The sequence below is a fragment of the Nesoenas mayeri genome (assembly GCF_963082525.1).
Source record: "Nesoenas mayeri genome assembly, chromosome: 16".
In the NCBI taxonomy this organism is placed as follows: Eukaryota; Metazoa; Chordata; class Aves; order Columbiformes; family Columbidae; genus Nesoenas; species Nesoenas mayeri.
Genome location: NC_137562.1, coordinates 12,304,871 through 12,589,829, shown reverse-complemented (window position 1 = coordinate 12,589,829; position 284,959 = coordinate 12,304,871). Strand labels below are relative to the sequence as shown.

At 48.5% G+C, this 284,959-nt stretch overlaps 5 protein-coding genes across 7 annotated transcripts; 3 read left to right on the top strand and 2 right to left on the bottom strand.

The window, feature by feature from the left end:
* The first annotated feature begins 69,844 nt into the window (after nucleotides 1–69,844).
* Nucleotides 69,845–133,604, top strand: TOP1 (DNA topoisomerase I). Of its 3 annotated transcripts, XM_080354597.1 has the most exons (22): nucleotides 69,845–70,060; nucleotides 70,716–70,740; nucleotides 91,988–92,056; nucleotides 99,031–99,133; nucleotides 108,874–109,000; nucleotides 109,373–109,431; nucleotides 112,160–112,255; nucleotides 113,498–113,573; nucleotides 114,175–114,272; nucleotides 118,590–118,705; nucleotides 121,534–121,655; nucleotides 122,354–122,476; nucleotides 123,949–124,136; nucleotides 124,743–124,887; nucleotides 125,948–126,091; nucleotides 127,202–127,387; nucleotides 128,354–128,422; nucleotides 129,049–129,163; nucleotides 129,708–129,835; nucleotides 130,882–130,976; nucleotides 131,728–131,877; nucleotides 132,194–133,604. In XM_080354597.1, exons 1-22 carry the CDS (start codon nucleotides 70,028–70,030, stop codon nucleotides 132,294–132,296), a joined length of 2,370 nt encoding a protein of 789 aa, XP_080210723.1. In that variant the 5' UTR covers nucleotides 69,845–70,027; the 3' UTR covers nucleotides 132,297–133,604. The 3 variants fall into 3 exon arrangements, with proteins under 3 accessions (XP_080210723.1, XP_080210724.1, XP_080210725.1); XM_080354598.1 differs by lacking the exon at nucleotides 91,988–92,056 and having other exon boundaries at nucleotides 69,848–70,060; XM_080354599.1 differs by lacking the exons at nucleotides 69,845–70,060; nucleotides 70,716–70,740; nucleotides 91,988–92,056 and adding an exon at nucleotides 98,295–98,391.
* Nucleotides 133,605–137,905: 4,301 nt separating this feature from the next.
* On the top strand, nucleotides 137,906–182,964 carry PLCG1 (phospholipase C gamma 1; the record flags this gene model as incomplete). The annotated part of the gene is made up of 32 exons (XM_080354767.1): nucleotides 137,906–138,107; nucleotides 158,204–158,356; nucleotides 159,161–159,254; nucleotides 159,878–159,925; nucleotides 164,062–164,146; nucleotides 165,218–165,301; nucleotides 165,621–165,643; nucleotides 166,458–166,530; nucleotides 167,901–168,002; nucleotides 169,037–169,155; nucleotides 169,920–170,005; nucleotides 170,332–170,452; nucleotides 170,892–171,060; nucleotides 171,514–171,636; nucleotides 172,577–172,678; nucleotides 172,902–173,089; nucleotides 173,433–173,633; nucleotides 174,063–174,182; nucleotides 174,624–174,804; nucleotides 175,141–175,218; nucleotides 175,676–175,779; nucleotides 176,018–176,114; nucleotides 176,225–176,294; nucleotides 176,822–176,979; nucleotides 177,403–177,499; nucleotides 177,926–178,150; nucleotides 178,863–179,011; nucleotides 180,760–180,874; nucleotides 181,007–181,168; nucleotides 181,432–181,520; nucleotides 182,087–182,274; nucleotides 182,629–182,964. The coding sequence occupies 32 exons, from the start codon at nucleotides 137,906–137,908 to the stop codon at nucleotides 182,669–182,671; spliced, it is 3,849 nt and encodes a 1,282-aa protein (XP_080210893.1). The 3' UTR covers nucleotides 182,672–182,964.
* A 6,469-nt stretch (nucleotides 182,965–189,433) lies between these two features.
* On the bottom strand, nucleotides 189,434–193,454 carry ZHX3 (zinc fingers and homeoboxes 3; the record flags this gene model as incomplete). The annotated part of the gene is made up of 2 exons (XM_080354565.1): nucleotides 189,434–189,512; nucleotides 190,691–193,454. 2 exons carry the CDS (start codon nucleotides 193,452–193,454, stop codon nucleotides 189,502–189,504), a joined length of 2,775 nt encoding a protein of 924 aa, XP_080210691.1. The 3' UTR covers nucleotides 189,434–189,501.
* A 42,912-nt stretch (nucleotides 193,455–236,366) lies between these two features.
* LPIN3 (lipin 3) lies at nucleotides 236,367–245,374 on the top strand (the record flags this gene model as incomplete). The annotated part of the gene is made up of 19 exons (XM_080354712.1): nucleotides 236,367–236,558; nucleotides 236,883–236,978; nucleotides 237,732–237,967; nucleotides 238,179–238,286; nucleotides 238,726–238,846; nucleotides 239,017–239,434; nucleotides 240,274–240,373; nucleotides 240,494–240,663; nucleotides 240,746–240,839; nucleotides 241,052–241,121; nucleotides 241,704–241,796; nucleotides 242,259–242,317; nucleotides 242,583–242,709; nucleotides 242,944–243,092; nucleotides 243,251–243,337; nucleotides 244,352–244,504; nucleotides 244,794–244,905; nucleotides 244,998–245,101; nucleotides 245,230–245,374. The coding sequence occupies 19 exons, from the start codon at nucleotides 236,367–236,369 to the stop codon at nucleotides 245,372–245,374; spliced, it is 2,634 nt and encodes an 877-aa protein (XP_080210838.1).
* Nucleotides 245,375–248,735: 3,361 nt separating this feature from the next.
* EMILIN3 (elastin microfibril interfacer 3) lies at nucleotides 248,736–257,079 on the bottom strand (the record flags this gene model as incomplete). The annotated part of the gene is made up of 4 exons (XM_080354927.1): nucleotides 248,736–251,073; nucleotides 251,630–251,877; nucleotides 253,998–254,120; nucleotides 256,889–257,079. The coding sequence occupies 4 exons, from the start codon at nucleotides 257,077–257,079 to the stop codon at nucleotides 249,152–249,154; spliced, it is 2,484 nt and encodes an 827-aa protein (XP_080211053.1). The 3' UTR covers nucleotides 248,736–249,151.
* Between the last annotated feature and the right edge of the window lie 27,880 nt (nucleotides 257,080–284,959).

The following is a 284,959-nucleotide window of genomic DNA, read 5'->3' as shown; positions in this document are numbered from 1 at the left end:
TAAGTTTTTTTCCCTGTTGTTCTGCCCAGGAAGCCAGAGTATGAACACAGTTATGTCACTATAACCCTATATTTCCCTTACACTAGGGATTAATCTCATAGACAAGGTTATATTGCATATTGGTACCAGGATGTTAATACAACAGACTGCAAATTACAGAGTCTTAGGTCTGTTTTCTGACCACTCTGCCTCAAAACTGGCTGCTTAAAGGAGTAAAACAAACCCGGACAGGAACAAGTATGTCAGTAAAACCACTTCTAGGCTGCTCTTGTTCTGCATCCACGAGGGCAGTTGCATAGATTAAAGCTTGTAAAAGTGCAAAGTCCTCCCACAGAGATATTGCAGGTCTCCATGTAGTTTCCCTGTCTATTGAATGGGAAGAGTGATGAGGGGGAAGTGTAACTTGAAGTCACAAGTTACAGGTTCCTAGGAGAGTCAATAAACTTAGAAAGTTTATTTCTAACCTTTCTTCAACATGCTTTCTAATGTCAGCCCCCCAAAACTCCAATCCCCTTTGTGGCTTTATGCTGAATAAATCACAGTTCTCCACAATTAAAATTCTTTAAATTCCTGCATGAGGAATCCCAATGAAGCACCACATATTTTCTCATAAGCCCTTGTGGCACACAGGCATTTCTTTTACGAACACGGGTCTCTGAGTCCAACAGCATTTCCCGCTGCCCCTCGCCAAGGACAGGACACAACCCGTTGTTTGGTCTGTGCAGGGTGACCCCAAAAGCAGAAGCCCCATTTGGTTTTGCTTCCTTTCAAAAAACCGACCCCTACAGATGGATTCCAGCCCGGTGCAGGGTGCTGGTGAATGTGCCCGCAGTAGCTGCAGCAGTTGGCGTTTTCAAATATTAATCTTTTCAGACAATGTCTTTTTCTCCCCCAGACCCTTAGCAGAGAGCTTTGCTCTTTCCTCTGCTCAAATTGCCAGCCACAGATATTCAGTTTTTGACTTAAAATATCTCCTTTCACTCCAGTGACTGTATGCAGAGAGACAATAACACAGAACCCGCCCAAATTAGTGTACATTATGCCAGCCAGTTCAGTTCATTTATTTATGTGGATTTGGCCTTTTCTTCTCTGGAAACTACTAAAATGCAGTGAATTTGAATATGTAAGACTGAAAATGGCTCCTAAAGGGAACCTTCTGCTCGTGGAGCGGCTGTTTGGCTTCCAGTGGCTTTTGCTCACTGCTTGGAGTGAAAAGAACTATTCTTCTTCTCTTCTTTTTACCTCCAAATATCCTATTGATAAGAGATCAAACACAGGCAGCAAACTTATGAGGAGCAGATTTGACCCTTACAATGGAAGAAAACTCAAATTGTTTGAGACACAGGATCATCCTAGATCACTCAGCAAGATGAGTACACCAAATGGCTTAGTCTGTAAGTGTTTAGCTCTCTTTTTATAAAGCACCTGGCAAAACAGGGTCCCCAACCATGGACTTAATGAAACTGAAACACATTATTTTAATAAAGGCTGTATAATTGAGTTAGGATTCCATAATGCACATATCCAGAGACACTCCTGCCCAGCACAGAGCACTGCACACAAACATTTCAGCTGAACCCTCTCTTGTAACCCTCACATTCCTTGATCACTTTTCAATCCCATTTTGGGTTCCCAACATCCAAATGACCTTTCCAGGGGTTACAGATACCCTGCATTTTGCAACATCAGATCCTTTCTCTGTTCTCTGCCAATAATTAGCTATTTAAGGGACAGAAACTCACAATCCATTTTGAAGCTCTCTCTGGAAGCATTTCTTGTATCCCAAGGAATTCAAGCTTAAAGGATTATTGGAAAAAGTAGGAAATATGTCAAATTTGGTCCCAAAACTTTACATGCTTGCAGTGTCTCCATGATGATATATTATTTTTCTGAAGTTCAAGGTGATGCTCATTATTTCTTTGTACAAGCATACTTAAAGAAACCAAAAACAACAACAACAACAAAAAACCACCAACAAACACAAAACTATGTCACTGTTGTTTCTGTCAACATTTTGTGTTAAAGTCCTGATTTGAAATAGTTTAAAATTCAGGGGATATTCAACAGGGCAGATAAGCCAGGAGAATGATTAAAGACATGGCCATAGTAACAGTCAACTCATACCAAGATCAGAGTGACATTTGGGCTTTAAATAAAGCGCATTTCCCAGGACAGATAAATGGTTAGGGAATATTCACTGAGTGTGTCATTATAGTGATATTTCTCTTCCTATGACAGAGTGCTCAGGGACTGGCGTGGAAGGACTAATGTCTGAAGAAGTGACGCATTCTCATTCAGATCAGCAGAACATCTTTTCTCCTCTCTTACCCCGTTCTCCTTTTTTGCCTTTTCTTTCCTCTCTGGCTCTTGAGCACTGATGCAAGAATTTCAAGCAACATCAACCCTGATGTAACTTCATTTGATTTACTGGCAGCTGGAGGCCATTCTTTGCCTGTCGTCATGCTGAATGGCAGATGTTATGAAGGTCCTGTTCTTGCCCTGATAAATCTCAGATTAAAATAAAGGTACTAGAGATCTTTAGACACAAGGGCAAGACACGAGGGAGAAGAATTTGGAAAGCTCCCCTTGAATTTAAGTTGGTAGGTCTGCCCAAGGTGCAGGGGCTGCCGAAAGAGCCACAGTAGCAGAACTATGCCAAAGCATGGGCTCTCCATTCACCAGCAATTCCCTCAAAATGAGGGTGAAGAAATAGTCTAGAGACCAAAATGCAGCTATCTTGCTTGGTCACCTCAAATTTTTATTTCTAAATTCTGAAAAGCCAACATCAGTCTGTTCTGGGCCAGGCAAAGTATTTCAGTTCAATTCGGAGTGTTTTAATTAAAGTGAAAGGATGTTTTGAAATGCCAAAATAATTCGAGCTGAAAAGTCTAAATGTTCATTTTGCAAAGACTGAAAAGAAACACCGAATGCTTAACATCATTCTTTTTGATCCAGTTTACCCAGAATGGAAGCCTGCTCATCAAAAGTTCCTGAAACTTGGCATAAACTTTGACCCGAATACAAAAGTTTGCACTTAAAGGTGAGAAGGAACATCCTTAAGTAAAAACAGGAATGTTCCCACTTAAAATACTCTGGCTTGCTTGCTAACAGGTCTGCTCCTTGAAACTTACAGGTAACCCTATTTCTCATCAGTCCTTCTCAGTTCAGTGCTCATATAGCCATATTCCAGTGTGTTTTGGCAAGACCAGTGCTGAACTAATACAGATTTGTTACTAAATGTTGTTCCTACTTTTTTCTATATAAACCTCCAAGACACTGTGCAGGACTTTCATTTTCTTGGGTGTTTGCAACAGAGAGATTTAACAAACAGGGACTGTGATGCCGCAATTTTCAGTCCTCTTTGAGAAATCTCAGTATTATCTCCAATGAAGCAGCTGCGGTTGGAAGTTGGCTGCACTTTCTATTTAATTTGGACAACAGCAGGACAGCTGGTGTAAATGGTCATAGCCGCACTCCAAACATCAGCTAGTGTTATGCTAGCTGAGGATCTGTTCCTACATCTGTTTTCTGGTCTCTTGGTATCTTAAATCCTTACACAGAAAGGTGGCAAAGTACAGGACTTATCACATGTGATAGAGCATTATAAAGTGATTTGTAGCTGCTGAGGAGTCTTTCCATTGACTCCAGGGCTGTGGCTCAAACCTTTGATCAGCTGTATCACCTCTCAGCAAGGTACACCGGTGACAGCTCCGGTGTTCTCAGCCTCATGGGTCCACTGTGACCTTGTCTGAGTCAGGTCTCAGTTGCCATGGCTGTAAAAGAGTGATAAGACTATTTACTGCAAGGTGCTTGAATATGGAAAGTGTCAAGGATCATCCTGATTAATGAGTAGGTGATGTCAGAGGGAAAGGAGTTGCATATAATAAAGCTGACTTTTTTCGTGTAGGTTCACTTGAGTTTAAAAGCTGATACCTTACCCAAAGCCTTTTTGTGATTTTATGTGAATGAAAAAACATGCTGAACTGCTGTGGGTTACAGAGCAGGTGCTCGGCCATTGTTTTGGTGAAATGGAAAAAGATATTAGGACATCACAGATGTGGAAGGAGGCTGCCCATGGGGTATTTGCACACCTAGGTCTCTGTGACTCCCTCTAGAGCCAGACAGAAAGAGAGAGCATCTTCCAGCGACCTAGAGATGAAGCTTTGGGAAACCAGGCAACCAGACCAGCCTGGCTCAGCAAACAGAGGGTGGGTATGAGATGTGAGTAGGGTCAAACAGCATTTACAAAAATCCACTGTGGCCCAGATGTAAAGGAAGTGGGTCATTACTGCTGGGAGCCCAGGCTGGCACTGGCTACAATGCACCTCAGTTGGGCATTTCCAATGTAAGAAGATTTGCAGACTCGTTCTCTCCAGCCCTGGCGAGATGTGATGTTTGTGTTGATCTTGGCTTGGTTTCCCTGCTGTTCATGCTGTCATTTGCACCCATGCCAAGCGGAGGGAGAACACCATTGTGATGCAGCAGCATTTTGCATCCTCTCCAGTGAGGATGCACAGTGTTTTACAGTTTCACTCACCCAAAACTCAAAGTACAACTGAAGATTAGGGAGAAGCAGGGCTCCTGTTATTTGCTTTGACATATAAAATTGAGTATAACAGCATCAGAAAATAAAACCCTAGTCCTTACAGAGAATTGTAATATCTAATTCACAGAAGAAGAAAAAGTGCTGCTTTCTGGTCTTGATTTTCCTGGTGTAATGTCAACAATGCATCATTAATTTCAGTGCATTTACAACGGGCAGAGTGGGGTCCAACTGTCCCGTTTTCTACCATCCTCTCAGGGCATCCTGCTGACCTGCCATCCTCCGTGAAGTGACAGGCAGCAGCCAGGTGGAGAACAGTATTGTCTGTGTTGGGGACCTAACCCAGGGCTTTTTCAAGTTGAAAATATCCTGTCCAAAGCTCAGTAGTAACAGCACAGACATTGTTGTTGCTGTTGGCAGAAAAAATAGAGGGAAGCATAATGTGCTGGCAGGGCCCTGGTGCTTTGTTCTGGGCAGGCAAACCATTTATTAATGTAGTTCATTATTTTGTCCTAATGTTCTCCAATCCATGTATTTTACAGTTCATTTTTATTTGCCTTTGTTTCTAATTGTGGTGTATGGCTTTTGGGGTTTGGGTTTCAGTTTTGAGATGGGGGCATTTTTATTCTTTCACAATAGTTTTAGCTGCCATTTCTACAACCACAAGTCTCAGGGAGTTTGTGGAAACCGGTCTTCAGAAAAGACCAGGATCAGCTTCTGTCCAGGAAGCAGATCACAGGGATCAACCTCCTGAAGGATCTGCCTCAAAAAGTGTTACAAAGGACTCGGTGGTCATCTAACTGCTGGAGAGGCCATAAGCCGATCTCCCCTGAAGAAGTCTTCTCATGTGATGATGATGATAAGGGCCTCGCCTCTCCTCTGTGCTGATACAGCACCTAACAAGCAGCCTTTATCCGGGACTGGGCTCTTGATACTTCCAGTAATACACAGTAATGGTGCTGGTTTTCACCGTAGATTAATTGCATCAGTGCTATTACCCTGGCCAATTGTAATTATATTCTGCTAGTAGAAAGGCCTCTGAAAGCAGACTTGGAGTCCTCTTCGTATTGTACCTTCAACAGTTGTATGCATTCCCGTGTGCATAAACCATGGTGTTTGGTACCTGTAGAATTCTCACAAAGACCACTAAAGCTCTTGTGAATTTGCTGGACAATGTCCACGTGGGCAACTAGACTAGATATAAAGAAGCTGTTGACGCTGAGGGTGGTGAACCACTGGCTCAGGTTGCCCAGAGAGGTGGTGGATGCCCAATCCCTGGAGACATCCCAGGCCAGGCTGGACAGGGCTCTGAGCAACCTGAGCTGGTGAAGATGTCCCTGCTCATGGCAGGGGTGGCACTGGGGGAGCTTTGAAGGTCCCTTCCCACCCAAACTATTCTGTGATTCTATGACAGTTGTGCGTCTTCCTCCCAATGTGCCAGCAGGCAGGAGAAGCTCTGATAGAAGTAAGTTTTGCCCTTGAAAGACTTTGTTTCCTCTGAATTTTGCTGACTGGGGTCTCTAGCAAAGGCTTTCCTCAAGTCTGGAGCATTTCTTAGAGCTCTTATAAATGTCTCAGATGTAAGAGTTCATGTGAGTAGAGATTTCCCCCACTGCAGTATTTCTCTCTCCCCCAGCAGAACTGCTTGTCTTTACAAAACCTGATAGAGGAGATGTGAGAGCAGCATTTCGTCAAAGCTTGCTGGAAACCAGCTAAACCCTCCAAATATGTTGGAAGGAAGGAAGGAACAGACCCATCCAGAGCATAAGCCCACAAGGGTAAGGCACATAGGAAAAAGCATCATCTTTTAAAAGTTAAACTGATATTACTGGAGAAAATTTTAAGGAGCACAGGTGCTGCTTCTGTGCACGAAGCAGAAAACATGAGGCTTTGAGCTGTGAAATCAAACTTCAACTTTAGGGCGGGATTGGGCCCCTGAGCACCCTGCTGTTCTCAAAACTGGCTGCATGATGTTGTTTCCTCATTTACCTCCGGGGATCCCTGTAACTAAGGGAACCAATTTGTTTTGCAGACGGAGAAGGGAATCAAATAGTTGAACCCTTAGTAAATGTGTAAACACAACTGGTTTTCTTTGATGATTTGTTTGTTTGGACCTGAGCCATGAGACCTGGGGATTGCAGTCCAAGTTCCTAGAGCTCCGACGCCTGACACGCGGAGCAGCAGATCAAAGTCAGGATGAGTGAAGCTCGTTATCAGTTGGAGAGGTGACCACAGGGGTTTCCAGGTGGGATCTTTTTAAAATATCTCCTACCCATTTCAGATCTGGCAATCTTGGCTGGACCTGAGTCACCTACTTAATAAAAATTCCATGTTCAGTCCGTAGAAATGCTTCCAGCACAATTAGATCAATTTCCTCTAAGTAGCAATAAATGTGTTTTCCTTTAAAAGGCCAACACGAGCACATTATCACAGCCTATAATCCCCATTCTCTCTATTAGCTCAAAGTACATCTCAAAGGCCAAGGGTCGCAGCTAAAGACTAATCAGTCTCATTAGCCTGTCTAATTTATCTTAACTAGTGGGACACAAACACACTAAAACTGTTAGGGAGACTTTTTGATCAGGATATGGGAGTCATTCATCAGGGTCCTGCAGCTTCCAGAGACAGGAAGGAAAGGACCCAGGAACAAAGCCATTCTCCAAGGATGCTCTGCACCAAGATGCATCCACAAAGACAGAATGGGGTAGAAATCTTCCCAGAGGCTCCTTCCGTCCTACTGGGCAGCATCCCAGCAGGCTGGGAGAGAAATATGGAAAAGCATCTCCTCCTTGTTCTCACCCACATGCCACCCAGCAGCTCTTCATCTTCCTTGCTCAGGCTCCGCTTCAGCACTGTGGGCGCTTGCTGCTCCAGGGAAGGGTTTGAGTCTGGCTGGTTAAAGTTTAACCCTTCCCCAGCTGTGAGGGCCCTGTCAGCCACCATAGTGACTTGGGGACATAAGCTGCCCCTCCTTCTCCCACAAGCATCACTCTCCTGTTGGCTCCCAGCACTCAGCACCTTCCCAGCTGCATCCCTGCTTGGTAGGGGACCACCAACCCCCTCCCTGCTCCCCTGGCAGGTGGGCGGAGAAGGTGTTTTAGGTGCTGCTAGCCCAACAACAGAGCCCTGCTCTTGAACATCACTACTCACCATTAGCGGGCAATACAAATTCCCTCTCAAACATTGCCCAGAATTATTGTAGTATCCCAAGGCAACAAAGCAAACTCTGAGGCTTCAACCCACATTTTCATCATGAAAAATGGCTGGGAGGAATTTCAGAATTTGTGCCAGCAGCATATCTTTGCTGGATATTAAAAGATGAGGAGGTTTTCTGCTAGGTAAAGAAGGAAATGTAGATTTTAGGAGTTTCGATAGGAGGAGGCTGGCCAAGCTCTAAATCAAAGTCACCTCTTGAGTCTCTCCCGGGAGAAAGGAAAAGGTTATCCCTCAGATCTCTATTTGTCTTAGAAATATGTGGGTTTGGAATAGTTGTATTTCCAGTGACAATCAGCCATAGAAATGAAAATATTGTTATTACAGACCCTTTTCCTCATGCAGAACTCTTGTTTCTGTACCACACGTGTGTCCTCAACCCTCCCCTCCAAGACACTGCAATGTCAGAGTGCATTGGGATGCAGCCGTGCAAACAGACCTGGGCTGTTTAAACTTGACCGAAGTCCAGTTGCCGTGCAAACCTTTCGTCACCCAGCCAAGGGGTGCTGCCAAGGACAACGGGCACGGCAGAAATGCTCTTTGGGCATTCATCTTCTTCCCTCTCCCTGCCATGTGACTGCCGTGCATAGGTCAGAAGCACCAGGATTGAAGCGGTGGAGTTCAGGAGGTTGCCAAAGGACTCCTGGCCTGGGATTTCACATGGAGGAGGGAAGTTCAAGGTGGATAACATCATATGAACAGGTTAAACTTCAAAAGTGTAATGACTCTGACAAGAGAATCTATAAAGTGTCACAACAGTTTGTGTTCCCCTGTCCTTTTTTGTCATCCACTTTCTCACTTCCAGGATACTCAAATGGGAAATATTTGGGGGGAAATGAGCTTTGCCATGCCTTTCACTGCCTAAAGAGATGGGAGAGGTGGTGAAGATCCTCAGTACAGCTCAAATGCTGGAGCAGTTCTCTAGTTTGTTATTTCTTTAGTCCTGTTGGTGAATTGTCACAGGTAGGACAAAACTGCAGGCAGGACCACGTGCCTCAGCCTCCGTGGGTAACCACCCCACTGCAACACAGGTAGAAGAGTTCCTCATTCACATAACCAGCTGAACAACCTTTTCCAGATCTATTTTCAGAGAAACTGTGGCTATCATAATACCTGTGCACAGAAAGTAGCTACTTTTTATACAGAAAATCTTGAGAATGCCAGTCTGTCCAGATTTTGAAATGTTTTAAATCGTGGTTGCATTAAAGCTCCTAACATTGACTTTTTCAAGTGGGAGTAAACAACCCATAGTGTTTGGTACGTGTCCTTTTCACTGGGGGAAAGCCAGCTCACTGATCTCAGGTACTCATGTGGCTACGTGCAACTTTGAAGGTGAGAAGAAACATTCTTGTCCATCCCAGTTCATCAAAGTAATCAAGCACACACTTAGCTTTAATTACAAACTTACATCTGGTTACAGCTAAGCAGTAGTAGTGAGATTTGAGTGGCTGCTTAAATTTATGTTTCAAATGTGTTATGGACTCACATCTACTTTTTCTTTTCTTTTCTTTCCTTTCCTTTTTTCTTTTACTTAAGACTTTTGTAGGACACTACCCATATGTTTTTGACAAGAAAGATGTAGTTCAGTCTTATGCATGTGGCCAGGCTCCTCTGGGAAAGATACAGCTCACCTAGCACAGCTTGTCCAGGCTGGACACCTTGTCTAAGTTGGTAGCTCCAGTTTCTTCTGTAATCAGGAGAGTAGATGGGCACCTCCAAAGGAGGATTCATCCTTTCTGTCTGGGGCAAGCATCTTGGGGCAGATGAATCAGTTTGTGGACATCTCTGCCTTTTTCCCAAGACAGCTGAGGAAGTCTAGACTGTAAGTTTGGATTAGTCACTTAACTTCTTGGCAGCAAAAAACATTGCACCCTAGACAGTTTTCAGGCCATAAGATTAGGTGAGATGAAACCAGTTCTTGCTCTCAGAGCCACACAAGCCTTGCTGGGCAGTGAGTTATTAGTGAGTTATTTCCTGAGAGCAAGGGTGGAAAATGCCCACTCTTGTTCCCAAGGTCTGCTCTCAGCCATCTCCCACATCATTAAAGACGACACAGGTAAGGAGTTAAAAGAGAAGTATAGAGTCAGGTCCTTGTTTTCCCCACATGCAGAAACTTGCAGGGCCAGATTCCCAGCTGAAGATCCTGCCCCCCAACTCTCAGGCATTTTTATTCCAGCATTAATCAGAAGGTGAGGTGGAAGCTTTTGTAATGTCCTGATAATAAGGAGAAAGGCAAGATGTGGAGGAGATGGAAGGCAGGGAAATTCATTTGTTGAGATGATGGAGTGACACCTTCAAACGAAAAATTAATAATGATTAAAACAATGCTTGAGACTGTCTGTTTAAATTTTCAAGGTGTATTTTCCCAACCAAAAGTGTCTAGTTCTCAGCACCTCTTCCTACCGATTACCATCTAGCTTTCCATTTTCATATAACCTTGAAATACAATAATGTCAATGTATGCACAAGGATTCTCTTTTTTCTGATGGGTTGAGTGATGTAAATTGATCTCTTTTGTCTTTTTGTCTAGTAGAGATCATCCTTTACCTAAAATCTATGTCTAAGTTCCTACACAGTTTCTCTTGTAGAGGAATGAGAGGAGGCTCTGTGCCTACGCAGTACACTTCGTATTTCTAGTGGTCAGAGGTAGGTATTGAGAACAGGAAAACAAAAAAGAGATTCCTCTTTGTTTCATTTTATACCTAACTTGGTAGCTGGGAATGTGCAAAACTCTCAACTCCTTCACTGAATGAAGACGTTTTATGGCTCTTAATTCCCACGGCAGCAATTGATGGCTTTATTCTGCTTCCTCCTCACGGCACCCATTCTGTTCTTCCTACAGCGGTGCTGCAGCATTTCCTTTGCTGAAGGTCACACTGGCTGGTTATTTTGCAATGCAGTTAAACCCTCTTTGCATCATTTCCAGAGGAGAGAAGCAGAACAGTAGGGCCCTTTTTGGAAATCAGCTGCTTCTTCCTTACATGCTGCCTTCCACTGTCACAAAAACATTAAACACCGTATCCTTCCATTTCAGACCTTATATCCAACAAGCTTTTGCTGACTACATAACCTTCACTAACCTGAGATTCCTGAGTAGTCCCAGGAGCTCAATGCATCTCGGAATAAAATTTTTGTAATGTCATTTAAGGGTATTCCTAATCCAGAATTATTGAGGAGGCCTGGGTCATGGGAATTGAGTTTGACGCTTGACAAATACTTGGCTTTGTGTAAATGGACAGGCCACTGAAATAACTGCTTTGGATGTCACATGAAGAGAAATTAATTCTTTATTAACTTCCGCAATGATAATCTAATAAACTCATTTGGTCTACTAGTTTCAGCACTTAAAGCGCTCAGTCGATTGGATGCAAATAGGTTTTTTCTTCCCCTCTGGAACGGTGCCTCTGCCGTGCAAAGGGACATCAGTGTGAAAAGCCAGGCCTGGCAGGTCAGGTTATGTGAACACATTCAGGTCCTGCTACTGCTTTGTATGAGGGAGACAGGCACAGCACAAAGAGCTAGAAAAATATTCTGTTAGGAAAGAAAACAGCGATTCATTAAAAAATCATATTTTAAACAAATTTGCTTTGACTTGAATTCAGATGCCTTTTCTCCTTAATCAGGTATTTTAAAATAATACACAAGGAACCAACACAATAGTTGTTTCCTTGTAGTATTACAGCACAAGACATCAGTCCCAGCCTTTAGGACTCTTTGCTAGATGCTGTATGATTACAAAGAAAGCTAGAGTTCCTGTCCTAAAATGTTAGTGGCTAATGCTAAAAATAGAAATGGAACTGTGTGGACCAAGCAAGCCTCTAATTCTGGAAGCCAAGCTTGTTCAATGAGAAAATAAGGCTGTAATATGTGACCTAAATGTCAAATCAATGTAGCCATTGCCACTTAGAGGTTGAATTTCAAATGTCAAGCCACAAGCTGCTGTAAGACTGACCAGGAACCATGTGCAAAATAAACAAACAAAAAGGCTATAAAACACAGACGGAAACATGACCTCGCACTGCTCATTTCAGAGGATGAACTTTCCCATCCAGAGAAGAGGGATGCTGGCTGATCCCTCCAATGCACTTGCTGTGTTTTATTTCTATATACTCAATTCTGTTGACAAAGAAGAGACTTTAGAGTGTTCAAGGCTACTGCTTTGCCCATCAATAAGCTCACACAACTGTGATCTTTTTCATATTGGTGCAAACTAGAACCGCCAATAAATCTGGCTTTGATGAGAATATCAACATGGCATCACCACTGCTTGCCCAACACCCACCGGCAGCACAGCCCCGTGAGAGCTGGATTGGACACCCAAGGCAATGGACACTAATTGGCAGTAGCGTTTGCTACTCTGCCTGTTGGTGCAGCACGTCAAAAATGTTTCATTTGAAAAAGCCAAATATTTATTATTATTTGCTAATCGAGTTGCTTCATAGCAATGTGAAAAACAGCGAAGTCCAAGTCTGTCAGTTCCATGTAAATATATAATTTGCACAGGCATATATAAATATATGTATGTGTATTTACTTCTGATTTGTGGCAATTATCCTATGAAAGAGATGCTGGAAATAAAGTGAGAGGTTTCTAGATTGCCTTATTTCTCAGTATTTTCTCTGCTTCTCTCTTTTCAGAGGAAACACGGAGTGGAAGACTTCTCCAGCCCACTGTGTCCTGCCCTCTGACTTCACCATAGAACTTGTGGGGAGGTCAGGGTCCATCACCAAAGGGGCTCACCTCTGCATCCTTACACAATCAAAGGAAAAACAGATTCAGGATGATCCAGAGTGCCCAGATGAGCTTCCTTCTTTAAATCAGCCTCAGCAAAAGTAACACCAGCTTTGCTTCTGAGTCCAAAGTAACCACCTCCCTTTATTTTGGTATATCATTCTCACTGGTGGTCTGATGCCCTGGAGGACTTGAGCCTTGCCACCTACATAGCTTCATAAATGGGATTTTGGCTTCTTTATGACAAATATTCTTTTAATTTTTCTTCTTTTTTTTTTTTTTTTAAATCTGTACTAATAAGTAGCATGTTGGTGACACTCCCCAGCCAGCCTCCCTGCTCTGTGTCCCCCCTCCAATGTGCCACTTTGCATCTCAGGCTCTAGGTTTGTCCCTCACTGTTTCTTTCCAAGAGTGTGCCACTGAAACTAATTAATAGGTGCATACTGAATAGGTTCACAGAATCACAGAAAATAATCTGGAAGAGCTCACCAGAGGCCCTGCAGTCCTTTCCTCTGCACCATCAATTCTGCCTATGTTATTCTAAGCAGACGTTTGTCTAGTCTAACACTGATGCTGCATTTATTAATGCTCAAGAGGAATGCACTGCAGCCCACAGCCTGGACTTCAGTTTTGCTAATACCATGGGCTCTATCAACACCCAGAAGACAGTCTCTGCTGGCGTCAGGGTGGGAAACGAGTGTCTGTGACATGCGCCACTGTTTGCCAAGGTCTATCTCGCTATAGCCTTAGCCAAGGTCTCCATCTCTGCCTGTGAAAAGCACCGTCCACTTCCTCCTGAGGCTGGATAGAGAAGTAATAAAGAGGTAGAGGCCAGTCCCCCACTTACAATGTATTTTTGTTACTTCTCACCAGCAGTAGCTGATGGGGGTATCTTGATGTGAGGTATCAACCTGCTTCTCTCACTCAGAGACCCTGCTGTTATTGCATTCTGCCACAGTGATATTCTTAATATTGCAACAGTGTGGATGTTGGATCCTGAGGTCGTCAAAGACCATAAATATCATGCTGCCAGGTTTGGGAGTTTGTTTGGGTTTTCATTCCAGAGTGAGGGAAGTTTTTCCTCCTAAAGAAGGAAGAGAATGATGTTTCCCACAGCTGTAGAGTTTGCTGCTTGTTTCTCCTGGACGGACACCTGGTTTCAGGAACCATCTGCTGTTTTTTTCCAAAGCTGATGCCAGAAAACATCTTTCCAGCTGAGCAGCAGGTGGGTGTCTCCACACAGCCTGCAGTGGTAAAGAGCCAGGACACGGCAGAAATGCAGCCGTTACCTGCTGTGGCATGTTTGGCTGCTGCGCAACAAGACTGTTGTGTCCTTTCCATGGAACTGGGGACAGTCAACCATTCTGGGGGATGGGGACATGGCCATGGCCTCCAGAGCACTCTCCAGACCAGTATGGACCTTGCTGCATTGTAGATCTCTTGCTTTTGTCCACTGGGAGAGTTTCAAAGAAGAAATTCCAGGCAGTGCAACACTTTCCACAGCTGAGTTAGTTGTGTAATCTCCTAGAAAGCACTTTAGGAGTATGAAACCTGTTTTATCTAGTAAATCAGGGCATGGGTGTAGTAAAAGCTTAGCTTAACCTATATAATGTGCCAGGGACAGTGCAGGCTTATAACATCGCCTTGAAAGCACCATCCCCCGGCAGCCAGGATGACAGGGAATTGAAATCTGCTGCGTGGGAAGCAGTTTGAGAGACACGATTTCCAGTTCAGGAGGCATCAGTCTGTCCCGGCATCTGATTGTTGGACAGGGTGACAAACCTGCTTTCTGACTGGAACACCCTTGTTTTCACAGACAGGAATGAGAATCTGAACAACGTTAAAATCAAGAGCAAAACTCTCTTGCTTTAGAAAAATAAACTGCTTCCTCCAGGCTCGGAGAATACTCATTCATTAGCGAGTCTTGTTTGCAAAGAAATTTTAAGCAAATTTGTTGGTAATAACAAGACACAATGGAAAATGATAGTCCTGTACAGTTTTCATATTGCATTAGTTCAGATCTAGTGGCACCACCTGCTAAATTTCACCTTTCTCCCACTGATACCTCCTGGAGATCTCAGGACTACCTCCCTACATCTATATTTGGGTATAATTTGAGTGTAATTTGATAAGTAATTAGGGCAGAATAGAAGACTATTTAACTACTCATACATCTCTCTACAATTTAAATAATTCCTAATATATCTAACTAGTTTGCCTCATACTGCACTGATGTGTATTGAACTGGGGATAATGATATAAGAAATGTGAGGGGGGAAAATGTTATTTCAGAGTCGGAAGATCACCCATTAATGACATGAAAAGCCTAGTGGGAATATCTGTACACTTAATGCCCCTTCTGCTTTGAGTATAATGCGGTCATAGTCTCTGGCGTGAGGGCTCTCAGAACAGTCTTTAGAACAAGTTGTGTTTGTGTGCAGCTATCTCAACGTGAACAAATGTCCCACAGCTTTTGGACAAGACTTAAACATACAGAGGGTAAGAAATAAGATGAATTTCACCCTCAGCTAGCTTCAGCAATGTCTTAGATGTTGCATTTAAGAGGCAAACAAATTGTCCTTTGCAGTTGTATCTCTTTCTGTCTAAAGAGAAGCAGGTTACCAGTTTAAAAAAGAATCTAAATTTGAGATGGTTAAACTTAGGTGAGTTCAGCTCTTTGGTGTGTGACCACACATCCCTGACGTCTCAGTGTACCATGTCACGGCCAGGGAATTGTTTAGCTGTCGAAGGGGAGTTGGCTGGGTTTTATTCTGGTGAAACAGCACTGCTGGATTTCATCCTGCAACGTGGGAAATACTTTAGCACATTCCTCTCTTTAACAATATAAATTGTCAAGCTCATGCCTAAACAGGGGCAGGTGCTGATGGATGCACAGGCAGGCAAGAAGTCAGATGTGGCTATGCATCTGAGGTTTCAAAATGTCATTCTATCTTCATTTGGGGGGTGGAGGGGGGTAAAAAGGAAAATGCTGAAGTTTTTGAAGGGTAAAAATTTTGATAGGGATGAAAAGTCTTATTATGGTTTTGGTTGACACGTTTCACACAGTGTAAAATATAGGAATTTCGATAGTATAATTTTAGTATGTAAAATATTGAAAATACAATACAATGCAGCCTAATACCAGTTGGTTGTTGGAAAAAACAGCAGTTATGGAAGTTGTTAACCATTCCATGAAAAATTCTAATAAAATCCACTCTTTGCAGTGGAATGTTCTAATTTAGAGGGATTCTTACTCTCAGCGGAAAATTATTTATTTAAGAAATTTTCAAGGCATTCAAGAGTAGAGCAAAAAGCAGCCCATGCACAGGATTCTGACCAGCCTGGGCTTCTACCTGCTGGTGCAGAACCAACACTTCTCCCCATGACAAACTCTGGGGCTAAAGAATATGTCAGCTGAAAGACTTTGGGGTACATTTTAATGGGTTTTTTTCCTCAGGGAAATCTCTCCTGTTCCTTCCAAATAATTTCTAGGGATGCCATCAGGACATATTGCAGATCAGGGCTTGCTGCCTCCTTGCACCCACCGTTGTGCTCACTGCTTTCCCCACCCCAGTGCTGCCCACCCATGACACACACCCCAAAATATCAGATCACCTCCCTGTTCAGCTTAGGAGCACTGCTCCACGATCTTTCACCCTTCTAGGGCAGTGAAGGGGGGTGGTCAAATCCTCAGCGCTAACTCACAGCATCTCCCGGGGGGTGCAGCTCCCAGCCTCACTCCCGGCACATCCCCGCGGGTATCCGGAACCCCCCGACTCGCCGGCTCACACGCTCCCTCCCCCCACCTTGTCAGGGTTTCTTTCAGTGCAGAACAGATGGGCACAAGCTGTTTTGGAGCCACCACCCTTCCCTCCCCCAGACCCCACGGAAAGATGCATCACCGGAGCAGGGAGCGATCCCCTCCCGGCTGCGGCACAGCGCCCTTTCAGAGGGGCAGGTAAAAGTTTAACCAGGCTGTCTTTCAGCGGTGGAAGCAGAGCCGCCTTTCATAGCCATGATAAATTGCTCCTGTCAAAACTACATGAATGCTCATATTGAAAAGCTCTTCTTTCTTTCTTTTTAACTTTCCCCCTCTCTCCAGTCACGCGGCATCTCTCGGTTGTTAGCCAACATTTAATGCCCACTTAGTCAAAGGGCACTTCCACTCCTTCTCGTTTCTCTGTCCTGTCCCCTGGGGCTGCTGGGGCTGAGTTGTCACAGAAATACTGATGGAGAATAAAATAAAAAAAGATGGGGTGAGGAAGAAACCCTGTAATGTTTTTAGGGCTTTTGATTTCATTTGGATCCTTCTACCAGGAGTCCCTCGCCAAAAGTATCATATGATGGAGAGGTGGACAGACATACCTTCCAAGGAAGTTTCTAATTGTCACTTTGTTGTAAGCAAATAGATCAGTTATATTTTGTAATAATTTCCAAAGGTGATAATGAATGCGTAACACAAAACAATCCAATACACATCCTCTCCAGCAGTTGAACAGCAAGGCCAAAGCATGCTGAGGGTGTCCCAGGGAGGCAGAATCTGCCCAGATCTTAACACCATCCTAGAACTTTCCCCACATGGCACAAGGTGCCTTCCCCCCATGGGCACTGCAGGGCAGGAGCTACAGCTGGTGTTACCTCAGGCAGGGGCCTTGGTCATAGAATTTCCCCCTCTTCATCCAAAATTGCCTGCTTTTGCCAACCTCCTGACCCTGGCTGCAGCACTGCTCTGTTGGATCTGGTACCATGATAGCGATAGTCATGGAGCCCCTAGAACAGTCACGGAGGAATGGACAGGAGGATGGCCTGGTTGTCACCATGAAGATCCTGTGAAACAATTGTCTGTTCTTGTGTTTGAGACCAGAGGGAAGGATGGGTTTAGGGTGCTGGGCAAGCAGCAACCCAGCTCAGCCTGTGCTGGCCAGTCACTCAGCTACATCAGGGTCACACCTCCAGGAGGGGCATTGAAGTCCAATATAAGGAAAGTTGACCTGAACATCCACCACCCAGAGCACCATACATTTGTGGTGGTGCCACGTATGCACATGTTATAGCCACAAGTTTATTTTCTCCTCCCAATAAGCTTGCTGTAAGGAACAGGGATGACAGGACACGGTACAGCTGTCCCCAGCTGTGCTGCTCTGATGCCCGTCCCCGGTCCAAGCCCACGGTCCGATGGGACCGTGACACACAGCACACCCAGCTCCCCGGGTGCTGAGTTTCACCCAATGTGGCTGCGGGAAATACCCAGACGCTGGAGTGCTGCAGCTCCCATTTCAGGACATCTCTCCCTCCTCCGCAGCGCATAAGTGGTAAAAACTACCCACAAATTCAGTGCCAGACGTTCAACACACATCTCCTGAGAAGAGATTTCAGGCCTATTCTCACACTCTGCTCTAATTCCTTCCTCTCACGTTTTTCTGTCCATGCTGATATCTAGCCATCGCCCAGCACTCCTAATATATCCTCCAGACTTTAAATATATATGCTGCTGCCCTGCTGCAGCAATCAGTGACAGCAAGATCTGACACACACACACACAGAGCTCTCCTAGGTGAATCTTTTCTGTGACAAATATTTCTGCTACGATCCTCGTAGCTAGTTGCAGTGTCACTGCCCTTATCACTGTCAGCCTCCCGTAGGGTTCAGCACTATCCACATCTATATATGTATTTTGAGATACTAATACCATCAAGACACTCTTGTTATCCCATCTTGCTTGCTCATTAACCCTTATAATATAATACCCATATATACACAGTATACATGCAATGAAGACTGCATAGTTCTAACTCTGTTCCCACTTTTACCTATGTAATCCTAGACATATTAATAAAGCTACATGGGTGAAGATCAAGATTTGCCCATATGTGCACTCTCATTTTAAGGGCTGCATTTCTTCTGACTGCAACAGAGTCACTATAGAAGATTTGCCCTCCAATGCACAAAAGAAACGGGGTGTTTAAAGAACAAACTGAGTAATCTCCAGAGGCTTCCATTCAAGAACCACAAAAGTACAGGCTGAAAGTCAGGCCTGATCCTTTCTTCAGCCAGCTGCCATTGCTTTCCACAGCTCCGGCAGTGGCCTGCTGGACGTTTCATGACTCATTTTCTCTTTCTGTGCCTCAGTTTCCCCTTCCATCTACTGAGAAGATTGCTGATGATCCTCCTTTGGAAAGTGCTTCTCAATCCACCATCAAGAGTGTCATAGAGACTAAGTACTCATGATACGGGCTTCGCTGATGATGTGTGTGCTGGTGCCTACTTTTGCAGAGCCTCAGAACCACCTGGAGGGACTTTGCACTGCTTCAGCTTGCAAGGTTCAAGCCCAGCATCTTTGCTGCCATGGATTCCTCCCCCCTCCACGTACCACTTCAAATCAACCAAGTTGCACCACAGTTATTAACTGGTTTTGACTGACTTCTTAAGTTAATTATAATTTCACAGTGTAATATCAAGCATGATTAAAACAATTAGGCTTTCCACCCCCTTGCAATGCCCCCCTCCCTTCACTTTCCCTTCTTCTCCTCCCTTCTTCCCCTGCCTCTCTTCACCCTGGAAGTTTTTAGATACGCTTCTGCACCACTGCAACGAATCGCGTGGTAGGATCTGAAATTATTACCCTCTTAAATGCATTAAACTGTTCATAAAGCAATTTGCAATGCCAGTTACCAAAATACAGTGAGGCTCCCAGCCTGACACCTCCCAAATGCAGCAGGATTCTTGGCAGCCGTATCCTGCTGCAACGCTCTCTCGCTCACTAGAGTCGATGCCTGAAACTTAGGAGAAATCAATGCAATTATAGATATGAAGGTCCAATTACTGCGAAATGTGATCAGTCTTTATCTCTGAGTCCCTTCAAGAAAATCAGGGAGGCCTTTTCTTTTTTCCCTTGTGAAGGGAGCTGCAATATAATGCAACGGGATCCTTTACCAGAGGACCGAAAGAGAGGGAGGTTGTCACTCAGCAAGCCAGTTCTGATGTTGCCCGATACCAATTTCCCTTTCATACTGGTGAGATTCTTCCTCATTTACACCTCGGTGCATCCATTGTGTCTGATGAAATCAGTCCCGTTTACATCATTATCGGGTTCCCAGCCCAGCACCCTCCATGTGCCCACCTCTTCCCCTCCAGATTCTTTGGGATAATTTTGCCCATTCAGGACTTTTTCACCCACTGCAGATGACATTTGGTCCCCCATACACGGCTGGCCCGGCCACGGGGCTGCCTGGCTGCCGCTCATTGGTGTCTAGTGCTCATTCCCATGAGCAGGCAAATATATGTATTTATTTCTGGAAAATACATGCTGGTTACAACATCCCCAAAAAACAGGGGCAGAGAGAACAGTCTGCAGTTACCACACATGCAATGCAGACAGGTTCTACTCAGTGACAGTCAGATACACTGCAATAAGGTGATTTTACAAAAAAACCCAAACCCTAACCCTTCATAGCATTGACTTCTGTACACAGGAGCTCAGTGGGATGGACTTCTGTGTCTCTGTGCTTTACATTTTATCTAACAGAGCAGGATCCTGATCAGGACCAGGACATGACTCTAATTATACAAGCAGAAATAAGTAACCGTCTGCATTAATAGAGAATACAATCCTTTATCTGTGTTAATTAAGAAGAAAATAAATTCTAGAGAAAAATATGTATGTCCTATGAATTAGTTAATAGTTAATTACTGGAGCTATATTGAGAAATATATGTATGTCTAAAGTATAAAATCTGCTTCAGATTAACAAAATATTATAGTTTATTTCTAGAACTGCAGAACAGGAATTTGTTTGCCACCACAGCCAAGTGTGAAAAAGGCCATTTATCATAATCACCACAGCACCTTGTTCAAGGATCCCAAAGCACTCAGCAAACATTGATAAATAGACCTCCATACATTCCCAAAGGGAACCATTATCATCATCATTTAGCAGTGCCAGGCAATAGCCCAGGAGTCCAGATCTCCATTCCTGCCTACACAGCTCCACTTTGATCCCCCCTCCTCTCCTGGAGAGCCTTCATCCACCTTTCCAAACCTCTAGTTTGCAGCCAAAAGCTGTAAGAGACAGGTTGTCACCAAGCTGAGATTTGGGGGACACCAGGGCCATCATTTGGGCTGGCTTCAAGCTGTTCAGCAGAGTTGACCCTCAGCACCTTTGTCCTGCCAATGTCCCCCGGTGCCAGGCATGGCAAGGAAGGCACCAAATGGAGGAGAAAATGACAGGAACGTGGTCCTTGGATTACCTGCACAGCCCGCACACGCATCATTGCACCCCAACGCGTGTGAAGAAATCCCGAGAATGCTCTCCACACACCAGAGCATGGACTTAAGAGGCCTGAGTAAATAAATAATCACAATATATCTGAAGCTGTTTTTATTTTCTTTCCAGATTCTGGACCCAACTTTACATTTTCAAGGGTTTCCAACCACAGAAACATCTCTTTCCTTCTCCTTCTTTGGTTTTCCCCTGGAATTTCATACGTATTTTCTTTTCTCACCACACCACAGGTATTACAATAAGTAATTTGCTTATCTGGGGGTACAAAAATTCTGTTACTGTACAGACTGGTTTTGCAACACTGAATGAGTGTTGCCTGTTAGGGGTGTAAATGTAGAGTTAATCCTGCTTTTCACGGTGTGCACTTTCTCTGTACTTGTTTATTCCACATTTTGTGTCTGCCCCAGGATGGATCAAACTGTTTAACCTTTGACTACAAAGTCAGAAGAATGACTCACTTGGAAGCTAAAATGTAAATAAATATATGCATTGCTAAATAAATCAAACACTAATACACTAAACCGAGGCTGATAAATATTTTGATTAAAATCATACTTAAATAAATGGGGCAAATTATCAGACAGTGGGTTTAGAAGTAATGATTTCAGTGCATAAATCAACACAGCACATGTCATAATAAGTAAATTGTTTTAGTCTTTGATTTTTCTTTACTATACAGAGTGAAATGTTTTCTACTTCAGTTGTTAAGTGAATCCCAGTATTATCACAAATGCTGCAAAATGAGAGGAAATGTGGTTGATTTATTGAGAAATTTTAAAATATTATTTCCTTGATTACATTGACTGAAAAATGCTTCAAAGCTCTAAAACCTTCCAGTACAGTTCAGAAAAGTGGGGAGCTGGTAAATTATCTCCCTTTTTGTCAGTATTCCTGCCCTAACTGTGCATGCCCACAGAAAAAAGTTAGTCTCCTGTACAGGTACCTTCCCCTCTGGCACTGAATTACAAAGCGCTATCCCCAATTACAGTCTCTAAAACCATTAGCAGTTAAGAGAAAATAATCCCTGCAATTTGTGCAGCAATAAGTATTATGTACAAAGGAGGAATATGCAAAAAGGAGCGTGGCAGATCCGCCGGGAGGACGAGTCTCTCGGCTCAGGACTGCCACCTCCCTGCTCCTCGCAAAGCGGAGAAATGCTTGAAGCATTTGTTAAAATTATTGTTTCTTTTCTATTTTCTTGCATCTTGTGCTTACTAAACTGTCTCAGCTTTGCAAGCCCGTCTGCAAGGACTTGCATGCTAGCACTCGTCGTTTTTCTTGGCTCCCCTGAAGGAAAAGTTGGTGTTTGCCTCCCACGTTGGATCGAGCCCTCCGAACCCGGTGTTTCCACATTCTTGATTGCCCTGCCATGTGTGAATCGCATACCAACTTAGTCGTCCTTTAGATCACCTTCCTAGTTCAATTTTTCACCCCCCACCCCCCATGCTGATTGAAAAGCAAATGAAATACCTTTTCTACCACCAATTTCCTTTCTTCATGTACCTGCCTGCACTTATTATTTCTGAAGAATCTTACCAAACAAGCAACAGGTTTCTAGAGGGGCAGTTTGGCCCCTGGGTGATGCACTGGGCTGATAATTCATTAAAGTCTGATCTGAAGTGCTTTAAGCTGAGCATACTTGGGGGGGATGCAGCAGAGAGCATTGTCCCTGGCCAGGTCACCCTGCACGCACACCAGGCCTGGCTTAGAGAAGACAACTCAAAGTGCAGGGTCTTCTTTAAGCTACCAGGAGGATTTTGTCCTTCTTAAATGTTACTTAGGTCTCTTGTTTGTCACCCAAATAGCAACCCTCGTTTTGTGTGTTCTTCTGGTAACGCGGCTCCTGTATAAAGTGGTTTCTGCATTTTCGGCATGCTTTCCTTACCAGTCTCACAGTAACTCTTTACACTTCGAGAGATGAGGACTAAGATGGAAAAAACAGGGTCCTAGAATTAAACCTGGATCAGTCATGGAGTCATGCCAGTGGCATAAAGAGCTGGAGTAAGAAAAGGAGGATCTGTAGCTCTCTAAAAATTGCAACGGGAGGCCCAGGTTTTAGGCATATACTAGAACTTTTTTGGAGTTGGATTTGAAGTGTGTGTTCTGGTGCAATCCTGGATCAAGATAAACAGATAAACTTTTCCCCTCACTGCTCTTGTACATGCAAGACGTGATCAAGGCAGCTTCCAAAATTGCAAAAGGGCTTTTGGGACAAAATCCCAAATCACACTGATGTTCATCCCAGTGAGGACACTGGGATTTGGAATAAGAGTTTTGTTGAGTTTCCACATCCCAGAGCTTGCCCTTTCAAATACACAAATACCAACTGGCACCTGATCATACCAAGTGAGAACTTCCTTTTGGAGATTTGTTTCATCTGCTGCTATTAACCCATAAACAAAAGATGATTCTTGTGGAGACCAATTCAGACAGTATAAAAACGGATTTATTTTGCCTGCACAGTTAGCTAGAAAGCTTTACGTTCCCTATTGACGTTACCTAGATAAAACAGATTGCACTGCCTGCGCAATGTTATTGCCTCCTGTCCGAAGCCAAAGTCACCCACACCCTCCCTGAAGCTGCAAATGAAGATTCCCCACCCTCCAAACTTTGATGACAATCCCAGCAGATGCAAAATATTTACAGTAAGAGGTGCCAGTGCCGGCAACTCACCACAGTAGCTCCCAGTCAAAATGTTTGCATGCACACTTCAGAGTATCATTTATCTTGAGGGATGTCAACTCTAAAAATGTTAGCGCGTGTCACTGTCAAAGCAAATGCCAGAAATTAGCTTTCTTTCATCTGAAAGAAGAATAATTAACTTTGCAACTGTTTCCAAAAGTGCTAATTAATGGGTTTCACCAACTTGACTTGTCAGGATACATCTAGATTCGAACAACAGCTTGCTCTTCCCCTTGAGGATTATGGCTCTTCTTTTGGACTCTTTTCCTCATCCGCCAATTTAGTGAGTTGCGGAAAATGAATGTCATTTATAACACAAAAATAAACATGCAAAAAAGGGAAAGCCCCAGAGACAAGTTAACATTTATTAATTATTTGTGTACTTTTCTCTATTAGCAATGATGTAAAAACAGAGTGTTCCATTTTAAGAGAATAATCTTCAAACAAGATGGGATTTTGCCAGCTGTTTAGCTTCCTGAAAAACTATGACAAGTCTTCACCTGCGATGTTTCTGTGCATGGGGATGGCTTGGACCAAACTGGAAAATGGATGTCCCTCTCTTGCCTTAGAAGTGTCCTCCTGGACCTACGTCCAACACTACCTGGAGATCTCCTATCCAATGCTTTGAGCAAACTCCAACTCCGGGGAGCACATTTTGAGTATTTAAATTCCTCCAGCAGTTTACACAACGTATATTCTGCTCCCAGCTTTCTGCGAGGTGATAAGTTACCTGACTTTCTGTACTGTGCTCCTTCCCTCTTAAGCCATGTCACTATTGGGATGCGTTCATCCCTTCCACCAGGATGGGGTCTGTGCCTTGTTTGCCCATGTTGAGATGAAAAGCAAAGTGCCTATGTTTGACAATGGGATTCAGCGATCCCTATCCTGCAGCAAGTCAGTGGGATCCATATCACAGTCTAAATCCCTGAGACACTTTGAAAACCTCAAAACTTGGATGCATCTAACAATTTTAGAGACTATGGTCTGGAGAATCACTGAAGGTCAGACTTTATATAAACAGCCTGATCAAGTCTTAGACCCATATATGTGTTCCTGGAAATATAAAGTAAATCAGGAAATCGAGCAGAAAATCCAGGAGATTATTATTAAAAATCCACAGCTCAACTATTGTTATAATAAACCTTACACCAAAGGTCATTTATATTCATGGTAATTAGGGAGGAAGGTTATGGTTTGAGGATAACTGTATATGAACTAAAAAAGACTTCTCTTGCAGGAAACTTGTCCCTAACACTGCAATGTAAATAGGTCATGCCAGCCTGGCAATCAAACCGGAATTGTGCTCACCTGGGATGCAGAAGTCTCCTGCAGACACCACCCCTCTGCTTCCAATTGTCCCAGAATGGCAGCAGGTGTGGGGTCACCTGGGCCAGTCCCTGCCCCTTATAGGTGGAGGAAAGAGTAGGGATGACTATAAATGGAGTTAATGGAGGGTAGGATGCTGGTTTGCTTTGGTGAGGAGCTGGAGGAGAGACAGATCTTCAGGAGAGGTACTGTGTTTGGGATCTGCTGCACTCTGAAAACCTGAACTTATGCAAGAGCTGCAGTGTCCTGCCTGGTTTCTCTCTGTGATGAGTTGGGCTCTACTTGTTGCCTGGAAGGTGAAAAAAGGTGAGGGCATCTGAGTAAGAGCTATGATTATATTAGCTACCTTCTTTCCCGGAGACTTGTCTAGGTTTTGGGAGTCATAAAGTACATCATGAGGCTTGTGTGCCTCCCAGCCTGGGGCTGTGGCTCTTGAAGGAGAGCTGGGAGCTCTGGCTCAAGCAATGATCTCTGCCTTATCTTCATGCAGTACTTGATAGTGGTGGCTTTTCTAAAATTTAATTGTGAGAGTTGGGGGGAATAAAATCTGGGAGCTACAACTGAATTCGGTGATGAATAGTGGACCTTTTGCATAGACTGGTGACCTTTCTATTTGATTTTTGCTGAGCTGTGCCTTATACTTAAACTCTGGCAGTAAAGGGTTAATAAGTTACTAACTGTAGTTACAAGCACATTAGGATGTAAGAGGCAGATGGTTATATGTGTTTAAAAGCACATCCAAGAGTACATGAGCTGGCTATGAGCCATGTCTTAATGCTTTAAGTTCCTGATAATTGATGGATTGATAAGTTTTAAGCAACTTTATGCTTTTGAGCTGTTCACAAACTGTTGATGTATCTGTAGCCTGACCAGAGTTCTTGATGGCTTCTCATAGTAATGATCCCCAGAAAAACTTTAGTGTGATATTTTCACTGAGGGAAAGGAGAAGGTAACATTGACAGAAGAGGACGAACAGTCCCTCTCACAAGATGGGACCAACACCCTGAAGGAAATCTGTTATAATGGTTAAACTAATTCTTACTGTTGTCTGGTCACAGACCAGCCTGTAAGGGTTAAACTTGAAGCAACTTCAGCACCTTCACCTTCAGGGATGTCAACGTTATTTACTAGACGTTTCTACTTAATTTGTTGCTATATTTACTCTTACAGTAGAGGCTAAAATCCTGTGCCACTACATTTTTAAGTGGCGTCTATTTTTATCTGTGGAGGAAGGGAAGAATTTTGACATTTACTGGAAGGTGTGGGTTTGTCATAGCTGTGGAAGAATAAATATTCCGGAAGAATAAATCTCTCACCTACTTAATTTCACTTCTTGAACTTTACCTGTAGAGTCCTGTCAGTCCACTAGATTAAATTTAGGACAATAAAGCAAATGTTTAGGGTATAAATTACTATTGGTTTCCTAGTTCAAATGGCCCTTTAATTTAAGCAGATGATGTGAATATATTTTTGCTGGTTTCCAATTCATCTGGTGCTAAACATACAAGAATCTCTACAAAATTTGGCCAAGATGCTGGTAGGAAGGGTAGTCACGTAATTAAAATGAGAAAGAAAAAAAAATCCTTTATAAAGAACTTGGTGCTGTCTTCAGATACGTGCTGGGGCTCTTCTAAGTGTCATGGGAAGCGCTGGAAATGGCAGAGAGCTGGGCTTGAGTCTGGACTGAACCCTTCCTGAGGCCAAAGGAGCCCTTGAAGAAAGCCTGTGGTATTTTATCATGTGTTTGTAAACATGAGGGGAGATTTGTCATGTCCCTGAGGTCTGGTACAGACCATGTCAAATCTGGATTGTACTTGGACAAGTGGTACCTAAAATGACCAGCATTTGCTCTGGCAAGGGATGCTGTTGGATGTTTTTGTCTTCCACTTCAAAAATTCAGCAGAAGAGAGAAATCCTCAAGGTTTAAAAGAAGGAAAGTGGATAGAAAGGGAGTCATTTCTGCATGCATTTAGCAGGGGAAATGGTACCTTTTCATGCATGCAGAGGCTTGGCATCTCCACCCAGTGCTGGCTGATGGAGCTCCCTTGTGCTCTCCTCTGGTGTCCCCAGCAATGCTGTCACTGTCAGGGTCCCCCCCAGCTCCAGTGCAGTGGGACACCAGCCCTGCTGGGTGCAGACTGGCTCCTGTGCAGCTGTCAACAGCAGAGGTGTTGAGCGTGGGCTTTGCCGAGGGACTGGTATGCAGATGATGGCTTTTGTCTCTGTTTACTGGAGTGCATCTTGTAACCAGGTTTCTCCCCAGTGCATCTCCCTCTTGCTGACAACCCCTCTGGATTGGGCTCCTTTACTAAAAATTGGTTGGGAATGAAGGGGGTGGGGGAGGGAGAGAGAAACTTTATTAGTGTTATACATTATTTTCCTTCTCTCTGTCTCCCTCCTTCTCTTCCTGCGTGATGAATTGCCGGGGACTGAGATGGTAGCTCCAGCCCAGGCACTCAGCAATCTCCTCCTGGTCCCTTGCACAGACAGATGGGACGGCCCATGTCTTGACCGTGATTGATTAGCTGGAGAAAGCCTGTTGAGTGGAGTTCCATGAAGATTGATGTTTTCTCCTTCTAACAGCATTTCCAAAAAGTTTCTATTACATTTTGATTATGTTTATAGAATCTCACTGGTCTCCAGGAAGATTCAATCTTCTTTTTCTCCCTCTCCCCTCTGTGCAATGTGTGTAACTTCCCTCTTGTGCATATGCTGTTCATCCATCTCTTACCTTTATTCTTTTAGGGGTGCCCCCAGAGGTCTCTTAGGACAGTTCCCTGCCTGTGCCCCTTCTGTTCCCCCAGAGAAGGTACCTCCATGCTAGTTGTTGCCCTCTGGCTTGTAGAGGCCATAGACAAAGCAGGAAATCCCTAGCGGTATCTGCTGCCTGCCCAAGTGTGGCCTCTAAAAGCTATGGAGTGGAAGAATGGAGTATTACCTGTGATAGCTTGATGGAGAACTGAAAAATGGGACCGCCAAGGGTGGTATCTGGATGAAAAAAGCAGAAACATCTGCCTTGCCCTCCGTGGAATCCCTGCAGTTGGAGGGCTCTGCTCAGCCACTTGCCTGTCCCAACTTGGCTTCCATCAGCTCAGATGCAAGTCCTTAAAGGTTGCAGGACCTTTGGATCTTGAGGGTTTGTGTGCTTGGCCAAGGGGCCAGAAAGCTGAGCTATTTCAGAATTGCAAGCTACCCTGTTGTAGTTGGGTGAAGGGGACAGCAGAGCATGTCCCAGCATTGGCTGTATTTCAGCATCCCTATAGGAAGACTATTTTGTTTTACGAAGGAGGCTCATGTCCCATGCAGTCTGATCTAGGGTTGCCCATTTAGGAAGGCTAATATATTTTTCAGTAGCTCCATAAAATGTGTAGATATGTGATGATTCATAAGTAATAATTTTGGCATAGTGCTTAAAAATGTGCTCACTGCTGCACAGAGGCAAAGATAAAGTTGGTCCCTGACACCAGATAAATCAACTTTAAAATGCTGGTTTTCTCCAAAGTGTTAGAAAGGAACCTCTTCAGTTAGCTCCTAATTGTAGCAAATAATTTTGTTACCAAATCTCATTAAGAAACTGGCTCTCCAGGTCTTTCCTTCTTATTTAATTAAACAGATAGCTGGCTCTTTTGTTGAGGAAAAAAGTCACAGGCAGCCACCTTGCTTTCCCTGTGGTGTCCTCTCTAGGAAGGGGAGCTGCTTCCCTTGTGCCACCTCAGCAAATGAGCAGGAGTTGCATGTCCACATCTGCCCCGAATGGTGGGAACAGTTCCATGGAATGGCCCTGGGGTTGTGTACGCCTGCGTGGGCTGAGCACAGCGCCTGCGGCGTGGGAATGGGAAACTGCTTGTGACTGCCTGTCTGCTGCTGTCCGTGGGGAGGAGGGTTCAATCTGATGTCTGCTTTTCTCCCTTAGTTGAGAGACTGTGGGTCTGTGTCTCAAAAACTGAGATTTTTTTTTTTTAGTTGTGGTGTAAAGGGGGAGCATCTACCAAGAACCCTTCATGTGATGCTGTAGCATCTTGGCTGACCAGAGATGGCCTTCCCCAGCTGATAGAGCCCAGTGCCCTTGGCAGTCAATGGAATGGCTGTGCCCTGTGTTAACTGGGCAATGGAGGTGGGGACATGAAGCTGGGGGTGTGTGGAGTGACCTGGGAGACGGCAGTTGCTTGCTAAAGACCAGCAGAGGAGGGAGGGATGCAGGGAGCTGGTGGTGCTTAAGGCTTTGCCAGCTTGTGTGGTTGCTGTGATGGCAGTAATTGCTAGCACAGGTATTTATTCATGTCTCTGTGTGCTTCTTGGTGCTGGCTGAGAACCATGAACTGTTTCACACTTGAGGATACTGAGATCAGAGAAGGATGGACATAGTTACTGAGGAGGCAGGTGAGAGGCAGGATCGGTGCTGTCACAGAAGAGCCTTCCTACTCCAAGAGCCTTTCCGGGGCCCCACAAGCTATGGGTCAGCAAGTCACTCTGCAGGTTGTCCCTTCTTGTTCCAGTACTGTCCCTTTGCCAGGACTCGGGTGCAGCACTCCTGTTTCCAGGCATCACCATTGTCCACAGTATTTTAGCTATATGCTCAGCTTCTCAGACTCCAGTTTAATGTCACTGTGCTTCTGCATCCCTGGGTGTGTGGTGAGGTACCAGCAATGCTGGTGGCAGTCTTGCCAAAGTAATGCAGTGCTTGACTTGCAGCTTGGGTGTTTCGCTCCTCAACGGGGTCAGCTTGCCCCAGCTGAGCTTCATGCCCCTGAGATAACCCACTTCCCAGAGATCAGAGCTTGGCAAAGCTGGCTCAGGTGTTCCCCTGCTACTCAGCATGCATGGGTATTGCAGGGGTGATGTGGTGCCCCCATCACTAGCAGGAGGCCATAGGGCAGGCAAAACTTGAGTTAGGCTACCTGCTGAGTGTCTCTGTGTCACTGGGGGTGTGCATACAGCCCATCTTCCTGATGGTGGAAACTCCTGGTATGTTGTTGTTAGTACAAGCCATGAAAAGATTTCTGCTTTAAATTTTTGTGCCCCTTCTCCTTGTGTAAAATCAGGCTGGGCAGGAAGCCCATGATTTGTGTGGGAGAGGCATATGTATGGGCTTCCCCTCCCTGGGCAGGAGATGGTGTGGTGCTCTGGGATGCAGCCCTCAAAACCTTTCAGGTTTCTCCCTCCCCATTAGCTTGCCTGCCTGCCCCTGCCATACCAAGCTATTTTTTTTAAATATAGACCTCATTTTTTATTTCTGCATTTATTACAAATGCAAATTACAGATGAAAGCATCAACTACACAAACCATTACTCAGAGGAGCATCTTTCCAACTGCTGGACTTGGACTGAACAGCTTGTGGTTAATTTGCTATATAATCACTGCCTGCTACAGGAAAGCAAGTGCTTCAACTGTGCTAATATTATGAAAGGGGAAGTTAACCATAGAGATAAATTCTGAGGAGCTGCAGCTGGGATGAAAGAGGGAAATAAATGTAGCTGGAGTCCAAGCTTCAGGCTTGCAAAAGTGGCCGCTTGGATATTTAAAGGGATAAAAGATAAGAGTTCAGGTTAAACATGTGTTTTTGAAGTTGCTTTTAGGCTGAATATATTTTCCCCAGAAGCAGAGAATCCCTGCAGCTCCCATTGACCTGTGATTTGAGCAGTGCCCTGGACTGTACACAGCCATGCAAATGGAACAAACTGGCTGCACTGCCCTGATTGCTGGGTGGCTTCCCGGGGCAGCTGCTGTTTACAGAGGCGGGTGCAGGCACCACAATACAGAGGAGATGAGCACATGACAATTTAGCTGGCAAAGATTTTTATGTTGGGGGTGAGGGGTGGTTGTTTCCCATCACTCAGGTCTCTGGTTTTGCACAGGAGCCAGGGACACTGCATCCCTGGGCTCTTATGAGAAGTGTGACCCTGCTGCACTGTGCTGTGTAAAGGGATCAGTGGCATCTCCAGTAACAACCTGTAGTATGCAACAGGTCCACTTACTTCTGAGAGAAGAGATGCTGAGCTTCCCAGGGCAGAGTGCCCTGCTGAAGAAGGCTTATTGCCCCAGGACTGAAAGCATTACCATGTTGTGGCACTTCTCTGTGCTCTGTGAGTGTGCCAACTTCACCACAGCTGGTTTACGACCCCATGAGACTGAAAGAATATTTAGACCTTCCCAAATGCCCAAACCTCCTTATCCTTTTGTTCCTTTGCCTCTGAATGTAATAGCAGTAGGATGCTCAGGCTGTTTTGCAAAGTGCTCTAGGGATTAAAAAACATCCCTGTGGGTTATCTCTCAGGATAAATCTAAAGTCTTGTCTAATTCTTTTCTCTGGAGGCTTAGGAGAGGCAATAGCTGCTAGATTAGCAGAGATAGGAGATATGTAAGAGTGGGAAAGTGATTCAACTCAAGATGGGTCAGCTGGTTTTTATGAAGCAAGGGAGCTCCAGCTCCAGGAACTCTGTAGATTCACATCAGACAGCCTTTAGGACTCTGAAATGTTGGAGTTGAGTTGCTTTTTCACTGTTTCCCAGGCCTGAAACAAAATCCCTGGGGTGGGGGAGAGGGCATGAAATGCCAGAGGATAATTTGTACCTGGAAGAAGCCAGCGGAGTCCTCTGAACAGGAGGCTGAGGTTACTGCTGTGGGGTGAACTGGGGGTTCCCTGCAGCAGACCCCCTGGCAGAGGGGTGGTGATGTTCTCAAGCCCTGCTTCAGCCCCACTACCACGAATCAATTGTGCTTGCAGTGCAATACACTTGGCACTGGCAAGAGCCTCCCCTTGCCAGAAATTTGGCCAAGCTGCACCAGTAGAAAGTGCCACTTGGTTTCCTTGTGCTGGGAACCGGTTTTCATGGGACTTTCATGACATGAGAGCGCATAGCAAAGGTCTGATGCCCATTGCAGGTGATGTTAGCCCCTGAGGAACTGGAGTTTTAAATGGCTGACCATGACACAGGCTTTTGGGTTTTTTTCCAGATGGGTTTTAGACCTTCTTAATCTTAGAAGTGTCCCTGGGTCTTCTGTTTTCAAATCCACAACATTTTGTCCAATCTTGAGATATGAGCATTTATCTTATCAAGCTGATGGGTAGAAGCCTTTTCCTTGCCTCCTGGTTATTTGCTATGGCAAAGAGGTAGCTCCCAGCTTTAACAACTGCAGCTTCAGGAGTTAATCATTGAATAGACAGGATAGAGATGCTTCGGGTGCATATGTAAAGAACAACAGGGTCAGGGCCCTGCATGCGCAGGGAACTGGGAAGGATGTGCTATTTGGGGAGAGGAGGAAGAGAAAGCAAGGGTGTCTGGACAACAGTGGGACTGTTGCATCAGTGCTGGCCTTGCAGTTTGACTCCTCAGTCAAAACAGATGAGCCACAAAGCTTTATGCTCAGTCAAGAGAGGATGCTAAGACAGCCTATCACAGCTGAGATCATCAAGGCTCAGTCTAGCAAAGACCATCCTGAGACGTGTCTCATGGTACATGGTGTGCCGAGATGTTATGTCCTTGGGTTTGGTTATGCCAGCTCAGCTTGACAGGGCAAAAACTGTAGGGGAAAGGCACTCCTACCCATGGGTCACAAATGAAGCTCACCCCTGATATCATCACTTCTTGATGCAGAAAACAAAGATGGTGGGCATTGCATGAAGGGAGAATTTCTGGAAATGCCCATGAGCCTGGTACTTAAGATCTACCTCCTTGTCTCAGACCCCTGCAGCCTCTTTCCTTCCCTTGCCAAGGCTGCAAAACCATCTGCATTGGTGCCAGCTCCCCCTGGGCATCTCTGTGCAAGAGGGATGTGCAAACCACCATGGTGTGTCCATGACAAGCAGAAGTAAGGAGTTCCTACAGCTGTCTGCTCTGGCAGCTCACCCTGAGACTTTCCAGCCCTGGGATGGAGGAGGAAGGCTCTGAGGAAGACGTTTGAGCAGGCTGCTCTGTGCTGTGGGTGTCTGCTGGCTGGTGGAGCAGCCACGCGTTGTTAACTTCTGCCAAGAGTTGCCCAAAGAAGCATCTGAGGGACTTCCCAGTGCAGTTGTCAGCAAACCACAGCTTTTGCACAGGCTGAACCTGGACACTCTGCTGAGAAGGCAAGGCAAGGAGCTTCAGACTAAGCAAAGCAGCTGAGAGAGGCTGCTACCAAAGCCAGAGCTGCCTGAGCTGTTGGTGTGACTTGGTCACAACAAAACTGGAGGTTTGGTTGGAGTGTTTTCTCTGCTAGGTTTTGGGGTGCAGACAACCAAATAGTTTGAGAGACTTCAGTACAAAGACACCCTGGGTTACCCTTGCAGTTTCACAGTGTGATGATATCTGCCTTCTCCAGCACGGGAAGCAAATGCAGAGGCACTTGGAATGCAAATCTTGTACTTGGAATAAAATCTAGAAGTGCTTTTAAGCTTAAAGCTCCTTTGTCTTCAGCCCTTGTGAAGCTAAAGCTCTTTAGAACAGCCGCAGAAAAAGGCTGCAAATAGCATAAAGACTGAGAAAACTAGGAAGATGTGAAGAGGAGGATTGCTTTTTCAAAGCTAGTCACTTCTGCAGTCTTGTAATGGGCAACTCCACAGCCTGGGTGCATTGTATATCAAGTTTTTATGTTGGTTTTAATAGGTATCTATTTGGTCCTAGCCCTTTGATGAAAGTAGCTTGATACCTTAAGGTAACCTGCCAAAGCCATCTTCCAGGAGAAGAAATGAGTTGTGGTTAGGACATGGCCTCTTTCTGTGTGCAACTCTTTAAATATTGGGTGCTGGCATTAGAAAATTCAGTAATGTTTTAGTGAATAAAAGGCAAAATACAATAAACCATTAAATAACTTGCTGATGTCTCAAAAGAGAAGGAAGGCTCAGTGTTGACAAGGTTCTTCCATCTTGCCATGTAGATAAGGTGAGTTTACAATAAAGCTCCAGTCCACAAAGGGGATGGGTTAATCAAATATCTATGTACGTACCCAGACGCACATAAAGGCCAATTTCTAAAAGCATTTTAAATTTACTGGAGGTGGTTTTTTTGCATGGAAAAGTTGCTTTTACTAGTGTAGACAAAAGGCAGGGTTTGTTCAAGCTGTGAACGGCTGAAGCAAAAATTGTGGGTATAAATTGAGAAGCTGCTTTTGGTACTTTTGCCTGGAGACTAAATGCTTCAGAGCAAAATCACAATAAGTGATTTAGAGAATAATCAATAGCATTAAAATGAACTGGCAAAGAAAAGACCCTGCATCTATAATGTATATTCTAGATATTATTAAATAATACATCACAACCAAACTCCTGAATGATGAATTTGGTGGCTGTTTGCAAAAGGTGGCACACCCAGGTACTATCCTTTCTCTGCTCTTCTCCTGTGGAGGTAATTAGCACTCCTATGGAATAAGCTCCCTGCTTTTGGGAAATGGTTATTAGGGAGACCCTAAAGGTGTTTTGATGCCAAAGGTACATCTTTCAGAGGTGTGGAGCTTTGGGAGGATGCTGATCTCCAGGTAGACACAATTTAGTCTTGAATCAGGAAGACAAAGGTTTGATCTAGCTTGGTGTCCTCATCAGCCCAGCTCTGGAAGGCTCAGCTGGTTATGGGGGGGCACTAAGGCTGTGTCTGAGGAAGAGGAGGGTGGAGCAGTGGTCCTGGAAATGTGATGATGCTGGGGGAGCAGGATGGGGTGTTTGCTGGCAGGCTGTGGGATGCTCAGCTTGTCCCAGTGCTCTGCACATACTGGCGCAGAGCTTGGGCTTTTGGCACCATGGTGACAAGGAGTGGATTGAGACCTTCGTCTCTCTGAGCTCGCAGGCTCGGCTGACACCCTCTGCCCCCTGTCTGAGCAGGGGAATAGGAGTTTTTAAAAGTGCTCACTCTAAGTTGTCTCCCTAAAAGCTGGGCTAGTGGTACCTGGGCAGGCAGAGCTGCAGTCAGTCAGTCTGCAGGGGCCAGCCTGGCAGTGGAGGAGAGGGAACAGCATTTGTTTAGTTATGCACTTTTATCTAGTTACACCCTTTGAACATAAAATTCAGCAGTGACTTACAATTTTCTGGCTTTGTTTTAAAATGAAGGCAATTTTTTCTAGCCTAGAGATGTAACTGATCTTTTACCTTTGGGTGGCTTGTTTGTTAAAAGAAAGATAAAATATGCTGTCCATTGATCTGTCTTCACTCTGAATTTCACTGCTGGTGAGGAGGGCAGGATTAACTGTTGGAGAGCAATGCTTCCTATCCCCACAAGCGTAATGTTTTTTCTCCAGGCTTTTGCAAAGCAATTTATGTGGGATTTCAGCTAGACTTGGCATTTCTGGCATCCCTTTAACTTCCAGTAACTAAATTGAAAGTGCCAGTTGTGTCCCCAGACACTGCACGTTGCGGGGTGGGATGTGGGACGCTGCCTTCCTACAAGGACCAAGCTGAGGCTGGTTGAGCTCATTTCAGCTCCTTAACCACAGTGGTAAGTTAAGAGGCTTCCAAATGCAATTAAACAAATGCATGGGAGAAAAGTCCAGCCATGTCCATTAGACAAAATGATCCTTTCTGGCTCAGGGAGGAGACCCTGAGCTGCAGAGCTGGAGTCTGGAAGGATTGCTAACTTTATACTCTTCTCTAAGCAAATTCTGTTTGCCACTATTGGAAAGAGGGTACTGATGAAATGTTAATTGGTTTAAATTGTTTGTGTCCTCTTGCAGCAGACCTTAAAGCATTGGTGTTTGGAAACAACAACCATAAGGTGAAAGGCTCTGGAAATGATCATAAATGGCAATCAGCCTTACTATGATACTCCAATATTTTCATTCAATTTTTCAGTGAGCTGCATTAACAGAGCCTAGCTTAGGTTTGGTGGGTGCTCTTGTGGTTTAAATCTGGCTGTCAGGCTTGCTCAGCCTTAATTGCAAGGGTGGTCTGCAGTCCAGCCTCCCTTTCCAGCACACCTGGAGAGGAGTCAGCAAAACAGACGCTGGCAGAGGTGAAATGAAAGCCATGCTGTTTGACAGGAAAGTGAAAGTGTAAATAAGGAGGGGAAGCTACACACCACCCTTCTTCCCTTTGCTTAACAGAGGGAAGTACATGACTGTCTTATTACTGTGTCCTGGTGGTCTGTCAAGGTCCAGCCACTGCTGTTCTTTTGAGAAATTAGCGTATCTGCCCTTAAGACCAGATTTATTTGGAATAACCACTGGATGATGCATCAGGGTGCTACAGGATTTAGTCTGAGTTCTTCCTTGAATGCACACAGCAAGGATGGGCGGGAGCACAGTTTAAGAGAATGGGGCTGGATCCTTATTATCCAGCAACATAGTCACAGCTATATTCTGCAAAACCAAAGCACTGCAGGCACTTCTTGTGCGTGCAGACTTGGAGCAGAGGTTGGCTGGTGGCTGCAGAAGGAGCCAAACTGGCTGCTGCACACATGGCAGTCTGAGCAGACTGTGTGCCCAGAGACCACACACCAATCTGACAGGTCTTGTGTGTAGAATAGACCTAATTATCTCTCCTTGAGGTACTCATGGAGCAGAGGCTGGAGTGTCCCAGTCTGGTAACTCCAGCCCCTGGATTGCACAGTCCTATGTGTTGCACTGGGGGCATGGTGCTCAGCTCTCAAATCTGTGGGTAGACACACACTGGAGCCTCTGGTATGTGGATAAATTTTGTTGGTGTCAAGTTTTGTATCATCCCTAGAACTTCACTTACAAGAAGGAATGGCAATTGGTCACTGTATTTTCAGGACTTACTGACAAGAGAACTACTCTCTGCTGGGACCATCCTGAAAGCTGCTTCATCTGTGGTCAGTTTGGTTCTCTAATACTTCATAGAAAAAAAGATGTTTAAGTGGCAGCAGCAGCTTGTGAGGGAGCAGATGGTGCCACCTTCATCATAATGTTTTATCACATTCTGTTTTATCCCACAAAGAGCGGCTGGAAAGTAGAGGAGAGCGTGGGAGCTGGTGTAGGTTGTGAAGGTGTGAAAAATCACAGGTAGTAGCTTTGCTTCCCTGCCAGGCTGCTGTTTTGCTCAGCACTAGGTTAAGAAAGTACTTGTGCTTATAAGAAGGTCTGTGCCCACCTGTGATTGAAACTGTAGTGTTGTTTGGGCAGCATCAGGCTCTAGAGCAACCTGGCTGTTCCTGCTGGGGATCAGAGGATTCCCAGTAACCCTCCAGGCAGGTTAAACTGGGCTGTCTGGATCATGAGCAAACCCTTAGATGACCAGCCTAGATGCCACTTCCTAGTCATATCCTGAAGAAAGCTTAGAGACCTGTAATTAAATTTGCTAAAGGGTCAAATTTGATTGTGTGGGAGTTCTGAACCCATTGAGTGGCTTCTGACTTTTCTGGGGCAGTATTTGAGATTTTTGGAAACTTGTGAGTTACTCAAGTGGTAGGTCTTGGGTCCAAAGGAGGAAGGGGTTTTATTCTCTCAGCATCCCAAAAAGCTATCTAGTTCAATTGTGCTGGTTTTTATGCCCTTCCAATAAAGGACCTGCACCAGAGTCTGTCAGCAGCAATACAGATTTGAGTGAACATTAAAACATAATAACTCCTAACTGATGTGCTCAAGGAGCACAGCTGGCAGGGGGGCAGTGATTTGCAGGATGCACACAAGAAGATGAGCCAACAGTGATATTTCATACAGCAAAAATTACGAAGCAGTGAGCACCATAACAGGGTGTGCTGCTGGAGACAGGCTACCCATGGCAATTTCCGTTCCTCAGCTTTACTTCAGCTCCTACTCTTAATTTTGCTCATCTTCTTTGGCAGCTCTGTCCATCCGTTCTCCTGTTGTCCTGGCAATCGCTCAGCAGTGATAACATTCAGATGTTAACGGAGCGGACGCTGTGGCAGACCGGTAGCTACATGGCAGTTGTTTATGTAGCAGTCAGCAAAGCCATTCACCACTCCAGGTTAATATTTCAACGGGACGGATGGACGGGAGGGTGGGATGGCAGGAGAGTGGGTGAGGAGGTTGGCAGTTGTCAAGCACTAAGCCCACAAGGAAGAGGAACGTGTGTGACTACAAAAGGGGAGGAAGCCCATTGTGTCTGAAACAAGATGGAAGATGCCACCTGATGAAGCTGGCTGACCAGTGATTAATTAGAGGCACGCTTTGAATTCCACGTCTAGTTTAGCATTAACAGCATTTCCGTGTCACGTGGTGAGTTGTCTTGCTTGGTGGTTTCATTGTCTGGACTTCTGTGGAGAAGGGAGGGGTTTTCTCACAAAACTTCTGGAAGTGAGTAAACGTGTAAATCTCAGCTGAATCTCAGAAAAATAAGGAAAGGAAAAATCCCCAAAGGATGGGAAAAGTTCAGCTGTGGAACTCATGAACAGAAGAGAAATAGACAATAAGCTTGGACCAGTTTTTTTTTGAGGGGAGCAGAGGAGGCTCATGGTGTTGAATACTCAATTGCAGCACATTAGTTTGGTGCCTGGGTTTCTGAGCCCAGCCCCTGGCAGTGGCTGTGAGGTGTGTGTGTGTTGTATTCCAGGCATGTCTGCAGGTCTGTGGCTCTGTATTAGTGTTTATAGGAAGTCAATGAGATGGAACTCAATAGAGAAAAGGAAGACTTAAGAGTCACTGGAAGACAAATGTGAAGGCCTGGCACTCAATAACTTTACTGAATCATATTTTTGTTGCTGTATGTTTCTAGGTAGCAGGAATACAAGAAAGGAGAACATGCCTCTATGTTTCAATAGGCTGTTCACCTTCCCTTTCAGAGAGGGGGAGGATGTTTTATTTCTCTTAATAAAAAGACATCCATCCTTTGCTTGATATGAAGTCAAGCAGCACCATGAATCAGGAGGAAGGTGTCAATGGAGATGAAGACTGGACTGCTGAAGGTGTGGAGGGAAAGTGGGACACCACAAACAAATTGTGTGAGCTGTGGAGACCTCAAGGGTGTGTGTGTGCACATCTCCAGCTGGGGCGCAGTTGCAGTGTTTAAAGAGTTGGTCCAGGCTGGCTCAACTTGCAGCTGTAGCCCACGGAGCAAAGTTATTCTGTTCAAATGGCTTGAGCATCCCCATGAGCACGTATAGATCAGGCACAGACTGGGCAGAATCTGCAGGGAGGTAACGCTGCAGGCTGAGCTTCAAACAGAATCTGTGATATTGTCTCATTTCTCCTGTCTTATAAAAGGGGTGATAAGATGGAGCTGCCTGTGGTAACAGGTATTGGCTTCAGTAGATTGACTTTGTCACATTGGAGATGGACAGGACCTGTTCAGCCAGCTGCAAATCTATGCAATGTTTGGGTAGCTTCATTTTTTTTTTTTGATAGGAAAATACTTTTCAGGTGGCTTCAGTTGCCAGAATAAGCTTGAATAATAAGAGCAAGTGAAAGGAAAGTGCAAAACAAAAAGGTCAGGGACAGCTGACCGATCTGGGATGGGTTTCTGGGGGTGGCAGGGGTGCTTGAGCACAGCTGCCTTTCTGAATCCACAAAGAATTTTACTGAAACTTGTCACTAGCTAAATGTACGAAAGCATGTGAAATGGCAATACTAAAGCTGTTTCATTAATTGATAAATATAATTAAGAAGGATACCACATTAGTAATAATGGATATGGCTAATTAACTGAAGTCATTAATTTATACTAATGCGTAGTCTTGCTATAACCCCCAGTTGTTCTGCTTCCTGAACAGTACATTTTTGTATGCTGTCCCTTTGTGGATTAAACAAACACTTTTGAACAACAAAGTACCAAGTCTCTTGGAACTGATTAGGTATAAGCCAGAATTGATGATGGACAGGGCTCTGATGCTTTAACTGTATTTCCTTCTCATTTTCACTAAACAGCCTCTGTAACACAGGGGTTTAACACCTCTTATGTTTGAAATACCTCAAGGTGAGGTTGAGATAAAGTAGATCTAAATTAACCCCCTAGGTAAGATACTGAATTTAGGAATATGTGTGAGTGTTCAGATTCAGGGTCCTCACCCTGCCCACAAAGCAGTTTCCATCCTGTAGCCCCTCACCTGCCTGAGTATGCAAGTACCTCTGCTCTGTGCTAAGAAGGCTGTTTCAAGAGTGCCAAGTGTCACTCAGTGTGAAGATGGATGTGCATTGTGCAATGCTTCCTTCTCCCTTGCTATGGACAGCAAAGGAGAGAGATGATGGGCTGACCCAGGTAGATTTCCCAAAAGAAGTCAGCAAAGATGATTTGGGGATGTCTGGCTGTTATAGCTGTGTGGGGAGGACAGCTGAGCACATGGCTCACACCCTGAGGATCTGGGCTGTCCCATGCTGAGAGCAGGATGGATGTCCACTCTGGGCAGAGCAACCTGCTCCAACAGAGGGTGTGTGAGTGCTCCTGCCTCTTGTAGATGCTCTGGAGAACAAGGGCTTTGTGCTTGGAAAAGCCCAGATTGCAGCAAGGAGCATGTGCTCGCCTAACAAGTTCCTCCCACGAAGTCTGTGGCAGTTTGCCATGAAATTCCCAGACCAAGAAAATCTCAGCTGATTTCCCTCCTGCCTGAGGAAACACAGGCTGCAGTGGTTCCAGCTGCTGCCCTCTCCCCTGGCTCACAGGGTGCATGTACTCAGAACAGGATCAGTCCCACAGGGAGTGGGATTTTGCTGGATTCTGCCTTTTACACAAAATCTGGCCACAGTCACACTAAGTTTGAATATGGTCAAATTCAGATTGATGTGACTGAAGTCCCAGGGCAGGAGGACTAGTCCCACATTCACATGGAAGCTGTGACACCAGCCCAAAGCCCTTGTTGCAAGCCTCAGACTTATAAGTCAATGGTCCAAAGGGATTTTCTCTGTGCACACCCGCACTACTAGGTGCTGAGCTGGCACTAATTACAATTTTGCTAATTGCTTGAAGCTCCACTGCCTTGCTTCTTTCCATAGGCAATGTTTGGCTGTGGCTTTTGCTGAAGTGGGGGACTCTTCTTGGAAGCTTGATAAAGTCTGCAGGGAGACACCTGCCAGTCTTCATACACAATGTCTTTATTTTAATTTATTGGCAGCATTTAGAAAAATTGGCTTCTATGCAGCATCAGTTGGACTTCATTAAAATAATAAGAGAGCTAAGTTAGTAAAAACAAACCTGGCCAGTTGGCAACCTCAGACTTTTGTCAGGACTGATCTATGCTGGAAGATACAGATTTAGTCCATCTACAGTAATAAAGTCCCATGATCCCATGGTTAAAATGTCTTTTTCTCTGCTAGCTGATGCAATTCATTAATTATTTGACATTTCCACAATGATTTCTCCAGAAGAAGGTCCTGAATGCCAAGGTTTACATTACATTTTCAATTACAAAGTTATCCATATGGTGACTCTGCAGTATGCACAACTGCTTAACATGCATCCAAGCCCTACTGCAATGCTAGCGGGGTTCGAGAGGTGCTGGCAAAGCCCTTTCTGCATATAGGGCTGTCACTGGGTTCCCACACCAGTTGTGTGCTGGGGATGGCAATTGGGTGTTGGGAGTTGAAGCACAAACCCTTGTGTCCTTTTGGGCCACTGGACTCTTTTAGTGGCCTCTTGAGCTGTGAGGATGTGTTTAAATCAGCATCACAGCCCATCACTTGTCTGAGAAACCAGTACTATGAGTAGGAGTTTAGACTAAGACAAAAAGCTCAGCCCAGGCATGGATTTCCCAGGCAGGCTCCACAGAGCTGTTGAAGGGTCAGAGCCTCACACTCTCTGATGGGATACACACATTTCCCTTGTGACATCTTTTGCCCCAACACCCCTGTAGCAGGAACAGCCTTGCAGACACCAAAATGAGGGGCAAAGCTGAAGGATGAGCTGCTGCAGTGGACACATTGCTGGACAGAAGAGGAAGATCCTGTGTTGCATGGTGCAGTGTTGGCTGCATTGGTGTTTCTTCACATCAGGGCTGGTCCTACCCACGCAGGATCAATTGCTGCTGTAGAAGCTGCTTAATTAACCACTAGTATGAAGGGTACAAGTTGTGATTCAAGTACTGCTTGGTCTGAGGAAATGTATTGATTTGGACAAGCCCTTCAGAGGTCATTTGTAGTTCTAGGGTGGTTTGCAGCAGTTTGGTGCCCAATTAGCACTGTATGAACTATCTTTGGTTCTCCCCACCAGCTCCTGCCTGACCCAAGCATTGTGGTATCACAGAATGTCAGGGATTGGAAGGGACCTCGACAGATCATCTAGTCCAATCCCAATTGGGCCCTGAAAGGAAAGCGCAGTTCTTCCTACCACAGCACTGGTGTGTCAACTATATCCCTGGAAGTTCATTCCCAGCACTGTCGAACAGAAAAGCTGCAGTCTCATTTTTCCCAGGTCAGGATGCAGGATGTGTCCACAGCTTGTCCTCTTGCTTATCCCTGTTTCTCCTGCGTTGCTGGCTGCAGCGATGCTCCCTGCAGCACCGGGAGTCAGGAGCCAATGCTGTTTGCACAGTTGCACTCTGACTAGCTCTGCAATGCCTGTAACCTTAGAGTAGTAAACCAGTGGCATATATATAGTTGAACAATTATATGTATTGTGACTAAATTTCCCCCTGAAGATCTCATTCACGATGTTAGAGTGAAAGGATCATAAAATGAATTAATAGCTGATTCACTGTATAATTTCCTAGTTCAATATACTTTAGTGTACCAGCTAAATGAGCCATACACAGCATTCAGCTCGGCCAGTTAACAGCTTTATCATTGAGATCTCAGGCTTAGAAATAAAAGCAATTCTTCTGAAGTAATTGCGTCTAATTAAAAGAAACATTTAAAAAGTGTAACCAAAAGGAATTCATTTCAAATGGAAAATTAATGCTGAAAAATAGCCCTGAGCTCTCTTGTCTTTGCTAATAGCTAAGCATTCTCAGAATAATTAAACTGTTTTGAAATGTTGATACCTTCCCCTGTTATAAATGATAGCCGTGGCCCAACACATTAGCAAATCCTCAGTCTGGCCCTGGTTGGTGATGGGTGTGGGGGCTCTGGGTGGGCAGGAGAGATAAGGGGCAGCTGGAGGGTCCCACCCCGGTGCTGTTTCACCCTGTCATGAAGCAGGGTCTTTGCAACTTGTTTTGAAAAAGCAGGACTGCCCAGCCAGAGGAGCTGAACTGGGCATGGCAGGGGTTTGGGAGGCTCTGCCAGATGCTGGAACTCTCCCCATAAAAGCAGAGGAATTAACTGAAAACTCTATTTAGAAGTGTATGGTCTTTGTTATATTTGCTCATCTCTGCAGCACCTCAGTTAGCTGAAGTGTCAGGCTGCATTTGCAGCTAAAGCCTGTTCACTGTTTTTTTGTAGTTTGGTTTTGTTTTGGTTTCTTTTCATAAGCAAAAAGTGCAGCACTTTAACCTGCACTTCAAAAAGGTCCCACAGCAAATATCCACTTTTACAGAGCTCCTGGCTGGTGTTTGTGCTGTGGGTGTGGATTCTAATTCCTTCAGCTTTCTCATCTGCTTCTCCATCTCTTGCTCCTCTCCCTTTACTCATACTTGCTTTGGCAGGGAGCATCTCAAATGTGGGTGCAAAGCAAAACAAAACACAACACTTATATACTGCCCTGCTTCCCTCAAAGCAAGAGTGCCTGCAGGTGCCTCTTTCCCTCCCTCCACCCAAGGATTTGCTTGCAGGTGTTGGAGCAAATTAAATGCATCCTGTGACATGAGGAGGATGAGCACAAATCCCACACATAGAGCAGGGGCTCTGGTTTTAATTCCCTGTGCTGAGCTAGGAGTGCTTCTCTGATTAATAGTCTGTATCTGGCTGCATCGGGAGAGCTGAAGGGGTGGCTGTTGGGGTGGCTGCGATGTCTGGTGCCTAAAATAGCTGTTATAGTGCTTCATTTGCATGAATCGAGTGGCTGGGTGCCACCAGCATAAGGGACCTGCTATAGCTGGCACTGCCAAAATAGAGGTCGTACCCGGTGGGCGAGGAGTTGCCAGCAGAGCTATAGGGCACAGGGATCTGACTGGGTGCTCTGAAGCTGCTGCTGGTTTTGTTAGGAAATGCAGATTCCTTGGATTTGCATATTTTCCAAGATCTTTTCCTTGAAAAGTGACTGTGAAGGCAGAAAAAGGTTTTGAAAATGTCAGCATTTGTTTTCAGCATCTTTGTTTGATTCTCATATTGAAGCAACTTCCCATTGGTAAGCAAACAGTGACAAAGTTGATTCCTTTTAAGTGTTAAAAAGACTGAACCCAAACACTTCTGACCCAAGTGACTTTTGCTGGATAACCAGGACACAAGTGCTTTTGAGAATTCAACTTTATACCAGTTGAGGGGAGAGAATTTGTTCTTGTAAAATCCTTGTGGGATGGGAATGTAGTTTCTCATGCTGCTGCAAGTGGGAAGCTCAGGGAATCTTTGGGGGCTGTTGCTTATTATTGCCAGTATCTACTGAGTTTGCTTTTATTATGTTATTTGGTAAATACAAGAGAACTGAGCATGTTCCATCCAAGAATTTCTGTAAAATGTTCCAGCAAATTCTGTGAATGTACTGTAGTGCGGTATGTAAATATACATTTATAGCATTGACCCTACCAAATAACCTATGTGTCTGCTGGCTCATTTCCCTTTCCACAGCATTGTGCTGTTTCCTGTATTTCCTTTATGTTCTTCTTCAAATTGCAGTAAATCAAAGTTTTCTTCCTTTCATTTCGGAGGCAGACCAGGAGGGCAGCATCTTGAGACAGGATTCTGTCTATTATATTGTAGCATGTTTTTCTTTTACAAATAATGCTGAAAACATCATAAGGTCGAAAGGAAGAGGTGAAACTGGTTCTTGGTCTTGACAGTAGGTCAGTGGATACCCTGCCCTGGACAGTGTGCTCAAAATTCTGCCTCTGTTTTCTGGATGATCCAGAACTTTCTTTCTTTTTTTTTTAATTCCTGAGTGTTTCTAATTGAGCTAACATTATTAGAAGGCTTAAAAAAACCCTTTCCCAAATTCCCTTTGCGTTTCAGTAGCTCTTTAATATGCAAGGCAGCAAGAGATGAACTGGGTCTAATTACGAGTCCCTGGAGTAGCCAGTCAGAAAATGAATTGATGCCTTTTTCCTTATGAACAATGCATGTACCACAAATTAGAGGCGCCATCACCAGAGATTTAATTACAAAATATCATTACTTTCACACATCATTTCAGATTTGGCCTGATCAAATCAAAGTTGGGGGAGAGAGAGAGAAGGGGGGAGGCGGGCGAAGGGAAAAACTGCACCACTAGCAGGGTCATTCGTTCAGGGGTACTTGAATGCAGGAGGGAATTGGTGTTATTGAAGCTTCCCAAAAGGCAATTCTGCAGAGAAGTGGCGGACGGGAGGAAATTCATTTCCTTTTCCAACGGAGGCTCAAGGCAGTTCAGCTGTCTGGGGGAAAACGTGGTGTGAACACGGTGACCAGGGCTGGGTGGGCTTTGCTGGGAGGTGCTGCCTGCAGACCATGGGCATGTCCACCTCTGTGGCAAATCCGACCCTGCTTGGGGAGAAGGGGATTTTTTTGTCAGGTAGGAAAAAGGTGATGAAAAGTGCATTTAATCTGCTATCACTTGGCTTTAGCTGGGCTTCCTCTGGCAGCAAAAGCTGCATATGGAAAAATAAGGGGCTAATCCCAAGATGTATTTAAGTGCACTTCAGGCATATACAGTGTATGTTTTCCTGTGTTATTCCTGACAAACCACCCCAAAACAGACGCTGAAGCTAGGTATGCATGCCAAAGCGCATGATGAATTTTGTCAAGAGGAATGGCTGCCAAGGGAGGTCTGGAAACTCATTTGCTGCAGAGCTCAGCCTCCTATTGTGGTTTAAAGGTCATGGTGGTTACCAGAAAAAGGGTCTGATGTGTGCTGGGAGGAGGATTTGGCTTTTTTTTGCTTCCCTGATCTCTGCTAACCCTTGAAGAACACATGAATGAGCAGCTTACAGTCTTATTTCTAGTAAGGTGTGTCCATCTCTGTGACTGCACATCTTTATAGCTTGTTGCTGTTTTTAAGCAGAGCAATTTGGAACAAGTGCAGTCAAAAGTGATCAGTGGTTCCAGTTCTATAAGTAAAACTTGAAAGCCTCCTTCAAGCTGAGTATGCCCAGAGAGAGGTCCTCCCTTTTGGTCCATGCTCACTGAAAAGTATAAACACGGTTTGCAGCTTGGACTGTGACTCTTGGCTGTAGGAAGGTTTCTGGGCTCAATGGCCCTGTGCCAAAATGGAAAATCTGGGGAATATTCAGAAGCTGAATGGTTCCAGTGCTGTGCACTTGCTATAGCAGGAGTAGAAATGTCAGAAACATCCCAGCAAAATACAAGGTAACAGCCCTGTAGTGTTTGATATCTCTGAGTGATTATTGTCATAGCAGACCAACGCTACAGCATCAGAAATCATCTTGTTTTTTCCACCCTGAGAATAAAGAGAGGCTATTTTCCTTGCAGAGTGACACCTGTCTGGTGCTGATTTAAAGGGCTGGCTGCTGAAGAGGGTCATTCATGCTGAGCTGATGCCATAAAGCCAGTCAGCAGCAAACGTAGGTGCTGGGGATGGGAGGGCAGGATGGCTGCTCAGCCCTGGGATGATTTACAGCCCCTGCATCCAGCCTAGGCCACGGGCTGTGATTATTTCTCAGCCGGACGCACAAGCCAATCATTTCAAGAAGCTAAAACGCTCTTCAAAATTTATGAGGAAAATGACGGCTTGTTGAATACATGATGTAGCGAGATGTAGTTTTACATTAACTTAAGAGGCATTTATGGGGCAATATTCATCTTCTCTGTATTATGGCAAGCATAATATGAGAGGATGCTATGTCATGGGGATATGAGACCTGACAGATATGATGTACACAATAGGGAGACCATGATGAAACAGAAAAAGGCAGGAAGAGTCAGAGCCATAAGCTGAATGGGGATGGGACAGGAGAACAGGCTACTGTGAGAATGGGAGATGCCACCCATGTCCTCCAGCTGTGGAAGCTGATGGTGCTTCCATGGATTGCTTCCATGGAGCCACATGGATACCCACCAGCTGAGGACACGATCCAGTGATTACAGCCCTGCAGATCCACTCATGACTTTTGTAAGAACTGCTCAGCTTTTTGTGCTTCAGTGGTCAAGTGATCCAGGGCATGTAATACACCTGCTAATTCTAGTAGATCATTGTACAGGTGGCAAAAAGGGCTTGGACCACTGCAAATGAGCTGTGAGTGTACGGGCATGCGACTGCTTCTGATAATGTTTGACTTAATGGTTGGACTTTGCCTTGCAAGTACAGGCTGAAAAACATTGCATGGTCTTACAGAGGAAGGAATGGACTCCCTTGGGAACATGGCAGAAAAACACGTATATCACTGTGAACTAAATATAGCTGCGTACTCGCAGAGCTCTCTCCAGCTGGCAAACTGAGCAGCTTCTTTTCTCCCCTGTCTGTCACACATCTGACTCCTCTGAGGGTGCAGCACAGGCCAAGCTCTTGGGCTGCTCCAGAGTAGGTCTCCCTGTTTTAGCCTGGCAAAACTGTAGCTGGAAGTAATTTCTAAGCATTTTTTTCCCTGCATTTAGCTGCAGGCAAAATTTTGCACTAGAAACTGCTTGACTTGGTAAGAGATCAAACAGCCAGACAGTTTGAGCTGTGAATTAAAGCAGTGCCCTTGGTGCCTGACCCTGGGGTGTCCTATGCCAGGCACCCAGGGTGTCCTTTGGGCTCCCTCCTGGTCCCCACTTTCTGCACAGAAGCACGGGTGGTTGCAAGGCTCAGAAGTCACTGGTGTGTGCAAATACTACACCAACTGATGCAGGAAAAGGTGCTTTTCCCTGAGACCAGGGGTGCAAGGCTGTGTGTGCCTGCTCCAGCCCACCTAGGAGTGCTTGGGTCAGAGGTGGATCCAGAGGCTGCAGAGCAGGACACCCATCTAGTGGACTCACCTGCCATACAACTGTTGTATAAATCACAGTTGCAGTGGGGTCTTCATCTCTGTAGAAATTCCTCCTTGGGAATTAGGTGCTGTTTCTTTTTCCTTTGGTATTATGAAAACACTAAGCAGAGCTCTGAGCCTTGCCTTAAGGAAATAATGATTGACTTTGGGGTAGCAGCTAGTCACAGAGACCAAAGATCTTGCTGTGCAAAGCCAAGGGTGCCTCTGCATCTCTGATTCATCTTCTTCTAAGAGAACTGCAGTGCTTTCCCTCCAGTGTCTGGCTGGTCTGTTCCTTGGGAAGAAGGGATGTTGCTCCCTTATGGCCATTTTCTCACCTTATCAGATGAAACAGCTCAAAACTTCTGGACTTTGTGAGTCAACCTGGGGTGAATACCTGGATGGCAGGACTCACCTTAATCTGCGAAGATCACTGCTCCCCAGTTTTTGCCTTTTTGAAGAGACTAACCAACTTTCAGCAAGGCTTGTAGCTCTGAGAGTGATGTTATCAGAAAAAATAAACTGAAAAGGCTTTGTGGCTGCTGCATTGTCCTTTCTTGATATCAGGTGGGACCATGGCACCAATAAGCAAGAGCAATGCCAAGTTAGCTGGAGAAGGCTGAAAGGTTTGCAGGAGCTGTAGCAGCCAGACACAAGGAGATGCCCAGAGAGGTCTGGGTGTGGAGGAAAGGCTGCAGAAGCCATGCTGAGCAGGCAGGAGGGCAGGATGACGTATAACACCATTACATGGGAGAGAAATTAAAAGGATTGATTGATATCAATTATCAGGTACAATTTGTTGCTGCGCAATCGACATGTTAATCACCTCCCTGCTGCATTTCAGCATGGTAAGATTTTTGACCAATTTGAAAGGTTTACAGCAACAATATGATGCTGATTTATCTCTCCTTAATAAAAAAGTGATCAACTGAAACCTGCATCCATCATTCTGTTTATCACTCATGGTGATTTATTAACTAATTATACTTACAGTGGGTCTTTTTCTATAAGTATGGATAACAGAGTGATGCAGTGTCAGTGTAAGTCATAAATAATGGCACAGTACAGTATGTTTAATACTTATTCCCAGGATCAGCCCATAACAAGATGCCTTGATTAAGGTAAGCAAATGTGTTTGTTTGTCAAGAATGGTACTGAAACTGCACATTGAGGACCTGAGTCCCTTTCTCATGTCTCCAGCACTGGACACTGCACAAATGTCTCGACCATTTAATTCAGATCAGGTGAAATGCTCCCAGCTTGGCTATTTTCACAGACATTTGCAAACCCTCACCAGACCTCATTGCACCCTGAGACTGAATAGCAGCATGATGTTTTGGAATCAAGGGCTACAGAGCAAGAAGTCCCAAAGGCAAGAAAAAAGGGATTCACTGTGGATTTTAAAACATGAGTGAGGAGCTGACAAAAATCAGAACTTCTCTGGCCATCAAAGGAAAAATACTTTCTTTGGTGGTTGTGGTTTTGAGTGACAAGTTATTGATCCCTTATAATCAGTTTCATCCATCAAAAATACCTTTTACAACACTTGTAGGTTACAGTAATTGGCTAATACAGACTCCTAGGATTTCTGTCTTGACAAAGAGATGTGGTCATTTCCCTTGCCTCACTCAAGAGGATGATGTGACTCTATTAACCAATTATATCTGGTAATCATGTAATCTCAAGGAGAAAGCAACTTCTCAAACGACACATCGGACAGCTCTGTGCTGTGTCTCCCTGCAAACAAAAGATGCTATGGAGTATATCCCTGAGGTGCTGGCATTGCCAGAGCAGCTGTGCAGTGACTGGATTGGCGGTGTATTTGGGGATTTTTTCATAAGAAATCCTGCGGAGCCCACTTGCATTTTCACATTTGCATTGCAGAGCACCACAAGACACCAAGTGCCATTGGGCTGTTTGGCTTTAATGTCATTTTTCTCTTCCTAAAATCATCATGGAAGTACTCTTCACAAATCCCAACCTTAAATTTGTTGTAGTCCTGCTTGGAAAGTAACTATAAAAAGGACAGTTTTGTGGCTCCAACACTTTCCAAAGCATCGTGGCTGAGCCTGGTGCTCCCTGTGCTCACTGCTAGTGTTGCAGCAGGATTTTGTGGTTTCTCCCTTTTCTCTTGTGCATCATTATTCTCCCACTGGGGTGCAGGTGCTGAGGCATCAAATGTGATCCAAAGGACTGCAGCTCTTCCCGGCCTCAATTCATCCTGTCAGCTGAGGGACAGGCAGTCCAAGCCTTTTCCTTTTAGTATGTGTGAGCATTGGCTGGAGTGCCTGAGGGCACCAGAGAAGACAACCCGGGCAAAGCTGGGGGTGGCTTTTGGTGCAGGGGAGTCCCTCACCATGCAGTAGACCAAGTCTACTCATAATCCAGTTTCCAGCCTCTTGAGCTTAGACTAGAACCATCCTCAACTTTTTCACCTAGATGTCTGCCCATAACATGCATTGACAGAGTCCGTTCTTTCTCCAGATCTCTCTTAGTAAGAACAATATTCCATCACCTCAAAGATGTTCTTGGTTTTGTTTTTCTTCATCTATCACTGGACTAGGTTCATGGCAAATAGTCTGGGTCTGGACTCACTTGTATTTCAGTTTTACATAGGTATAGGTCATATAAGATTATTTGGTTTTGATACTGTTTGATCTCTACAATTAAGCCCCTCATGTAAATGCAGCATAAAATGGCTGTTTTCCCATCATCCTGGTACCTTGCTCCCAGTCCTGCCATCAACTTTATGGGCTTGTCAAAGTCTCTCTTTTTCTTCTACTCCGAAGATATTAGGTAAAGCACAAATGCTCTTCGTGGCAGTTTCTTGTCCTATGTTTGGACAATGTCTGGGAGATTTCAAACTCTTTTTACACCCCAATAATATCTATCTGCTTTGTGACTGCAGCTTGCTTGCCCGGTGAAATGCAGCCAGTTCTGGCACAGAGCAGCGGCCGCTGTTGAGCAACACACAGCAGCCCCATGCTGTATCACAGGAGGCCAAACAATAACACAATAACACCCTCCTGGATTACAAGAGCAGGGGGATGTAGGTGTGATTAACACATTAGCAACAGGATCCATAACCAAGAGGGAACACTCAAACCAGCAGCATATAATTGTTAAATTATTATACAACTAATAGCTGTTTAAAAGCAAAAAGGAATTATTAAAAAAAAACTGTTTGAAACTGCTTTTGCATGGCTGATCAGCACAGGCAGAGCTGTGTGAGTAGGAGTGCAGCTGCAGAGACACCACAAAAATTACCCAGCACCTCCTGAGGGAACAAACAGTGACAGATCCATAATTTATAGGGGGCAGTCGGCACTCAATAATTAGGGCATAATTTATATGGAGTGAGTTTTGGTGGTGGGAGGAGAGAGGCAGTTTTGTTTGTTCTCCTGTTCCTTCCCCAGGCATCTGTCCCAGAGCTGGGGGGGAGAGGATGCTCCTGCAGGCAGCCCTGGCCTGACCCAGCCTGGCAGGGCTCGGTACATCCCCTCCCATCCCTTCCTCAAGAGCCTGAGCCCATAATGACTATTTTGCAGGTTTTTCAGATGGAGAGGTCAGATTTTTCTGCTCCCATCGTTGGCACAGCTCTTCCCCTCTGGATGACTAATCCACATCATCTCTCACATGCCAGAGGCTCCGAGCATCCCCACAAGCCTGCACTGCAACTCATCTTGTGCATCGTAACAGCCTGTTTTGGTGGCTGGAGCACATCTGTGCCCTGCAAGGGCCTTGGCACCTCGTACCCATAACAATCTTCAAGGCCTGGGGTAATGGTAAAAACAACGCGATCCTTGTTCTGCCTTTTAGCAATGGGGCTGCCTTACAAGCAGGCTGCAGCTCTCCTGTCCTCACCCCCTGCCAAGCTTGTCAGGCTCTGTAGGACACAAGGAGAGAGAGAGAGTCTTAACATAATACAAGAGGAGCTGAAGAAATCCTGAGGGCAGGTGCCTCCTTGATGTTTATGAGGAGGGGGATCACCCTGTAGACTTCTCAGCAAACCTGTGCCCACACTGTCACAGTGAGGAAGAACAGGAGGCCAGTATTTGTGCAGCACCTCATTTGTAACACCTTATGCTTAAACTTTGAGCTAAACTGTGTCTTTAGAGCTGCTGCATAAACCAACGGGACTGGCAGATCCAAAACTGAGGGAGGAGGATCTTTAGCACCTTAGCCAAAATGTAGCTCTGGTAATTACCTCTTCCCTCCTAAATTAGCCCTGTCCTGATGCCACTGGATGACAGCTTTGCTGCCTGCCCCATTCTGTGGTGTAATGCTGCTGTAATGTGTCACCAGCTCTGGCCCATGGACCGTGGGGTGTGAGCTGCCCCAGGCTGAGCACACTGTGTGGGTCTGGCCAGCACTGCACAGCCGTGTGACAGCCACCATGGGCAGGATCGCTCCCCACCAAATGCCACCTTGACCCCACTGGGGCTGCAACAGCGAAGGAGTTAAATTTGATTTCCTCATGGGGAAGAGGCTTGCAAGGGAGGCAGGAAAAAAAATGACTTAGCTTCATCTTTCTCCCATTTTAGAAAAATTAATTTTTGAGAAAGCTCCACAGTTTCACTCTTTCTGGTCCCTAAATCACGCAGCCTGACAGCCTGCCCAGGGCTATTTATTGGCGCCCTCGCAGGGAACCATCTTCAGAGAGCTGGGGCTTGATCTGAAGACCACGAGTGCCATCTTCTGGGAGCCTGCAGCCGTGTTTCCCTCCCCTGCAGCATCCCGTGGTTGTGCCGTAAATCTCGATTCCAGAGGAAAAAGTATCACTACAATAAGCCTCACACTTGGGTTTCCCACCCAGTGGGGCAGCATGATGCTCCTCGCCTTCCTGTGGGGAAACTGAGGCAGAGCCATCAAATAACACAGCCTCTCTGCTCCCTTCAGCCGCATGGGGAGGTCTGGCATGTTATGTGACCTCTAAAATACCCAAGAAGCTCAGGATCAGGAGGTGCAGTTGTGCCCTAGGTTTGTTCTCAATTTGAAGCTCTTTTCTAGCATTGAGAAATCAATAGAACCTTCCTTTTCTTTTCTCTGTTATAATATTTATTAAGGAAAGATGACTATCTTTTTGTACAATGATTTATGTCCAGAATTTTGCATTTTAAGACACCCCTGGAGCATCACAAACTCGTAGCCAAATCCCACTGGAGGGCAGCACTGAAGTTAAACTCTTTGCTTAAAACAAAGGATTTCCTGAGCTGGAGCAAGGAGCTGTGAGGCTGCCTGTTGCCAAAGGCCACTAGGAAAGGAGACAGAGGCAGTAACATGGGGACAGTGCTCTTCTTGGAGAGGTTTGCAAAGGCTTTAGGGGTTTTTTTGTGTAAAACTCAAGGGTGTTTTGCTGAAGTTTGACTTATGGTAACGGAAGGTCTGTCTGTTTCTGTCCTGCCACAGCCTGCGGTGGCACAGAGGGTGCTGCCAGGCTGGCCCAGAGTAGCCGTACTTGTGAGAAGCCAAGGAACTGGCCTTTTTGGTGAATGTAAATTTGTTTGAATATTGTACAATGATTCCTATGGTTGAAAGTGTGGCAAACACTTCCCTAGTCCCTGGTGCTACTAAGCCTTTGTGTGAAGAGTGGGTGATGAGGTGCCAAAACATACTGTCCGTCAGCATTGCAGCACCTATAGTAATGCACAGTTCTGTCTGCAGAGCAGCATGTGGCCTCTGTGGCAGCGTGCAGTGCATACAGCAGTGTGCACAGCAGGGTGTGGGACATACAGCAAGGTGCAGTTTGTACAGAGCCGGGCAGTCCTTAGGGCAGGAGACAACATGTACGTGCAGTCTAGTTTGTCCAGCAGTGCGTGGTACAGTATGTACAGCAGTATATGGTATGTACAGCATGTACAGAGCGCACACCCGCGCCGTCAGTGCCACAAGATGGTGCTCAGAGCTCTCGTTTCTGCTTTCCCCACAGGTCAGTGCTGCTGGGGCTTTCTCTGCCTGCTCAGAGATGTCTCCTGTGTCTCTGCTGTCCAGCACAGACTTGAGCAGTCACACCACTGATATGTTTAGGTTGGGGCTCTCCTATTGCCAGCTGCTTTGCTACAAGCTTGGGAGTATCTCTGTACCATCATGCAGCAGCTGAATTCATTCTGGGAGAGTAACAGGGTTAGAAATGTAGTCACCACCTTGCCACAAGCATGAACTCAGTGGCTCTGAAGGAGACAGAGTGAAAACAAGGCTGGAGAAGTTCTCTGAAGGTCATGTCGCTCATCCTCCCCTGCCGCAGGATCAGCTCTCTGGGCTGTAATCCTGACAACTCGATATCCAACCTGATGGCAAAGCCCTCCCTAGCTGTGCCGTTCCCCATCCTTCCTCAGCATCAGATCTGCCACTTCCCTCGATTTATCAGCAGGATGAATCTTTGGATGACATGGATCTATTAGGTCTCGCTGTTGGAGTAAGGGAGTGGGCAGCTGAATAATGGAAGGTGGAGATGGGGAGTGGTGGAGCCCCATATTAAGCATGTCCAGCAGCAGCCACCCACCACCACGGTGTAGAAGAAAACATGGGAAGTTGTAGCTCAGCTTGCTGTTTGTTTGTTTGGGTTTGGTTTGGTTTGTTCTCAAGTAGAAAGTTAGTGTCTCTTGACAAATAGTTGGTCAGTGTTGGGCTCTGACACTGAAAGGGACTGGAGGTAGAAAACTCGAGCTTGTCTCATCTTGCTGGTATCATGAGCAGCCGATTTAAGCTGTGTTTGACAAACCCAGTGTGTGTAGTCAAAGCTGAGCAGCTCTGCTCTGCAAACAGGGCATTCCAGACCAAACTGTGGGGTGGTTTTGGCAGATAAACACGATGATGGTCATGGCTACAGGGGCTGGGGGATTCAATTAATGCTGGACCAGAGCAGGGATGGCTTGAGAGGATCATTGGTACCTAGGGCACCAATTTTCAAAGGAAAGATTTCAATGTGTGATTTCATTAAACTCTGCAAATATCATCTTACATGACAAAAATTTGTGACTTTTAAAGCTAAATCTCACCTCCCAACACTTAACATCAGTGCTTACGTCTTTTGCTAGGGCAGGTGGAAAAGCGTAAAAGAAAAGTCCTGCTAAGCGTGCCTGTGTTCTTGCTGACTTTTGATCCAAACAACAGCTGAACTTCAGGTGTCCTCATCCAATCTGTGCTGGAGAAAAGGGGAAACAGCATCTACCAACTTCAGTCTGCTTGTAGCCCAAGCCTAGATTAACCAGATGCTACCTGGAAGCAGGCAGTGCCCGCTGCAAAATGATGAGCCGAGTGATGTCTGTCTGCAAGGGAATTCAGATAAGACTTGGTGAGGTTTTCAGAGGAATGATTGCCACCAATAACACCATAGGCAAGGTTTCAGAACAAAGGCTTTTTCTCATGAGTTAGCAAAAGCAATGCTAGCTATTTGCGATTTATTTCTCCCTCATAAATTACATTTTAAGGCTAGGATTCTGTGTCATCAGAAAAGATACATTTTATTTTTATATAGCATCTTTAACACACACTTAAGGAGAATGATGGTGTTGTCAGGGGCCTGGGGTGATAAGTATGATTATTTTTTAACCCAGAAGGATTCCAGCCCGTGGAGCTGGGTGAGGGGAGTTACGGCAGAGTCACCAGCTGACAGATTTAGGGGAGGAGGCAGAGATCAAAGTGAGGGGCACAGAGATCATGCATGTGTGGAAAGAGGCTCCCACGGGAAAGCCATCGCAGATCTGTCCCCTGGAGACGTCAGGTCCCACATGGAGATCAGAAGAGCCCTTTCTATGGTGTCTACACTTCCCTCTGCTACCTGCCCAGCCTCTCACCCAGCTATAGCTGGAAAGAGCTCCAGGGTTCAAGCCATGTTTGGGTACCTGTGGCTGTGTCTCCATGGGACTGTCACACTGGCACTGACAGGTTTTGACTCAGTTTGGGAAATGGTCATTAAATCTGCTGCTGTGAAGTGCTCAAATCTGACTTTTGTGCATCCAAGCTTCTGGTCCATCTCGGTGGTGGCTCCTTGAGCTCTCCATGTCTTGGGTCACTGGCTTGTGTAAGAACTGCAGCTTCTGTGGGTCTAGCTGTTGTTCTTTAATCTTTTATCAGTGACAAGGCATGTACTAGTGACTCAGAAAGTGGGAAGCAATAGGCCAGGCACATTTAAAAATGAGAGTGCTTTATTATTCTGCAAAGCCAGGCTCACGGTGCAATCACTGGGAATCTGTACCAATGTAGCCCAAGCCTCTTTCTTCCCCAAAGTTTCCAAGATAGTGAATTCTTCAATTTTTCAAGTTAAGATATATTCTTTAAATAGCCATATTTTCCTCCTGTTCCTCTCAGATTTTGTTCTTATGAACTAGCATGTGGCTTATCTTAGCTGTGGAGGGGGGTGACTGCTGGTTTCTGGTCCCTCAGCAGACGGAGTGGTGACTTTTGCATGACGTTACCTGCTGAGGCTCGGGGAGCTCCCCACGGTAATTGCCTGTCACTCCAGAGTCAGCAGGGACACAGTGCTGGGTCACCCCACAGCCACCCTGGGACACCTCAGGCAGCAGGTGGGTGTCCCCCTCTCTCCTTTGGCCTTTTCCTTCCTTCCAGAGGCCGAACACCCCTCCTGAGCGCTGCTTTGCGTCTCTACAGCAGAGCACAGGGCAGTCCCACTGCAGCTGGAGTCCCAACAGCTCTATGTCTCCCTTCACAAAAGAGCTTTTGCAAGGTGGATTTGCAGAGGGGAGGGCAATGTGTTGGGTCGTCTCTATGGGAATGTCATGGGAAGACAGATACATGCCCCAAGAGGCAGGTTCAGTTATTAGCATGTTCCAAATCCTCTCCTGCAGCCTTTTTTTTTTTCCCCCACTCTCTGCTGAGGAGGAAGGAACAGTGTTTGCAAGGAGGAAAGAAAGTGAATGTCTGAAATAAAAGTACCCCCACAGATCCCAGCCTTTTCCAGCAGTGGGTCTCTGTTACCTGCCAAGAGCAAGAGTTTGTTATGGCAGGGCTGTAAGAGCTCTGACAGCTGTCAAAGCTAGAGGGAGCCTGGTGGCTTTGCCTGGTAGAGAACAATCCTGCTGATGTAGTGAGACTGTACCAGTCACTGCCAGCTGGACGCAGAGTTATGGTGCTTGGCAAGGAGAGCAGCTGGAGCAGCTCTTTGTCTGATGGTCACAACCACTTGGTGCAATGGGTGTCTTCTCCTTTGCTTGCTGCCCCACCAGCCCACCTCTGACCATATGGCAGCATCACCTGAAACAGTGAGATAGACTCCAGCTTAGTTTGGTGAGCAAAGCACAGATCTGAGCACTCAAATCTTTCTGGTTCGGCACTAACCCAGAGGGTTAGAGGAGGCCAGCTCATCTGTGCATGCCCCAGTTTCCTCCTAAAGCCCTGCTCTCCTTGGCCAACACTAGGGACTGCCAAGAGCCCTCACATATGCTAACCATTTTCAAGAGCCATGGTGGGCTGAAGACAAACCCTTCAGTCTTTTTGGAGCCAAGAATGAGAGACCAGATGGTGCATGACCTGACAAAGCCCCCTGTGATCTTCTGTTTGTTATTCTCCTAAAAGCACATTGCCCTGGGAGAAATCTAAGGGTTTGTTTCCAGGACCCAGACTCTCTTCATATGTAATAACAACTGCACCTACCTCGGCCACACGCATTGCTCATATGAGGCCTTCTTGCTGCTGCAATAAGGTTTTTGGGTGCAGAGGAGCCAGTGAGGTCCCCTAGAAAACCAGGTTTTAGCTCAGTGTTCAGCTCCTCCAGGGTGGTACAGCTGCAATTACCTTCCTGTCCCATGTTTGTAGAGCACTTAGCAGGAAAGACTCCCAGCTGTGACAGTCCTCCCACAGGTGTTACTCCAAAATTACTAGCAATAAGAATATTTTTAAAATAGAAACCTGTGCTCTGGGCTGTATAGTAATTAATAATAAATCATAACACTCAGGAGGAACTTCCATGTTGCAAATCTGATTTTTAAGAGCTTCTCTAAGTGAACCTGTGCACAGCAGTGGATCTGTAACATGCTCCTCAGGTGGAGGGTGTCTGCTTCCCTCCCACCACAATTAATTTGTGTTGGGCAGAGAAATTTGGATGGCCAGTCTCTGCAGGGCAGGAGATCAGTCTCAGTATCTGTGTGCACAGCATGGTCACAATTAGAGAAGATCAAGGCACGCATTTGCAATAATAACAATAATAATAATGTCCCCAGAGTGACATTTCAAATGCAAATTAAAAGAATAAAAATATCAGTTCCTGTTATTACTTTGCTGCTGCTGTAACTGAATCCAAGACCTGAAGCTGTCCCCTCTGCCTCTCTGGCAGCAGAGCTATGATTCTGTTTGTTTTCTTTCCCAGCCCGAGTGGATTAGAACTCAGTCACGACTTGAGAAACAAGGCAAGGAGCTGAGGCTTGAAGAGACGGTTTCATGGTGGCACTTACCAGATGTTAATCTAGCATCAGGCATGTAAAGAGAAAGGTGACAGCAACTATGTGTGGTGTGACTAACAATTAACCCACCACCCTGGGAGCTCAGGTGAGCCCTGGGCTGATCCCACCAACCCACCCTGGCCAGGGACCAGCTCCAGTCCCAGGGTTTCAGCTCTCGGGGCTCTGCTGGGCATGATGTGCTGCATCCCCTCCTGCCACCACTGCTGGGGTGGGAAACACTCGCGGTGTGGATCCAGTGGGAAAGATGTCTTGCAGTTTTTATTTCAGTCAGTTTCAACAGCTGTAGCTGTTTGTCTGAAAGACCCAATTGCATGCCTTCTCTCCCCCTGCAATAACAGGCACAGCTGCCTCACCTTCCCTTCAATGATGTGATGGTGTTGGATGTTTGCTGGTGTATTTTGTTTCCTTTGCATATATATAACTACTGGGGGCTTATTTTCACCTGAAATTACACTATCTTTTAGTTTTAGTGTTTTAGTTATAAACTTTGTGCATGGTTTGTGTCCTTGGAAGAGAGATGGACTTGGGTGCAGTGATTTGGTCTGGTTTGAGCCCAGAGCCGTGGGGCTGCCTTCATCCTGTACACAAGGCAACATCCCCTCATGCACAGCCCCACTCCCTGGTCACACAGTGAGTTTTCTGGAAAAGCAGAAGCACATATTTTAATCACTTGTTAATTTCAAAAATAAGCCCTTTGATATTTAATGCTCAGACTTGGAGTCTGGCTAGCTGTGGGAGAAACTGGAATCCAGGGAACAAAGGCAGGATTTATGGTCACAGTAGCAATTACTTGGTCCATGTTCCCTATAGCTTTTAAATCAAGACAGAGCACTTAATCTGAAGACGCATCTATTTTTTATGGCAGAGATTGTCTGAGAATGAAACTGATTATTTAAAAAACAAAGAGAGAAAAAAAGGAATTGAAACTGTATAAGCTATTTTTGGCCACCAAGATGAATGAAATGTAAAAAAAAAATAAACAGGTTGCAAGTTCTGAATTCTAAAACAGCATGAAAATCCAAGCAGGTGTTATCAGCTCCAAGCACTGACAAGGCAGGCTTTTCTGCCAGCAAATAGTGGACTATTTTAGCAGTCAGACATGGGACAACACAAAATTTGTTCAACCACAAAGCTCTTTAACTATTGGAGGAGACCTGTGACATGTACACATTAACTGCTTTGCTGTTGCTCCTTGTTCCTGACTGCTAAAGCTGGAAGCTGGCAGTGGAGCTGCTATGAGTGCAGACCAGACCTGCAACCCCGCTACAAACAGCTGCAGCAGAGACAGAGTTAATGCATCAAGCAGGAGAAGGCAACCTGCAGCTCAGCCCTGTGTCCCCATGCACATCCCCATCCTCACTGCAGTCTCCTAGCTTCTTGTTAGTCCTTGTGACTTTTGCTATAGTTTATTTCTGTGTGAAGTGAAGCGAGATGATCAGAGCCAGGAGCAGGCGGGGCTATGAGGACAGACAGTCTCATCAGCAAAGTAAAACCTCAACACTTTCATTCTCCAGGACTGCTGCCCTCTCCCATAGCCCCCATACCAGTGCAAGGCAGGAAGCCGCACACAGCAGTTTGGAAACAAATCTGAGCTGCCCATTTCAAGGTGTTCCCCTGGAAATTAATTTTCCACTGTGCAGTGTGACCGCAGAATTGGGGTGTACAGGGGTGACTGGAGGACTGGGAAGGCAGGATCTGCAGGGTGCTGAATGATCTGATCTCGGTGCACATTGCTTGTGGCTGACCTGGCTTTTGGTGGCATCCATGGCAAGAAGGAGCTGCTCCAGCATTAGTGATGGAAGGGCAGCACTTACTGGATGGCAGCTGAGCAGAGCTGGGCTCAGAGGCCTTTGTTTCCACCCCATGTGCCCTTCAACAAGTGAAGAGCTGGTCCTAGGAAGCCAAGGATGGGTTGTGTCCTTTGCTGGAAGACACAAGGCTGCAGCCTGGCAGTGGACCTGGTGTTTTACCCATGCTGCAACACCTGACCATGAGCAAACCCATGGTGCTGCTTGCCTTTCCCCAGGTGGTTCATGCACCAGGAGGTTAACCATCTGCTGGGCATCGAAGGGGAAGTGAAGACAGCTCTGCTGCAGTGATGACCAGCTCGGCTTCAGAGAGAGGGCAATAAAACTTCCAAAAAGATGGAGCTGGTGGGAGCTGAGCTGGCTCTGCACTGAGGTCTCTGCACCACCTGCCTAGACCTGAGCAGATGGGTGGAGCCAAGTCAGGTCCCAAAGACTCAGTGCTGAGCTCCTGCTGTTCAGCGCAGTGTGTCCAGGCAGCAGCCTCTAGCTGCAGAACCTGTCTCCATACTGTAGTCCTCAGCACATCTGCTGGGGCTTATGGAATCCAGATGTTTGCATGCAGCTGTTCCTATATATAAAACTCCTCACACCTGAAAGCTGATTGCAGCCAGATCCCTCCATTGCCACAGCACTAGGACCCAGAAAAGCCCCTTCCAGCACGAAGACCAGGCCAACAGGAGATTGGAGGCCTCAAAGGTCATGGCACAGAGAACAGCAGAGGTTTCCAGCCAGCTGCACTTGTATTTGGGGCATCTCCTGGCTTCATTGGTGACTATGACCTTCAGCTGCTCCCACGGCCAGGTCCCAGCCCAGTGCCTGGCCATGGACATCCTCTGTCCCTGCCTAAGGGATAGGGGTGTGATGGGACACTGGTACCAGAAAAAAGCAGCACTTGTCCACTCTAGTCAATGCTCCCCTGCTGGGACATGTGTGATTCATTCCAGTGGAATTATCCTAGCTGAAATAGGAGCAAACAGAATAAAAAAGGGCAAAAAGCACCTTTTTTCCCCACAGATTTGGTTTCATGCTCAGGAGCCAGCAGAAACCTTTCTCTGGCTGAAGCAGAAAACACTTCCCAGAGCCCTGCCCCTCTTGTCTCTTGCTCATGGTGCTATTCAGCTACATTATATTTATATTACTTGTCAAACAGTTGCAGTGCATGGCCTTAAGTGATACAACTGTATCTGACTGCCCCAAGGATGCCTGTATCAGTCTGTATGTGCTGATTGTACAGATGCTTTTTGCCTTGGTGACTGTACAGACACACAGAGTGGATGTGGCTTTACTAAACTTTATTAGCTCTGATAATGGTCGTGAAAATAATTGGATCTCAGATATGTGCCTGCAATTTGACACAAAGGAGCAAAAAAATGAGGCCAGATAAGGTGTAGATCAGGAGTAACTCCAGAGCTGCCGGTGCAGGCTGAGCGGAGCAGTGGAGTGCAATGAGTCCTGGCGATGCGGTGGGGTTTGGGAAGGGTCCCGGAGTCCGTCAGTGCGGTTTGATGGTTACCTGGCCCAGCTCAGCGAGGAAGGGGATGATGCTGAGATGTCTGGGCCAGGTGCTGCTCCCAGGGGTACCCAGGGATAAAAATAATATTGCTGTCTTCCCGTAGCAGCTCCAGCCTCCAGAGAGATACATTCCCACGGGCTCCTTGTTATTTTTGTTTTTTAAGACTGTTTCACATCCAGACAGTTGGGCTGTGAAATGGGCCATGCTTTGCTACCACTCTGCTATCATATAACCACACCAGCTACACTAGCTGCATGAAAATGTTTAAGTGTGGATCCCATTCTTTCTACTGAGCGTTGGTTAAGACTCTCTTTACAACTGCACCCGCACAGCCCTACTTTATTACTTAGAGTTAACATTAACATCTCCATGACGAAAACAGAGGTACGCAATCCTAACGAAAGCCTTAGGAAGTCGTCTGATCTCGGTGTCACAGCCTGCTGCCATCGATTTAGATATGGTAACCCATGGTTCTGAGCTATGTCCATAGCATGCGAGCTCTCTAGCGCCATGATGATTTTTGCCTGTTTATGTCTCTAGATCTGTTGGATAATTGCTTTGCTAGTTATGGTCTGTGCTGTTCTGCCTTGCTCCATCTTGTACAACCAGACACAGATACTGTCGGTGATTAGGGCTCAAAGTTACCACCATAAGAAGTTTCTCCCTTTCCTTGGCCACTTTGACTCTTTACAGCTTACCCATCCCATTCTCCAGTTTGGTCCAGAAAAAAGATCATGTTAAAGCAAAAACCTTTGTTATTATTATTTTCAAGTCAGCAGTTTGTTCCTCTGACCTCAAGATGTGATTCTCCAGTAGTTTAAGCCTCCCTTAGCATGGAGATGTGCTCACATAAGGTCTAATCACTGATCTAATTAAACTGATTTGCTGCTGTGTTAAATCAGTGCAGCTATATTGAGCAGATCAGGTCTAAGTTTCTATTCCACTTCATTATAAAAAAATGATAATAAAAACACCTTCAAGACATCAGTGCCAAGAATCCAGACAAAAAGTTACATTTGTTATTTTCAATCCAGTTTTATTATTTCTGGGATGTAGATTTTTGAAAGGGGCTACAAAATCCTTAAAACTGGCAATATCCATCTCATGTTTCTGTTTTATTAAGACCTTTATATGACATGCTAATATTTGTTAATGTTCCAGAATGGTCTAAGGCGATTACAGATCTAAAACCTATTGAAGGTGATAACTCTGTTTTAAAAATTAAAAAAAAAAAAGACAAACAATATTATTTAAAAGTTCCCCATATTTTAAAAATAATTTTCATAATTATTTTTATTCATAATTTGAGATTAACTATTGTTTCCTTATAAAGTATCTCCATTACTTCCTCCCTGACAAAATTAATTTAAAGCAGTTATTTCCACTTGAGGTTTTGGTGGATTTCCTGATTAGGGGTTCTCACTTAGGCTTTTGTAGCTCTGTTACAATACTAACATTGCAAGTTATTTTAGGAAAGATTTATGTTCCAGCTAAAACCATGATAAATAACTTTAAAACCACTGATGCAGACATTTTTATACAGAGCTATCTAATTTGATAAGATGTACAAATTTGGTCGGATTCACTCCAACAGTGGGCCTTTAAAGCATGATTTACAGAGTTGATTATAAAACTGAAATAGCAGCTTAGTGATTTTTTGGAGATCGTAGCCTTAGCCCAATAACAGGACAGTACCAGGCTTAGACATATATGTCTCCTAAAAACCTCTACAGCCTGATGTGACACTGCCTGGGGACATCACTTCCCTCTGCTACGTCACATTCACAACCAGCACCCATGGGTACAAGTGCTGCCGGCTCTTGGTTTGCTCCATGAGGTGAACCATGGCAGTCCTGTCCTAAACGAACAACCCCGGCATGCTCTGCACTCGCCTCTGTCAACAGTTTGCTGCATCTTGACATTAAGCCAAGGATTTGCACCCAGGCGGCATGGGCTGATGGGATGTGAGGGGTGTCAGGTGTAACCACCTCCAGGGACAGGGCGGCACAAGGCAGCCCCAGCCTTGAGCTGCTTAGTAATGACCCTGTTAATCAAGCTGATGACTACTTTGAATCATTCTCACCTGGTTAGCAGAGGATCCCACACCTGCATTTCCCACCCCATCACCCCAGGGAGGAACCAGGAGCTTTATCTGCCAGATTGAGGCACAGAGAGGATAAAGCCAGACAACCCGCAGGAGACTGTGCCCAGTGCAGGGCTGCTAGTGAGGGTTTGTCATCCCAAAAGCACAGCCTGTCTCCATCTCAACTTCACAGTAAAGTGTCAACTTGCAAAAGACATCCTGGCTTATTTTCCTTTTGTGCCCACCCAGAGCCTGGAAAGAGCCACAGAAGATGACAGATGATGATCCCACGTGGTAGAAACCCTTGAAGCCACTGCTAAGCACCAAGGCACCTGGCAAGAGCCGCCAGTGCTGGCATAGTTATCCAAGGAGAGCAGCCTGTGCTGAATGGGGTGCAGGATGGGACCTCCAAACAGCCCGGTGCACCAAGGAAGGTGCAGCGTGTTCATGGCAGTCCCTGCTGGCCCACCCACTGCTGGCATGTGAAAGGAGCAGTTTGGCCAGCGTAGCCATGGCTGTGAGCATCACCTCAGAGTCATCATGTACCAGAGCAGGAACCGAGCAGCCCCGAAGCCCTGTGGGCACAGGACTTTCCTCCCTGAGAAGCAGCTGGCTGCATGGGGTCACTGTAGCTAATAAAGTCATTAATAGGGCCACATGTCACCTCCTGACTAAGGCAGGAGCTATTCACACCTCATTCAGGCTTTAAAGTCTTAACACACCCACATTTGGTCAGACTGCCCTCCAGCCTGCAAGACAAGCTAGAAAAAGGGCAGTTCCCTGCTGTTTTGGGGCTCTCTTCCACTGAGTTTTCCACCCCAAGCTGAACTTAGACTAGCTCAAACCTCTCAGGATAAAGCGGGTCTTTAGTGTGAGGCTTGGGGTGGGAGGGTGGTGGTATTCCAATGTGCTGGTAGGTGTGAAGCTGTACCAAGAGCTTCTGTTGAATTTGGAGCTCTTGCCGCCAACTTGAGCAAATATTTTAAAGGCTCCGTTTCAAAAGCACTCTTGGGTTTAGCAGGCGCGGGCTCTGGGATACGTCTGGTCTGGCGCTCTGAGTGATGAGTATCAGAGCTCCCATGGATTTTGGATGGGTTTAGGCTGCTCAGATCTCCTGGAGTTGGGCCCAGCATTCTTCACATGGCGCAACTCCAGAAATGGAAGCTCTCCAAGTGAGCAGTTTCTTTCCCAAAATGGGGATTCTTCTTTCATTTGGATGGAAAACACTGCAGACAGGGGAAATAGTATCTTATTGTACTGTGAAGGGGAACCATTTATTAACTGTGGGTACCAAATTTAACTCTGGGTATTTTTTTAATAGCAGTTCTGATATGGATAGAAGTGTTTGGACCCTTTCCTTGCAATGTCAGGAATCTGCATCGCAGAATCATGGTACTATGTGAGAAATAGCAACTGAAATCAGCTATGGGGGAAAAATGAAGTAAAACCAGCTAGCTTAAGTTCATTAAAAATTCATTCCAGGGGCACAGATCATATGAAATTGCTCATTATCTCAGTTATATTTGCAACACGTTAACGCTCAAGAAGAGCCATCCTGTTGCCTCCTACACTTGCCATGTTATCCAAGGGTGGCTTTGCTCGTGTGCTGTGGGGCTCCCACAGCCCCGCACTCTGCTGCTGGGAGTTCTGGCAATGGGGCAGCCTCCAAATATGAATCACTGCTCTGCTTGGTAAAACTGGGAGGACAGGCTGAAGCAAGGTCCCGTTGCTTTCTCAAGCAAGAGTCACTTTTTATTAGCTAGGAGCAGGGAGGCAGTGTGGCATAGCAGAATATATATAACCGACTGCATTTGGTGCTGGGCAATAGTCACATAGCAGCCACAAAGCTGGTTCCATGAAAAAGTATAGCTATGTACTCTTTAGATTATAATCCAAATGTTCCTTCCATTATACCAACCTTTCTCCTGCTCCTGGCTCCCTTAAATATGCCAAATGAGGGCATGATAAAGTTCAATTAATGTCAACTATTGTTTTCTAACAAACAATTTCCCAGGACTTCTGCAAGCCCCTCCCATCCCAGGTGGAACCTGATAATTAAGACTGACCTTTGAAAGTTCCTATTTGCAGCAGTATCTGCTGGTTCTGCTTAAATTGCTCCCTTATCTGACATATAAAACTGAATAATTGCTGTGGTTTATTAAAGTGGAAAATAAAGAGCTTTCAAAGGACTGAGATCGTTTAGTTTCAAAACATTCAACAGTATGTAACAGGTATGAGTGTTTTGAGCAGGTTATCCTAATGAAAAATGAGAGGGGAGTCATGTATCTGACTGTTCCTATTTTGTGCAAGTGTTACCTTGTTCTAGTGACAGCGAGTTTACAGGATTACGCTGATCTGCAATCCCGCACATCAGGCAGGTCTCTCTGGCTGTGAAAAATCATAGACTAGCAACATAAGTACTCAAACCACAGCTTTTCCAAATAATCTGAGACTCAAAAATCACAACAGGCTTTGAAAAATGAGATTTTCAGGTTTAAATCTTGTTTTGTAACTGGTATTTTGCTACCTCTTCATTAGCAGAATGCAGTTGATTCATGTTCAGTAGCCTTTTTCAGTTGCCTCTAACAAAAATTAGACATTCTTACAAAAGAAAATAAAGGAAAACAAAACAAGTGAACTTGGATACTTGGGATTGCTAATAAAATTGGATGAGTTAGCAATGTTGCATTCCGCCCCCTGTACTCTGAAAGAGTGTCAGACACCTGAACTTTTGATATTGTAAAAAAAAATATGAAGATATGGATGTATTTAATTATCAAATCTGTTTCACTTTCAAACTTAAAATGCATCACATAATAAAGTTGAATATGAAAGAATTATTTGAAGGAATGTAGTGTAGATGGCTTCACGTGAGGCTAAAAGGCAATGACTTGGAAAGGGATAGTAAAGCTGGTTAGGAAAAAAGCACCCACTTCCCTCTCCCAAAACAGGCACCCTGAGCACAGCAAGAAGCCCTGAGTACACCAAATAAATCAAATCTCACAATTCACCAGGATCAAGAATCGGAGGGTTTCCTACAGGTTTTATATCCAGGACGATTTATGATTTAATTTAAGCACGTAGTTTCCAGCCGTTTCTTTTTGCAAGCAGTCACCTAGGCTACATTAACCTGGTGGTGATGTACTGCAATCCCAGGGAGCCCTGGAGAGACAACAGCACTCAGAGGTGTGAACATCCCCCATTTATCTTGATGGGGTGTGCACAGCCTTGCCAGGGAAGCAGGTCCAAGCGTGTTAACCACTTCACTGCCAGGCTCTGCGCCTGAAAGAGCTGGTTGTACAGCAGCGTGTCCTGGATGGGCCTTTCCTTTCCTTTGGCAGAGCCTCCCCAGCAACAAAGGACTCAAGTTTGGCAGGTGATGAGGCTCTGAGGAGACCTTATTGTGGCCTTTCTGTATTTAAAAGCGGCCAATAAGAACGATGGGGACAGACTTTTTAGCAGAGGCTGTTGCGATAGGACAAGGGGCGATGGTTTTAAACTAAAGGAGGGAGAGTTAGGCTGGACATGAGGAAGAAATTGTTTACAATAAGGGTGGTGAGAGCCTGGCACAGGTTGCCCAGAGAGGTGTCCCCATCCCTGGAGACATCCCAGGCCAGGCTGGATGGGGCTCTGAGCACCCTGAGCTGGTGAAGATGTCCCTGCTCGTGGCAGGGGGGGCACTGGAGGAGCTGGGAAGGTCCTTCCAACCCAAACTATTCTATGATTCTATGAGGGAGGTGTGATTGTGCAGGTTTGGAGGGGGCCCTGTGAGATCAGATGGGGATTTTAGCATACAGCTTGCTGGAACAGATGTGGCCACACAGGTGTTACAGTTTAATATGCCTTTGAACAAGTTACGTATCTCCCTGCCTCTTGGGATCTAACATGAGCAGAGCCTCCTTGCAGGCTCCACTCAGACCCCAATTAGCCCCATGGGAGAGCAGAGACAAAATTCAGCAGATGGGAACTGATCACTGGGAAACACTTCTGCCTGGTTTGCGTACGGATGTCTCAGCAGGAGCTTTCCTGCATCATATGAGTGGTATTTCACAGCAGTGGCACAAGATTTTGCTCATCGCTCATGGATCTGGCACCGCTGCTATGAGAGCGGTTTTTATTAGGCCCTGAGCTAACAAACCGGGCAGCCCCCTTGACATTCAGAGCTCTCCTGGCTGGCTGGTAGCAGCTTCCTGCAGGCAGCGTGGCACTGAGCCTCTCATGTGCCAGTTTGGAGTCTCCTTTTTGCGAACGTGTGCTTGCAAACGCCTGTGAAGATGGCAGCTGCTAGAAGAGGCAGCGATCCTTCCCTCCGAGCAGGGCTGGCTGCAGCTGCAGCATGGAGGGCACTGCAGCCGGTCCCTCTCTTGCAGCAGCGCAGCCACCTGAGCGAGGCTGCTGGGGGAGAGAGAGATATATGTCAGAATTAGAGTGAAATTGATGCTTCAAAAGAAAAGGCTTTCAGGAATTTCTAATGCGGAAAGATGGAAGTGCCAGCCCGCTCCCAGGCTGTCCTGCATCGGCGACACAACCTCTGCACCCCGGATGGCAGCCAGGAGGGGCTCAAACCCAGAGCAAAGCCCCCTTTCCTATCATTCTTGTGAGCTAGGGGCAAACACCTCTTCTGACTGGAAAGGTGTCTGAAACAGCCTTTTCATTATGTTTATATTTAAAAATCTAACAGTGACTAAAGCAGTTTGCATAATAAGCAGCTCCAGAGCCAGAAATATTTGCCTGCTCTGGGTAAAAAAAGAGAAGTCCTCAGATCCTCTTCTGAAGACTGTAAGAAAGTGACAGAGTTTTCCCTTTACAGGATATAAATATGCGGTGCAAATAGGTGGCTGCTGTCGCTGCTTACGTTTTGATTTATCTCTTCAGATAGCCTGGCAGCGCCGGATTATTTTAGTGTCAAATCAAAGCGCTGGTTGTGTAAAGAAGCTGAGGAAAGGTACAGTCTGTGTTGCAGCACAGGATGGAAGCTCCAGGAAGACGACTGGAGGCAGTCCTGTGAGACATGTACCAGCCATGCATACTAAACCTGTCATTTAGTACACCGAAAAGAAAATCCCTATAGCAGAGCTGCTGCAGAACAGAAACAAATGTCTTCAGGTTTCTTTTGGGGCAGGGGAGTGTTTTTCTAGGGAGGTATGTGATTCATTCTCACATTAGTTGAGAGAAAACAAAGCTTTTGTTTTCTTTTTACCCTCAGTTTCCTCACAGAATGAAATTAAAGGGTCTGTTTACACTGGAAGAAAAATCCTGCTGGCTGAAAGCAGAAAGCTCCCATTTGCAATGCACCATTGCTGTCCTTGCCTTCATCATCAGCCCCAACCTGTTATGGTTGGACTCGATGATCCTGAGGGTCTCTTCCAAGTGAAACGATTCTATGATTCTATAATCTGCATCTCTCCTCAGCATCACTGTTATCTGGATGGCGGGCAGTTGTACAGCACTCAGCACAACATAACCTCTGCGTGGTTCCTGCGGCCTCTGCATTTCAGCCCGACACAGTCACGTAGACAGACTAATGACGAGAGGTCAGCCACCCGCTCGGGCTCTCCGCAGGACAGACAGACAGACCAAGAGCGGCTCCTTTCCTGACAGAGGGAACTGACAGCTGCATCATTTTGAAATGCTTTAAATCACACTGCACATCAGGCCCTTTGTGCTTACACAGGTTCTGTAGGAGCGTGACTCAGTGGAGCTTGCAGAGAGCTGGCAGAGCAGGAAGGCATGTCAGGCCCCGAGCTCACCAGCAGCACCACTGAAGGGAAGACACAACCCAGGTGGAGCAGCCCAGCCTGGACACCCCCACCCGTTTCCATGAGCCACGGCCCTGCCTGGCATTGACCATGTGGATGCCATATGCATGGACGTGACCGGTTCCAAGGTGCCCGAGCAGAGCAGCTGCAGGAACACACGTCCTGGCCCTGGAGTGGGGCCCCGCAGGGTGCCCACGATGTAGCTGTGCCGGTCACCACGGGCGTCCGAGGGCACCCATCCCCACAGCCCAGCCCGCCCCGCCTCCCCTCCCGCCCTGCGGGAGCGCCATGCTGCCCTCACGGGGTGGGGCCTGCGGGGCGAGGGGCGGGGCTTGGTATGCAAATTTAGCCGGTGGCCTGCAGGGTGGAATGGCACGCATGCGCACTACGCGAGCAGGGGAGCACGGGCTCTTGCACAATGAACCGGGCTCCTCTAGCGGCGGGGAGGGGGGTGGTGGGGCGGGGCCGAGCATGTAAATGAGGGCCGGCTTTTGCTGCGCGATTGGATAAAAGGGAGGAAGAGGCGGGACCGGATATGTAAAAACCAGCCTGCGCAGAGGGCGGTTGCGTTCGGGGCGTGGTCCGTATGCAAATCGCGCCGTCACGCGCGCGGCGGGGGCGTGGCTCGGACGCAGACAAACCAACTGCCGTTTCCCAACTCCCGCCCTACGTTCTGCCTGACACCGCCTTGGCCCCGCCCCTTGGGTAAAAGGTGTCGCGCCTGCGCAGTGCGCCGAAATAAGGACTTAGTCTGTTACACAACCGCGGTGGAGCCAGGGGCTGTGCTCTCCGTCGCGTCCAGGCTCCGCGCGTCCCCGGCGGCGCGGCTCGGCTCTCCTCAGCGCTCCTCTCCTCCTGCTCCGCTCCGCTAGGCCTCCCGCGCCCTCCGGCATGAGCGGGGACCAGCTACACAACGATTCCCAGGTGAGCGCCCGTTCGCCGCCCGCGGGGGCCCACTCCCGGGGGACCCCGGCCTCTCGCTACCGAGGCCGTGGGGTCCTTACATCCCCTCAGGGCCGGCCCTGAGGGCCCCGCTGACATCCCCCGTCTTTAACCTTAGTGCGAAGGGGACGTGTCCGGCTGCTGCCCCCTGCCTTGCCCCGCTCGGAGTAGCCCACGCGTCTGGGGAGAGCCCTGTCAACCCGGCCTGTTCCCCCACGTCGTGCTGGGGCGCCCCCATCCACCAAGCCCTTCCCGCCCCGGGCCCCGTGTCTGCCCAGTTGGGGGCGGTGGGGGAGAGGGGACGCGTGTGTTACCCCCTGCCTGGGAAAAGGGGAGGGGGGTGGCTGCCGCCTTCCCCCGGCTCGTTCCCTTCTGGGGGTGGGGGTCACCCCCGGGTGCCGGGGGACGGTTCACCCTGTTCTCCCCCCCCACGCCACGGGGGGCACCTTCCGCATCGCGCTGATCCTTTCTCATTTGATATTTAATTTCCCTAAAAAGAAATGAGAATGAAGGAAGGGGAGAAAAATCCAGCGCCCCCCTTCCCCCCCCCCCCCCCCCCAGAAAAAAAATAAAATTAAAAAAAAGCTCCGTCGGGACGGCGTTTTTCACGGTGTGTCCCTGTCTCCTCTCCCCGCAGATCGAGGCGGATTTCCGAGCGAACGGTGAGTGTGGCCCCGGCGCGCCCCTCGCCTCGCCGCGCACAGACATGGCGTCCCAGAGACTAAGTCCCGGCTCCTCGCTCACCGGCCCCATTGTTCCCATCGAGCTGCCAAAAGCGCCCCTTTCCCGGCGGCCTCGCCCCCCCACGACCCCCGCTTCCCCTAGTGGGGGCACCGGAGGCCCCCGATCCGAGCCCATCGCCTCTGCCGGGGTCCCCTTTGGGCCCCGATTCCTCCCTGGAAAGTCGCCTTGTCGACGGTCGGGACTTAGTCTCTGCGCCATTTTCTTTTTCTCCTCTCTTCTGTGTGGCTTTCTCTGCTTCTCCTCCTCCCCGAGCTGCCAGCGAGGAGCCTTTACAGAGGCACCGGGCGGCAATCCCCGGCCCCCAGCCCCTTCTTAACGCAGGGGAAAGCGAAGTTTTAACTAAAATAAATCCCCGAGGCTTTTTTCTTTTATTTTTTTTTAATTGCAGCCTCCCTTCCCCCACTGCTCCTCGTTTCTGTTCCTTTCAGGGAATCCCTCCTTTCCCCTAAAATGAAAGGTGATTGCAACATGTTGCTCTTTAAAAGAATCTGCTGCATCCATTTTAAGATCAGTCTGATTTCTTTCCTCCCTGTGTAATTGATGTAACTTTACCTTGTTGGGTGGGGCTTTTTTAAATTAAAATAAAAGCCCACATTAAAAAAAAAAAATAAAGACACAACAGTGCAGACAATTCCAGAAAGGTAGACAGCATCACTTCAGAAAGTTTGCAAGTTAACTGCTAATTTTCTTCGGAAACATAATAGTAGGCCTGTAATTATATATATGTGTATATAGATATACACTTATATATGTATATGTATTTATATTCATGTATATACACACATAATGTATTTTTTAATCAGCCTGATGGCTGCTAACTTTTTCTGATTGTTTATTCGTTTTTCTAGGAAGCAAACTGATTGCAATCCCCCCCAAGTTGATAGGTGTCAAACTGAAGGGCTTAAGCAGGGTGGAGGGGAGTTGAGGACGTCCAACCTTTGTGTGTCTGTGTTATTGTCACTGTTCAGGATGCGTAAGGAGCTCTGAGCTGTCCTCTGGCTGGTGAGGTGATAGAGGACAAAACCAAAAAAAGGTTGAAGCTATCTGCTTGGCTTACACTGATTTTTAGCATGCTTTTCTGGATGAAGTCCATGTGCCTGCTTGCTTTGTAGGCTACTGCGTGTAAATATTTACACATGTACGTTTGTGTGCACCTTTCTTTCCGTCAGTTCATTGGAATGTGATTGTGTGTGTGCAATAGGAGCAGGCAGTAGTGAATATGCAGTTTTTGAAATTTGATTTCCATTCTGAATCTATGGTAGGGCTTTGTGAATAATTCTTAACAGAAAAAAGGGTGCAGTGGATTTCCTAAGAAGTGCAGGAGTGACTCTTGAAGCAACTTATATATGAGCATCTATTTGAATTTTTGTAGCCTTTTTATGCTGGGAAATAAGTGCTTAAGGATCATCTTTATTTAGGGAAAAGTATTCCCTGGTAAGCTTTAGTTATGTACTGATTTACATAGGGGAAATTATACATATTTGACCTTTCAATTCCAGCTGCCAGTGAACTTCTTAGAGGGATTTTTCTCCTCTATTGTGACCATGTGCTATTTTATTCTTTTAAGAGTTTTAGGCATACAACACTTAAAACCCCTCCAGTTTTTATTTCTACCACGTGTTGGAGGAATTCAATGCAGAAATTCAAAGCAGCACACCTTGATGGAAAAACTGAATTCCTGGTAAATCAAGCATACCTAGCAAATTCATCCCAGTGTAGGTATTGGCATCCTTTTCCTCCTACTGGAGTTATTTTATGGCAGTCGTGTAACATCATTGTCACTGATCAGAGGCCTCTAAAATCCTTTTCAGCACTGAGAGGTGCATGTAACTCTGTTAGTCTTATTAAGGGAATAGTGCTGAATAGACACTGTCCTTTCTGACCTTGTGACCAGGACTGATCTACCTGAAAACCTGTCCCTTCTGCTCACTCTGAGCCTGGTTCCCTCTGCACAGGAGCTCTTTGCACTTCTGGGTTAGGAATTGTCACGCATGGCTCCGAGAACAGCAGTTCTCATTTAGCCATCGCAGTGAGGCTGTAGCTCTTATACTCTTGTTTTGATCCTATTCAGTGGCAAAGATTAAGAGTGGGTGTAGGAATCTCAAGTACCTTTTTTTTTTGGTCCAGATATCTAGAATTGGTTTGTATTTTGATTACTGTTTGGTGAAAGTCTCCTTTTAGGCTGCCTTTCCTCACATTTGGGGGAAGGGAAGTTTTTCTGGGGGCTGGTACTGACTCATTCTGAATGTTGAATGTACCAGCAGTAAACATTTTTGTTAATAAAGAATGTTTTGCATGACTTCTGGATAGTGTATCAGTGATAGAGCAGCTTAAGCCCTTTGAAGTTTCCTGTTGTTGCTCATGTTCATATCTAGGTCAGTGGACATCCTACCTTGGGTGGCGATCACAGGAGTTGGTGCCGATGAAGTGAGGTGGGTGGAGGTGGATCTGCTGGCCCATCGCAGGTCACCAAGGAGCACCCTGGTTGTAGCTGAGCAGTTGGATCTGATTACACACCCGTTTCATTGATAGGGCAGTGTTGGCTACGAGAGAGGATGCCAGCAGCGAATATGAGTTCCTGGCTATTTCTTGTCATTAAGTAGCCAGATCACTCTAAGCAAGAGTGTCCTGGGCAAATTCCAACTTGGGTAATTGCATTTGTCTCAATATCCAGATTCTCCCTCCTGTTTAGTTTGGCTACGTTGGGTATTTTTTTCACCTTAACTGTATTTTTAGTATCAGTACGCACTGCAAAGAATTTTCCACGTTCAGTCCTAGCAGTGCCTATTTGCAAACTACACTGAGGACAATACTGTGCTGAAACAGCGAGCTTTTTTTGCAAGTAATGTCCCCACAGTCCTCAGCCTTGTAGAAGAGAAATGGTAGTTTAAAACTGTAATTTCCAAGTACAGCTTGGTCATTGAAAATGACCCCCTCTTCACAGATGTGAATGTTGAGTCACAACTATGTAGTCAGGGAGGGAATTATTCAAATTTCGTTTTTCTCACATAGTAAAATTGCAGATTGCTTCAGATGCAAAATCTATTTGGATTCTATTGAGTTGTGCCTTTAAGAGCTTTATTATTAAGGTTGAATGTAACAGCCTCTTTAGTACTGAGGGAAATGTTGAGACTAGAAGCAATTTATCTTAACTTTCAGTTCTCCCTTTGTATTTACAGAGGGCAATAGATAAAAATTCCTTTTGTTTGCAAAATAATCAAATTGTGTTCCAGACTGACTAACTGCTACTAGTGTCTTGGCTATTCATCAGCCTGCGATCAGAAATAGTGTAAAATCAGAACTGTTCTGTGTAGAAAGTGAAAGCATTACCCTAAGCAGTGTTTTTTTTCCTCTGATTGAGTTGACTAATAATGTTAAGATGGAGTTTGAAGCCAGTATCACTGTAGCAATCATTACAGTGTATTAACAGGATTCGAGCATGAATTTGATTGTCCAGTGTCATAGAGATGGCCTCTGGAAGTCAAACACGCTTGAAGGAGGGGTTTGTTTTAACAGTGAATTTTTTGGAGGGGAAAAAGGGCGGCTTTGCTGCTGCAGCATCTTATCACAAACTGGCAGGTTTTTTATGTTGGCGTGAATGCTCAGGCCCTCTGTATATATCAGGGTGGAAATATGAAGGGGAATGAGCAAGAGGGAAATTCAAATTAGATAGCGAGAGTGCTCAACAAATGCCTTACACCTTACAGAATTTCAGCGCATTTTGCATTAAATTCCCATTTCATGTGCGGCAACGCTGCACACGTGAAAGGTGGGGGTAATTTAAATGCTAACCAGTTGAAAAGCAACATAAGGGAGATCCTTCAGATTTTTCAGCGGTTGTGAAACAGTCTGTTGGAGATTTGTTTGTCCTTGCTGCCGCTTGGTTGGTGCCTTCTGGAGGAGTGAGAGTTTTGTGAAGGAGAACAGGGCTACTTCTGACATAGAGCTCTGTGTGCTGCTGCTGTTAGAGCCGCTGTGCTAAACAAACTTGGTGAAGTTAGAGGAAGATTGAAGGTAAACTGTAGTGCACATCAGGGCAACGCTGTCTTTTGAGTTCCCTGGAAGCATGATGTCACCAGCGTGCTTAAATGTCAAATGTTTGGCAAAGTGATCCAAAATACAAAAGGTAGTTAATGGTATTTAGATGCAGATTGATATCACCGCTGAAAATTTCCTTTCCCTTTTTTGTGATACATGGAAACGTGAATCCTGAAGAATGTACTTTGTTCCTTCCAACACAAGCCTTGAGTCACTCCCTGCCTTTGCTTCCAGCCTGGCGCTGGGTGATGAGCCCGCATTGTGAGCAGTGCTGCCCACAGCCTCACAACAATACTTGTGGTAGTTCTAAGTCTGAAACCACTTAGCTTCTTTTATTTTAGAAGTATTTAACGTCAGACCCCAATCTCTGCAAAATTTCTTAATTTTCTTTCTTGCAGCTATTTTCAACATGTTCACAGCAATCTACCGCAAAGTTTGTAGAATGTAGCAGTGGAGCTATCAGAACCTGCAAATTGTTACAAGTGAGGGTGCTCTGAAGTGAACTGATAATTTCTGACACCTCTCCGGAATGTAAATAAATGTATTGTTGATAAGCTGCTCTTAAATATCATGTGCCACATGTCTGCATCTGTTTTCCCAGCAGTAGCCTCAGAATGGCTTTACTGAAGACCTTGAGGTCTGTTGTGTTAATTGTTCTGACACATTCAGTTTTCAGGTTAAAACTTAATGGGTGTCTTGTGGGAGTGGGGAGTTGAATGCATTTCTGTTAGCTGTGGCCAACTCTTGTTTTTGTTAAAACTCAGCAGAATTACCTAAATGTGCTGGAAGATGTGTTTTGGCGGTTAATGGCCTGTGTGCTCCCTACATCTAGCAGATTTTCTTAAGACGTTTTTCCTTTTAGTAGCATGTTAAGCGATATCTGTTGTTAACATGTTATCAGGGCTTTGTTTATTTTGTAAAACGCGAAACCAGTGTAAAAGTGTGAGGTTTTTTATATGGTTTCACCTAAATTAGGCACACAGCTCATAAACATGATCAAACACAAATTCAGGTTTCATTTCATTTACAACTGTGATTTTAGATATTTGTTTGGTAGTTCATTGAATTCCAACCTCCCGAGTTGTGCTGTCAGCAGAAACTGCAATAATATGTAATTATAGCGAGTACTTAACATCTCATTTACTCAAATTCCTCTGTTAATGATTTTGCTGGATTCCTGTTAAAGTAATACCTGCTGAAATAGCACAAGTCACTGCCCTATTAGAGAGAGGCTCCAGGTCAGATTCGTACCGGTGTCGTAAATTATTGTAGTTCTGCTAAAATCAGTGGAGCTCTGACAGTGTATCTGCTGCTTTGTTATTGGACTACAGGGATGGGCTTTAATGATACAGTGACTATTTTTAAAAGTACAATTCAACATAAAAAAATCAGTGCAGATTTTCTTCTGTGGCTTTTCATGATGGAATAGTTTCTCTTTCAAGTCTGCTTGAGCTGGTTGTGCTTACATAATTTCTCATATCCTTGTAAGACATGCAGTCATTCGGAGATATTTATTGGCTTATTAAATGGAATTGCCTTTGCAGCTGCTAGTTTTATGGAAACTGCCCCAAGTTTTATGGAAAACCTCACACTCTGAAACATGGGAGCAAAATGCTATTTATGTATTCTGCTCCTGCCTGCGGTATCCAAGGATGGTGTCTTAGGTTTTCACGTCTGAGAGAGGATTTTCGTTGTAGAAGTCAGTGTTTCTCACATTGCTTTTCTGGGCTGTTTCGTTTGACTGAGACAGCAGCATATGACAAATACGCCCAGCCGTACCTTCTCCCTACACTCCCAGCATTCTGAGCTGTTTAGCACTGTCAGCGTTTAAATATGTATCATCATTAGATTTCAAAGTGCTTCCCCCTGCTAAGAGAACAGGAGAAGGGGATGGACTTGCTGTTGGTTCAGCAGCCAGTTTGCTGCTTACCTGCTCTCCTGAAAGAACAACTAGAAAATCAGTTAAAAACCCAGTTCTGAGCTACAAGGAGGATTATTCCTTTTAAACCATATTCCCAGTTACGCTGTCCTTGCTCTGCCATTGACTCTTCTCCAGGGAGCTCCCACCGCAGTGTGCCTCTGGTGGTTTTACTGTCTGTTGCTGGTTGAACATTGGAATTAAGACAGTGTTGAAAGCTGCTCTGGGCAGGGTCTTTGCTGCTGCAAGCTCCTGATATTTCGTAGTTCAGCTGAACAAGTTGTAGTAGCGGTTTCCCGGTGTCTGAGACTACAGTATTTTTAGCACAGCATTCGTTCAAAATGTCCTGGCTGACATAAATACTAAATAGTTCCAGTGGGTTTAATCACATTTATAGTTAGAAATATTTTCATCTTGAATGCTGGCTTTTTAAACTAATGGTCATAAGGAGCGAAGTGCAGTAATACCTTCTGGTGTCGCAGTGAGAGTTTGGACATTTGGAAGGTGACATGAAAAGGTGAAAGTTAATCTTGTATTTTTGCAACCTGCAAGGTATAAAGACCACTTGAAAGTTACCGTTGGCTTTAGAAACATGAGAATACATGTATATTTTCAGGTTGAAATTTGTGATTTCTAGATTGGGCTTCTGTAGTTATTCAGCTGGTGAACAAGTGAGAGCTTCAGGCCTGAGAATGGAAGTGGAGAGTATGGAGCTGCCATCAGCCTTCCTGAGACCTTTTCTCTTGTAACACCTACTTAACATCAATGGTTCTTGGACTACTTGGAGATAAAAGTAGCATTTTGTTAAACCTCAGTCTGTGTTGTGGTGTCAGCAGGAGTGGTGATATGAAATATAGTTTTGTGCCAATCCTTGCAATAAACTATATTCTGGGAGATCCTTCAGCCCAACTGGTGGAGATCAGACATGGTGCTTTTGGAGAAATGGGAGACCTTGGCAATTAGTTCCCTATTAATAGCTAATGATAGAGATGGAGTTGTGTAATGAGGAAAGATGAGCAGAAGAGGGACAGCGGTTCAAATAAGAGTTACCTCGCAAATTTGCTAGACTATTATCACAAAGTTCTAGTGATGTTTTCCATCATCTCAAAGCCTGTTGGTCTGCTAGAATAACATACCATGCACAAAAAGAAGACATGAGCAGCCAGTGATAGTGAATACTACGTTTGATACTGTTGCTTCACTCTGGAGAAGTTGCGTTTGTTCGTAGTTGTTAAATCTCAGTAGCTTCACTTGAAGATGATGGCAGTGGCAGTCAGCTCAGACAATTAACATGCACTGACAGCTGCTGTGTGTTTCAAAACTGCCCGTTCCCAACGAGGAGGAACAGCACGGATCGTGCTTTACTCCTGACTTGGAAAACTTCGGAGGTGGGGGCTGGAAAATGTCTGAAATGCAGATCTTGATGGGATGGGGGCAGTGCAGGCTCAAGTATGGGCCGCACAGCAGGAAAGTCAGCGTAGGTGCTTGTCATTTAGCCACAGCAGACAGTACCTCATCAAGAAAAACAACCTATGACTCCACCTAAAGTACTTAAATCCCTTTTTAAGTATGAAGAGTGTAACTTACAAAATTGGGATGATTGCAGGGTAAAGAGGTACAGCATCAGGCCATTGGGAAATTGTTTTATTAGAAGGCTTCTGTCAGTCTTAAAGCCAAAACTCTCTACTCACAAAGCTTCTGGTCAGTAGTTCTTTGTGGATTCCTTATCAATATTTTTGACATGAATGTATTTGTTCATGCTTACAATCTCACCATATGCTTTGTGCAGTTGTGAGCTGTGTGGGTGTGCCTGGATGTATTTTTATCTTATACCTTCGTCAGAGAAGGGGTTTTATAGGAAGTGGTATAAAGACAATGGCTTCCTTCACTAGCAGTATTGCAGAGTGCTGAGCCTCGTGGTGCCCACCTAAAGAGGAAGATCTGCCCCTTGATAATTCTGCCCAGTATAGATGATTGCCTGTTAAAGACAGATGGGCATTCGTAGAATTCAGTGCAGCAGCAGAGTGGTTCTGCAGTTGGCTGGATCTTTCCATGACTGAGGAGAGATTGATTTCTGCCTCAGGAAAGCTTGGAGCATACTTGTAGCTTCACTGAAATATTTTTATCAGTCTGTGTAACTCATCTGTGACTAGGTCATATCTGTGTCCATTAAAGATGTGCTCTGTGATGGGGATATACTAGCTAAGTGCCTCTTATATCTCATCAGCTGGGGTACACGGCTGGCATAGTCTTACAGACACAGTATTTAACAGATAGTACAACTTCATTTGGGGGAGCAAGACTCCCACATTCTCAGTGAAGGCATAGTTCTGTTTCTTCAACATATCCCCTTTTATCCCATAATGCCATTTTTTCAATGATTTTCCGGAAATAACGCCCTGGTGACTTTTACTACTTATTGCTCCTTTTGAATCCCAATCACTGATTTGCACAGTCTTACTAATTTTTGCAGTAAGCATCTGGGACCTCAGTACTAGAGCATTTTGCTGTATTAGGGAATAAACTATAGGAACAAATGAAATATTAGGTCTCATATTCATTGTGGATAAGACTCCATACAGCTTGTCCTACCTGAAACCCACTTGGCTAATGTATGTACTGTATGTACACCTTTTCAATTTGAACAAAGGAAAAATCATCGTGTTGTTGGAATAGATGACCTGCGTTTTAGGACCAGGGCAATGTACTTTAGTTGAACTTTTAATTGATGGCAATGTATTACTGCTCCAGGCTTATATTCCAGTATTTGAACAAGGGCCAGACTTGTCATAGCAGCTGCTCATCTTCCTCTGAGGCTGCAGTTTCTTGTTTTGGAGAGGTTGCCTAAAAAGACCTTTTAGAGGAGTGGGCTCTCACCATCTGTTGTTTTTGGTTTTTTCCCTTTGAAATATGGTAAGTATCTGCTGCAGATTTTTAAGTATCTGGAGAAAGAGTTGAGAAACATGTAGTGGTGTTCAAACTGAAATGCAGAGACTTGTGGAGTAAGGGTAGCACAACTAAGAGGCTTCTGTTCTTGTGGTGTGCAAGCGGAGTGTTAGGAGGAGAAAAGTACGGGTGGTGGGAGGGGACACCCTGTTACGTGGCATGTGACATGAGATGGCTTGGACACCTGGTAACCAGGTAGGAGGACTGTCTTCCCTGGTCTGCTCTGCAGTGGATGCAAGTCAGAGGTGAGATCTTTCTGTCCTTGGGGAGATCAGGAGCTAAGCTGACAGTTCTTATTCCAGCATCTGGTTTGGTGCGATGCTGTCTTGCCAGCTCTCTGCATGGTCTCTGTTGCTTGATGCTCTGGTCAGGTGATGTGAAGATGAAGATTTGAATATGAAGAGAGATACTTTTGAAGCTGAAGGCAGGACATTCTGTTACATTTGGATGTTATGCCTGGGATTTAAGGTCCCTTGTGCTATACATTGTTATCCTGTCCTAAGGCCATACAGTTTAAATGCGCAACTCAGCAGGACAAGGGGGAGTACTGTACTCTCTTTGGAGGTGGAGAAACAAGAACAGAGTGGGAGTGATTTCTTCCAGCACAGAAATAGATGTAAAGCTGTCAGACTAGGACTAAGATTCAATTCCTACTTGGACTTGCATTTTCAATTTTTAATTCTCTCTCCAGCTGAGGACTGAGGTGGTTAGCAAAGAACAGGATAAAAAAAAAAGCCACTTCTGCTAAAACTCTGCAGTTTTAGCATATGTTGTAATTTTTTCTTAAATAGAGAACTCATCTCAGGAGATACAGCCTGCAGTTTTTTTTTCTGTAGGGCTAAATTATTTCACAAACACTAAAATGTTGCATGATGAGTATTGCAATTAGTGAAATCACTGGATTTACAGTAGGGAGATGTGGTTTCCTGGTCTGTGGATGGGGTTCCGGTATCAAGTACTTTTCAGGTAAGGCTCTTGCACCATCCATGCCACCTTGGTGTGAATGTCTCCAAACTGTGCCTTGAGCAATAGGAAGAGCATACTATGTCTTCTGCCAGTTTACCAATGCAAGTGTGTGAGTAAGTTCAATTACTGGAGAGATAAAACAGCTGGGATGGGCACGTACCAGTTTGAACTTGCCTAAGAAGGTACACTTACAAGTTAGACCAGCACTCCCCATTTTAATCCAGCTTTTTGGGAAACTGAGAGCAGGAGCTCTTTGGAGATCCATGTGAGGGAATGATTCATTGCAACACAAGCAGCGTGTACAAAATGGAGGGATGGCGTCGTACTAGTGACGTGTGCTCTGAGGTTTGTATTCTAGAGTTAATGACCACCAGATGGGGAATAAAAAGCTGCCTGCTCTTCTTTTGAGCACTGAGAATGTCATTGAGGCTGTTAAAATGTGCAGTATCTGTTGTAATGCTTCTTGTGCACAGGAAACCCCTTTACATTTGGATCAGAGTAAGCTTTTCTTGCTGGGGTTTCTCCTCGACACTTAGTTTTCAGCACTGGTTTTGGCTGAAAATTAGGTTCCTTTGATTTGGTAACAGCGCATCTCAGGGATTAAGTGCAAAAAGTATTGAGTGCTTTCTGGGAGTAGAAAAAATAAGATGCAAGTTGTGTTCCAGTACACAAGTGTGAATTGCCAGATCCAGAGGCAGTAAGTTCGTGTGACTACAAACCCAGTGCAAGAGATGAACTCTTAACAACAGTGCCCTTGATTGACTTCTGCAGCGTTGCCCGATCCTGTTGTAGGTGCCATCTTTATCCATGGTTTTTAGCCAACAAACACTGGTACAAATCGGAGTCAGGATATCAGTGCTGTTAACTCTGATATTTGCAAGTTGTCACACTGGAGGTGTGTGGATATTTGGGTTACTTTGTCTTGCTCCAGTGAGTTGGAACATCTCTCCAGCTGTCTGGGATACCTTTAGATGTGAATGTGGATAACGTGCATTTTTCCAGAGCCTTTTTCACTTCTTATATCCTCCTGTGTTCTTCCTACTCCAAAAGTAGGAAGCCTCTCAGAGGAGCTGGCATCTTGTCTGAGTTCTAATATCATTGCTGTATATGTCACCTGCACTTCATTAGGGAAGCATAAGTGAGCTGTCCTTGAAATACCTGTTTTTATGACTAGATACTAATTTAAAACATGCTTCTCTCTGGAGTTTGCTAGCTGTCATAAACAATGTTTTGCTGTTATCATCAAGCAGGCTTATTCAGCATCACTTGTATCTTATGGAAAGCGTCTCCCGGTTTTAGGCTGCTCTAATCATCTAGATATAAAGAGGAAAGAACTACTTGGCACCTGATGTTCTACGCTTGGCTCCTTTAGTAGGATTGATGAGTCCGTCAGTTTCTTGTTTCATGAATGAAGGTGTAAATCTGTCATTCTTCAAGCATTGCCTTCCATGTGTAACATGTTTGCCCCTTCCCTCCTGCCCAGCCCTGTTGTTGGGAGTCTTGTCCAGTGTTGCTTAATCTTTATGATTTTGCAATCTATCACTATTAAAGTGTGAGCTTGGCTGTGTAGAGGAAAAAGTGAATTTGTGTTTGAACCACAACCTGAGTTAAAATAGCCTTGTCTTTCTTTGTGTTCATGAGGAAGCCTCTTTTACACCACTCATCCAGTTTTCAGGAATCCGATGTGTTTTTCTTGACAGCTGCTGGTATTCTCTTTGCACGCCAAGTGAATCTGTTCTGTGTGCGGTTCAGCAGACAGGTCACACTTGGTGTTGGCAGCAGGGATAGGTAGATCGGAGGATGGGTTGGATCTCTGAGGAACAAATCTGTGCTTGGGCTTTGCTGCTCATTGGTGTGCTTGATTAGAATGAGAAACAATACTAATGCCCTGGCCACCTTTCAAAGGACTGGGACATTTACAAGGTGTTGCTGTACGTAAGGAAGCTAAAGTGTGTATTTTTAAATGGATTCCTTTATAGAGAATGAAGCTGCGGAGTGTTTTGTGAAATGAGTCCCCTGTAGCTGTATTTCACAAGAACATGAAACAGTGTTCAAACAAAACAAGATGTGAGCCTGGTTTATTAAATTAAAACCAAACTAATTCTAAAGTTAACTAGTTTTGCTTTTTCTCCCTTTTTGTAAATATCCCACCCATCCAGCCAGGCACGGGAGCCTCATGCTCAGACTTTAATCCACACTGAGAAACCTTCAGTCCCAAAGGGAGCTCCTTAGTGTGTAGTCCAAGGAGTCCCCTTTGCATAACATTGTGGTGTTTGTGTTTCGGGAGGGCCATTGAGCTGGCGAAAGGAACACTTCTCAGTTTCATTTTCATAGAGAAGTCCTAGGGAAGAAATCTACTGACTTGCACAAGGCAAATATTTACTTTTTAAATGGAACTGAAATAAATATCCTATCTGATATTTTTTTTTCTAAGCTGAGTTTTTATAGTGTCTTTTTGTGTGTATTAACAGTTTAATCTCAGCGGAGCTCTGGAATTAGTCTTTGCCAATTAGCTCTATAAGGAGAACAGAGTCAAACTCAATTCAGTTGTTTTTTCTCAATACTGAAAAAAAAGTATTTAAAAAAATTGTAGCACATGGACTACAAACAAGTATAATGGTGATTTTGATCATAGTTGCTTCAGAGACTGGAAAGGTAAGTTTTCCACTAGTTTTCAGTTCAGACCGGCTCTGGTATTCAGAAGGGCTTTCTTCTAAGTATTGTTGAAGTGTTAGGAGGCTTTAAAATGAATGTGAATTTGTGTGATTTTTAGGTTTCTCATAGGTCTCTTATTCCCATATTCTAAAGCTGGTGTCATTGACACTTCCTCAGTTCTTCTCATAAGCTGTTTCATAAATCTTTACTGTCTCCTCCCCCTCACTGCCAGGTATCCCCATAGTATATTATTAAGCAGTGTGGTTCCCGCTTTGCTAATTACTGGTACATGATTTCCCAAATCCTGAGATTTTGAATGGGTTTATTTACATACAGAACTAAATTTGGATGAAATGACTTGAGGAGACGGGTAACTCCTAAAAGGCACCAGTACAGAAATAGGTTGTCAAGTGTCTTTGTATACCAAGAGTCAGACGACGTTTCCTCCCTGTCGTCACTGCAGTTTTGCCTTGCACTTCATCAAACCAGAATTACTCTTGTTTGTCACATGTGCGTGTAGTTCATAAAGCAACTTCTCATGCGCTCCCTGATGGAACAAATGCTGGACTTGATGTTCACTGCACACCTTACACGTGATGCTTGGCATTAGGAAATTGTTCCTTGTTTTACTTGTCTGTGGTTATTGCTTTCACTTAAAAATGCAGTTTCTGTATGAGGGTAGCTGTGTTAGTGTAAAGCACTAGCAGACAAGATTCTAGTACTTGCCACTGAGATTGTAGTGGCAGAAAGTATCGTGTTTTGTATTTTAATCTCAAGGTAACTGGTACTTTAGTCTCTTGTTGTGTAAACCTGTGTTGAACTGTTTTTCTGGTTGTAGAGCCTTTCTTGAGCAGAGTCTACTGAACCATTTCACCTCTTAAGAGATGCAAGCAAATGTCCTTAGGAAATCAGGTTACACTGTCTCCAAGAAATTTGAGGTGTTTAGGATACCATCAGTAGAAGATAAATGGTACAAACTGTTATTTAACTTTCAATTTCCTCTTCTGGGTGAAATATCTTTATCTGTCTATGCAGCTTCTTACTTTTTGGAATGGCATGTGGAGTTAAGTATCTTGTGTCATTTGCTGATGATCAGAATAGGTCATATTAGTTCTTTCTTATGGTATTAGCACTACTCATCATGCAGTTTTCCTGCTAACAGGCTTTATTTAGTAGTACCGTGATTATTAATGAAAGCTTAAGGCTCCAATGTTTCAGTATTGGTGCCTTTTTACTCCTGATAGTATCAAGTAAAAGGTGATCACAGGTGGCAATCATGATCCCAGGAAAAAGAGGGAGTAATCGCTAAGTTGTAAAACAGATCCAAGTTCAAAAAGAAATTGGTACACTTTAAAACTTGCAAAATGATGTCGCTGAAGTGCGTGCAAACTCAAACAGGTTAATTGTGTTCAGGGACTGCAGTTTCACAAACCGGTGGGGCCACTGTGCTATTTGGGTACAGCAGAACCTATTAAATCTCTGAAGAGCGTGAGTGGCGCTTTGTGCTGCTGGGCACCTGGATGGAGCTTCCACTCCCAAAGTGGTTTTGTCTCGAATGGGCTTGAAATACGTGGAAGAGGAGGGAACAGCACAGCTGCTGCTCTGGGCTGTTTGCGTAGGAGCAACCACTGAATCAGCTGGAGCGGGCACAGCTTGCAGGGCAGCGTATTAGTCCTTCATGTAAAATTCATAATAAATTTTAACAGATGTATTGATTTAATTTTGACTCTAGTAAGAACCATAGTAACTTTTTAAGAATGTGTCTCAACATATATATGTGAGACTGGCAGCCGAGAAACTTTTAAAATTAGGTGGTTTTTTAGCATTACAGTTGAATCATTCAGGAATACATTATTCAATTTTAAATAGTCTTCGCTGTTCCTCATGTTTCCTTTGCCTATTTCTGCTGTTAAATAATCAAGTGGAAAGAAATATTTTTTAATTTTTCCTTTAGAATACTCCTGGAAAAAAAAGCTATATAACTTGCTTTTCTCATTTTTGAGTTAAATTAAAGAGGAATAACAAAGTCTTGAACCCCTCTGGTTGCTTTTTTAGCACTTACAGTTTTTCGAGCACATTTCTAACCCTCCCACCAACCAACCTCTTAAAATATTTAAATGCTGTTAGGTTTCACGTTCAGAAAACGTGAAGAGTAGAGTGTGATCATCTTGCAGTAGTTGTAAAGCAGAACCTCTGATACGATGGAAGTCATTAGTTGAGCACTTGGAGTTTGAAGTGCAGTGATAAACGAACTATTGATGACTCTGCACCTGCAGCTTATTTCCCTCAATTTGAACAGGTCATTTAGTGACTGGGATAGTGGAAGCTATTTGAAAGCTGAAGAAAAGAAAACTAACTTGTCGCACCTAGTTATTTTGGCGTAGGTAAAGGACTACTCTAAAAATTGAGGAATAAAGTAACCAGAAGCAGTTGGTTCTGTTTAATTTTCAAGGGTTATGCTTGCTTTCTTTATATGCGAAACATTAAGAAATGTTTTTCTCCCCTCATAAGTCTCATTCAAGCAGATATGAGTTTTGCGTAAGGTGGAATCTGAAAATGTTGGCTGTGCATTTAATACAGTTCTGGTTTCTGTCCAAAGATGCAAGCCTTTAGTTAAAAAGAAAAACCACCTCGCCAAACTGATAATATATTCCACAGAGCTTTTTTAATTGCAGAAGTTAGGACTTTATTATGCATAATAAAGTAACCACAGCATGTTATCTTGCATTAAGAGGTTACATTTTGTATTCAGGTATCTGTATCAGTGTGATTTAACAGTTGCCAACTAGTGAGACTTGACCTGGATTTAACAAAATAAACAGGTTACAGGTGCATAACGAGATTGGAATCAGTGACTTAAGGTAACGTTTCCCGTCTTCTGATGTAAATTTAAGACTTCTAGTGGAATTTGGTGCATCATGTCTAGGAGCTGTACTTAGTAGTCACTTCAGTATTGCAATCATAGCCTTATTTTTAAACTCACTTTTAAAGGTACTGTGGTCTAGCCGCTCTGGTGGTGCTTTTCTACGGCCTCTATCCCTTTCAGAAGACTAAGGAGTACAGTTGGAAGTGCAGAAGTCTCAACTGTCATTAAACATTTACCTTTTGTTTACTTTCTTGTGTGTTTTAGCTGGAATCAGGTTTCTTCTCCTGGGCTAATTGCATCAATGTCCCTTAAGGCAGGAGAATTGCATTCCCTCCCTTGTCTGGGAGTGGGACTTGTGACAAAGCAGACTGATGAGATGCTTGTGGACAACCCTGGGAATTAGCTTGGCCTGGGTGAGTGGTCACTTAACTCACCCACAATGGGAGCAGAGGTGAAATTGGGCTGTATCTACCCAGTGCAGCCCTACACTTGGAAGAAATTATTGTAAATAGGGGAAAAAAAAAATAACACAACTCCAGCTGGAATCAATGTGGGAGTTACTCCTGCCGTGAGGAACCAATTTCAGTGTGATAAAAATAACACAAGTGCCTGGTCTTCTAAAACAAACTTTTTATAAGTCTTTGGCCATGCTTTCCCCATCAGTTCAGCTTAGTAGGCAGGATATTAAGTAGTAGGAGAACCATCTGACTCCAGCATGTAAAACAGTGGTACTGCTTGGCAGAGCTGATTTAAAGCTTGTACCAACCACTAGTCTGTCATGCAGACTCAATTTATAGTCTAATCCTGAGCTTATTCCCAAGGGTGCTGCCTCTTCCAGTCTTTCCTCCCCGCAGCAAGCAGGAGACCAGCACTGGCCAGAGCCACATCATCTTGTCCAGGGCTGGCTAATAAAAGGCTTTGAACAAATGCCACGAGAGGCTCTCTGGAGGATGCTGAGCACAGCCTGTCCCTGCGTACAAACTGTGTGTGATCCTGCCTGCGGCCGGGAGCCTGGGCATCGACTGCTGGAACAGAAGCATTGCGATGCAACTGCCTTTTTTTCTTTTTTTCTTGTTTTTTTTTGATCTTTTGTAAAATTTTTGCTTGGGGGGAGCTCCTTGTTCTGGATCAAACCCAGGACAGTCAACACGCCTTGTGTGTTGTTGGTGCAAATACAGGCTCTGTGCAAGCGAGTGTTGAGACATCACTTTTGTGCTAAGAAAGTGTGAGGATTTCAGGGAGTCCTTACAAACTACTTCTTTTTAGCGAATCCAAAAATGCTAGTGATTTACAGTCAGTAAGGGAAAATGTTGTTCTAGTTGACATCATTGCAGTGTAATTATTCCTGACAGCACAGCAGTTTTCCTGTTGGCTAGTACGGTTTTTAGAGCTGAAATTTTTCTTATGCCCCAAAATATCAATCTATTTTTTTTTAAACATAGCTGAAGTTTCTATTATCCTCTTTAAGGACTAGGAGTTATAATTGTTTGCCCCTATTTTCTCCTGATTCACCTGTCTTGAAAGTTTGCATGCAGTAAGCAGCTGTTGACTTTGCATCACAAACTGTTTTGTTTGCACCTTTCTAATGATGGTATAAAGAGCAGCTGGAGGCAGAAGAACCTTCTGCTGGGGCACTGACTCAGTGTATGGATGGAGTACAGTACGGGAAGTTCTCAGTCTGCAGTGTGAATTTGTCACAGATTGTACTGAAATATTTTCTTTGCTCTTGACCCAGTCTGCTGAGCATAAACTGGGGTTCTCCAGGCTATGAAAGAACTGAAGAGCAAAAGTATCTCTGGCGTAACTGCAATCAGTGGCTGAGCAGAAGTGTTTCAATCCACCGTGGTGTGCCCATCCTTCAGGAGATGGGGTTGCTGAAGAGCAATGTGTTGTCCCAAAAATTCTGCAGCTGAAATTTCTAGCCAAGAACTCCTGAATGAAAAGGATTCCTGCGTGCCAGGAAAATGAGGGTTAAGTGAAGCATTTGCTTTAGATTGTGTTGAAGTAAGGGATAGGTTATCTTCTGCAGTCCCTGATAGCTCTGAAGTCTAAACATGACTGTAAATGTTGCAGCTACCCCGCTGGAGCAAACACTTTAGAGAAGCAAGGCAGAAGGCGAGCAGAGGCCTCTCGTTCTGGTTTCCCACCGACTCAGGAGCGACCCTGGGCAGTTCTTTTTGTCCATGTCCCCAGTGCGGTGTGTACGTCCCTCCCCTTGTCCCTTCCCGAGAGGAGATTGTCTGTGGCGGCGCTGCAGGACGGGGTCTGTGCTGAGCCCTGGATCTATGCTAAAGGTTGGTTGCTTTCTAAGTCTGAAAATGGGATTAGTCCCCCTTGCATTATTTGAATGCCCTTAAATTTTGCCTTCTTTTGTAACTTTAAACTAGTTTTGCACTCCTGGACTGCTTTGTGAGCAATTGTCCAGGCTTTCTCAGCGAGTCTGTCCTGCCTGCTGTGCCAGTTGTGTTAACTGCGTTTCACACAATGAGGAGGAAACGGGTGAGAATTTGGAAAAGCCTGAGATTATATGCTCTAGTAAAAATTGTTTTGTATTAGTGGACCTAAAAGAAATCCACAGGGAACCTACCTGTAACTGCTTCTTTATGCAAAATAATTTCCCTGAGCCGACTGGTAATAGCTGTTTCCTCTCAGCAACATTCGCTTTATATACCCAGAAGTTCTCCAGAGTCTCAGTCCTCTTTCTCTCTATATATGTATTAGCAAACTGGAATACAGGCTTAGCTGCAATGAGTTGTAAGGCTTTTGAAACCTGAGAGGCAACAAAGCTCAAGCTCGTTGTGGCTGTCCTTTGTTGGCTCTTACCTCTGCATTTTGCGTCTGGTTGTGATATTCTGATACAGGCACAGTTGGCTCTGGAAAGGGTCATTGGCTGCTACAGTTACCCAACTTTCCACTTTTCTCTCTGTTCGGTCCCTTTCACTACCTGTGGGAAGTCATTCTGGGCTCGTTTGAGGTGGGTGGAGGAGGAATAAATGCTTCTTGAAAGCAAAGCAGTTGTTGCACATGACAGCATCTAGGAGTGGGCATACACCATATAAACTTGCACGTGCTTCCAACTCAGCTTTATTTCTAGAGAGCCCTGGAGCTTTCCTGAGTCCCACAGTGCTCACTGCCTGCATTTTTCCCCAGATCCTGCTCTTGGCCTCATCCTGGCCCCCCATGTACAGCGATGTGACAGGCCGTGGCTTTTGAAACTTGAGGCAAAAGTGTATTTTGAGTTTTGCTGCTTCTTTAAAGACATATGTGCAGTTCATAACTTTGTTTATTCATTTGGGTGCAGACTCATAAAGTAACAGGAAAAAATTGCTGAAACTATTTCCAGCCCAGTAAGAGAAGAGTGTTAGTTTGCAAGGTTCTCAAATTCAGAAGTCAGTGGAAAGTAAGTGCTTGTACTCATGGAAGAGCGGAGCCTTGTAAGAATAAACACCACTAGGGACAAGAAGGAGGTTGTTCTTATCTCGTCCCTAAGGGACTGTGCTGGACTCTCCCATGCCAGCACAGCAGCATTTTAAGCTGTACCCTGGTGCTGGTCATTTCCCTCAAGTTTTAACTTGCTGTTCTGTTTCATTGTGCTTTGTTGGTGGAAACATGCTAATGAATTTCAGTCTCTGACTCTTATTTATACAATTACAGGAGAATGTTTTACATCTTGGGAATCCCTGAAAACACATGTTTCTGTTCACATAGAACTTTTTTTTTTGTTTTTGAATGCAAATAATGGATTGAAACTTCATTGTTGCCTCTCAGTTGGGAGCTCTTTTGGCATGTGTAAGAAGCAGCTATTAATTTAGCCTTTCTGTACTGATCAAATATGTATTTTCATGCTTTATAAGGCTTCCTCAGTCTTGTCCTTTCTGTAATATTGTCTACTGCAATTCTACTTGCCGTGAATTTTCACATTTGTTACACAGCAAATAAGAACTGCTGCAGAACAGACACATGTCAATGTGCCACCTCTTACCACAGAGACCGCGTAAAAGATGCTAGCAGGTCATTAAACTTGCTGCTGCTGTCTACACTGTTAGTTGTTTTGGTGCAAAATGCTTGCACTGTAGCAATTTCCTAAGGTAAGTATCCCTTTATACCACATAGCTATCTCAATTACTTATGCATTAATTACCCACAGAGTATTAGGTACTTACCCAGCAGGTGAAAAAATGAGGTGCCTGGAATATAAGCAATTAATCCAGTGTGGCTGAAAAAAAATTGAAGAAGGGCTCAAAACACATGCACTAAGAGTATCTGTCCTTCTCCCGAATAAGCTTTTGCAGCACGTCTTGCTCACCTCTGCAGGCTGGTTTAGGTCGATGAAATGCCAGCGGTGACATTTACTTCAGCTTAACTTCATGTCCCAGAGGCTTCAGTCACACAAGATAGGACTGATCAGTCTGTCCTTTTTTTTTGTGGCCTCCTCAACCTATGCATGATAAGCTTTTAAAGTTTGGGAGGGATAAATGAGAGGACAGCTTAGCTCGCACACTTGATCCTGTGCCTGCTGTGCTCTCTCACTGTTAGTTCTGTCACGTTGTTTACCTCTCTCGGATCAGAGTTGCCCTGGGGTATCGGTGGAGCAGAAGGTGCGTTGATCTTGTTTTGCAAATTCTGTTTTTAAAAAGCTGTGCAAGATCCTTGCTTGCATAACAAAACTTGGAGGGAGAGTAAGAGGCACTTCTCCAGAAGTTGGTAGGAGTTATTCTAAGGGGCAGAGAATGGCTGGAGACAATTCTGTCTATCTATCTATCAATCGCTATTCCTGTGTCAAGATTCATCAAGTTATTCCAAAGTTATTTCCCTCTATTTAACAGCAAGGAGTCGGGGCCTTCAAATAACAAGATTAATGAAGGATGCAGTACCTAAGGGGTCTGTCTTGTTCTGAAGCCAAGTTTCCCAGTGCAGTCCTTTTAAGGAAAAAGACAGTGTCCATCTGTCCCTGCAGTATCTTTTGCCTCAAGTAATTGCTGAAGTGCGGAGAGGGGTTGTAACGTCATGGGGTTTACTCTGTTTCTATCAAAAGAACTGGGTTTTCGAGCTTTGGTGGTGTATTCAGTTCTAGCTCAGTCCAGGAGTTTTGTCTCAGGGTAATTACAGCCTGGAAAACAGGTTGACTCAAAACTATTCAGTGCTGGTATATTTCTTCATTTGAACCCTTAGAAAAGGCAGAATGCACTCTGGTGGAGCCTTAGTAACAAAGTTCTGCCTTAGAAAGGATGAACTGTTTGGTTATTCTGCTGTACTTTCTTACTTTTTGTTTTTACTATTTCTTCCCTGTATGATTAGGAAATGAATGACTGAGGATCTAAGCTTCACAACCAAGAGCTGCTTTGTGTGTTTTCCTTTTACTTAGCCAAATTAATTTAGTAGTTTTGCACTAAACTTTAAAACTGAGATTTTACTCTGGTTTATGGAGTTGAGGTGTCAGCCTCCCTGAACTGCTGCACCTGACCCAGTGCTTTCCCTGGAGCAAAAGAATTGTGTGATAGCACAGGAATTGTACTTCATTTGAATTTGAATTCAAGAAGGATTTTAAGAATTTAGAAATAGCTTTCTGTAGTGATATTGATTATGGAGATGTCTTTCAACAGCGGTAAAGGTTTGCGTGTCGAGTTGCGTTTGAAAGGTGTATCTGTGCCATTTAGTGGGGCGCTCTGAATGGGGAAGCAGAAGCCCAGCAGTCTTGTTTCAGTATCATTTGTAGCTTCTTTCCGTTCTTGACACCTACTGAAAACCCAATTCTTTTATTGAATTTCATACTTAGGAAACATCGCTTCCCCAAACTGTGTTTCTGTTAGAGCAGATGATGACGCTGATTCTCACTTCCAGTCTGGTGAGTTACTCTGATCCCGGTAATGGTCCTGGGGACTCAAATTGTAGTCTGGGTGTTTCAGTCACTCTCATTTCAGGATTCCAAATGTTCTGAAGTCAGCTATTGGAGAAATAAAACAGTGCAGCAAACAGAGCTGCAATACCTTTCCAGGGTAAATGTTTTATGTGTATTCGGAAGTTGTGTAAATAGGGCCATTAAGCCGGTAAGTGACATATCTAGTTTCACATGGGAAGTTTATTTTAGATTATGGTTTTCTGCTCCAGTGTGTCATCCACAATACCATCATCTCTCTCTGAACAATGCTTTCTGGGGCTGTTTTTCTGCTTTTAACACTTCTAGCTGCATATAGATGTTTTCCAGTTTCTGTGCCTTTCATACCTACAGTTCTGTTTCAGTCTGGCCAGCTTTATTGGGAAAGGTGTTGTCTCCGCTACCTGGATGCATTTCTGTGTTCTCTCCAGTAGATTTTCCTCCTCCTTTTTTTGGGCTACAGCAATGGCAATCTATTCAAACAAACTCTAGAAACACTGTGTCATCAATTATGAACACCATGATCATACTGTGATTTCCTCCAACAGGAATACAAATAATTTAGGAAAATTTAATCTTCTTCCTGACTGGTTAGGTCTTCCTGACATGTAAAGTCAAATGGGTACTCTAAAATCATACCTGTATCCACCAGTGAGGATCCTGATCCCCAGTGCCTCAGACCATGCTGCGGTCTCCATATGGTTGTTCTTCTAAGCCATATGGGGTCTGCAAATGGGCAGATCCACACAGTAGTTGTTTTTTTAGGTGAACAGTTTATAAATTGAGCAGAACCTCACAGAGCAACCTTTACATGTGAGGTTACTGTTGCCTGTTTAGGTAACCTACTAACATTGTCACTATTCACCCTAAAGATCTTGGATAATGCCTAAATGTTACACTCTTTCTACTTGCTGGTATAATCTATATATTGTAAAAGTTAGTGCAACACTAAACCATTTTTGGTCAAATACCTGAGGCGAAAGTGCATGTTCTTTGCCAGGATTATGAAGAGTATTTTAGACACCTTGAACTACCTCCATTAACATGTTTGGACATCCGTAGTCCTTGGTGTCATTTCAGCAACTGAGCCTAGATAATTTTAGTGGTAGACTTTTAATACCCAACATATAAGAAATTTAAACTGTAGAAGTAATATTTGACAATATAAATGGCAAATTTGAGTAACTTGAAAGTAATGGGCCTTTTTCTGATAATCTGTAATTTTGAGATGGCAGATTTTGAGAAGAACATGTGAGGGAGAAGCAAAATCAGTAAAATTGTTTTCTTCAGGTCATGCGGAGTCATTTTCTTTGCTGTGCTTATTTCTGCATCATGACTGCTGAGAAGGAAATCAGCCTAAGTAGTAAAAAGGCTGCAGTTGTGGATTAAATGGTCTAACACAGAGGTGTTTCAGCTGAGAAGGGACTAACCATTCCTCAAGTGACGGGAAGGCTCATGAAAAGTTTTTGAGCTTGACCAGTTCTTGAACTTAATCCAGTGTCACTGAATTACCTCCCTTTCAGATGCAGAAGTTACCTGTGGAACTGGAGAAGTATTTTTAAGACTTTCTTCTCCTTTACAGTTTGAAAAGAGTGAGTTCTGTCATACGGGTCCTCTGTGCTGGTAGTAAAGAGGTTCTGAATGGGCCAGTAATAGAGCCCTGAACTCATACAGACCAATGGTCCTGGAAAAATCTTGAGAGCCTGGAATGTGTCTCTTTTAACAAATAATTAATATTGAGGCATTTGACTTAAGCTGGGGCAGAAGTTTCAGCCACTCATCTGAAGCAAAAGTGTTATGGGAGTAGCAAGAAGTTAAAAAGGTTTTTCTTAGTAACGTGATGAATTTTTTATGCTGTGTCTTCAGACTTGGGCACTGATTACAGCCCCAGGAATCAAGTAAACTTAAACTGCCTTTCTGGAGATCAGTGTAGAGAAGCATTGAGATGAGGCTTCGAATGGATAAAATACCAGCACACATACCAGTGGAGGTATTTATAGGCTAAGGAGGGGAAAAGCAATTGGGGTGTTGCTGGGACCAGAAGGAAAATACAAAAAGTCCTTATCCCCAGAATCTAGTAAAACATTTCAAAAGAACAAAGACAGCTGACAGAAACCTTTCTGTAAGTGGGTTAATGAGCTATTCAAATTGTGCCCACAAAAACTTCCAAGAAGGTGAACTGAAAGACAGCAAATATGGAAGGCTAATAGTTTTATCTGGAAAAGCTACTGTTGACCAGAAATTGGGGTTACCAGGTGTTAATTTGCCAGCTTTCTCACTTAATTTAGGAGAGATGAGAAGGGACAGATAGTTGCTCGTGTCTTTTTCTCAGTTCTAATAGATTCTAATGCCAATGGACCAAAATGGGACAAAATGGAAATGGGATAAAAGTGGGTGGTGGGGGTAAAACAGCATCTATAGCATCCTGTATCATGTGCCAGCAATAGCTTCCCAAATAATATTGATAGCTGTACTGATTGGGCATACAAGAACTTATGCCCCTCTATGGGATTTCAGTATTTTATTAGAAAAGTTGCTGTCAAAACGGAAATATTAATATAGGAAGTAGGGCTGCTTCCTGTGATTGTGGTATGTAAGGAATCTTTTGGGAGGGGGGGTGTGGAGAAGGATATTCAGAAGTGGTTTTAAAGCAAATGAATTTGTCTCATGCAGTAAAACAGTGGAATACAATATAATTGTTTTGTCAGCAGACTAATTATTAATCCAGGGGTCGTTGTCGTTATGAAAACAGATCCATCCAGGTGGGACCTGCCTGCTTGAGGAGGATTTTCTACATCATGCTGTGGTTAGAGATGCCTAACCTTTTACAGCTCTGTTCCTGGATAAAGAGGAAAACTGCACTGTTCCAGTAATACATATATACAAGTATTGCAAACAGGGTTATGACTCAGCCTTTCCCCAGCGACTTAGCGGTGAAGCGAAGGCCGAGTGGAACAAAACTGAACCACAGACCAAAAGTGCCTCCAATTTCCCATCCTTAAATCAGGCGTCCTTGTAATTAAACAGAGTTGAAAGATGAATCAACGTACAAAAATGCGGAGCTGCTTGTGATTGTTGGAGGTACAGGGGGAATGGCAGGAATAGTACAGGGACTGCAGTAATCTTTTGGAGCCATACCAGGCTCAGTGTTAACAGAGATCCAGTGCCAGAGACATCAAGCTTTCTAGAACAGAAGAGATGCCAAAAGCTCTGTTTGGGTTAGAGGATGCTGGAGGGAGAGCCTCAGGGGTAATGGATCCTTGCCCAGTGAGCACAACCCCTGTCCCCACTGGAACCTCGTTGGAGAGAGACTTCAGTTTCTGAAATCTTTAAATATCACATGAGCTTTCGGGTCTTTGAACTTTGCTCATAGTAGACAGTGGATTTTGCTAATGCTCTTGAAGAGAGAATAGTATTTATCACCCTGTTTAGTGTTAGCCGTACTTAATGGAAGACATAAAAGGGCAGGAAACAATGTGTGATAATGTCTGACCTCATTCTGTAGCTCATGTGAGGCTGGACATAGTCAACTGCTCATCAGCTGCAAGCTGGGGGAGTCACTGGAGGCTGGAAGATTCTTTCAGGAATCAATATGCTAAATATAGCAAAGACGTGATATTACAGACAGGATCACTTCCTTGATTGCTTCTTTGTTGATGAGGTTTGCTGCAAGGTGCCCCGCTGCATCTTCAGGTTTTGATCCCAGCTCGGTCATCTGTTGCCTATGTAATTGAGTTGGCAGTGATGCTGCATTGGTTTCTGTGAAGTGGGTACACAAACCAGAGTGAAACGGCTCAACTTGTTTCACGTCAGCCACCAAATAATCATCAACTTGGACTCCGAGATAAAGCCAGTCTGGAACAAAGCATTTTTGTGTAGTATGCCAAAAAAAGTATTCTGTCCTTTTTAATGACCCAGTGTCCTGAACTTCATCCAGCTTCACCCTCGAAAGTAAAACAAAACGAAAAACTGACCAAAGAGCTTTAATGCCTTCTGAAGACGCACATATGTCAGCTCGAGCCTATTTAATAAACTCTTTTGAAGTTTTCATTCTTAACCTACCTCATGGCATTGTGTCAGAAAGCAACACCACTGAGTCTGAATACCAGGCGAATATTCAGGAATAACTTAATTCTGAGCAGACGTGTGTGGGAGGCGGCACACTCACCTCTGTGGAGGTATTGAATATAAAGTGCTGCATGGTGTGAGAGGCCAGGTACCTGCCCAGGCTTGACTGTTCTTGGGTGAAATATCTCCTGCCAGTTTTATTCCCTTTTGCTTTCAGGACCGTGCACACGAGCTGCTGTTCCCCAGCCGCTTTGTCCTGCCTTGTAGCCAGAAAACCTCTGTGAAAGACTTTCCTGCTGGAAATCCTGTGCTAGTCAGCAAAGGAAGGCTGAGCAGTCACAAAAACTAGCAAGCAGAGCTAGTTTAACTGGTCAGGTGCTTTTTTTTTGCTACTGTACCAGGCTTTAATTTTCTAAAAATACCAGATCATTGTAAGCGGTGCAGGGGATTGAGGAAATAGATGTCTGACTCCAGGGTATAGCCCTGGAACTGATTTTCAAGAGCAAATATTAATTTCAGCTGGAAAGCACGAGTCAGCTGGAAGGGAATCCGGTGATGAAGGTAAAAAGACTGTGCTGTTTTCTGCTTTTTGTGTGTGTGGTTCTAAGCTCTGAAGAGAATAACACTGAGCTTAGTTACACACGTTTTCCATGGGTTGGTTGGTAGAAAAAAATTGGCTGTGTATCTCCTTAAAAAGTGAGTATGTTATAAAATGAGTGTTCATAGTTCTATGTATAGCATCATGATGTGTTTTCTAGCAATTTACCTATTCATCAAGTGTAACTAGATGGCTGTTCGCTTCAGCCGGTGCTTTAGGAATCGATGAGTAAACTCTGTGGAATAAAACCCAGGCAGTTTGCAAACAGCCTGAGCTTCCAGCTACTGGCTGAACTGAAGAATCCTAAGTGTGAAATGCACTGTGAAAACATTTTTGCCAGTGAAATGTGTGTTGTCCTGGTGGCAAGAAGGGTACCGAGAAATTGCTTCTTGGCAGTTCAGAGAGTGTAGGTGTCCGGTCCCCACACAGTTTGCCAGAGATGCTGCAGAGCTCTGCCTGCTGTGAAATAGATTTTGCTGTTTATGTACTTACGGTTTTTTATGCTGTAACACCAAATGTTCCACATAACCTGCCATGTGCCTGTATATCAAAATGCAGAAAATGAAATCTTGTGCTTTAAATGTATATGCTGCATACACCAAAGCACTAGGAGGTGTCGCCAGGTTCAGGAGGATGGAGAAAAGATGCAGAAGGCAAGTTCAGAGGCTTGAATGTCATTGTTCATATGTTGATTTATGTTGTCTTGCTGCAGGTGTTTGAAAACAGTACCTGAAGTTATGGAAAGCAATAGATTAAAATCATATTCTGTGGGAGTGTGACTGTGGGTATGTTTCCACTAAAACCAGTTGGATGTTTAGAGGTTGTAAGAGCTGGTGTCAGTTAAGGGGAAGAATGAAATTGCGGTGGAAAGACTTGGAGACAAGAGGATGAGGCTTGTTCCTGGCTCTGCAATGCGTTTCTCATGTGACTGTAAAAGCCACAAAATCCTTGTGTTGCAGTTTCCTATTCTTAGCGTGGGGATGGTAGTAGCCTTTTTAGAGGCACAGTAAAATCTTTACAACTAATTAAGCATTAATACATTGCATGTGAGATCTCTGGTGGAAATTCTGGCACGATGATCTGAAAACAGTTGCCAAAGTCAGCACAGCCTTTTAGGTGTCCTGAGGAGCTTACTTAATTTTAGTTGCTTCGAGAAGCGTGTTAAATAAAACAAAAACAACTGGGGGAAGGGGGAGGTCTCTGGGCGCACACACATCCTTCCCAACATGACAGTGACCTGGACTGTAGGTGACAGTGCCTTTTGAGGTGGGTTTGAGGTACTAGTTCAGCCTCAGTTCCTTTTTGATCTACTTAAAGAACATTTAAGGACCTAAAGATACTTGTAAATGAGTTCATTTACAATTCAACAATGTTGCTCTTTTGCTGTGCTGGATCTATTTCCTTGATGCTTAAAAGGACTTTATTTTACAGTACAATTGTCACTGAGGATGGGAAATGTCAGAGTAGAAATGGATACCAGTAAAATTACCGTGTTCATGTAGACTTGAGTGCCATCTCCCATTTCTGACCTGTCACTTAATTTGGACCAGCCCTAACCTGTGTGGGTGGGTTTCCACCAGCACATCCTCATTAGAGCTGTCACGCTGGATTTTCTTGGCGAGGCTGTTACCCCAGGGAGGTAAGTGTCTCCTGCAGGAGAGAAGCATGAGGAGAGAATCCCTAGTCCTCTTTTTTCACCCTTTCTTTCCGTCTTTTCCCAGCGCTCCCCCTTCCCTTTGCTGCTTGCCTGTCTTGCCCTGTTGGGGATAAGAATAAGATGATGTTAATTTGCAGGGAGGTCAGCTGCTTTGTCTGGACTGGATACTTGTGGAAGGAGCAGTCTAAATTCTAGGAATCAGCAGACCTAACATTTCAGCTTTATGCTCTGTTCTTGTGGCCCTTATAATCTATTTGACGTGAAACACTCACAGGCATAGGAAGCTGGGTTTCTCATCTGCCAAGTAAGATTGAACTTGCTATAGCCATACTTACCTATTTAATGAGAAGGCTTGCGTTTCTTCACGGTCTGTAAAACATCTTAAGGTCATTGAACTAAAGACCATATAAACGCAGCTGTTGCCAAGATGAATTAACTTGCGCTGCAGGAACAATGAATCCATTTAGGACCTCTGAAACTAAAGATTTTTGTTGAAATTTGGAATCACAGAAAATACTGGTATGGGGTGGGGAAAATGCAGAGGTTCATGAGGGAGACGTGGACTTTTCTCCCAATTTCATTTCTTAATTTTATTTTATTTTTTTGCCTCTCTGCTTGCAGATTCTCACAAACACAAAGACAAACACAAAGACCGAGAACACCGGCACAAAGAGCACAAGAAGGACAAGGAAAAAGACCGAGAAAAGTCCAAGCACAGTAATAGGTGAGGAAAAAGTCAATGAAATCCTCATTGGCTAAAACACTGTTGCACATGCAGTCTTAAAAGAATTACACTGACTGTATATGAGGACAAAATCGCTACATTTTGAGTATGGTTTATAAGAGTGCAGGTGCCTTAAGCCTGGCTTCTGTCATTGCATGCATTTCTGTGGGGGAAGCTGAAGTGGTGTATCTTGCAAATGTGAGCCACTAGTACTAATATACAAAAAGATTTATCGAGGCTTAGTGTTGTTAAAGGCGTTAAAAACTAGTTTAACCTCAACTTCATGAAGATTGATCAGTTTTGTTTATAATCTTTTTGTGTGTGTGGTTCCAGTTGTTTGTCAGAAAGGTGGAGCTTTCTTGAGGGTTGGTGTAAATCCCACTGCTTTAGCATAGGTGAACCTGATGTGACTATTAAGCCTCCTAATAATTAGAAGTGTCTGGAAAGATGGTGATGTCCTGACCTGCTACCACAATGGCTGAATATCTCCGCACTCTGAGGCAGTGTTAGGAACTTCTGCTGGGTTCAATGATGGATTTGAAAGGATTGCATATTCTTTGATCTGATATGTTTGATACACTACTCTGCCACTATATGGGGAAGGTGTTTTGTGCCAGTCACCTGCTCGTGTCATGCACACTGAACATAAACGCTTATTTACTCTGTGACCAGCTGTAGCTATTGAGGTGGTGGTGAATTCCACGGTCCAGTTGGTGCCCTCACGTAGGCTGTGAAGTGCAGGAACCAGGCTGTGCAGGTCTGCGTGCGGTGATTTGGTGTGATGGGGCACAGGGCAAGTACCTCACACAGGATATTACTCAGAAAAGCTTTTCTAGTTTTAACTCCCGACTTGCAAATGCCACAGAGCCTACATGGACAATGGAACTTGCAAAAAGCAGTCGCTGGAGGATAAGTTTAAGTTGTGACGCTTGGTGAATGGCAGATCGTGTTTATGCTGTGGCCAAGCAAGTGTTATTAACAAATCTCTGGGTAACTGTGGTAACACAATCTAAAAATGAATAAGAAAGCTTGTGTTAATGATTCCTATTAAAACAACCTACAGAAAGGAGGAGAGAGTCTGTACTGAGCAGTGGGTGTGTTTTATTGGGGTCGCACTTTGAGCTTTCTGTGACCTTTTGAGAAATTACACAACCTTACTGTTCCATAATGTGTTTCTTTTTTTTGTTCTGCAATAAAATTATTGACAGAGGGAAGAATATCTAAGCCAAACACCTTGCACCATGTACTGGCTTCCACAGCAAAGATGAAATGATTTGGACTCAGTGCATGCATTCTGCTCAGATATCTATATTCCCTTGATTTCTGATTTTCATTTTTCTCATCTTCAAATGTGCACCCAAAACTGACTGTTTCTCATTTCCAGATGTTCATTGCTGCCCTTGAAAAACCGTTCATGGGCAACCTTAACAAAGTACATCCTTTTGTAAGGAGTAAAGTAAGCACTATCTTAAAATTTCCAGAATTTGTTTAATAATTTCACCTTATTTGCGTAGGTGTTGGAAGTGGTCAGTGTATTTTTAATTGGAAGAACTAATTATTGCTTCTAACTTGAAGCCGCATGCTACAGATTGTATAAACAATAAATACCAAAACAGTGGGAAGGCGATAAGAAGAGCTAATGTGTTTTGTGAGGTGCAGCTCATGAGATGATATGTAATCAGGCTTCGTCTTGAAGTAATGCCTTCCTCCCTACAGTGTTGCCTTGAAATCCCTGTTTTCTAGGCACTGCCTAAAGCTTCCAGTCACTTTCATTTATGTATTAAGTGTTCATTTGTCCTATAAGTACAATATACAGCGTCTTTGAGTCCTATAATAATCTACACCTACGTGGATGGCATGAGTGGGTGCATGTGCCAGGGGGTTTGTTCAGGGCATGTTTTGGGGGTTGATTACACAAAATTCCTTTGCCCCTCAGGCCCATGCACAAATTGGGACTTGACTTCTCCAGGCTGAGTGCACAGCTTGCCCAAGTTTTCTGTACTGTGTTTTCTGCCTTGCAAAACTGCCACCTTAAAAAGGAATGTATTAGAGTGCAGAATCGTGAGATTGGTCTTGAAGGTGGGATTTGGGGAAGGTGATGAGACATGTGCGGCGCTCTGGTTGGATCGCTCCTTTGGGATCACTCTAAATTCAGTCGTGCACAGGGTACATGGTGCTGGCTGTGTAACACCAGCTGACTTGTAAGACAAACTTTTTAGGAATAACCAACCGACCTCATAATTGGAATTTAAACAGTTGTTTCCTAAATCTTTTGATTCAGCTGTCATTCATGTCATTCTGTAAGTCTATGTTGTGTCTGTGAGGATTAGGCTCAGGTAACTATTGTCTGGTGAAGGAGGTGGCCCAACAGCTCACAACGCGGATTCTCTCTCCATAGCGTGAGCTTCTTCCGAAAAGCAGTTAGTTTCTCACCTGTTGCTCAAATGACACCTTCACCTTGAAGAGGCACCTTAGGTGTGTTTATTTTTTGGCTAATATCTGCTGGGTGGCATATTACTGACAGCAACTGGTCATCAGCAAGTTTGCAACACTTTTCTTTTTGTAAAAGCAAACTCCTCATTAAGTTTGACAGCTCTGCTAAGCCCTTTGCAGCGAGATGGACATTGAACCTCTATGTGGTACAAGGGATTTTCACAGTCACTCGCTGTCTCATTATAACTTGCTTTAAAGACCCTACTGGGTCAAATGTCTTGGTTTTATTCAAAAAGTGATGAAATGCCCCTTCCAAAACCCAGCTCCACAGCAGTGCCATCATGTTGCTGTCCCTGCACTATGACCATCCAGCACCTCCCATCTGCAGCCAAAAGATGAGCTGAACCCAACTGCTGGGACCGTAGCAGAGCCCTGACCCTGGCCCTGCTGAGTTTGGTGACAGCTGGTTCGATAGGGGCTTGAAGAAAACCCACCTGTTTGTACTGCCGTTTCTTCTTTGACAATGAAAAACGACCATCACTCTGTTAGAAATTAAACTGAAAAATTTCCAAAGTAATAAGAGTTTGGGATTTTCCAATGGGGAGTTTTGAAAGCACTTGATAAAAGCCTGCTACCTGTTGCTGAAATTGAAAATGAATCCTTTAGAAAAGTTTATCTTAGATAAAAAGAATCGCATGTAAATCTTCAGAAAATCCATTCGGTATTTCAGAGGAGCTGCTGTGTTGTTGCAAAAGATGTGCTGTATCTTGGATAATTCTCAAAAGAGGCTGAACGGTGCTTGAGCAGAAATCCAAGCCGTTGTTGTCAGCGGAACCTGGTTTGTACCTCCGTGATGAGTCCCCTAATTGCATTCTGAGAAGGGCAGTGCGACATGGGATGTTGTGCACTGTTAAGAGCGTTGGCTGGTTGTGTTGAAGCAGATCATTTTCATGTCTGTCTGTAATAGTTTGACAACTTCATTTCCTGCCCTGTACTTTAAAAAGACCTTTAAAATAAAACCTACCTCAAGAAGGCAAAAGGACACCAATGCAGGAGGATAAATGTTTCCTGTATCCAGACTCTGAAGGATCTAAACTGCCAAGAGAAGTCTCAGAAATACCTAAAAGAGATAATTTTGATTTCATGTGGCAGAAGTGTGTGGTATGTAAAACTTCTTAATTTTGCTTCTTGCTTTCCTCCTCTCCCACTTACAAGATGACACATTGGTATCTTAACCACTCATTTACAGCTGTAGTAAACCAGGAGAGAACATTTGCATGCATCATCTCCATCACCCCTCAAGGAAAGAAAATGCAAAGCCCACTTAAGAAAAATCTGTATCAAAGAATAAATCCATGTCACTATCAAGCAATCTCTATCAAGCAAAGCGGGTTTTTTTGCTCATTTTCTCAGCCCTGTACTTCCCAATCCCCAAAAGAAAACCTAATAGATGCCCATTAAATATAAATGTTAGTGGTTAAAAAAATAAAATGGAACAAATCCGATGTGGCAAGAGGTTTCTGAACTGTGGGAGATGAGCATTTCAAACAAGTAGACCATGTAAAATAGTGAAATAATGGGGCCTTTGAAGCCAAGATGTGTTAGAGGTTGGGGTAGAAGCGTTTTCAGTAACAAGTGTCATTCTGCCCCGTGTCCTGGGCTTTGTGCAGTGGCGGCTGTGACGGGGAAGGGACAAAGAGGCTGATCCTGCTGTCAATGTGACAGCGTCTGAGCTGCGGGAGGAAAAAATCTTGTGTCAGATTGCATATTGCCTCCGTTTACTAAACCTCTTGTGATCACAGCTTGAGATGAACAGAAGTGTGGAGCACAGAAGGGATTTATAGACCTGATCTTCACTGGCATCTTCTAAGTTTTATGGTTTTGCCAGGAGAAACACAGATTCCACACGTTTAGCAGCTAGTCGTGAATGAAGATAAATATCAGTTCAGACTTCCTGCACTTCTCTGCTTTATTATGGGATCCCAAACTGCTGAGAATTGTATGCAGTGGGGTGGGAAGAAGCAGGGATATCAGATGTAGGGGAAAAAAAGCCATTTAAAACCCAATATTTTGGCACCTCCTGTTCCCTAGTGTGGGTGGTTTGCTTTTTATTCCCCATTTGAGTTCACAGTTCACCTTGATCAGCTTTCTAATGTGACACTACCTTCCTGTAGTAAAAATGTTTGCATTTCATTTAGCAGTATTCTCACACATCTATAGAAAGTTCATGCTAAGCCTGCTCCTCATTTCAGTTTGCAAATATTGTTCGACTTTCTGATATTTTTATCAACCATTGATGAGTCCAGCTGTTTATCTCATTCCTATTGCTGCAGGCTTGATCTATTATCTGTGAAAAGACTCCTTTTAACTCTGGGAAAAGCGATTTCAGGGGGTTTTAAACTGTACTGCTGAAGTCCCAGCAGAACCATTGGGGCTCTCATGTCCGTTCCCTGGAATACCATACCATACGATAACCCTCCAACAGCAGAAAATCCTGCAAGCCAGCTTAAAACCCATCCTTGGCTGCTGCGCCTTCTGTTTCTGAAACGCACCGTCAGCCCTTCCTTAGTAGGCGTTAATCTGAATATGATCACGGTTTTCCATTAATGTTGCTTTACGTCAAACAAGACATGGGCTGCGTAACCTGTGCTCTGTCCCTATTGTGTTTTTTGATTTCCCTAAAATCACAGCTCCCTGTTATTTTACGCTTCAGTTGCATCATTGCAGGTCTGGAGTAGGCAAGCGAAGCTCTGCCTGCAGCCGGCTCTGCTGCTCACTAGTGGCACATTCCCAGTCACGAGCTAATTACAGCTGAGAAAACGAGAGAGAGAAAATGAAACACTTCAGATAAAGCATCCTTCCCAGCTTGTGATTTCTGAAGCTGGAATGGAAAGGGCCTGGGAAGGGATTATTAACGTCCGTGACTGGCACCTGAGGAATGCGGTGTTAAATGACTGCAAAGCTGTTGCAGTTGGAAGAAGGAAGCTGTGATCTGCACATCTGCCGTGCTTTGGAAACACTTTCCACTTGTGACTTTCCCATGTGATGGGAGCCTGAGCAGCTGCTGCCAGGTGCCCGTTCTTGTCCTCTCCTCACTCCTGTCCTCCAGCAGCATCTTCACCAGGAAACACAGCCACGCTTTTGGGGGAAAGAGCTGCTTCTCTTGCATTTACTGCTTCCTGAGCTCTCCAAGGCCTTCAGATTGCCTTGTTGATACTAAAACTCTAAGTGGAAGACAGTAAGCAAGCTAGCAAAAGGGCTGTAGTGCTTCAGGAGATGTGTTTCTACTCATCTGGCCTTTGTCTGAATTAAGCCAGAACCATGATATGTCTCTAAGATGATGTAATTGCTGGTTCTGCCTGTATTCGTGTGGTCTCTTGCTGTACTTTGTTATCTTGAAAAACAAGCTAGTGGAGGCTGTCAGCATTAAGCACTGCAGAGGTGTAAAACTCTGCATGCCATTGCAGTGGTTCACCTGTAACACTGAGCAAAAAGGAAGAGTATTTCTAAAAAAACATTGTGAGCAGCTGCTTCATGACCCAGTTGTCCGTTTTTCAGACTAACTTGTGCTGAAGCTGCCTTCTGTCTTAAGGGGTTTTACTGTCCTGCTCCAGTGACTTCAGGCTGGCTTGTTGGCAAAGGGGCACCTGCAGCACAGGTAACAAAGGATCTGCAGTGCTCCAAGAAATTAATTCAGGATAAAATTATCTGGGTGCATGTGGTCTTGAGACCTTTTTGTTTGGTTTCTTTAGAGAAAAGGGATTTTTTTCACTTTTGGTTTCATCAGGAAGACAATAGTCTGATCTTTAAATTGTTCACGGTTCCTCCTAATAATACCTTTGGGGGTGTCTGGAAGTAGCTTTCTGATAGAAGGCTGAAACCTCTTCTTCAGGGTAAGGATGGCATCCTGTTGCCTTCTCTTTTCTTTTGAGATTAAATTGTGGTTAAATTGCGTTCCCCTGGAGCCTTGCATAAGTATCTTAGCCAAATGAAAGCCCAAAGCTGCTCAGCTTGCTGACTGAAGTGAATATCTGTGCCACTTGCTTTGCTTTTGGAGGAAAAAAAGTTAGCATTCTCAGGATTGTTGCTTGAGGCCTTGTTATCAGCGTGTTTCCAAATGAGCTTTTCTGAGAGATGCAGATTTCAGACCCTCCTGGGGAAAAGGGACACGCGTTCACCATGGCACGTGGCAGAACATTGTGGACGGAGTTGTAGTCAGAGCTGTGACACATCGTCTAGAAACACACAGGGCTGACAAGCAGTCTGCTTACAAATGAGGGAGAGAAATTGATGCTCTTTTTGACACTGGAGCAAGTAGCACATGAAAACAGATTTTTATCTGGGGAGTTTTTCCCAGTCACGTAGCAGGAGCAGCAGCAAGCCAGACCTCAGGGCCCAGCCGCCAATAGTGCTGCTTTGAAAATGAAGCTGCACAGTGAAACTGGAGACAGTTTCCTTGGGTTATCTGAGCCCACATTGCTCTGGTGAGAAATCTTACAGCTCGCTGCAGAGCAAAGGGGAAGGATAGTCTTGTGATTTAAAAAACAAAACAAAACTGAGTCAGGAATCCAGATTTCTTGATTCTAACTCTGGTGCTGAAAAATCTCAGCTTTAGCTTAGATTGCATAAGAGCTTTTCAATGGTGGCCACTTATTTTCTTTCGAGACAATGTTATTTAAACTTCTACTTCAGCAAGCCCAAGTTTTTAGCACTTTTTTCTTCCAGGCATAGTCTGGAAGCATTCAACACGCACAAAAACCGTCACTGCTTCTCTAGGCCAGTGGGATTTTCTTACTTTTCCAGTATTAGCTTTGCAGATGTTGATTGTCATCTGTTAATTTGTTTTTAATCATGTTTTTGTACATTCCAGCTCTACCAGTCACGTATTGAAAGCTACAGGTTTTCTCTGCTAGCAAGAATAAGTATGGCGCTTTTGCAAACTTAAACTGATTTTATTTTTGCTATTCCAAACTCGCAAAGAACAGACACTGATTTGAACTTTACCTTATTGAGCTAACTCCATCATTTGCAGTGTGTACTGTGCTTTGAAGACACCAGTTGTTATCTGAGGTATTTCAGGTAGGATTTAAATACCACATGAGAACAAGAAGAAGTCAGAAAACAGACAAAAGCAGGCTTGCAGAGAGCAAAATGAGCCTAAGCCTTGCATGCTTGTTTGTTACGGTTTTTCCTGTAGGATGATATATCTTTGGTGAATGAGGTACATGAGGTACAGATAACAGTACAAGATATCAAGTCAGAATTTCCGGACCTCCTTTAGTCTAAAAATTATTAATAACATGTGGGGTTTGCCTAAAGGCAAATGAAATAGGTGTCTTGAGACTGCGGTACTGATGAATAAACAGGGAACGGAAGCGGACCTGTCAGATCTGAGCAAGAGCGGCAGGCGCGTGGTGGGTTCCCCAGATCCAGTGTCAGCATGTTCTGTATGTTCTTGCGTGTCCTGATCACACAGCGTCCATAACACAGTCTGCTGGGTAAGAATAGTCTGCAGTTGTTGAATCTTCACTCACAGGCAACATGTGGTGCCGTGTGTCTTATCTACAAGAATTTCTAGAGTGCCAGTTGCCTTTTAATATTTAGATACTCCCTTAGAGTTTTATAGGTGGTATAAAGAGGTTGGTAGAGAGTGAAAATGAAACTGATTTATCTTCCTACTGATCTCCTTTAATGCGGCACAGTATGTGAATATACTGATTTCCTTCAGAGATAGATTTTCATGCTTCAGCTGCTTGGCCTTGTAAAGCTGCTGTGTATTTATCGGAGTGTGTGCTACTCTGAGCTTAAATAATTCAGACCTTTTGCAGGTTCAGGTCCACTCGTACTAGTGTTACATGAGGCTCTGAAACTCTCTGCGTTGGACTTTACTCTGCAGTTCTACAGCTGGGTGTGGGTTAGCATATTTGTGGCTGTGGTTGAGCCCTTTTGCAGTCTCTTTTTTGTGATAGAAAGATTATTCGAAGCATGTATCGTTTTCAAAAATCACGCTCTTACCTGGCGTTCCAGGGCTGTGTTCCCCCAGATCAATTTGGGCTTGCACTTGAGCTTTGAAATAAGGAAGCTACTTACTTCTAATAAAGCTTTGCATTATATTGTGTAGTCCTAGGAGAAGCAGAGTGTGTCCTGGAGAGCAGTGTGGTGGGAGTCGAGTGCGGAGGAAGGAGGAGCATGAACTGCCAACATGAGAAGGCAGAAAAAAGCCCCATTCCCACCATGCCTTTGGCTTCCTTAAGCCCAGGGTGACTTCTGGGAGCCCATACAACACACAAATGTGTACTGAAGGCCTGTTGAATTGACAGGTTTGCTTGTTGGCTTTCCACAACAGCACTGCTAATTCCTGTAGCGAGTTCTTGCAGATTCTGTCATGAGTATCCTGAGAGTGTTTTCTCACTCTCTGGCTCCAAAAGTCAAGTCATTCAAAGAGAAAACTCATTTCCATTTGAGAACAGCCATGTGTTGTGTTTCTCTGGTTGATAAGGAAAGCTTGAAGATGTAATCCCAATTTACGCCAATATCTCAGAAATCAGAAGAGAATAGAAACAGGTTGATTTTCTTGCAGACGTTTTTTCCTCTGTTCTGACTGAAGAATTTGGGGTACTAAACTCTCAGTGCTGTTATCTGTAGTAGCAGACCAGGTTCTCCCTTGGAAACACCTTTGGTGAGTTCCCGTGCAGGGTTGGCTGAGCCGGGTAGAGCCGGGCTGGCTGGTAGTGAAGCACGGCCCATGGAGCAGCTCCGACTGCCTTATTCCTGCCTCTTCTCTTTGCATAAACACGAGGACATCGCATATCCTGTTTGCCCTGATTTTCCCATCTGTTTAGGAATAATAGAGATCAGCGGTTTCCTCTTGAAGTTCCAGAGGTGAAGTGTTGTCTGAGCAAAAGGTGACATGGGCATTGATGGGACTGGCGGCTCCACGCCTGTGACTGTTTACATGGACTAGGAAAAAGAAAGAAAGCAGAAAGAGTGGGAGTTCAGCCTGACATGTTGAGCTTTAAGTGTAGCAGCTGTGGATTTTCTCAGCAATCCAGGCTGATGGGGGTTTTCCTGAAGTGGAGCGCTTGGCGGCTGTGGTTTTGTGGTGTGTTCACCTCCTGTTCTTCTTCCTCCCGAGGAGAATGGGTGATGTGTGACAGGAGACTGTGCTGGATCTTCCCATTAAGGTGATTCCTTGTTTTGTAGGGTTTGTAATCATCAAAGCCTGTTACTCTTTACTGCTGGAAGTTGCCTGTATCAGTCAAATCTCTTGGTGTTCCCCTTTGCCAACGTACTTTTTTATCTTGCAGTGAGCACAAAGATTCCTCGGAAAAGAAACACAAAGACAAGGAGAAAACCAAACACAAAGATGGCAGCTCAGAGAAACACAAAGACAAACACAAAGATAAAGACAAGGAGAAGAGAAAGGAAGAGAAGGTAGGTGTATTCTCTGGGAGAGACAAGGGGATGATTCTGGTTTATCCTGTACTGAATGGTACAAACCCAGTGGGTTAGATGTGCCTTATGCTTCCAAGTTGTTATCAAATTGGAGAGAATTACCCCAATGCTGACCCAGAGACTTGACTTGTGGAACGCTAGATATAGACTTGTAAGGGCTTTATGTGCACTTACAGAAACTGTTGCCTTTTTGGTGTGCCATGTAGGTCACGAAGGACTACAGGGGACAATATAGTCACAGTGCCCTTTGGTTCCTTCCATAAGTTAAATATCCCACCTGTGTTGCATGTTTGACAAATAAAAGATGTTCTGGGCACTGCTAATCAGCTCCGACTTTTTTATATTTTTCAGATGAAAGCATCTTCTGGTGATATGAAAATAAAGAAGGAAAAGGAAAATGGTTTCTCCAGGTAAGCAGTCAGGTCAATGATCTGAAAGAAGCAGCAATTTGACTTTTCTTAGGTGCTTGGTGTTTGACTCCTCTCACTTGGTCTTGGGGAAAAAATTGCAACACTTTTGACCCCTTCAGGCAATATATTCTTCTCAATTACGGTTATTGGTAATTGATCTACTTACCTAGTAACTGGAGATGGGAGCTGTTGAATACCTGGTATCTGCCTGCACATGCTGGGTTTGTCTGAGTGTTAAATAGTTGGATTCTGCTGAGGACAGATGGAACTGTGGAAACATTGGTAGCTGGAACTGGAAGAACCTCTTGTAAAATGGGTACCTGAACGCCACAGGCACAGCCTAAAGAGAGTCCAGATTAACTCCGAGTATCCCTTCTGTGGGTGACCCAGCCTAAAGCTTTGCAGAGGAGTGATGAGTAAGGAGGATGCTTGTATAAAATCAGAAGTACCTTCAGAAAATGCCTAGATGTCCTACTCTACTAAATTCCTGCCAATAATAGAGCCTTCTGGACTTAAGTGTTGTATCAGTCATCGCTAAGTAGTTTTATTAAAACCCTGAAGTGAGCAATTGATAGAAGAGTACTTTTTCTTAATAGTCGACTAAGATCTCTTGTCACCTGTTTAAATCTAGACGTTGGTTATTTTTAAGGTGGTCAGTCTAGTCCACTGACTTATTAGAGGTCTGTGGTGTGTTCAGATCTGTTAGTCAAGAAAAGCTTTCAGTTGTGTCCAGTTTTATGAATCCACTTTGGGGGCACCTAAAAAAAAAAAAAACAACACAAAAAAACCCACCACACACACACAAAATCCTTCGGGTCTCACCATGTTCTGTGGATGCAGAGAGACTGGAAGAAGACACCTGTCTAGTCCATGCCTGTTAGTTATTCTTTGCTCCTATTTAAAAATGCAAACGAAGTAGTTGTGCTTGGCACAGGGGAGAGGCGCCCTCTCCAGGCCCTTCTGAGGATGCTCTGGAAATAGAAAGCCATGACGTTAGGTGTTTCATGGTGTAGGTGACAGTTAATACATGATGACTCTTTCTAGCCAGTACTATTCAGCAGAATCACATGCATGTGTTCATCTCGCCAGGGACACTGGATGTTCTCATATCAAGGTAAGTGGGTCCTCTCTAGGTCCCTGGGTCCTCCTTATGTCCAAGAGCATTTTTGTATGTGTGTGTTTGAGGAAAGCCTGGAGGAGCCACCACAGTTGTGCTTTCTTCAGGGCCAAAAGCTGGCTAAGAGTGAAGAAATATTTCTTTTATTTCCTGCTGAAATGTTCTTTTACAAATTCACCAGAGAAAAATGTCCTCGCTCAGATGGTTTTGATTTTCTTCCTTAGGACTTGGTAGGATGAGCAGTGTTATAGTCTTGGGAACAATACAAGTCAAGGTTCAGCTTGGTCATACAGCTCCTTTCTTTTCATATAATCACACTTCATTTCCCACGATTACGAAATGTTGCAAAATATTTCAGTGTTAAAATAGACTAGATAAAATTCCTAGCAGCTTAATAAGCAGTAGGTCTACATTTCTGCCTGGAAGGGAGAATAAATTAAATGGGACAAGTACCTCTTTTTCCATAGATGTTTTGCAACTGTCTACATGCTTCAGACTTGTGTCTCAGTTAATCTCAGGCGATGGCACAGAAATGGCCTCTTGCAGCAGCGCGTTTCTGTTTCTCCCCGGTTGCGTCTGCCAATGCTGCAGTGGCTTTACAGCTGTGAGAGAGCAAACTGCCTCCTTCTGCTTCATAGACACATCACCAGCTAAAATAAGACTCCAGAATGTCTCTTGCTGACTGTGATCTACAAAGCAGAATGCTGCTTTTTTTCCTCCTGCTCCAGCCAATTGCAAAATCCACATGTTGACTTGGAAACGGAGTCAATTCGATATAAAAACTGCTGATTGAATATGAATAGGAAAGCCCAAGATAACACTGGTACTTTTTCTACCTGAACGAAGCAGCGCTTAGTGCCTCAAAATGTAATTTTGGACTCTTTGAGACATCTTTTTCTTTATTAAGAGAAGTGAGATCCAGAAATGATGAGTTTGTTTAAAGGAATATTCTCTCTTGCACTCATGCTCCAATTTCTTCTCTTATTACTGGTGTCTTGGGACATTATGGCTGAAAAGATTGAGCCTAATTTAATATTTGTGGTCTATTGAAAGGGACAGGATTATTTGCTTCTTGCAGTTTGGGTAGTGAAGAGAGACTGATCAGTTTAACTTTGCCAAATCTGTGTTTCCTTTTCTGGTTTCACACGCCTCGATATTTACTTGGCAAAAGATTCAGGGGAACAGCTTTCAAATCTTTGTTTAATTGAGAATCCTTTTCTTTCTCAAGGATATGGAGTTGAAACTAAACAATATCCTTTATTTGACTGCACACATGCATTTCTGTTTCATTTTAAGTATATTTGAAAGTACTGGAAGAACACAGTTGTTTTTATTCAAAACCTCAAAGAAACACAATGAAATCTGAGCAATTGATGTTGTTTGAGATGAGGAATGGCAAATACGTAGATGCTGAAAGACTCTCTCCTTATGCTGCCTTGTGGATACTCAGAATGACACACCTCAGGTCTTTGGGGTCTTAAGATGACAACACATTCCAAGACTGGAAGACATGCCCATTTTTCAGATGATTATTTCTTAAAACTGAGTTACTGCTTATTTCCAATAAACTTCTTTGAATTTAGAACCACCTTTCTTTGCTTCTTTTTATAGTCCACCCCGTATTAAAGATGAACCAGATGATGATGGGTTTTATATGTCTCCTAAAGAGGACTCCAAGCCCCTGAAGAGACTTCGGGAAGATGATGAGTAAGTGACTTGGCTGTTTGTCTTTAGTTTTAAGAAGGTAACATTGAGAGAGCAGGTGGGATTTGAGGCTGTCAGCACATCCTTGTTCAGATGGGTGACCAGGGTCCACGACCAGCCCCTTATGCTGTTACCAGTTCTCCGAGCTGAGCAAAGGCAAAATACCAGTATTTATAATATCATTATGGTGCTGTGCAACGTTGCAGTGCTAGTAAATTATTTTTTTAAAAAGAAAATAGAAAAAAAAAAGGAAAAAAAAAGGGAAGGTAGGTAGAGAAAAGACACTGATGAAAACTGTAAAACATAAATCTGGGCAAATTAATGCTAGTGAGGTGGCTGCAGCGGTTTCTGTGGAGTGAGGAAATGACTGCACAGGAGGAAGAAAATGCATCGTCAGCCTGTTTGGGGTGGGGGGAGGTTTGCCTGCACTGCTTGCCGTGATTCGCCTACAGTCTAAATGTGTCCTGGGTTATGCTGAGGATTTTTGTCTCTAAATCAAAAGAAAAATACACATGATGTTTGCCTGATATATACCCAGGAAAATAAAAGCCCTGTTAGATCACACTGTGATCTCTCACCATCCCTGTGCATCCATCTCTTTAGATAGTGTGGCCCTTGGGCAGCCTGGATTTAAGGGGTTGGAAGGGTTTAACCATCGTGCCATTCTGTCCCTTTGGTATTTCTCTGTTTCCAAGTGTGATGGGTGTGACATTTTTCTGTAATCATTTGCTGCCTTCTGTTAAGTTTTTGTGACCTTCCCTCTCATGTCTGCAATGGAAAGATTAAGAATTTGCCAGAAGTCAATTTTACTATTGTTTGAAGCAGTGGGGGATACAAGAAGTGAGCCTTGTGGGCAGATCCCAAAGTGATGGCTGGAAAAGGAGGTGGGGGTAGAACACGCCACTAAGCTTTTGCTTTTATCCAATCCCATGTAGTCACTGGGTGGCTACTAATGTTTTTGAATCAATTCTTCACCAAGGAAGATTTTTGCTTCAGCAGTGTGAAAACCATGGAGAGGCGTTCACAGTAACAGCTGATGAAGGTTGGGGTTTTGTAGGATGTGTTGCTGAGATGGGAATTATTCAATCTTCTGAGAGAGCGGGGCATAAAATGATATTCTTTAGAAATTAAGCATGCCAGAAATATTGTGAATTTGTGCACACAGACTTTGTATATGTATGACTTCTTTATCTTTTGTACGGGGAGACTGACAGTTTTCATCAACTGGGCTTTTTGTTCTTACAGTGCTGAGTACAAACCCAAGAAAATCAAAACAGAAGACATCAAGAAAGCAAAGAAAAGGAAACAAGAGGAAGAGGAGGTAATGTGAAAGAGGAGTTTATTTCTATGATGAAGAAAAGCAAGGCTGACCCCTTGGTGTTGAATTATGTCGAGCAAGAGGAATCTGATTCAAGGGGAAGGAGGCAGGGGCCAGTCTGGGGCAAACCTGCATGTAGTTTGTAGAGGAGCCTTAGTAACTAATAACTTAATAACTAGTACAACTGGTAATTGCACAGATGATGTTCAGAAGCAGAGAAGATGAAACCAAGATAAGCTGTGAGAAAGACACTTAAAGCTTTTAGATGGAGCCCAGGGTGGAAATTTCTTTGGAGAGGGACTTGGCAAAGAGAGTTTAGCCATAATTTGAGACTAATGAACTACGCATCTAGCAAAGATACCCTTGTGAGGAACATGTTGCAAGCACCTCCTGGCAACATGATTATTTCTTCCCTTGAATTAGTGTCTCTATAGTGAGAATTAACCAGTGTGTTCTCAGAAGCCACCTCGCTGTGGTAAAAGTACATTTATGTAATGAGTCCACAATAATTCAGTTGTTTGTGGTCGAACTTACATACCCCAGTTTTAAAACATCTTGTCAGGGAGGAGTAGCTTGTTCTAGCAGGTTCTTACTCATTTTGCAGGACAGCAAAGCAAAGAAAGCTAAGAGCAAAGACAAGAAAGTCCCTGAAGCGGACAAGAGAAAGAAGCCGAAAAAAGAAGAGGAACAAAAATGGAAATGGTAACTGTCTAGCAATGGTGTAGGCTGCTCTGCACCTGGACTTTCCCTGTTACCTCCCATGCTGACTGAGTGAGCACATCTGCCTTTGTGTTTTGTTGATTCATGAGGATTTGTTCTGAATAATTGGCTTATGTTCTGGTAAGCTCTAAATAAATATCTCACTCACTATGTTCATCCTGTGAAGCAGAAGTGAAATACCTCTTTTGGTATACCTAAAACAAGAAATAAGATTTTTGTGGTGGTGTTTTTAGGGCTTTTTTTTCCTATCTGTAGAATGCAGAACCTACCTATAATGAGTAGATACAAATATTCTTAGGCCCAGCACCTGCTTCTTGCTAACACTTCTCAGAGCAATATGAAAAATTGTAGGCTCGGGGTTATTGTCAGGAATATATAAATATGTGCAGATGTATTAACTGGTGTTCTAGAAGACCTTACCTGTATTATATACACAGTATAACATGAGTGGGTGTCCACCTTTTTATTCTGTCTGGGTGTCAACTGTGAGCCTCTCAGAACTGCTCCTGCCTCTGGCACAAAAATGTAAGTTGGTCAAGGGACCGGTTAAGCTTGGGCTGTTTGGAAAATGAATTTTGAAAATAACTTTTGAATGGAAAGCACTTTCTGTCTTGCTCAGGATCCTGAAGTAAAATCGCTGAGCAGCTCATGTTGTTCTTTCACTCATTCTTAAATTTTCTTTAGAACCATTTATGAATAAATCTGAACTCTGTGGTCTGTCTGGAGGACAGACCTGTGCTGTGGCAGTAGTGCTCTGTGTGAGAAATCTACTGGATTTTGTTTTAACTATCCACAGTATTTTAAGCTGTTATTGCTGGATTTGAGGAGCTGTTCCTTGTGTGTTTTGAAGTTGGAGCTTTAGTACTTCCCTCGGTTTATTGCATATGTGGTTTTCAAAAGCATGTGTGTTTTCTGCACTCCTGTAATCTGCTATCATGTATTTTTATGACCTTTTGGGGGTGATGTGTCTATGAGCCTTCTCTTTTCTGAGATCATTTGGCTGTTTGTAATAGATCTGTAGTGTTGGGGAATACCTTTGCGATCCTCTTCAGTCCTTTCAGGTTCAGTCTTTTACCCCTTTATTGTCACTCTTATTGATTCACCTTTAAAAAGAAAAATTCTTCTGTAATATTTATAGTCTTTGCATATTTCTCTTTGATTGTCACAGCCTCCTCAGAACATCAGTGTTGTGTTAAATGTTGTGTTGGTGGTTTTTTTCTCTCCAAGCAATCCGCTTCTTCCTCGATCCCTTTGACAACACGTTTTTAATGTGCTTTGACACTGACAGATTAGAGGGACTTGAAGCAATAGGAAGCTACAGAAGGTCTCTTGAAGTCTCAACTGTTGTCATTTTGGCTTTGTCTCAGCTGCCCTTGCTGGTTCTGCCCGACTTAATATTCCGTTATCACAGCTCCCTTTTCTCGTAGTCCGGACCCTTCAACAGCCAACCTTCACTGGAAAGCCGTTCTGTTCTTCCCTCTGCTACCCTGGCAGCTCAGTCCCAGGTAGCTGCGTTAACCTCTGCAATTTGTGCTCACTGCAGCGGAAAACTGCCTTGGAAAGCGTGTTTTGCAGGATTTGGCAGTAGTTACCTTCATCCTTCTGCTGCTGTTCCTGCCGTCCATCTGCAGCTTTGTGTAGCCTGTGCTGGACAGGGTTTCAGCTGCACTTCACTTGTGTCTCTTAAGGGCATTTTTGTGTTCCATCTGAGTCAATTTTCTGAACGTCTGATATCTTTTTTTGGCTGCTTCCTCGAGTGCTTGCTGCCTTGAGCATTTTCATCCTCACTTATGTGAATACTTGATGTTAGGCTTTCCCAAGGCATTGGCCTCGTTCATCACCCTGCGGAGCTCTTTTAGAGGTCATTTTCACAGCCTGTCAGGGGGTGAGGAATATGTGATCCAGAGTTGTACCTTGTGAGCACTCCTCCCACCTGGTGTTATAACAAGTTCATTTCTTTAAAATAACATATCCCTGAGGTATATTCTCATTTTTTCCTAAGGCTCCTTTCTACTTTCATTGCACTTGAAAAAACCAAACACCACATCTCCTTCATGAGCCACCCTGGCGTTCTTAGGCAGGTTTAATATGAGATTTAATCGAGGAACCTGTAAAACTGATGAGCACAATTTCTGCTGAAATCAGTAAGGCAGCTTTCCTGATAGACAACATTCTCCTTGCTCCCACAAAAACATTTGCAGCACGTTGCTTTATGGCCAGGAGGTACCTTGGGCAGTGTTGCTGTAGAGCTTTTCTTGTTTAAAACCAAAGGAGGATGAAAAATCAGCCAGTCTCAGGAGGCTCGCTTTTCACCTTTTGTCTTAATGCTTATATACGAGGTTTAGAAAGGTGGAGATGGGATTGGCAGTGGTTTGTGATCTTTTTGTGGCAAACTTTCTGGTGGCTTTGGGCTTAGAAACCATCCCATGGATGGGTAGCCCTCCCCAAAGGCACAACATGCTTCAGCTAGCTATTTAAACTGCTACTTTTCTCCATGCTTCTGTTGTAAAAGAACAGGAATGGGTAGGAAACCAGAATTTATCATCAAGTAAATACCGGAGTGATAAATCTTAAAAAGCCACAGATGAGAAACAAGAATGACAAGCCTGTCCTGTAAGTAGTAGCTATTGTGAATGAGCCCCTGATTCTTTCTTAACAGAATAGAAATACTCATTGTCAGAGAGGATGATGTTTTGCTGGCTAGGAGGAGAAGCGAATGATTTACATTTATTTTGCTGGAAGGAGCAAAACATTTAGATTTCTAGCTTCTAATTAATTTAAAAAACAATCATTAGAAATGTAAATATTTGGGATCTAGACTTCAAATGTCAATATTAGTTTCTTATATCAACATAGTTTACTCAAGCTTCTTCCCAGCCAGGGACTGAAGTCGGACGTGTAGGGTTTGTACAGGCAGCTGGGATTGTGCGCGTTACTGGTAAAAGATGCTGCTGTGCTGCTCATGAGAAAACATCAGGTCTGGTGCTGTGGCCAAAGATGGTGCAAAGCCCCGTGTCCCATACAGTTGCTGTTCGTAAATGACTGATGTACCGGCACCAGTGACGCGTTTTGAGTGTCTTCAAGCAGAAGGCCTTTTTGTCTCTATACAGTACGTATCTTCTGTACAGTGACCCTGTTATTAGGGGTGAAATGATCCGTGTTTTACATCACAATTCCCAAGATCCGTGCGGTACATACATGTCTTTTCTCAGCTGCTGTTGCACCCGGAATGGGACGACTCCAGAGGGCTGACACCAGAGGGAAGCTTAAACTTTTGCTTTTTAATTGTCATGGCTGCTCAACCAAGTTGTCTGGGCAATTCAAAGGCTGAGCGCTGCAACAAGTTAATGGTCTTGCAGTTGATTAATCTCTAAGGTAAAACAGCCTTTCTCAGCAGGGATCGCTGTGCCAGCAGCGTGTAGCAGTGATGTTCCGGTGGTCATGGAAGAAGTGTAGAGGGAAGGAGCATGGAATCAGGGTTCGGGCACAGGGTACTGGGAACAGGGGGTGGGGACACTTGGCGGGACCCTTTTCCCTGTAGATGAATTGCTGACCCTGTGAGTTCGTTCAGTTGGAATGTGGCCTTGGTGGCGCCTGCCTTGCTGTGTTGTGACACCTAATGCATCATTTGCAAAACGTTTTTATAGAGGTGCTTTAAGGCGAGTTTGCAATTTTCCTGTGCTACTCTTTCTTCAAGTATGCTTTTCGTACCCAAAGAATTGGAATGGATTTTAAACAACAGAGCAGGTTTCAGTCTTTCTCATCCAAGCAGGTTTGTTCTCATTTAGGTCGTAAATGAACATCTGTTTCTTTATCTCTGCCCTTAATGGCATACTTGTCCACATCTGAAAGCAGCTGCATAATATACTACAATTGTTTGGCTTTGCTGAGCAGGCATGCCGGACCTGATGTTATTGTAGATCCCAGCTGACTCTAATTTGGCAGGAGCCGAGCTGCTTTACAAGACTGAATTCTTCATTTTCTTAAGTTCTAAGCTTTTTCAGCTGTGTGATTTTGTGAAAAATGCAGCAAGTGGGAGGTGAGGACTATGGAGTCATCAGATAACCTGCGACCCAAGGTGTTCTGTTCATGGACATAGCTCTGCTTTTTTTTTTTTAAAAAAATGGGAAAAAATAATATAAATGGTGACAGTGCATTGAATATTTGTACTTGGTCTGTGTCTGGCAAAGCAATCATTGCTTGCTGATTTTTCTTTAGCATACTCTTATACCCACATAGTAATAAAATGAAGATTAGCAGCTTAAAATTGTATTATTGGTTCATATTTCTCTCTTGAAGGTGGGAAGAAGAGCGCTACCCTGAAGGCATTAAATGGAAGTTCCTAGAGCACAAAGGTCCTGTATTTGCTCCACCATATGAACCTCTGCCTGAAAATGTCAAGTTTTTTTATGATGGTGAGTCAATCTGTGTTTCCACTTGCTGGGAGGATAATTAAACATTATCAGGGAATTGTGATGTTCTTCCGGGGACTGAAGAGATAAGGAGGTGGTTTTGTTTTAGTGGTTAGCTTGAAAGAGGGACGGCTGTAATTGTCCTGGGTGGCTAAGTGAAGAAAGGATCTGTACAAGAACAGCCTGCTGAATTCTGCTCACCGAGTTGACACGGAGATGAACTTGTTCTTCCTCTGTTATGGTGGTAAATCTCTCAGGTTGCTTAGTAGTATGAGAGTGTCTTAGGTCTGAGAGCAGCAGTGTATAACCAGTAGAATACGTAATTGTAGCTACTTCATCACTCATGAGGCTTGCTCTGTTCTCTTTAACCATATGAACTGCAACTTCCATCATCCACGATCATTTGGTGGCATGAGCAGAATAAAAGAGGACCGGGTTTTGGTACAGATGGTGAGGATCTTGTAGGAATGCATGGGATGACCCTGGCCTCCAGGACACAGCCCTCTGATATAATGTTGTGGTCCCACTCACTAACCAGTGTGTGTGATAGAACTAATTGATGTGAGATTCTAATGTACTGGCCTGACTGGTTGTTAGAGGCTCATGTGGAAGGGATTATATGATGTGATGCCTGCTGGAGATGGGCCTCGATGATCCGTGTGTTTCCGTTTAGCTCTGTGATTTTGTTAAATGAAGGATCAAGTTAACCCAGGATTGAATTAAGTGAGAGGCATTTGAATAGATGAAAATGTAATTTTTGGTGAAGGGGACATCTGTGCATGGAACTCTTCCAGGAGCAACGTGCAGTTTTCATGTGACATGACACAATGTTTTTAAATACTGGAAAAGAGATGGCATTCGTTTTCAGCAACAATGTAGTGAAATAAACATACTGCATTCTATTAAAGGCTTTCTCCAAGCGAGTACCACAGCGATCAGGGATGTCCACAAATTCCTCCTTAGGGTTCAAGAAGATACAATCCATATTGATCCCCATGAATTAGTCACCCCTCAGTGTCCTCTTGTCCAGCTCCAGAGCCCCAGCTCCCTCAGCCTTTCCTCACACGGGAGATGCTCCACTCCCTCCAGCATCTTGGTGGCTGCGCTGGACTCTCTCCAGCAGTTCCCTGTCCTGCTAGCACCAAACGACGCAGAACTGGACACGATATTCCATATGCAGTCTCACCAGGGCAGAACAGGTGGTAGATGGTAGTGTAGATGTGTAGATTGTGTTTCAGTCTCTCACGCTCATTTTGTCCCCTCGTTGCTCTCTGGTTTTCAGTTTTTAAGTCAGGTAAATACTATTCACGGCTCTGGATGAAATACGTGTTTTTATTTTTCAGCCTTGTCACTGAGAGCGTTTTCAAACCCTTGTAAAAAAGAGGAAATTGAGTCCAATGAAACATATTCTAAAGTGATTAGATAAAAGTGACTGAGCCTTCAGCAATTTGGGAAAAATATCAGTCATTTTAGCCCCCCTAAGGTGTTACTACCTTGATAGGCTTTTGCAAGGGAGACTTGCAGCCTGCAAAAACTGTTTCCCTCGCTGTCTCTCCCTTCCCCCATTTCCTGTTATAAGCAAACAAATGCTGTATTTTAGGTTGCAGCTTAAAAATTGGCAGAGTTACTGTTGGTTTAATTTAATTGTGGAATATTCTCAGATCGTTGGGAGGAACTTTTGCTAAGCCCTATTTTACGAGGGTTTATAGATCCTAAGGCTTTTAAAATGGCTCCCATGGTTTAATTTTGGAGATGATGCAACTTTTTAAAACACGCAGTAAATCAAAAGTGTGGTATTTTTTTTTCCAAGAGCATAGAAAAACCAGCAGTGTTTCTTGTATTGACTTTTGTGCGGTGAAATGGTCGTTTAAAAATCCACAGGTGTTGACTGTCTGCCACTCCATTGGGACTTTAAATATTTCTTGCAACTAGCTGGAGATGTGAGCTGCATGCAAAACCCTTCACGGGGATCGCTGACACCTCACGTGTCATCAGGAACGCAGCCTGGACCAAAAAGACGCTCGATAGGAATGTTAGATCTCGAATCCACAGCTTCGATGTTGCAGCAGCCTTTTTCCCTTGTGTTTTAAAGTCTTCCCTTGCAGCAGTTTGTACTGCAGCCGTGCAGACAAGCTGAAATGTGACCTCTCTGTTCACTGAAAGCTCAGTCTTAAAAATGAGTCGCTTTTGAGCCCGATTTGGAGACGCAGGAGTGCGTTCCCACAGCAGAGGGAATGATCAGCACAATCCTGACACGCTTCCCTGCAATGAAGGGGAGGTAAATATTTGGCGTCGCTTCCAGCCTGTTTGTGGTGTGTACATAGGAAGTGCTCTTCCTGGCTAGAAATAGCTAAAAGCTAGAAGGGGTGTTCCAAAGTCCCTCTGTAGGTAGAAGAGGAATAGAGACTGTATATCCCATATGTCTGAGTGCTGGAATATCGAATTAAATAAAATCGCTTGCCTTTTTCACTTCAAACAGCAGCGTCTCCCCGGGAGCGTACGCAGCACTGGGATGTCTCCGCGTAGGGTTTCCTGCAGGAGGCCTTTTCCCCTTCCTGCCCTGTGTCTCTCAGACCCGTCTCATCAGATTGCTGTTGCTTTTTTTAATGTTTGGATTTGGGAGGAAACATTTTTTCAAAATGTTTATGATGAAGGTCAAGCAACTGTGCTGCTCTGTTTCCTTTGCCCATCCAATTTGCTGTACTATGTAAAATCTTGAAGAAAAACTTTTCTGTGATAAATATAGTGTCCTTTAAGGTAGTTACTGTGGCCTCTTTCTGGCTTCAGTTCCTGTTGACCATTTTGTTTAAAAAGAAAACCTTTCTTTGTAGGTAAAGTCATGAAGCTGAGCACCAAAGCAGAAGAAGTTGCCACATTCTTTGCAAAAATGCTTGACCATGAGTACACTACAAAGGAGATCTTCAGGAAAAACTTCTTCAAAGACTGGAGGAAGGTAGGCACGTAGTCCTGGGCTGCACTGACTGCACGGCCGGTGTCCCCCCAGCACTGGGCAATGGAAAGAAGCTGCTGTCCCATGCACAGGAAGGTTAGCCTGAGGCAATGAAAAGCTGCCTCACGTGGTAGCTGTGAAGTTCTCAGTTTATCCTGTAGTTTCACCAGCAAGGACTGTGACATAAGTACCCTTCTAAACCAACAAAGTCAGATTTCCCCCAACCAAATTTGTCTATTATGGCATGACGGGGTGTAGCTGATCTGACTGTGACATGCCCTGTTGAAGATCCAGCTTTATATTAGAAGGAAAACCTCTTCCAAAGACCTAAAACTCAAAACTTTGCCTCAGCCAACTTATCAGCCATAAGATCAAACCTTCAGATGAGTTGATGCAGTTTTCCTAACTAGGTTACTGGGTTTTACTCCCTGTCTCTCAACCATTCCAGCCACTGTTCAGTGGGGGAGATGTGGGAGATGCCACAGAGTGCTGGAAGGCCAGCCCTCCATGCACTCTGCTGCTTGTCCTTTATGCTTTGAGCTTATCTGGAGTGAATGTGTGCAAGAATTGGGGGTTTCTTGGTGTTTACTGGGAGGGCTGGTCTGTTATTCCTTTTGAAACTGCTTGGGCTAGGGTAAGCTCCGCTGTGCATGAAAACTTACTATGTATGAAAACTGAAAGTGCCACTTTCTTTCTGCAAGGAAATGACCTCTGAAGAGAAGAGCACTATCACCAGCCTCAGCAAGTGTGACTTCACCCACATGAGCCAGTATTTCAAAGCTCAGACAGAAGCTAGAAAACAGATGTCCAAGGAGGAAAAACAGGTACCAGAGGGAATTCTGGGAGAAGTCTTGATTCTTAGTTGGCTTGTAAATATCTTGGTGTAATCATTCCTCTGCTTGCCTTGTCAATTTTCGATCAGTGTTTACTGGTTTTCAAATAATTATTTTCTTGTTAACTGTAGGAATCTTCACTGTGCAGCTCAAGTAGGGCAGAGCACTTTGTTTACAGCTGAATCTCCATCCTGACTTGAGGTGATATCGATAGGGCTAAGGCTTCTGACCTGCTTAAGTAATAAAGAGAATCAGAGGTGCTGCCTCCATGGGAGCCTTGTTCCCTGGCCATTAATAAGCAGTGGATACTCAGTTAAGGATGGCTTCTCATTTTAGAAGCTACTTGGGTTTGGAGGGCAAAATTGGGAATGGTGGAAGGGATGCAGCAATGACACTAGTGAATAAAATGAGAGAACAAATCTCAAATACCAAGTAATGCCGTTTTCTGAATAAAAAATGAACTTTATTTTCCAGTAACATGGCTACAGTGGCTTGTGGGGAGAGAATTAAATAGTTTTTAGATGACTGAGACTTACTGCAATGGCAGCTGGAAGCTTGGCCCTAAGCTCTCAGTTGGTCTTTTGCAATGCTACAGTGAGTAGCCCTTTGAATGAGGGCCCTGGTAGACTGGAAGTGTGGCCTTTGGGGTCAGAGGAGTCCCACCAAAAGAGAGACACCCGTGTCATAGTGCTGTTTCCATTTGATGAACATGTGGGTGAGCCCTTCTCAGCTCCTTCCCTGGCAGCTGTTACAATGGAGCAGAAGTGCCTTTTTCTGTTAGTTTCTTAGCTGGCGCACCAGTGCTGTCTGTGGGTCAGACGTTTTATTTTGAGCTGCAGTGTTTTTATTTTTCCTTCCATGTAATTAGAGTTCAAGCACAGAAGTATGCAGTGAAATCTCAGCACATTTTTACTTAGGAGACTGTGTTCTAGTTACGAGACCATTTGCTGACACAGGCTTGACATGTGGCAGACTGGAGACATTCCTCTGCCTCTTTCTGATGCCGAGTTCAAACACAGAACTCTGGGTTTTGATACATAAACAGCCAAAGTCATAAGACATAAAGTCCAGTGGATGTCAAATACTGAATATAGACTATAAAGCAGTGGTACTGTGCTGGGTCTGCCTTTGTAGCTGTGATGTGTGGATAGACGTAAATGCCTCTACTGTGGCAAAATTGTAGCTGTCTTCACCAGCCTTAATCTATTGCTCTCAAATACGAGTTTTAAGAGAGTTTTCATGCATTCTTTCTCTTTTTCTAGTTTGTGCTGGTTGTGTTTTATGACTGCTATTTTGGATAGTCTGCTGTTGTGTGTGTTGATACGGCACTTGTCGTAATGGGGTTTTGAGTTGGGTCTGCAGTATTAGTCTGGTGCAAATACAAAAATTCTTTAAGTCTCGGCATTTAGAGATGTGTGTGGTGCTGGGTGTACCATATCATCTTTCGTTTTGGCTTTTTCTAGAAAATCAAAGAGGAGAATGAGCGACTATTGAAGGAATATGGTTACTGCGTGATGGACAACCACAAGGAGAGGATTGCCAACTTCAAGATTGAACCTCCAGGTCTCTTCCGAGGACGTGGAAACCATCCCAAAATGGGCATGTTGAAGAGACGCATCATGCCAGAAGACATCATCATTAACTGCAGCAAGTGAGCGCTAGATGCTTCACACTTTGACTTTGCTTTCTAGATAGCATAGCTGCTTTTTAAAAATCCTGTATAGGTTCATATTCAAGCATGCAGAAATACGCATGCTGCTTATCTTATTTTTGTATAGATAAAAAATCGAGTCATACAAGCAATGACCAAACAAGGCTATTATGTGTTTTATGTAGAACCTTGTCAACATATTTTCCTCCTCGTGCCTATGGCCTACACCTGCTTTAAACAGCCTTTATTTCTAGTATTGGTAGAAATTGATTTTCCTCTTTGTCTTCCTTGGTGTTGAAGGCTAAGCTTTGGTTGGCTTATCTTCAGCCATGTCCTGATAAGTGTCCACGCTATTGCAGTGTCTGCAAATCAAAGCTGGTCCCAGCAATGTGGGTTCCCTCCTATAGTATAATTCTTCTGCAGATGTGTATTGATAGCAGTTTGATCTTTGCTCACTTTTATTCACTTGATTTCCTGCATATGGAAATAGGTAGTTAAGTTCCCTCAGTTGCTTTCTTTGTGTGAAGTATTCATTACTTTCTCTAGTTTGATGCTGTGAAAGTCTCTTTGAATAGTTTATATTTACTGTTTTCTGATTCTCTGCAGGGATTCCAAGATCCCTTCCCCTCCACCAGGACACAAATGGAAGGAGGTCAGGCATGATAACAAGGTTACCTGGCTGGTGTCGTGGACTGAGAACATCCAAGGTTCTATCAAATACATCATGTTGAACCCCAGCTCAAGAATCAAGGTAAAGATCTAGTTTAAAACCAAAGAAATCTTACAGGTCATGTCTCTAAGTAGCAAATGTAGCTGTTGGCCGGGAGAGAGATGGGAAGTGAAGCTGTCTTTCTATTTCATGCTACACTGATTGAAAAACATAGGAAGGTTTCTGTGCTTCTGTTCCCCTTGAAATGGAAGAATACAATTGCTGCACAGGAGAGCAGATGAAATCTGGAAAATGTCTGTTGAAGAGCATCATTGTATCATTCCTAATAAGAATCCTTTACTCTGTGTAAACCTAAAAGGAAGCAATTTATCTAAGAACAGGCTTGCTCTGGTGGATATTTTACCTGCTTTTGCCCCGACTTCCCCTGCCTGATGGTGTAATGAAGTTCTAACCATGGATTGCTTAGTCAATTGTAAAATGAAAATCATGGACAGGCTCCTGGCTGAGAAGGCTGGTAAGGAGCTCATGACTGAAGGGAAACAAACCCTGGTGTGCGAACAAATCACAGATCAATTCCATGAAAGCAATAACAAACCTGCTGAAAAATAAGTAGCCTTCATTTTCAGCGTAGAATTCAAGTTCTTCTCATGAAGTATCTTTTTTTTAAGAGATGTTTTCCTGGATTGGAAACAAGGGCTTTGTCTTACAAGTATAGGGAAAAATCTCTGTTCCTTGTGCATTTGTGCCCTCTCTTTGCCATGGCTTGAATATATAATAATGATGATGAACTGTTGATGTTGCTTTTACGTTTTATGGGTGTTTAATTACACAGCTGAAAGAACATAAGTGTCGTCTGAATAAAGCAGAGGAAACCATTTATATGTTGAGAAGCACAGAAGACATAATGTCTTTTGTGTCTTTATAGGCGCTTCCGTGGAAGCGTTTAATATCATGGAAATCTGAATTACCTACAGCTGCGTGGCAGCATAGTTTGAAACTGAGCTGTTCAGCAGCAAAATCTCAGCGCTTTTGTACAGCAAGAGCATTTGCCACACACAGACTTGCAAAGCCTTGAGATGCAGATTGGAACCGGTCCTTTTTTGGTGTTCTGACGCTGACTCCATCCCAACTTCCTCTGCAGGGTGAGAAGGACTGGCAGAAGTACGAGACCGCTCGGAGGTTGAAGAAGTGCGTAGATAAAATCCGAAATCAGTATCGAGAAGACTGGAAATCCAAAGAGATGAAAGTACGGCAGAGGGCTGTGGCGCTGTACTTCATTGATAAAGTAAGGCTCGTTCCCCGGCAGACTCCTCTCACCTCTCCTGTCCTGCTGCGAGTTCTCAGCAATATGCTGTATTTCTGTTCCTAAAGCAGAATTGAGCCCAGTTACTAAGGTACCCTGAGACTTCCTGGTCTCCTTTTCCTTCCCATTACCTGGAATCTAGAGCAATAAACTATTGTACTGAGCATGGCTATTTCAGGCAGCATTGTTTGAGTTGGGGCAGAATTCACAGCCTGCTTGCGGAATCGCCTGGTTAGATTGCTGGGAAGTTTGTATGAGCCTTTTGTCTCCAGCTGTTTCAGTTTTCCTGCTGGGAGTTTCTGCTGGTTTGTCACCTCTTTAGTTTGAGGTCACAGTCATGAGGTTTCATAATTACGCTAATTTTTTTTTACTACGGCGTAAAGAAAACTGCAGTCGTATTGATGCATTTAGAGCTACTTAAAACCAGCACTCAGAGCTGTTGTCCTGCTAGGGTACGGTGTCTTGACCAACTGAATTAACAGTTTTTGTTCAGAACGCTTTGATGTAAACCAAGGAAGTTTGATTTGAATAATTGTGGTTTCATATGAACCCCGAAGGGTTTTCTTCAAAAATAAGAATTTGGTTTAGTCAGTACTGTTAAAACATGTTTTTATTCAACCATGTATATGTAGCCTTTTGATTATTTATATAACTCCAAGTGTCCTACATGATTTAAAGTGTATTTCTTTAGCATGCAGTGAAGAGGTAGGATCATAGAAGATGAACGACTAAACTTTATGATTTTTATATCAGGCTGAATTCACGTGGAAGTCACTTTGACTTAAACAAAAAATCAGATGTTTTGAAATGAATTTCCATTACTTATGAAAGCTGGTAAAGCATCTTGCTTTAAAAAAGATGGATAGATTTGTGCCATTAGTTTAAGGTTATTTAAAAAAGATTTAAAGAGAACTTAAGGCTGTTTTTATTAGAACTTTGAAGTGTCAATTTTATCCACTGAAGTTCATTTTCTCCCTTTCTCTTCTCCTATGGATGTTGTTGCTTCTAGGCCACTGTCTGAAAGTTTCCACCATCTATACATTACTGGGATGGTTTGAAATGTTTACCTCTCTTGTCTTGATATAAATGTAGCTAGCCCTGAGAGCTGGTAATGAAAAAGAAGAAGGAGAGACAGCTGACACCGTGGGCTGCTGCTCCCTGAGAGTAGAACATATCAAGCTGCATCCTGAACTGGACGGGCAGGAATACGTGGTTGAGTTCGACTTCCTCGGAAAAGATTCCATCCGATACTACAACAAAGTCCCTGTTGAGAAGAGGGTGAGGCAGCTCCACAAACACATACACATGCACAAAAATGTGGTCAGCACAGTTTTGGTGGCAATAACAGGGTGCTTTCTCACTGGTCAGATGCCTAGCCAGAAAATAAGTCAGTTAATATTCTTCCCTTTTATTGGTAGTGCAGACACTGCATGTAAAGTACTGTGGTGATGGCAACAACAACCCGCAGTAAATGTTGGCCTCTTGAGGAACAAAATAACCAAAGAAAGCCAAACAAACAACCCCAAAAAATACAACTGCTATAGAAACGAGCGTGTGCTGGAATTCGTATTCCCTTGTTTGAAGAAAACATTTTTCCCGTTTAAATGTATTGGTGTTGGTATCTCTTGATGTCTCCACTGCTTACAATAGGGAACTGATTATTGTAAAACTAGAAATCTTTGTATATTATGTGTCTATAGAAGAAAAATGTGTGTTGTTGGGAAGGTTGTAACTGGGGATTTGGAGCACACAGAGCTGGGATTTGTGGTCTCTGTAAATAATCAAAGATGCTTTCGTTATTCTCCCTACCCCAGTGAGTCTTGTTGGGGATGGAACTGTAAGAAGCATCCAATGCAGCAATGAGAAGGGCTGGTTTTCAGCAGGGGGCTCAGGGGTCTCTTTGGCTGGCATAGTGATAGAGAGTAAGGGCAAGGTGCTAACTTTGGAGTCTCTCTCTGTTAGACAGCTAAGCCAGAGCAGAATTGGCTCTCCTGCAATCTTGATCTAAAGGATGAGGATAAAGGGCACTGAATGCTCAGAACTCCTGTTGCTGGGAGGAACCTTCACCGCAAGTGTTTTATTGAGGGATGGGTCTTTGCCTGCTGGGAAGTAATGTCCAGCATTGTCGCCGTTGCCTGAAAACAGTTGCAGTAGCTCCTTGGCAGCATTGCTTTCTTATGTATTACTGCTATCTAGTGCTGTCTAGTCTGCGTACTCAAAGTTACCCATTTTCTTTTCCTGCAGGTGTTCAAGAATCTTCAGCTGTTCATGGAGAACAAGCAGCCTGAGGATGACCTCTTTGACCGCCTCAATGTAAGCACGTAGTCAATGGTGAGGGATAGTAGTAGAGGACCACAAACAGGCTCACTTTGCACCGGGCAATAACAGTTGCTCTGTTCCAGAAATGGTTTCAGTGGCAACTTTATTCCTGAACAGCCTAAAAGCAGGAAGAGTCTGTCTCAATCTGGTATTGTCCACTGTACCTGCAGGTTCCTGAAGCGATGGGCTTTGGTCCTGGTGAGCCTGGCTGGCTCTGACTTGGGGAGGTTTTGTCAGAGTTCAGGGAAGATGATTGTGTGAGGTGACAGATTTTTCAGTTGCCATCTGCATATTTGACTCTATGGGAGCACTGTGGTGGTTCGAGCACCTTCCCTGGGATGGAACAGACATATTTCTACCTGGTGGGAACCAAAACCTCCACATTGAAGACAACTTTTTTTTGGCCACTTGTGGTACTTGATACTAATCTAATACTTGTTGGTTCTTTGTTCACTTTTCCTGTGGTTTCAGTAATGTTGTGGCCCTTCTGTTGTGGTCTGGTCTGAGTACACTGGTGTTCAGCTGTGAGCTGCGTGACTTCAACAGCAGCGTGTCCAAAGATTTCACAAATGCTATTGTCAATTCCAGTGCTAATTGCTGTCTCCTTTCTGATTCCTTAGACCAGTATCTTAAATAAACATCTTCAAGACCTTATGGAGGGACTGACAGCCAAGGTATTCCGTACTTACAATGCCTCCATCACGCTACAGCAGCAGCTCAAGGAGCTCACTAATCGTAAGTCTTGTCTTTGAAACTCTGAGGGGAACAGATCATATCCTCCAATACAGACCTGGCCTTCTTGGCTTAGCCACAAGTCTTATATCTGCAAACAACTTCCTCGTTGCAGTGTTCCTAGTGCAAATGCCAGACAGCTGAGGTCTCACCAAAAATTTGCTGTCAGGCAGTGTTTTGGGGTAGTTGAGCAGCCCAGCACTGACTGGTGAGCACACCAAGGTGTGTCTGCTAGTTTATGCCTGTCCTTCACCAAATATCTGACTTGATTTCTGTTAATTGTGAAATGATATGGTCCTGCTGCATCTCCTCTCAGTGACAGATGGTGTCTTTGTTGCTGTCGAAGAAACTGTCCCGGAAAGAGTTAGGGCCCAGGGTGGAAGTGGTCAGGCTGTTAGGACTGTAATTTGGGTGAAGTGTTGGGACTGGCCCGTCAGAGGGAAAGGTCAGCTCTGCAGTGACCCAGCTTGCAGAGTTGGTGGGACAGTGGCTGGGGCTGCACAGCCCTGGAGAACCCTCTTGTTCACCACTGTCTTGTGCTTTGCAGCGGATGACAACATCCCAGCGAAGATCCTTTCCTATAACCGTGCCAACAGAGCGGTTGCCATTTTGTGTAACCACCAGAGGGCTCCACCGAAGACCTTCGAGAAGTCCATGATGAACCTGCAGACCAAGGTACCCCTACCCCTGCCCAGCTCTTGGGTTGGGGCAGGGCTCTACATGCTGCATCTCAGGAGTTATGTTTTCTTTCACTTGGGGTAAAATGGAAGCAGAACCTGCTTTTCCCTGTCAGGAGTGAGTTAGTGCTGCCTCGGGGATGGGCCTGCTTGGAGAGGAGTAGTGAGCTGAAATGGACACCTTTCAATCTGGGTCATCTTTTATTTGTAACGACCAAGACCAGACCCTTTTTATCTGTCTTCATCCCATAGCTATGTGTTCTGCTGCCACTACAGCTTCAGAGCAGCAGTCTAGCTTTGATTTGTGTCCCATAAAGAATCCAGAGTGGGCATCCACTTGTGTTGGGTGAATCCCAGGCCACTGTCAGTGCAGGCTGTGTACATGGTACATTATGCCCCTCTGACTTGACCTCTTCCTTTGCAGATTGTTTCTGGTGAAGGCCATGAGGTCCAAAGGGGTTAGGTCTGTTCCTGGTCTGGCTTTAGAATAACCTTCACAATAAAGACTTCTGGTTTGGCACTGCAGTGTCCCCTGCTTCTGTAACACCTAACATGGCTGGCTTCACCCAAGACCTGAGAGCCTGCGGGATGTTTAAGGGCAATGGTTGAACAGGGGCTGCAAAACACTAAATCTCCCTGAATCCTAAACTTACTGGAGAAGAACTGCCTGAAGCCTTAACAGCGTTCAGTATGTAGGATTTGAAGGAAGAACTAATAGAGTGGAGGCAGACAAGCTGCCTGGAGGGGCTGTCAGCCATTCCCAGACCAAGCCAGTTCCTTCACCTGCTTGGTTGTAGCTGTGTGAGCACCACTTTGTCTTTGGAAATGAGTGGGGCCCTGTTTCCTGAGGGGAATATTTCACCACACTAGGCTTTGCAGCAAACTGAGGGGCCAGTGGCCTAATTGTTCTGCAGAAGTGAGTCTGACCACCGGTAGATTCTCAACGTGGTCACAAAGTCCCACCCTGGGTCGTGCTGCCCAGGGGTGACTGCCACTTGTCAGCAGCTTGTTCACAGTGCTGCTGTCTGGTTTTGCCTCTCCTAGATCGATGCCAAGAAGGAGCAGTTAGCTGATGCCAGGAGAGAACTGAAAAGCGCCAAAGCTGATGCCAAGGTCCGGAGGGATGAGAAGTCTAAAAAGTAAGGCTGGTGTTACTGGACTGTGCCATTCTCCAAATGGGTCCTTCACCCTTGTATTCTGTTCCCCAGCCTGTGATCTGGGAAGACTTCCTCAGGCTTTCTTGTCCTCTCTTTATTCTGTGCATGAAGGAATGGCCTTCAAGTTGAGGCCCAGAGGGTGGTCTGACACTGCAGTTCCTGATGTGGTCACTAACATTTGTCCTCACCATGTCCCTCAGCCCTCCGAGCTGAGCCCCAGCCAGTGCTCAGCCACCCAGGTGCCCAGGACCCCGCAGAGCAGCAGATCCAGCCTGTCCATGAGTGGGGAGCCAGGAGTTACACAATTGCACATGCACATTTCTGCGTTGTGCTCCGTTGCAGCCAGTGTACCCAGATGCTGTGTGGGCTCTGCAGAGCAGCCGCAGGGGTGCTCTGACAGCAGAGTCACAGAGTGACTGTTGCAAGGGCATAAATGGACTGGTTTGAAAGTGGGTGTAGCATCAGTAGAGTTCAGGCTGTTGCTTCCAACCCTTTAAAACAAAACTGCTGCTGAAGATTTTTGCTCTGCCTCTTTGAAAATGTCAGTTTGTAATTGCATGTGCTGAGTGGTTTGTGTCACCATCTGTGCTGACGCAGCTGCCCTTTGTGGCTGGTGAATTGCTTACCTTGGGCAGTCCCTTTGGGTTCCCACAGTGCTGCCATCTCAAGCCTCGCAGGGCATTAGGAATGAAACACTTTGATTTCTTTTTAATTTTGTTTTTCCCCACCCCAGGACAGTGGAGAGCAAGAAGAAAGCCGTGCAAAGGATTGAAGAGCAACTGATGAAGCTGGAGGTTCAGGCTACAGATAGGGAGGAGAACAAGCAGATCGCTTTGGGCACCTCCAAACTCAACTATCTGGATCCCAGGATCTCTGTTGCTTGGTAAGCATTTACCTGGGAGGTGCTGGAAGGAACCACCACATCCCTTCTGTTTTGTCCACCCAGTTAGGGCTGTGGCTGAGACCAGTGCCCCTGTGCTGCCAAGGACCTCTGTGGCCTTCCCTTATATCTTAAATGCTTTATAAAAAGAGGCTCTTGAGGCAAGTGTGACATCAGCCCAGTGCTGGGTGGGAGAACCTGCAGGTCTGGCACGGGGAGGCCTGTTGTTGTGGGCTGGGTGACGTGTTGTGTCGCGGTTCTGTGCAGCCAGGGGCCGAGTGCTTGTGCTGCGATTCTAACAGCGTCTCCTCTTCTGCAGGTGCAAGAAGTGGGGAATTCCTATAGAGAAGATTTATAACAAAACCCAACGAGAGAAATTTGCCTGGGCTATCGACATGGCAGAGGAAGACTATGAGTTTTAACCTGTTTTTAATGAGCTGAATTTTATGGGAAAAACATAAAGAAAAAAAAAAGGGGGAGTAGCCTGGTTTTTAGGGAGATTGATAAACTGTGAGCCTTACTTGTCCTTGGATGCTGGGGAAGGGGGAGGAAAGGGGCAAGTGAGCATCAGATAAAACAGCCAACATCTTGCAGAAAGCATAACCTGGAAATATCCTAAAGGAGCTGAGCCAGTTGTCCTATGGACAACTTATTTAAAAATGTTTCAGAGATCCAAATTCTAGCTGTCTGGTTTGTGTGTTTTTTCTCTTGAGGCAGGGCAAGTGGATGGGGGATTTGTCAACCTTCCGCCAGGCAAATTCACCATCACACTGAGAGCGTGGGAATCTTTAGCTACTGTATACAAAATCCAATTATATTGGTGCGTTTTTACAGTTAGGGTTTTGCAATAACTTCTATATTTTAATAGAAAATGGACTCCTTAACCCCTGCCCTTCCCCTCCCCCTCCCGCCCCATTTCAGAATTTAACAAATAAACAAAATGTAAGAAGCCCAACGCACCTGTTACAGCTGTCACTATAGTCATGGAAACACCCAAGTATTTTTTAATTTGTCACTTGGAACATTGGAACATGAATTACAAAGATCCACCGCGTTTGTTCGGAGCGAAGCGCGATGGGAAATCGGCCTCCTGACTTGAGTGTTCCTTTTTTTAAATGTGAATTTTTCTTTCTTTTAATTATTTTAAAATATTTAAACAGGTTTTTTTGTTTTCCTTCTTGATCTTAAAGATCGCGTAGATTTGGGGGCGAGGAGGCCGTGTGATGGGGAGACGTGTGTGGGGTTTGAGGACAAGCGAAATTGGCAACCAATGACATTCCCATCGCCCTTTGTTCTGAACACGTTCTGTACACTTCAAAAAGACCCACTTTTTAGGTTTGTCGGACTGTTTGACCTTCCCCACCCACCTTTTTTTCTAAGCCCCACTCCCCTCTTTTACTTGAAAGATTTTATTGTGTAAAAAAGAAGTTTCACAGGTCAATAAATTTCGAGGGAAATGAGCATCGGTCCAAAAAAGGAAAATAATCAAGATTTTAGGGCTTTTATTTTTTTCTTTTGTAATTGTGTAAAAAAATTTTAAAAAATTAAAAAGCAGAATTTTAATGTGAAACCTTTTTTTGCTATAATCATTAGTTTTAGAGGCATTGTTAGCGTAGTGTGTGTGCGAAGACCATTTCCTGCAGCCTTTCCTCAACAAGTATCTTCTATTTTTATCATGAATTCCCTTTTAATCAACTGTAGGTTATTTAAAATAAATTCCTACAACTTAACGGAGTGTTGGTGTTCGGTGTGTTCTGTCACCTCGGGCCCTGCGGGGCTGGGGACCTGGTGGACCTGGTGTTTCTGCAGCCTCTGTTGTGAGATGCTTCAGCTTTTCTGGTGTGATGCTCCAGCTTTTCTGGTGGGAACGGGGCTACACAGAGGACATTGAGGCCGTGGTGAGGACCAGATGGGTTGGGATTGACCCAGAAGTTGTGTCTTCATCAGGGGTGAGTTAAGAGCAGGTGGGTTCAATACAATGCCGAGGATCTGAAACAAAGCACGTGGCCTTGGCTGCCTCTTGGAAGGGATAACACTTTTCCACAGCTGCTTGTGTTGCCTTAATGCTTTGGGTGACTGTCACCGCTGCTTGTCTGTGGTGAGTTGTGGTGGCTCTGTGGTCTGTGGTAGGTCCGTATGGTCACGTAGCCAGGCAGCTGGTCCTACAGCATCGCGGTGTGGGGTGTTCTGGAGCTCTGGTAGGTGCACGAAGAGCTGGCCAGGCTGTCCTGCCGTCCTGCTGCTTGCTCGTGAGCTCACATTGATGCTGGGCTCGAGGTGGTCCATCCATTCGCCTGGTTCCCAGATCCCCCATCTGCGCTCCCCTTGTGGCACTGTGCTTCTGGTTTGTGCACCCCCAGGGGAAACTGCCTGCGATAAAATGTGTTTAAGTATCAGCAGCCCGACCCTCCAAGCAATTTGAATGCACAGTTGCTGGGTTCCTGTTCCCAACCCCTGCGTGAAGGTATTTTGTTCCCTTTTCCCAAGAAACTGCTTGTTCCCTGCTGGAGCCCTGTCCGTGTGCAGCTCGCGTGGCAGGCGCCTGAGGGGCGGCTGCAGATGCCGGGGCAAGATTCCCTGGATTGTGAGTTAGTAGGGACATCGGGAAGGTGGCTCTGCGTCTGTATGTGGGGTCCCTTGAAAGCAGAGGCTGTCGCTTTGGCGAAATGAGAGGTGAGCTGAGGGAGTGAGGGGCACAGCCAGGCTCCCTGCTCCCCGCCGCCCGCTCAGATATTTCCAGGCGCTTTGTTGTGGCTGCAAAAACTTGCAGTTTGGCAGGAGTTACCGTTTACTCTCTGGGGCCTTTCCAAGGTGCAGCAGAAAAAATGCCAGCAGAGAGGGAAAGGGGCTCGTTTTGCTCCCGACCTGCCTGTGCCTGGAACAATGCAGCCTATAAAAATATCCTTTCTATTTATACAGCCTTCCCTCCCCACCTTCAGACCTGGCCAGATTAAATCCCCGTACTCTTTGCTGCTTAGCAGGGAAATGTGCTTCTCCACTGTGCCGCCGCCCTGGTACAGCCTTCCTGCCCGCAACAGGGCTTGTGTTCAGCAGTGAGGGAAACTGAGGCAGCAGTGACATGACCAGCAGGGGGGGCAAAATTTAGGTTTAAACTGGATCTTGTGCATCACAGAGAGGGCCCGACGGCCCAGGGGAGGCTGCAAACCCTGCTGGACGCAGCCCTGTCCCCCTTGAAGTCTTCCAGTATTCAGGGTTGGAAATTGAAACCAGGTGAATTTGGGATGTTAAAAACATCGGGAAGCGGGGACAGGGTACCTGGAGCTGCAGCGGGTTTCCCATCAGGTGACGGTTTGTAATCCAGAGGGATCTTGCAGCGCTTGGAAGGGGCACAGGACGCGTGGGGGTTGGCAGCCCTGCCTATGGGCACGGCTTCTCCCCCGCTCCCCAGCACGCAGCGGGCACCGTGCCAGCTCCCGCAGCCGCTCTGCGGCCCTGGGCAGGTCTGCTTTCCATCCCTGGCAAAAAAAAAAAACGCCTTGCCCTGCTCTGTGTCTGCTAACACCACCCCGGGGCAGGAGGCAGCTCAGCACCGCAGTCCCTGCGGGTTTTGCAGATCCTGCTCTCTGCAGGGATGAAGAAAGCACTTCTCCGATGGTGATTTTCTCAGCCCATGGGCTGGGTTCTCATTTACCCACCCCAGGCAGTGCAGAACAGATGGGAATCAATAAATAACCCAGAGCGGTGCATCTCTCCTGGGGATTGCAAGATGCCAAGCACTGCTCGCCTGGATGAGGATCAGGCACCTCCTCTCGGCACACAGTCCCTGGGATGGGAGAGGGACGCATCCACCCCAGGTGCTGCTGTCAGAGGGATGCTGGGCTGTGGGGACCCCCCAGACTCACCCATGGGGTGGTCTTGGGGTTTTGTTTCCCTGGGTTTTGCTCCCCAGCCCTTGAGCAAGGCCAGAGCTTGTCCTGAAGCCGGAGGTCACCTGGCTGTTATCCTGCTGCCTGTTCCTGGGCAGAGGATGCAGCTGCTCCGTGAATCCCGCAAGATACGGGAGGTCGGTGCCCCGTGTTTCAGGACTGTGAAGGGGAAGGTGCTGGGGCCGCTCAGAGGGGGAAAAGACCCTTTTCCCGGAGGTGTTTGCAAGGGGAGACTTGCAGAGCCCATCCCCTCTGCAGCCCTACGATGAACTCGATCTGCGGAATTTCTTCAGAAGTAAAAATCCGACCCACTGTGGACCAAAGCCTGGGCAGGGCAGGCTGGAGTGGGGCAGGATAGAAGGATGACAGGAATACGATGGAAGTTTCTGCTGCCCTGAGGGGCCAGGGACGATTGCCCACAGACTGGCTGGTCACGAAATGGGGCAGCAGACAGACTGAAGTGGCATCTCGTGCTGTCAAATTAAACTGTGAAATCCCTCGGCGTGCAGCATCACGGACACGAAGTTAATGCAAAGCTAAAAAGTGATTAATCAAACTCAGAGAAGAAAAAATATCCATCACAAACCACCACCTCCACGTGCCAGCCACCCAGGGCTCCAGGGCTGGGGACACCGGTGACATCAGCACGGAAGGACAGTAGAGAGTGAGTTACCTCTTTCGCTTCTTTGATGGCCACACTCCCTTTGCAGGTTTTGCCCTCAAAAACAAGGGTGTGCCCATAATGCTCAGCTATTTTAAGACCACTGGGAGCCGGCTACTTCCTGCCGGTCCTGAGGCTGTTACACAAGCAAGGAGCGACTTTCCTGGGGGGAGAGGGACAGAGGGTCCTGTGCTGCTGCCTCAGGGCTCCCGCCAGCAGCTCTGCCTTGGCCGAGCACATCCTCAGTGTCCTCACACCCTGCACAGGGCTCATGTACACCGGGCACTTTTATAAGGGCAGGTTTAGGTTCTCATCCCAGTGAGTTTGTCCTTTTTAATACCCGAGCATTGAGTAGGACCCTGAACAACCATGAACCTCATAGGGCTGGTTGTGTGTGTGCACTTGCGCACGTGTGTGCTAACGTGCATCCCTTTGAAGGCTTGGGAAGCAGTGGGGACAGAGGGAACTACTCACATTTGGGGTGCGCTCGGTGATGGGGGCCTCACGTAGCAAATGACGCTCCTTCCAGACCCACCCATGAGCTGGAGGGTGCGATAAGGGCTGCTGGGCCGCATGCTGCCTTGCCATGGGCCTGCAAACACCCATGTGTATGTATGTGTCTGTATATATTGTGTACATATGCATATATACCTTTATCTATGCATTTATATATAGGGGTACATCCCCTCCAATCTCTCCCTGTAGGAAATCCCTGCTGGGGCCAGAGCAGAGCGGGAGAGCCTCTTGTGAGCCCCAGCTCCCAACACATCTGCGGCCGCGCTGCACACCCTGTCCCGCTTTCCTGTTCAGTGCAGCTCCAGCTGTGATTTATGATCTATGGAGAGGAAGCCGTGGTTGCCACAGCGAGGAACCGTGTGCCAGTGGCTCCCAGACAGAAGGGGGGTGCGTTGCACACCCAGGACCCCTTGCAAGCTGCGTGGTGGCGTGCCAGGGCCCTATTGTATCCTGTGCTTTGGGGTGCAGGGTATCCCTGGTACCTGAGGTGTGCTTTGGGGTGCAGGGTACCTGCAGTGCTTCAGGCGTGCTGGGGGTGCAGGGTACCCCCAGTACCCCAGGTATATGTTGGGGTGCAGGGTATCCCGGGTGTGCTGGAGGGTGCAGATTACCCCTGGTACCCCAGTTGTGCTTTGTGGTGCAGGTTACCCCCGGTGCCCCGGGTGTGCTTTGGAGTGCAGAGTACCCCTGATACCCGAGGTGTGCTTTGGGGTGCAGGGTGCCCCCGGTACCTCGAGTGTGCTTAGGGGTGCAGGGTACCCCGGTAGCCCCGGCGGGCCCCAGCCGCGCAGCGGCAGCACGGCCCGTACCCGCCCCAAGGCGAAGGGCCGCGCTCCGCCCCTTTCCCTTCCTCTCCTCCTCCTTCCTCGCTCCTCCTCCTCCTCCCGCAGCCGGCGGGCGGGCATGGGGCGCGGCGGGCGGCGCTGAGCGCTCCGGGCGCTCCCGCTCCCCTTTGTTCGCGGCGCTGATGGCGGCCGGGCCGGGCAGCGGCCCCGGGGCGCCCAGCGAGGCGGAGGCGGCTCACCTCTGCCGCAGCCTGGAGGTGGGCACCGTCATGACCCTCTTTTATTCGAAAAAGTCGCAGCGACCCGAGCGGAAAACTTTCCAGGTGAAGCTGGAAACGCGGCAGGTCACCTGGAGCCGCGGGTCCGACAAGATCGAGGGAGCCGGTGAGTGCCGGGGAGGGGGGGAACGGACGGGAAAGTGCTCCGGATCCCTCGGGGCGATGGGTGCGGGGCGGCCGGAGCCGTCCCGGGGAGCCGCCGTTCGCCGGCTTGGAAGGCGTTGTGAGGCTCAGTGAGGAGGAGGAAAGGGGGAGAAAACCCCAAACCTCAGCCTCTCTGTGCCCGGCATCTCCCCGCGCAGCAGCTCGGGATGGCGGAGAAGGTGTCCGGTGCCCGCTGTCCCTGCCCGGGCTCCGGCAGCCGCGGGGGATGCGCGGCCGGTACCGCCATGGCCGCCCCCAGTGCCGCCTCCCAACTTTCTGCATCCCTCTTCGGCATCAGGCTTCCCCGGGATAAAATAAATGCCTTTTTTTCCTGAGTGCCACCTTTGCCAACAGCACCTAAAGAGCTATAAGGAGCCTCAAAAGGAGACAGGATTAGTTTGAGCCCCTTTGGGGTTGCATCTCGGAGCAACAGACAAGATGAAATAGAAAGGGCAAAAAGCAGAAAAAAACACCAACCCAAAATATTGTAATGAAATCCTCTCCTTCTCCCGTTTGCATTTCTGCCCCGGGATGGTGGCCCAGGGTCAGGTGGAGCAGGCGCAGCGCAGGGCTGGTCCTGCCAACCCGTGGGGACGGGCAGAGCCGCCTGCGGGACCTCCCGCCCGAGGAGGGCAGGGGAAAACATTCGTAAGAAATGTGGGTGTAAAGCCGCACTGATGGGCGGGAAGGGGAGAGAGCAGGGAGGCCCAGCAATGGGAAACTTTTAACTTCGATGTTGGTTTCCCAGTTTATTGTCATTTATCTTAAATTACCTTTCTTCCCCCCACGCGCACCAGTGTCTCTGTTCAGTGCTGGAGGCGAGGACAAGGGGACGCTCACGAAGGCGATGTGATGTGAGTCCTGGTGCTGACCGTCCCTGTGCTGAGGGATGCAACCAGGGTGCAGCGAGGCCATGGAGGGGTTGTCATGTCTCCTGGCAAGTGCTGCTGGCTGAGGCTGGAAAGGCTGGATGCTGTTAGTATTGCCAGGGGGCCCAGGTGAAGAAAGGAGGTGGAGGATGATGGTCACGCATCTGTGGCAGGACCCAAAAGTGCTGGTGATTCCTATTTAGGGCTTTGGTTTACCTTAAGACCCTTGGAGTCCCCTAGCTTCTGACCAGTGGCATCTCCAGGCACATCTGGAAGGAGCCTTGTGCTCTGTTAGCATCACCAGGGCATGAAGCTCCCCTGTAGCTTTCCCAGAGCGGCCTCTAGGAGCTTTGAGGCAGCGGGAGAGCGAGGAGAGGTGCTCCGTTGGGTTTAGGTTGTTCATAAATGAAGGCAAAGCACCCATTCATTTTGCTGGCAGGGTGCTGGTTTTTGGCAGTGTCTACAGACCACATGGGTCCATGGCCCATGGTGGGCTGAGGTCTCTACTGATGTCTACATGGGGGATTGTTCTTGTGGACAGACCTAAGCATGTGCTGCAGTCCTTGTAAGGCTGGGACCTTAACTTCAGGGAAATTCAGAGGACACTAATTTCTACATCAAAATGGTGGTGATAACAATGATGATAATGCCGTGGCTGTGTGGGCTTCTTGTGCTGGGATCAGTAAAAGCAGAGAGCGTGTCCCAGGGACTGAGATGATCAAGTCAAAAAGAAAAAAATCCACAGGTTTCTAGCAAAAGAAAAGCAAGAGTTGGGGAACATGCGACCGCCAGTTCCCTCGTGTTCATTTAAACGTCACAGTGGAAAATTACTTGGGGTTCCTCTGCTGTGCTGCAGGCGAGTTGGCTGGCTGGTGGCTGTGGGCTCTGGCCCAGCATGTCTCCTGACACCCGTGATGTTCCCGCAGTGCATGCAACCCTCCCGAGAGCTGAGATGTTGGAGAGCGAGGGGACATCAGCCTGAAGAGCTGCCATATCTTCAGCCCCATATCTCTGACAATGGGTGCTTTCCCCATGGCCTCCTCTCTGCACCTGAGCATCTCACCCTGTCTTCAGCCCCCTCCCCTGTGTCACCCAGCACCCTGAGCAGCACCCATCCCCTCGCCCCTTTGCAGGGCTGAGAACTAGAGCTTTGCTTTAACGCTTCCTGGACAGGAGCGTGGGAGCTCCAGGTGGAAATGTCGGCTTGTGTACACAAATAGTGACTGTGTATCTAGGCAGGCGAGGCAAAGCCACACGATCAATGGCCGGCAATGCCAGGTTGTTGGCCAGCTTCCCTTTTTTTAATCTGGCTGTGCTTTCTGGGTGGAAAAAGGATGCCTGGGAAAACCCAGGTGTGTGACAGCTCCATTTCACGTGGCAAATACAGTGATGTATTCCCCTCCTGGCTCATATTCCCCTTGAAGATGAGCCTTTACTGGCCCTAAGCAATGACTGACGCAGTTCTTCCCATGAAGACAAGCTGTGCTGGCGTGGGGAGCAGGAGGCTGGGGCTGGCAGGAAGATTGGGGTTTGCTTTTCATGGCAGTACTGGTTTGGCCCTGACTTGCAATATGAGCGAGGCCATGAACAGAGGAGAGCTATCAGGAGGTGAGATGTTCCTTCACATGGAACAGCATCTCCACCGGGCAATGCCTGGGGGTCTACAGGTCAAAGACTGATGTGTTCATGGGTCAGTAATGAATGTTCTTGCATTTCTTGAGAGATGGAGACCAGCAAGGAGCTTCAGAACTCCCTGGACACAAGTTAGTTGTCTAAGTAGGAATCCTGATGTTTTCATCTGTTTCACAACAGGTGAGTATCCAGAGTATATCAGACATGGAGGTCTTGCAGCCAGGGCATGCCCTTGTAGGTGGCCACGTCTTGGAGAGGTATCTGTCTCCATGATCACCCCAGCATGGAGGATCTGCGCTCCTTTCTCTGCATTTGGTGGGTTTTGCAGAAACGAGATGTGTGTCTGTCCCAGGGAGGGTGGGCTGTGCTGGGACACCTGGCTCGGTTCCTGACCCTGCTGTGCAGAGCACAGCCCCCATGGCTGCTCTTTGGGAAGCCTCCTGCTGCCTGGTAGGGGACAGGGGGTCAGTTGGCTCATCTCCAGGTAGCCTGAGGCATGTGGGCTAAAACTGTGTTGTGCCAGGAGGAGAGGGATTCTGAGCACACTCACAGTCACCGTTCTTTGGTGTGGTGCTGCTCATGGCAGAGCTCTGACATTGCTGTGGGTGGTGTCACGGAGCTGCTGCCTCCCCGGAATCTATGGGCTCTTGTCAGTGCTTCTGGTCTCTTCTGGACTCTGAGTGGTTGCAATAGTCAACCAGTTGTTGCCTTCACCGTCATGAAAAGCTACATTTTGGTGGTACTTGGCTTTCTGGTGCGTGCTGACCTGGAGCTTGCAGGGGAGCAGAGCCTGAGCAGGTTTGGGGTCACCCCCCACTGGAGAGGAGTGTGGCTGGAGGGAGGTCCAGGGAAACCCCCATCTTCCTGCTGATGATGCCTCATTAGCGCTGCTGCTTCTCCCTGGCCGGACGGCTGTGTGGCTGCCGCGCTGCTTGTGCTCAGAGGCGATGGGACATCTTTTATTTCAAATTACCGAAGCGAGTGGGATCGAGGTGGCCTCTGGAAGGAGCTTTGGGCACATACTGACAAACCCTTAGTGCTGAACAGCATCTCTTAACAGCAGTGAGATTGGAGCGAGGGGATGCTGACCAGGCAGTAGCTGGTGTCTGATGGGTTGGCTGGCATCACCACACGTGCTGTCCATGTCTGGGACACCCACCAGCCTTGTTGGCCACCATCAAACTGCCCGGTCTTGCCGGGAGGCGTTTGGGTCGCGGTGTGTTGGTGGCGAGAGGAGCAGGGAGCCCTGGCTGGTGTGACAGCCCTCTTCTTGGTCCCCTTGCTTTGTGACCCTTGTGTAGGGCTTTGTGAGCATCACATAAAGAGGGACCTTGTGTGTTAATTGTCAGTGTATGTATTCCCTTGGTGAGCGGCGCTGGCTCAGCAGCACAGAGCAGGGGCTCCGGCCAGCTGGGCTCCCAGATGAAGAACCTCTTCTGGTGGACAGGACCCATGTCCTGCTCTTGCTTGGGCTCTTCAGCTCGTTCCAGAGCGCGGTGGCTCTCGATGAGCAGAATCAGCTGAGGAATGGGGAGGAGGGGGCAAAGTTGTCTGTGTGGGAATGAAAAGCAGTCGCCTCCTTCTCCTGTACTTTGTCAAAACTGAAACTGCAAAGATCAATCCCGGTTTGTGCAAAAAAAACACCTTTTTTTTTTTTTTTAATTAATATTTGTTTTTACCCAAAAGGGTTTCAACCAGCTCTAATTACCAATGCATTGTTTTCTTGCTAATCAGCTCTGCAGAGGGCCTGGCTGTTACGATGGGAAGAGCTCTAATAATTTTCTACTCTCTTTGGTAATCACCCAAAGCAAAGTAGAGCTAATCCCTCGAGTCAGTTGTCTTTTGTGCATTTTTTTTTAAACTTCCTGTGTTACGTAATTCTTTTTTTAATATAAAAGGGTCTTGCATTCATAACTTTGCATGCTGGGGGATTATAAGCCAGCTTCTAATTGATCTGTTTGCCTTGAAACATGTCATAAAATTCAGAGAGCGAGCTGAAAATTTGGAGCAGATGTTTGTTTTATAGGAGAGAGAGAGAAGGGGGGGGAAAAAACCACCACCTCGAAAAAACCCTGATTGCATTCCTGCTTTCAGTGAAATGAGCTCAGTCCTGTGGAGGTGGAGAAAAGACGTCGCCTGTGTCAAAGAAAAGGCAGGAACTGTCAAATATTAATACAAAATGACTGCAAAGGGTGGCTCATACCTCATCCTTTCCAATACCTGTCTCTTCTGTTAGTCCACGGAGGCACAGCTTTCGGTTTGTTTGTTTGGGGGTTTTGTTTGTTTATTTACTTTATTTTTTGAGGCCATCTGGATAAGTGGAGGGACTTGGAGCTTTTAAGCAGCGAGCAAGCCAGAAAGGGCTTTCAGGGATAAACCAGCTTCAGAGTTGGATCTTCTTGGGATGCAGGACGGTCTCTGCGCTGGCAGGTCCCCCTCATCCCCCCCCATGGCTGTGGGACGCGGCTGCAGGGACGGGGCTCGCTCCTCCCGAAGTGCCTGGAGCAGGGGGTGTAGGGATTTGTGGTGTGGGCGGGTGGGAGCTTGGCTTGTGACCCTCGTGATGGTTAAAGCTTCTGCTCAAACTCTGCTGGGGGAGTTTCTTGAGCAAAAGGGTTTTTTTATGTTGTTACCAGCCCCCTTCCTGCTTATGAGGATATTTGTGTTGAACTGGGGAAAGCGAATGAGCTCTACTCTGCCTTCACCTCCAAACTGAAACAACCCTTTTCCATCACTGTACATCCCTTCGTCATCTGCTTTCTCTTCTCGGTACCATCTTCCAGGAAGAACAGGTTAGAAGACCCCTGTTTGTGCCGTAGTGAGACACGCCACAAATTAAACCTCCTCCATTGGCATCTCAAAAGCTTCTCCACAACCTAGAGAGCGTCTGGAGGTCACCCGGCTGGGCGACCTGTGCTCCGCTGTAGCACCCGCCTTGTCCATCCATCTGGTTCCTTCATTTGCCAGTCAGCCACGTGGAAGATATTGGCTTATGGGTTTTAAGCTCACTAATTAAAACGTGCTGGAGAGGTTCTGCGTCGTGTCAGACTGATTACTTCTCAGCTATGCCAAGGGCCCGAGCGCTCCAGGTTTTTTGGGGCAGAAGCGATGCAGTTTGGCTTTCTCCCTGCCTGCCGGGAAGGCAAGCGGCGTGCTGGCTGGGGACCACGTGTGGTGAGAGGAGCGTCTGAGTGAGCTGCATGGGAACATCTGGCTTTGCAGAGGAGAACCTTGTGTGCTCGATGCCACCACCTCCCATCTGCAGGGGCAGGTTTGTGGCAGGATTTTGTGCCCCACCTCTGAGTCGAGCCAGCAGTTGCCCAACGCAATCTGTGACCTTTTTACTGCTCTTTGTTTCAGCTGCCCTGCCTGCATAGCGGGGGTCAGTCGTTCTTATCGGCGAAGCGTTTGCTCAGCTCCGTTATCTAATCACAGCGGTGTGTGCTGTGAACATCCCGAAGACAAGCCGGCTGTTAGCGATGCCCGTCGCGAGCAGGCGTGTGACCTTCTGCATATCTTGCAGATTGCAGATGGAGGAGAAGAGGCTTGTCTGCAGGCTCAGCGGGAGTCTGGGGGGTGGCCGATGCTAAAGTCCCCGTCCCTGAGCAGTGTCAGTGTCCCCGTCCCCAAGCATTGTGTGTGGTGGAGCAGCCTTGACCACCGAGTTGCCCTAGGGTTGCCTTTGTTTAATTTTTGTGATCCTGGGATCCACTGCTCTTTGGTTGGGAACTTCCCTTGCAGAGAGTGCTGGGATTGTTGTGTCCCTTGGGAAGTGACCCAGGTGACACCGCTGCACTGTGGTGGGCAGTCTGACCGGGATGTAAGAGTTGCCAACACTCGGGATGGAGCAGGAGCTCTGCGAGTACAAGCGCTCAGCTGAGGCTGCTCCACAGTTTTGGCTACATCACACGAGCTTCTGCTGGTGTCCTGCCCAGCTGCAGCAGCTCAGCACATGGATGGGGACTTGTGAAGCTGCTGGAAGTGCAGCATGTCTGATTGTGTGTCCATCTCCTCCATCTCTGCCCAAGCAGGATCCTGCTGGTGTTGGCATTGCAAACAGATTGTGCTGAGCATCTCATCCCAGCCATGAAACTGTGAGACTTGTTCCAGAGCAGCCCACCATCAAGCGTGGTGATGGCCAGTCCTGCATAGCTGTAGAAGTACAGCAGGACCATGTCGTTGCTGGCCTATAGCTCATTAGATGAAGGGGCCAACAGCGATAGTCTCTGCTTAATAGCAGCTCAGCCAGAAGCTGGGCTGGTGGTTTGGGTTTGGAGGTGTGTGACATTGCTTCTCAGAGCCAAGTGTCCTGGTGGGGGCTGCAGTGAATGAACCCCTGGGGCTGTGTCCCCGTTCCTGGGCTCTGTCCCTGTTCCTGGGGCTGTGTCCCTGTTCCTGGGGCTGTGTCCCCGTTCCTGTACTGTGTCAGGCTGGGTAGGACCTGGTGTAAGGCATGTGGTGAAGAAGGGGTGCGGGGAGTCCAGGAAGAGCTTGTAGCATGTGGTGAGGAGACGTGGGGCTTCGATCACAAACTCCCTGTGCAGCTGAGAGCTTGAACCATCGGCTGAACCTCGTTGTACAATACAAGGAAATGTCTGAAGTCAGGCGAGAAGGCTTTTTTCTCTTTTCTAGTGTACTCTGAGGCTTAGTGGCAGTAGAAATCAGAAAACAGTGAGGCTTAAATTTTGAAATCCTTACAATGCTTTTGAAAAGTTAAACCCCACATCCTCCCTTCTTCCCTGTGGCCAAAGTTTGGAGAGCAGATGGTGCAAGATAATGCTGAAATAGAACAACTGGAAGGGTACCTATCTAGAGAAGGATAAAAAAAGAAAGGTTTGTGAGTTCAACAGACACCTGCAGCTGTATGGAGAAAATGATTTGGCGTCTGACAGCCAGGGATGCTCACAGAAACCTGCGACCATCCCAGCAAACACCCACCTGTGGGTCTTGTCAGCTCGCTTGGTCGTGGTGTTTGCTACCGCTAGCTCTCTGCTGCCTGTATCACGTACGAGATCGGTTGAATATCAAGCACATCCTCTGCGCAGTGACTGTATCCTGCCGTGCGTGGGGGTGGGTGGATGATCTCATGGCTTTTCCTCCGCTCTGGCGTCCCTGCTCATCTGTTCCGCCGAGCGGGGTTTCTCTGCCAGAGCTGTTACATCAGGCAGCAGCGGGACGGTGTCTCCAGACCGGGGAGAGCCCTTGGCGGGGGGACACGGTGACCAGGGCCACTCCCAAAGGGACCACAGTGCCAGAGAAAGCTTTCCTTCAAAGTGGTTTTAATCTTTAAGTTTTGAGGATTTTTATGCTGTACAAAGAGCTGGTTTTTTTAATGGAATATACCACTTTTATTTTTTGAGCTTTTGGACATTGATTCGAGTGAGAAACTTCCCCATTTCTGAGGATTTTCTGCCTTTCTGAAGATGCCCCAGCACGCGGAGCTGCAGGCGGGTCTGGCTGGGTCTGCTCATCCCTCCTGTCCCAGCTCCCCTTATCTCTGGACACCTTGCTGCCTCTTGATATATCCCCGCCAGATATCAAACACCATGGTATATCAGATAGTGGGGGGACACGTGATTGTGGAGCACCCAAAAAGCAACAGGCCAAGGGCTGGCATCTCTAGCAGAAGCTGGAAACTCTAAATCTGCAGAAGTCAGCTGAGTTTTACGATGCTGACAGCCCATACTCCGAAAGTCGCTGTGATTTTCAGGTTGCGTTTCAGCTCCATCTCTGCTGCCTGTGTGGTCTGGTGGCAGTTCAGCTTGATTTGGAGCTGGGGGTCCTGAACTGGACTGGCTGGAGAGCTGTGGAAAGCCTTCCTGAGTCTGGAATGAACCTGTCCCTTCCCTTGCTTTCCTATGCAGCTCCTACCTTCTGTTTGTGAACACTTGCAGTTCTGAGGTTTTGGTCAGTCGTCTCTTCTTGTGCTGTTAATATGATGCCCTGATGATGCACACCTGGCCACCCGCAGGTGGGCGAACCTGTGGTGGTGTTGTCCTGGCGAAGGTTGTGGTCCAGCGCATGAGCATCCATGAACAGGGTGCTTCACTGAGCTGACTTTGTCCACAGGACTTGAGGCTGAGATGGCAGATGGGGCAAGACTGTGTCTTATGGGTTGTTTTTTCTTCCCAGCACATTATAAATGTATTTGAGCATCTCTCTGTGCTATGGCCAGACCAGGCAGGGTTGGAAATCATCGTCACAGAGAGGGGATGTCAAGGAGGGCTGTCAGCAGGCTGTGCCCCGCAGGGACGCGGGTAGAGCAGCTGCTCGAGAGTCGTTTTCCTGTTTACTCACTCCCAGAAGTGATGTGGTGATTAAAGGACATCCCTCCTGCATGTGCTGGTGAGTCCCTCATCCCTCCTCCTCCTCCTCCTCCTCTCCAGGGGGTGTCTCTGCACGTGTGGTCCCCAGCTCCTAAGCCAGGTCAGATGAGGGGATGTCCAAGAGGACTTTAACCCCCTTGGCACCCTGCGCTGTAAATCTGCGCCCCATAAATCTGCTTTCCAGCTGGCAGGGCGGTGCGGTGGGGGCTGGCTGGGTTTGTTTGCTGAGCATTCGGGTGCTGCCTGGCATGGTCCCTCTCGGTGTGAGCAAAGGGCCGGGCTCTGGTGCTCCTGGGCTGCCTAAGAGCAGAAGCAGAGTGCCTGCTGCCTCGTCCCTCCAAGTTCAGGTACCTCTGCCAGCACCTGTCACACAAGTGTCACTTATACACCTCTGATTCCTCTGGCCGGGGTCCTGGGGTACTTTTGGATACCCCCCCCTCTCCTTTGACCCTGCAGTCCTTTTCCTGCTAATCCTTGCCACCTCACAGCCTTCCTCAACTTCTCTCTTTGGTGTCTTGTATGTCATTTAATGCCTTGTGTCAGCCTGTTCTCAGAGTCTTGCTCGTGGTTGGAGTATGGTCCCCATGGTCTCCAGCAGCTCAGACTCTGGGACGCATTATGAAAAGGCCTAGAGATGAGGGCATGAAATTTTGGAACGTTGGCACATCAGGTTTGCCGTGAATCATGGAGCAGGATGAGGTCTCCAGTTCTGGGGACCAAATAAATTCCAGATGAGGTCATTAGGAAAAAGAACCAAACCCAAGTGGTAGAGGAGTCTGGTGTGAAGACCATCACCAAGAGCTCCTGCTTCTCCCATGTAAACTGAGGGTGATGTCTTCTGCTAGGGTGGTGTGTGGCTTATCTGCTCAATGCCTGGAGATCTTCTTGCATTGGCTGGTGGGGTGGATGAACAGCATCTGAACGTCACTGGTGTTCACTACTGGCGTGACAAATCTTTTCTGTGCTTCAGTTTTTACTCCTCAGCTTTGCACCCTTTCCTGGGGACAGTGTGTGGTCACTTTTGTCTCCTGTTTGCTTTGTGGTGGGGCATGAAGGAGTCAAGAAGGCACCTATGTGGGGTGCAAAAATCCCCAAAGAGCTCCAAGGTGAGTGTGCTGCTGTTGGACACCCAGGTCTCCAGATCCACCTCTGCCAGGGCTTCCTCACTAGCCCTGCCAAGCTCCTGGCTGTCGTGCTGTGAGCTGTGCCATTGACTGCCTGGGAACTGCTGGATTGCCATGTCTACCTTTTTGCTGTTTGTTTTTTGGCCATCTGCTCCATCCATCCATCCATCCATCCATCCATCCATCCATCCATCTCTGCCCTCTGCGGTACCTCTCGGTTCCGTGTATCACTGCACGTCCACCCGTGAGGGAGGGTGAGCAGGACAGATGGGCTGGAGGAGCTGTGCTCGCAGATCTTCATCTTCCCCCATGCTCCCACCGTTTTATCGTGCTGATGTAAGGTCATTGCGTTTCTCACCCAGGCAGTCCTGAGGGCGATGGAGCCCTTGATGCCACGCAGGAAAAAGGTCACCTTGGGGATGGCTTGCAGAGCCATCCCTAGACAGACCGTCTGTCCAGAAGCACCGGTGCTGAGCTTCCCCTTTCCGTTTGAGTCAGTGGAAGCTTGTGCTTCTCCAGCAGAGCAGGCTGATGACTGGAGGATGGCTGTGCAGGCTGCCACCGGCCTCATTTCATCTAGGGAAGGGACACAGACTTCTTCAGAGAAGCGTCCGTGCAAACAAAAACTGGGGCTTGCTCTCTCTGGACTAGCTCTGCTTGTGTTTGGGGTGGAAATTTGCTCTCATGTCCTGCATAGTGAAGGTGCAACAAGTCCCAGCCTCTCATGTGTCCCAGCTTTGCCCATGGGAGTGGGTTCAGCCCTGGATGGCCAGCACAATCCTGATGCAAAACCCCATAGCTTCACACAGACAAAACTTCCATGGAGGACAAGAGGGAGCCCTGCATCATCCCAGGAGAGGGATTGCTGGGCTTCTAACCCCATGATTGCCATCTAGCTGCCCGTCCCGGTGAGCTCCCCAGCGCTGCCCTCGCAGGGCTGTGCTGCTGGGACAGGGCTGCTGGTGTCCAGCAAGGGGGAAGGTTGTGCTTCCCAGACGCAGCACTGAGCTGGGTGAATTCTGCACCCAGAACTGTGACTCCGCTTTCATACTTTGCAAGACTATTTGTGTTGCTTGGGGTTCACCCCTCCTCATAGTGGCTGTCCTAAAATTATGTGCCTATGCCCTGCTGTGAACAGGTAAAGTAACCTATAAGAGAGACCCCAAACTGTGAACTGTTGGATGGTATCTGGAGAGAAATACCAAATGGGGTCACCCTGTTCTTTATTCTTTCCACAGTGTTCCCTGCTGGCCACACTAGGGATGAGGTATGGGCCAGATGTTCTCTCTCCAGTAGTTGTGGAAGAGATGTGTCTCCTAAGAAGTTTCTTCCCTACCTGCCTTGTACACTTGTGTAGGGTTGGACTGAAGCATCCATCCCTCCTTGGACTGCGGAGGGGGAGCCCCAGTGACCAGCTCACATGCGATATTGTTTCCAGTGACATGGGAGAAAGCCTGCGGGAGACTGGGAGAGCCAGTGGGACTGTAGCATCCTGTATGAGTTCATCGGCTCGGCTCAGAGAGCCTGGCTGTGGACCTGGGGCAACGCTTGCTTTTTGCATCCAGCAAGCCCTGCCATGTGCTCAGCAAACAGCCCTGCTCAAGGTACTGCTGGCAGCGAAACAGCCCAAGGAGAGAACAGAGAGACCATCCCTCTGCAGTCCCTTTTCGGGGATGTCGAGGTGTTCCCTGGAATGAGCCTGCTAATTAACTGCTGGCCATTAGCCAGCACTAGGGCAGGATGCATTGGGGGATGTCTCCGGTCCCCATTTCTCCCAAGCGTCTCCTTGGCCAGGCTGCTTCTGGGATGTGGAAGGATTTTGGGACCTGGTCCTTCCTCAGGGGCTTGAGCTGTTACTGCAACAAGTGACTGTGTCTTGGGACCAGTGTCCCACCTCTGGTCCTTCACTTTATTTGCTGTTGTAGTTTGCTGTCTGGCTTTGGGAGAAAGGTAGCGGTGTGACGTTTGTCACAGATGCTCTGGGCTGTGTGCTCCCCTGGTGACACACTCTTCTTGTCCCCACAGCTCCAGGGCTACACCTGAGGGGGCTGGGAAGGAGCTGGAGTGCTTTGCCCAAGGCCTCAAGTTGCACCAGGGGAGGTTTAGATTGGATATTAGGAAACATTTCTTCCTGGAAAGGGCTGTCGGGCACTGGAACAGGCAGCCCAGGGCAGTGCTGGAGTCACCATCCCTGGAGGGGTTTGAAAGACACATAGATGAGGTTCTTAGGGACATGGTTTAGTGACAGTTACATTAATGGTTGGACTCAATGACCTTCAGGGCTTCTTCCAACCAAAATGATTCTATGATTCTCAGGCCATGCAGCCCACCAGAGGCAGAGATGTGGGAGCTGCCAACCTTCACGTCCCTGGTGTGTGTGGGGCTGCGGGCAGAGGCTGTGAGATAGCAGCATCCTGCTTCGCTCGCTCAGGGGATCAGCTTTGGGTTTTTTTTAACTCATATTTTCTTGCAGCTGAGAGTAAGTGGGAGAGATATGCTGACGATACAGGATAGGCAGCTGCCAGCCCACAACTACCTCTGGTTCTAGCATCGGGAGGATGTTTGTGAGCTCTTGAAGGGGCCACCTGTGTGAGCTAAAGCTGGTGGAGCAGCAAGATCAGAGTCAGCCTGGGGAGATGTCCACGGTGTCCTGCAGGAGCAAGGGGACATCTGGGCAAGACCTTTGCCTCCCTGCTCCAGCCTGTAACACGGGTGTGTGGGATGGAGGAGGAAAGGGCGGTTCCTCGCATCCTCTCCTCTGACCCACAGAGCAATGCAGTTGTGTAGCATCTCCTAATCTCCCTGCGCATCTCTTCTAGTTTCCTCTGTAGTTGATAAGGATTTTTTTAGGGGGTACAGGGGAGGAACCAGAGCTCCGAAGCTGCAGGACACGTGGCCCAGGGGCGCAGCGGGGGCAGCGGCAGCCGCAGGCGCAGGCAGGAAGCCCCGGTGCCCGCAGAGCAGCCGGCAGGTCCCTGCGTGCCCTGCGTGGGCTGCCCACGTCTGGGCAGAGCCGCCAGCTCCCAGGGCGGCATTTAAACCCTCTGCCAAATCCTCCTCCTTGCTGATGGATGGAGATCGTCGAGAGGTGAGCCAGGATCTGAGTGGGGATCCAGGCTAGTCCCAGTCATCCTGGCTAACTGGGAGCTCCTTGTTGTCGCATATTCAGCCCATTCAGCTGTTTCGTTTTTTCCAGCGTCTTGCCTCCCCAGCTGATCTCCACATGGGTGTTGCTGCTTCTGGGGCAGAGCTAACGTGACAGTTGCTTCATGGCAAAATGCAGTGTCTTGGAGCAAAAACTGCTGTTTGCTGATGCAGGTAGCAGGTGAGATGAAGCAACTTGCTGGAGCAACCTGAGACACGACTGAGCTGAGTCTGGAGGGGAAAATAACTTTATCTGCATCTTCTCCTGATTCAGGAAAGGTACCTGCATGTGGGGCCAAATGGCCCCTGAGCACCAGGGTGGCTGTGTCCCTCCCTGAGATGGTACTATGGGGGCAAGAGGGCTTTTCACAGGGGGTTTGGTGCCTCACTAACAGGGCAGTGTGTCCATTTTTAGTTCCTAGAGGGTGAGGGATTCGCTGGGGTACAGGGCGCTGCTGGTTTTGTGTTTATGTTGGCCTCCATGGACGCCTCAGCCATGCCTCCTGCCCTCCAAAAAATGAGTAAGGTCAAATTAGAGGCCTCAGCTGGTTTCATCTTGTCCTGTCTGGATAAGCCATCTGTTAATGGCATGGAATCGTCCTTGGGAAACCTGATAGCTGATGCACAGCGATGCTGATGGCAGGCGCGGCAGTGAGGAGGATGCAGTAACCCCATCGCTGCGTCTCTGTGCAGAGACGTTTAATTCACCATTACACTGTCTGCCTTAGTCTCCTCTATTAAGGGAAGCTTGTGGGGTTGAGAGGTTGAGTTATCATCCCTCTGAAAACCTATACTAATGAGAGACGCGTGGCTCTTCCTTCTGAAATGTATATCTAATAGGCTGAGGCTACTGCCTGGCTTCTTGCAGAGGGTATGTAAAGGGCAGGACCCCAATTTTTGTGTTCATTATAGGTGCAATGTGCATTTTGTAAGAGCCGCCTTAATTTTTTGCAGTCCAGCCAAATTCAAGCTCAGGTAATTACTGTCTGTCTGATTCTTCCGGCATCCCCGGTGGACGTGGAGATGGGTCTGTGCGGGGACAACAGCCGGGCTCACCCAGAGCTTTGCCAGCAGAAGGGACTCGATAAATAGCAAAGGGCAGGCGACGGGGCTCCAGACTGCGAGGTGCTGGAGGCTCTGGCCCCCGTCCAGCAAAGCACTTAGCGCACGCTCGACCGTTCCCCTGAAATCATGGGGGACTTCTGGTTGGGCTATTTTTTCTTTTCTTTATTTTGCCGGGTGGTGTTGGGTTGCGGTCAGCAAATCTGAAGCGTTGAGCGGGTGCGGAGCAGCCCCAAGCCGGGCAGGGTTGTTCATGGGTTGATAAACCAGCCGGTGAACCCCAAAACGAGAAGGTGGCTGCAGCCTCCTGCAGCTCCTGGCATCTAGTGCTGACCTGAATATCCATTTCAGGGGGCTTCCACTGAAATATTAAGAGGGAGATAGCACTACTTTATTCTCCATGCTGTTGCATAATAGATTTATCTTATTTTTACCCATATGCACATATGACCTGTGTCCTTTTTTTCTTCCTTTTCCCTCAGCAGCCTTTCCCTGGGGACCTGGCTACCCAATGCCCCTTCCAGTGATGGGAATCCTAGGAATGACTACAGTGTTGTGTTCAGTGGGATCCACAACCTTAAATAGCAGAACAACTTTTTTTGAACCTCTTTTTCTTTGCCAGAATGGGTGGCCTGAAGGCTTTGCTGCTGCCCTGCGGCAGGATCGGTCCATGTCAGCCAGCTGAGGTCAGGCTGGGCTGGGAGTGACCGTGTGGCTGTCACTGCACCGTGTCCCCTAGAGACACACACAGCACCCAGCAGTGCTTATTGAGGGGGTGAGTGTTTTCTTGGAGGCTGTCCCCGATAAATTCAACCTGGAAGGTAATCTGGCATAACCCATCTTTTTATCAGCTATTATTATTATTATCATCATCATCATTATATCAGTTTTACATCTTCCCAGGAATCCTCTGGACATGGAGATTTTGCAGCCCTCAGAGCCCGTTCCAGGGTGTCCTTATCCTTACATGTTGTAACACCCTATCCATCGGCAGTTAAATGAGGCTTGGATGAAGTTTCAGTTTTAAATGATTTTAAGGGCGGATCTGGTTTTCATGTAACCAGAGGATGATTAGGTCTTTTTGTTTTTCCTAAATGGTGTGGGAGTTGGATCTGGGATCAGCTTTTTCTTTCTGATGCAACCCGCTCCTGCTGATGGGAAAGCTCTTTGCCCAGAAATGTGACCAATGTGACCATGTCCTTCTTTTTTTCGGTGCTGGATGCAAGTGGAGGGTCAGCCCTTTCTGCTGCTGGTAGGCTGGGGAGAACTTTGTGGGGGCTGTGAAGGGTTTGCACCTGTTTGCACGTGGTGTGGCTCCGCGTGAAACGTGGGACCATGCGTGGAGCTTTGAGCATCTCTGGGCTGGATGGGCTTTGTCTCTGCTCTGAGACATCTCAGCCCTGCCAGACTGCAGCGGGATTTATATTCCAGCAGAGAGCTTCCCTTCACCTCTGCCACTGCCGTGACACTGAGTTCTTCCTCCTCTTGCCACTGCCCACATGGCATTCAGACCAGTTTTGACCTCCTGCAGTGGCTGCTGCCTCCCACAGCGTGGGAGAGGGCGGCTTGTGGAGGAGGAGATGTGGCTCACGGTGGCGACTGGTGCTTCTCCGTGACGGTTTCACCCTGGATGAGCTGCTGCTTGTTCTTCTGCCCAGGCACATGTATTAACCCACGCTGCTGGGGCCCCACCAGATGCTCATCCCCTGGCCTTTGGCCAGATCCCTGGTAGGTCTTTCTCAGCAAGGACCCAAGGCGCAGACCTGCGTTGGTGCATGGGGGCTGCTGTGATGCCACCACTCACCTGGGGAGCTGCTGGTGCTGAGGGTGATGGAGTGCTGGTTAGATGCCATTTCTACCTCATTGCACTCATGGAGAACCTCTGCTGTGCTTCCAGCTCGCCTCCAACTCCTGCCCTCTCCTTTTGAATTTCCACTCCCTGCTCAAGGCTGGCTGCCAGGTTCCCCTGCCTGCCCTGGGGGGTCCGGGCTGCCCCCACAACCCTCCCCACAGGTTTGCAAAGCCACAGGGCTCTGCCTGAGTAAACACAGGCACTGCCAAACAGATCCAAGTGTGTGGATCAGCAGCCAATGGCTCTTGCTGCAGCAGCCATGATGGGACCAGGCAGGGGGGATTAAAAGACAAAAATGACCCAAGCCTGAGGGGACAGGAGGCTGCCACGGGTTCCTGTTTACTGGCAGGAGGGTGGTCAGGGTGTGTGCAGGTGGCTCTGTGTGCCTTGGCACTCTTGCGTGCTGTGGTGGAAACAGTTACAGGTTGGAGTTTGGTTTATTGTCTGGAATATTGTCTGGGGAAGGCAGGGGAACCATTGTGTTGCATAAACCAGGAATCAACTCAAGTGTCAGTATTTAACTGTAATTTGGAGGTGAGTGAATCTTAAATCCGCGGTGTTGGCAAGACATAGGGTTTCATCCAGCTGGGCAGGAGGCTGCGCCCTCAGAGGGTTGGTCTCTATAGAAGCATTTTCTTTAAAAAAGCTAAAAGTGTTGCTCTCTTGAAAAAAAACCCAAAACAGTACAGTTTGCAGATGTGCGTTGGATGGAGGAAGAGGAAATAGTCTGGAATAATGTGCTTGGCTGTGGCGGTGGTGAGGACGGGCAAGAGGATGGGGAGAGTGGTACCTGGGTGTGGGAGAGGGGAGTTGGGAACCAGGGGAGGGCAAGGGGAGATGGGGCTGTAGGCTCTGCCTCCATTGCCTGCTAGTCACAAGCTTTCCTGCAGCCTTTCTGCCAGGAGCAGAGCTGAGGTTGAGCACCGCTCAGCCCAGGCTGCACAATGCAGCCGGAGCAGGTTTTGCACCGCTCGGCTGCACGGTCCTGCGGCAGCGGCCCTGGCTGGTGCTGGGCAAAGCTGGGCTTACCCCAGGGCCAGCAAATCACCGAGCTGGTATGAGCAAATACAGCGAGACCCAGGCTATAGCAAGGTGTCTTCATCTCTCTTTCTCTCATGCACAGCAGCTCCATGGGTGCTGGAGGGAGGACCTGCGGTGGGATGGAGGCAGAGGCTGGTGCAGGGAAGCAGTGTTTTGGTGCTTGCTTGTTCGGGATGGTGGCATTTGTGCTCGCTGTGCTTCCTGCTCAGAGTCATTTCCTTCCATGCTGCGAGGGGGCCGGGAAGGTGTTTGAGTCAGTAGAGACAGCGAGGTTTGCGAGGCTGATCTGCTGCTCTGCGGCAAGAGGAGGGCTGCACAAACCAAACTCTAAACTGCCTTCTCCCCGGCACACGCAGGCATGTTTGGGAGGATGAGAGCGATGAGCAAGCAGCTGCAAGCATGCGTGGGCTGGAGGTTTTTGCCCCGCTCCCTCTGGGTGCACGGTGCTCGCGGAGGCTGCCCTTTGCCCTAGGAATTCCCTGCGTGCTTCTGTCTTTAAACGCTTCACTGGCTCCAGGGCTCTCACCGTTGCCTGGATTTTAGGTATGCAGTTTGTAACTATAGCTCTTACTACTTACTTACTAACCTGCTGGTGCTCCGTGCAGCGAGAGCTGAGTGCAGGGCGTAGTTAGCACACTGTGGCATCCTGAAGCAGAGACGAGATGCTTGCAGCGTGGTGCAAAGGAAGGCCATTAATATTTTGGCACCTTCCTTCAGTAGTAATTGCCTAGTGAACTACCATGAAACTCCAGTTGCCAGTTCTCTCCCACTGCGTTGGTCAAGCCCTGCATCTTTCAAAGACAGGAATAATCTTCAGCCCTGCTGTGCATGTCCTGGATGCAAAGACCTTAACCGTGATATGGTTTTTTAAGGGCTTAAATAACAAGCTGTGTCACTAAGGATGTGAGCACATGGGCAGGTTACAGCAGGGCATGGAGATGTTTGAACTTCCAGCCAGCTCATTTCGAAAGGGTTCACGCTCTTGCTTATTTTAAGGAGCTTGTCCATCCACTCTTTGCAGCCCCAAGGAGCTGGTCTGTCTGTGCACTCGTCCCGAGTTGCTGAGGTTTGGAGGGTTATTGAAGTGGTCAGTCTGGATACACCCCAGATCAGGCTGCCGTCATCGCCAGATGCACAGCCACAGTGCTGCACGGTGTGCCTGCTAAAAGAGGATCCCACATTCCTTGTGTGGGGTTTGTGAGTCTCCCCAAAGTCAAGCCTTGTGTCTGGCTTGCCGTGATTCTTGTTTGGAGCGAACATCATCTCTCGTGATGCGGTTCAGTGGTGTCAGCACTGCTGTGGGTGATGAGCAGGTCGCATTTCTGTCTGGTTTTAAACTGCAGTAAATTGAAATGAATGACGAGTCGATCCACCGTGAGTGCAGTAAGTGGAGTTTAATTGGGATGAATTACATGCCAGGTTTGCAGTAATCTCCATCCCACATTGCTTAGAAGCATCATCTGCTTTGGAAACGTGACTCAGAAATGTTGCTATTCGATTCCCACGAGCATTTAAGAAACTATTTTTCCAGGAAGCAGAGATTTCTTGGGTTTGGTGGTGGTTTTGGGGGTTTTTTTCCTTGTTATTTTCTCTTTGTTTTGTGACAATCAGAGTCCTTTCCCAGAATTTCCTCCGGGGAGGGAGGCTGTGAGGGGCTCCCTTACCAGGGTCTCTCAGCCCCGTCTCCTCGCTCGGTGTTTAATGCTCCTGCCAGCTCTAAGCACTGTGTCCACAGCTGCCCTTGCACTGTGCTTTCTTCTATGGCCTCCTGAACACCACCCAGAGGTGACAAACACTTTGTCCCTCTTTGGCTAGCGAAGGACAGAGTTTTCTTGGTGAAGACAGTGCAAATGTGAAGGTAGATGCACCCTGGGCATCCTGGTGGTGCTTGGAGGAGCTGGGAGGATGCCAATGGGGCAAGGGGGAGATGCCAGAAACTACAGACATAATTTAGGATGAAAATAGGGAGGGGGAAGGCAGGGGAACCATTGAGTTGCATAAACCAGGAATCAACTCAAGTGTCAGTATTTAACTGTAATTTGGAGGTGAGTGAATCTTAAATCCGCGGTGTTGGCAAGACATAGGGTTTCATCCAGCTGGGCAGGAGACTGCGCCCTCAGAGGGTTCGTCTCTATAGAAGCATTTTCTTTAAAAAAGCAAAAAGTGTTGCTCTCTTGAAAAAAAAACCAAAACAGTACAGTTTGCAGATGTGTGTTGGATGGAGGAAGAGGAAAGTGTGAGGTGTGAAGCTAAAGGGGGAAGGAGCTTCTAGCAGCAGTAGTGCTGCCCTCTGCTCTCACTGTGGGTGAGACATCTGACCATTCTTGGGGGACACCGAGGTCAATAGGGGGGTGGTGGCTGTGGAGGCCTCCTGGGGACCCGGCAGGAAGGGGCTGTGCTCGCAGGCTTGTGTGCAAACACAACCACATGCGCGTGGGGAGAGAGAGATGTGCAAGGTAAGTGGTGAGATCTGTGCTGCTTTGGAAGGTTGAGGAGCGAGCTGGGGCTCTCGAAGGGCTTGTCTAAGGTGAGAGGTGAGGGCAGCAGCTCTGGGAGGACTTGGGCACCTGCGGCCGTGCTGAGGATCAGGCTGTGCCGGAGCTCTGGGTATAGCTCTTTGGCCCGTGCCGTGAGCGGTGGCACAGCTGGAGCAGGAGGCTGCTGTGACAGCTCTGATATTGCCCAAATGCAGCAAGTCCTTCACAAGTCACCATCCCCAGCACCTGCCCACTATCCTCAAAGCTCCGGCAGCTCTGCTGGGGCTGGGGCAGCCATCCCACCCTTGATTTCCAGCCCAGCCAGGGAAACATGGTTCCTGGGGCTGAGCTTTTCAGAGCCCAGCTCCGCGGTGCTATAGGCATGCCTGGGTCTGCCATCGTGCGATGGGTGGAAATCCAGCTCTTCAGGTGGCTAAAACTGCTTTTTCCGTGCCCTTCCTTCTTATCTGTCTTCATGGGAATTTCAAGCTATTCACTGAATTCCCCGTTCCTTTTCCCTTTCTCTCATAGTGGATATTCGTGAAATCAAAGAGATTCGTCCAGGAAAAAATTCACGTGACTTTGACCGGTACCAGGAGGATCCGTCTTTCCGACTGGACCAGTCTCACTGCTTCGTTGTCCTCTATGGCACGGAATTCAGGCTCAAGACCCTCAGCTTGCAAGGTAAAGCACTCGTGGCACCGGGGCTGTGCCAGGGCAGGGTTGGGCAGGCACCTCATCACCACAGGACCCAAACTTCTGTTGTATCCTTCCACAAGTGAACTGGAACATATCCTTGGAGAGATGCTTTTTTCACCCCCCCAAGGAGATGCCTTTGGAAGAAGGTGACACTGGTTCCCTGAAGGGTACATATTCAACCCCTAGATAAATTAGTTCATTCACCCAGTAAACCAAAAAGTTGGGTGAACCAAAGCCCCTAGTTCAAATGTGTGCTTGAAATTATTTTATCTCAGCTTGGTGTGTTGGTGTTCAATAGCTGCATTGTGGTAACCGGCCGCATGCATGAAGTGGTAAAGTCTCACTTACTTCTGCTTTGCAAATCTGAGCAAGAAAATGCTGCCGATGGCAAACAGTAACTCAGGAAGCCACGGTACCTCTGAGGTGTTGGTCTCAGCCTTCCTCAACACCTTGTCTCTTGACTTAAGCTGGACTTGGAGAACCCAGTCTGATGTTTTGATATTGAAAGAGGGGAGGTTTATGCCTTTGAGTCTCCTGTTTGGATGGAGAACAGGCTTGTGATCACCTGCTGCAGTTCAGCTGATGGATGATATCACCCTTGCACGACAGGCAGGGACAAGGGGACCAGCCAGCCATGTATATCCCGAGGGAGTGAGCAGGGACAGGAGACCAGAAGAGAGGTGAAGGAAGGAATAGGGATTTAAGATGCTGGGGGTAGCCTCAAGAGGTTTGGGTTGGTGACCATCTTCTCTGTCCCTTCCTCCCATTTCTCCTGTGCACTCTCCACAGCCACGTCCGAGGACGAGGTCAACATGTGGATCAAGGGGCTGAACTGGCTGGTGGCAGACACTCTAAGGGCTGCCACCCCCCTGCAGATTGAAAGGTGAGGAACTGCTCCTTGTTCTGCTCTTGTTTTCTTTTTTGTTTTTGTTTTTTTTTTTTCCCTTTTCTGTCCTTTTTTGACAGCAAAAGGTGACCACAGTGCCAACATCTCTCATTCCCTCTGAGCTGCTCTGACCTGGTGCTCCTTTCTCTGCACTCAAGAGGTTCCATCCTGTTACCTCTCTGCACTGCATCATCTATGGCCAGAATCTGCTCTCACATGCGTGCAGGAAAAAGGAGCTTTACCACGAAACAGATGTTTTTATGTGGGCGCAGCCTGTGTTGTAGTATCATAGAATGATTTGGGTTGGCAGAGACCTTAAAGATCATCTAGTTCAACTCCCATCTGCTGCAATTTGGTGTAGAGGCACGTAAAAGAGGATAGTTTTGGGTTTTGTCTTATCTGTGGGCTCATTTTCAGGCTGAGAGAGTTTTAAAGGGGGGTAAGTTGCCTGCATGAGTAGGGCAGGCTGCCTCGGGAAGGGGAGCAGAGCCAGTGGGAAGGAGGGCTGTGGGAGCGGATGGCATGTCAGTGAGCATCTTCCAGAGACAGGAGCACAGCAAACAGGCTTGTGGTCGAGGAGCTGGGGCTCAGTGTGTGTGTGTTTCTGCCTTTTCATTCAGGTGGCTCCGGAAACAGTTCTACTCGCTGGATCGCAACCGGGAGGACAGGTAAGAGAGAAGACCCTCACTTCCGCAGATGTGCACATTCATAGAAGGGTTTGAGCTGGGAAGATTTACTTTTAACTTGAACCCTAGCTTTTCTTTTTTTTTTTCTTTTTCTTTTTTTGGGTTCTTTAGGTTTTTTATTTTCATTTCCAAGAAACCTTAATTTAAGTCCCAATACTACCCCAGCTGATTTTCACTGAATTAAAAAAGCATTAAAAATTGTCTTGTTTCCCTGAGCTATTTAAACCCAGTAACACCTGGAGAGCCCATAGAGCACTGTGCAGATCTCTGGGCTCCAGAGCATCCACTGCTTGGTCTTTACTGATGCCATTGGTCTCACACTGCTACTGATTTCCACATTTCACGCTGAGCCCTGGGGTCCTTCTCACCTTTGCAGCAACGTTCTGCCAAGAAACTTGCCCCATGAACCCGGGTGGGTGACCGTGGGCAGATAGGTTGGTCCTGGGGATTGGCAGGTGAGAATCACGGTTCTGTACTCGTTAGGAGAAGCGATCGGCTCCTCTCATCCCACTTTGCTCCCTGCTGCTGTGTCCTTCCCTGTGACAGCCAGGACAGATGGACAGCCCTGTTGTTGGGCAGCCGGGTGTTAAATTCAACCTGTCGGCATCTTGGAGCGGTGCGGGACTGTGTTGCTTTGGGGAAATCCTGCCGTGTTGGACATTTTTGCGTTTGCAGTGATTTCTATCGTGGCACGGCGAGAGCACCATTGGGTGTATGGGGATTTTGCGGAGGAGGGATAAGTCCTTGCAGAGGCAGAAAGGGAATGAGAGGCGGCTTTAATCTGTTGCAGCTGCTCTGCATATGCCACACACCTTTCAAATCCAGGCTTGGGTTTTATACACGGTGTACTGGTTTTCAGTGGTGACCAGGCTTAATATTTCCTAATTGAGCGGTGGAGAGCACTGAGGCAGGTGCTGGGGGTGGCTGCATGGGGGTTTTGGAGCACGAACGCAGGGGAAATGGAAAAAAATGGTCTTTTTTCTCATCTGATTATACAGTAAAACTGATGAAATGGCATCCAGACAAGAGAGATTGAACATATAGATCCGTCTGGCCGAGGCATGCTCAGCAGAGCTGAAAGCCAGCCTTTTACGTCTCTCCTGTTGCTTTTCTTAATATCATCTTTCTGTTGGAGTTTAGAATTAAGCCAGCAAAATACAGTCAATTCCTTACCTGTCGGTAAAGGGAAGCAAGTTCAATGCAAACAGCTTAGTTGGAAGAGCTGCTGCTCCAGCCTGAGCGGCAAAAGGAGCAAAACACCAATGGAGAGCGAATGCAGACAGACTTTTAGGTCTCCCCATTTTACAAGCATCCGTGTGTTTTCTGCAGAGTAGAGGTAGCTGTTATGAGACACGTACATCTCTTGGATTAAGTCTTTGCCTTTATGAGGTGTTTCAGCATTAACTTTGGTGTCGCTGGGCTCATTGCTTTTGCTTCCAAGCCTGGAAATGGGTTTGAAAAGGGAACAAGGAGTTGTGTTTTTTTAAAAAAAAACACACTTATTTTGCAAACCATCCTTGGTCCTTTCCAGAATGGGCAGTTTTTTGGCCAGAAATCAATCCTGGTATTCATGTACCCCATGCTCTCCCCATAGCCCAGTCCCCTGCACTGGAGCCCTTTCCTCTCTGCCTGCTCCTGGGTGCCTGTGCAAAGCGTCCAGCATGCCGGCAGATGTGGGGCTGTTTTCACTGGCTGCGGGGCCTTTGGGTATTTGTTTTTCCAAAGGAGGTTAGGTGGGAAGGGGAGGATAACAGGATGCTGTGTTTTTGGGTTTTTTTTTTTGGCTTCCTAACTGCTGCAGAGGAGACTGTTTCACCTCTGGCTGGGAGCAGAGTTACAGCACTGGAGGCCGGGTGGGGAAAATGTTTTCATTCCATTGGAGAGGGCTGGATCTGTCCTTTGGCCTGTTTGTCATAAGACTTTAAAGAACTTCCGTAGAAGAAATTAGTTTATTTGTTTTTTATTTTACTTTCTGGTCTCCGAAAGTACCAAGCTGTTTATCCAAGGTCTCCAGCACTTTAATGTTACTAATAACACACAGTAAATAAAATCCTTCCATAACTGTTCCTGCTCTGGAAGCAGAGAGGGAAATGTTGGTCACAGCTTTTACAGTGTTGGCTCTCGCCTCCCCCGGTGCTGTCACATCGCTGGGCTGTGCCATGGTCCAGCATGTCCCTGTGGACCAGCCCAGCATCACCAGATGCCCCAACCCCATCCCGACCCCTGGTCCTGCTGCTCAGCCCCTCCGGCCCTTCCTCTGGGAGGTCCCCCATGGTCACAGCCTCATGGCGAGGGGGGAATCACTGCTGGGTGGCCCTGGGGGCTCTGGGCATCTCATCGGGGGTCCCACGAGAGCTGCTGCATGCTGTGGTCCTTGACACGTGAGAGCAACTCTCGTGAGCCACTGTTGTGTTCCTGGCCCCACCACATCACCCTGTTTCTCTGTAGCTGAGGCTCCCCTGCCCCAGGTGTTTGTGTTTGAGGAGGGGAAGGGCAGGTTTCCCTCCCCAAAACACTCACCTTGAGCCCTAAGGGTAAGTTCTGCTGGGGGAGGTGGAGGTGCAGGGGGAGCCCCCGGAGCTGCTGCTCATGCTGAGAGCGGGTTGCTGGCTCTGTGGCGCACGCCGGGATGGAAAGGGAGGCTGGTGCCATTTGCCAGCTTTTTTTATTTCCTATTTTTTCCTGCCAGCGAGAGGCTGCACGCTGCCTGCACGCTGCCTGCACGCTGCCTGCACGCTGCCTGCACGCTGCCTGCACGGCCCGTGGGCACGAAGCGGGAGCCAGGCCAGGTCCTGCTCTGGCCATGGGTGCGTCCCGGCCCCCGGCGGCTCTGAGCCTGGAAACAAGGGCTCTCTGTGTCCTGCTGGCCACAGCAGCCCCTGTCTCGCAGCGCCTGACACCAGCCGCTTTCTCTCTCTCCTTGGGACTCCCTCCATCCCTCCTCCTTTCCATGTCATTTGAGATCCCCCTGTTTCCAGGGGAAAGCATAAAAGAGACACGGTTCACTCATCACATGTTGCTGCAGATGACAGTGTGACCTCTGCACAGACCATCTTCCCCAGCATGTTTATATCTGCACCCCAAAGCTGTGAGCATCCCCAGGGTCAGACCTATCCTACGCTTTGCAGGATGGGGGAGCATCCTGCAGGGTCCTGGGCTCCCACTTGCTTGGCAGGGGGCAAAAGCAGCATGTGATTGCTGAGGCAGGCTCAGAGGACTTGCTTTTAAGGCAGGAGCTGCCAGAAAATGATTGCATGCAGACCTCTGGCTTCTTAAATCCTACAGATGGGGGACATCCACGTTTTTCCTTGCTGCAGGGCTGTTGCTCCGTGGGGATCAATGCCAGAGCAGACGCGGGTGGCTCAGGGCTCTGTACTGCCTGTCCCTGCCTGCCCAGGTGCAGGATCTCACTCGGGGTTGGCACCGCAGCCCTCCCCAGTCTGAGAACTGGCATGTTTGGTGCAAGGGGATCCGGGGGCAGCCATGCTGGCCATCCCCTGCCAGCAGTTTGTGTGGCTATGGCTGGGGAGCACAGCTGGGCACGACGTGGCGGCGCTGTGCCTGTGGCTAGACACTGGAAATGGCTTTTTTCCTCTCCTTAGGATAAAATTAGCTGGGTCCAAACCACTCGCAAAGCTTGCCATCCTGCAGCTCCCTCCGCAGGCCAGGGAGTGGGCTTTGGAGGGATTTGGTCACCCAGCATCCATGTTGGGGCACAGATACTTGAAAAATGCTTCTCTTTGCCCGTTCCTATAAAGCAGGAGCACTGTATGGCTGTTGCAGCATCGGCTCGGGTGGGCTGAGGGTGCTGGACTGGCCCTGCAGCATTTGGAGCTCCCAGGAATGGTGTGTGCAGGTCCCACTGGGATGCAAGTGCCTCTCTCTGCTCCCCATGTGCAGCATATACAGTGTTCATCAGAGTGGAAAAAACGTTCTTCTGTTTGGTCCCAACCTTTGGTACCAACTCCATTGTTCCTCCAGGGATGAGCATCTCTCCTTGTGTGTCACAGCTGATGTCCCTTTGGGCATGGCCGCTCAGTGCACGTGGCGTCCCAGTCCTAGGGGGAGGCCCTTCCATCCCAGAGCTCCTGAACATGTTTCTCCTCTTTCTGAGCCAGGATCTCCACCAAGGATCTGAAGAACATGCTGTCTCAGGTCAACTACCGGGTCCCCAACATGAGGTTCCTGCGGGAGAGACTCACGGTGAGTGTGTGACCCGTCCAATTTCCTCTTTAGAGCTGGGGACCCTGTTACCTGTCTGTGGGCAAAACCTGGTGCTGTTGAACTCCCACAGTGTGTTTGCATATTGCAGAGGCTCCCAGCCTTTCCTGGGAGGGCCCCCACCCACGGCAGCGACTGAAGAGGTGCCAGCTCCCACTGGCTGCCACACCCTGGCCCGTTTGTGGCCAGCGCCCTCTCTTCGCCCCACCTTGCCTCCCCCGCTCCCCACATGGCTCCTGGCTTTGATTGAGAGCTTTGCCCTGGTGGGGTAGAGTGCAGGAGGAGGGGCAGCGAGGCCACATGCCAGGTCCTGCATCCCAAGTCCTGCATCCCACTGCCAGCATCCCTGCAGACTCAGGAACAAAGGGGATGAGGTGTCACCCACAGCTCTTCTGTGGCCACTTGGTCTCTGAGTTGCATGGCAAGGTTACAGCTTTGAAAGATGTTAGTGTTTGGCTGGTGTGGTTGTTAAAGATTCACAAAAGCTTCAGTTTTCCTAAGAAAGGTCCTGCTGGTCCCACCAGCCTTCTGAAGGATCCAGCTCCTGCCCCACTTGCAGATGAGTAGTTTTGTGCATATCTGACAAGCAGAGAATACAGATCTGCAAAATCAACAATTGTGGCCTTGGTCAGGAGGGTCGTCTTGTGATGACCAGCCATTTCCACCAGCACCGAACTCCGAGGCCAAAGAGTGGCATATCCAAAGGAGAACACAGGCTTGGGGTCTTGCAGTTTCCAGACACTTCAGATATATACTCTGTGCAAATGAAAAACTAAAATGATCCTTTTGTAACTATTCAAGTAGGTGACGTGATGCTTTTATGCAGGTGAGCTTGGAGAATCGTGTAACTCGGTTTAGGATGTGCTGGTGTCCTGGGTAGCACAGGGTCCCGCTGGTCCTGGCACAGACGTGCAGAGGTGGGACGCAAAGTCTGGCCAGGCTTTGGCCTCTTCCTCCTTTTCCCCTGGGAATTCTGGTGTGAGCAGATACTTCCCAGGCCATGCAGAGTTCCCTGTGGCCCCTATAAAACCTCTGGGTGTTTTTGTGTCACAGGATGTGGAGCAGAGGAATGGGGATATCACGTACGGGCAGTTTGCACAGCTCTACCGCAGCCTGATGTTCAGTGCCCAGAAAATGGTAAGAGCTGAATTCTCCAGGGCCGGGAAGCAGGAGTAGAGACTGTATTTATTACTGGGCATTCCCTCTTAATTGCCTTTTTAACCCTGCTGTCCTCAGCTAATAGCTCTTGTCTCCTACCTCAGGGCCAGGGAAGGCAGAGAGTAAAGAAGTTACTGCTACTGGGGATGGGGGAGGCGGGGGTGAGTCGTGGCTGTAAGGAAAGCCGAGCTGCACAGCGCTGGTTTGCCAACCCCGTTACATTCTCGATCAATTTGTGCTTTCACATACGTTGTTGAGATTGAGTGCAAACCTAATGCTTGTGCTTCTTCTTTTGCAGATGGATGTCCCGTTCCTAGAAAGGTGGATGATTCTCTGTATTTTCTGGGAAAAGGGCTGTTTTCTTTTGCTCTGTAACAGGCTTTGGCGCCTGCAGCAGTATGTTGGGGAGGAGGAATGCTGTACACCTCTCACCACTGCGCTGCTTGCATTTTTGCACTCTAAATAAGCATCTCTGCTGTAGACACTCCAACTCGGGTCAGTAAGGGGTCTCGTCCTCCCAGACAGGAGAAAAGAGTGTTGGCAGGGACCTCAGCTGACCATCTGGTTCATCCCTCAGCCCAGGGCAGCCAGCACTACCCAGTCCTTTTTTTGTTAATGTTAGTCCCCAGCATGGTTCTCCATTGCATCCATGGACAAGTCTTTTGAGTTAATAGGCTACAAATGGGTCCCTCCTTTATTCCCTGCCCTACCTCTGGGAGTCCATGTCCTCTGGATACCTGTAGCTCTATCTGTCTACAGTCACCCCTTGACTGCCCTGCACTTATTTAGCTCCTTTCACTCTTGTACAAGCCAGACTCTCTAATTTTCTTTTTACAAATCAGTCCCTCTGATGATTTTTGCTGCCCTTCACCACAGTTTCACATTGTTGTGTCCATGGCAGTGAGAATCCTGGACTGCTCCTGGAGCAGCCCCTGCCTCTCAGATGTGGTCATATAATCTCAGCTGCTGTTTGTTTGCTGTCGTGCCCTCCCCAGATCTCTCTGCTTTCATGGGGCACATCTCGCTTGCACATGCTGTGGTGCTTGCAGATGGCATCTCACATGATGCCGATAACAGTTGGTCATGATGTGCTGCATAAGTGACCAAAGCTTCTCTCTCTCTCTTCGCTTTCCAGGTGTGGAGAAAGGTCTGAGCACTTCAGGGTGTCGCTGCTGGAGTTGCAGAAGTTCTTGCTGGAGTACCAGAGGGTAAGCTCGAGGCTGGCCCAGGGGAGGGAGGATGGGGTAGGCAGCGGTATTGGTATGGATCTGATATTCCAAGGGGTCTCCTTGCCGTGGAGCTGTGGTGATTTGGTGGTGTAGTGTTCTGCCTGGCACGGCCACAACCTGAGCTCACCCTTCCTGGAGCAGGAGGTGATGCAGGGAAAGTGCTGGTGAGGGTAAACCTGGCCTTGGCTGGCCACCCTGGCCAGAAAAGGGACCAGGAGGAGAAGATCTGAGAGGAGTGGAGGTGCCGGGGGGAGGAACTGCTCAGTGGAGATTTACCCCCTCCCTGTGACCTTGGCTGGTTCTGGAGGATTGCAGCAGCTCAAGTGTCATAGAGTCATAGCATTATTTTGGTTGGAAAAGACCTTTAAAATCATTGGGTCCAGCTGTTAACCCAACACTGCTACTAAACCATGTCCCTAAGAACCTCATCTACCTATCTTTTAAACTCCTCCAGGGATAGTGACTCCACCACTTCCCTGGGCAGCCTGTTCCAATGCCTGACAACCCTTTCTGGGAAGAAGTTTTTCCTGATATCCAATCTAAACCTCCCCCGGAGCAACTTGAGGCTGTTTCCTCTTGTCCTATGTCTTGTTATGTGAGAGAAGAGACTGATCGCCTTTCGCTACAACCTCCTTTTGGGTAGTCGTGGTCCATCCCGTCTGCTTGGGAGGTCTCAGCTCCCGAGGAGCAGCTGATTGATTCGACTGCTGACCTTTCCATTTAAAAGTGATCTTAGGTCATTCAGCAAGCACAGCATGCATGCCTGGACACACACACAGATGCAAGCAGTGCATTTGCAGGCTGAACAGACCCTTTATTTTGACTCCTGCTGGGTTCCTGTCTTGTTACTGGTCTTCTCCAGGAGGACAGGGGTGGCTGGTGAAAACACGGCCATGAGAGCGTGGAGCCTCTGGCTTTGCACCGTGCCCCCCATCTCCCACTGCTGCCTCCCTGCCCATGGTCTGCAGCAAGCAGAGGGTTAACCAGTGGAGGGATGAAGGAGCCATTTGATGGCCTAATGTGAGACACCCAGGGAGAGAAGCAGCAAAAGGAAACAGAGTTGGCTTCTGGTGCCAAAGGAGGAGGGATGGCAGATGTGTGCAAAGGAGCTATTGGAGAGAAAAATGCGTGGCACTGAGAAAATGAAGGCCACTTAGGAACAGGGCAGATTTCTGCTGTTGCATCCTATCCGGCATTTGTGCTGAGCAGTTGAATTCCTGGCAGAGATGGTCTTGCATTTAAAAACTGCCTCTTTAATAGTTAAAGCTTCTAGTTGGATGAGCCGCACATGGTTTTGAATAACACTTTCTGAGATGCTTTCTTTTTTATGTCTCTCTTGTGGTTTGCAGGAGCTCTGGGCTGCAGATACCCTTCAGGTACAGGAATTCATGTTCAACTTTCTGAGGGACCCTTTGAGGGAGATTGATGAGCCTTATTTCTCCTTGGACGAAGTAAGACACCTTGAACGCTAGTATATAGGGAGTGTATGGAGTGGGGTGTGGCGTCCCCGTGTCGCATGTGCTGTGACAGCTCTGCTGTCCCTGTCTGCACTGCGAGGTGGTGGTTTTGAAGGATCACAGCTCCTGTGAGCTGCCTTGCTGTGCGAGATGGACGTGGTGGGTCACTGTGTTGCACAAGAGCTGGTTGGCGAAGGGAGTGACTTCTGGGCCTTCTTCTTGCTCTCAATGTGTGCAGCTGGGAGTGCTCATCAGGCAGGTCATTGGAGGAGGAAATGGGCTCCATTTGGGACATGTAGGGGTCTTTAAAAAGCAAGAAGAGCTGAAAACAAAATAATAAAACCAGCTGGAGATGACTGTGTCACTGGCACTCTGGACCAGCGCAAAGGTCCCTTGACCCACATGGCCTTAAGTGAGCTGTTGCTGGCCACATGTACTGCAAAATAAAATGCAGAGCAATTAATTTGTCTCCAGCTGGTCAGACAGACATTTCGCACAGCTCAGGGGATAGGTGGCAATGCCTAATCACAGAATCCCAGAATGTCAGGGATTGGAAGGGACCTGGAAAGCTCATCTAGTGCAATCCCCCCATGGAGCAGGAACACCCAGATGAGGTTACACAGGAAGGTGTCCAGGCGGGTTGGAATGTCTGCACAGAAGGAGACTCCACAACCTCCCTGGGCAGCCTGGGCCAGGCTCTGCCACCCTCACTGGGAAGAAATCTCTTCTCCAATTTAAGTGGAACCTCCTGTGTTCCAGTTTGTACCCATTGCCCCTTGTCCTATCATTGGTTGTCACCGAGAAGAGCCTGGCTCCATCCTCCTGACACTAACCCTTTACTGATGCTGTGGTTACTCGAGCACTCTGTGTCAGTAGCGTGTGTGCTGCCTTGGTTGCCTCTGGTCAGCCTGTGCTGAGCTTAGAAAATCACAACCTGCTTGGTAGCTGCTGGCACAAAGGGTGAGATGTGTGTGAAGCTAAACTGGCTCCTCCACAACATTAACACGCTTCTGTTTCTTCCTGAGCAGTTTCTCACCTTCCTGTTTTCCAAAGAGAACAGTATCTGGAACTCGCAGCTGGACACAGTGTGTCTGGAGAACATGAACAACCCCCTCTCCCATTACTGGATCTCCTCCTCACATAACACGTAAGGACGAGGGGGCGGCTTCTCTCTCCACCTAGCCCAGTGACCTGTTTCCCTGTGCCAGGGTGGGACTCTCCTGATTTTGCCTGATCCCAGTGATGAAGTCAGCACATCAGAGACCATTTTCTTGATGCCCCAGTCCTCCCTCCATCATTTAACCATCGGGGTTTTGCTCAGGTGTTGCCAGCAGACACATCTGCACAGACTCTGTTTTCGGGTCTTGCGCTGTCACTCTGGCCATTTCTTACTATTAGCAACCTCATCTTCCATGCAGGACAGATGTGATAAAAACCTGGTAGGTTGAAATTGGCTGCTTGCCTTCTCTGCTGCTAGAAGAATATTGCAGGACCTGCGTTCTTTGCAGACAGGCTCTGTGCTCCCTGTTCATGGGATGCAGTGGCATCACATTAACTCAAATTTAAAAGACCAAGAGCCTGGAGGATGACAGCGAGCTCTTGTCTACCTGTGAGAGCTGGTCTGACCCTGCTCTTGGTCTGCTTCTGGTGGGTGCAGGGTGGACACCAACTCTGAAATGGCTCTTTGAGGCTTATCTCAAGAGCCACCAGCACGGCAGGACCTCAGAGTTGTGCTAGCAGCCCCCTGCAGCAGGAGCAGAGCTGAACCCCTGCCCTGGGAGACGTGGCACATCTGGAGAACAGTCATTCTCACCGTTCCTTACATCGCAGAGGCAGATCCGCGATGCCCCAGCAGACATCTCTGCCCACAATGAGCATGTTGCTTTGCTGATGTCTTCTCTCCTGTGCCAGATACCTGACGGGGGATCAGTTCTCAAGCGAGTCCTCGCTGGAGGCGTACGCCCGCTGCTTGCGCATGGGATGCCGCTGCATCGAACGTGAGTACCCGGAGCCAGCGCTTCTGTGTCCATTGTGATAGCTTCCGATGGTGAGGGAAGGCTTGGCATGGAAGACAGGGCTGGAGGTCAATGTGCCAGTGGCAGCGTTGTCACTGTGATGTGCTGAAAGGGCTGAGATTGTTTGCTTTGTGGGACTGGGCGGTACATGCCTGAGCTTTTGGTCCCCCAGAGATCCGGATTATCACCTCACTTCTTTATTACCATCCAACACAGTTCCCAGCAGCACTTAGTTCTGTCCACCTCATGGCCATGTCCTGTCTATATTCCAGCATTTGGGCTCAGTTTCCCCCATGGGTCTCTTTCAGTGGATTGCTGGGACGGTCCTGATGGCATGCCGGTCATCTACCATGGACACACCTTAACCACCAAGATCAAGTTCTCTGATGTCTTGGTCACCATCAAGGAGCATGCCTTTGTCACCTCCGAGTGAGTACAGCGGGGACATGGACCTCAGCTGGCAGAGCTGACAGGAAGGCAAAGAAAGGGTAGAGCCAAGGCTGTAGCAAAGTGAATCCCACCTTTATCCAGAGCTCTAGCACAAGACCACACACAAGGGATTTGGTGGAAAAAAGCATGTCCTTGTGTCTCTCAGCCAAAGAGGGGTTTCTCCCAGAAAATGTTGTGGTAGGGAGGGTTTTGGGTAAACCCCAGGAGTTTGCCAGTCCTCCTCCACGCTGTGCGCTGCCAGCAGCCGTGAGGACACCTCATTCTAGGATGGTTACACTGAATGCTCAAGACAGCACAGATGTTGTTGATGCAAACTGCTCTTTGAGGGCGCAGAGGCCAGGTTTTGAAACAGAGCTCAGAAGGCGTTGGTTCCATCCAGACAAGTTGCTGGTTCTGATGGCTCTTTTCCTCCTCCCAGTTTCCCCGTCATTCTCTCCATTGAGGACCACTGCAGCATTGCTCAGCAGAGGAACATGGCGCAGAATTTCAAGAAGGTCTTTGGGGACATGCTCTTGACCAAACCAGTAGATATTTCTGCTGATGGCCTTCCCTCTCCAAACCAGCTCAGGAGGAAGATTCTCATCAAGGTGAACTCGCTTCCCCAGCAAGGTTCCTAACTGGGGAGAATGGGGGCAGATGGGGTGAGGGTGTGGGACCAAGGGCAGCTGCTCACTTCTGGAAGGGGATGGTTGGCAGAGCAGGGTTGGAGGTGGAGACTTGATGCTAGAAACAATTGCAGACAAAGAACTCTCTTGCTTCAGAGGAGCTGCTGGGAAACAAGCTCAGCAGCTGAGTGCTGCCTGTCTTGAGAGCTTGGGGGATGCTGGTATTTCTGCAGCAGGAATCACCTCTAGCAAGAAAGGGTGGGACTTCAGTGCCATTTGATGACCTCTGTGGCATGGTTTTTACCTTGCTTCTTTTAGTCTGGAGGAACCCACTGCAACAGACCTGAAGTTTTAGGGTTGTTTGGCAGGGAATCCATGCTGCTTTTTGGGTGCCTGCTCCCCTCAAGGTGCCTGACCCGCTCTCTCGTCCCACAGCACAAGAAGCTGGCCGAGGGCAGCGCTTACGAGGAGTTACCCACCTCCGTGATGTATTCAGAGAACGACATCAGCAACTCCATCAAGAACGGGATCCTCTACCTGGAAGACCCCATCAATCACGTACGTCTCTCTCTGCTGCTGTCACCCTGTCCCCACTCCGTGGGCTCCATAAATGATGTGGTAACTCCGTAAGGCGCTGTGTGGTGGTGAAGTAAGGGCTGTGGTGCAAATGATCTAAGAGGCCGTTGGTCTATCCAGTTTCTCAGGAGTCTTTGAAGGCTGGGGGAGTTTTTATGCTGGCTCTCTCCTGTGCTTTTCCCTAGGCATCTCCTCTTGGCCCTTGCTAGAGGCAAAGGCTGAGCTAGAGGGAGCTCTGGGCTGAGGCACTTCAGCTCTTGTGTAATCCATAGAGCCTGTTATCCATTGCTGCAGTAAGTTCCAGGGATGACCTGCATTTCTAGACCTGCCCGCCTCCTACCCAGTGCCTACACACTTCACACACCTAAATGAGCATTCTGCTTTTTAAAGCACCAAGCTTTCATTCTAGTGTGTGCATTTATATATACACAGTCCACTTCAGCTGCTTTGCTTCACTAAGGATTTGTCAGGCAAAGTCACATGCAAATGAAATAGGTTTTTGGAAAATAGGGAAGTGCAATGGTAAAGCTGCATAACCATCTCTGATATCCTCGTCTCTGATAGCCGGCATGTTGAATCCATGTTGAATCCGCGGGCAGATTAAGCATTGATTTGCTCTTCGTGTGGTCGTCTCTGTTTAATACGTACTGGGGTGTTTGCAATGTGATCTGCAGTCACTGTGTATGTAAGACCTACCACATGCTGGTTTTTTGCTACTGATAAGTCCACACTTTGGATCTGGAGGATGTCTTGGAAGCTCCGTTGACTCTATTGAAATCAGTGTTGTTGGTGACTGTCCTTTGCAAACCTGATCACTCCTCCCTGCTTGCACTGATCAGGAAAGGATGAACCCATGGATGGGTGGTGAGGAGTGTGGTGCTTCCCCAGGGGGTCTCTTTGCCCAGAATTTGTTTCCTTGCAGGAGTGGAACCCACATTACTTTGTCCTGACAAGCAGCAAGATCTATTACTCTGGGGAGACAACCAGTGACCAAGGAAATGAGGATGAAGAAGAGCAGAAGGAGGTGAGGGCTTCCTTGTGTGAGTTGTTGCCCTAGAGAAGAGCCTTGACTGCCCAAGGGGCTGAGCATCTCCACTGCCAGCTGCCTTCAGGGCAAGATCCTGTGGTGGGAAGGGTGGGAGCTGCTTCACAAACTCCTTAGTACTGGTTGGAAGACCCCTGAGCAGACTCCAGCACCACAAGCCTGCCCTCAGTAACCCAAGGGTGTTGGGTTTTCCCCCTGCCAGGTGAGCAACAGCACGGAGCTTCACTCCACGGAGAAGTGGTTTCACGGGAAGCTGGGAGCAGGACGCGATGGGCGGCACATTGCAGAGCGACTATTGACGGAGTACTGCATTGAGACAGGGGCCCCCGATGGCTCCTTCCTCGTCAGGGAGAGCGAGACCTTCGTTGGGGACTACACCCTCTCCTTCTGGTGAGGGCCACATGCGCCAGCTCACTGGTGCTCCATCTTGACACCATTTTCAGTGGTGGGGTCCCATTCCATGGTGATCCACAGGCAGGTTTCTCCCCGTTTCTATGCCCCAACATCTTGTCAACTTACTGTCATGATGCAGAAAGGTCAAGTCCTTTGGGACCCATGTGTGATGGGTTTCCTGTGGGGCAGGAGCTGTGCCTGAGGCAGGTGCAAAATCACAGAAGAGAATCATAGATTCATTTTGGTTGGGAAAGACCTTTAAGATCACTGAGTCCAACTGTTAACCTAACACTGCCGGTCTCCATGGATGACCCTGGTTTACCCCGTTCCTCTTCTGCAGGCGCAACGGGAAGGTGCAGCACTGCCGAATCCACTCGCGGCAGGATGCCGGCAGCCCCAAGTTCTTCCTGACGGACAACCTGGTGTTTGACAGCCTCTACGACCTCATCACCCACTACCAGGAGGTGCCGCTGAGGTGCAACGAGTTTGAGATGAGGCTGACAGAGCCGGTGCCGCAAACCAATGCTCATGAGAGCAAAGAGTGAGTGCGTGTTTGGGGAGGGTGGGTCATGTCCGCTGCGCGCTGGGACCACATGGGAACTCCTCCCAGGTCTCTCTGCAGTCTTTACTTCTCCTCTCTGGTCCCCCCTTGCTCCCTGCGGGACTCAGTGTTGTTGTTGATGGAGCCGATTGTCTTGGAGGCTCAGTGCAAAGAGGTTTGGTTGGAAGCTCAGTGCAAAACAAGGAGGTTTGGTTGGGATGCCCTTACCCATGCCACACATCAGCAAACGGCTCTGTTCTTGCCTGCCACGCAGAAAGAAGACAGCCCTGTTGTAGCATTACATCTGTGATGTTCTCTGCTCCCTGCCCTCCTTTTGTGGGCTCGAGGGGAAACCGTGTGGCACGGCAGAGGTGTGGGCTGAGCTGGATGTGCAGAGACCCATACACAGTGATGTGTTTTTCCCGAAAGGTGGTACCACGCCAACCTCACCCGGGCCCAAGCCGAGCACATGCTGATGCGGGTGCCCCGTGACGGAGCCTTCCTGGTGCGCAAGAGGAGCGAGCCCAGCTCCTACGCCATCTCCTTCAGGTGCGTCCCTGGAGATGGGGGATGGGATGGGATGGGATCCTGTGGTGCATGAAGAGCTCAGGAGAGGGGCTGGGAGCTTGACGTGAGCCCTCCCAGAGCTCTTCTTGCTCCTGGGTGGACCTGGATAAACTTTAGAGTCCCTTGAGTGCCTGTAGGACCCTGCTTCAAAAATTACCTTAATCATTTGTAATAATTTAATGATTTGATTTAATCATTTATAAAATTTAATATTTTATAATAATGTAACAATTTTCTGATTTAATACTTTATAATAATTATTAATTAATACTTAAAAAGGTATCTTATCTCACATCTCCTGATGGGAGATGGCTGTGCTCTGCAGCCAGCCCAGGGGAACCTTTTGCTTGGGTGTCTTTGTTTTGGCAAAGACCTTCTCTTGCCAGGTGCCAAGTGGCTTCTCTCTGTCTTTCCACCTGCCAGGGCGGAAGGGAAGATCAAACACTGCCGGGTGCAGCAGGAGGGCCAGACCGTGCTGCTTGGCAACTCTGAGTTTGAGAGCCTGGTGGACTTGATCAGCTACTATGAGAAGCACCCACTGTACCGCAAGATGAAGCTGAGGTACCCCATCAACGAGGAGACGCTGGAGAAGATCGGGACAGCGGTGAGTGTGGGGCTATTGGAAGAGCTAAGCCAAAGGGTGATGGACAGGTCCATTTTGAACTGGTGCCTTGGAGTGGTGGTGTGTGACCCATCTCTGTGCTTCACAGTCCACATTTCTTGGGGCTTTCCGTCCTGTTTGAAACACTTTTTGGCTCGAGTGAGATTTATTGCTGTCCCTCTGACACAGGTCAGCAGGGAGTGTGGGCTTGGGCATCTGTTTGCAGCATCATCTTTGGTCTTGTGCTTTCCCTGGAGTGTTCTCCCTACCTCCCCCAAGGTAGGGGAGCTGTTCTCGGGCAGAGCCACAGCTGTCACCACAGGCCCTTTGCTTCCACAGGAGCCGGACTACGGAGCCCTTTACGAGGGACGTCATCCCGGGTTCTACGTGGAAGCCAACCCCATGCCTACCTTCAAGGTACGTTCTTACTGCTTGGCATGAAACGACCTGCAGGGGCTGAGGGTTTAGCAAGTGTCTCTTTATTTTCCAGGAACTGTGTTATTTTCCACACTCATTTCTAGACCATGCAGGGAGGGAGACATGCTCTAGGCTGAGCCTGCAGGTTCCCAGGCTGGGCTGCCTCTTGTTCTGAACTCTCCAAACTAAACCCGTCAGTAGCTCAGGCCCAAAGGAAAGTGGCTGTGTGGGACAAACTTGTGACCTCTGAGTTGGCATAAATCGGGACCTTGATTTGTTCTGCAAAGGTCACTAATGTCTGGCAGCCTCTGGCAGCCGGTTGGATGCTGCCTGCACATGATGTGCCTCACAGCCTCCAAGCAAGCACATCTGTAGCGGGAGGTGACCTCTCATCCCATGGCGCGTTGTCTGTGTGTCCATCCGCTGCCTGGCCTCACGGGACCCCTTCTCATTGCAGTGCGCAGTCAAAGCCTTGTTTGACTACAAGGCGCAGCGGGAGGACGAGCTCACCTTCACCAAAAATGCCATCATCCAGAATGTGGAGAAGCAGGAAGGCGGCTGGTGAGTTGGTCCTGAGCCTCCTTTTGCCTTTGGGGACACAGTCAAACTTTGGGGTCACCATCCATACAGTGGTGTGTCTCCTCTAGGCTTGGGTCCATTTGGGGATTGCGCACAAGCTGCACAGCCTCACGAACCCTAAAAGCAGATGATGGGGGAGCTGCCTGTCCCCCGTGGCGCCAGTCAGAATGCTCTGGGGTGCCACAGTGGGTGCTGACACTGCCCCTTCCCTTTCTTTCAGGTGGAGAGGAGATTATGGTGGCAAGAAGCAGCTATGGTTCCCTTCCAACTACGTAGAGGAGATTACGAGTCCCGGCAGCCTGGAGCCGGAGCAGGAGGTGAGCTTGTGTCTGAGCGGGGCAAGGAGGGCTGGTGGGGAAGAAAGCGTGTGTGCAGCCCTGCGTGCTCACCACCCAGCGCCATCCTGCCTGTGCTTCATCCCCAGCAGCAGCTGGATGAGAACAGCCCCCTGGGAGACCTTCTTGGTGGTGTCCTGGATGTGCCCTCCTGCCAGATTGGTGAGTGCCAGGGATGGATGGAGGAGCAGGAGGTGTTACAGCTCTGTTGCATGATGTTTGCATATCTTTTCTGTGAGGATTTGTCCTCTCTTGCATACATGTGGTCCAGCCTCCCTTCCAGGCTGCTGCAGGCTCTGGGGCTCCTGGGTACTAGCCAAGCTGGGTCTGCTCTGCAGCTCTCTGCTGCCCCTCTGCTCCCCACACCCCACAGGACATTGTGCTCCTGGTGGCTCTTCCCACCTGGGCACTTCAGGGTACACAGCAAGGAAGATGCAGGAATGGGAGGAAGAGGGCATACAAAGGCCCCATAAGTCGTCTTAGCTCCCTCAGAATACACTCAGTGTTCTCACCTATTGCTTCCTGGGCTCCATCTGTTGCCTCCAATGACCAGAAATGGGAGCTGCTTTTCTCAGGGCAGCCATGAGGCTCCCTTAGTGTTTCTTCGCTCCCTTCTTCCCTCTGCGGTGTGAAGGACTTGGTTTAGCATCCCGGTGTAACCTTACCCTCTATTCCCTGTCCCCACGCAGCCATCCGCCCCGAGGGAAAGAACAGCCGCCTCTTCGTCTTCTCCATTAGCATGGCCTCGGTGTCGCGCTTGTCCCTCGATGTGGCAGCCGATACACACGAGGACTTGCTGGACTGGGTGAAGAAGATCCGGGAGGCAGCCCAGACGGCTGATGCACGGGTGAGTCTGGCGAGCCCTTGGCACAAGAGACATCTCCTTGCCAAGTCCTGCATTTCCCAGGAGCTGAGGAGAGGTGGAAACTGGTGGGGAGGTGGTGAGATGGCAGCCTGCAATGATTGGCAGAGAAGTTAAGAGATTATAAAGCCAGAGTCATCTTTGACTCTGATGATCCTGAGGGTCTCTTCCAACAGAAGTGATTCTATGATTCTATGCCCTGTGCTGGTACTGGTGCCATTCCTGCTCCAAGCAGGAGGCAGGACCTGCCCGAGGCCCTTTCCATGGTGCTTCTGTGGTGACCCCCATGCAGACCCAGCAGACCTGCTGGTGGTTCCCACCCTGCCGTTGACTGCACCTGGTGAGCTGTGTTATCCAACACCACTGCTCCTGGGTGGACCTGACTCCTTTCTCTCTCCCTCTTGGCAGCTCTCCGAAGGGAAGATGATGGAGAGGAGGAAGAAGATTGCCCTGGAGCTTTCGGAGCTGGTGGTCTATTGCCGACCTGTGCCCTTCGATGAAGAGAGTGAGCATCTGCTGGTCTGGTAGCCCCTGCAGGCAGCCACCGTGGCATTACAGACCCCACGATGCGCCCCAAGGTGCTGCTGTCCAAAGCAAGTTGGAAGCAGTTACATTGTAGCTCTGGAAATCTGCTTCTCCAGAGGGTGGAAGTTCTCTTCCCCATCCATCTGTTGCTGGGATCTATCAGCATCCAGAGCAGCTGCTGAGGGAGTGGGGCTGGAAACCATCGTGCCCCATCACCAAGAGTGGCTTCCATGCTTTCGGCCATTGGTGTTGGGCATCTGGCAAACCAAAGCCAAGGCAAGGTCTGCACGATCTGATGGTGGCTGAGCCAGGGGAGGAGAGGATGATGTTAGGAAGGGCTCCAGGGTGGTTGGAGAGTCTGGAAAGGGAATGTTCTCCTGGTTTATGCTGTGCTATCTCCCCTCAGAGATTGGCACAGAGAGGGCCTGTTACCGAGATATGTCCTCCTTCCCCGAGACCAAGGCAGAAAAGTATGTCAACAAGATCAAAGGCAAGAAGTTCCTGCAGTACAACCGCCTACAGCTCTCCCGCATCTACCCCAAGGGCCAGCGCCTCGACTCCTCCAACTACGACCCGCTGCCCATGTGGATCTGCGGCAGCCAGCTGGTGGCACTCAACTTCCAGACCCCAGGTGAGGGCAGCAGGAAGGTGGGCAGGTTCTTGGGGGACTCGGTGCCTCCTGCACCCCTACTAACCTGGTCCTGGCAAACAGGAGGGCTGGGAGGGGAGCTGGGCTGATCCAGGAGATTGTGATGCCACGAGGACAAGTTGAAAAGGAGACAGATAAGGGAGTTCCCCTGAAGTCCCTGGTGACAGGCAGGGGATGTACCAAAGGGGACGGTGCAGCCCCAGCCCTGGGACACCGGCTGGTTGCAGGGTCTGGGCCCAGCTTACTGTTCTGCTCACCTTCTCCTGTTTGCATGCTGCTCCAGCCTTCCCTGCTCCCTGGCCAAACCCTGCTGTGAGCCCGGCCAGCTCACCAGAAAAAAACCTGCCTCACTTTTTCCTGCTGGCTTTTTCATTCCTTTTGCAAATTGAGGCATCTCACAGGGTGGTTTGGCAAATGCTGGAGCCAGGACAAGAACAGCTGAAAGGAGAGCGAGGAAAAGAAGGGGACGACCTGTAGAGCACAGGGTAGTTGGGCAGGTTGGGTGTGAGAAAGTCACCTCATGGCCCCAGCATGTGCATAGGCTGCAGCAAGGCCATGACACATGAGGGGTGGCCAAGGGACAGGCCAGGTTCCCTTGCAAAGCGCTTCCCGTGAGGCACCAATAACCCCGGTGATCTTGCTTGTGGAAAGGACACGGGGCCTCCTCCCTCCATCTCCTGCCTGTGCTCTCCAGACAAGCCCATGCAGATGAACCAGGCCTTGTTCATGTCCAACGGCCAGTGTGGGTACGTCTTGCAGCCGACCAACATGCGGGATGAGATCTTCGACCCCTTCGACAAGAGCACGCTGCGGGGGCTTGAGCCACTCTCCATCTCCATTGAGGTCAGTACCTCCTCCCGGGGTGGGATCCAGGCAGTTATACCGAGGTTGGGGCAAGTGGAGTGGTAACATTTTTCCGGGTTCCTGACCTCTTTCTGCTGATCCTTAGCAAAACCCTCAGCCCCTGCTTAAGAGCTGTCCCGCAGCACAGGCTTGGAGAGAGACCCATGGGTGCTGCTGAGGGAAGTGTCACCAACCTCTCCAGGTGCCTGGAGAGGAGTAGCAGGTGCTCCCCCCAGGACCCCTCTCGCCTGGGGCCCAGTGCCGGCAGGTGGCATCCACGAGCCACGGAGGTGACATCCCTGTCCCTGGAGCTGGGCTGTGACTGTCAGAGCACAGGGTGGCTCCCAGTGGGGAAACACAAGAGCTGTGCCTTGTCCCTTCTTTGTCACTCAGTTGCTCTGGGCTTGATATTTCCATGGCCCCTTGCACATGGCCCCTTTCAGGAAGATGCTCGTGTTTGGAGAGGACTTCTCAGCCCATTTCTGTGTTGCACTGCTGGTGATGATAAGAGGAGGGGGTGCTGCTGGTGGGGGGTACCAGAGGATGGTCTGTGGGTCTCTTTGAATGTTTTTCTTCCTGTGTCAGCTCATGGAGCCACATGACAGCGGCTCTGCAGGGAGATGGGACAGCTCACCAGACAAAGCTCCTGGAGGGAAAGGGAAGGCCATGGCTCTGGCAAACCAGATGGCTGATGTTTGGACCAGTGGCTGTCCCCCTGGATATCCCTAGTGGCCTTGGAGCCAAGCTGACTGTCTGTGGGTCAGCAATGTCCTCTGCGAGTCCCTTGGTCTCAAGCAGACCTTGGGGAGCAGACAGAAGAGATGCTGCCTTTAGGTGCTCCCAGGTTTCTGGCAACACACACAAACTGCAGCTCGTCTGAAGCCACCTCTGTTTCAGAGTGATCCCACCTAAAAGCAGCACAGCCCTGCTCAGAGAGGACACTCCATCGTGTCCCATCTGCACCATTAACCCTGTATCTACCATCTCCCTAAAACTCCCTGTCTGTTTTCCAAACTTTTCCTGCATCTCGGGATGCAGCTGCCACCAGCAGGTATCAAGAGTCACTGTGCCGCAGCCTGTCACCGTCTCCTTTAAGAGATGGGCTCAGCCTTTTATCCTCCAGCAAACCCGCCTGATGTCCCCACCAAAGCCAGCTTTCACGGATGGAGAAGCCATCTCAAACTCAGCATGACTCAAAGCACATGATCCAGCGTTGGCAGCGCGTCCTTCCCCTGCAACAGCGGTGTGCCCACAGCACGCTGGAGCGACATATGGCCACTGGCAAGAGGGAGCTGGGATTTCTTTCTCCTGGAAGGCAGCAGGTTGCCATTGGAGTTGAGCACAGGCTGTGCTGTGAACTGGAGGCAGCGCAGGCACAGAGAGCAGCTCTTTTTCATCATCAAGCCAAGGCAGGAAGGCGAAGTTTGGGCAAAGAAGGGGGTGCTCAGCGTAGCTCCCCAGGCTTGGCACGGTGTAGAAAGGATGCTGTGGTCCCAGGCTGTGCAGGCAGCAGACAGGAACCTGTTTTATGGCTTACAAGTCAAACTGGTGGTTGGTAACACCATAACAGCTTCCAGGGGTGGGAGCTGTTTTTCATGGAGAGGCAGGATGTGCTGGGCTGGCTGTCGGTGTCTCTTCTCTCTCCAATTAGCAGAGCCAGGGTGATTTATTTGGAAAGAAGATGTATGCAAACAAGGTTTTTTCCTTTGCTTCTGTCTCTTACCAAGTCTCTCCTGCTTTCTGCCCAGGTCCTGGGGGCTCGGCACCTTCCCAAAAACGGAAGGGGAATTGTTTGTCCTTTTGTGGAGGTGGAGGTGTCTGGTGCCGAGTATGACAACGCCAAGCAGAAAACTGAGATTGTGGGTGAGTTAACGAAGGGAAGGGAGCAGGAGGCACCACCACCACCCTGACTGTGGCATGGGCAAAACGTGGCCCCATGGGGTATGTACAGGGCTCAGAGGGGGCTGCCCAGTGACAAGGGTGTTTTCTGACCAGCGGACAATGGCCTGAATCCTCTCTGGACCCCGAAGCAGTTCCACTTTCAGGTCAGCAACCCCGACTTTGCCTTCCTCCGCTTCGTGGTGTATGAGGAGGACATGTTCAGCGACGAGAACTTCTTGGCTCAGGCCACCTTCCTGGTGAAAGGCTTGAAGACAGGTAAAGCGCTCTGGGCAACAAGGGGCGTCTGGGTGGTCTTCACTACTTTGGTAATTGCGTTGTTAGCTGGGGAGATGCTGAGTTTCATAGGAGGATGCTGTTAGGCTCTGGGCTGGCTCATTCCTTCTGTGCCAGATCACATCCATTTGCTGCCATCGCTTGGGGCTGACTGCCATGAGAGGGTGCTGGGGCATAGAGGAAACCCACTCGAGTTCTGTGCCAGGGGACTGACACATCGGGTGACACCAGAACTGTCTCTGTAGGTTTCCGATCTGTACCCCTGAAGAACAACTACAGTGAGAACCTGGAGCTGGCTTCCCTGCTCGTCAAGATAGACATTTTCCCTTGCAAGGTAAGGGCTCTGCACTGCTGGCGGGTCAGTGTAGCAAAGCTCAGCTTTGCTGGGCTGTGGGGATGCACTGAGGGCTGGTGGGATGGGAAGCTCCGGGCTCCCCTCCTGCAGTGAGCTGAGGCATTTCAAGCAGCGTCCTGCTTGGGCTGCATTTGACTTGCCTGGTGATGCCTTCAGCAAAAGCTGAAGGAGGCAGATTTGCTCCATCCCAGTCCCTGTCTGAGCTCAGGGGAAGTTACAGCTTGGTATCACGGAGCCCGGCTGGCCCAGCACCATCCACATTGCCATACGATGAGGGCAGAGCTCTGTCAGAGACAGATGTTTCTTTTATTTCTTCATTTAAAATGACAGTGGAGGGAGACAGCGATGGTTGCTAAAGAGAGAGCAGCTGCGCATTGCAAACCCTGTGAGCCTGTGAGCCTGTGAGCCTGTGAGCCTGTGAGCCCTGTGCGCCCTGCATTGCAGCTCGCAGGACAGTTGAGGCCCTGCACTGGGACTGCCTGTGTTACAAGACATAAAATTCAAAATCCCAAGCCCTTTCTATATTTCTTTTTTTTTTATCTAAGCAGGAGAATGGTGAAATAAACCTCTTCAGTGCTTCAGCCCTTCGGGAGCGAGCAGGGGATGCTTCCAGTCAGCTGCTGGCGAGCAGAGGCAGAGAGGGCTCCTTCGAGTTGCGGTACCAGCAGCCCTTTGAGGAGTTCCGTGTGTCACAGGAGCAGCTTGCTGACCACTTTGAGAGCCGGGAGCGAAGGTAATACCAGTGCTCACTGAGGTCTTCCCAGCGTGAGATCCCCCAGCATTTCAGCCTCCTTTGTGCAGGCTGATAAATGCAGCCTCCCCTTAACCCAGTGTGGAGCTGCAGCCTTGTTTGCTGCCTGAAAACTCTCAGTTTCAGCACAAAAGTTGTGCCAAGCTTTGGGGGGAGTTACTGCTTTGGGGTCCATGGGGATAGGGTGGGACAAGGAGGTGCCACCCCGCAGCTGGTGGCACTTTCCCCCAGTGCGGGGGACATGCTGAGCCCTCACTTTCCTCCCGCGGGGTGGCTTTTGGCACTGGAGCATTGCCCTTGGTCAGCCTGAGCCATGTCCCCTCTCTCTGTGCCCAGGGTACTGCGGAGGACCCGGATCAACGGGGACAACCGGCTGTAGCCCATCTCGGCGGGCGAAAGCACCTGCGAGTGCTTGTGAATCTCACGGCACGCTGTGAACTGGTTTCTATGGAAACGGCACTGCTATGGCCTACTTTCAGGCAGCTTTTCCAGTTTCTCCGCTGAAGAGTGTTCGAGTGGAGAACTAAAAAGAAAAAATTGGAAAAAAAAAAACTAAACACACACAAGACCCCTAACCCACCCCAAACACCCACCAACCTTCACCACCAAGCCCTTAACGAAGCGCATCCGTGCGTCCAGCCTGCCAGCCGCCGAGGTGAGAGACAAAACTGTCTATAATGGCAAGGAAAGAGACCCAAAAAAATTAAAGAAAACCCAGCCAGCCCTCTGCCACCGCTGCTCTGCCTGTATTCCCGGACATCCTGCGCAGCTGCCGAGTCCCTTTGCAGCCATCCTTCCATCCTTCGCTGGACCGGTCCCAGCACACCGGGCACAGGGGGACTCGAGTGACCAAGGTGGCACTTATCTCTATCTTGGCGGCATCGCATCTACCTGTGTAGCCACTGCCGATGGGTCCAGTAGTGAAACTCGACGTTTACAAGGCCGCTCTAGCTTTAAACGACAATAAAAGTGTCAGTATTACATAGGTGGTGGCTGGATGTCTGGTGGTTTGTCCCCAAATTGCACCAAGGAGCTGGGGTGCGGCTCTGCTGGGGGAGGCTGTGCTGTTCTCTCCTTCCTCCTGGCTTTAAGGAATTTGCAGCTACTGGGGAGAGAAATAACCAGGAGCAGCCACAGGTTTAATGTTGTTGACTCAAAATGGTAAAATAAGGGTATGTGCTACCGCTGACCAGGCTTTTCTGAACTGGAGTGGGGACAAGCAGGCACAGAAAGGTTCCTAGGATGGAGGTGCACAGAAGGTGCAGAAGGGTTCCTAGGATGGAGGTGCCTGGGCTCCAGCATGCTGTCGGGTTCTCACACTTGTGGCCTTACCCTACAGGTAAGTAAGTTACCATGTTTTTAAAACACATGAGCATTCCTGGCTCCTGGACAAGCAAATATCCCCCTGTGCAGGGCTGCTCTCACCAGCTCTGGATGCTTCAGCACCACTCGCCCCATGAGCTTCTCAAACCCAAGTACAATCACCAGTCGACTCCCATTCGTCTTTTCCACTCTTTATTTAGGAACAACCAAAAAACGTCTGGTTTCATTTCAAACAAACTGTACAAGCAAGCTCTTCCCCTCGCCCACCCTCACATCCACATATACAAAAGGAAGGGAAACTTGCCATTCACTTCTCAGAAGTGGCATTGTTGCTACAGGGAGTTCTTGCCCTCAGAATAAGAGCAGGTAAAGTCCATAGCAGGTACCAGCTACCCTAGCCCTAGTAATAGCCACAGCCCACAATCACAGGCAGCTTCACTTTTTTTTTCCTCTTTAAACCTTTACCAAAAGTAAAAACTATTTCCTGTCTCACACGATTGCCAAGGTGACCATCTAAAACCGTGGTCTTAAAAAAAACCAAAAGAACAAACCCACAATAATAACCCCCCTGGAACCCCCCACACCTCCCCGGTACAAAGACGGTTTACACAGCAGAGCCCTTGCTCTGCTCCCAAGCTGCACGGCCACCCTTATGAAAGGTCCCGTTGCAGCTACAATTACATTTTCCTTTGGATAAATCCAAGCAAAAATTCCAGGTCATTCAGCACCAGCATGATTTCTAAATAATAATAATTAAAAAAAAAAAAAAAAGACCCCATTAGGCTGACTTTGTGGTCTGCTGAGAAACAAAGTGATCAACACGCTGTTCCCAAAGTCTCTCTTGTAGTGCAATGTTAGTATGTGCAAGGGGAATCACAGCCACGTACCCATAACACCACCACGAGCCTGATGGGGCAGAGAGAAAGTGCAATTTTAGCAAGAAGTTTTCTATGCCATGGATTCCTAGCCCAACCTTCGCTAGCACCAGTAAGCAAGAGCCCTCCTAATACCAGCCTCCATCAGTACAGGTTAAAAGTGGCTCTAACTGTGCCATCAAAATATGGCCAACACCAGCCAACAGAGCACTCTTTACTGGAACACGCAATAACGAGAAAACCAAACAAAAATCACTGCTTAGGCAACAGAGCTCCCTTGCTCTGCTTTTAAGTTTTTCAATGCAAATCCAGCATTCCTGGCAGGGACCACTGCCAGTAAAACATACAGCAGAAACTAAACTTGGGGGGAAAAATAATACCAAAAAAAAGTACAGTTTGCAAGTGTCTCATCCCCGCTCCTTCTGTAGTGTTTCCTAGTCTTACCCTGCTGGTTTTGTGATGAACTGAGACAACAGAGGTTACTGCAGCGAGCCGCTGTATCACATTAGGCCACTGCTTGATTTGAAAAGAGCAAAGCCAAAATCATCTGGGCAACAGGAGAGAGAAGTTTACAAGCGCTTTAAATACCATCAACTCGACAGGAAGGTGCAGCATCGTATTAACTTTCTAATTTGTGCCTAAGTGCTGAAAATCATCTTTCTCTTCTGATTCCCAGATTCCGAGCATCACCTTCTGATCAGTTTGTCTCTGTAATGTCTCTAAAAGAGGGGCTGCAGGGAAGACAACAACACTTCTTCCACCTGTGACCAAAAATTGTCATTTCTCAAAAAAAAAAATATACCCAAAAGCGTAAATGTAAAACCAGCCTTGTACATCCTTCTAAACAGACAAGGGACACTTCGCAAAAATTAACCAAGCACATAATCTTGCACCTCCAACTTCTGTGTGAGCAGTGAGCATCACCCGTGCAGGAGAAGGTTCCAAGTGCACTTGTGGGCTGACTATGGCATTTCTCACCACAGTTGCCACCAGCTACTGCTTTTGCTGGTGGCTTCTCATGGTGACAAGACAAGCCCCTGGCAGGGAGGGGACACGAGCTGTGCTCAATACCTGCAGCTGGAGCCCTGCGGGCTGTGCCAGCGGTGTGCCAAGCATCGGGACAAGCGCTTGTGCCCATTCTCTCGCCGTGGCTGCGGGTCCAATACAGCAGCACTCAGCTCTCAGGTGAGTGGAAATAGGAGCCTGGAAATTATGGTTTGTTTAGTGTTCTGCTAAAAAAAAATAAAAAAGAATGATTTCCAGGGTGCCAATTAAGGAGTTGAAAAATAAGCTACCCAAATGAAACACAGAGTCACGGCAGGGCCTGCTGACGTGAATGAAGTAACTGCGTTCTTTGTATCAGGAGAACCAGCAGCCCCTTTACACGAGCGAGCAGGTACGGCACAAATCAGGGTATAGGGTTATTAAGCAATTGGATTATGCCCTTAATCTAAGCAGTCTCGGAGACATAAGTAACAAGATTCACACGGATTAAAAATGATGGTAATTACTGTGCCTGTCAAACCCAAACTCGCACAGAGCAGATGGAGGTGAAGAATTTGATTTCCGTTCCTTACTGATGCCGGCTACACGACCTCTATCTTACACCCCTCCTTTCAAGTAAGATGATAATCTTTGATTAGATGATGATAAATATTCACACACTCTATAGACTTGTGGTGATGCTTCCTCTTAACACCAGAAGAGCTGCTGGGAATGTCAAAGCCACCTCTCAACTGCTCCTTCCAGTTTCAGACGCAAACACGTTTCTAATGTCCTGCACCAAAACCCGAGTCTGTTTGGAGATGACACCTGCTTCTCAGCTTCAGAAACAACGTGCTAAGGAAACAGAGGACCACAGAGCCAAACTCTCAAAAATCTTTAGCTTATACTTTCATGGAGATTTCAAGTCAACTAAAAAAAAATGCAGATAACAAGGAATGTGGGAGTTAGAAAGGGAACTCGATTATTTTCTGATCTTTTTAGTCTCTAACTCTCATCCTCCCCTCGCAATGGGGCTTTGCCAGCCTGGTTGCCCGGCTGCCACGTCCAAGGGGAGTCTGCATGGAACCACTTCTTAAAATTCCTCCAAACCAGAAGAAAGAAAACTCCTGCTGTGCTTGTATGAATGCATGGAGACAAAGCTCAAAAACCTCAGCAGCTTCCAACCCTCAAGGCTGGTTTTTCTGTGTACACCGGGAAATTCTCCCTCCAGCTCACAAGACCTCTCTTTTCATTTTGCTGGAAAACTGGCTGAATACAATCCAAGTGCAAAAAATTTCAGCTAGTGCATGGAAAAACAGTTTGAAGGGACCAGTTCATACCAAATCCTTAAGCAATTCTGTAGATGGAGTGGGGATCACTCTTCCAATTAGCCATAGGCCTTTAAGTGTACACCAAAAATCCCACAGAAAATCACCTTGAACGGGCAAACTACACTTCCAACATATTTATATAGCAAGTAGTTAGTAGAAGTGTACATTTTTAAATGTACATCTTAATGCAATAAAGAATCAATGGCATATCTGAACTGTATATATGTGTACTTAAAAAAACCTGCATGTACATAGACACTAGAAAGTAAATGACCTAGCTGTATTTGTTCTCTGAAGGTGACACCGTACACACGCTCATACTCTCGGGCCGCACGGCTCCCAGATCTGCTGCCTCCAGCTCTAGGACCACCCAGCTTCCCCCATCACCTCTGAGATTTTGGGATGCGCAGGATTGCACCCACGAAGGTGAACCTCTGGGGCTCTGGCTGTCTTCACAGGGATGCTGCCCAGCCAAGGAGACACGAGGCCGAGGTGGGACAGCTGCTGGTTGTATCTCCGACCCCGGCGTGACCAGCAATAGCGCTTCTAAACAGAAAAAACATTTAGGGAGTCTGCTGTCACAGAGGGTGCTCCGGGATGACAGCACCCCTGCTCGCAGCGTTTTGGGGAGGGTTTGAATGCTAAGGGATGGTCGCAGTGTGGGTGTCTGCCCCGGATCCCTTCAGGGTGCAAGTTATCCATCCCCTCCTGACGCAGATGCTCACGCTTGGCTGCGGGGTGACAGCGGGTGCCGGGGGAGCTACGCGAGCTCAGGCACAGGTACCTACCGCATAGGCACGTACCGGGCGAGAGGAGACCCTCTCTTGCAAAGCACCGAGCGGATAAAACTCCCTCCTCGTAGGTGAGCAAGGCGGCCTCTTGAAGAAAGGACGAAGAATTGGAAAAGCAAGGGCAATTAAAGGTAGAAATCAGACACCATCTTTGGAAGAGGTTCTGAAAGAGCTTTTTTGGTTTTCAACCAGATTTTTTTGTAAATCTCTGGATCCGATCCTTCGGGACTTGCTACCCACCCTTCTAATAAATATCGTTTACCACCAACAATAAACTCTCCCACATTAAAAAGCTCTCACTAAATAAAATCCTTCTACTGAAAAAGCTTGGCTGAGTTAGCTTGGCAAAAATAAGGAGCTATGACTACTCTCCATAAATACATCAGCGGATAAACACCAAAAACTATTTAAGTTAAAGGACAATGTTGGCTGCAAAATAAACCAGGAATGAACCAGCCATGAATTAATTCAAACTAGTAATTTAAATAAAGTTTCTAATCATTCAAAGGCAGTGAAATTCTGGAATAGCCTTCCAAGAGCAAAAGTGAAGGCAAGACATGGAACCAATTTTGAGCCGGGATTTGATTAGTTTGTGACAGAACAGTCTGACACAGCACTTGGCTGGACTGTTCAGCTCAAGAGTTTCCCTTCTAGACCTTGTTTTCTGTTGGAAAAGAATATTAAAAAAAAAATCTGCAAGTAGTTGCATCACACAGCAACCAACCACCCAAGACAACATGGGCGCGTTAAAAATGTACAGGTACCGGGAAGCAGGCGGGTTAACTGGGAAATTTATTTTGCTATTTCATCAGAACTATTGCAGATGAACTGGGAAAAAAAGGCAAAAATAAAACTGGAACAAACACTTGAAGTTATCAGCGCTGCTGCAGGAGGATCTGTCATGTAGGGCTGCAAGAGGGAAACCTCCTGATTGCAGAAGAGCTGCTGCCTCGCGGATCCCGCGGAGACAACAATGGCTTGAACCACTCGCAGCAACACTGAGTATTCTCTGCGTTTGTTCTCTGAAGAACAGCTTGTTCTCTCTGAACAATAAAAAGGATTCCAGGTCAGGATGGAAAAATTATGATGTGCTAGTTCTCAGTGATTAAAGGGAGACTTGGAGATTTAACAGCCTGCTACAGTCTGTCTCCAGGAGTACAGGGGAAAGTATTCTGGCCGACAAGGGACAGGTGACACCAAACTCCATCTCCTCGGTTACCTGGGTTCAGGACCAGCTACTTATTGGAGAGTATGTAGTGCTAAATCTAACCTCATCCATTGGGATAAAAATCTCACTCAGCTCCCACTGGACTTTAATGCAAGTCTTCCAGTTTCCTTCTCAGATACCTCTCCTTTCCTAACAGATACACACACATTTGTTTGCCTGCAAAGCCCCTCACTGCCAGGGCTTAAGGAACAGAAAGGACAGAGAGGATATAAGCAGCCATGCCAGCCTTTAGAGAACAAACACTTTAACGGACAGAAGAAAAAAAATAGTACTGTGCCATGATAGTCCGTATCTAAGCAATGACCTTGTTTACACATGTCTGAGATTTGTTATGCTTGTATAGGCAGCTGTAGGCATTGGTATATGAATATGAAATCTGAAAGTCTGTCCTCTGGAAGGCAAACAAGAGCATCCTACTTGGCGGGTGGGAGCAGAGCCCCTGGCTCTGCCAGCTCTCGGCCATCCCCTCGGCTGGGCCACCGAGAGCTCTGCACCAAGTGCCCAGTTTTTGCACGCGTGCTCCCCCGTGGGCTGCGCTCAAAGGTCTCATTTACGGCAGTGCTTTATCGCCACGTCCTGCTCCTGAGGTTTGCATCAGCCCGGCCCATGGGTTTCTTGAAGACCAAACATTTCTTCTCAAGGGTAAGAGCAGATCCTCCAGGGCTGGTGGTTGGAATTCAGTCCGTTTCTGGAAAAGAACAGAGGTGTCAGAGATGCTCCAGCTCACCACGGGGGCATGAAATCTGGGAGGGGGAGGAAAGGGTGCAGGAACACATCCAGAGTTCTCAGATGCAAGAAGGGCATGGCCCCACTCAAACCCACGCTAAATTAGATAAGGGAGAGAAGCAACGAATTTTTGTTGATTTATTTTTTGTTTTAGGCCTGCAGCCGTGGCAGAGGCGTGTGGGACACTTGGAAGCAAAGCAGTGGGGCTGGAGAAGATCCCAGCTGCCCAGCACCCCAGCAAGGGGCTCGGCCATCCCCATCTGGTGGGAACCCCAGCCAGGGAGGGAACAGCCCCTGGCTGCACTGTGGAAAAGCCCATGGAGGGCTTGGAAACCACCTCACCTCTCCTCCACACACATACATGCCTTTCAAAAGTGAGTCCCGGAGGAGGGGTAGGGCCAGCAGCTGTAAACACCAGCCCTCCGTGTCCTTTCCCTCGTCGCAGCCTCCATCTTCAACAGCCAAACCTTGCCCAGTGCCAAACAAGGATGCTCACACATCTGGAGAGCTGGCAGTCAGGGAGGGAAGGCAGGAGGCTTTTGCCTGTGCAGGCAGGGGTGACATCTGCTGCCCAAGGCCAAGGGGAGGCATGGAGGGAGCCAGTGGTACAAAGGCAGTGGTACAAAGCCCCTCCTTCCCAAATACCCTTCCCTTTCATAAATAAACACTACTAAGATTCAGCTGGACAGGGTGCTGGGCCATCTTGTCTAGACTGTGGTTTTGCCAAGAAAGGTTGGACCAGATGATCCTTGTGGTCTCTCCCAACCTGATATTCTATGATTCTATGAAACCCAAGGACCACCTTACCCCCGGGCAGGTAAAGGGACCAGACACTCCCACTGTTTTTTCTTAGGTTTAAAATAAAGCCAGGATTTGGCTTCAGAATGGAGCCGGCATCCAGTGACCAAAGCAGGCATGGGTGGGCAGGCAGCTGCACTAATGGCATCTCACCAGACCCTCCTCCTCCTCGAATTACAGAGCCGTTTGGGTTGGAAGGGACACTTCTCTTTCCCAGGGGTGTCCTCAGTTAAAACCAAAACAGCAAGACCAGACACCTAAAGCCTCAGTTTCCCAAACAGGAAACACTCAGTGCCCCAAACGCTCCTGCTGAGCCAGCCCTACCCGAGGCAGTGCCCTTACCGAGCCGCATGGCGGGCACTGGGCCAGGGGTATCGGGGGTCCCGGCGCTGCCTTCGTGGCCGCCCGGCTCGCTGCTCTCCAACGCCTCCGAGCTGGCCTCGCACGGCTCTTTCCGAGTCCCCGCTGCCTGTCCAGCGCAGCCCTCCTCGGGGCCAGTGCCCCTGCTCTCCTCCTCCACCTTCACCGCAAACCACACCTTGAGCTGCTGGGCGCTGAGCTGCGAGCGCTCGCACAGATCGGGCACGTCCTCCTCCCGCAGCCCCTTCTGCTTCTCGTAGTAATCCTCCAGCACCTCCCGGCCGGCCGGGCTGACCTCCACCAGCCCCGGGGGGAACACCCCCCGCCTGTAGTTCTCATACCACTTCAGCTGCCCGTTCTTGTAGCCATAGCGGCTGTCCCCAAACCAGCGGATGACCTCGGCCCGCGGCAGGCCCGTCTGGGAAACGATGGCGTCGTACTCCTGGTTCGTGGGCCGCTGGGTCTGCACGAACATTTGCTTCAGCAGATGCCGCTGCTGGGCTGTCTTTTTGAAGTTCAGTTTGGTTTTCGGAGGGCTGGGCGGCTGGCTGGAGCTGCCATCCCCTTTCTCGTTTCCGCCAGCACCTGGTAACTCATTTTTGCCATTGGACTCAGTCACTCGCAAGTTTTTCAGGTTGATTTTGATGGGACTCACTTTCCGCTCCGCCGAGTTCAGGTTGTTGCCAGAGGTGTCAACTGAGCCATTTTCACTCGCAGCCCTCAGCTCATCGGAAGAGTCCTCTCCTTCCCCGCCATCATTTTCCGCCTCGTCCTCCTGCCGAGCCGCCTCCTCCACTTTCTTATTCTCCTCTGCCACCTTCTTCTTCCTCCTCTCCGAGAACCAGCTATCGATCTCTCTCCGCGTCATCTTTGTTTCCCCCCTCAGGCGGTTCACCTCTTCCTCTGCAGGAAGGGGATTTTGGGCAAAACTGCTCTCCAGAGCCTTCAGCTGCTCCGGCGCCCGCTCTTTGTACTTGGTGGGTGTGAAGTCGGGTGCCTGGTGCCAGGATTGACGCCGCGGCGGGGGGTGAGGAGCTGGCGCAGCCGCTGCCGCCGCCGGGCTCAGCTCAGCTCCTCGGGGCGAGACGTCGAAGGTTATTTCGGGCAGAGAATCCAGAGCGCTGTCTCCAGGGAAGACGGCCCGGCCACCTCTCACGTTCCTGTAGTGGTACCTCCTGTCGCTGAACCATTTCCGGATCTCCTTGGTGGAAAGGCCGGTGATTTTTGTCAGCCGCTCGACCTCAGCCTGGCCAGGGAACTGGTTTCTGCAGAAGCTGCCTTTCAAAGCCGAGAGCTGCTCGTGGGATTTCTTGTTTTTGTACACGTTGGGATCCAGGAAGGTCTGCGAGGAGATGGCGGGGCAGGCGGTGAGCAGCGGCTGGCCGCTGTTGACCACCTTCACCCCCGCGGTGTTGCTGGAGCTCACCGTGCCGTGCTGCGGTGCTGGCTGGAGCTTGGGGACAGAAGTCACCGCCAAGGTGAAGGAGGAGCTGGTGCCCTTCAACCCATTGGCCATGATGGGCTGCGTGACCAACAGCCCCCCTGTCCCCTCCGGCTGCCCCACCACATGGCCTGGCAAAGTTGCCTGAATAAGATGTGGGACAGTCCCGGGATTTGCAACCAGGGGGGTGTTCAAAACTGTAATGGTGGGTTGTGGCACCGACTGAATAACAGTGTTGAACATCTTCTTCCTGGCATCTTCGATCTCCTCCGGTGACCAGCTGATGCCCTGCTTCAGCCTCTGGGCAGTGAACCAGATCTTCAGCTGCTCCTCTGGGTACTTCGTCACCACGGTCAAGTAGCAGAGCTCGGCTTTTGTAGGGTAGGGGAACTTGTGGAAAGAGTTTTTGAGGAAGCTGTTGGAGTCCATGGCAGCGTTGTAAGTTGGAATGCTGCTCAGGGGAATCATCACCTTGGGAAGGGACTTTGACGTCGGAAGCTGCTGATGCAACGGGGGTTGCTGCTGCAGTGACACAAGTTGTGCAACCCCCGCCTGCAGAACAGGCACGTTTCCTATGATGGAGCCATTCACTATATGAGATGATTTTGTTGAACTTGCAGTGGGCTGGCTGACCGGCACGGATCCATTCGGGAATGGATGCTCTCCGTCTTTCACCTCTGACTCACCACCCAACTGACTTGACACGTTCTCCTTCAGCGTGTGGATTTTTTTGGCCTCTGGTTTACCTTTCATTATCTTCATGATGGGGGTTTTGGTGATGATAATTTCAGACTGGCCATCCACCCCTTCCTCAGGGACCTCTCCTGGCAGGTCATGGCTGCTGGTGGCCTCACAGAGACTTTGCTCCACAGTTGTACGATTGTCCTGCTTAGCCACCCTCCAGATGAAGCTCGTTTCACCAGCGTGCGACTCTGCGTTGTGGTGTGAGAGCCCTTCGTGGCTTTTTGCCAGAAAGTTGCACGCAACACACGCAAATGCAGGGTCTTTGCTAAAGTCTAAGTGCTCAGAGTCCAGGTGCCCAAAGAAGTGATGAACGTCTTGAGATCCAAAGTCACAAGACTTGCAGATATAAGTGTCACCATCAGCAATGCCACGGTGCCCATTAGACAAAGCTCCGCTATTACTGTTACTGGCACCAGCATCACCAGCTGCTGGCCCTTCCGCAGGAGCATCTTGTTGTGTTCCTTCACGATCACCTTCTCCAGCATCCAGTTCAGTCTCCTGAAGCACCAGTGTTTTTACCGGTATCATGCAGGGAGTTGTGGATTTTCTTTTGCTAGCCATCACTTCAGTTGATCCAGATTATTATTTTTCTTTCATTTAAATGAAATTCAAACTTAAAAAGCGCTATTGCAAGTGCTCCGTGGTCTAGATTCCAGCAAATTCATGATGTCCCAACGAGTTGTTGTCAAATGTTGACAAACGCCTATATTTGCCACTGAACCTGAGGACAAAGAGAGGGAGGCGAGGTTAGTTCCTTTGGCATTAGACAAAGCACAACTGTCCCGATATTTAACTGTTTCACTCAATAAATCATTTTCAGCCTCTTCCACTGGAAAAATTTAACTTGACCTTGGATTTACCACATTTTCACACATACAATCTGTGAATTACCTGTTTAAAAAAAGCAAACACACAAACATGCCTCTCTTACCGCCCTCATCAAACTCTCATTTGAGGAGGTAAAATGCCGAAATTTCCCCTGCCCCTGCCCTACCAAGGACCCATCACCGGTATTTCGGCAGGAAGCGCACGCAGGAAGTGACACCGGACAGGGTATACCTGACAACAGAACAACCCATTCCCCACGGAACACTTCAATTTCTTCAAAATCAGCATTTTCTAACCACCCTGTCGGGAAGTTTCTCAGCAGCTCAAAGCAGAGATGCCTCTGCCGTAGGGAGCAAGAAGGCTGGAGCCAGGTCCATGTATTTTAGCCCCCCTTATTCAACAAGCCTGCAAAGCATTTGTGAGATCCCCTCCCCACCCTGTGCACACTTCATTACTGTTTTAACAGCAACTGTTGACGCTTCGGCTGGAGCTGCAAGAGAAGGTAAGGCCCCAAAACTCAAGGGCAGCATCACACACATGTTCCTGGCTCCCAGCCCTCCCTTCCCACCACCTTTGCAGCTTTTGGCGTTCACACAACTCAGTGCACTGGGGCTATTTACTAAGAAAGTGTAATTTCTCTGCAACACGAGCCCATTTGGCTGGGCTTGGTGTGGCCAGACATCTGTCACGTTGAAAAAAAATAAAAGGAAGGGAAAAAAAAAAAGAAAAAAGTAAAGGAATAATTTTTTTCTCTCTCTTTTGTCTTTTTCCCTGAAGCTAAAGCAGTGCCTGATCTGCTCCTGCCTGCAGAAGGCCAGGGCATTAGCCACAACCTTATCCCTGGCCTGACGTGGCTTCGCCATCTGCACAGCGGATGCTCCGTGCCCGAGATCACGACCCGAGGGCAGGAACGCTGTCCCTGTAGCTGGCACCAGCAGTCACTTGCCTGGTGACGGGTCCGGATGACAGGGAAGGGAGCACATCTGTGGAAGCAACATCTCCGCCTTAACCCCTGTCAACCTTTTATGCAACAACTCTGCTTTTTTTCCTTTAAACACAGGGATAAAATGGTGTTTTTCCAGACTGCAAGGTCACTTGGAAGCATATGGACACACTGATTCATATTACAAAGACTGCGTGCCAGGTTTTCCTGTGATTTACAGTAACAGCGATGGAGATTTATAAAAAACACTCATAACACTTGAACTAAAGAATAAAAAGACCAACTCACCATCCTACCAGATGACTCAGAGAGGTAACTCCTATCAGTCACAGCAGTTGTGCACCAGTAGCTTTCTCATATCAGATATTCTGAGCTGATATCACGCACCGAGAAATGCAGATCGGGCAAAAGACTTTGTGGTGCTTATGCAATACCTCCTCTGCCTATTTTTGCTTTTAGAGCAGAGGAATGAAAGGTCCTAATGCAAAAAAATAAAACTAAGTACAATTTGACCTCTCTAACTTCATTGGAAATTTAAAAAAGAAATTGTTCTGGAAAAAAATATGTCAGCTTTCAAACAGGAGAGCCTGGATGGCCGACTGTGGCCTCAGCAGCTCTCAGGCACTGTCTAAAAGACTGATGGGAAAACGTAACTTCCCGTTAATGTGGGCTGATCTGAGATTACAAAACAGTCCTGTAAATAGTGTTAGTCATCACCGAACTTGGCATCAGAAAAAGACTGTTTGCTATGCTAAAGCTTTGTGAAAAGCTAGAAATTATAACTTAAAAAAAATAATGTCTATAAATAAGGTATTAAAGCTGTGATCTGGATTAGGTTGGTGCGAATTGCACACTCTCAATACCTGCTTTGTGCCGCTCTCATCCCACCTTTTCGTGGTTTTCCTCTGCAGTGGGCCAGAAAGTTATTCATTAGCATTAGCAAGTCGAATACTTGGATGACTATGAATGGGCTCTGCTATTCAGTGGGGAACAGCATCCATTTGACACCAATTCCAAGATCCTCATTTTTGACGCTAAGTTAAATATTACACAATCTAGCAGGGTACGATGACCTTTCCAAGCCAAGTCAATTAGGAAAAAGAACACTAAGACCAGCCTGAGGGCTACAAAATATAGCTTTAAAGGCTGAAAGGAGTTTCATGTCAGGCAAGCAACAGTAAAAGTGAATTCTGATTTAATTTTATCCCGCAGCTCTAACACAGACTGGGGAGAAATTGCTGGGCCCTCTGCAAGCTTTTCCCTTTCCAGCAAAGTCCTGGTAGAGATCCAGTTCCAGAGTCTCCATCACGGGGACAGCTCGAGTCCCAGACAATCTTACCCAGTGTTTATGGAGTCGCCAGATATCAAAAAGATGATTTTTATCTATCAACAGAGTAAATTTGATACCGAGCAACAGAGATACACAAAGACCCCCATTGTGCCACGTTAATGGAGTGCCTCTCCCAAGCACGCTGTCACTATTATTTTGGGTAAATGTGAGTGGCCTGACTCACCTACGGAGAACCTAAAAGCTCCGCATTTCATTTCCCAGCGCACTTGCATCAAGCTCCACGCTCTCTCCAACAACTTTCGTTAAAAATGCAATCAAAGCAGCTCCAGCCGCCGCAGCTCTCCTGCTGGGGCTCTGATATTAATGCCACCTGAGAACATAGATTGCAAATTTAACTGGAAGTGAATCACAGCACAAATTTACTGGGAAGAAAAAAAAATTAATCAAGTGTATTGTTTGTCCATTTCATTTCCATGGAACAGTTGCATAACCACATGTTCAGAGCATGTTTTATTCACTGTTCACCTTCTGGAATGCACTAATACTTTAATACAGCACTAATATATAATAGAATGGATAATTCACCGATTTCTCTGTCATTGAAGTAAGCGAGGCTGTTTTAATGGATAGGGTAAATTAATGGCAGAAAAATTAATCCATTAAAAACCAGCCTTACAACACAGCTCAGTGTAACACCACTGCAAATGTCTCAGATCAATTTATACAGCCATAACTTTGTTTCCTATGTATTATTTTATGATGAACTGGAGCAAAGAGGCATTAGCTGAATGGAATAGCTACTTGGCAGCCAGGAAGACAAAGGGATTGCACTTAAATTCCTTGTTCCTATTTAATTTCTACCTGCTAATTTAACCGTGAGGTACCAGAGTAGGCAGGTCAAGTGACCTGTGCACCTAAACCTGCCACTGCTGTTGGAAATGGGAGGAAAAACTGACCTAAAGCAGAGTCTAACCAATTCAGTCCCAGAACAAATTAATGCAGGAAGGACAAGCAGCCCAAAGGCTCCTTTGGGCAGGTGGGATCTCAGCCCAGCATGTGGCCGGGGGTACATTCGTCTCATATCTAAAGCATCAGGAACCAACCCTGTGTGTTTAGTGACATGACAGCAGAGCTGCGATTTAAACTACCCCCAGTGATTCAGAAAAGAATAATAGCGGAGGAAGATGGAAACTGTGAAATCTGGGGGTCCCAATCTAAGAAAGTAACACAGCATTTCTGCTAGAGACAGCCAAAAAGCTCCAACAATGCTTTGAGCGTCCCCCTCTCCTTCCCATCCCCATCGGCAGGTCCAGGTAGACGTCACCAACCCTCTGCAGAATGGCTTTGCCTCCGCTGAGGAAAACAATGCTGAGATCGGTCAAAGTGAGCTTAGCAATTTCGGAAAATGTACTTCTGCAGAGATTAACAAAGGGACGTTTCGAAATCTGCACTGCTGAGTCTGAACTTTCAGCTTTTTCCAGCTTGGCTGGATACAACTGGTTTGGTTTTAAATGTTTCAGTGAATTAATGAGTGAGGTTGTTAATGCAAAACATTCACTCTGCGCAGCGCCAAGGTCCCCAGTTAGAAGATTAATTTTTGCGACCTTTTGCAAACCTCGCATAGAAACGACCACCAGAAAACCAGCAGCACACAGCTGGGCACAGCAGCTCCGGTCCCACCGCCCGGGGAAGGGGACATGGGACAGTCACCCATCCCTGCACCCATCTCCGGGGTGCCCAACGCTCACACAGGGAACAAGGTCCACTTGGACACGCAGGATGGCTGCGTACTCTGCTGTGGGCTCTGGTGTTGGATGCAGCTCTGCCAAAGAGTAAATACTCAGCTTAAAAAATAAATAAATATTTAAAAAAACTAAAAACCAACACCGAAATAGAAGCAAAATAACAGTTTTCTCAACACTTTCAGTGCCTGCTAGGCAGGCAGACACACTCCCCAGGTCAGGGACAAAGTTGATGTTTCTGTCTCATACGAAGCCAAGCACAATATTGGCATTTTAAATAATAGTGGTTTGTTTTTAAGCTGAAACTCTGTGGGCTGTGGCTGATAGCATAATATGGGTGTGGGGGGAAAGAAAATCGAAGGAGGGAGAAATTTGATGTTTGAGAGTTTTTGTCTCTCCCCTTTAGGCTCTACCTCCAGCCAGGCCCAGGAGATGCACACCTGTCTGGTCCACACGACTTCCCGACTCCCCACTGGTAATTAGCAAGTAAACACCAGTAAATAAAACCCCTGTGGCCAGCACCAATGAGTGGGTGGTCTCTGCAGCACCCAGATCCAAGGGCTGATCCACTTACCCCCTTCCCACCGTCAAGCACCCCAGGAGTAAACCCCGCCGCGTTTTGCAGCAGGGTCCCTGCAGCACAGCAGACATCCAGTGGGGTGTCAGCACCCTGGCCTGGACTGGGTGCATCTATCTGGGTGCTGGAGAGAGGAAGGCTGGAGACTCTGCACTCTCCAGAGCCAGGTGGAAAGGGGCAAGGGCTCATTCCCCAGCCAGACGCTGCCCCGCACCACCTCCCATCTGGGTTTCATCTCCATAGATTTGGAGTCACAGGGTAACAAAGTGTGGGGAAAGAGCACGCAGCAGCATCGCCACCCGGTTTTGAGAACACAGTCCCCTGCCAGGAACAGGGCAGTTATCACTATTCCATCCGGAGACACACTACCTGGAAGGGTGCATTCCAGCAACTCGGCAAAGACCTCTTCAGGCTACATCCCTGTGGTTCAACAGGGACAGACACAGAGTGAACAGCTCACGTCTCCAGAGCAAATCCCAGCTTTGCAGGCATGGACAGAACCTCTCTTTAGATGCACTGGCACAGTTCTCTAACAGGGAAAGCAAGATTTGGCAGGGTTGAGCTCCTCTGTTCCCGCTCTGTGTCTGTGTGTCCTGTTAGCTGCAGTCCTGCACCCTCCCTGGGTATCTTTGCAAAGCCTGTGGATGGAAGGGAAGTCATGGGATGGGATTGCCTCCAGCAGTCTAAAAATGCCAGCAGCAGAGCATCACCCAGGCTCCCAGCAAGCGGTAAGCACCTCCACACCATGCCCTCGCCTAGGACATCTGCACCCCGAGCCTGGTCTGTAACCCAGACCAAGGTTGTGACAATTCTTTTGGGGTTTCACCCCGTACTGGACTGCAAGCTCCCACAAATGAACAGTTAATGAGATTTTCCCCCTCCAGAGCAGATCACTACCACATTGTGACTGCAGGTGTTTGAAACTCAGGTGCTCTCAACAAGAACAGGGAAAGCAACCAGCAACAAAATAACTGAAACCTGAGAGAGGCCACGCAGGCAAAAAAAGCCTCTTTGCATCTTATTATTTCGCGCTGCACAAATGTACAAACACACGCACAAATTTCAGCAGTTTTTGACCTTCAAGCAGCATCACATAGTCAACATTTGTACTAAGGAACAATTTCTCTTTATGTTGACTGGTCAGGGTGCTGTGGAGCTTAAGCCTGGCTTTGAAAACACGGGTACACTCTAAAGGCAGTGGAAGCCGCTTGACCGAACAATCGTATTCATTCTCCGTTACTTGGCAGGCCTAGAGTAGAAAAGCATCTTTTCCATTTAGGCTAGTTAAACAGAGCTATTCATTAAAAATTCGCCCTTCTACAAACTGCTGTACTTCTCCATTTAAAACCTGCCTTTAAGGGAAGACCTCTCTCCTCTGTGCCACGAAGCTCCTTGTGGCCCTGTTTCAAGTCGTCACCCATTTATGAGCTGTGTTTTGGGATTGCTCTCGTGCTTCCATAACAGTGGCAACTCGCCTTTGCTGCCGTTACCTGGGTAGAGCTGGCTTGCTGCCTTCGTGCTCAGGGACTAACAGTCATTATCTCTGCTTTTTTCTTTTTCAGACAAGTACAAACCCAAGCAAGATGGAAGGCTAGAAAGGGGTGGCTGAAACCGAACGCGATTAGAGTATAAAAATAGGTTACTAGGATAATATAACCTTTAGACTATTGGCAATGTGCCCCCCTTAGAGACAAGCCCGAGTGCTATATTTCAGGAAAATGTCAGGAATTAAAAAAAAAAATAAATGCAATGCACATCAAAACAAAACCACTGATGGTCCCTCGGAGCTTTGCGTGCTTCTGTTTGAACATCACTAACATTAATTCACTCACTCCTTTTCCTCTGCCCTCATTCATTTGATTGAGCACAAAATAAGTGTTATGCAATCATATCATTAACATCTTCCAAAAAAAAAAATCTTTTGGCATCGAGGTTTTGTTACAGATTTGCTCCGAGTTACACTATTTTAGCAGGGTTCACAGTCCCAGCATCCCAGGGACCCACCTCCACAGCTTCAATCCTCACATTTTGTCCATGTTGCAAAACATTCCTGGCGTTCCCACAAAGGAAAAGCTCCAGCAGACAGATAATCATCTCTCGACAGAGCCAGCTCCGAGGTTAACGCTACCAGCAGGGGACACCAGGCAGCATTCATGGAGCTCCAAGAAGTCCCTCAGCTCATCGGTATCTGGGTCTCCCATCACCTCGCACTCACCTGGTGAATACCAGTGGGTCGGTCTGTGCCTGAACGGGACAGTATGAGAACACCAGTCACGTTTATAAATGTACAGAGCTCCAATTTCAGCCCCTTGTGCTTCCTCTAGGGTGTCTGTGATTGCAGCTCAGTCAGAGGCACCTCAAACAGCCCTGCACGGGTCAGTAACGTTCTGCCACCCCGAGTCCAGACTCACTGCACACCTTGTGATCCCAAACTTAGAGCTTATTATCAAGCATCACCCTTTAGGTAGGGCAAGGGCAGCTTTAGCAGATGCAGCCCTATAGAATGCATACGAAAAGGAGTAGGTTACACCTAAAATTTACTTGCGTTTTTATTTCTGAAATTGCTGAACTGGCTCCAACCCAAAAAACTATTGGGGAGCTCAGAGTAAAGACTCCCGGTTCCCAAAGCAAAATGAGAACCAGAGTTAGATTTTGGTCCATGTTACGTTGCAGACAAGGGTACTGGAGTCTTTTAAATCAGCAGGAAACACTCGGCCAAGCTGGCGAGGATTTCACACCCCATGGCAGGAGCCCACGGAGCGCAGAGCCCGCCGTGCTCCCAGCGCCGCTGCAGCTGCACAGACCCATTTTGGGGGAAGCCTCCGAGCCTGCGTTCCTGAAGCGCTTCTGCTCACAATCCCACTTGCAGGTTTGCACATCCACCTCCATATGGCCTCCTATTTTGGGGCCATCACCCCATATTCAGGCACCACAACTCCAGATGCTAGCACCAAATGTGTTGTTAAAAGCAAGCCAGTGTCAGTTTTTATAGCAGCACCAAAATTATTACGTTGTAAAAATGCAAACCCAAAAACCTGCTAGAGGGTCACACTGTTTTCTCACTGAGCATCCAAATCCCTTATGCAATGAAGAAACACTTGCTGAAGACAGGCTGATCACCAGTTACCAACCAGCCACGTAAGGGACAGACCTGCAGCAATTCCAGGGAAATAAAGAGTGTCCAGAGCTTTAAAACAAGATGTGGGTGGAAAGGACTAAACCAAGCTACTAAACAGCACCAGACAGCAAGCACAGGGTGCCGGAGCCCATCTGCAGCACAGGCTGAAGGCAACTAGAGTGCTGCAGCCCTTCCCAGCTGAGCATTTTTGGATTACTTCATCCACCGTGCCCTTTTGCAATATGCTAGCTTTGAACGCTGCGTTACGTTCTGGCTCAGCATCAGCTCCCATTCTCCCACTTACAGCTGCTATAACCAAAAAGACAACTGCAAAATACTTCGTCTGAAAGCAAGGAAAAGGGGTTTTGGCAGAGCAGGATTGTGGATTTTTTAATTTCTTTTTCTCCCCCGTGGATCCTGTTTCAGAGTCGTCCTTTCAGACCTTGAGTGCAGCCGATGGCTTTTGCAGCATACTGAGTCCGCTGGTTTATGGCAATGTTTTTCTGCTCACTGAACTGGCTCATTCTTTTAGCAGAACAAACTGTTCCACGTTGAGGCAGGAGTTGGCTGTGTTTTAACAAAGGATTTTTCCCTTCTGACAGTGTTTTGCAAAAGACCCAAAAAAAGGAGTTTGGAGCCAAGTTACAAAAGGTCAGGAGAGGCGAGTCAAGCACTGGGTGTAGTTCCTGTATGTCACAGCCAGGCAAGGAAATGGGTGGGGAGAAGAGGAATGGCATTTCAAGCTGCAATAATACGTATAAAGTGATATTCACGAGGAATGGGCTTTTGAATGAGGATGGCAAGTATGCAGGCACTATAATTTTTGCTTTACAAGAGCAGGCTTGTTAGGTAGGCTGAGGTCTCCGCAATCATTTATCCACGTGAAGTATACATCTGAGAGAGTTCAAGTAGCACTAGTAGCAAGAAAAAGGCAGTTTTATTCGCTTCCCCTCCCCAAGCTGATTTCAAGGAGCTACCATTCTCTCATCTCCCATCAGCCAAATGAATATTCAAGAGGCTTTTGCCAAGCAAACACCAGTCCCTCACCAGCACAATGCTGGGGGATAGAAATACTGAGCTGAGACCTGCATGGGATGGACACCTTGTCTCCCCAGCTCTGCTCTAGCATCCCAACTGTTCTTCCGCAGAGGTTTGCTGGTGCCATGGCCGCTCTGCCTGCTCCTCTGCTGGCCACGCAGAGGACAACACTGCTCAAGCAGAGCTGCTGCAGGGAGGATGAGCATCCACTTGGAGACATCAACACCAGGATGTACAGGGCTCTGAGCAACCTGGTCTGGGTGAAGATGTCCCTGCCCATGGCAGGGGCTGGACTAGATGAGCATTGAAGGTCCATTCCAACTCAAACCATTCTATGAGCGTGAAGAAGGATCCAGAACACAACTCTCCCAAAGGAGCTGACAACAGAACTTTCCCAAAGACTGGGACCACAGATGTTTTTGGTGTTGGATGGACAGGTTTTTGGTGTTGGATGGACAGGTTTCTGGTGAGGCCCCACTCCACGTTCAGCAGCAGCAGCTGGCATGGTGAGGGCCTTTCTGTGCTGTGCAAGAAAGGCAAATCAAGAGGACCAACTCAGACCTCGCAGATATTGGAAAAAGGGGAGCCAAGGGGATCTGCAACAGTTGACAGTATGTCATGCCTAACGCTCAAGCTTTTCCAGGCCTTGGAGGATCCCTGAATATAAAGAAACCACCCAACACTGGAACACAGCCACTTTTGTGGCTGGAAGGGGCAGATGTTCGGCTCCATACAACAATGCAACACAACAGTTGAGACTGTAAGTGAAGAATGCTGCATCCACTTAAAACTGAAGAGGGAAATTAGGGACACCGTTTAATTCTAGAACTACCATTCAGTCCTGATGCTCAGGGTTCACATACCTACCACGTGAGAGTGGCACAGGGTTTTTCTTCCATTGCCTTAAATAGGCAACACCCTGGCCTAAAGTGTTGAACCACCAGAACTTCAGAAGCTTATGGTCAGACTGGCAAGTGTTCAGCTTCTTCCACTGGAACACCATTGTCCAAAAAAGTCGAGCTGCTTTTTAGTACCTACATAAGGCACAGGCTTACAGAAGTCACCACTTTTCACTAGTTCCTGCTGGCATGGAGCAAGGCAGATCGTTGAGATCATTAAGCAAACCCTTTGCTGAGATATTCATGATGAGAAGCCAACCTCCAGAAGCCCTCCTGACACCAGGTGCTCCACCACTCTGTTGCCCAGAAGAGCAGTTATGGAGAACTACATTGTTCCTACCACCAAACTCCCATCTACTGACCTCTAAGATCTCATAGAGGACAACCTCTTCCCTTGCTCTGAAATACCATTTCTTTTAGGATTGATAGTAAGAGAAAAATAGGGTTTGGATTTCATTTGAGATCCTTGTGGGCAAGATCCAGGCATCCGAATCGCACACCTGCCAGCCAAACGCAATCCTCGTCATCTGCTCTCCGGTTTGAAAACTGAATTTGTTCAAAACCATTAGTCAAGCCACCCTGGACAGTACACAGAGATACAGAACAAAGTCCAAGGGTTATTTGTGATATGAACTGTGCCTGTCAGGGCTCTTCCTCCAGCTGTTCAGTGACACTTGGAATGGATCATCATTACTGGAGAGTCTATTTTTTAGCTGAAAACTCACCATCCTCTGTAGGTCAGCTGTGAGCTGAAAGCATCCCAGTTATTTACTGCTGGAAGCTAAAGGAATTTCCTTACTCTCAAAAGACAGATATTTAACATTAGTTTCAAGTACAGTTGTGATAAACAAATCATATTCTCCTCCTCTCCCTCTCCTGTTTCTTTGTTTGCTTTTTAAATAGCGCCTGCTGGCCTAATCAGCCTTTTTCCTCAGCTGCCCTCTGCAACGCCAGGATGCAGGAGAACTATGGACATCTGAGAGAAAACAGCAAAGCCAGATCCTGCTTTCAGAGCTCTCCCTTTGACACTTGATTCCCCAATTTTTGAACACCGCTTAAAAAAAGGAATCACCGTGTATTTGGCTTTTGTTTTCCCTTTCCCGGGAGGAGCAGAATGTCGGGAGTTGGGTTATTATGTTCCTACGGGGGACACGGGCTCAGGATTTGCCGCTGGGCAGCAGAGCCTCTCGCTGGCTGGAAGAGGAGCTCACCAGCCCTGGAAACAGCTTTTGGCAGAAAACAGGAAGAAAAAAGGTGTTTTTCAATGGTATGGTGGCCCAAGGAAAGAGTTGTGCTTTTCAGACTCAGGTCTCCCGTAAGCCTTTATTCAAAATATTGATGTACTCTTTAATTTGTGGATGGCAAAGGCTCGATACGAGATCAGTTTTAAAAATTTCGGCATGCTGGGAGAATTGTTTCCTTGCCATGCATGAGGCTGCCCATGAACTGCCAGCAATTACCAACCCTCCGCTCTGTATTCAAAGCTCTATACAGTGGAGTTGATTATTTTTAAGCCTTTCAAACATCAATGCAGGGAACTTAAGAGAGCTATTTGGAAGATTAAGATGCAAACACCACCATATTATTCAATTTAGCTCCAACGCTGAACACTTATTTCTGTAAAGAGTCACAGCTAATACTACATTTCCAACTGCCAACAGAGACAAATACAGCTTTAAGGCACATTGCAGTGTGGTCTTGTAAACCAAATTTAGGAAATAAGAACATGGAAATTACTATCATTATGCAAATACTGCCCAATTACCGCCAAGTCATACCAAACCTATCTTCAGGTCTTGCCCACAGGCTTCAAAAATGCACCTGCAGAAGTTACAGCCCGATGAAATCCCCACTCGCTGTGTATCTCCAGCAGCGGTATTCAGTGAGTCTTATAAATACTTGTTATGTTATGTGTTTGTGCGAGTGCAGAGAGGTTTGCGGCCACCTCCCCGGTGTCTTATTTCATAGATTTTGCAGGTGCCACAGAAAAATCTAAGAGCTCCAGCTGGGAGGGACCGTTGGGGACATCTGGGCCACCCCCACTCCCAGCAAAGAGCTTCCACCAATTCTTCACCAGGCAGGCAAAGCTGGATATTGGTACCAACCTCCTGTTTCCTATAAACTTCTGCTGCATGGGTACAGAACAGCTTCCTGGCCACTTGGGTAATTCACAGAGACCATTGAGTAATATTTCTTTCAAAAATCCAGATGACTTGCTCAAAAAGAAAAGAAAGAAGCAAAACCACCCAACCCATAAATGTGGACAGGTTCCAGGACTTTTTGCCCCTTCCTCTGACAACAGCAAATACAGTTTACTAATAGCTGCTTATTGCCCAAATCAGACACGCAGAGAAGTGATATAAAGGGAGAAAAAAAGGGAAAGGATTTGTGCCTGTTTTCTCTCACTGTGTTGGTTAAAGAAGAACCAACTGCTACATTTTGCCCTTGTGAAATCATCCCACCCTTTGCAAACAATGGTGTGAGTTAGACCGGACTGGGTGCAGGACTAGCAGGATGGGAACAACATCCTTCCATGGGAATACAGGAATAGCCAGGGAATGAAATAAAATAAGAGTAAAAAATAAAATCAGTTTGCCTATTTGAAGGCTCTCATTTCATTAGAGCTGATTTAACTTGAAGAATCTCAAATTTTGCAGCCCTTTGACTGAAGGTGGAAAAGTTCTCATTGCCAAGTGTACCACGGGTAACAGAAATACTCCTGATTTACACCACCAAAAGCATCACAGCCTATGTTATAAGCTCAGAGGAACAGAAATCAAGACTTCTCCCTCCTTTTTCAGCAAGAAATAAAGGGTGGTCTCATTACACCAGTCATAAGCATCCATCATCATTAGGTATACAGTATACAGTATTAACTCTGCTTAACATAACTAAGAAACCAGCAGGATAAACTAAACTGCAGCAGGAGTCAGCGCAGGGGACCGTAATGTAAAAATAACATTTATGCTGTGTCAGCAGGCAGTCTGCAAATACAGGAGCGTGGATGACCGGCTGGCTCGGGGGCTTGGTAACGGCACGATGGAGCCTTTCATTCCTAGGGCAGCTGTCCAAGCCGTAGCCACGTTAGCAGAACACGGTTCTCCAGGCACCTGCTTCCTTCCTTGGGCTAAGAGAGAGCAGACTTGGAAGCACCTCAATGATATTGCACCAAAATGACAGCGTGTCACGCTGGATAAAGCTCAGGACAGCAGGAACCCCCTCGGTCCACAAACCCATAATCACCTGCTGGTAAAAGATGAAGGGAATGGATGTCTGTGGTGTCAGGGGAGCACAGCGAAGTGTTCACAGTCTGCAAGACTCATTCCAATCTGGTCAGGAGCAGACAAGGCAGCATCACTGTGAAGTTCTGCAAGGGTGACGCTCTTAAGATCAGTCACACGAATCCTTGCATCAAGCTGCTTATCCAAGTCGCCAGGGTCAGGCAGAGCAGCCAAAGGAGAAGGTTCATCAAGGGAACTTTCCCTGGACTGATGCTGTAAAACTGTGCGAACCTTCCCGTGACAGCTGGGGAAGTGCTTCGCAGCACTGCCCATAGCACTGAAGAGCCACACAGCACCCAAAATTCAGGACCAGCTGTTCCTATCTGTACCCTTCATCCTCTCCCCTCTTCTAAAATCAGGCACAAGTCTCATCACCACCTGACAAGTGCTGGTGAGTGGTGAAAACCTGCTGGTGAAGAAGATACCCTCACCTTTTGGGCTACATGAGTTGCCATCCTGAGCAAGGTCCCATGGGATTGCAGCTCCTTGCTGGCCAAGTCTTCTCATAGGAGGATAATTCAAGTTACAGTGAGCAAAACACCACTTGCCATCCCCCAGAGCATACAGGTGTTCGAAACCATTCACCAGGGACCATCTATGTTAGGAAATTGCTGCCAGCCTCCTCCCTGTTGCCTGGCATCTTCTCATCCCTCCCCTCCTCTACCAGCAGCTATTTTCATGGTATTTTAGATTCTCCCCAAGGGGACACTTGCTGAGCTTCTCCCCAGAGCATCTCCTTTTAGGATCCTCCAAGAGATAACTCTGAAGTTCCCCAGAAGCCACACATCTGTGTGATCTTCCATACACACACAAGCCTGGAGCTCACCCTCCCCAATGCACAACATGGTTTGAATGATTAAAAGACCCACAATCGAGGGAAAAGCCTGAAGATACCACATCCTCTATATTAACAATTTGATTTCTGCCCTTTTACCAGTGTCAAGCTTGCTGTTCAAGACACAGTTTTATCCCGGGAGGGTTCCCAGCTACAAGCAGAGCCCGAGGGAACAGCTGGCACATCTACCTCAAGTCGGAGGTTTACAACCAAGTCTGGAGGCACCTCCAACGTGTTATCCTGGCCTGGAGAACAGGTGCTGCCAGCTGCCCAGCCTCACAGCATCCCACCCGCCACCTCTTTAAATAACTCCAGATACGCTGAAGAGGAACGGGTTTGGGGTTTTGGTTTTGTTTTTTCCCAACTGATGGGCCATGCCTCTTGCATAGGTGACAAAAATTTCATACAACAGATATTCACACCCAAGATGAAAGAGCTGGCCCCAATTTACACTCCGCTGCTAAGTTGTTTTGACGTGCTCCTCAACAGCCTGCACAAGCCATTGAACCTGAATCACCAGAGGGAAATAAAGATATCTGTATTTTCATTATTTCTGAAGACTAAGGTATTCCCCAGGAGCATTTTTACACAGCCACAAACACGACGAGGCCTGATTTTCTGCCACATCTCGGAAATGCTCCTCTCCACCTACTCAACCACAGCATCCCACAGCGGCTGGAGCTCGGTTGCTGACACGGCACAGGGGTCTCAGGCCAGCAGCTCTCCCAGGTCCAGCCCTGCACCATGAGGCTTCTCCAGACACGGCAGAGAGGAAACAACCTGCCCAAGATACATCTGCACGCTGCCGTGGGGAGCAGCCCCACGCGCCAGCACCTTCATTCACAAAGCCACCACCTCCCCTTGCCACCCACCCGGGTTTGAAGCACAAAGGCAGCACAGGAGCAAACGCAGAGGAATACATCAACGGAAAACATCATGCAGAGGCCAAAGGTGCACCAGAAACCTGGTCCACCCAAACTGGCCATTGACTTAAAGCTCCAGGCAGAACTGAAAGCAATGCTAAGGGAGGTTTCACCACTCGAGGAGCCTTCGCCTTGCTAGTGCATGTCTGTAGTTATGCAGGGAGCCCCAGAATCTCACAGAGTAAGAGCTGTGGCACCTATAAAACCATTTAAAATGGATCATCCTGGTCTATTTTCCCCAGAAGAACAGAAGAAAGGTCCATAAGGTGGTCACGCTTCCTCCTCCATCTGGGCTTTTCACACTCCGGCTATGGTCAAGGGCAGGGGACTACCTGCCACTGCCACCGCTCCTGGCTGGAAGGGAAATGCTGTCACCAAAGGGGAAATGAGGCACAGAGCAACTTTAAATAACTTGCCCAAGGTCACAGGAAGCTTATAGCAAAGCAAGTAATTGAACCCAGGACTTGTGAGTCCCCAGTCTAGTTATTTCTCAGAGACCTTTTAATGGGGCACCTTTAGTCTGAAATCCTCCCAAGTTTGCATACAAAACACTGCCAAGAGATTATGCTGAATTGTGTTGGCACAGAGAGTTATTACGAGTTTCCCTTCCAGCCCAACACACTCAAAGGGTTATTTTGGAAATAAAATGAAATAAAACTTGCAGACAACTCCCCAAATGCAGCAGACAGCAGAGCCACCAAAGGGCTGGTAAGGCTGCAGATCAAGCTGGGAGATAAGGAGGTGTTTTTCCTCCCCAGTTAATCATGTTGTTTTGAAGGGTGGGCTCCAGTGAGTAAGAGCTTACTGGTTCCTGAGTTCCACCTTGGATTTGCATCTTCATTCATAAATACCTCTGCATGAAGCGGAATATTGCAGCCTTAGCACTCAAACCCTTCCCAGAAACAGATGCAATTCTTAATACAACAGACAATCAAACCACATCTGTGGACATCTACAGTGCTCAGATAATTCTCAGTTGATGACAAATAGTGAAAGTGTTGGGCAACAGGTTTGGAAAGGGCGACGCAGGATGGAATTCGCCTTTCAGGCAACACAATGGAGGCTGCACGGGGGGAGGCAAAACAGTCACTGCGGGTCTAGCCAAGAAGTTTATGCAGGGCTTAAGCATCCAGTGGCCTCATCTTTCTGCATACGAGCAATTTAATTTGTCAAACTGATACTGTATACATGCCCTGAGGAGATAGGTCAGTAAGAAGTAAGAGTAGGACAGGAGTAATGAGGGAAGGAGATCAAGGGCATCAAGAAAACAGCATCTGGGCTGCAAGCTGTGAAAACTTTACAGCTACACATATCAACTGGGGAGATATGAAAACGAAAAGCAAGGCAAACCACTGTGGTCAGATCCCAGAGCAGCTTCACCATCCTGTGCTCAGGGCTACGGCCACCTGCTTGGGGAGCGATGAGTGATATTCGGTGCTGACCCCCAACCACCACCTTCCTGGGGCGCACCGAACCCCATCGGCTCAACAGGAACAGAGAAGAAAAAGAAATAAGAGAGAAGTTTGCCTCTGCTAAGGCTCTGCTACAGGAACAGCAAAGAAAAAAAGCACCACCAAATTAACGGGATAAAGGACAATTCTCTTCTGCAAAGCCTTCGAGTGGGGAATTCTTTACTTTGCGCTCTGAGCGGGATGAAGCCCTCAGCCTCTGCTCAGCAGAACCACCTCCCGTAAGTTATTAGCAACAAGACCCAACGAGCAGCTGTGGGCCTCCAGATCCACAGGCCCTAAACACAGGGCTGAAGAGGCGTGACATCAACTAGGTCAAAAATTCGCTTGCTTTCAAATCCTACTCCTGCTTATTTATGCTCCAGGAGCACCCAGAGGCCTCAGCCAAGCCAACATCTGCCCTACAAAGTACGTTTGCAAATGTAATGGCCACCTCCATGTAGAGCTCTCACCCTGTGCCCAGGAGCAAGCAGCTCAGAGTTTTATAGTAGAAATAATAAATAATAGCGAGGTTTTGAGGAGAGGAGGTGCAGTAGCGGGCGGACAGGCTATAGGAGAGCTCCTGTATGAGTACTGGGAGCAAAGCCACCAGACAGACATCATGGACACTGGTGTCCCTGGGGCTTTCTCAGTGCTCCAGAGCGGAGCTCAGCTCAGCTCCCAGCAGCCAAAACACCCTGGTGAAAATGGTGTGTGCGGAGCAGGACCGTGCTCTGCAAATCCCCACAAGGATGTGGGAAAGGTTGTTAACCTAACAGACAGGTTTCAGATTGATTCGTAGGAAGGATGAAGTCAAGAGGTAAAAACAACATTTCCAACACACCAGTGATATACTGAGCCCTTAATCCAAGAGCCTCTTTACAGGCCAAGAGCATTCCTTGCTGCTCTTACCTTCGTCTGTAAGGTCCGAGTCAACAGAGGCTTTAGAGGAACCTGTTTGATGGCCCTGGGAACAGCTGAGCCTGAGAACTGGGATTTGCAGAAGTTGAACAACTGAAGGGAGAACTAAGCACAGCTCAACAGACTCTGCTCCACAAGCCATGCGCTCGAAGTTGAAAACTCAAAGCATTTCCTCTCTGCATGCACTAAATTCCCATTTTCCTATTTCAAAGTCTTCCACTTGCTTCAGCATCCAGATATGCACTTCCCAAATGCACTGCTAGGAATAGGGTGTCGTAAACAAAGTTTTACAAAGAAGGAAGGTTAACACACAACATATTTTTCCCATTACTTCAATACATCCTGCAAGCTCTGCAAGCCTGGTAAAAAAAGAGTCTATTTAAAAATCTAGGGTGGGGAAGAATTAGCTCACCAAAACCATAAACAGATTTGCTTTGCACTTTCAGTCCAAGAGAAAAACAAGACAGGCTATGTGCATATTGATTCACACAATAGCACAATCATTTTAAAAACAAATGAACTGTGAGGGAGAGACACCAGAGGAGGGTGGGGGGAAAGAAGTGGAGAGAAAGGGGCCAAGTCCTGGAGCAAAGATCCCGAGTTTGGTTCTCAAAGCTCCCTCAGAAGACACTGGAAAGTCTCCGTGTGCCAGCGCAGGACCGCGAGCACACAGGGATGATGACACATGTTGCTACAATGCCATGATCCATCTCTGGGTGCAAGCCCTTGAGTAATAAACAGCATTATTTTCTGCCGATGTAACACAAAGGAATCCTTCTCACTTACCCAGTGACCTCCCGCACAAACCATCCAAACGCACTATTACTATCTTTCAGTGGCAAATACCAATACGAAGGGATATAAAATGTAATTCCCTTCTCTCCCTCCCTTGACTCTGCTTACCAAGGCAGAGCGAAACTACTAAAACTTTACCCTCTTCTTTTTGCCGAATTCTCCATCTATAACGGTAAAACAACCCAGAGAGTAACAACGTTCACTGCATTTGCAAAATTACTGTCGTAAGGTATCTGAGGAGCCACCTTGCGTGCACAGAACGGAGGCAGCTCCCAGGAGGACAGCTCTCGGGAGGCGGAGGTGCCCGCGGATCCCAGCACATGCTGTGCGACAGCAGGATCCATTAGTTTATTCCTACCAGCTTAACAGACTGGATTTAGCCTGCAGAACTGGAAGTGTGTCAGGAAAGCTACAGCAAACAGCACCAGTCTAGTTGTTGTGCTCCCGACGCTGATTATTTAATGAAGTCTAGAAACAAGCAGTCTCCAGGCGTGGCGCAAGCCGGGTAGAAATCACTCTAGGGTTTGAAAATCCCCATTTCCATGGGGACACTGTCATTTATCACACAGCCATGAGCTGGGTGAATGAATTCCCTGCCAATCTGCTCTCTGATGGTCAACCATAGAGCTTTGTTTCTTACAAATAAAATGGCTTTGCTCTGGTATGAGACCCAAATTTCTTCTTTAAAAACCTGGGACAGCGTAACGGAAAACCAGAGTGTTATTTCCAAGCACACTTCTTACATCCACAGAAGCCAAAGGGAAAATGCATAACTCCTGATCCCTCATCCACACCATGGGACAGATAAACATTTATTAAGTTATATGGATTCTTATAGTGGGGGGGGAATAAATCAGTGGTCTAGCACAAAGATAGAAGAGCACCAGCCAGGAGAAGAGGATAAACACACAGGACATCTGGACTCTGTCCTGTCCAAGGTGTGACATTCAGAAGCAAAAAATTGTCCTCTTCTCAGAGAATCCTGGGAACAAAACCCATGATCCAAACCGAGCACGTGGGAGAGCCAGGCTCAAAGGTTAACACAGCAAACCATTGCATGACCACTTATTTCACCCACTGGTGCCCGTACAGCCTTCATAGGAGAATCCTGCAACACGCTGAAATACGCCACATTTCTCTGCCCAGGCTACACGGGACAGAAAGGCGCAGGGGGCACGTCAGAGCGCAGGGTGGTGGCCGTGACCCACCTGCTCCAGGGTCCCCGTCCTCTCGCTGTCCAGCTCCTCCTCCCCGCTCGCGCGCATCTTCAAAGCATCGGGATTCAGGGCTGGAAGAGAAGATGTTACACCAAAAATTACTGCTGCACCACCGAAGGAGGAGGCGACACTTGACAATAAAACACCGATCAGTTTAAGGGGTCTCCCAGCTCACCCCGCTGTGCTCCCACAGTATGTTGTCACTGAAGCATCCCAAAATACACAACTTTGAGTTTTTTTATTTGGTTTTTTTCCTCCACTCAATCATCATTTAGCAGAAGTTAACCAAGAGCACTCAACCCAGCAAAAGCAACACCTCTGTGTTCCAGCATGCAGAAAGGGAGGACGCTGCTCCCCGGCTCCCAGCGGCCACGCACGGGCTCGCGTCGTTAGCAGGACTGGAAACCTCAATGACCGAGAACATATTTAGAGAAGCAACCACAGCACCCATCTGACACCGTCACAGCTATATATAACCTGCAGCTTTGCTCTACACTGTGGGCTTCCTCTCTCCCCTTCATTTTCCTCTTCTGCCATCCAGTCCCTGTTCCTTCGTTCTGGGAGAAGCAGCAGAGCCAGCTCGATGTATTTCATAATTCCTAAACTTAACCATCTAAAGCATCTAACCAGCCAAGTGGATTTCTGGGATTAAGTTCAGACAGAGTGGGGGAAAACAGCATGCTGAAAAACAGAGAGTCACTCTGAAGAAAAGGTGAGCCAGAGCTTGTAATGAGCATGAAAAATAGGAGAACTATGTTGTGATTCTTGAGTAAAGGAAAATTTACGTCCGTTAGCTGGTCCAGCGGCAGGTTCTCCTCCCCAGCAACACGTCCCCAGTGTCCCCGCGCTGCAGCCAGCGCGGCTGCGCAGCCTCAGCGTCCCTGCCAAAGCTGCTCCGCTGCTCAGGTCGGCCCCTGCTCGTTCACTTGGCACACAACCAAGGCGTTTCTTTGATTAAAATAAATAAGGGAATAAGCAGTTCACCAATGAAGTCGCGTAGATGCATTAGGGCTTGGGAAGGTGCTCCCTGACCCCATCCAAAATCCCGCAGAGAAGCAGCTTCCACAGACCGAGCCCCAGCAGGGGTTAGAAAAAAGGCAAAGGAACTGTGCAAATGTTGAAGGATGTATAAAGGTTTTCCCTCTCTAAGCACTCTGGTGTCCCCATGTCCCTGCTGCAAAGCCACACTTGGGCAGAGCCCCCCCCAGACCCACAGTGATGTTTATTTGCTGTGTGTTATTTGCTGTATGTTATTTTCCTGATTTAATTCACAGGAAATGCAAAGTGAGCACAAAACTAGGGGAAAATTCATCCCCGAGTCTGGCAAATCACAAGAGTCTGGAAAGCAAGAAAAATGCTTTAAATGCCTGCTAGATTCCACAGCTTTTTCTTTTTTCCTTGCTTCTGTTTTTTTCCAGCCTGAAAATTAAGGGAAAGCTTATTCTGGACCAACTGGGTTTCAACACACTTGGAAAGCTCCCAGTGTTGAATGCTGGGACCTTGACATAACAGGTGACAACCTCTTCTCCGCCAGAAAAAGTTCAACATACATTAAGAAACAAATATTAGACTGCTGATGGAGTGGGTTTTTATTCCAGCAGTTTGTGTACATGTCCTGTACCGACTTGCACAACCATGCAGTCTCCCAAACAAAGTGATAACAGCACAGCTCCTGCTGCTTATCTGCCATTCCTCCTTCGCTATCATTTCTGCTCCTCTCCTTTTATTACACGTGATCTCTCTGCTACAGTAGGTTTAATATCATTCACACGCTCCTTTAGGGATTCAACATATGCCTAAGACTTCAACAAACAAGATTGGGTGATCCTTGGAGTACCTAAATTAAGAACAGTGACCTTGATCACAGCGGTCTGAGCAGCTTCGTGCTTCCTGAAATTAAAGACGGTTTAAATAGAAACTTAAGCTGGAGGCAGAGAAAAATCTGAATTTCCCAAAAGCTTGTTCTGAAATACAGAGCAAAACCTCCTGCAAATTTGGCACCATGAGCCACTGTTACCCCGGCAGCTCCTCCTTGAATTGCCTGAAGCTGCTGCTTCAAGTGAAATAATGCAGGGGAGAGCTGGGGGCAAAGGGACACGGGTTGGGGTTTCCTCTGAGCAGCATGTTCAGTTCAGCTGCTTATCACCGAAATGGGAACAGCAACAACCAAGGCATGCTTTCTTTCCTAATTTATTTCAGATATTAAAATCTGATCGCGACAATACAATCAGGTCCTTCTGCCTCAGGGATTTCCACTGTCTGCCAGAGCCATTGATCATCAGCATTAACATCCCGCTGCCTCCTTCCCAAGTCTTACATTTGCTCATGTTTGACTGAGCAGCTCAAAACCTGCAAACTGTTCAAGAATGGAGAATATATTCCCCAAATATCAGACTTGACACAGAGAATAAGTCATCTTATGTACCTGGGGGTTTAAAACCATAACACCTGAGCCAGCTGGGACAGAGGGCTCGTGACAAGAACACCACGCTCCTGGCAGCGTCCCTGTGCTGGGACTGAACACACACAGCATCTATACATTTAACAGTCAAAAGTATTGCAAAGCTTCAAGAATAGAGATTGTTCTGTTTTCCTTTTCTCCTGCCTAGAGATTATTCTGTTTTCCTTTCACCTGGCAACCCCATCTCAGATTTATTTCTTTTGTTAAACAGCTGTTCACCCCCTCCTTGCTCTCCTTGCAGAGCAAAGCCTGGTTCTAACCTGGTACTCGCACAAGCAGACAAGGCAGCCCCAAGCCCGGCTCTTGCCTGACAGTCCCCAAAGAGGATGCTCTGGGGGATGCTTCACCTTTTCTTTGCAAGATCCAGCTTTGGCAGAGATGGGCACCTTCCTCTGGTGCCCACATGGACCTTCCTGTGGTCCATGGGGCCATCTGCCCCAAAAGCCAAGAACACAGTGAGGTTTCCTCACCGTGCTGCTCTGTGTCCCAACATACACAACAAAATGCACCTTTTGGTTCCCTTCAATGCGCGCCGCGGTCCAGTTCACCACAGCTGTAATTTAGCAGCTCTCATGGATGGCCTTGATGAAAGATGGTTGTTATACCCAGCAAGGAGCAAAAAGCTTATTTATACCTGGAGACCAGAGCTGATTTCTGAAGATCTAACAAACAAGGTGATGTGCAGCGCTGGAGGAAAAACTTTCTTACCCGGCCTGAGATTTTGCACCTTGTTTGTGAATCAATAGATCAATAGCACAGATCTGCTCCCTGCTCTTGAGTATAAAAGTGTCCCCTATAGGAAAAAAAAATAAAGAGGTTCTCATTGCCAACCTACAATTAAAGGATTTACAAGTTACCATTTAGGATCTCTAAAGTGGCTGTTTCTATTTTCCCAGACTGTACTGATATTTTTGTAAAGAGAAACGGCTACACTAAAGGCAACACCACTCACATCCCTTCTCTTTCTCTTCCAACTCAAGTGAACCGGTGTCCTGGAAAGGCTGTATCATCAAGAAAGGCAAGTCACCCAGTTTAACATCCATAACATTCAATTTTAGACTCAAAAGAGCATAAAATATTTCCAGCCAACATCTGCTTTTGTAGGGAGGCATGCAAACTTATATTATCTTTAGTCACTCCAATCTTTTTAAGTGCTTGAAAATGTAAGCCCCAGAACACCATTTGTCATCTCTTGCTTATTTTAGACTGGAAACAGCCCTTCCTGGCTCCATGGCAGGGCTGTGGGTGCACAGGGAGCTACCGACACAGCTCCCACTCCAGAAGAATAAACTGCACCAGCATCGCGCAAGAATGACCATCGAGAAATACTAGAAAGATATTTCCAAGCCATTTTCATCTTCCAACAACCGATGCTCCAGAAGCTCTTCAGACTATCAAATCTGTTTTACTTTTAGGAAAAGTATCGCTCCATATTTAATCTGAACTTTTTTTCCTCTACAATTTTACGGCCGTACTTCTTTTCCTATCCACCGCGAACACAGAAAGCAAGCACCTGAAGATACATTTTCTCCCTCATCTCTTATCCAGAGCCAAACGACTCAGGTCTGTTTAAACTAGTGGTTTCTAGATCTTCAGTAAATCTTGTTACAACCCCCCGGGTCTCCTCCAGCAACCTCTTTTCTCCTGCCAGAAGCAGGAGGGGACACCTTCCCCCAGCCTTCTGCCCTACGCACCCATCTACTCCCAGATTGTATTTTCGGGTGAGGAGGGATGAGTTTTATGCTCGATCTCCAAGAATGTACGAGCAGATAGAGACGTGATCCGGTTCACATCCACCTTAGTCTTTTTTTCCATTACAAAATGAAGGAATTATGGAATTATTCCCATTAAGCTAAAAATTCCTATTGCGGAGTTTTAAGACTTTGAAATCCTGCTCAGGCTGCATTTAAAACAAGGGGTGCATGCAGCAAACTATAGTCAGCGCCACGCTCCAAGAAAAGGAAACAACAGAGCAGACTCCCATTCCTCTTGGTTTTTGTTTCTCTGCTCTGAGAACCACAGGGGACACAAATATCTACATTTTACTATATATTATATGACAGCAGAAATCATCGCTTTGTTAGATGTTCCATACAAAGCCCGATCATCTGTGTGACTACCCAGCTGGGCTGAAGCAGAAGAGCCCTGGTTTCCATTTCGGACGCAAATCCCCAGCCCATAGCACCCCTTGGGATGCGGGAAGCCGCGGCTCCGCTCAGCGCTGCCTCAGGGTTTGGCACCACCAGCTCCATCCCACTGCGAGCTGAGATGTTCCGAGATGGGAAGCTCTGTCCGTCCCCTGGGATCCGCTTTCCATGCTGAATAACATATCTAAACATCCAACACGTTCAAAAACATATCTGAACAGTTCCTCTGCTGGTATCTACAGCCTCTTCCAGCTGCGATTACTGGTCCTGCTCACAGTTTGTGGGAGGGAGGTGACAACCAAAGCAAAAATAACATAAATTCCCTTTGACCAAGAAATCCCACTGGCCACACTGGGACTGGCAGCACTGCCCAGATGTTAAAAAGCCTGGGAGCCAGCAGCGATGATATTATTATAATAGAAATAATTAATACGAGGAACCTCATCACACTCAGCTTCCACACACAGCTTGGCTAAAGCCAAAGGACCTTGGGGTTTTTTTGGTGCACGGACCTTGCATATTCCACAGTTAGCAAAGGAAAATCACACTGATAGTTTTTACATTGTCCACAATATCTTTATAAAGTGATTTGTCATTTAAACTGTCAGCTTGAAATCTAATCATTTAAAAAAAAATGAATAAAATAGTATGTATTACATTCACGGGCTGCAACTACTGCCAAATTCCTCTGTCAGTTTTCACGGGATTATAATCACATTCCTCTTTTAATGTTTTATTCTCCTGCTTCTGTGCCAAAGAGATGGGAAAGACAGTAAATGGCTACTTAAGAACAGCATATGACAATCCAAACCCACACTGAATATGGAGCAAAGTGCTGTGCTCCCCCTCCTCGGGGGATACTCAGCAAGAGCAACCTTAGCTGTTGGCTGTAAAGCAGGTTTTCCCATGAAAAAAATCCTTCTTTTTAAAGGAAGAGCATTTTTAATTGTGAGGCAAACGCACGTGAGTACAAACTTTATGCTTCTGCCATTGAGAAACACTTGGTTCCTGCAGAGACCAGACACATCTCAACCCACCAGTGGACGCAAAGGGAAGGTGAGTGGGACCCAGAGCAGATATCAGGGCTGAGCACCCTGCTCAGAAACCCCAACGCCTTCTCTGCTCCCTGAACTCTCCTTCTGCTTGAGGTGGAACAGACAAACGGACCCATCTTTGGGCTTCCCAGTTTGCAATTCCCACTACAAACCAGCCCTGTCTGAGCAAACTGCCACGCGGGTCCCCATCCCGGCGCCAGCAGGGACCTGGGGCTCGGCCCGGAGATATTTACATAAAACAGGCATTTTGGCATATCTCAGAATATATAGATATATATTTTTCCTTCTGCCCCCCACCTCTCCAAATGCCTGGAGCACAACAGTGCTTGTTTGTACAGAGCGGACAAACAAAATTGTCTGGAAATGGAAGCAAAACCTTATTTGCCCAAAATAACGGGCAAATTTTACAACACGAACACAAGAAAAATGTTGGGCTTGGGGTTTTTGTTGTTGGATCTTTTTTTGTTGTTTCTTTTTTCCCCCTGCAAGGAGCTTCATTTTTGCAGGACAGTGTTCCTTTACAAAAGCATTCTTCTGGAAGCACTTCTGCCGAGCTCCCCCTCCAAGAGCCACTGTTACAAATCTGCGATAAAAGGCGTATTCAGCAGGGTTTGGCACACGAATAGCACCCAAAGTGGCACTGCCAAGCCTCACAATTTTATCACGAGCTTCCAAATATTTGGAGAAAGAAAAGATGCTCTTGCAGGGAGCATCAACTGGAGAAAAGCTTCAGCTCTTGGGTCGTGAGCACCTCAGATTTCATAGTGGGGCAAAGAAACAAAAAGATAAGTGTCTAAACATAATTCTGGAGAAAAACTCTCAAACGGGAGCGCAAACATGACCCAGATTTTGAAGGACTGAAGACCAAGCAGAAGGAAGCTTTGACAGATCATCGCTTGATTTCATCCAGCTTTAGGATTTTGCAGCGTCTCACTGGTGACTCTGGATTATTTTCGCGGGGAGAACCACGCTGTGAAGTTCAGCTGTGGAAGCACCATCAGAGCAAATGCTGGGCAGAGCAGCATCGCTCTTCATGCAGTGATCAACTACATGTGGGCAGAGCCACGAATCCTGCACAGCTGGACGCGAGGACTTTGGAGCTCGGCTGAACAGGGACGCTTGGTTTGCCTAGACAGGGTATGAGTCCACGATCGACTGACCTCACCCTGCCAAAAACAAGCAGGACATCTTGCTCTGCTCTCCCTCTCCGCCCTCATCTCCATGCCCTTATCCCTGTGGTCTCTCCCCATCCCTTTGCATGTGCCAGACATCCCGCAACAGCAGAAACCTGTCCACCGTCATCCCCAACCATCAGATCACTGTCTCACTACCTCTCACTGAAGTTTGCAAGGGAAATAATAATTACATAATATATAAATAATATATTTATATATATAATATATTAATAATATATAATAATATATAATATATAAATAATAAATTATTATTTATGTAAATGGAAATAAGAGCCCAGGCTGGCTCAGCAGCACAGCGAGGTAGGTCCATTAGAGCCCAGGGATGAGCAGGATTGACAGAGGAGGACAAGCCTGGCTGTTACAACAGGACAAGGGGTGATGGTTTCAAACTAAAGGATGGAGATTCAGGCTGGACGTGAGGAAGAAATTCTTTTCAATGAGGGTGGTGAGAGCCTGGCACAGGTTGGCCAGAGAGGTGGTGGATGAACCATCCCTGGAGACATCCCAGGCCAGGCTGGACGGGGCTCTGAGCAACCTGAGCTGGTGAAGATGTCCCTGCTCATGGCAGGGGTGGCACTGGATGAGCTTAGAAAGTCCTTACAACCCAAACCATCTGTGATTCTATAAGCCCCGGTGGTATGGATGGAGCTTTGCTGTCTCTGTGGAAGAGGGGCTGAGCCCACAACACACGTGTGTCACACCTACAAGGTACCTTTGCAGGGACATACACACATGCGTCCCACGGCAATCACAGCTCTTCTGTCCTGCTGTTCCTCCTGCTCATGCCACGGACAAACCACAGCCAAACTGGACCTGGCACCCGCGTAGCGGGGAAAAGAAACATCTCAGCAATGAATAGATTTCAGCTGGAATCTCCCAGGAGACAGTATTAAAATGAAGGGAGAAAGAAATAAATACATGGAGGAGAAAAGAATCAACTTGCCAGGATGGGCCATGCCAACTCCTAACACCATAAGTCAAGCCCCGAATGCCATGACACTGACTCCCAGTCTGGGATACTGGGTAATAACCAGGCTAACGCGGGGTGATAAGAGAAGGGCAACTCCCTACCCCTCTCTGCCCAAGAATTCCCATTTTCCAGCTTTTCTCCATAACTGTGAAGCTCTGGAGGTCTTTTTTTTCCTTTAAAAAGCCAAGATTTTCACTGAAGTCCCTGGTTCTTAGAGCTGGGCTTTAATCCAAGTGTCAGCCATCAGGGGCTGGTGATGGGCTGCAGTTGGCCACCAGCCAAACCCTTCTCCAACCAGCTCAGCCAAGGTATGGATTCGGGAATCCACACCAATGTATTTGGGAAGCAGTTCCCAAAATGTAGAGTTTAACCCCGAAATCATATCAGGCAGCAGCAAGCACAGCTATAAATACGCTGCTGTGTACCGTGCTTACCAGGTCCAGCTCTAAATCTGGTTCACCCATCAGCCGCAGAAAATAGAAATATTCTCCCTGGTTTTTAGTGCAATATTCCCAAGTTGATCTGGAGAATCTATGGAGTCACTAGGCTATAATTAGAGGTTTATTACAAAAGGTGTTTGGGATGCCTGTCAGCACTGAGGGAGACTCTGTATTTAAGGCACCCTTAGCACAGGAGCGGCAGGAGGCTGTTTTTTCTGCTCTCATTAAAAAAGTCAACTTGTTTACTCACCTCAAGTGACTTTTCCTGGTCTGTGCTTTGCAAGAGTATTTTCAGCCTCTAACTTGACTAATGGCATTTTAAAAAGGCAAAAAGCCACCAGTTAGGTGGTTTAAAAGATACATTTTCATCCATAGCTCATAATGTGATTACCAACTAAATCTTGCTTTTCACCAAAAAAATAAAGAAACAATTAATTGGGTGCAGGACGTGCACATTCACTCATTCGTTATTGTAGGAATGTTGACATTACCTTTTATTTTTAGAAAAACATGAAGCATGGAGGGGAAATGAAACAATGCAATACTTCTTTGAGACCGTCTCTAACACTAGGAAAATATGCAAAGAAAATAGTGTAGTGATCCGCTTGCATACCTTCCCACAGAGCGCCGGATTGCATGTAGAAAATAATAAATACTGTTTCAAAGCACATGGATCAGCCTGTTGGGTTTTTCCCCCTCCAAATTTTAACCAACATCTGGCAATGTCACTGCGTGCTGAGATTTTGGGAGGGAGAGGACACCCAGGGGTGCTCCCTGGTCTCCCTCCTGCCCATCACACCACGGGGTGACCCTGGGCAGCTCTCATTCCCCATGCCAAAAACAGGGAATCTTATTTCCCCATCTGCACCAGATCCAGCTTAATATCTCCTCTTGCCCTAATCCTGCAACCACCTTAATAAACAGGTTGCTCCATCAAACACACCGGGATTTCTTGCCTTCACAGCACGGTACGCTCGTACGCAGCGATTATAGGGCCAGGCTTTCAGCAGACCACCCCCTGCATTTCTAAATAAAATCTTTTTAGGCCTGCAAGCACCAAGCTGTGTCACAACTTAGCAAACATTGCTAAAATTAAGCTTAAATTGGAAATTAAAAAGCATCTCTAAAGCGACGCTCTGGTTCAACACCTGGTAGCATCATCTCCTGCGCTTTGCTGTTGGAAAATAAGTCCTGAGGGTGAGGCGGCCCCAGCCAAGAGACAACCGGGGCTGCTCTAGGAGAGGAAAAACATCATGAGAAGATAACATAATCTCTGCTCATACTGAATGTGAATTCAGGTATGTAATGACACAGCTCTGCAGACCTTTCCTGGTGCTGCATGGACGTGACACCGTGGTGGCATCGAGGGGACTTCTCCAACATCCACCTTTGGGGCAGAACTGGCAAAAAAAAGCAGCAGAGGAAGGCAGGACAGAAAAGAGCAGCAGATCCCTGGGGTCAGAGGCTGCCCAGCTCCGGGACGCTCTGAAATCGCCCCTTCCCAAATCCTGATTTCCAGCCGTCCCTTCAAAGCACAACAACTAAATATTCGGGAGCTGGATGGATGCACAGTAAACACAGAACCAAATTAAACTATTAATGGCCTCCGGTGGACTTATTTTTGCATCCTGCAGCACAGCACCACCGCAAGAGAATGTTTTCTTCTTCCAATACACTATTTACTGCCACATACCTACATAAAATTACAGATGTTTGACTTACAATTTCTATTTCCTTCCAGAAAAGCAACAGAAATTGAGCTTCCCGGTTGCAAAATTAGCAATACAATTCAGTTTTGAGAACCTCCCTCCTCTCTTTTTTGTAATTACATGGAGAACAGCTACACTGCACATACCATTTTTCGCTACGTCAAGCTTGAGGAAAATTTAAGACTTCCTCCCCGCCCCGTCTTCTTTTTAATGGGAGATGTGATTATTGAAATTAATTCGGAAAACAGTCGGCATTCACCAATCAGCTCGGCAGTTTGGGTTTCCTTCATCTGCTGGTTACATGCTAATTATTGTACTGGTGGGATTATTTCCCATTCATATTTGGAATTTACAGCACAGTAGGGAATTGATTAAATTAGAAGAAAAATATATTAAAAAAAAAAAAAATCAATGACATTTTAAATTCAACTTTCTTTTTTTTTTAATTTTCTTCCCAATCTCAAGCCAACCAGGACCTGACAAACTCCCCCCAGCAGAACAGCCGCACAAGGCAGCGGTTCTGAGCATTAAGGGGCAGAGCAGCAATGACACCTCTGGACCGGATACTTTGGGAAGGCAAAGCAAACCTTCCATGTTCATCAACAGCTGTTGTTCACAGCTCCTCCGCTGCCCACGCCAACCATACTCTTTTCCACTTGGCCAGTGCTTGTAATTAAGAAGGAAAATCCTCCCCATGTGCTGGAAATAAGCCCCTGTTTCCAAGCCCAGGATGATGCTCGATGCCGCGGCAGGAACGGGGTTTTGCCTGCACAGGCAGCAGGTGTGGCAATGGCAGATGTGTCCCATGATGGGCCCTGCAGCTCTGATGGACTTGGGTGGCTTCGTCCTCACCCCAGAAGAGCGAGAGGGACGGAGCAACACCTACCAGCAAGGACTGGGCTCTCCAACTACCAGGTCTACCAGCCAAGTGCATGTCACTGACAAAGACCCTGCTTTGAAGGTACCCAGGTGGAGAGATCACTAATTTTGCTACATGAATCTCAAATACTATTCACCACCTCATTCCACCTGGGTATGCACGTATGGCAGTATTTTTAACATCTGGGCTTTGAGCACACAAGGCGCTTCGTGTCTGCCTTGCAGTGCTGTTTATTGGGGGATTACCCCCAAAAGGAAGGACTCCTTCTCACCCCCACCCTCTCAGCTCCAACCATCCTATAGAAAGCTACAATAAATAAAAAAAGAAGCCTATCCTAGATGCCACAGAAAATCAAAGTAGGGCCAAATTTCCAACCTCCAGAAATGGTGATGACAGGTGACAGAGCAAACACGGCTCAGTACCATCAACCCAGGCTGGGCGAGCAGAACACCAGCCCACTGAGACACAGACATCAGCTACAGAGGGGAAAAAATCCAAAAGCAAAGGACATGCACACCCGCAGTGGTTTCTACATCACCCTCGGTCTCTGTCTTTCCTGCCTGTAAAGCAACATGAAAATGCCAGACACCGGACAGAAAGCACAAGCTGCTGTTTAAAATATCCGCTGCACTTCACGGTACGCGCAGGACCGGAGGAGCGGAGCCAAACAGGTGGATTATGGTCTTAATGAAATATTCACATTCATCTGCTTGCTCTGAGGCCAGACCACAAGTCCGCTTCCCCTCTGCTAGCGCGGTTGAGGGGTTCGTGCCTGGATTTTTGTTTTTAAATTAGCTCTGCCTCTATAAAACAGAGACGATCTCCCTGTCTTGAATACTTTTCTGACATGGAAATGATTCCTAGCAAGGAAAGAAAGACCAGGACGCATTTCACAAGAGGAGTCTGCATTTACATCCCGCTTAGCAAACCAAAGCGCAACACAACTGGCCTGTGTAACCTCCTGCACACTTTTCAGGATGACGTGTCTCTAACGACCACCCTACAATTAGGGACACACGTAAGAGCCAATTAACCTTAATGCAAAGAGTAAACACACCCATCTTTCCAGGGCTGTGAAAAAACGCACGTCAAGAAGCCCCACTGGTGTCATATCCAACCCATGAAGGTCCCCAAAGCCACTGAGCACCATGCTTAAAGATGCTGGTTTAGAGGTGACCACCTCTACAAGGTTGACCAGAGCCAGAAGACATGACCCAGGCTGCAAGAGAAAACTCAGTACATCAGTGGCTGAAATGGTCCTTGTGCTGTTGGTGCCCCAAGGCAGGACCTGGAGCCACCAGGAAGGTCTCCAGCCACTGGGACCTGCTCTCTGCACAGGCACGAGGAGCCAGCATGGATCCTTAGCCAGGCTGGATCCTTAACGCAAAGACCCAAGACTTCAGCTCTTTAAATACTACACATCAAAAAGCAGCCAAGACAACCACATCTCGAACACCCTCTTACACAAAGTATACTCCAAGTACTCCAGTGCGCTGCAGCAAAGACCCTTCTTACTCCTACACTAAGGAGATCTGGAGAGGAAGAACTAAAGGATCAAGTATCCAAGACCTCATGCCTAATTTCAGTCCTTATAAACTCTTTATTCCTATCATTTTAATAGCAGATAAGAAGTTTCAATCCCCCTTTGAAGACAAAGATTTACAGCACTGTAATTGTAGAGCACGAATCCATAGGAGACGAACAGACTTCCAGAAGGAAAGAGAGAGCAACGGGACTGATAAGAAGCGACTTTAGTTAAACAAGTAGAAAAAGGAGAGGGTACTTCACAGTGCATCCCTCTGAGGCGGGGGGAGAGACACCACCAAGTCTTTGTAACACATGAGAATGTCCTCCAGGCAGAGCCGAGCCATGGCCACAATGGCTGTGACTGCATCTGGTGACAACCCAAGGGCTCTGGCTCTGCTCTTGTGCCATGTGTCATCACCGGCTCCTCTAACTCCACCGCAGTCCTCATCCGACCAGGGCTTCTCCAGTGACTTCACCCAAACTCACTCCATTTGCATTTTAAGCATTATTATTTAGAACATTTGTCCAGGAAAAAAACAAACAAAGAAGGGGAGAAGTACAGGACCTTTTTTTTTTCTTTTTTAATTAGAAACATCACCCCTCTCCTACTCAACAAAGCAAAAAAGTCATCACAGCTGCAAGAGGGAGAAATGTTGCAGACCTTCATCACAATGACCAAGCACCAGCAATCAGGTTCTTCTCCAAAATTAACCTCCATAGCAGGAGTGAGGCTCATTCCGCCTACAACAGGTGCCTAAATTACAAACATAATTATCCTGGGCTCCTGTTTGGTTAATGCAAAGAGTGAGGCACCTCGGGGGGTGACTCAGAGTCTGCACAGGGCGAATCATCCTTCAGACAATCAGGGTTTGGGGAGCCCAGACCTGGCTCTGGGCTCCCGCTCTTACAAGCAAATCTCCCTGGTTCAGGGCCACGCAAGAACAAGGGTGACAATAACTCACATTAACACCATGCAAACCAAGGCACTCTCCACAGTGCTTTTTTACATGCAAATAAGGTGGAAAAGACAGAAAGGAAAGAAAAAATATACCAGGAGATAGGGAGCAAGGGACCTGCTGCAGCAAAGCCGGCAGCAATGAGCCAGCCCATGTGGGTTCACTTGCACAGCTGGGGGGGCTGACCTGACGGTGGCGTGGGGGGAGACATCTGCTCCCATCTTCTGCCTTTTGTTTGCACAGATTCCCACAGTCCCTCAAGTATTTGTTTCCGCTCCCAATAGTTTTCTGGGGGAGCTAACGCCCTGCCTGCGTTCAGCAGGGAGCAGGCAGCCCCATCTCTGGAGGGGATGAACACGAGAGGGTCTTCCAGGGCTCATCACTCTCATGTTCACAAATAACAACCAACGCACCCATGCAACAGCCTCGCAGGGAGCAGCCGGTTCCTCGTGCCCGCTGACCCAGGGCTGCTCCCAGGCGACTGAGTCACAGCCGTGCCCTGCAAACGGTGCTGCCTCCGGACCCGTCCCACCGACCAAATGGGGAAGAGTTTGACAAGGGATGGACGCAGACCTGCGGCCCAGGGTTACACGACCATAAAGCCAAGTTGTAGATAATATCAGGAGCTATGAGATGAGCTGCTTTTACGTAGTAACACCATAGTAACTGAGATGGGTGATAAAGCTTGCACACACATTTTTGGAGGGGAGGAAGAAGAGGTCTAAGTAAGAGGAAAACCTTCCCACAGAGCAAGGGGACACACTTGTATAAAGGAGAACGGGAGCCACGCTGCTGTTTAAATCTCCCCCCACTGACAATCTAGCTGGCTCCCACTCCCAGCCCGGCTCACCTGCTCCGGGCTGTCAGCACTGCCAGCATCAGTCTTTGCATCTCCCCGACAAAAGCCAGCAGCCCCCACTGGGCTGGTTTTACTTGGCTTTGCAACAAGGATTTTATTGATAGAGATGCGCTCCCGTGAGCAGCTCCTGGGTTCAAGTTACTACAGCTTTCTTCCAGTAGCAAGAGTTGCTGAGGCTGAGCCCTGTCAGAAAAAAACTATGCTAAACCCCCACCCATCAATAATAAAATTAACACAAGCTACAGATTAGGCTGTATCTGAAACAAAACCAAATCCAACAGCCTCCTCTTTCTCATCCCCAAAGGTGGGTCAGGGCTCCAAAACTGTGTGGGCATCTGTGTGCTGTGAGCTACTGGGGTGAACTAAGAGGAAACAATAAACTGGAACAGTGTGCTCCCTCTTCTCAGCTACACATCCCGAGTTGTAAAATACACCAAGGTCACTGACCCAACCTAGTTATTAATAATAGAAGTTATCATTAAATTTCTGTTTTCTTCTATTGTAAATAAAGTGATCCTGATCTCCTGGGTTTTTTTTTTTCTTCCTCATGATCTCTTAGAGAGAAATTAGCTTAGAATAAGCTGTTCCAGATAAGAAAGTAAACTTCTGGCTTCCTATCCATAGAGAATCGCTCCTCAGGACACCATGACCCTCATTTGGGGACTGCAGCCGGGGTAGGTGATCGGGGAGAGCAGCACCGAAACCCTCCCTGCCCAGCTGGACCCATGTTGGGCAGAACACAGCTCAAGAAGGGGTTCTGCATGGGTTTTTTCCAGGTACATCTGTCAGCCTAATGAGACACATCATCTACACCACCTGCCCCTCTTCCACCATCTACCTCTCCCCCAAAAGTTTCCCATCTTGTAACCAAATTAGAAGACCCCTTAGAAAAACCTTATTGCTTGAGTTTTGAGGGCACAGACTAAGCACACCCCGAACCAAAGGATGGAGTCGAACCCCAAGCACAAGCTGCACAATCACAGACACACCAGCCAGCCAAGCAAACACGATGCCCGAGGGGCTCATGCCCGCTCTCAGCCCAGGACCCATATTTCCCTTACGAAAACGCCTCCGCTCTCCAAATCCGTCGCTCGGAGCGGAGAGGCCTCAGCCCGCTGGCACCTGGCCACACGCCCGGCTGCCACCGCAGGAGCCCTGATTAGGAGCTGGCATAGCCCAGGCAGGACTTTACCCCTGCAACCCGAGGGGACGAGGTTAAACCGCTGTCCCCAGCCAAGCCAGGAAAGCACCGAACGGGGCATTAGCACAGAGCGATATGGGGTTTAGTCCCAGCTCTGCCACAGACTCCCTACATGGCCTCGGGCACATCACTTAGCAGCGGCTCCGTTCTCCTACCTGTGTGATGAGGGAGATGCCGCCTGCTCACATCCCGGTCTGTCCCAGGGCCCGACAACGCCAGGTGCCACGAAAAAAAGCCCACTCGTGACCAGCCCCCTTACCCCCCAACTGCGACACGAGTGGGGTCTGCCGCCCCTCAGCTCCCGGAGCAAGCAGCCAGCAAGGGCTGGAAAAAAAGGACTTCCCTTCTTCTAAAGACCCAGAATAAAGAAAAAACCAAAACCAAAACAAAACTGACCGATGTGACGGAGAGGCAGCCGAGTCGCGGGCAGCCCCACGGAGCCGGGCGCTCACCGAGCGGCCGGGCCGGCAGATTTTTAATGTAATTTCTTTGAATGCAAGTTTCAATTTCTGGAGAGCCGATGGCAGCAAAGAGCAGCGCAGCTCGCCGGCTCCCGGCAGGGCTGGGCGGACCGGGGCGGCGGCGGGGCGGGGAGCACACGACACGCGTGTCCCGACCCCCGGGTGGGTGCCCGGCAGGGCGGGGGTGGCCGCGGGAGCGCCTCCCACCCGGCCCCCCGCACCTGCCCGGGCTCCGCGGTCCCCGGGGGAGGTCCCGCGGGACGGGGGGAGCGGGCGCGGGCGGGACCGCGGCACGGCAGCGAGGCGAGGGGCGCGGGACCCTCCCCGCCGCGCCGGGCGCTCGGCACTCACCCGCGGCAGGTCCCCGGGCCGCCGTGGCGGTTCAGCTCGGCGCGGTCCGGCGGAGGCCCCGGCCCCGGCGGCGAGCGCGGGGCGGGCGGGGCGGACGGCGCAGCGGGGCGGCCGGGCGGGCGCCGCCGAGCGCAGGCATCGGCGGGGGGCGGGGGGAACGTGGGGCGGGCGGGCGCGACACACACCGGCATTAGCCAGGCTCCATCGCCGGGGCGGGAGGGGGAGGTGACGTCACGGGGCAGGGCGTGCGCTTGCGCGCGGCGCGCGGGGATCCGGGCACCGGGCAGCGGCACCGGGTCCGGGACCGGGACCGGGCGGGGGGTGCAGCCCCGCACCGGCTGTGTGTTCGCTGTATTCGCTGTAGCGCCTGCACCGGGGCGGGCGGTGAGCGTTTGGACCGGGTGCGTGCACCGGGGAGGCGGCGAGCATTGGGCACATACACTGTGGCGGGTGGCGAGCGTCTGCACCGGTCTCTAGGGAAGACGGCGAGTGCCTGCACCGGACGTCTGCACCGGACACTGGGAAAGGCGGCGAGCGCCTGCACAGGGAGTGGGCACCGGGTGTATGCGCGGGGCAGGGCTGTATCGGGGCTGTGCGGTGGGTGCACGCACCGAGGCGGGGGGGACACCGTGAGCACTGGGTCCGTGCCCCGGGGGGTTCAGCAGGTGCGTGCACTGGCAGGGGTACCGGGCACCCGGGTGCGTGCACCGGATCTATGAGCAGGGTCTGAGCACCGAACACGGGGAAGATGATGGTGAGCGTGCAGCCGGACCCGGGGGAGCATGGCGTGGCCGTGCAGCGGGCACCGAGCGCCGTGGGTGTCCTGTGCGTACGAGGGTCCTGCCCCCCTGCCGCTTCTTGTCACATCACAGCTTTTCGGTGTCCCAGCTCCGCATCTTGGTACAGCCAAGGTGGCTCCTGCCGGCTTAGGGAGCTGAACCGGCTCTGCAGGGTTGGGAGGGGGTGGTGGGTCACGCGTGGGCTGCACGGCCATAACTATGCTTCCCAAGCTGGAGAGATGCTCTTGGGGTGACCAAACTACTGCACCCCAAGGGCTTGGGCAGCATTTAGTGACAGTATGCTATGTCCAGGTCGGGGATCGAACAGAACATAGGCTATTTTTTAAATAAAGTGTGGCTTAGAAACATTGTCTGTCTCGAAATAAGACACCAGCTTTGGACAAAAGATGAAAGATTTTCCAGCTGCCTAAACGTGCACGTCATCCCGCTTGTCCTCGATTTGGAGCTTTGCTCACAGTTACATTGATGTAAATATGATGTCACTTATCTAAAGCTGTTGGCTTTAGAGCGTGGGTCTGGATTTTTGGCAGCTGGGACAAAAAGGCTAAGGGCTCTCAGCAGGTTCAGAGACTTCATTTTTTCAGGACGATTTAGTGCTTGGGGCTATCAGCTCTTCTGGTTTTAGAGCACGGCTGGATTTCTCTGTGAGCCCCGGCTCTTGGGGCCGCAGGACTGTGTGGGAATTGTAGCTTTCTGGTCTTTCTTTTTAAGTAAGCTTGAACCCCTTGTGTTTACGGAAGAAACTTGAACTTTTAACAGTTCAGAGACTAGGAGCCAAATCAGCAGAACATGTTTACGAACCAGAATGGGTGGGTTTTGACCAGTCCTGTGACTGTAATTCAGCTTTTTCAATGCTTGTGATTGGCCACTGAGGGTGGCATTTCCTCCTCTTCAGGCAAAATGGCTTTCCCACCCATTCTATTGCATGCCAGGCCAGTCTGACCTGATCTTTCTGGGAAGGGGAAAGGAAAAAGAAAGCCACCACCACTGCTTTCCTGTCGTGTTGCTGGCTCCAGGGTCGGCATTCACAGCCAGGGCTTGGCCCCCTCCAGGACACCTGAGCCTTGCTCCCTGCGGCTTTCAGGAGATGAGAATTTCACTCCATCCAGCTGTGCTGACTTGGTTTTTCTGCCTCTCTTGTCCTCTTTTGCTGAATCACCCCTTTCACAAGCCTCTGCAGCTCTTTGTTCATCCGGGGAAGGAAATTGGAGCCCCTGCCCGGCCAGCTGAGAGGAGCAGGCAGCCCTGCCAGGCTTCCCCGTGTGCTCCCCCACTCTGCAAAGCTGTCCCTCTGCTGGGAAAAGGGGCCCTGGTAACGGGAAAGCCCTTTCACATCCCAACCTCAGTGGGGAATTCCCTGGAGCGTCCCAGTGGGGGGATGTCAGTCGGGGATGCCAGCCCTGCCAGCAGCAGGAACATGGCTCTGCCTGGCACAGGGACCTTGGACTTCTGGGCTGATTGACAGCTGTCAGTCCCACGTCTGGAGCACACAGGTCAATAAACTCAGTGGCTCTGGCCATCTCTCACCCAGCATCTGGTGCTTGCAGCATCCTGCTGGGTGGCTACAAGGGGCGCACTGCATTCAGGAAAAGGCACCTTTGCATTTTGTGTCACAGCCTTGGATTTTGCCAGCATCTCAGGAGACCCCAGTGTAAGTGGGACACTACTGAAGTTAAAGTACTGGGCAGGCCTGGGGAGAAATGGGCCAGGCTAGTAGCCATTACAAGATGATGCCCCAGAGCATCCTTCTAGTGTGGGAAAGGGAGCAGGAGAATGTGATTCCCTGGCTCAGGGGTGGGAAGAGGATTTAGATGCTGCAGTAAGTGGCTCACGAGGTGGACTTACAGCCATCGAACAGTACTAGTGTCCCTAACTACTGGCTGGGCACTGTGGCTGGAAGGATAGTCCCCATCCCAGCCTCACTTTGCACAGCAAAGTGAGGCCCTTTCCATCAGCTCTGTTCCCCTCTGGTCCTGTAGAACTTCTTGCTCCTCTGCAGCATCTCTGAGCCGAGCTGTGTCAGGTCTCAGCCAGCATGGAGGCAGGCGGCTCGGCTGGCTTCCTGGGTTTCTCTTGCAGCTGGATCATCCATCCTCACTCCAGACATTTCATCCCAGGCCCACAAACAAGCAGGCAGCAAGGGGGGGAATCAAGGAGAGGTGTCCTGAGGGACTGCCAGGCTGCTCAAAGACAAGTTTAAGCAGCTGGGAAAATCCCAGCGAAGTAACGTGATGACCAAGTGAGGAGGCAAAACCCCCACCAGCCCCCGCTTTGGAGGCAGCTGAAGAATTGGCTGTGGCCTGGCTCATTTGCAGCAGCTGTTGAAATACAAAGAAGGGGAAAAACAAGCCTGTCTTTGACACAGCTTATCCCCTTTCCCACCCTGTGACTGAAGATGCGACTTGTTTTTTCTGGGACAGAGGAAAATTTAAGAGTCTCTCGGGCAGCCTGTGCCTGGGGTGCTCCCGACCGCCAAGTGGATGGATGGAGCTTTTCTGGAGAGGCACTGAAAACACTGGGATCATGGCTTCTAGCGCCCTGCGGCTGACGGTGCTGCTGCCCCACGCGGGGCAAAGGCTGCAAACTGGGATGGGAGGAGCGGCAGGGATGCAGGACGAAAGCCGCCAAGACGGAGGCGGCTGTGAGCTTTGCTTTTCCATTGGAATGCAGGGAGCTGAAAATATTGCATCTCGGTTGACTAATAAAAAAAGCCGTCTTGTTTTGCAAAGGCTCATTGCAAACATCTGTGGGTTGTAGAGTGCCCAAAAGGGGGAGAAAAAACCCTCATAATGTTTGAGCAGGCCCTGGGGGGAGGATACAGAGGGTGCAGAGAGATTTTGGGGTGCTCACAGTTACAAGCCCAGGGAGTGATGGATCTGCAGGGCCCACCTTCCAAAAAAAAAAGGTGGGGGGGGAGCAAGAGGAGGTACAAAAAGCAGCTGGCAGCAGCCAAGAATAATTGTATGGCTTTGCAAAAAATTACCATGGCAATTAAAAAGTGCTTTAAGCTTTTTGGAGGAGGAAGAAGGAGAGAAGAGGTAAGTAAAATGCCGTGGGGCTGGATTGCAGAGAAGCACAGAGGAAGGTACAGACATCACCGAGTGTGGCTGTGGTCCAGCTGGGGATCTGCTGCAGGGGTGCTGGGAGACAAGCAAAGCCCAGGGTGTTGGGAGCTGGATGTAAGGGCCAGCGAGGAAAATCAGCTGAGCAAGGAGCACTGGAGGTGAGTGATGGGGAAGCTACTTCTGCAGGGTACCCGAGTGCCAAGTGCTCACCCCTGTGCCCAGAGGATGGGGGCTTGGAGCCACCACAAGGCTGAGCTTGTGCTGGCTTTGCCTTCTCTGCTCAACTGAGGATGCATTCAGATGGCTAAGGAAGAAATGGTGTTCTCTGCTGAAATGTCCATTTTTGACCAGGTACCAGGCATCTGCAGGCTAGATTTGTCCTTGCTTTTGTGTTCCAGCCTTGGGGTTTGCAGAGTGCAAACCACTGCCCTGGGTGAGACCCATTGTGGTGGCATCACTGAGCACTAGTCTAAGATGCCATGACAAGGACAAGACACCTGAGATGTCACATCCCGAGGCGTCTATACTGAGGTTAGAGCGGGCTCCTCCCACCCTGGGTGAGTGTCTGGTGACCTGGCTGTGGGATTTGGTGGCAGCTGCCCACCCCGTGCTGCTCGTGAGCCCCCCTGGGGTGCTGGTGCTACCCGGTGCCAGCCCACCTTCCTTGGGGACCGCAGCTGTGCCCGGCCACCCACAATAGCTGCTTCCAGTCCAATTTCACCCAGGGTTAGAGCTCTCAGAAATATTAAGCTGCTGGAAAACAGGCATTCTTCCTCAGCTGGTTTGTCACAGCCTTTAGGAGAGTTCCCATATTGGGTCTGAGACCTCACGTCTGGGCTGTGCTTGGCACTGTAGGGGCATGGGGAGGTTTCCATACCTCCCACTGCCATCAACTTTACCAGTGTGGTACAGCTGAGGAAACTGAGGCACAGGGAGGTAATGGGGCTTGCCTGGGAATGAGCTGTGGCATTTCTGCAAATCAACTCATCAGCTGTGGCCAACCTGCATGGTTTAGACCCTTCTCCTCAGGGACTAAAAATGTCCTAAGCAACCATCTTCCAGCTTTTACACTTCCCTGCTCTCATAAAGCAACATCAACTCTACAAGTGCAGGGTGGGAGAGCCCTGTGCACATACCAGCAGAGCAACCTTTATCCCTAAAGTGCCACCAACTCTTGTGCAGACCAGGAGCTGCCGCCACGTCACCCCAAAACTCAGCAGAGGGTGCTGGGGAATCACCTTCCCATCTGGACAACTCCAGCCTGGTGGGTCAGGCTGCAGTGGCCTTGTGGGATGCTGGGTTGGAGAAGGAGGGAGGAAGGGTCTGCATCAGTGCAAGGCAGTTGGCAGCTGTGCCCAGAGGTGCTGGAGCAAACCAGCTGGTTGCAATGAGACACAGCTGCTCCATGCAGGTGTAAGCTGCCTCCCCAGATCCACCCTCCAGCCTCCCAGGAGCCCTCATAGGCTCAGCAGAAGGCACGGTATGGGAATTGGGTGCTGTTTGGGAGGCAGGGCCCTCCCCTTGCTCAGGTGAGAGGAAGGAAGTGTTGGGGAGAGGAGGAGCTGAGCGTTCCTTCTGGCAGACAGCAGCTCCTGGGGCTTCTGGGCTGGTTGCACCAAAGTTGAGGAGCTGCTGAGGTCCAGTAGCTGCCCAGGTAATGGGGAAGGTCTTGGGCAGTTTGCAGTGTGGGTGTATAGGGTGGGAAGGGTGTGCTGCTTGTGGGATGGGTCAGGAGCAGAGCAGGCTGCTGTTAGCAAAATATCTGGTGTATTTGGGGAGGGTTTTTAGCTGGAGATGTGGGTGCGAGCTGTGCTGCCTCCATCGGGAGGGGTTGCCCCTCTGCTAGGGCTTCATGGTGAAGGGCCGTGATCCTGCTTTTCCTGTGGCTGAGGTGTGGGAGTGCCCCATTCCTCTATAGGGTTTGTTTGTTGAACGTGGCTTGGTGTCCCTGAGCTGGCTTTGAAAACCCTTTCTCCTGCCCTGTCTACCTATTAATCTTTCTCCAGAGAGAGACCCAAACCAGAGCCGTTCTCTTCCCTCTGTCCCAAGCTCTGGGGCTGAGCAGGCAGATGCCCAGGAAAGGAGCAGCTGTGCAAGGCAAGGGGGCAGGATGTCCCCTAGGGGGGATGCTGGCTCTGCAGAGGGGATGTCACCCTGGCAGGAGATGCTCAGCAGCCTGTTCTGTGTGGCTGCAGCACTGTGTTAAGTCCTTGCACCATGTGCTTACTGTGAAGGTGCCGCTCAGTGTGGGGGTGTGCCTGGGGACTCTTTCTGAACACCATGGGCCATGCAGGTTTCTATGCCCAGGATTTCCCCTATGCACTCTTTAGGTCTGTCTGATGTATGTCCCAGCCAGGAGCCCATCAGTGCTACCCTAGGAGCCTGATTGTTGCTTCTCTCCAAAAATCTCCTCTTCCACAATGAGTTGCCCTCTCCTGCTTGCTGCTGGGCTCTGTGGCACAGCAGGGAAGGCAGCTGGAGGGCTGCCCACCCGACAGCCATGCCCAGGAAAGCTGGGCTCAGCAGGTTGGTGGGTGGCCCCGTGACGCTGGTCCCGCTTGCAGCAGAGCTGATGGAGGCACTGAAGCTTCGAGAGCCAGCTAGGGTTTCCCTGCAGCCTCCCCCGGAGGGGACTTTGGGCTTATTCCTGGCTATCACAGAGAAGTAGGGGGGGACAGGACATGGTGTGGTGTCCCTATGCAGGCCAGCTTCCTGGAAGGCTGGCTGGGAACGAGATGGTGCTGAGCTTGTGCAAAACAGAGCAGGGATTCTGGGTGGCTGCAGGGGCAGAGGGCTTGTCAGGTGGTACCTGCTTGTACTCATTCCTTTGGGTAAGGAATCAACTCTCACCGGTCTCCCCTTGGGTTGCGTGTGTGCTGGGGGCTGTGCTGAGAGCCCCCAGGGACACCATGCCATCAGCTGATCATGCTGCCGGCACAACAGGTTTCCTTTAGTTCATCTGTGGTCCTTCTCAAGTGGTCACTCTGTGTCTTCATCCTGTCCTTGGGGCAAGGGGGAATGTGGGGCTAATGGCTCTGGAAGCTGTGCTTGGTCTCTGCTGTGATGCATGGACACGAAGACCACTGTCCTGCTGATGCCAAGTGCTGAGCAAATGGAGCAAGTAGCTCCTCTGGCACAGGAGCTGGGACCAACACCCCAATGCAGATCTGTGAGAAATACTCCAGGAGTTTCAATGCATTGACCGGGAGACAGCTGGCAGGGGGGGCATTTGTTCTCCCATGGGGCAAGTGAGATGTTGCATCCCAATGGCAAAGATTTCTCTCCTTCAAGCTGGATGCAATAACTGGTGCCCCATCTTCTGTCCTGGTCTCTGGTGCCCACAGAGGCCCTGGCTGATCTCCATCAAGACGCTTCATGCATTTGCCTCAGTTTCCCTAGAGGTTTACCTGTCCTCCTGATGGGGCTGTGTTTGCAGCTGTGAAATGGCTTTCCTTGATAGAATTCATGTTGCACTTAGTTGCTGTAGCCCTTTTTCTGTACCCGAGTATATCTCTCTCTCTCACTTGCAGTCTCAAACAATGAACTATGTGGGGCAGCTTGCTGAGACCGTCTTTGTCACGGTGAAGGAGCTATACCAGGGTCTGAACCCCGCCACCCTGACGGGCTGCATCGATGTGGTCGTGGTGAGACAGCCCGATAACTCCTTCCAGTGCTCCCCATTTCACGTGCGCTTCGGGAAGCTGGGTGTGCTGCGCTCCAAGGAGAAGGTGGTAAGTGATGCCTGTCCTGGGTCTATGCTTCCTCTCTGGTGTCTCCAGACCTAGGAGACCGAACCCACATGTTATGGAAGAACTTTGTTGAAGCAGAATGGGAACCCTGTTGAAAGAGTTGGTTGCTGATTTTTGGAGGGGGTGCCCCTGAACGGAACCCATCCTGTTCCAGGGAGGACTGTTCTTCCTGGGAAAATTGGGAGAGGTCCCTCACCTCAAAGGCTGGGTGACTGTCAGTCCTGCGAGCAACCCCAGCCTGTCCCCTCCCTGTGCACTGATGGGTGGGTGGGCTCAGATGGACAGGCTGCTTCTGCCCCTTGCCAGGTTGACATTGAAATCAATGGGGAGCCTGTGGACCTGCACATGAAGCTGGGTGACAATGGAGAGGCCTTCTTCGTCCAGGAGTCAGAGGAGAATGAGGTTGGTGATGAAGAGGTGCTGCTGGTCTGTGTCCTGCTGTGACCACCTGGAGGTGCAGGCTTGAGGTGAAAGGACCAGGCTTGGACTGCCCTTCTTCCCCAGGGTGACTCCATTATCCCCTCTCACGTTTTGTGTGTCCAGAAAGGTTCCTACTTGAAGGACCTTGCAACCAGTGTGGAGGATCTGAGCACTGGAGCACCCTGAGGGAGCATTAGACCAAATATCTGCATTCCAGGCTGGCCTCCATCAATGGGCATGGCTCCTGGCCAGCCAGGCAGATATCTCAGAGCTGGGGATCTTGTGACAGGGATGGGAAGGAGCCAGATGCTGTGGAAGGCTGCCTGCTGCACTGGGAAGCAGGATGAGACTGGTTGTGGCTTCCAGCGATCTTGGCAGCTTTCTCCCAGGCTGACTTGTGGTTGCTGCAAACTTGGGCTGGGTTTGAGAGCAGGGTCTAGAGCTGGATCCTGTTTGCTGCCTTTGTAATTATGGTCTTGTGGTGCCATCTCCTGCCTGCCTCTCCTTGCCCACGTTGAAGATGTCTTTAGCTTGTGGCTGGGCAGCTCTGCCTTTTAAAAATAATTTTATTCACATGTTGTATGTACAAAACCTTTCCTTTTGAGTCTAACCACAAAACCACCCCCAAGCTGAGAGCTCAGTGGTGTTGGTGGTGAATGTTGCACAGACAAGAGCCATGAGCTGCCAGGAAAGGGTGATGCTGGAGCTGATGTGCTCTTCCCATCCCTGTTGCAGGGCAGCATCCCCTCCCGTCTCTGTACATCCCCCATCCCCATGGAGGAGAGCCCGGAGGATGCTGCTCAGCCCTCTCATGCACAGGAGACCACCAGCGTTGAAGGGACCCTGCGCAAGAAGAGGCGACGCAGGAGGAAGCCCAAGAAGAAGGAGGCTTCAGACTCAGAGTTAGGAGACTGCGAGGAGTCCAAAAGTGAGATGTTTGTGAAGGAGCCGTGCAAGCTGCCAGCCCACAGGTGAGCTGCTTGCTCTGAGGAGAGGGATGCAGTGGGTCAAGCCTCTAGGTGATGCCCAGCAGTACCGAATCACAGGGTGTTTCCAAGTTGGACCCCAACCTCCTGAGGAGTAGAAAGCCAGTGGAAATAGTGAAGTTGGGCATTTCTGGCTTTCCAGGAGAGGAGGCTGGTGCCTGAGAGCAACAGAACTGACCTCTTTTCTCTACTGCAGTGATTCAGTGTATTTCTCCTTTGCTGATCTCTCCAAAGAAGAAACCGGGTTGTTGCAGTCCCCAGAGATGCACCCTTACTCTGATGGGGAACTGGCCTCCATGGACAGGTAACAGACAAAACTGAGGTGATATGCTCGGCTTTGAGAGCAGGGAATGTGCCTTGTGGCTGGGAAGGTGGTAAGGAAAAGGGATTTGGTGGTGTCAGGAGAAGAGGGTTTTCCTGGCTCGATATGGTGTGCCTGAAGGAAAGCTTGGAGCCTATGAGGGACACTTGTGGCTGTGGTCACAGACATAAGAAGCCTGTGTCTACAGGGCTCTCCTATCTCTGCTTCTGAGCTGCTTCTGGACAACTGGTGGCATGGTGGTTTGCTTCCTTGGGCCTCAGCTTCTCATAGGTCTTGCTCGTTTGTGATAGTCTTATGGAGTAGAACTGACTCTGCAGGAAAGCGGTCTTCCAGGGTTCTTGGCACTAAATGTCCATGCAGTGATAGGAAAGCATGGGGCTGCAGGGTAGATGAGGTCCCATATTGCTTTTTCTTCTTGTAGCCCCACCCTGAGCCATCCATCTTCTCCCAAGAGTGACTCTGAGCTGGAGATCAGACCACAGGAGAGTTTTGCTTTAGGGGCTGAATCCCACATGCAGTGGACCTGGGGAAGGCTCCCTCAGGTGAGTCCCTGCTCTTGCTCTTCTCTAGCAGCTGGTGGGAGTGGGGTGTCTGAAAGACCTGTAGCATGTGGAGGCAGCTCTGGCCAGACAGCTTTAGAGGAGTTGTCCTCTTCTACCTGATGCTTTTGGCACCTTCTCTACCTCAAACCTGTTCTTCTGCTTTCTTTGAGGTGAATAAATTGGAACGAGTTGAACCAGCCAAGTCCACAAAGACCATTGGTACTGCAGCAACCACTGTCTCTGCGACACTGGTCGCAACTACCCACTTTGTAGCTACCTCTCAAGGTCTGGGGGGAGATCCAAGCCCAGCAGGACCTCAGGGCATACCTTGTTCCTCAGGTCTATCTGTTGTTGAGCCAAAACCTGCAACTCAGGATGGGAATGACCTCCCCAGGCTGAAGGACATTCCCACTGTGGGGGCAGAGAGCTCGTTGGAGGCCTCTTCAGCCCCACAAGAGAAACAGGAGGGAGGTGGGAGTGTTATGCCAGAGGTGCAGCGAGATGTGGAGCCCTTTGACGGAGCTGCTGCTCTGAGGCAGGTGGACTCGGAGGACCCTGAGCCCCAGCTGGAAATCCAGAGAAGACAAGGTGAGTGGGTGACTGGTGCTGCTGGAAGTGGTGTTTGAGCCCAGAGACTCCTCCAACTTGGATGAGGGGCCGGGTTGTTCATTCAGTGTGACTCCTTGATGATCGCCCTGGGTATTCAAGGTGCAATGTGTTTGGTTTGCCTTCTCCATCTGCTACCAGCTTCTTTGCTTTGAAGAAACATTCCTCAGGTTCCATGTCCCCAGGGAGGGCTTTCTTGAGCTCTCCTGAGCTCCATCCTTGGATGTCTCTGTTTTCACATGCTTAGAAGATTTCTCAGCAGTGTAGACCATATCTTAACTTCAAGTGCCTGGCAGCACCTGGCCTGACTGGTGTCTTTGTCCTGAGTGCACCAAATCAGGTGGAAAATCATCCAGAGCAAAGCATGCATATGTCTCCCTTGACAGTGTATTTAAGGAGTCTTGTGTGGTTACCTGTCCTAACCAGCCTCACTTTTCCAGCCAGCATAAATTCAGAACAAAACTGTCTCACTGAAAAAGGGACATTTGGGATTCCTCATTATACAACAAGGGGGATCACAATGTGTTATCTTGCATGGTGTTAACTTCAAATGACACCTTCAGATTGTCACAGAGGCACATAGGCAGGACTTTGGCTTGTCCTCTGTGTCCTCTTGGCACATGATCTCATGCCAATGCAAGTGTCTCAAGGTACTTTTGTTGCTGTTGATTTAAGGCAGCTTTTCAGGTAGGAAAAGAGAGATCCTCTTTATCTGAGATATGAATATGACACAGGAAAATGCTATTAGCTTTCTCACTAGATGCTGAAGTGGTTGGGAAGGGGATTCAGCTAAGCTCTCTTCCTTCTGTCTGTGCATTGAGGATCCATCAAAAGAAGTCCTCACCTGGGTCCCAGTGACGTTTATCTAGAAGACCTCTCCAACATGGACAAGGAGCAGGTGGCTCTCTATTTCCCCAGGAGGTATGGATTGCCCCAGCTGGCCAAGCTCAGACCTTCCTGAGCAATTCCCTTACAGCAAAGCATGGAGGTATGTCTTAAGCCATTGCCTGATGTCACTCCTGTTTCTTCTCTTGCTGGTAGTGACATGGAGCAGAGCTCAAAGCCTGTGGCAGACCCCAGCAACCCTCTGTGTGTCCAGCTGCCACCTGATTTGGCCACCGAGATCCCCATGGATTCTGACTCTGATTTGATGCCCGCAATTGCCCTGTCGCTGTGTGGAGGCCTGGGGGGCAGCAGACAGATCTCTCGTGGTAGGTGGGAGGGGATGGGGAATATGCTGTCCTGAAACTCATTATGTACACCAGTGCCATGACACAACTTTTGTCTCATCAGAGAAGTTCATAGAGCACATGATCTCCTACCAGCAGTTTGCTGAAAATCCAGGACTCATCTATGATCCGAACCTGGTGATACTGATCAACAAGAAGTGAGTGGCCTATTCTTCTTGCTGCTTCATCCCAAGATGACCACTGTTGCCCCTTTGTCCATGCAGAAACACTTTCTGGGAAGGAGTCACACTCCTGCAGGAATGATTATATGTTGTGGGATGGGACCTTCTGGCCATGCTGCAGGATGGCAATCTGGAAACACCCCTCGCTCTAGGGGCAGTGGTGTTCCCATCCCTCTTGCTTTTTCCAGGTATTACAACTGGGCAGTGGCTGCTCCCATGATCCTGTCCCTGCAGGCTTTCCAGAGGAACATTCCTGAGGTGAGTGGCACAACTCATTTACTGGCCACGCTTCTCAGCAGGGCTTGACGAGTGCAGTGGGGCTGCGGGAGGCCAAGCTGCCCATCTGGGGCTTTGTGGGCAGTGCGGGGCAAAGCTGAATGTCACTCCAGCCCACAAACCCTGAGGTCTGTCCTTTCCCCATGAGGTACCTCAGGGTGGCTTTTAGAGACCTGGGTACCACTGATTCCTGGAGAGCAGAGGTGTTTTTTTTTCTTGTCAAAAAAACTCCTACTTTGATGTTTGTATCTTTGCAAGGCTTTGCAGAGCCAGGAGCCCTGGTAGTGTGGGACCACATGAGTCTGCTCCAGTGCTTTGTACACCTGGCTGGGATTGTATGGAATAAGGCATCCAGATCTTTTTTTTTCAAGCTGCATGAGGGGAACAAGTCATTGTACCCTTCACACCAAAACCATCTCAGCTCACAATGTGGCAGGAGTCACACATCCTGTGAATAATTTTGCAAAGGAAACCCGTCCTGGACAAGGGTGTCCTTAGCCTGTTGGCAGCTGAGCCTTCCTGGGCTGAGCACTGACTTCATCCTGTGTTCTGCCATGTTCACAGAGCACCATCAACCAGCTGGTAAAGGAGAAGATGCCCAAGAAAGGCAGCAGGTGGTGGTTCTCCTGGAGGAGGAAAGAATTCCAAGCAGAGGAGGTGTTTGCAGTGGTGACTGTGACAACCATGTTCCCAGGGCGCAGGAGTCATTCTGGTGGCTGGCAGGGGTGGGGGTAGGAGAGCAGCAGGGTCCTAGAGATGGCCTGAGTACAAGGGCAGACAGAGGGACCTGTTTGCAAGGTGACTTCTTAAGGTTACTGCTGTCCCCTCAGGTCTGTTAGTGCCTGGGCAGCAGAACAATGCCTGGCAATGCAGTAATGTGGACTTTGTAATGGTGACACTTCTTGCCAACTGCCCCTCATGCCACCGCCCAGGTAGCACATGTCATTGCTGGTCTCCATGACACCAGGTTGTGGTTCCTCTTCCATGGGGCAATGCCCTCATGAAGGCGGGGAGTGCATTGCCATCTCTCTTCTGGTATGGCTGCTCTGGGTGGCAGGGAATCCAAGCAGCTCCTGCTCTTGGCACCAAGGTGCTGATGGCCCCACTCTCTGCCCACAGCAGCTGAGGCCAGGGAAAGCCAACGTGGAAATGCTGCAGTCCAGCTCTGCTCAGCAGGGGTGAGTGCCTCCCTCCCAGGCTGCCTTTAGGAGTCTGTGTGTGTTCTTGATCTCTCCTTCTTCTAAGTGACCAGTTATTCCCAAGTCTACCTAAATGTTATGGCAGAAAGTTCAGTTAAGGCTCTGGCTGAACCCAGCCAAGCTCCTCCATGACTGTTTCCTGGTGGGTGGGTTGTCCTGGGGCCCTTCCAGATATCCCTGGTGCTCATGGGGAAAACCATAGTCTGCAGAATAAAGCTAATCTGCTCTTCCATTCCTTGTGTAGGCAGGAGGGGGCATCATCCAGTGATGATGAGCCCCTGCACCCTGGGGACATGTTAGCAGCAGACACTCCTGCACAGAAATCTCTGCCAACTTACAAGAAATCCTTGCGGCTCTCCTCCGAACAAATCGTATGTCCTTTACTCCTCCTCCTTCACTGCCTGTTTGTGCATGTAGGGGTGAGACAACCCTTAAACAGAGATGTCACTACTCCTCACCTCAGGTGTTTTTTAGGACATCTGAGTATTTTGCCCTGGGTGGCCGCCCTGGGGTGTCTGGCCTGGCCAGGTGGCAGTCTGGGCTCTGGCAAGCCTTGGAGTGGCATGAAGCTGGTGTGTACCACTTGTGTTCCCTCTCTGCCCCAGGGAAGGCTGAATCTGCAGGATGGCCCCAACGAGGTGGCATTCAGCGTGACAACTCAGTACCAGGGCACATGCCGCTGTGAGGCCACTATCTACCTGTGGAACTGGGATGACAAGGTGGTGATCTCGGACATCGATGGCACCATCACCAAGTAAAGGGTCTTTTTCCCACCCCATGCCCCTTAACCCCCAGTTAGGGGAAAGTGCCTTTTAAAGGCTTGTGTTAGCAGCCAGGAGGGACCACAAACCCCATTGCCTTCCTGATTTGCATCAGGTTGGATCATCCTAACCTGGTCTCCTTTTCTTCTAGGTCAGATGCTCTTGGCCACATTTTGCCACATCTGGGAAAAGACTGGACTCATCAGGGGATTGCTAAGCTCTTCCACAAAATCCACCTGTAGGTATAGGGGAACTGGGAGGATGATGGAGGAGAGGCTGAGTGGGGGCCACAGTCAGGGTCCTTACAAATGCTGGTCAAAACAGCCTCATTTTCTGCTGTCAGTGATGGCTGATGCTTGCTGTGCTGTCTGGCTAATGCTTTGGGGTGAAAGCCGATGTTTGTGTTGCCTTCCCTGGGAGGAGAGTGTGTTGGTGGAGGCTTTAATGGGGAGATGTAGCTGAGAACTGAAGGAGATGAGATGTCATGAGATCACACCTGAGAGGCCAGAGGCACAGCTGTGTGCCCTCGGGTCACTGTGCAGCAGTGGCACGGGGGTCTGCCCAGCATTTGGATACCAGTTGCTTCTCTGGGTGCCCCCCTACCCCCAGGTGCCATGTTGTCCTCAACACCCAATGGAAGCTGGCAGCAGGTCCCCGAGGAGCCCGACCTTCCGCTCTCGGCACCCGTGGCCGCTAAGAGGCACTGTGGGCCCGCGGATGGCTCGTCCTGGCGCCGGGGGGGCTGCGGGGCTCCCGCTGACCGCGGGACTTGGGGGCTGCGGGGTTGAGACTGTCCTCGCTGACACCCCGGCTGCCTCTTGTCACTTCCCAGCCCGCAAGAGCATCGTCCCCAAGCTGCCCATCCCACTGTGCTGGCTGCTGGGGGGCTGTGGCACCGTGTCCAGCCACATGCAGCCTGAAAGGGGATGAGAAGGGTGCTGGCCTGGGTGTCTTGCTGGGGTGCATGGGGACTAAGCAGCAAAGGGCACTTTGCAGATGAGAGTCCAGCTGCTGAGAGGGACCTGGAGGGTGGTATGGGGTTCCCCCCTCCAGTGCTGCTCCCCAGCAGCAAGGTGGGTAGGGATTTGTTTTAGCCTGTACATCAGTCATGTTGTTTGGGAAGCCACCCTGCCTGCTGAAGGGGTGCACAGGTTTGGGCTTAGGCCAGATGTTAATCCTCCTCCTCCTCTTTAGAGGAGCAGGAGGATGCTTTGTGCAGGGCACAGCTCAAAGCTCCCTGTGCTCTCTCTAGGAATGGCTACAAGTTCCTCTACTGCTCGGCCAGAGCCATCGGCATGGCACACATCACCAAGGGCTACCTCAAATGGGTCAATGAGCAAGGCTGTGCCCTCCCCAGGGGCCCCATCCTGCTTGCCCCCAGCAGCCTCTTCTCTGCCTTCCACAGGTACAACGTTTTCTCTTCCTCCCCAGCCCTGCACCTCCTGTGTCCCTGGGGACACCACCCCCTTCTCAGCTTGATGCTGAGGGATGTCACGACCTTAATCTGCTTCTGGCCTCCTTGGTGCAGGATGTCTTTCATGGGAGGCAGTAGGGGAACTGCCTGCCCACCCTGGGGCTTTATGGTGAAGCTCCTGCAATGCACAAAATAACTTTTGTCCTTCAAATCACTTCTGAAGGCAGTGCTGGCCAGCCAATGCCTCTGACTTCTGCTCTGTGCATGTCTTGTGCTGCAGGGAGGTGATTGAGAAGAAGCCAGAGGTGTTCAAGATCGCCTGCTTGATGGACATCCAAAAGCTGTTTGCTACGAAGCTGCCCTTCTACGCAGCCTTTGGAAACAGAGCCAGCGTGAGTGGGTCTCCCAGGGAGGAGGGAGGGTTGGGGCTGGGGGTGGTGTTGCCTTCCCACAGCTCTCACCCTTGCTGCCCTTCCTTGGGTAGGATGTCTACGCTTACAAGCAAGTGGGCCTGCCGGAGAGCCGCATATTCACAGTCAACCCCAAGGGAGAGCTGATCCAGGAGCTCACAAAGAACCACAAGTCTACGTAAGTGACCTGCTTGTTCCTTGCCACCTCTGGGTTAACCTGGCTTTATCCCAGAGAAGTATTTCATGGGGTAGAAAAGCAAACAAACCCCCAGTGACCCCACTGCAACTTCTTTCTTCCCCCCACAGATATGAGCGGCTGTCAGAGCTGGTGGAGCTGATCTTCCCTCCCCTGGAGCAGAGCGGGAGCGTTGCTCTGGTGTGTCCAGAGTACAGTCACTTTGCCTACTGGAGACCTCCGCTGCCTGCTGTTGACTTGGGTGTCTTCTCCTGACCCCGTTACCTGTGGAGACCTGTCCCAGGGCTCTCCTGTACATCCTCTGCCAGGACTGGATCCTCCAGGTGCATCTCCTCTTCCCTGGTTGCTGCTCAGGCATTTTGCACTTCTAATACGGTTCATGTTCTGTACTAGGAACACCCCTTCTCTGAAACCAAAGGGGGATAAGAGAGGGCTCTGACTCTACAAAAACTCCATTTACTAAATGGAAATTCCTATGAGATGGGTCTTTTCTCAGTGCTCTTAACACCTTTAAAGCCTGGCTCTTCTTTAAAGGTGGGGGTGAGTCACTGTCTTATTTATTGATGAGCCTCTGGCATAGCTATTTCTACCTCTGGTATGACCAGTGTTCCTAGACAGTCCAGTTACCTCCAGTTTGGTAGCTGATGGAGTGAAGCTGTCCCATGGTTTAACAACTGATTAAGGTGGATGGAAGCTGTTTGGGATTTTGAGTTTTCTTCACTACTATTAATTAAAAGCAATAACTAATAAACAGTGCCTTAATCCAGGCTGCCTCTGTAGCCCTGTGCATGGAAGTGGGAGCCAAGCTCTGTGTCCTTTTACAAACCTGTCTGGGTTTATCCTGCTGAAGTGTCCTTCCCAGGGGATCTGCCATTGGTGGAGATGGGGGCAGGACCTGCAGCTTCTTTGGCCTGTGAAGCAGCTGCACTAGAAAAGGACTTTTTAATTTACTTTTTAAATTTTTGTCTACTATCTTCAGGTAATGTTGCACAATTGGTCTAATACAGGAAGCATTCTGTGTGTGCATTGGGGTGAATATCTCCTGTGCCAGGGCAGGAGGTGATTCCTGTGGCCCTGTATTGGAGCATCCCAGTAAAGCTCAGCTGTCCTAAAGCAGAGTTGGGCTGAGACTCAACCAGCCTATCTCCATGCTGTGGGGGGGACTTCTCTGAAACCGGGGTGCCAGCACTGCTGTGTGTTCAGCCTGGTGCTCCTGCTCTGGGAGCTCTCAGCTGAAAGTACACAAACCAAAGCAGGCAGGAGCACTGCTGGCTTCCTTCTTGCAGTCTGGCATCCACCTCTCCTTCCCTGACCACTGTGTGTGAGTGTAAATCATGTCCTAGTCTGCCTGCCTTCAGCCTTTAACTCCGCATTTCTGAAAGCCACACAAATCATTTTGATCCTGGAAACCTCAGCAAGAAATACTTTATTTTTTTTTTTTTCTTTTCCTTTCCAGTACAAACACTTTTTCAGCTTTTAAAATCTGAACAAATGTACAAGGTTTTAAAAACAATAAAACACAGCCTTTTACCAAGATCAGTTAGCAACTGCCTCAGAAAGCTGCCCATGCAAGGACAACCACACAGGCACCATCTCCTTCCCTCTCCGCAAGCCAAAATTTTTTAAAAATGCCCTATTTTGTACAAAGTTCATTTTTAAACATGAATAGCTGAGAACTGTAATACAAGCTGTCCATAGCTTCAAGTGACTAGTCAGGAATAGTTCAAACATAGCACCATTTTCTGGAAGGTCAGACTTCTTCCTTGTCCTAGTTTAGTTATGGCCAGTCCCAGCTCCCTCTGTACTGGAGGAAACTGGTGCTGTTCAGCTGCTCTCTAACCCAGGCATGGGAAGGGCTGAGCCTGGCCCTTGGCTTCATTTTCTCTTTGGTTGTTGCAGCTCTTTTTCTCCTTGTTGTGAGAGGATGTGGGGAGGTGGGCAGGATGCTCCATTGCAAAGTACCAAGGGCTGACTTGAGACTCCTTCCATGGGCTGGGGGAAACGAAATAGCTTCTTTTTTGTCTAAGAGCAGGTTCTGTAGGGTGCCTGAAGGCAGCTGGAGGTTGCTTCTCTGCTGGAGAAGTGTCTCAGCAGCTGCAGCATAGCTCCAAAACAGCAAATCCCAGAGCAGCGAGTGGATCCTGGTGCTGTGAGCATCCGGTGGGGCTCAGTAAGCAGTGGGACCTCAGGCCCCTTCTCCCTCCTACAGCTCTCTCTACTCCTACGGCTGATGGCCCATGCTCCTCTGGCAAAGGAAAGAGTTTTTACCACATCAGGGTAACATGATGCAGCCAACTGGACTCGGTGATCCCTGTGGTTCTCCCCAGCCTGGAAGCATCTGCTTCAGGGAGATCATCCAGTTTTTCTGGGAGGAAACAGGGGAGAAAATGCAGCTAGATGCATCTCTGCTGGGAGCTGGTGCTGCTTTGAGCTGGTTGGAGCAGGGGGAGAACTGGGGTGCAGAAGAGCAGGGATGACCAGGTGAGGGTGATGGGCACGAGGTGGGAGCTGGAGGCTGGCTGGCATGGGAGGGCTCGGTGAGCTGCAATGTTGAGCTGCTAGAAAAATATGTTCCTCTGCTATAAAGTGCCAGAGCTGTTAAGATGGAGGCTCTTTAATTTCCTCTTCATCCTTTCTGGTAATGAAGTCCCCGTTGGCTGAGCAGCGGAGGACGCCCATGCCGGGCTCCCCAGGTGAGGTGGGTTTTGTGTGCAACAGCCACGCAGTCCAGGTGCCGGCTCCGTATGGCAAGGCTGGAATTGCTGAGGAACATGTACAGCCTCCTCCAGCCTGCGTGTTCATGGAAAACTAGAGCCAAGCTGAGAAAATAATTTTGCCATTCCCAGGCTGAGGTCTGGAGAGCTGCCCTGCTCCCTGTCCCCAGCGCTGCACGTCGGTGCGGGGCCCTGGGGCTGTGGCAGCCCAGTGGGCTCAGAGGAACATGAGGAGGATGCAGATAAGGCCTCTTTCTCACACCCTGGAGTGGCTGCAGCTCTCCTGCCCTGGGCTGAGATGAGGGAAACCACGTTCACAGTTTGAGAAATAAAAACAGGAGAGAACTAGAGCTGGAGGGAGGGACTACTCCATGTCCAGCAGAGATACATGTGTCTTTGGGGAAGACATAAGTTTTCCACACCCCTTCGTGTCAGTCCCAGGTGACACCATAGAGAGGGTGCAAAGCCCGGTAGCCCCTGCGGCAGATGCACTCGACCCCCCCGCAGGGCCTGTTCCCAAATGCTGGTGCAGTGGGTTGTAGCTGCTCAGTGAGATTCTCCAAAATACGGCAAGGGAGGTGGGGGCAGCAAGAGGAAACTTGGAAATTGAATGAGCACCGTGACAGTGGATTGTTCAAAAATACATACATATATATATATATACCACATATATATATGCATAGTGTGTTTTCCCAATGCGTATCCTCATATGCTCCATAAGGCATGTGTGTTTGCATGGAGGAGGGAACAGGATAAATGGATTTACCATACACGAGGAGGGCTGTTGTCTCGGAGAGGGGAAGGCAGTTCCCAGGGGGATGTGTGATTACGTGTGTTCTTTGAAATCCACAATTTCTGGGGTGAGTTTTGTTCCCCATAAGGAGCTCTGGCTCTGCTCAGTCCCTGCATTAAGACACAGGTGGTCTTTAGGTCAGAGAAACTCCATTCCTCATCTGACAACTACAGGGTTGTGTTCTCCAAGAAGCGATAAATCCGCAAAAATAAAATTGAAAAAAAAAACAAAACAAAAACAAAAAGTGTTCCCGCCTCCAGCTTCCTCCTGAATTATCCTTCTGGGGTCATCAGCCCAGGAGCCAAAGCAACGAAGCAACGCCCCCGGCCAGAAGGCAGAGACCCAGCTGCTGGGCGTTGGGAGGTGACTACCCTAACAGAGTTAGGAGTTATAGAAGAGTGGGGCCAGCAAGAGTTTTTTTTCAAAAAAAAGGTTTGTAGCAGCTTTTAATTTACCTTTTCATTAAAAAAAAAAAAAAAATCCCAAGAGCTGTTGTCACATTGGAGCGAGTCTGTGTGATATAAGTTAATCCTGTCCTTCGTGGGGAGGAGCAGGAAGCTGCTGCCCCTCTGCCCGCTCTTCCAAGTGGCTGACCTGCTCCGACAGCTCGGAGACCTTGGCTTGGCAGTCGAGCAGGTTGTCCTTCAGTCCCGTTATTTCCTGAGAGTGGGTAGCCAGGGTCCCGTTCATGTGGTCCATGTAGTCCCACAAACTGCCCGTGTGTTTCTCCAGTTCGTCCCTGATGCCATCCAGACTCCCCGTGACGGCACCCAGCCGGCCACAGATGTTCTCCACCCGAGCCACTCGCTCATCGAAGTGGGCGATCTCCTGCTGCAGATCATGGCCCACACTCTTGCAGGAGCTCAGGTCACTGATGATCCTGGCTTTGAGTCGTTCCAAGTCTCCCTTGAGGTTCAGGACACGCCGGTTGCTGAAGAAGAGCTGGGAACTTTGGTCATTGACTTTCTCCTGGATGGAGTGGACCTCATCCTCGATCTTCCGCTCGTGCTCATCCAGCGAGGAGTTGACGTGTGACATAGTGTCTGAGTACTGGGAGACAGAGTCCTTGAGCCCCGTCAGAGACTTGCTTACGGTGTTCAGGTTGATCTTTAGCAAGGTAATCTCCCCTTGCAAAGCCCCCGATGCTTCCTCCTCAATTCGCCGCTGGATCTCCAGGATGGTGGCGTTCAGCTTGCGCAAGAGGTCGTAATTGCTGTCCATCCGGAGAAGCAGGTCCTGGTTCTTGTTCTGGCAGTCTTCGATCTCTGTCCGGAAGGTTTCCACATCTTTGGAGGCGGAGGAGCAGCCTAGGGAACAAGTGTTCTCCAGCGTGATGAGGCGGTTCTGCAACACCTCTAGCGTCTTATCCGTGCGTTTCCTCATGCTGGCAAGCTCTCCCTCCAGCACAGGCACCACCGCTCCGTCCATGCCCATGGGAGAACTGACATTGTTCAGCTCCCCCACGATGGTCATGAACCTGTCCTCCAGGGTCTGCATTTTGTCTTCAAAGGCAGTCCTCATGCCATCCACCTCTGCCACCACCGTGCCTCTCATGCTGTCCTCTATACCAGAGCAGCAGCTCCCTGTTTCTCTCTCTGTGGCATTGAGTCTGGCTTCCAGGTCCTCAAAGCGCCCTTCAAAAAGGTTCCCTAGAGTGACAGTGGAGATTTCTCCATTCAGCTGTGAGTGCAAGTTCTTCTGGGACTCGGAGATGCTGTGAAGGCCTTTCTCAAGGATGTTCATGCGATCGGTGAGGTAGTCCAGGTTGCTGCAGCAGCTTTCCACCACCGTCAGCCCTTGGATCTGGGTCTCCAGCTGGGAGATCTCTTTCTTGATCTCTAGCTCCTTCCCATCCAGCGTTTGCTGCAGCCGCAGGTTGGCAGCTTTCTCCTCCTCGCACTGCTGCCGCACCTCTTGGAGCCGGAAATCACACGTGGTCTGGATCTTGCCCAGCTTCTTCTCGAAGCCGTCAAGCAGCTCTCCGCGCAGGTTGCTCAGCCGCGTGTCCACGTACTCCTCCAGCAGGTCAATGGAGGTGAGGGGCGAGGGCCGCGATGACTCCAGAAGATGCTTGATCTGCCCGTCGTGGTCCAGGACCATGCCGCGAACCTCGTGCAGCAAATCTGCCTTGGTTTTCAGCACGTCGCTCACCTCCGTCACTTTGGTCAGGATCTCGCCCACGGGAGGGTAAGTGGCAATGTCAGCTTTGTCCGCCACGTCCACCAGGCCGTCAGGAATGATGCCAAAACCCACAGTTGAGTCAGGTGCGCCCGGGCTGTTCATCAGGGAGCCGATCATCTTGGTGGTGTCCTCCTGGATGGCCAGGCGCAGGCGGTCCCCCAGGCCGCTCACCATGGTGTGCAGGCTGTCGTAGGACTGGGAAAGGCGTCTCACCTCCTCCTCCAGACGGTCCAGGCGGTCCCCAAAGAGACTGGGCAGCTTCCTGCCTGCACAGGGAAAGAAAGAGAGAGGGGACAGTCAGGGCTGGTGTTCCTTTGACATCTCTCCTAGGCTGTCTTCTAGATTTGAGTCGATTTCCATACTAACATTAGCTCCTGTCCCCCTATTGTTGTCATTTCAGCCAGATATCAGCCCAACCTTCCTCCTTTTCCCTAACATCTCTTCCTAAGCTGATCAGGAAACCCTCTTTTCTTTCACTGTGTGGGATCAAACCCTCTGTTCTCAAGTTCAATAGCAGGTGATGAGAAGAACCCGGGAGAGTTTCATATTGAGACACAATCTATTGACCCCAAAATTAATGGAAAAAATGCTTCAAAGCAACGAGAAAAGGCAACTTTGAAGCAACACGTTTTGAAATAAATTATATTAAAACAGCAAGTGACCCTCAAAGCAACCAAATGTCAGGTGTCTGATCAGGAAGCAGGTCACCAACCACAGGTTTGCCAAATTCGTGCCCTGTGCTGGAACACAGAGAACCCAGAGGTTTGGGAGCATGCCGCTGGTGTGGTAACCCGGGGATGTGAAGCAGGAGCGAGATCTCACCATACTGATTCTTCTTTGGTCCTGGGAACAGGTCAGGGTGGCTTTTTGGATGGGGAGGCAGTCTGGGCATTGGAAACATCTTTTGCCCCGGAGGCATTTTAGGGCTGGGATGTTGGGGTAGGAGGCCGGGCTGGTCGGTCGGGCTGTCGTGACACCCTTCTCCCATGAAGCCCGGGCAACACCTCCAGGCCAGCTCAGTCACTGTCTTGTAGCCAATCTTGTATTTGGGTCTGAAGAAGGTGCGGTACCTTTCCAGGACAGGGGAGGAAAAGAGAAGACAGTTTAGAGAAGCAACCTCAACATCAAGCGATAGAGAAGAGCAGGACCGTGTGTCCTGTTGGGTGTGGGAAAGCTGTGCTGAGGGCCATGTGCTGCACCTGCAGACCACCACCCACATTGTCCCCGTCCCTTACACAGCAAACAAAGGTGTGGGCCCACCTCCTTGCCCAGGGGGACAGACATTCTCCGTCTCTGCTCTCGCTCTACGTGGGGTCCCACCAGCCCCACGGGGAGGACTAGCTGTTCCTGGCTCTTCCATGGCACATTCCTGTGAGGTGGCAGGGATGGACAGGACCCCGGCAGCCCCCATGGCCCCCCCTGCCAGCCGAGCTGCACAGGGCTGATGACAGCGTCTCTCACCACCCCTGAAACGCTGATCCTTTGAACCTGCCTCTTGGAAATTTCCTATTTGAATTTACCAGGGCCTGAAAATTCTGAAGTTTGCTGTTTTGCAGCAACACATACAATCAGGTCCTTGTTCTTCTCCACCACGTTCAGCTGAAGGTCTCTGAGGAGGTGACACAACCATCTGTGAATAGATCCCTTACACAGAGGGGCTGCGTGAGGTGCTCGCACTTATCCCATCGCTCAAGGCAGCACATGGGGCTGAGCCCCTGTCCCCCCTGTCCCTGCCCAGGTCCTTGGTGTCCCTCGCCCAAGCTGCAGCCCCCAGGCAATGCCACTTCACATGATTCCCAGGGTGATACAGCCACCTCCATACAAACCGCAGGGCAGGAAGAGAAAGCAAACCTAAATCCTCTGTTCTTTGAATCGCTTCAAAATTTCTCAGCATCAGCAGTTTCCCAAGGGCATGGGACAGCTTCTACGCAAGCTCTTCTTTTTGTTATTCCTCTTCCCAGACTCTGCTGACTTTCTGTGGTCTTTCCTTAGTGTGTAGAAGCCTGCCCAGATCTACCACTGAAGGAGACTGTTGTGTCCAGCCACTGTCAGGAGCTGAAGTGAGGACGAGGATGGCATCCAGAAGGCAAAGCACCTTCTCTGTGTCAGACTGGCCTCTGTAGAGGAGCCCAGAGCCTTGTCCATCTGTTCCAAACAGCAGCAAGGGGAAGAATTTATTGCAGCTGCACAAACATTAGCTGATGGCCCCAGTGTGTGGAAAAACGATATTTCCTTTTCATGCAAGGATGCAGCATCCAAGGCTGTTGCAGGTCCAGCTGCTTTCAAAAAACACCCTGGTTTTGCTCTGGTTTTGTTCGAAGGGCTGGAGGAGCCGAGCAGCAGACACAGAGGAGATGGCAGGGGCTTTGAGGATCCTCTGCATGGGTACCAGTGGTTGCAGGATGTCCTGAAGTCTGCAAATGCTGCTAAAGCACTTCTGATGGGAGCAAGGAAAGAGCCAGGAGAGGCTGTGAGCTGAGCCCATGTCACCGCTGGCATGTGGCGAGTCCTGGGTGGCTGCAGCACTGGGTGCCGGTGCCACAGGAGGGGTGCAGGCTCCGACGAAAGCCCCTCTCAGCCTGGTTTTCCTTGGTGTTCGGCTCTGCTGCTCTCAGCAAGCACAGGGAGGATGCAGATTGCAGCATTTCTGCAAGGAGCATCACTCCCAGCCGAGGGGCTGCAGGGGGTGGCAAAGCACAAAGACCCAGTGTCCACCCTGCCCCGGCTATAGCTCTAGTTTTGGCATGGCAGGGTGTTACCCTCTGGTATTGATGAGGTGGCAGAAAGTTTTGCAAATGTTTTCGTGGGGCAGGAAGCCCTCAGCAACCCCCAACCCACAGGCTCCGTCCCTCCTCCTCTTGTTCAAGCTCTCACCTCACTGCCGTCTTGCTGCCAAGTTGCAGGTCTGTGACAAAACTCTTCCCTGCACACATACACACGCTCCCTCACGGCTTTCCATGGTGTTCTGATTGATTTCTGATGAGGGACAGAGCTCCCTCTCCCTCCTGACAGATCCCATCTTGCTTCATCCCACCACCGCTGCCCCAGCGCTGCCCGCCCCATCCAGGAAAAGCCCTTCAGCCCCTTTCCCTGGAAAATGGGAGTTGATGATGGGAAGGAGCTCAAGGAGAGCAGCAACGCGAAACTGGGAGGGGAAGGGAGCTGTGTCCCAGCGTCACCCCGTACTCACAGCACTTTCCCTGGGCACTTGGGTCCCCAGCTGCACTTGTGGTACTCAGCCTTGACGTAGCTCTCAGCCCCGTCCTGCAGCATGCACGTCACATTGCGCTGCACCACGTAGGCACAGTAGCTCCTAGGGAGAAGCACAGTGAGATGTTGTCACCTCCTGTCCCGGACTGTCACCTCCTGACCCAGCAAGTAGCAGCATCCCAGCTATTCAGCCCATCCCCAGGCAGGTTTGCCCCCCTGTCAAACACTGCGGTGAGGTCTTGGAGGGGCCAGCAATGGGAGGGACCCCCCAGCCTGTGCAGTTGCTGGGAAGGGGCATCACCCACCCCACCCACTGGGGATGGGGACAGCAGGAGGTCTGGAGGAGTGCAGGGAGTGGGAATAGAGCACCAGCAGCTCCAGGCACAGGACCTCTCCTGAGCCAAGTAGCAAACCCAGGTGCTGAGGATGAGGTGACTGGGAGGAAGGCTGTGTGGGAAGGATGCGGAAGCACTGGTAGGACAGATGGAGGCCAAGGCTGTTCCAGATGAAGGCAGGGTGGCCGGCAGGAGCAGATGGACGTGGTCTACAGGGGCAGAGACAGCAGGGATGTGCGGCGAGGCAGGGATTAAGGGCAGGTGGATGTGGCAGATGGCAGAGCGGGAAGAGAGGAGGGCACAGGCACACAGAGTAGAGCTGAGGCGGAGACGGAGGGTCAGCAGGATGGAGCAGATGGGCTGGCACAAGCTGCAGGTGCTGGGAGGTGTTCAGTGAGGCAGGAGGACGTGGCTCTCCCTGTGCAAGCTGGGGTCACTGCGGCTCGGCTGCCTGGCCACAGGCTGGGAAGCAGCCAGGATCCCGTGGCATTGCCATCGCATGGCTGCGAAGAGCAGCCTCGGGACTGACCACAGAAATGAGCTGCAGGGCCTCAGCCCAGCTCTCACAGGCTTGGCGTGATGATGGTCTGGATGGTGTAGAGACATCTCTGGCAGGTGAAAGCAAGGGAAGGGACAGGGACAGTCATAATGGAGCAGAAGGGTTTTGCAGAGAGGGACTGTGCTGTGTCCTGTTGGGACAAGTGAGTGTGCACATGTGTGTTTGTGTGCGCAACCCCCCCAGCTGTCACCCTCTGGAGACAGAGCAGTGGGGAATGATGGGTGAAGGAGGGACAAGCACCAACGGCAAACACATGAAGACAAAGTACATCCCCCACCCATGCCAAGACACGTCATGAAGCCCCAGTGACCCCATCCAGAGGTTCCAAGCAGGCTCCTCCACCTGCATGGGGTAGGAGCTCCTTTGGCAAAGCTGCAAGGTACAAGCAGGTTCATCCCCCCTCCAACACTCTGGCTCTCCCTGCTCCCTCCCAGCAGGGAGCCCTCAACCCCACACCCCCAACACATTCCCCTTGCTGCCCCAGGAGCAGCACCAGCCTCTTTGCTCCCCTGGGATGGGCACCGCAACTCCCAGCAGCGCCCGGCATTGCCGGCCTGCCCGGGCAGGTTCTGCCTGGGTGAGAGGCTGCCAGGCTCAGCGCGTGTGCAGGGATCTGTGCTGCTCCCCACTCCTTCAAAAATGAGTCATTGGTCCGCACACAGGGCCACGCGAGAGCAAAGGCCAGCCACTTTTCTCAGCTGGAGGGAAGGGAGATCATGTGTGTGTGTGCATGTGGAAATTTGGAATCACTGTCTATCCATAAATCCAGGATCCATTTACAAACACACTGCTAACTCCCTCTCTAACTAAGCTACTAGCCAACACGGACAGATCTACTAGCCATTACTAACAGACACTGACTACCTGTGACTACTTGGCTAAGGTTCTGGCTCACTCTCCTTCTCAGAAAGCCCTTTCCTTCTCACCCACCTGTGTCTGGCAGTTTTATAGCTCCAGACTGATGTTTTAAGAGTGAGCAGCTGGAAAATGTTATGGGTTTTGGAAAGCTCTCATTGGCAGTGCCAGTATTATTCGTCTCGAATGTTACTTTATTCATTTCAGCTTGTTCATAACACCATATCCTCCTGTTTTCAAAGAAGCCCAAAAGAAACAGTTCTAGCAAACAAGCGGGGAGGGAAGAGAGCCCCCCACCAATGTAACAGCCTTTTTGCGGCTGAATGGAAAAGGTCTGTACTACGTGTAAAGCACACATTCCTCGCCTGCTTGAGCTTTCCAGGTTACTTGAAAACATATTTAAACTCCAGCAAGTCTGTGCTTTACAAGGAAATCAGCAAATTTCCTCCAAACCAATCTGCATTTTCATATGTAGGTCTGTGCACTGCCATCCCCCCCTCCTGCACATCACACCCCTGTGCCATGCAGAACAGGTACATGCATCTACCCCACAAACACACACGGGCATCCCATCTCCACCACCATCCTTGTCCCACCCGAGACCACAGCACACACACATCCCCCAGTCTGCTCCCTCCTGGAAACACAGCCCCTGCACCCTGCCGCACCGAGCGCCCCCCACAGCCTTGCTCTGAGCAGAGGGGGTGCACCAAGACATGTGGACACCCCTGCTCTGCCCTGGATCCCAGCCCCTGGTCAGTGCCCGGCAGCTGGTGTGGGGCAAGGGATGCCCATGGCAGGTACCCAGGGGACAGATGCCCAGCAAAGGATGCCCATGGCCCAACCACTGGCAGATGGTGCCCATGATTGTTGAGGGAGGAGCTGGTACCCACTAAGGGGTGCCAGCGGCAGCCGGTCCCCCAGGGACGCTGTCCGCTGAGCCTAGACTTGTGGCTGGTAGCCAGTGTCCGCGGTCTGTGCCCGGTAAGGGATGCCCGACGGGAGGCGGTGTCCGGAACGCCCCGCAGCGGTACCCAGGGGCCGATGCCCGGCGCGGTGTTTCCCGGTGCCCGCGGGATGGGCTGCGCGGCCGCGGACGGGGACGCGCAGAGAGTCGCTTACTTGTGCTTGCCCACGGGCTTGCCGGGGCCGAGCTGCGGGCTGGAACCGGCCGTGTAGAGGCTGTACCTGCCGCCGTAAGGCAGGGGAGCGGCGGGAGGATAGAAGGTGCCCTTGGCGTCGGCGAGGGCGAGCAGCGTCCCCAGGGAGAGCCAGACGAGCAGAGCTCCGCGACGGCGCAGCGCCCGCCGCATGGTCCCGGGCCCGGCGGCAGAACGGGACGGGACGGTTGCGGGCCCCGCCGCGACGGCGCTGCGGAGGGGACCGGAGCGCCGCCCGCTGCGCCCTGCCCTGCTGGCCCTGCCCTGCCCGGCCCTGCCCGGCGGCACACGCTGCTCTGCTGCCCGCCCGACCCCTTTTGTACCGCGGCGGCGGGGGCGGGCCCCGCTCCTCCTCCCGCCCTCCCTCTGCCGCCGACCCCCGGCCCCGCGGGCGGGGAGACAAAGCGGAGCCCCCCGGCTGCCACCCCGCACCGCATCCAGCCCTATTATCCCCCCGCGCCCTCCGAGCAACCCCCGCGGTGCTGAAGCTCGACCCGCACAGCCTCCAGCGAGCTCGGAAGAGAGCGCTGCCGGCCCCGGGGGGGCTGGAAGGGACCTGCACCCCCACCCCGGTTTCGGCCCCAAAGCTGCCACTTCTGCCACTGCCCCTTCCCTGGGCACCGGGCGTTTGTCCCCGCGGGGTAGCAGGTGCAATTGGGTCTGGAGCTGCGGAGTACCCGCCTGGCTCCTCGGCCACCCCCAGCCCACAGGTCTGCTCTGCTTCACCCGAGGCACAGGCGAAGAGAAAGGCTGGAGGGACCTTAACTCTGTCCCTTGGGTGTGTGCGGCTTGAGGTGAACTTTGCTGCTGGAGATTGGCGTCTGTCAATCATTTGGCTGGCACCAGCCTGACACACGGAGCACCATAGAACCCAGCACCTTGGTTTTGCAGGAAGGGCTATTCTGGAGCTGATATCAGCCCTCCATGGTAGATTTGGGGTTTGCTTCCAGAGAGCGGCGAATCCCTCGCTTTCCTGCAGACCTGTGGATCTCCCACAGCCAAGGGCATTTCCTCCTGGGTGGCTTCGGAAGGTAGATTCAGGTCTCCTACCCCTCTTGCGCACCGCAGAGATCCATGCTAACCTGCACCCCGATGCCCCCACCCACGGGTGACCCTCAGCAGCAGGTGCTTGGGTGCTGAGTGCCCTACCCTTGTCCCGACAGCATTACCCAGGCCCTGCACCATTAACCACAGTGGTGTAAGAACCTTTGTGTGAGCCATGGGGAACTTTTGCTGTTGGACAAGAGGGAGAGGACTCCCACCCGAGGCACTGGGCAATTTGGGAGAGGGGTAACATCCTTGGTGCTACCCAGCAGAGATCAGCTTGCAGCCCTGCAGAGGTGAGGCCATGCCAGGGAGCAGGAGATTTTGTCATATAAGCTGAGCCTAAGCTGGACATCCTCCTGCCTCTGCACTGCTCACACCCTTGGCCATCCCACTGAGACCACACCAGGGGTTTGGTGAGGCTACTGCCTCGGCTGGCAGAAGCAAACCCCCTGTCAGCCTAGACAGGACAGCAACACAGCAAGGCGTGCGAGGAAAAGAAGCAGCGGCTGAGAAAGGGTGGCTGGGTGGGATCCCAAATGCAGGAGAGAAACCTGCTGCTGGGGGAAGGAGACATCAAGGCTTGAGCTGACACTGAGACAGAGATGATAAGATACTGAGACAAACAGCCTTTTTCAGTTAAAAGAAGCCTTTGGTTCCATCTGAGGTGAATACAGAAACATTAGCAGGAGAAGAAAAAGCCACAGGAGAGCCGTGCTGGGGGAGGCAGGCTGGAAAGAGCAGGCGGAAAAGCAAGAGGAGGAAGTCTGTGTAATGAACCAGTGCATCCTCTCTGCTCGGTTCAATCTGCTGCAGGGTGTTGCTGTGAGCTGCCGTGTGCTTGTCAGGCTGTACCCCAGAGGTGGCTGCATTATGGTTTTTACGTGGTATATTTGGCAGCACATGAAGCACTTCTCATCCAGCTTGTTGCACCAAATTGTTCCAGTCCACTGGGATGCTGCAGGAGCAACGGTCTATAAGCAACTCTATAAAAACAAACAAAAGTTGACCGAGCTTGCATGGTTTCCTGCTGGATGCCAAAGCCAAGAGCTAACCTTGCGCACAGCCTTCATTTTTTTTCCCTGTGTGTAGGGAGCATGAGCCAGTTTTAATAACAGCGTGCTGCACGTGTGTCTGAGGCCTCAGGAAAAAAACATCTGGCGGTGCACGGTTTCAGGAGAAGCCTTTGGTCCTGGCCTTCAAGCCTGTGCTGTGAAGAATGGGCATGACAGGGCAGAGTGAAGAGTGCTTGTTTGTTCTCGCTGGCCTGGCTGTGAAAGGGAAGGAGGTTGGAGCCATGGCACTTGTGTGAACATGTGTATATATGTCTGCCTGTCCTTGCTGTCTAACCCCATTTTTGAAGCTCCGGGTCACTTTCTGCCAGATTTCATAGCGAGGCAAGATCCTCAGAGAGACTGAACATTATTTTGTTGTTCTATTGTCTATTTATGAAAAAAAGTCATCTGGGTAGACAAGAAAGCGCCAAACTGGGGTCCCCACTGAGGAAATGGATTCATCATCAACTCTATTATAAGACATAAAAGAATCCACACTGGAAAGAGCCATTATGAGTGCCCCAAACCATGGGAAAAACTCTCATGTGCCTTATTAGCCGTGAACTAATCCAACCATGAGACACAGAATGGCAGGAAATCGGCATTTGTTAAGTTGCACTTCTCAGGGAGCAGCTCGGGTTTGACTCTTTGATGCTCAGCCGTGCTGCTGCTGGTCCCCAGCGCACCGCGAACTCTGGCTGGGTGCAGGAGGGTGCCCGTGTGGAGCTTGGACCAGCATCCTGGTGTTGGAGAAGTGCTCATGTGGAGAAGAAACAGGAGACACCCTCCTACCAAGGCACCCTCCTGACGTGGTCATGTCGCAGGGGTTAACAGAGAAGGTTCTAAGCTCATCTCCCGCAGCCATGAAGCATGTGCTGAGCACCGAGCTCTCCAGCAGAGTGAAAGGGCTTTGCCACCCTGAACTGCTGCCCAAAGGCTCCACAGATCAGCTCACCAGTAACCTTTGGGTCAGGGAGCATCAACCCTTTGTGCTTCCCATAAGAAAGTTCTGCTTTCCCTCCTGGCTGCAGAATAAAGGGGATCAGACCAGAGCTGCTGCTACTCATGATCTAATCTGGATGCTGGGCAAACCTGAGACCCTTCCAAGGGACACCTACAGGGGTGCCTGACCGGGGACACTGTGTTCATCCATGTCCCCATGTTAGCAGCTCCTGCAGCAGCTCGGCATGTGACTAGGGAGCTTGTTTCTCCACCGGGGCTGCCAGGAGTTGATTGTTTCCGTGGCACCTCTCACAGCTATGCTCCATGCCAATCCAGGGATGAACAGGCAGAAGTTTTTCCCTACTAAGAATCCAGCAGAGATTTGGCCAAAAAGCAGGGACATTGTGCAGGAGCCAGGAGGTGCCAGAGACAGGAGTTCAGCTGGAGGAGATGAGAGCAGGAACAGAGGTACATAGGCAGCTCTTCCCTGCCCTGTCTCCCGGGGAGGGCTGGATGAACCATCCCAAGGCTAATTTCACGAGCGGATGACACCAAACAGTGACCTGTTCTGCTTCACATGCTCTTTAATTAACACCTGCATGGCCTCAGCAGCTGAATAATTGCCTCCCTTCATGGGTCAACAAGCCAGAAGCTTCTGACCTCCCGTTCCCACCTGGGTATGATGTTTGGAGCCTGCACCAGGCACAGTGGGTGTTCGCCCTCATGCCACCAAACCCTCCCACAGGCCAGCGCAGCAATAGGGAAAGTGATAGAACAGTCTAGAGGCTCTTCAGCTCTGCTTGCTCTAGGCCAGGATCAGCCTTGTCCACCCTAATCCCGAGCTTTAAATAGGTACCGCTGCCAGAAGGGCACCCACCACACTGGGCAGGGTGGCATACAATGGGTGCAGTGGTAGCAGGACAGTTGTCCTTTGTGTTGCCATGGAATAGGTGTTGATTGCAGCAAGGGAAATTTAAGTTGGATATTAATAATAATAATAAAAAAATCTGGTAGTAAAATGTGTATAGCCCTGGAGGAGACTATATTGAGCCATCTGGAGATTTTAAAGGAAAGGCTAGATAAAAAAAAATCTGTCAGGACCAATTTGGGGTAGGGAAATGGATTGGATGGCTTCCCAAAATCTCTCCCAGCCTGAGTTTTTCCGAGTACAGATTTATTTCCCAAAGTGGCAAGGCAAGCAAGCAGCTCAGTTTAGCGGCAGAGTTTATCCCTAACTATTCCCACTGGATCAAAGGCATCCCTTGAATTGGCACTCGTAGAGGCCTTTTCCCTTAGCAGTGAGTTTGTGTCTGTGCAGGAGATGGAACCTTCTGGAAAACCCAGCGTTCCCAGGTGCACATCCAACGGGATACACCCAGGGCTCACTCTGCTGTTTCAGAGTCCCTATGAAGACACTGCAGTTGTCCCATGGCTGCTTCCCCAGCCTCAGGGAGGAACGGGGACACCGCATTGCCCAAGCTGGCCAGCAAGATACAAGTCCCAAATGCCACAGCAGTGCAGTGGGACACCAGCCCAAGGAGAGCAGTGACCTCAGTAGGGCCAGGAGTTCTCCAGGTGCTCCAGTTCCCAGCTAAAGCTGAGCTCAAGGAAGCCCAGCATGGCCATAGCTCAGCTGTGGGACTGGAAGCTCTTGCTGGCTCCCAGGACACACTTCTGCTACATCCCAGCTACATGGACCATGTCTCCCGTTGGCCTCAATGGGAAGGAGATGTAGGTGTGCAGGCAGGAGCCAGCCCTGGTCCAGCCAGTACCATCAGAAACCCAGGCAATATTACATCTGCCTCGTTTGGAGGTTGCCAAGGTTTTGTTCTGAATCAGGACCTGCCGCTGCTCCCAAGGGGTGTGATTGCAGTGTGTGCCCCCCACAGGCTTTGGGCTGGGGGCACCTGGGTTTGCCCAGGCTCTGGAGGAAGCTGCGGCCAGGAGATGAGAACAAACTCCCTTTCTTCGTGGGAAAGTGTAGTGACTTGAAGTGGTCAGACAGCCTTATCTCTGGTTTCGAAAGCCACACGCTGATCATTTGTCAAGATTAGCGCGTGCGGTAGAAGGGATGGAGCTGTTCCAAATCCATGCTCACATCTCTTCCCTGGGCTCAAGGCCATTCATAAAAATGCTAGAGCAGCAGCGGCAGCGGCAGCAGGCAGCACATACTGGGGCTGCGGTTTGGGGAGGACTAGGAGGGGTCAACCACAGGTTATGAAAGCTCTGAGTGGGGAGAAGAATACACAGGTTGCTTTACTAATACATCCATTAGCATCCTTCCTTCAGGAAAATGCACAGGGAGGCTGGCAGGGGAGATAAGGAAGGGCGAGGAGGTCCCTATGTGGCGCAGGGGTGATGTGCTTAAAAATATCCTTTCCCAGCCATGCTGGGACCCCAGGGGTAAGAGAATATTAACACACAACAGCCGTGGAGATGGAGCAGATCAGTCTCAATCCCAGATGAATTCAGCAACACATGGGTGCAGAGTGAAGACTGAGCAAGGGAGGAGGTGACACGCTCCCAGTAAACCCCAGCATGTTGATGGCAGGGTAACTGGGGACCCAGCTGGTGGCCTGGACCTGTAAGCCCCAGGAGAAGCAGCCCTGACCTGCTGGTCCCCATCAGCTCAGGCTCAGCTGAGCAGATTATAAGGGCTGGGTGCTTGTGGCTGGGAGGTAGACAGTGTCTGGGACAATGTATTTCTGCAACGGGGGCATGGGAGAAAAGGCTGCTCTGCAGGTAGGTGAGGATCTGGGGTGGGCAGAGGGATCTCTGTTGCAAGAAAACGTTTGTCGGTGCCTGCCTATCTGCAAGTATGTCTCTGAAGCCAAGGAAAGGTGGTAGGGGTGGGAAATGCCTTCAGGGTGGCACTGAGGCTGGGTTGGACACAGAGCCATGCTGGCAGGAGCAGAGCCCAGGCCATGTGCTGTGGGGAAAGGTACTGAATTTGGGGGAACGCCATGGTTTCAGGGCTACCTGCTGACCTGACCTGCAGCCAGCTGTGCCTGAGAAAAGGTGTCCCAAAGCAACTCTGTGCTACACGCTGCTGGGTTGTGGAGAAGTTGTCTTCAGCAGGAGAAGGTGACCTCATGTGCTACTGAAATAATTCAATCATTTCCACACTGTTGCAATAGTTCAGCACTTGCACTTCAGATGGTCCTACTAGTCTCTTCTGCATTAATCCTTTTCTCCAGGGACTATCCCTGGTACAGGAAATCATGTCACTGGAAGTGGAGAGAACAGCATCCTGGCATTTTGGTTTAAAGAAATGCCCCTGGCACTGGTGTGTTTAATCACTTCTCCAGGGCTCAGCCAGGTCCTTTGTAGAGCTGTGCCTCTGGCTTTTGGGAAGATCCATGTTCATCCTTGGCTGCACATCCAGCTGGGTCAACATCTGCCCTTTCTGGGAACAGGATGATGGCACCAACCCAGTAATTTAGCCACAAAACCGCTGCTTGGTGACCTCATTGCTGCACACAGTGGAAGAAAAACACCACAAGAGCGGAAAGAAAATACTTTCCCTTTAGTACCTGGGGAGTACTGATGGACATTAGTCAAACTGACCTCTTTGCTGGCTTTGGTTTGGGGCAGGGTGGGGGCGTTGGTTTGGTTTGGTTTTTTAAGTCATCCAGCACCATGGCACAGTCGAGTTCATTATAACCCTCGAGCTTTGCTTTGCAGCAAGCCATGAGCAGTGTGGCTCCCACATGTCCCCAAGCACCAGGTGACTTCTGGATAGATCAATGTGCCAACAGCTGGGCTGAAACCCTGCCGTTATTCACACTGCTTGAGGTGCGGGGATGAGGGGGAGTTATTTTTGAGTCTGAAGAGGGGCCCTTCATGCCCCCTTGCTGCAGCAAGCTCTGCCCCATCATCCGAGGTGACCCCGCAGGCACGCGTGTAGGGTGTGTGGTGGGAACGGCCATAAATAACGGGCAGTTATTTATGCACAAGCAAAGCAGGGGAGAAAGTGTAACTGATACCAGCCTGGGTTGCCTCCAGACCTGCTTGGAGCTGGGACTTCATGGCCGCTATTTGGCTTCGCCGGCTTCCCTGTGCAAGCAGCTGTTCCTGCGGGCCCTGCATCTGCGTTTGGCCTTCTGCAGTGTTTATAATCCTCTTTCTCACTGTACAGCATCGTGTGCTCGCCAAGGTCCCACTGACCCATCTGAAAAAAAAGAAGCGGAGGAGAACTTGATATCTTCTGCAAGTGAAATAGCTTGGGTTCAGTCTTGGAGAATTTCCCGAACTCTCAAGGAATTTCCTGATCTTAGGCATCTGCCAAAACTTGGGATCTGCCTCCGCTGGACTGCACATATTTTCAGTGCACACACCGTGGTGGTGCATTTTGGGTTTCTACCCCTGTCTTTGCAAGGGCACATTCTGTCTGAGTGGGTCAATGAGACCAGTGAGGAAAGCTGCTCTTTGCATATTCCTGCAGCTGATCAGGGATTTATTTAACATCCTCCCTGCCTTTATTTTGGGGTCAATGGGATTTTTTTATCCTAAACCCCTGTCTTCCTTCCCTGTGCCAAACCCCAGGCTGTCCCTGCAGCCCACATGTGAACATGGAAACTTGGGTGCAGTTGTAATACTTTAGTGGTTCACTGGCAGACCTGAAATTAAAGGCATAACCCCAGATTGACTAATATCCCATCTTTTTACAAAAAATAACGTCTTTGCACTAGAAAGCAGCCTCTTTTCTTGTAGCTGGGGCTCAGTGCTCATGTGTTTATTGCACATATTTCAAGAGCAAACAAGGTTCCGGGCGGGAAAAGCGCAGCCCCTCCCCTCAGAACAAACCCGAATGAAATTCCTCAAGGTCTTTTTCCAAAAATTAATGCTGGCTGGATTTCGACCAGGTTGTTTTTGACCAGCTTTAATCTATGAAATCAACACCGAGTCAGGAAATGCTTAGATTGACTCTGAAAGAGGATTTGGCCAGAACTTTCCTCCTATTTAAGAAGAATAGTTGGAAACAGCAAAACCTCCTGGAGATGACCTGTCCCGACCTCCTCACTCATCCAGCCCAGTCTCAATGGGCTTTATCATCCCTTAATGCTTGATTTCATCCCCAGGAGCTCAGCAGTCCCATTGGGTCATGCACAATGCTGGAATCTGGGACAGTTTTTCCTCTGGCTTGGGTGGACTTCGAACCAGGCTGGTGGGACCAGTTAGCCTGTGTGCCAGCAATGCTGGTTTTGGGGGAAAAAAACCCAGCCCCCCAGGCAATGAGTCAGGGCTGAACAGTTTGAACTACTGTCCCCCTCCCACCTCGGACACCAACCAGCCCAGAGTCGCTGTCTCTTCCTCCCTGTTTGCTCCTGATGCTTTTGCTTCACCAGGTCTCCAGCCCTGAGCTGGACAGCACCTGGTCCAGAAGAGCCCATGGCATTCCCTGTGTGCCCCGACACTTCACTGTCCTCCTTTCCCAATGTGTTGCTTTGCAAAGGCACCACAACCGTGTCACGCTCGAGGGGGAGAAAAAGAAAGCCCAGCGTGAGCACATGTGGCGGGCAGGGGGAAATGGCTGCTGCAAAGTAAGCAATGCCTTTAAAGAAGTGTTTGTCTGGGGTTTGTTTAGTTATCCTCTAGGTAATTTTACAGCTGAGAAGGCTGGGCCATTCAGGCAATGGCCAAAACAATATCCCCACTGTCTGAGCGGCTCTCGCGGCTCGGTGGAGCTGGGGGGGCAGAGGGAGACAGGGAAGAGAAATTTCTTTTACCGGCCGTAGCCAGCAAACGCCATGGAGGACGTCCTGTAATTAAGACGTCGCTTCAAATGTTCAAGTCACTCGGCTGTCAGGTTGAATAAACCTCCAGGCTCAGGCTGGGTGTGAGAGGGGGAGGAAGGGATGTCGTTGGGAATAGCCCAGTCCCACCGTTTTGATCTGAATTGTGGCTCCAGGCTCAGGGTGCCTTGGTATGCTTGCTGGGGAGGGGGTTGATGGGATGGGGGCTTGGGTCCCTCATTCCTGTGGGCAGTGATTTTTTGTTGTTGTTTTTTTGGGGGCCTGCATGGAGTTGGAGGCAAGTCTGCTCTCCCTTCTGTACCCAGCCCTGGGATCCAGCAGCTCCAGCCTGGTGGACACAGGGAACTGGGGCTCCAAAATGCCACCTCACCTTCATGGAGGTGTGAGCACCAGGGCAGGTCCTCTCCAACACTTCTCCAAAGCACAATTTGTCCCATCACCCCAAACAGATCCTGAGCTGGAATCCCCATGCAATCCCCAGGAAAAGCTTCCCTGCCTCTTCTAAAACCCTCCTGCAGCCCAAGCTGGAAACGTGGGGGCTCGAGTCTCTCAGCACTACGTGCAAATAACTCACATCAGCTCATAGCGCTGTTCCCGAGAGCCGCAGCACTCGCTGCTGGCAGCCAGCTTGCAGGAGGATACTGATATTTCATGCAGACATGGCAAGAAACCAGCCCTGTTTCCCATTCACAAGGGGTGGCTCCAAAACAACAGAGAGATCTGTCACAGCATATATGCGGCATCTGTGCAAATTGGCCTGACTGCCTAAATAATTCCGTATATATTTATAAACTGTGAGATGTAAGGTTTTTTCCTGTTTACTTTTCGGTTGAATTCCTTGCTCATGGAAATGAGAGCTGCAGCGCGGCGGCTAGACATAACCATTGTATAGGGAAGAGACTGTACAAACTGTCCTAGAAAATTCTGCCGAAGTGCCAGGCCATATCAGCCCTGATCTGCAGCCCCCTCGCCCCTTCCCACACACACTCCCCCCCATCCCTCTGCGCTGAGCTGAACCCAGCTGGATGCTCTCATAACAAGGGGGTGTTTGCCCAAATATTGGGATGAAGACCGCTGGGGGTAGATTTGGTTTGAACCCACAGCGAGGAAGGTGGAAAAGAGGGAGGAGAGGGTGGGGGAGTTTTCCACCCTGCCAAGGTTGCTGTGAATCCAAGCTAGGCAAATCCTCTGTGGATAAAATAGAAGGTCTATGTCCCACCAGCCAGAGGTAGGATGTTCTCTCCTATGTGCTGCAGAGCATTGTGGTGCTGGCACCAAGGGTGGCCAGTGGTTCAGCCCCACTGTGGCACGACTCAGACAGCAGCACCGTCCCCATCCCCACGGGGATCTCCTGGGGCTGATCTCAGTGCTCAGTGTTTGCTGAGCGTCTCTGGGGTGCTGCTAAATCGCTGTGCCTAGAATAGAAAGGCAACCAAGGTGATGCTGCAGCAGCAATTTGGGATGCCGGGAGGGGCACATTCTTGGGTTCTTCTCTTCAGTCTGGGTTTTAGGGTCAGGGATGGGGAATGCTGTCCCAGTTACATGGGAGCTGCTGTGCTTATACCAGACACAGCTGGAGTACAGCTCCACATGCTTGTTTCGGTTGAGGATTGAAGTCTCTGGAGTACTTGGGTACCTGCAAAGTGAGGGATTGGTGTACATTGGCTTGAGGAGCTTGCACATCTTCTGCATCCACCAGTGAGGGGGTCAGCATGTGACCAGCTTTTGCTGCAAACAGGATCATAAACAGCACTGCAGAGGGCCAAGATCTGCTAGAGACAGGGTTAGCACATCTGCTGGTGAAAGAAGGAAAAGGGAGGAAAGATTTTAAACATTGAAAATGAAATTTGCACCCCATTTTATGGCTGGTCGGCCTGCATCCCACCCTGTGCATCCCACCCTGTCCGGGTCTGGCAGGGCTGAGGGGAGGTAAGGATGGGAGAGCACTTGGGACCTGGAAGGATGGAGATGCCTCTGTGTCCCATGGGCTTTTCCCCATCCTGTTGCATCCAGCTGCCCTTCCATGGGCACTGTCTCCTTTGGGATGACTCACTCCTAAGTCCTGCCTGTAGCTCATCTCTCCTTCCACAGCAGGAGTGGGTGAAATAACCATTTCCATGGCTGACAGACAATGGGCATGGTGCAGGGCAATTAGAACACATGTGGGGCCTCACTGTGTTTGTACCCACATGACACTGGTCGCTCCCCGCCTCAAATCCTTGTCACCTGCTGGTGGCATCTTTGCTTTCGACTCTATTTATACCACCAATTCAATTTAAAACTTATTTAGCAATGACCGCAGTTATTGTGTCATATTTATTTATAGTCTTTCACACTTGCTTCTGTTCACTTGTCAGTTATTTCAGTGACATTTCTCATCCCTTACATAAAGGTCTGGGAACAGCTGTGCTGGAGCAGATCAAAGGTCCATGGAGCCCCATGTCCCCTCTCAGATATTAATTAGCCGGCAAAAGGGACTGGGGAAGGAGGAATGAAGCAAGTGTGCAGTGATCCTGTTGGCGGTGAAAGGGTGAGCACACCTCCGGGTCAGCCTGCACAGCCCCCCGGGACCTCCCTGCATGGCTCTAATCTCTTTTGCAATGCGGTTCCACTTCTGACCTCCCCATCACCCTGACCAGCAAATGTCACATTTCAGGGTGCCCTGGCTGAAAGGGAACTGTGGCATCCATTCCCCTGGACCATGGGGGGACCGACTGGTGGTGACAGGGATCTCCTATGAGCAAGGGAGGTTAAAAAAGGTGGTAATTATAGACAGTAACCATTGAACACCTGGAAGTGCTTCAGGTGGTTCGGAGAGCAGGCAGGGGTATGGTAGCCTGTAGTCATCATCACTTCAGACAAATCTCAAGCCTTCTGCTTGATTTTTATTAGGTGATGTCAAGGCTGAGATGTCTCTGCATCCTCCCTGAGGTGCCACATGCTCCGCCTCAACTCAGGATCTTGTCCCTGCTCAGGGCGATGTGGCTCATGGGCAATAAAACCTCTGCTGCAGGACTCAAACCCCATTTTCCTTTGCTTTACCAGCCTGACCATCCATTATCCAGGAGGAGAAGGGCCTGGGGAGTGCAAGTGGGGGCAGCATGGAGAACAAGGTGCTGCCCGGCCAGTGTCTGTACCTGGGGGAAGGCAGGAAGGTGGTGACGGGAGGTTCTGGTGCTCTTCTAAGGTGCCCAGGATGTTCCCCCTGCCTCTCCATTAAGGTTTTAATCAACGTGGAGAAACGTGCAGCAAAGTCAGTCCCACTCCCCCCGCTCTCTCGTGAAACTGGATCTATTTCCTGGGATTACATACAGCACCTTAAAGAAAATATTTACAGAATTTATATTCACATCCCGTCCACCCTCTTCTCAGGGGGCTCTCTCATGCCCTCCTTCCCTCCTGCTCCCACTTCATCTCCCCCACGCCTCCTCCCACTCGCCTTTCCCCCCTGTCCTGCTACAATACCCGCCTTTGTGAGAGGAACAATGTTTACTCTCCATCGAGGATGGGGGGATTGGAAATGAAAAGGGCTGCCCCCCCCTCACCCCAGCCCCGGGCTGGGCTTGGCGGCGGGAGAAGGAGGAATTCCTGCAGGAATGCTGATGGCGCGAAGGCAGCCCGGCCGAGGGGATAAATATTCAGCCCAGGCGAGGGGATAAATATTCATGCTGGAGGAGAGAGGGAGGAAAGAAAAAGAGAGAACTGTCTAGGGACCAGTATAGTTCAGGGCCCACCATTTTTCTCTGCAGCTTAAGGGTGTGTTGGAAATTCCGCACCAGTCCTGCTGGGTTCACAGGTCTGTGATGCAGAACGGGTGCAGTGTTCTCTTGGCCTCAAGAAGGAGATAAAAGGCATGTCTGGGCCGGGGGGGATGTACAGCAGCCTCAGGAGTGGAGAAGGGGATTTGGGGCTTGAGTGAGGCGAGGGCTGTAAGAGCCAGCATGTGGCTGCAATTACAGGGATGCTTGCAAGGCTGGTGTGCTGGAGCATTGGAAATGCATCGCTTTCCCTCCCCGCCCTTCCCCGGTGCTGGCTGCGTTTCCCCACCAGAAGCCAAGATTTCTCCTGCTGCTGCTTGCTGGGAAGCCATCCAGTTGGACAAGGGGAGCGCTGGAAGGAGAGCTGCCCTGCAGCTGGGGACGGGTGGCATGGACGGGGACCCCAGCCCTGGCACTGTGAAGGGCCGTGGCAAGCCTTTAACAATAAATCAGTAAAAAAGGCAACCTCTCTCTTTTTCCCACTGTCAAGGAGAAAACAGCAGGAAAGCTGGAGAAGCTGTTACTATGGGATGGCTTTGCCACCTTCAGTGCCCTCCACCATCCAGCACCAGCAGCCCTCGTTCCTGGGGCTTGGTGGCAACCACTGCTCCTTCCCATTGCAGCACTGCCCCTCCGCCAGCCTTTCCCATGTGCAAGGGGGGCTGGCCAGGGCTCACAGAGCCTGCCTTGGGCACAGGACATTTTGGGGTCCCTCGATGCCTGCAAGAAGGGCTGGTGAGGCAGGGAGCGCATGTGGGGTTGGCACTGATGCAGCAATGCGCTTTGGGGTCAGCCCTAGTTGGGAGGATAGGAGCCATCTCTGGATGTAAACACTGAGTATTGTACAAGCCTCTTTCTGTTTCCTGAAAATCCCCAGTGTCTAAATATAGCAAATACTTGGGCATTTTACTCTGGGAAGGGAAACCAACTCCGGTGCCAAGAGAGCTCCTCTTCTGTTTGCAGAGCATGAGGGCTGCGCGTCCTCTGCCTGCTCCCATCAAGAGCAATTGGCAATGACAGGGGCTGGCTCACCCTGAGCCCTGTCTGTCCCCTGGGACCCCCATCCAGAAGGCCTATGCGATGCGAGAAATCCCACAGAGAAAATATTTACTGGTTTAGTTCAGGGCTGAGGCAGGAATCATCATTCCCAGGGTCCCCTCTCTCCACTAATGTGGCAGCCTGGTCAGGAGCCACATCCTCTTACACCAGCAAGACAGGAGCCTTAGGAAGAGGTGTTAATTGGGATGTTCATTCAGTCAAATTCTCTCACTGGTATCCTAAGAGGAAATTCAGGCATGGGAACCTGTACCATGGTCCATCTGTGTCGCAGGCAGGAGCCCCAGCAGCTTCCTGGGCACTGTTCATTTTCTGCCTGACAATGGGGAGGATGCAGCTATCAATCATCTCCCTGATTTCTCAACCAGGTAGGTGCGATGGGAACCCTCAGTTCACCTAAAAATGTTTTCTTCACCTTGTTGCCAGATGCTAGAGGAAAGATAGGCTTAGTGTAGTGTCTCTCTGCTGGATTTAGCCCTGGGCAGTCCTGCCCCTCACCCATCCTTGGGCTGTGGAGAGCAGCAGCCAGGCACCACCACAGTCACCAGCACTGCAGCTTGTGCTCATCAGCTTTGGATTCCTCTGCCTGGTTGTGTCTCTGGTGTGAAGGGGATGGCAGGTTCCTCTTGGCCCCGTCGCTCCCTGTCACCACTGAGGGCTGTGGGTGGTCTGAGTGACCCACCTTTGCCCCCGGCCTTTGCTCCTCAAATCAAGGAAAATAAATTAGTGGCAGCCACGTTGCAAGCCACATGAGCTCTGTGCTCCCTGGACTGTCTGCCTCGCTGACCTCTTGGCTGCTTTTCTCCTGTGCTCTCCTTCAAAGCGGGATGCTGGCCCAGGAGCTCGGAGCATCTCTGTGCCATCACGCCTGGCACTTGGACTGCATCCCTGGGTGATGGGTGACTGCAGAGCTCCCAGCCAAAACCCATCCTGAGCTCTGGGAGGGACTGTGGTAGACATAGGCTGTGCAGGGCTCACAGGAGAGCAGCTTCAGTGCAGGGGCTGGGAGGTTTTTGCATCCCTCTATACACTGTGGTTTTTTTGTAATTCCCCTACAGTGTAGAGCTGCAGCTACTGTCCGATCAACAGCACAGCAGGGTTGTGGTGATAACTGCTATTGAGTCCATGCTGGAGACAACCCAGGGAAATGCAGCATCTGACTGGGAGTGAGCGTCATCCTGTTGGGGTGGGAGGCCAAGGTCTGCTCCAGTTGCAGCCCTTGGCTCACAGAGATCACCTGGCACCGGCTCCCGCTTCCCCTGGGGTATGTGATGCTCTGCAAACAGCACCTGCCACAGAAGGGCCACCAAGACCATCTCCAAAAGCTGCACGGATGGGGTTTTCATCTGATAGCTTTGCACAGGGAAAAGGTGGCCCAGGATGTTTGCAGAGCGGTTGGCGTCCTCTTACTGGGTCAGCTGGAGGAGGCTCTACCGGAGAGCAGGAGTGAGTTAAAGGGTGGAAAGAGGCCATGGATTTCTTTGGGAATGTAAGGAGGATTAAAAACTATTGTCCCTATATTGCTTTTTCTATTTCCTTTCTCTTTTTTTTTTTTTTTTTTTCTTTTATGGTATTATTTGATGGTTAGAGAAAAAAAAATCTGGAAGCATAACTGCATAAATTGCTGTTATTTCCGGCTATCCCTGCGGAGCCCGGCTCTCTCCTCACCAGATGGACAGGCTTAGAGACCCTCCAGCTCTACGAGGTTCCCGGGGGCCTGAGCCTGCCCTCTTTTCATTTGCCATCATGAATTTTGCTCCCACCACCCGGGCTTGCAGCAGGAAGCAATCCGGCTCCCTGCGCCAGGGCCCAGAGGCAGCTGGGCTCTGCGAGCCCCTGCTCGGGCAGGCACCGAGCCCTTGTTTGCTTTGGGAAATGAAAACCGTGTACAGCCTGGGGTTGGGAAATGTTGCTGCAGGCAGTCTGGGGGGAGTGCCAGGGCTCGGCGATGGCGCAGGGGTACAACGTGGCCATGCTGTAGTGGGACAGCAGCATGTCCCTGCTGTCTTTTGCAAATAATAAACCTCCTCCAGGTCTGCTTTCTCCTCACCGTGGGTGCACGAGGCGGGCTGGGCCAATTTGTCCCTGCCCAGGGGCAGTATTGCTCCGAGCTCACAGGCTGAGGGAGTTGGGGGTGTTCAGCCTGGAGAAGAGAAGGCTCCAGGGAGACCTTGTTGTGGCCTTTCTGTACTTAAAAAGAGCCCACAAGAAAGATGGGAACTGACTTTTTAGCAGGGCTTGTTACAACAGGGCAAGGGGTGATGGTTTTAAACTAAAGGAGGGGAGATTTAGGCCATACATGAGGAAGATGTCCCTGCCCATGGGACCAGATGAACTTAGAAGGTCCTTCCAACCCAAACTATTCTATGATTCTATGAAATGTCTTCAAGACGCCTTGGGGACCAGGAGGGAGGGCAGGCACAAGGACAGGAGGAGCAGCACCAAAGGGGAAGGAGCCTATGGCAGTGACCTGGTGAGTGGTGTCCAGTGGGAAGCAGGACGGGGACATCCTGACAGAGATGCTAAGCAACGGCCAGCAGACCATGCAAAAATTCCTCGCATGCAGGAGCAATGATGTGTTCGGCTTCACATGCAAGGAAAAATGTGTATATGTTCCATATGCACAAGAAAGGGGCCTTGAGAACTGGGAGGATGCAATGATCAATAAATTATGGCTTGGATAATACTCTTCACCGTCGCCAAATAAATCAGGTCTTATTTTTCCCCCATGTCCACAGATTCAATGGCAGCAACGGTGCCCTTGGTGGTCATAAAACTTCATCCTCTTGCCAAAGGGCTTCCCAAACAATTTGTCATTCAGCCTTTACTTGTTTGCTTTAAAATTAGCTGGTCCAGACATTTCATAGCCCAGGAGCTAAGAAATCCATCAACCTACCCCAGCTTCCAGCTATCTCCGTGTGTACCCTGAGGCTGCATTGCATGGCGGATGGAAGGAAGGATGGGGAGGGAGCAAGCTGTGGAGTCAGGGATCACGGGGGATATTTTTCATCTGAGCTTTAAGATCACCTTTCCTATTTCCATTTCTTTCTTTCTTCCCATCTTTTCTTTCCTCCACTATGGTCACATCACCTCTCCAGCTGCCATGAGCAATACTCTCCTTCCAGCCACAGTGAGCAAGTCAGGAGCTGACCCTTCCTCATAGGTGTAAACACTGCCTTGTTAAAAGGGGATAATTACCGGGGTCTAGTTAACCCTGGTGTAAAATCAAAGTGAATAGAGCCCCACTGAGACTTCCAGCCGTGTGGACCATGACGCCTGGGCTCTGGGGTAAACAGCCAAGGCTTCACTGCTTGTCAGCTCAGTGCATTCAGTGGAAAGTTAACTTCTCCCTGAAACAGAAACACTGTCTTTTGGGCTGATTTATACCCCCCAGACACAGGACCAACCCAAAGGTGAGTCCTTTTCCCATTGGAGAGCCTTGCTGGGATTTTTCTGGCTGTCCCATTGGGGTTTACCCAGGGGGGTAGACGGTGGGTCGCTGCAGAGACAGCAGCCACTGCTTTGACTTGCTGAGCATTTCCAGCCCTGGAGCCCTTGCACCCTGGAATGGTCCCTGTGGTCCCAGGAGAGCAAACCTGAGTCTGTGCATGGGAGCTGGGAGAGTGCAGCTCTGCTGCCATCATCCCTGTTTGTTGGAGGATCTTGTGTATCACCATCACAAAATGGTTTCTATATGGTTGGAGGCCTCCCGTGGCAGCTGAAGGGCTGTTGTTGCATTTCTAATATCTGCTGTCTTTGTGCTGCCTGGACCCACATCCCCATAGTGCCCTGATTCCCTGGATCACGAGCAGATTTTAGCAATAAGGATGCTTGGAAAGCTTTTCTCAAGTGGCAGGAAGGTGTGCATGAGAGGTGGGAAAGGATCCAGCCCTTTCCTACGCATCCTCCCCAGCTCCTGCATCCCTGCCAGAGGAGCTGCCGCCCTGGTGTGCTCAGCCAGGGGAGAATGGGGGTCAGCAGCACCCTGGGCGGGATGTCCTGAACAAACCGCAGAGCAGCCAGCCCTGCCTCTGCAAAACCAAAGCATTGAGGGACGTTCCCAGGCCAGCACACAGGAGCAGACGCCCTTCAGGCTCCTCCAGCCACATTGAGAGAGAAACCAGCTCCCCGGTGTTATTTTTTCCTATATGACCAGTGGGACCGCTCATAGAGAGCTCCAGTAATTCAACCTGAAATGCCAAGAATCCTATTTCTGCCTCTGCTCATGGCCTCAGAACGAGATAAACTGTCTGTGTGTGAGTCTGGGCTGTGACCGAGGCCCGCGGGCTCCAGGCTGGCTGCAGACATCACGGCAGAGAGGGGCTCTGCAGGCACCCAGCTGGAGGCATTTTGATTGCTTCCAGGATTACTGCCCAGCATGTTTATTCCTCCAGCAAGGAGGACTTCATAACTCAGGGACTTCTGACAATGTATATATATTGAAATCTTATAAGAATAATGACCATATCCAATGATATTTTGTTCTCATCTTGCCAATATAAACAACTCACTGGACTTACCGAATTGCATTGGGTCATCCTGCATAATTAGGCTTGCATGTTCCATTTATTACCTTGAAAATCCTTTCTCATTGTATTATATATATATATATATATATATATTTAAATGTAATGTGTTTAAATGAAAACCAGATACAGCTCCAAAGGAATTTGAAATATGAGGCTGAGAGTACAAGAAGCGGCAAAAAGGTCCTCTGCTAATAGGAAAAGATGAGCCATCCGGGGCTGAGGAAATCGGGGAAGGTCAGGTGTGAGCTGCCGCTCGGGGCTGCATCTCTGCAGACAGTCTCATGTTGAAGGAAATCCAGTAAGTAACTGGTGAGGCCGCTTGTACTGGCAGGATACGGGGAGGAGGGGGATGGGATCCTCATGGCCAGGTCCACTTTGATGACCCCTATAGCACTGAGGTCGCTCATCAGATGGTTCCAAACCATCCGTGGGGTCAGGCAGCATTAGTCCAGGGAGCATCTCCAGACCTTTTTGAGAGCTTTTTCTTTTGTTCAGGACCCAGAAAGTCTCCCAATGGCATCGGCTGGCAAGAAGCTGCCAGCACCCAGAAAAAACCAAAACTGCTGCTGCCACTCATGTGACGATCAGGAGTGAAGCTGGCAGGAACCCAGTAGAAAATAAAAATGCCTTCTCTGGTGCCATGTCTGAGAGGGAAATGCCAGATGTGGGCATGCTCAGGAGCAGCTACTGGCACTGACTCAGCTGAAAATCACCATTGTCTTCCCTGTGAAACAAAAGACCACATCATCAGCTACTCTTAACCAGGGCTCTCTGTGGAGTCAATGTATTCATTGTGGGGTTTTGGAGAGTCTGACACTGGCCCCAGCATTTCACTGATAATGTCTCTGTACAGCATGAATGAGGCAGAATAGGATTTGGAACTATACATAATCTTTGGCAAAACTCACTCTGCCCCGCTCCTGGAAAGCCATATGCTCAAGTCGGGTGAGCATCCCTGCAGTGATTCCCAGCCCAGCCTGCTGCAGTCATGCCATGGGACGCAGCACATCATGGCTTGTCTGTGCACGGAAGGCAAAACGACATGGTCCTTCAGCACAAAGAATGACTTTTGCAGCTTTGCTCCCACAATTCTTCCTTTCTAAAGAATGTAGTTAGCATGGAGCTCAGAGACCCAGTTAAGGCGTGTGCCAAGGCATAGCTGTGACTGGGAAACCCTCTCTGGACACTCCACACCTCTCCTTGGCTTACTGATGCCTTCAGAGCTGTTGGCCTTTAATGGCAGGTCCATCACCATTTTGGTTTATTGTCTCAGCAGGGACAAGGAGGAGAATGCTGAAGGTGAAGTGGACAAACTTGTGTCAGTGCTCATGCCTGCACCATCTTCCTTGAGGTTTGCCATAAAAATCCCCAAAATGGGGACTATACAGGAATACCTGACCCATCCTCTGCTTGACTAAAACATTGCTTTCAGGTCACTGGGAACAGCAAGGTGTGAGCCACAGCATCCATGCTGTGGGGTAGGTGTTCTCCAGCAAGATGTCACCAAAGCCACCTGAAGCCATCAGGAAGGAGGACATGGCCACCCCTGAGGCTCCTGGCAGGGCAGACTGGGCAGCAGGGCGGTGGGAGCGGGCAGGGGGATATTCCAGGTCAGCAGGGAGGTGGGCGGCAGGTCAGTGTGTGGGAACGGGGAGCAACTCTGCTGGCTCTCCCCATGGTTCTGGCCAGCGCTGCCGAGTGCTTCACTTGCATGAGCACCGAGAGTAAAAACAAAATGACATTCATTAGATGTTTTAAGGAGTGTTCAGGCATGTAATCCTCCTAGAATGAGGCAGCCATAACAAGTTACTGTAGTTATTGATGGCCATGTCAGTTAGCCTTTTCCAAGGATTAATCACCATCCAGCTCATGCCCTACAGGATGTTTTTATCTCCGTTTTCTCCCAGTATTGAAGCGTGCAAAGCCGGCTGGGCTGACCGGTGTGGCTTCCGAATCTGGGGGGGAAGGTTGGCTCCTTATACTTAGATCCTAAATATTAAACAAGTTGGAAGAGCACAGCATTCTGAGGCACTGCTGAAGCAGAGCTGCAGCATTTCAAAGTCTCACCACGGAGAGCTTGAATTCAAATGTCTCCTTCAGTGAGGTCTAACGTACAAAACAATGGCAATTTCCCCAAGGCAGTTTGCAGCCTGCATGAAGGGAACTGCCCCAGGACAGGTCTTGCTTTGGCTACCAGTGCCATTGCAGATGCATCTAACGCATCATCCAGAGAGGATGGTGCAGAGCCAAGGCAGAGCTCCTCATACCCCAGAGGATGGCAAACTAGGTTCTACTATTAACTAAAACCCCTGAAGATGAATATCCTTTTGCTTTGTTCTGAATCAAAGGGAGAGCTGAAGGAGTGATGGGACCATCACCGAGCTCAGCACAAGGGTGACACAAGCAGCAAGTGTCAGCATTTTCCCGAAAACTGAGGCTGCCTTGAAGAACCATTGTGTCTGAGCAGTCTCAGAGGCTCAGGCTCCGTTGTGCAGGGGACAGATGTCCCAGACACTGGACTGCCATCACCATATCACACCCAAACATCCATCCCATCCTGAACTCCTCTACTCTCCCCTACCCCTGAGGACAGACAGTGCTGTCCCAAAACCAGCCCAGGCCAGAGAATGAAAGCAAAGCAGAGGGAAACATCCATCTGCTCACTCACAGGAGGGAGATCCTGGCGTGCTTGGCTTGAAGGGCGCAAACAAGTCCAGGACATTCAGCTGCTCTTCGCGGCATCCCCAGGGAGCCTGGCCATGGCCCAGGATCAGCTCCCTGGCTGCAGCCGGAGGCAAGACCCGCAGCGGAGGTGAGCAATGCTCGCACAGCCAACCCGCTTGTGTCCCTGGCTGCTTGCTTGCAAAACCTGGCGGGTCTTGGTGTGCAGCTGACTTGTTAATTGGGAACGAGTGACTCCAGGAGGTCCTGACCTCCAGCATTTGGTCAGACCCTGTTGCCTGTGAATGCTGCGGAGCAGTGAGGGCTCAGGGAGGAGGGGATGCCTCTTATTTACCCGCTGGCTAGTGCAGCCAGATGAGGGCCAGGATTTGTGCTCCTTGGCAGTGCCAGCATTGCTGAACTCCCAGCTGGAGCTGGATTTGGCCTCTTGCCCCAAATGTTTGCATTGGCACTGCTCAGCTTGCCCCTTCTGCTACGCGTGATGAGCTAAGGGCTCATTTTCACAGCAACCCTGATGCTGGCAGTGGTCTGGAGTCTGGAAAAGGCTCCAGAAGCCATACAGCTGGGCTGGGTTAGGGAAAAACCTGACCCACTGCCGAGGGGTATCGCTGCCTCACTAACAGTGCTCTGCTCGGAGGGGAGGGAGAAGTTCAAGATCCAGGGGGGGCTGGCTGAGTCCCCAGCTCAGCGCTTAGCAGCAGGGCTCTTGCGCTAGGGAACAGCCCCCCGGTTTGGGCAGCCCCATCCAGCAGCTCATGGTCAGGACCAGCATGGCGTGCGGGGAATCACCCCAGGAGGCTCTCCCAGGCTTCTCGCCCTTACAAGACCCGGCATTGCCTTCAGTCACCATGCTTTCAGGAAAGCCCAAATCTCTGAAATCTCTCAACCACCCAGGCTTCCTTTTCTTAGGAGCAGGGATTTGCCCCTAACCTCTTTTGCATCCATGCACATCCCTTTCTTGGTGCCTGCAGGGACATAGGGATGTTTCTTGCCCTCCTGCTGCTCAGATCCCTGCCTACTTAGAGCAGCAGCAGAGGGACACAGGCCTCTCAGTGTCCCTCTCCGGTCCCCAGTCATGTCCCACTGGCAGCTGGGTGACTTTGGGACCCAAGCACTCCTCGAAGTGGCTGTCCTGATGGCAATGGACAGCATGGGACATTCATCAGCCCTGCCAGGAAAACTGCCCACCCATTACAGCAGGGTCCTGCGGCATGTGTTAAAACCAAGTATGCCGGCAAGGCTGGAAAAATGCCACAGAGCAGAGGAATTAGCATTAATCAAGCCTAATCCCTCAAGGAAATCGCCCTGATGTGTGGTACTTGGATGTGCTGTATCCCAGACAAGCTGGTGGGTCCTGGGCAGCCCCTGGGAACCCTACTGACTTCCCTGTGTTGCCATGAAGACTGGTGACCTCTGATGTGAGCTCTTTGCTCCCAGAGAGTAGGGAGAGAAGGAGAAAAAAAATAATAATGCTTTTTCCCTCCCCCTCAGTGTCTTCAACAGACCAGCCCCCCACCTGCTTTCCAGAGGTTTCCCAGAAGCTGATTAACCTCCCTGATGAACGTGGGGCTGAGCCAAACCAGGTTTGATTGGGCATGCACAGCTTGCTGTGGGCCCATCGGGATGGAGGAAACTCATCTGCTGAACATGGGCAACCCTTCCACAGCCTTGTCCCCGGGAGGAGAATCTGGTGGGGAGAGGTGACTCCAAGCCATGGGAGATGCATCAGCTCCAGCATGCTCTGCTCAGCTCACGGCATGCTCTGCTCAAATGGGAAGGTCTCCTGCTCAGCACATGGAGACACGAGGTGTTTGACAGCTCTCCTGGTGCTGGTAGCTGCCAGAAGCAGAAGAGCTGTGGACGCAGCTTTGTTCTGCCCCCCCAGATCTTCCCAGCTCAGCTTTGCATGTGGCTTAGGAAAGTGATGGGGGAGCCAGGCCCCTATGCTCTCATGCCAAGGTCCACCTCATTCACTCCAGCTTTTCTGTCCATCTCCAAAAACTGAAGCCTGTTACTGCTGTGATGGGGTAAATTAAACTTTTTGTCAGCATCATTTCCTCTCATTCGGCTAGGTGGGAAACTCTGCATTTTACAGCCCTTTGGCTTCTTGTCCAAAAGGAAAAAAAAAAAAAAAAGGATAGAGGAAAAATGCCCTTTAAATAGAACTTTCCATGCTGGAAGCACCTCTGGAAACACAGTGGAGGGGGAGCTGGCAGCATGAGCAATAGGTGCAAGCGCAGAGGGGTGCAGGGGTTGGGGGACGTGCCAGGACATGGCTCATGGATGGGCTTCTCTGTTTGCACAGCCACAAGATCCTTCTCCAGCCGTCGGCTCGACTCGTCCTGCCAATGCCCTGCCCTTGCCAGGCAAGAGTGAATCCCGAGCTCTCTCCCTGCTTAGGGAGCCTGGGTGCTGTGCTGATTCCTCACCGTGTCAATGGCATGTGTCACCCCAGTGCCCTCTGGATGCAGGTTGCTCCATCGTCACCTCCGAAGTGATAGAGAACACTTGCCATGCCCCAGCAGAGCCCCTTTCTCAGGGGAGCTGCAGATGTCTCCTCTCCTGCTTCCAATTTTACCCAGCTTCTGGGTGCACTCCTCTCTACCCCAGGTTAGCCTCTCCATCTACTTTGCTTTTTCCCTAAATTTGCTTAACAGGAGAACTCCCAGGCTTATTTTTGCAACCGGAGCAGCTGGTGGGAATGCAGGCTGCCTACAGCAGGGAAAGAGAAACAAGATGCTTGGCTCCTTTTTCCGGCTCCCTGGCCCCCGATAAAAGCCATGCTCACCAGAGGAGACCACCAACCACGCCTTTAAAGTCCAGGCACAACTGGGAATCCACATTCAGCTAATGACACTGTGGGTGCAGACTGCCCTTGACCTGCTGTAGCTGTGAGCCATGCAGAGCAAGACCCATATATGTCTGAGCACACCCTGGGCAATGTGAGACCATGTCACTGTTGTCCCAGCAGCCAGGAAGCTTTGCTCCAGTGTGCCCTGGTCAGCAGCTTTTGGCTACGTGGAGGAAAATTGTGGTTAACCATGGTGGAGGATTGGTTTTCAGAGCTTTTCACAGTGTAATGCTGCAGATTTGGGCATGGCCTCAACTAAAATGCAGCCATTGGGGGTAAGAGTACAACTGGACCTCCTCTGATGGAGAACATGACCCGTCAGAGGTGGGAATGGGGAAGGATCTCCCCGAGACAAGGGAGGATGCCTGAGGACAGTGATGCATTGTGCACTGCAAAGCCCAGAGCTGGGCACGTTGCGCATTGCCCCAAATAGCAATACAGGCTGATTTGCAGCAAATACTGCTCCAAAGGCCTTACTGTTCCATTGTCCAAGTAATTTGCATTTCTTTGATACTCTTTTTTTCCCATTTTTCCCTTTCTGTGTTATCGCCAGGGATCATTATTTCACACTGTAATGATTCATCTCTCTTGCTTTGCTGTGACTTGGCATACACCACCGATGCTGTTTCTCTGCTGGGATAGGACGTGCATGACCCAGGCTGGCAGGAGGGATGGGATAAGCCATTGGGATGCTCTGGTGCCTTGGCAAGTGGGAGCAGACCCGAGCGTCTAGGGACCTAGAGAAAGAGTTACACTATTTCCCCAGTTTTATTCCTAAAAAGCTAAATGTGCTGAAGATGTGCTGGCTGGCTCCAGCACCGGTGCTGAGCTTTCCCCCTTCCAGACCAAGAAATTAAATGTGTTATCAAGCACAAAGGTGGACACCAATCAGCCCTGCCTGTGCCAGGGGGTTTGGTGACCCCCTGCTCTCCTGGATCCCCATATGTCAGGTCTGAACATTTGTTTTCCATCATGCTCTGCACAGGTGAGAGTCAAAGGCTCGGACGTTGGCAGAGGACGAGAGCAACGGTGGTCCGAGCTCAGCTGCGCAAATCTTCAGTCCTCCATCTGAGCTCATCTCGATGGAAAACATTTGGGGAGGATGCGTCCAGTTTGGATTCATCATGTGGAGCTGCTTGGCAGGTCCGAAAGCCCCTGAGGCCCTTCAAAAGCATTAACCAGTGGATTAAACCAGCCCAGCCATCTCTCTCGCTGCTGGGATGTGGATTTCTCAGCTGAACACCGCCGAGATGAGCGGAAAAAGCATGGTCTGTCTCTTTAAGTCCAAAATGATGAGTTTATTTCTGGAGGCTCTGGAAAAGAAGTCAAGACTATTGGCTTCTGCGTCACCAGTACCGGCCATTGATTCCCTGGAAATGTTTCATATTTGGCCAAACTGGCTGTTGACGGAATAGTTTCTGATTTAACACTCTCGGCTGCAGTCGGGACGCAGCTGGGTCTCGTTATCTCCGGAGAGACCGTCCTCCCGCTGGCGGCTGCAGAAATGCTTCCAGCATAGCCCCCTCCTCCTTATTCCCAACCAGACACTTAAGCCCCTCTAACGAGATTTGCAGAGGAATCCTGGTTATTTCAGTCTTCAGCCGCTTGACGTTGTTATTATTATTTATCTTTTATCATTATTATTTGTCTTTTGCTTTAATGCAAAAAAATACATACACGACGTTCAGCCCCAAGCTGGTGTCTCTCAAACCTCCAGCTCAGCACATATGGGTGTCCTCAGGAGCTCCCAGCCCTTCACTAACACCTTCTCTGCATTCTCCCATCAGACCTCATGGTCTGGAGTGGGTCCTCCATGCTCCGCCTTCCCTCTCATCCTCCCACCCCATCTCTCCCAGCCTCTCATCCTCTCTGCCTTTCTCGCTCCCTCTCTATTTAGTCTGTGTGTTCAAAACTCAGCACAAAAAAGCTCTTACAGCTCCCTGGGCTGTGACCCAAACAGTAAAGAATGTTTATACGCTGGTCGCCTTCCATTTCTGTGTATTAATATTGCACACACACGCTCGCGCACTCACACACGGCGTTTCTGGTGCCTCTGTGGGCTGCTGGCCAAGGGAGCCCAGCCAAAGTAAAGGCATCTAGGCCCTTCTGGAGAAGCAGGAAAAGAAGAAGGAAAGATGAAATACAAAAGCAAAAAGGATTTGGAGACAAGCAGCTCCTCCAGCCTGTGCCCACGCACCCACAGTGGATGGGGCAAGGGAACCTTGTGGAGAGAGGGGTTTGCCAGGCTGTGCCTGCTCCCAGAAAGTTCCCCTGTGTCCCTTGTCACCCACCATGGAGCTCAGGCAGGCAATGAGGGCTTGGTGTGAGCCACAGACTCTCACAGACTGAGGGTAGTTCTGCAGAAATTGGAGGTCTGGCTTTGGACAGGACTGCCTGCCAGAAAGTGCAGCAAGGTGCTGGAGTCACCTCACCACACGATGTCCTGCGGTGGGGACAGCAGCCAAGGGCAGGTCTGTGGCTGAGCTCATCCTGCACTTCTCCGAGGTCCCAAAAACAGGGTCACATGCACACAGCATCACCGGAACCCCCAGACTGTGACTTAGGGATGAGGCAGGTGGAGCTTTGCTCATCAGCATGATGAAGATGCCACTGCCCAGGCTGATGCTGCCGTGCTGCTCCAGGCTCGAGGGCTGCTGGGCTTCCCCGGGCTGGTTCCTCACCCCTCACAGCCTGCGCTCGACCTCTGTGAAAGGGAAAAGCTGCCTAGTGCCAGAGAAGCCGCTGAGGCTGCTGCCAGATGCTGTGAAAGCTGCGTGTGCTGCACAGCTTTTAACCCCAGCAATCTGATGGGCACTGAATTTCCTTCTCACCTTCCAGAAAAAGCACCTCCCGGAGGTCTCGGCAGGGGTTAATTCTGCACAAAGTAGTCACGCAATGAGGAGGGCTTGTTCCAAGTACCAAATAACTTGCAGAAGTAATGCATTTGTTCCTAATTAGGATAATTGCCCCATCACTTTTCTCTGTGGCACTGGCCAATCTAACACACAAACGTCTGAAAACACCAGCTAAAGTATGACCAAATTTAGGAGCTGAGTCGAGTAATATATCGCGTTGATTTGTCCTAAAACATGAATTGGCTGCGAGTCCTCCCGCATATTGCATTTCCAGGGAACATAAGGAACCCATTGTGTAATTAGCAGTAGTATTTTCAACACGCTGCAGTGCGCAGCCTTCGCGGTGCTCTGCTCTCCTCTCCTTCACTTCTGCACCTCTTGGGATCCCAGTTCATGGATATGGGTTATAAAATGTGTCTGTCACAGGAGTGCCGAGCATGTCACGGCAAATGGGGAGATAAGGGCTTGCCTGCTCCTTCATCCTTCTAGCCCCCAGTTTGGAGGCAGCCAGAATGGAGATGTCCCTCACTGGTGGCCAGGGGCAGATCTGGGGACAGGATGGTCCTGTGCTGGAGGATCCAGGCCACAACCATCACCACTTGCCTGCAGTTGTCAGCAATCAATATCTGCCAAGCCATGGGATACCCTTGCTGAGAGTTTGGCATGGCTGTGAGAAATCCTGCCCCGAAGGCTGCAGGGAGGCTGTGAAGCTGAGCCACAGCAGGACTGCGGGTCCTCCCTCGTGCCCTCCCGCCTGCCCATACCCTGCGCCCCAGCCCTCGCCAAGGCCAGCTGGAAGGACTTTCTGTGGTCCCTGGGGGGAAATCTGATGGATCCAGTTAGAGCTGGACAGGAGCTGGGCTCTTCCACCCACCTTGCTCTGCCTGCAAGACATGATGCTGGGACCTCACCCATCATGTAGATGTTTCCTTCTCCCTTCCCAAGCTGCTTTGAGCAACTCAGGCCCTGGATACCGGTGATTGCAGGTGAGTTGGCTCTCAGATGAGCTGGGCATTTAATGTGACCCAGATTATCCTTGAGGACATCAGCTTTCCCCACCTTGGTCTAAGCCCATGTTTGACAACACTTCCTTCTCTTGCCTTTGTGCATCTCCCTCTTACCATGCAAGGGGTGATGTGTGACGGTCACACCTGGAGCTGCCGTGGCTCCAGGCAAAGCCTTGGGGACAGCTTCTGCTCCCTGCTATGCACCAGTGTGCCCAGCACAGACAACGCGCAGAGGTGATCTGTTTGCAAAGTGCCTGGAGATCTCTTTCATGCTCATCTTTCCACATTTACTCCCCACCTCTGAATGCCATATGAGGCTTCTTTCCCCCAAGGGTGTTGACATTTAAAGGTATTTGGAGAAATCCATTTGCACTGTAAAAATGTCTAATGATTAAACCTGGAAGTTAATTCAGTCTCGTCCGTGTCTCGTCCCTGCCAGCCCAGGAGCTAGCCAGAAAACAAGTGAGAGTGCTTTCCTCCTCCCCTTGGCTGTTTGTT

Coding starts and splice junctions, on each gene's coding strand:
- TOP1 (XM_080354597.1), top strand. CDS start 70,028: ATGAGCGGGGACCAGCTACACAACGATTCCCAG. Junction 99,134..108,873: donor AAGTCCAAGCACAGTAATAG/GTGAGGAAAAAG, acceptor TTTATCTTGCAG/TGAGCACAAAGATTCCTCGG. Junction 109,001..109,372: donor AGAAGAGAAAGGAAGAGAAG/GTAGGTGTATTC, acceptor TATATTTTTCAG/ATGAAAGCATCTTCTGGTGA.